This window comes from Chiloscyllium punctatum, chromosome 13, assembly GCF_047496795.1.
Source record: "Chiloscyllium punctatum isolate Juve2018m chromosome 13, sChiPun1.3, whole genome shotgun sequence".
Classification (NCBI taxonomy): domain Eukaryota; kingdom Metazoa; phylum Chordata; class Chondrichthyes; order Orectolobiformes; family Hemiscylliidae; genus Chiloscyllium; species Chiloscyllium punctatum.
In genome coordinates, this window is record NC_092751.1 from 48,371,750 (window position 1) to 48,657,909 (window position 286,160).

The following is a 286,160-nucleotide window of genomic DNA, read 5'->3' on the forward strand; positions in this document are numbered from 1 at the left end:
GTGTGTCTGTGTGTGTCCCTCCCTCACTGTCTCTGTGTGTGTGTCCCTCCCTCGCTGTGTGTGTGTGTACCTCCATCGCTGTGTGTGTGTGTGTCCCTCCCTCGCTGTGTGTGTGTGTGTCCCTCCCTCGCTCTGTGTGTGTGTCCCTCCCTCGCTGTCTCTGTGTGTGTGTCCCTCCCTCGCTGTGTGTGTGTGTGTGTGTGTGTGTGTGTGTGTGTGAGAGTGTGTGTGTCCCTGCCTCGATGTGAGAGTGTGTGTGTCCCTCCCACGCTGTGTGTGTGTGTGTGTTTGTCCCTCCCTCACTGTCTCTGTGTGTGTGTCCCTCCCTCGCTGTGTGTGCGTGTGCTTGTGTGTGTGTGTCCCTCCCTCGCTGTGTGTGTGTGTGTGTGAGCCTCCCTCGCTGTGTGTGCGTGTGCCTCCCTCGCTGTGTGTGTGTGTTATTGCCTCCCTCGGCGTGTGTGTGTGTGCGTGTGTGTGTGTGTGTGTCCCTCCCTCGCTCTGTGTGTGCGTCCCTCCCTCGCTGTGTGTGTGTGTGTGTTCCTCCCTCGCTCTGTGTGTGTGTGTGTGTGTGTGTGTGTGTCCCTCCCTCGCTGTGTGTGCGTGTGCCTCCCTCGCTGTGTGTGTGTGTGTGTCCCTCCCTCGCTGTGTGTGTCCCTCCCTCGCTGTCTCTGTGTGTGTGTACCTCCCTCGCTGTATGTGTGTGTGTGTGAGAGTGTGTGTGTCCCTCCCTCGCTGTGTGTGTGTGTGTGTCCCTCCCTCGTTGTGTGTGTGTGTGTGTGTGTGTGTGTCCCTCCCTCGCTGTTTGTATGTGTGTCCCTCCCTCGCTGTGTGTGTGTGTGTGTCCCTCCCTCGCTCTGTGTGCGTGTGTGTGTGAGCCTCCCTCGCTGTGTGTGCGTGTGTCTCCCTCGCTGTGTGTGTGTGTTGTTGCCTCCCTCGGTGTGTGTGTGTGTGTGCGTGTGTCTGCGTGTGTGTCCCTCCCTCGCTCTGTGTGTGTGTGTGTGTTTGTGTGTATGTGTGTGTGTGTGTGTGTGTGTGTGTGTGTCCCTCCCTCGCTCTGTGTGTGTGTCCCTCCCTCGCTGTGTGTGTGTGTGTGTTCCTCCCTCGCTCTCTGTGTGTGTGTGTGTGTGTCCCTCCCTCGCTGTGTGTGCGTGTGCCTCCCTCACTGTGTGTGTGTGTGTGTCCCTCCCTCGCTGTGTGTGTCCCTCCCTTGCTGTCTGTGTGTGTGTGTACCTCCCTCGCTGTATGTGTGTGTGTGTGTGTCCCTCCCTCGCTGTGTGTGTGTGTGTGTGTCCCTCCCTCGCTCTGTGTGTGTGTGCTCCTCCCTCGCTGTGTGTGTGTCCCTCCCTCGCTGTGTGTGTTTGTGTCCCTCCCTCGCTCTGTGTGTGTGTGTGTGTGTGTGTGCGTCCCTCCCTCGCTGTGTGTGTGTGTGTGTGTCCCTCCCTCGTTGTGTGTGTGTGTGTGTCCCTCCCTTGCTGTTTATATGTGTGTCCCTCCCTCGCTGTGTGTGTGTGTCCCTCCCTCGCTCTGTGTGCGTGTGTGTGTGTGTGTGTGTCCCTCCCTCGCTGTGTGTGTGTGTGTGTGTGTGTGTGTGTGTGTGTGTCCCTCCCTCGCTGTGTGTGTGTGTGTGTGTGTGTGTGTCCCTCCCTCGCTGTGTGTGCGTGTGCCTCCCTCGCTGTGTGTGTGTGTGTGTCCCTCCCTCGCTGTGTGTGTGTCTGTGTGTGTCCCTCCCTCGCTGTCTCTGTGTGTGTGTACCTCCCTCGCTGTATGTGTGTGTGTGTGAGAGTGTGTGTGTCCCTCCCTCGCTGTGTGTGTGTGTGTGTCCCTCCCTCGCTCTGTGTGTGTGTGCTCCTCCCTCGCTGTGTGTGTGTCCCTCCCTCGCTGTGTGTGTTTGTGTCCCTCCCTCGCTGTGTGTGTGTGTGTGTGTGTGTGTGTGTGTGTGTGTGTGTGTCCCTCCCTCGCTCTGTGTGTGTGTGTGTGTGTGTCCCTCCCTCGTTGTGTGTGTGTGTGTGTGTGTGTGTGTCCCTCCCTTACTGTTTGTATGTGTGTCCCTCCCTCGCTGTGTGTGTGTGTCCCTCCCTCGCTGTGTGTGTGTGTGTCCCTCCCTCGCTCTGTGTGTGTGTGTGTGTGTGTCCCTCCCTCGTTCTGTGTGTGTGTGTGTGTCCCTCCCTTGCTGTTTGTATGTGTGTCCCTCCCTCGCTGTGTGTGTGTGTCCCTCCCTCGCTGTGTGTGTGTGTGTGTGTCCCTCCCTCGCTCTGTGTGCGTGTGTGTGTGTGTCCCTCCCTCGCTGTGTGTGAGTGTGTGTGTGTGTGTGTGTGTCCCTCCCTCGCTGTGTGTGTGTGTGTGTGTGTGTGTGTCCCTCCCTCGCTCTGTGTGTGTGTGTGTGTGTGTCCCTTCCCCGCTGTGTGTGTTTCCCTCCCTCGCTGTGTGTGTCTGTCCCTCCCTCGCTGTGTGTGTGTCCCTCCCTCGCTGTGTGTGTCTGTCCCTCCCTCGCTCTGTGTGTGTGTGTGTGTGTCCCTCCCTCGCTGTTTGTGTGTGTGTCCCTCCCTCGCTGTGTGTGTGTCTGTGTGTCCCTCCCTCACTGTCTCTGTGTGTGTGTCCCTCCCTCGCTGTGTGTGTGTGTCTGTGTGTGTCCCTCCCTCACTGTCTCTGTGTGTGTGTCCCTCCCTCGCTGTGTGTGTGTGTACCTCCCTCGCTGTGTGTGTGTGTGTCCCTCCCTCGCTGTATGTGTGTGTGTGTCCCTCCCTCGCTCTGTGTGTGTGTCCCTCCCTTGCTGTGTGTGTGTCTGTGTGTGTGTCCCTCCCTCGCTGTCTGTGTGTGTGTCCCTCCCTCGCTGTCTCTGTGTTTGTGTCCCTCCCTCGCTGTGTGTGTGTGTGTGTGTGTGTGTGTGTGTGTGAGAGTGTGTGTGTCCCTGCCTCGGTGTGAGAGTGTGTGTGTCCCTCCCTCGCTGTGTGTGTGAGTGTGTGTGTCCCTCCCTCGCTGTGTGTGTGTGTGTGTGTGTGTGTCCCTCCCACGCTGTGTGTGTGTGTGTGTTTGTCCCTCCCTCGCTGTGTGTGTGTGTGTGTCCCTCCCTCGCTGTGTGTGCGTGTGCTTGTGTGTGTGTGTCCCTCCCTCGCTGTGTGTGTGTGTGTGTGTGTGAGCCTCCCTCGCTGTGTGTGCGTGTGCCTCCCTCGCTGTGTGTGTGTGTTGTTGCCTCCCTCGGTGTGTGTGTGTGTGCGTGTGTCTGTGTGTGTGTCCCTCCCTCGCTCTGTGTGTGTGTGTGTCCCTCCCTCGCTGTGTGTGTGTGTGTGTTCCTCCCTCGCTCTGTGTGTGTGTGTGTGTGTGTGTGTGTGTGTCCCTCCCTCGCTGTGTGTGCGTGTGCCTCCCTCGCTGTGTGTGTGTGTGTGTCCCTCCCTCGCTGTGTGTGTCCCTCCCTCGCTGTCTCTGTGTGTGTGTACCTCCCTCGCTGTATGTGTGTGTGTGTGAGAGTGTGTGTGTCCCTCCCTCGATGTGTGTGTGTGTGTGTCCCTCCCTCGCTCTGTGTGTGTGTGCTCCTCCCTCCCTGTGTGTGTGTCCCTCCCTCGCTGTGTGTGTGTGTGTGTGTGTGTGTGTGTGTGTGTGTGTGTGTGTGTGTCCCTCCCTCGCTGTGTGTGTGTGTGTGTGTCCCTCCCTCGTTGTGTGTGTGTGTGTGTGTGTCCCTCCCTTGCTGTTTGTATGTGTGTCCCTCCCTCGCTGTGTGTGTGTGTGTGTCCCTCCCTCGCTCTGTGTGCGTGTGTGTGTGAGCCTCCCTCGCTGTGTGTGCGTGTGCCTCCCTCGCTGTGTGTGTGTGTTGTTGCCTCCCTCGGTGTGTGTGTGTGTGCGTGTGTCTGCGTGTGTGTCCCTCCCTCGCTCTGTGTGTGTGTGTGTGTGTTTGTGTGTATGTGTGTGTGTGTGTGTGTGTGTCCCTCCCTCGCTCTGTGTGTGTGTCCCTCCCTCGCTGTGTGTGTGTGTGTGTTCCTCCCTCGCTCTGTGTGTGTGTGTGTGTGTCCCTCCCTGGCTGTGTGTGCGTGTGCCTCCCTCACTGTGTGTGTGTGTGTGTCCCTCCCTCGCTGTGTGTGTGTCTGTGTGTGTGCCTCCCTTGCTGTCTGTGTGTGTGTGTACCTCCCTCGCTGTATGTGTGTGTGTGTGTCCCTCCCTCGCTGTGTGTGTGTGTGTGTCCCTCCCTCGCTCTGTGTGTGTGTGCTCCTCCCTCGCTGTGTGTGTGTCCCTCCCTCGCTGTGTGTGTTTGTGTCCCTCCCTCGCTGTGTGTGTGTGTGTGTGTGTGTGTGTGTCCCTCCCTCGCTGTTTGTGTGTGTGTGTGTCCGTCCCTCGTTGTGTGTGTGTGTGTGTGTGTCCCTCCCTTGCTGTTTGTATGTGTGTCCCTCCCTCGCTGTGTGTGTGTGTCCCTCCCTCGCTCTGTGTGCGTGTGTGTGTGTGTGTGTGTCCCTCCCTCGCTGTGTGTGTGTGTGTGTGTGTGTGTGTGTGTGTGTGTCCCTCCCTCGCTGTGTGTGTGTGTGTGTGTGTGTGTGTGTGTGTGTGTGTCCCTCCCTCGCTGTGTGTGCGTGTGCCTCCCTCGCTGTGTGTGTGTGTGTGTCCCTCCCTCGCTGTGTGTGTGTCTGTGTGTGTCCCTCCCTCGCTGTCTCTGTGTGTGTGTACCTCCCTCGCTGTATGTGTGTGTGTGTGAGAGTGTGTGTGTCCCTCCCTCGCTGTGTGTGTGTGTGTGTCCCTCCCTCGCTCTGTGTGTGTGTGCTCCTCCCTCGCTGTGTGTGTGTCCCTCCCTCGCTGTGTGTGTTTGTGTCCCTCCCTCGCTGTGTGTGTGTGTGTGTGTGTCCCTCCCTTACTGTTTGTATGTGTGTCCCTCCCTCGCTGTGTGTGTGTGTCCCTCCCTCGCTGTGTGTGTGTGTGTCCCTCCCTCGCTCTGTGTGCGTGTGTGTGTGTGTGTTTTTGTCCCTCCCTCGCTGTGTGTGTGTGTGTGTGTGTCCCTTCCTCGCTGTGTGTGTGTCCCTCCCTTGCTGTGTGTGTCTGTCCCTCCCTCGCTGTGTGTGTGTCCCTCCCTCGCTGTGTGTGTCTGTCCCTCCCTCGCTGTGTGTGTGTGTGTGTGTCCCTCCCTCGCTTTGTGTGTGTGTGTGTGTGTGTGTGTGTCCCTTTCTCGCTGTGTGTGTGTCCCTTTCTCGCTGTGTGTGTGTCCCTCCCTCGCTGTGTGTGTGTGTCCCTCCCTCGCTGTGTGTTTCCCTCCCTCGCTGTGTGTGTCTGTCCCTCCCTCGCTCTGTGTGTGTGTGTGTGTCCCTCCCTCGCTGTGTGTGTGTGTGTCCCTCCCTCGCTGTGTGTGTGTCTGTGTGTGTCCCTCCCTCGCTGTCTGTGTGTGTGTCCCTCCCTCGCTGTCTCTGTGTGTGTGTCCCTCCCTCGCTGTGTGTGTGTGTACCTCCCTCGCTGTGGGTGTGTGTCCCTCCCTCGCGGTGTGTGTGTGTGTGTGTCCCTCCCTCGCTGTGTGTGTGTGTACCTCCCTCGCTCTGTGTGTGTGTGTCCCTCCCTCGCTGCGTGTGTGTGTGTCCCTCCCTCGCTGTGTGTGTGTCTGTGTGTGTCCCTCCCTCACTGTCTCTGTGTGTGTGTCCCTCCCTCGCTGTGTGTGTGTGGCTGTGTGTGTCCCTCCCTCACTGTCTCTGTGTGTGTGTCCCTCCCTCGCTGTGTGTGTGTGTACCTCCCTCGCTGTGTGTGTGTGTCCCTCCCTCGCTGTGTGTGTGTGTGTGTCCCTCCCTCGCTCTGTGTGTGTGTCCCTCCCTTGCTGTGTGTGTATCTGTGTGTGTGTCCCTCCCTCGCTGTCTGTGTGTGTGTCCCTCCCTCGCTGTCTCTGTGTGTGTGTCCCTCCCTCGCTGTGTGTGTGTGTGTGTGTGTGTGTGTCCCTCCCACGCTGTGTGTGTTTGTCCCTCCCTCGCTGTGTATGTGTGTGTGTCCCTCCCTCGCTGTGTGTGCGTGTGCTTGTGTGTGTGTGTCCCTCCCTCGCTGTGTGTGTGTGTGTGAGCCTCCCTCGCTGTGTGTGCGTGTGCCTCCCTCGCTGTGTGTGTGTGTTGTTGCCTCCCTCGGTGTGTGTGTGTGTGCGTGTGTGTGTGTGTGTGTCCCTCCCTCGCTCTGTGTGTGTGTGTGTGTGTGTGTGTGTGTGTGTGTCTATGTGTGTGTGTGTGTCCCTCCCTCGCTCTGTATGTGTGTCCCTCCCTCGCTGTGTGTGTGTGTGTGTGTTCCTCCCTCGCTCTCTGTGTGTGTGTGTGTGTGTGTGTGTGTCCCTCCCTCGCTGTGTGTGCGTGTGCCTCCCTCGCTGTGTGTGTGTGTGTGTGTGTCCCTCCCTCGCTGTGTGTGTCTCCGTGTGTGTCCCTCCCTCGCTGTCCCTGTGTGTGTGTACCTCCCTCGCTGTCTGTGTGTGTGTCCCTCCCTCGCTCTGTGTGTGTGTGCTCCTCACTCGCTGTGTGTGTGTCCCTCCCTCGCTGTATGTGTTTGTGTCCCTCCCTCGCTGTGTGTGTGTGTGTGTGTGTGTGTCCCTCCCTCGCTGTGTGTGTGTGTGTCCCTCCCTCGTTGTGTGTGTGTGTGTGTGTCCCTCCCTTGCTGTTTGTATGTGTGTCCCTCCCTCGCTGTGTGTGTGTGTGTGTCCCTCCCTCGCTCTGTGTGCGTGTGTGTGTGTGTGTGAGCCTCCCTCGCTGTGTGTGCGTGTGCCTCCCTCGCTGTGTGTGTGTGTTGTTGCCTCCCTCGGTGTGTGTGTGTGTGCGTGTGTCTGTGTGTGTGTCCCTCCCTCGCTCTGTGTGTGTGTGTGTGTGTTTGTGTGTATGTGTGTGTGTGTGTGTGTGTCCCTCCCTCACTCTGTGTGTGTGTCCCTCCCTCGCTGTGTGTGTGTGTGTGTTCCTCCCTCGCTCTCTGTGTGTGTGTGTGTGTCCCTCCCTCGCTGTGTGTGTGTGTCCCTCCCTCGCTGTGTGTGTGTATGTGTGTGTCCCTCCCTCACTGTCTCTGTGTGTGTGTCCCTCCCTCGCTGTGTGTGTGTGTACCTCCCTCGCTGTGTGTGTGTGTGTGTGTGTGTGTGTGTGTCCCTCCCTCGCTGTGTGTGTGTGTGTGTGTGTGTGTGTGTGTGTGTGTCCCTCCCTCGCTGTGTGTGCGTGTGCCTCCCTCGCTGTGTGTGTGTGTGTGTCCCTCCCTCGCTGTGTGTGTGTCTGTGTGTGTCCCTCCCTCGCTGTCTCTGTGTGTGTGTACCTCCCTCGCTGTATGTGTGTGTGTGTGAGAGTGTGTGTGTCCCTCCCTCGCTGTGTGTGTGTGTGTGTCCCTCCCTCGCTCTGTGTGTGTGTGCTCCTCCCTCGCTGTGTGTGTGTCCCTCCCTCGCTGTGTGTGTTTGTGTCCCTCCCTCGCTGTGTGTGTGTGTGTGTGTGTCCCTCCCTTACTGTTTGTATGTGTGTCCCTCCCTCGCTGTGTGTGTGTGTCCCTCCCTCGCTGTGTGTGTGTGTGTCCCTCCCTCGCTCTGTGTGCGTGTGTGTGTGTGTGTTTGTCCCTCCCTCGCTGTGTGTGTGTGTGTGTGTGTGTCCCTTCCTCGCTGTGTGTGTGTCCCTCCCTCGCTGTGTGTGTCTGTCCCTCCCTCGCTGTGTGTGTGTGTGTGTGTCCCTCCCTCGCTTTGTGTGTGTGTGTGTGTGTGTGTGTGTGTGTCCCTTTCTCGCTGTGTGTGTGTCCCTCCCTCGCTGTGTGTGTCCCTCCCTCGCTGTCTCTGTGTGTGTGTACCTCCCTCGCTGTATGTGTGTGTGTGTGAGAGTGTGTGTGTCCCTCCCTCGCTGTGTGTGTGTGTGTGTCCCTCCCTCGCTCTGTGTGTGTGTGCTCCTCCCTCGCTGTGTGTGTGTCCCTCCCTCGCTGTGTGTGTTTGTGTCCATCCCTCGCTGTGTGTGTGTGTGTGTGTGTGTCCCTCCCTCGCTGTGTGTGTGTGTGTGTCCCTCCCTCGTTGTGTGTGTGTGTGTGTGTGTGTGTCCCTCCCTCGCTGTGTGTGTGTGTGTCCCTCCCTCGCTGTGTGTGTGTGTGTGTGTGTGTCCCTCCCTCGCTGTGTGTGTGTGTGTGTTCCTCCCTCGCTCTGTGTGTGTGTGTGTGTGTGTCCCTCCCTCGCTGTGTGTGCGCGTGTGCCTCCCTCGCTGTGTGTGTGTGTGTGTGTGTGTTTGTGTCTCCCTCCCTCACTGTGTTTGTGTCTCCCTCCCTCGCTGTGTTTGTGTCTCCCTCCCTCGCTGTGTGTGCGTGTCCCTCCCTCGCTGTTTGTGTGTGTGTGTGTCCCTCCCCCGCTGTGTGTGCGTGTCCCTCCCTCGCTGTGTGTGTGTGTGTGTGTGTGTCCCTCCCCCGCTATGTGTGCGTGTCCCTCCCTCGCTGTGTGTGTGTGTGTGTGTGTCCCTTCCACGCTCTGTGTGTGTGTCCCTCCCTCGCTGTCTCTGTGTGTGTGTCCCTCCCTCACTCTGTATGTGTGTGTGTGTGTGTGTGTGTGTGTGTCCCTCCCTTGCTGTGTGTGTGTCTGTGTGTGTGTCCCTCCCTCGCTGTCTGTGTGTGTGTGTCCCTCCCTCGCTGTCTGTGTGTGTGTGAGAGTGTGTGTGTCCCTGCCTCGGTGTGAGAGTGTGTGTGTCCCTGCCTCGCTGTATGTGTGAGTGTGTGTGTCCCTCCCTCGCTCTGTGTGTGTGTCCCTCCCTCGCTCTGTGTGTGTGTCCCTCCCTCGCTGTGTGTGTGTGTCCCTCCCTCGCTGTCTCTGGGTGTGTGTCCCTCCCTCACTCTGTATGTGTGTGTGTGTGTGTGTGTGTGTGTCCCTCCCTTGCTGTGTGTGTGTCTGTGTGTGTGTCCCTCCCTCGCTGTCTGTGTGTGTGTCCCTCCCTCGCTGTCTCTGTGTGTGTGTCCCTCCCTCGCTGTGTGTGTGTGTGTGTGTGTGTGTGTGTGTGTGTATGTGTGAGAGAGAGAGTGTGTGTGTCCCTGCCTCGGTGTGAGAGTGTGTGTGTCCCTGCCTCGCTGTATGTGTGAGTGTGTGTGTCCCTCCCTCGCTGTGTGTGTGTGTGTGTGTGTCCATCCCACGCTGTGTGTGTGTGTGTGTTTGTCCCTCCCTCGCTGTGTGTGTGTGTGTGTCCCTCCCTCGCTGTGTGTGCGTGTGCTTGTGTGTGTGTGTCCCTCACTCGCTGTGTGTGTGTCTGTGTGTGTCCCTCCCTTGCTGTCTGTGTGTGTGTGTACCTCCCTCGCTGTATGTGTGTGTGTGTATCCCTCCCTCGCTGTGTGTGTGTGTGTCCCTCCCTCGCTCTGTGTGTGTGTGCTCCTCCCTCGCTGTGTGTGTGTCCCTCCCTCGCTGTGTGTGTTTGTGTCCCTCCCTCGCTGTGTGTGTGTGTGTGTGTCCCTCCCTCGTTGTGTGTGTGTGTGTGTGTGTGTGTGTCCCTCCCTTGCTGTTTGTATGTGTGTCCCTCCCTCGCTGTGTGTGTGTGTGTGTCCCTCCCTCGCTCTGTGTGCGTGTGTGTGTGCGTGTGCCTCCCTCGCTGTGTGTGTGTGTTGTTGCCTCCCTCGGTGTGTGTGTGTGTGCGTGTGTCTGTGTGTGTGTCCCTCCCTCGCTCTGTGTGTGTTTGTGTGTATGTGTGTGTGTGTGTGTGTGTGTCCCTCCCTCGCTCTGTGTGTGTGTCCCTCCCTCGCTGTGTGTGTGTGTGTGTTCCTCCCTCGCTCTCTGTGTGTGTGTGTGTGTCCCTCCCTCGCTGTGTGTGCGTGTGCCTCCCTCACTGTGTGTGTGTGTGTGTCCCTCCCTCGCTGTGTGTGTGTCTGTGTGTGTCCCTCCCTTGCTGTCTGTGTGTGTGTGTCCCTCCCTCGCTGTGTGTGTGTGTGTGTGTCCCTCCCTCGCTCTGTGTGTGTGTGCTCCTCCCTCGCTGTGTGTGTGTCCCTCCCTCGCTGTGTGTGTGTGTGTGTATGTGTGTCCCTCCCTCGCTGTGTGTGTGTGTGTGTGTGTCCCTCCCTCGTTGTGTGTGTGTGTGTGTGTGTGTCCCTCCCTTGCTGTTTGTATGTGTGTCCCTCCCTCGCTGTGTGTGTGTGTGTGTGTCCCTCCCTCGCTCTGTGTGCGTGTGTGTGTGTGTCCCTCCCTCGCTGTGTGTGTGTGTGTGTGTGTGTGTCCCCCTCCCTCGCTGTGTGTGTGTGTGTGTGTGTGTGTGTGTGTGTGTGTGTGTGTCCCTCCCTCGCTGTGTGTGTGTGTGTGTGTGTCCCTTCCCCGCTGTGTGTGTGTCCCTCCCTCGCTGTGTGTGTCTGTCCCTCCCTCGCTGTGTGTGTGTCCCTCCCTCGCTGTGTGTGTCTGTCCCTCCCTCGCTCTGTGTGTGTGTGTGTGTGTGTCCCTCCCTCGCTGTGTGTGTGTGTGTCCCTCCCTCGCTGTGTGTGTGTCTGTGTGTGTCCCTCCCTCACTGTCTCTGTGTGTGTGTCCCTCCCTCGCTGTGTGTGTGTGTCTGTGTGTGTCCCTCCCTCACTGTCTCTGTGTGTGTGTCCCTCCCTCGCTGTGTGTGTGTGTACCTCCATCGCTGTGTGTGTGTGTGTCCCTCCCTCGCTGTGTGTGTGTGTGTCCCTCCCTCGCTCTGTGTGTGTGTCCCTCCCTCGCTGTCTCTGTGTGTGTGTCCCTCCCTCGCTGTGTGTGTGTGTGTGTGTGTGTGTGTGTGTGTGTGAGAGTGTGTGTGTCCCTGCCTCGATGTGAGAGTGTGTGTGTCCCTCCCACGCTGTGTGTGTGTGTGTGTTTGTCCCTCCCTCACTGTCTCTGTGTGTGTGTCCCTCCCTCGCTGTGTGTGCGTGTGCTTGTGTGTGTGTGTCCCTCCCTCGCTGTGTGTGTGTGTGTGTGAGCCTCCCTCGCTGTGTGTGCGTGTGCCTCCCTCGCTGTGTGTGTGTGTTATTGCCTCCCTCGGCGTGTGTGTGTGTGCGTGTGTGTGTGTGTGTGTCCCTCCCTCGCTCTGTGTGTGCGTCCCTCCCTCGCTGTGTGTGTGTGTGTGTTCCTCCCTCGCTCTGTGTGTGTGTGTGTGTGTGTGTGTGTGTCCCTCCCTCGCTGTGTGTGCGTGTGCCTCCCTCGCTGTGTGTGTGTGTGTGTCCCTCCCTCGCTGTGTGTGTCCCTCCCTCGCTGTCTCTGTGTGTGTGTACCTCCCTCGCTGTATGTGTGTGTGTGTGAGAGTGTGTGTGTCCCTCCCTCGCTGTGTGTGTGTGTGTGTCCCTCCCTCGCTCTGTGTGTGTGTGCTCCTCCCTCGCTGTGTGTGTGTCCCTCCCTCGCTGTGTGTGTTTGTGTCCATCCCTCGCTGTGTGTGTGTGTGTGTGTGTGTCCCTCCCTCGCTGTGTGTGTGTGTGTGTCCCTCCCTCGTTGTGTGTGTGTGTGTGTGTGTGTGTCCCTCCCTCGCTGTTTGTATGTGTGTCCCTCCCTCGCTGTGTGTGTGTGTGTGTCCCTCCCTCGCTCTGTGTGCGTGTGTGTGTGAGCCTCCCTCGCTGTGTGTGCGTGTGTCTCCCTCGCTGTGTGTGTGTGTTGTTGCCTCCCTCGGTGTGTGTGTGTGTGTGCGTGTGTCTGCGTGTGTGTCCCTCCCTCGCTCTGTGTGTGTGTGTGTGTTTGTGTGTATGTGTGTGTGTGTGTGTGTGTGTGTGTGTGTCCCTCCCTCGCTCTGTGTGTGTGTCCCTCCCTCGCTGTGTGTGTGTGTGTGTTCCTCCCTCGCTCTCTGTGTGTGTGTGTGTGTCCCTCCCTCGCTGTGTGTGCGTGTGCCTCCCTCACTGTGTGTGTGTGTGTGTCCCTCCCTCGCTGTGTGTGTCCCTCCCTTGCTGTCTGTGTGTGTGTGTACCTCCCTCGCTGTATGTGTGTGTGTGTGTGTCCCTCCCTCGCTGTGTGTGTGTGTGTGTGTCCCTCCCTCGCTCTGTGTGTGTGTGCTCCTCCCTCGCTGTGTGTGTGTCCCTCCCTCGCTGTGTGTGTTTGTGTCCCTCCCTCGCTCTGTGTGTGTGTGTGTGTGTGTGTGCGTCCCTCCCTCGCTGTGTGTGTGTGTGTGTGTCCCTCCCTCGTTGTGTGTGTGTGTGTGTCCCTCCCTTGCTGTTTGTATGTGTGTCCCTCCCTCGCTGTGTGTGTGTGTCCCTCCCTCGCTCTGTGTGTGTGTGTGTGTGTGTGTGTGTGTGTGTGTGTGTCCCTCCCTCGCTGTGTGTGTGTGTGTGTGTGTGTGTGTCCCTCCCTCGCTGTGTGTGCGTGTGCCTCCCTCGCTGTGTGTGTGTGTGTGTCCCTCCCTCGCTGTGTGTGTGTCTGTGTGTGTCCCTCCCTCGCTGTCTCTGTGTGTGTGTACCTCCCTCGCTGTATGTGTGTGTGTGTGAGAGTGTGTGTGTCCCTCCCTCGCTGTGTGTGTGTGTGTGTCCCTCCCTCGCTCTGTGTGTGTGTGCTCCTCCCTCGCTGTGTGTGTGTCCCTCCCTCGCTGTGTGTGTTTGTGTCCCTCCCTCGCTGTGTGTGTGTGTGTGTGTGTGTGTGTGTGTGTGTCCCTCCCTCGCTCTGTGTGTGTGTGTGTGTGTGTCCCTCCCTCGTTGTGTGTGTGTGTGTGTGTGTGTGTGTCCCTCCCTTACTGTTTGTATGTGTGTCCCTCCCTCGCTGTGTGTGTGTGTCCCTCCCTCGCTGTGTGTGTGTGTGTCCCTCCCTCGCTCTGTGTGTGTGTGTGTGTGTGTCCCTCCCTCGTTCTGTGTGTGTGTGTGTGTCCCTCCCTTGCTGTTTGTATGTGTGTCCCTCCCTCGCTGTGTGTGTGTGTCCCTCCCTCGCTGTGTGTGTGTGTGTGTGTCCCTCCCTCGCTCTGTGTGCGTGTGTGTGTGTGTCCCTCCCTCGCTGTGTGTGAGTGTGTGTGTGTGTGTGTGTGTGTCCCTCCCTCGCTGTGTGTGTGTGTGTGTGTGTGTGTGTGTCCCTCCCTCGCTCTGTGTGTGTGTGTGTGTGTGTCCCTTCCCCGCTGTGTGTGTTTCCCTCCCTCGCTGTGTGTGTCTGTCCCTCCCTCGCTGTGTGTGTGTCCCTCCCTCGCTGTGTGTGTCTGTCCCTCCCTCGCTCTGTGTGTGTGTGTGTGTGTCCCTCCCTCGCTGTGTGTGTGTGTGTCCCTCCCTCGCTGTGTGTGTGTCTGTGTGTCCCTCCCTCACTGTCTCTGTGTGTGTGTCCCTCCCTCGCTGTGTGTGTGTGTCTGTGTGTGTCCCTCCCTCACTGTCTCTGTGTGTGTGTCCCTCCCTCGCTGTGTGTGTGTGTACCTCCCTCGCTGTGTGTGTGTGTGTCCCTCCCTCGCTGTATGTGTGTGTGTGTCCCTCCCTCGCTCTGTGTGTGTGTCCCTCCCTTGCTGTGTGTGTGTCTGTGTGTGTGTCCCTCCCTCGCTGTCTGTGTGTGTGTCCCTCCCTCGCTGTCTCTGTGTTTGTGTCCCTCCCTCGCTGTGTGTGTGTGTGTGTGTGTGTGTGTGTGTGTGTGAGAGTGTGTGTGTCCCTGCCTCGGTGTGAGAGTGTGTGTGTCCCTCCCTCGCTGTGTGTGTGAGTGTGTGTGTCCCTCCCTCGCTGTGTGTGTGTGTGTGTGTGTGTGTCCCTCCCACGCTGTGTGTGTGTGTGTGTTTGTCCCTCCCTCGCTGTGTGTGTGTGTGTGTCCCTCCCTCGCTGTGTGTGCGTGTGCTTGTGTGTGTGTGTCCCTCCCTCGCTGTGTGTGTGTGTGTGTGTGTGAGCCTCCCTCGCTGTGTGTGCGTGTGCCTCCCTCGCTGTGTGTGTGTGTTGTTGCCTCCCTCGGTGTGTGTGTGTGTGCGTGTGTCTGTGTGTGTGTCCCTCCCTCGCTCTGTGTGTGTGTGTGTCCCTCCCTCGCTGTGTGTGTGTGTGTGTTCCTCCCTCGCTCTGTGTGTGTGTGTGTGTGTGTGTGTGTGTGTCCCTCCCTCGCTGTGTGTGCGTGTGCCTCCCTCGCTGTGTGTGTGTGTGTGTCCCTCCCTCGCTGTGTGTGTCCCTCCCTCGCTGTCTCTGTGTGTGTGTACCTCCCTCGCTGTATGTGTGTGTGTGTGAGAGTGTGTGTGTCCCTCCCTCGATGTGTGTGTGTGTGTGTCCCTCCCTCGCTCTGTGTGTGTGTGCTCCTCCCTCCCTGTGTGTGTGTCCCTCCCTCGCTGTGTGTGTGTGTGTGTGTGTGTGTGTGTGTGTGTGTGTGTGTGTGTGTGTGTCCCTCCCTCGCTGTGTGTGTGTGTGTGTGTCCCTCCCTCGTTGTGTGTGTGTGTGTGTGTGTCCCTCCCTTGCTGTTTGTATGTGTGTCCCTCCCTCGCTGTGTGTGTGTGTGTGTCCCTCCCTCGCTCTGTGTGCGTGTGTGTGTGAGCCTCCCTCGCTGTGTGTGCGTGTGCCTCCCTCGCTGTGTGTGTGTGTTGTTGCCTCCCTCGGTGTGTGTGTGTGTGCGTGTGTCTGCGTGTGTGTCCCTCCCTCGCTCTGTGTGTGTGTGTGTGTTTGTGTGTATGTGTGTGTGTGTGTGTGTGTGTCCCTCCCTCGCTCTGTGTGTGTGTCCCTCCCTCGCTGTGTGTGTGTGTGTGTTCCTCCCTCGCTCTCTGTGTGTGTGTGTGTGTCCCTCCCTGGCTGTGTGTGCGTGTGCCTCCCTCACTGTGTGTGTGTGTGTGTCCCTCCCTCGCTGTGTGTGTGTCTGTGTGTGTGCCTCCCTTGCTGTCTGTGTGTGTGTGTACCTCCCTCGCTGTATGTGTGTGTGTGTGTCCCTCCCTCGCTGTGTGTGTGTGTGTGTCCCTCCCTCGCTCTGTGTGTGTGTGCTCCTCCCTCGCTGTGTGTGTGTCCCTCCCTCGCTGTGTGTGTTTGTGTCCCTCCCTCGCTGTGTGTGTGTGTGTGTGTGTGTGTGTCCCTCCCTCGCTGTTTGTGTGTGTGTGTGTCCGTCCCTCGTTGTGTGTGTGTGTGTGTGTGTCCCTCCCTTGCTGTTTGTATGTGTGTCCCTCCCTCGCTGTGTGTGTGTGTCCCTCCCTCGCTCTGTGTGCGTGTGTGTGTGTGTGTGTGTCCCTCCCTCGCTGTGTGTGTGTGTGTGTGTGTGTGTGTGTGTGTGTGTGTCCCTCCCTCGCTGTGTGTGTGTGTGTGTGTGTGTGTGTGTGTGTGTGTCCCTCCCTCGCTGTGTGTGCGTGTGCCTCCCTCGCTGTGTGTGTGTGTGTGTCCCTCCCTCGCTGTGTGTGTGTCTGTGTGTGTCCCTCCCTCGCTGTCTCTGTGTGTGTGTACCTCCCTCGCTGTATGTGTGTGTGTGTGAGAGTGTGTGTGTCCCTCCCTCGCTGTGTGTGTGTGTGTGTCCCTCCCTCGCTCTGTGTGTGTGTGCTCCTCCCTCGCTGTGTGTGTGTCCCTCCCTCGCTGTGTGTGTTTGTGTCCCTCCCTCGCTGTGTGTGTGTGTGTGTGTGTCCCTCCCTTACTGTTTGTATGTGTGTCCCTCCCTCGCTGTGTGTGTGTGTCCCTCCCTCGCTGTGTGTGTGTGTGTCCCTCCCTCGCTCTGTGTGCGTGTGTGTGTGTGTGTTTGTCCCTCCCTCGCTGTGTGTGTGTGTGTGTGTGTCCCTTCCTCGCTGTGTGTGTGTCCCTCCCTTGCTGTGTGTGTCTGTCCCTCCCTCGCTGTGTGTGTGTCCCTCCCTCGCTGTGTGTGTCTGTCCCTCCCTCGCTGTGTGTGTGTGTGTGTGTCCCTCCCTCGCTTTGTGTGTGTGTGTGTGTGTGTGTGTGTCCCTTTCTCGCTGTGTGTGTGTCCCTTTCTCGCTGTGTGTGTGTCCCTCCCTCGCTGTGTGTGTGTGTCCCTCCCTCGCTGTGTGTTTCCCTCCCTCGCTGTGTGTGTCTGTCCCTCCCTCGCTCTGTGTGTGTGTGTGTGTCCCTCCCTCGCTGTGTGTGTGTGTGTCCCTCCCTCGCTGTGTGTGTGTCTGTGTGTGTCCCTCCCTCGCTGTCTGTGTGTGTGTCCCTCCCTCGCTGTCTCTGTGTGTGTGTCCCTCCCTCGCTGTGTGTGTGTGTACCTCCCTCGCTGTGGGTGTGTGTCCCTCCCTCGCGGTGTGTGTGTGTGTGTGTCCCTCCCTCGCTGTGTGTGTGTGTACCTCCCTCGCTCTGTGTGTGTGTGTCCCTCCCTCGCTGCGTGTGTGTGTGTCCCTCCCTCGCTGTGTGTGTGTCTGTGTGTGTCCCTCCCTCACTGTCTCTGTGTGTGTGTCCCTCCCTCGCTGTGTGTGTGTGGCTGTGTGTGTCCCTCCCTCACTGTCTCTGTGTGTGTGTCCCTCCCTCGCTGTGTGTGTGTGTACCTCCCTCGCTGTGTGTGTGTGTCCCTCCCTCGCTGTGTGTGTGTGTGTGTCCCTCCCTCGCTCTGTGTGTGTGTCCCTCCCTTGCTGTGTGTGTATCTGTGTGTGTGTCCCTCCCTCGCTGTCTGTGTGTGTGTCCCTCCCTCGCTGTCTCTGTGTGTGTGTCCCTCCCTCGCTGTGTGTGTGTGTGTGTGTGTGTGTGTCCCTCCCACGCTGTGTGTGTTTGTCCCTCCCTCGCTGTGTATGTGTGTGTGTCCCTCCCTCGCTGTGTGTGCGTGTGCTTGTGTGTGTGTGTCCCTCCCTCGCTGTGTGTGTGTGTGTGAGCCTCCCTCGCTGTGTGTGCGTGTGCCTCCCTCGCTGTGTGTGTGTGTTGTTGCCTCCCTCGGTGTGTGTGTGTGTGCTTGTGTGTGTGTGTGTGTCCCTCCCTCGCTCTGTGTGTGTGTGTGTGTGTGTGTGTGTGTGTGTCTATGTGTGTGTGTGTGTCCCTCCCTCGCTCTGTATGTGTGTCCCTCCCTCGCTGTGTGTGTGTGTGTGTGTTCCTCCCTCGCTCTCTGTGTGTGTGTGTGTGTGTGTGTGTCCCTCCCTCGCTGTGTGTGCGTGTGCCTCCCTCGCTGTGTGTGTGTGTGTGTGTGTCCCTCCCTCGCTGTGTGTGTCTCCGTGTGTGTCCCTCCCTCGCTGTCCCTGTGTGTGTGTACCTCCCTCGCTGTCTGTGTGTGTGTCCCTCCCTCGCTCTGTGTGTGTGTGCTCCTCACTCGCTGTGTGTGTGTCCCTCCCTCGCTGTATGTGTTTGTGTCCCTCCCTCGCTGTGTGTGTGTGTGTGTGTGTGTGTCCCTCCCTCGCTGTGTGTGTGTGTGTCCCTCCCTCGTTGTGTGTGTGTGTGTGTGTCCCTCCCTTGCTGTTTGTATGTGTGTCCCTCCCTCGCTGTGTGTGTGTGTGTGTGTCCCTCCCTCGCTCTGTGTGCGTGTGTGTGTGTGTGTGAGCCTCCCTCGCTGTGTGTGCGTGTGCCTCCCTCGCTGTGTGTGTGTGTTGTTGCCTCCCTCGGTGTGTGTGTGTGTGCGTGTGTCTGTGTGTGTGTCCCTCCCTCGCTCTGTGTGTGTGTGTGTGTGTTTGTGTGTATGTGTGTGTGTGTGTGTGTGTCCCTCCCTCACTCTGTGTGTGTGTCCCTCCCTCGCTGTGTGTGTGTGTGTGTTCCTCCCTCGCTCTCTGTGTGTGTGTGTGTGTCCCTCCCTCGCTGTGTGTGTGTGTCCCTCCCTCGCTGTGTGTGTGTATGTGTGTGTCCCTCCCTCACTGTCTCTGTGTGTGTGTCCCTCCCTCGCTGTGTGTGTGTGTACCTCCCTCGCTGTGTGTGTGTGTGTGTGTGTGTGTGTGTGTCCCTCCCTCGCTGTGTGTGTGTGTGTGTGTGTGTGTGTGTGTGTGTCCCTCCCTCGCTGTGTGTGCGTGTGCCTCCCTCGCTGTGTGTGTGTGTGTGTCCCTCCCTCGCTGTGTGTGTGTCTGTGTGTGTCCCTCCCTCGCTGTCTCTGTGTGTGTGTACCTCCCTCGCTGTATGTGTGTGTGTGTGAGAGTGTGTGTGTCCCTCCCTCGCTGTGTGTGTGTGTGTGTGTCCCTCCCTCGCTCTGTGTGTGTGTGCTCCTCCCTCGCTGTGTGTGTGTCCCTCCCTCGCTGTGTGTGTTTGTGTCCCTCCCTCGCTGTGTGTGTGTGTGTGTGTGTCCCTCCCTTACTGTTTGTATGTGTGTCCCTCCCTCGCTGTGTGTGTGTGTCCCTCCCTCGCTGTGTGTGTGTGTGTCCCTCCCTCGCTCTGTGTGCGTGTGTGTGTGTGTGTTTGTCCATCCCTCGCTGTGTGTGTGTGTGTGTGTGTGTCCCTTCCTCGCTGTGTGTGTGTCCCTCCCTTGCTGTGTGTGTCTGTCCCTCCCTCGCTGTGTGTGTGTCCCTCCCTCGCTGTGTGTGTCTGTCCCTCCCTCGCTGTGTGTGTGTGTGTGTGTCCCTCCCTCGCTTTGTGTGTGTGTGTGTGTGTGTGTGTGTGTCCCTTTCTCGCTGTGTGTGTGTCCCTTTCTCGCTGTGTGTGTGTCCCTCCCTCGCTGTGTGTGCGTGTCCCTCCCTCGCTGTGTGTTTCCCTCCCTCGCTGTGTGTGTCTGTCCCTCCCTCGCTCTGTGTGTGTGTGTGTGTCCCTCCCTCGCTGTGTGTGTGTGTGTCCCTCCCTCGCTGTGTGTGTGTCTGTGTGTGTCCCTCCCTCGCTGTCTGTGTGTGTGTCCCTCCCTCGCTGTCTCTGTGTGTGTGTCCCTCCCTCGCTGTGGGTGTGTGTCCCTCCCTCGCGGTGTGTGTGTGTGTGTGTCCCTCCCTCGCTGTGTGTGTGTGTACCTCCCTCGCTCTGTGTGTGTGTGTCCCTCCCTCGCTGCGTGTGTGTGTGTCCCTCCCTCGCTGTGTGTGTGTCTGTGTGTGTCCCTCCCTCACTGTCTCTGTGTGTGTGTCCCTCCCTCGCTGTGTGTGTGTGGCTGTGTGTGTCCCTCCCTCACTGTCTCTGTGTGTGTGTCGCTCCCTCGCTGTGTGTGTGTGTACCTCCCTCGCTGTGTGTGTGTGTCCCTCCCTCGCTGTGTGTGTGTGTGTGTCCCTCCCTCGCTCTGTGTGTGTGTCCCTCCCTTGCTGTGTGTGTGTCTGTGTGTGTGTCCCTCCCTCGCTGTCTGTGTGTGTGTCCCTCCCTCGCTGTCTCTGTGTGTGTGTCCCTCCCTCGCTGTGTGTGTGTGTGTGTGTGTGTGTGTGTCCCTCCCACGCTGTGTGTGTTTGTCCCTCCCTCGCTGTGTATGTGTGTGTGTCCCTCCCTCGCTGTGTGTGCGTGTGCTTGTGTGTGTGTGTCCCTCCCTCGCTGTGTGTGTGTGTGTGAGCCTCCCTCGCTGTGTGTGCGTGTGCCTCCCTCGCTGTGTGTGTGTGTTGTTGCCTCCCTCGGTGTGTGTGTGTGTGCGTGTGTGTGTGTGTGTGTCCCTCCCTCGCTCTGTGTGTGTGTGTGTGTGTGTGTGTGTGTGTGTGTATGTGTGTGTGTGTGTCCCTCCCTCGCTCTGTATGTGTGTCCCTCCCTCGCTGTGTGTGTGTGTGTGTGTTCCTCCCTCGCTCTCTGTGTGTGTGTGTGTGTGTGTGTCCCTCCCTCGCTGTGTGTGCGTGTGCCTCCCTCGCTGTGTGTGTGTGTGTGTGTGTCCCTCCCTCGCTGTGTGTGTGTCTGTGTGTGTCCCTCCCTCGCTGTCCCTGTGTGTGTGTACCTCCCTCGCTGTATGTGTGTGTGTGTCCCTCCCTCGCTCTGTGTGTGTGTGCTCCTCACTCGCTGTGTGTGTGTCCCTCCCTCGCTGTATGTGTTTGTGTCCCTCCCTCGCTGTGTGTGTGTGTGTGTGTGTGTGTGTCCCTCCCTCGCTGTGTGTGTGTGTGTCCCTCCCTCGTTGTGTGTGTGTGTGTGTGTCCCTCCCTTGCTGTTTGTATGTGTGTCCCTCCCTCGCTGTGTGTGTGTGTGTGTCCCTCCCTCGCTCTGTGTGCGTGTGTGTGTGTGTGTGAGCCTCCCTCGCTGTGTGTGCGTGTGCCTCCCTCGCTGTGTGTGTGTGTTGTTGCCTCCCTCGGTGTGTGTGTGTGTGCGTGTGTCTGTGTGTGTGTCCCTCCCTCGCTCTGTGTGTGTGTGTGTGTGTTTGTGTGTATGTGTGTGTGTGTGTGTGTGTCCCTCCCTCACTCTGTGTGTGTGTCCCTCCCTCGCTGTGTGTGTGTGTGTGTTCCTCCCTCGCTCTCTGTGTGTGTGTGTGTGTCCCTCCCTCGCTGTGTGTGTGTGTCCCTCCCTCGCTGTGTGTGTGTCTGTGTGTGTCCCTCCCTCACTGTCTCTGTGTGTGTGTCCCTCCCTCGCTGTGTGTGTGTGTACCTCCCTCGCTGTGTGTGTGTGTGTCCCTCCCTCGCTGTGTGTGTGTGTGTCCCTCCCTCGCTGTCTGTGTGTGTGTCCCTCCCTCGCTGTCTCTGTGTGTGTGTCCCTCCCTCGCTGTGTGTGTGTGTGTGTGTGTGTGTGAGAGTGTGTGTGTCCCTGCCTCGGTGTGAGAGTGTGTGTGTCCCTCCCTCGCTGTGTGTGTGAGTGTGTGTGTCCCTCCCTCGCTGTGTGTGTGTGTGTGTGTCTCCCACGCTGTGTGTGTGTGTGTGTTTGTCCCACCCTCGCTGTGTGTGTGTGTGTGTCCCTCCCTCGCTGTGTGTGCGTGTGCTTGTGTGTGTTTGTCCCTCCCTCGCTGTGTGTGTGTGTGTGAGCCTCCCTCGCTGTGTGTGCGTGTGCCTCCCTCGCTGTGTGTGTGTGTTGTTGCCTCCCTCGGTGTGTGTGTGTGTGCGTGTGTCTGTGTGTGTGTCCCTCCCTCGCTCTGTGTGTGTGTGTGTGTGTGTGTGTGTGTGTGTGTGTGTGTATGTGTGTGTGTGTGTGTGTCCCTCCCTCGCTCTGTGTGTGTGTCCCTCCCTCGCTGTGTGTGTGTGTGTGTTCCTCCCTCGCTCTCTGTGTGTGTGTGTGTGTGTGTCCCTCCCTCGCTGTGTGTGCGTGTGCCTCCCTCGCTGTGTGTGTGTGTGTGTCCCTCCCTCGCTGTCTCTGTGTGTGTGTACCTCCCTCGCTGTATGTGTGTGTGTGTGAGAGTGTGTGTGTCCCTCCCTCGCTGTGTGTGTGTGTGTGTGCTCCTCCCTCGCTGTGTGTGTGTCCCTCCCTCGCTGTGTGTGTTTGTGTCCCTCCCTCGCTGTGTGTGTGTGTGTGTGTGTGTGTGTGTGTGTGTCCCTCCCTCGCTGTGTGTGTGTGTGTGTCCCTCCGACGTTGTGTGTGTGTGTGTGTGTGTGTGTGTGTCCCTCCCTTGCTGTTTGTATGTGTGTCCCTCCCTCGCTGTGTGTGTGTGTGTGTGTCCCTCCCTCGCTCTGTGTGCGTGTGTGTGTGAGCCTCCCTCGCTGTGTGTGCGTGTGCCTCCCTCGCTGTGTGTGTGTGTTGTTGCCTCCCTCGGTGTGTGTGTGTGTGCGTGTGTCTGCGTGTGTGTCCCTCCCTCGCTCTGTGTATGTGTGTGTGTTTGTGTGTATGTGTGTGTGTGTGTGTGTGTGTCCCTCCCTCGCTGTGTGTGTGTGTGTGTTCCTCCCTCGCTCTCTGTGTGTGTGTGTGTGTCCCTCCCTGGCTGTGTGTGCGTGTGCCTCCCTCACTGTGTGTGTGTCCCTCCCTCGCTGTGTGTGTGTCTGTGTGTGTCCCTCCCTTGCTGTCTGTGTGTGTGTGTACCTCCCTCGCTGTATGTGTGTGTGTGTGTGTCCCTCCCTCACTGTCTCTGTGTGTGTGTCCCTCCCTCGCTGTGTGTGTGTGTACCTCCCTCGCTGTGTGTGTGTGTGTCCCTCCCTCGCTGTGTGTGTGTGTGTCCCTCCCTCGCTCTGTGTGTGTGTCCCTCCCTTGCTGTGTGTGTGTCTGTGTGTGTGTCCCTCCCTCGCTGTCTGTGTGTGTGTCCCTCCCTCGCTATCTCTGTGTGTGTGTCCCTCCCTCGCTGTGTGTGTGTGTGTGTGTGTGTGTGTGTGTGAGAGTGTGTGTGTCCCTGCCTCGGTGTGAGAGTGTGTGTGTCCCTCCCTCGCTGTGTGTGTGAGTGTGTGTGTCCCTCCCTCGCTGTGTGTGTGTGTGTGTGTGTGTGTGTGTCCCTCCCACGCTGTGTGTGTGTGTGTGTTTGTCCCTCCCTCGCTGTGTGTGTGTGTGTGTCCCTCCCTCGCTGTGTGTGCGTGTGCTTGTGTGTGTGTGTCCCTCCCTCGCTGTGTGTGTGTGTGTGTGAGCCTCCCTCGCTGTGTGTGCGTGTGCCTCCCTCGCTGTGTGTGTGTGTTGTTGCCTCCCTCGGTGTGTGTGTGTGTGCGTGTGTCTGTGTGTGTGTCCCTCCCTCGCTCTGTGTGTGTGTGTGTGTGTGTGTATGTGTGTGTGTGTGTGTGTGTCCCTCCCTCGCTCTGTGTGTGTGTCCCTCCCTCGCTGTGTGTGTGTGTGTTCCTCCCTCGCTCTCTGTGTGTGTGTGTGTGTGTGTGTGTGTCCCTCCCTCGCTGTGTGTGCGAGTGCCTCCCTCGCTGTGTGTGTGTGTGTGTCCCTCCCTCGCTGTGTGTGTCCCTCCCTCGCTGTCTCTGTGTGTGTGTACCTCCCTCGCTCTTTGTGTGTGTGCTCCTCCCTCGCTGTGTGTGTGTCCCTCCCTCGCTGTGTGTGTTTGTGTCCCTCCCTCGCTGTGTGTGTGTGTGTGTGTGTGTGTGTGTGTGTGTGTCCCTCCCTCGCTGTGTGTGTGTGTGTGTCCCTCCCTCGCTGTGTGTGTGTGTGTGTCCCTCCCTCGCTCTGTGTGCGTGTGTGTGTGAGCCTCCCTCGCTGTGTGTGCGTGTGCCTCCCTCGCTGTGTGTGAGTGTTGTTGCCTCCCTCGGTGTGTGTGTGTGCGTGTGTCTGCGTGTGTGTCCCTCCCTCGCTCTGTGTGTGTGTGTGTGTTTGTGTGTATGTGTGTGTGTGTGTGTGTGTGTGTCCCTCCCTCGCTCTGTGTGTGTGTCCCTCCCTCGCTGTGTGTGTGTGTGTGTTCCTCCCTCGCTCTGTGTGTGTGTGTGTGTGTCCCTCCCTGGCTGTGTGTGCGTGTGCCTCCCTCACTGTGTGTGTGTGTGTGTCCCTCCCTCGCTGTGTGTGTGTCTGTGTGTGTCCCTCCCTTGCTGTCTGTGTGTGTGTGTACCTCCCTCGCTGTATGTGTGTGTGTGTGTGTCCCTCCCTCGCTGTGTGTGTGTGTGTGTCTCTCCCTCGCTCTGTGTGTGTGTGCTCCTCCCTCGCTGTGTGTGTGTCCCTCCCTCGCTGTGTGTGTTTGTGTCCCTCCCTCGCTGTGTGTGTGTGTGTGTGTGTATCCCTCCCTCGCTGTGTGTGTGTGTGTGTGTGTCCCTCCCTCGTTGTGTGTGTGTGTGTGTGTGTGTCCCTCCCTTGCTGTTTGTATGTGTGTCCCTCCCTCGCTGTGTGTGTGTGTCCCTCCCTCGCTCTGTGTGCGTGTGTGTGTGTGTGTGTGTCCCTCCCTCGCTGTGTGTGTGTGTGTGTGTGTGTGTGTGTCCCTCCCTCGCTGTGTGTGTGTGTGTGTGTGTGTGTGTGTGTGTGTCCCTCCCTCGCTGTGTGTGCGTGTGCCTCCCTCGCTGTGTGTGTGTGTGTGTCCCTCCCTCGCTGTGTGTGTGTCTGTGTGTGTCCCTCCCTCGCTGTCTCTGTGTGTGTGTACCTCCCTCGCTGTATGTGTGTGTGTCCCTCCCTCGCTGTGTGTGTGTGTGTCCCTCCCTCGCTCTGTGTGTGTGTGCTCCTCCCTCGCTGTGAGTGTGTCCCTCCCTCGCTGTGTGTGTTTGTGTCCCTCCCTCGCTGTGTGTGTGTGTGTGTGTGTGTGTGTGTGTCCCTCCCTCGCTCTGTGTGTGTGTGTGTGTGTGTGTCCCTCCCTCGTTGTGTGTGTGTGTGTGTGTGTCCCTCCCTTACTGTTTGTATGTGTGTCCCTCCCTCGCTGTGTGTGTGTGTCCCTCCCTCGCTGTGTGTGTGTGTGTCCCTCCCTCGCTCTGTGTGCGTGTGTGTGTGTGTTTGTCCCTCCCTCGCTGTGTGTGTGTGTGTGTGTGTGTGTCCCTTCCTCGCTGTGTGTGTGTCCCTCCCTTGCTGTGTGTGTCTGTCCCTCCCTCGCTGTGTGTGTGTCCCTCCCTCGCTGTGTGTGTCTGTCCCTCCCTCGCTGTGTGTGTGTGTGTGTGTGTGTGTCCCTCGGACGCTGTGTGTGTGTGTGTGTGTCCCTCCCTCGCTGTGTGTGTGTGTCCCTCCCTCGCTGTGTGTTTCCCTCCCTCGCTGTGTGTGTCTGTCCCTCCCTCGCTCTGTGTGTGTGTGTGTGACCCTCCCTCGCTGTGTGTTTCCCTCCCTCGCTGTGTGTGTCTGTCCCTCCCTCGCTCTGTGTGTGTGTGTGTGTCCCTCCCTCGCTGTGTGTGTGTGTGTCCCTCCCTCGCTGTGTGTGTGTCTGTGTGTGTCCCTCCCTCGCTGTCTGTGTGTGTGTCCCTCCCTCGCTGTCCCTGTGTGTGTGTCCCTCCCTCGCTGTGTGTGTGTGTACCTCCCTCGCTGTGGGTGTGTGTCCCTCCCTCGCGGTGTGCGTGTGTGTGTGTCCCTCCCTCGCTGTGTGTGTGTGTACCTCCCTCGCTCTGTGTGTGTGTGTCCCTCCCTCGCTGCGTGTGTGTGTGTCCCTCCCTCGCTGTGTGTGTGTCTGTGTGTGTCCCTCCCTCACTGTCTCTGTGTGTGTGTCCCTCCCTCGCTGTGTGTGTGTGGCTGTGTGTGTCCCTCCCTCACTGTCTCTGTGTGTGTGTCCCTCCCTCGCTGTGTGTGTGTGTGTCCCTCCCTCGCTGTGTGTGTGTGTGTGTCCCTCCCTCGCTCTGTGTGTGTGTCCCTCCCTTGCTGTGTGTGTGTCTGTGTGTGTCCCTCCCTCGCTGTCTGTGTGTGTGTCCCTCCCTCGCTGTCTCTGTGTGTGTGTCCCTCCCTCGCTGTGTGTGTGTGTGTGTGTGTGTCCCTCCCACGCTGTGTGTGTGTGTGTGTGTTTGTCCCTCCCTCGCTGTGTGTGTGTGTGTGTCCCTCCCTCGCTGTGTGTGCGTGTGCTTGTGTGTGTGTGTCCCTCCCTCGCTGTGTGTGTGTGTGTGAGCCTCCCTCGCTGTGTGTGCGTGTGCCTCCCTCGCTGTGTGTGTGTGTTGTTGCCTCCCTCGGTGTGTGTGTGTGTGCGTGTGTGTGTGTGTGTGTCCCTCCCTCGCTCTGTGTGTGTGTGTGTGTGTGTGTGTGTGTGTGTATGTGTGTGTGTGTGTCCCTCCCTCGCTCTGTGTGTGTGTCCCTCCCTCGCTGTGTGTGTGTGTGTGTTCCTCCCTCGCTCTGTGTGTGTGTGTGTGTGTGTGTGTGTGTGTGTCCCTCCCTCGCTGTGTGTGCGTGTGCCTCCCTCGCTGTGTGTGTGTGTGTGTGTCCCTCCCTCGCTGTGTGTGTGTCTGTGTGTGTCCCTCCCTCGCTGTCTCTGTGTGTGTGTACCTCCCTCGCTGTATGTGTGTGTGTGTGAGAGTGTGTGTGTCCCTCCCTCGCTGTGTGTGTGTGTGTGTCCCTCCCTCGCTCTGTGTGTGTGTGCTCCTCCCTCGCTGTGTGTGTGTCCCTCCCTCGCTGTATGTGTTTGTGTCCCTCCCTCGCTGTGTGTGTGTGTGTGTGTGTGTGTGTGTGTCCCTCCCTCGCTGTGTGTGTGTGTGTCCCTCCCTCGTTGTGTGTGTGTCCCTCCCTTGCTGTTTGTATGTGTGTCCCTCCCTCGCTGTGTGTGTGTGTGTGTCCCTCCCTCGCTCTGTGTGCGTGTGTGTGTGTGTGTGTGAGCCTCCCTCGCTGTGTGTGCGTGTGCCTCCCTCGCTGTGTGTGTGTGTTGTTGCCTCCCTCGGTGTGTGTGTGTGTGCGTGTGTCTGTGTGTGTGTCCCTCCCTCGCTCTGTGTGTGTGTGTGTGTTTGTGTGTATGTGTGTGTGTGTGTGTGTGTCCCTCCCTCGCTCTGTGTGTGTGTGTGTGTGTCCCTCCCTCGCTGTGTGCGTGTGTCCCTCCCTCGCTGTGTGAGTGTCTGTGTGTGTCCCTCCCTTGCTGTCTGTGTGTGTGTGTCCCTCCCTCGCTGTGTGTCTGTGTGTGTCCCTCCCTCACTGTCTCTGTGTGTGTGTCCCTCCCTCGCTGTGTGTGTGTGTCTGTGTGTGTCCCTCCCTCACTGTCTCTGTGTGTGTGTCCCTCCCTCGCTGTGTGTGTGTGTACCTCCCTCGCTGTGTGTGTGTGTGTCCCTCCCTCGCTGTGTGTGTGTGTGTCCCTCCCTCGCTCTGTGTGTGTGTCCCTCCCTTGCTGTGTGTGTGTCTGTGTGTGTGTCCCTCCCTCGCTGTCTGTGTGTGTGTCTCTCCCTCGCTGTCTCTGTGTGTGTGTCCCTCCCTCGCTGTGTGTGTGTGTGTGTGTGTGTGTGAGAGTGTGTGTGTCCCTGCCTCGGTGTGAGAGTGTGTGTGTCCCTCCCTCGCTGTGTGTGTGAGTGTGTGTGTCCCTCCCTCGCTGTGTGTGTGTGTGTGTTTGTCCCTCCCTCGCTGTGTGTGTGTGTGTGTCCCTCCCTCGCTGTGTGTGCGTGTGCTTGTGTGTGTTTGTCCCTCCCTCGCTGTGTGTGTGTGTGTGAGCCTCCCTCGCTGTGTGTGCGTGTGCCTCCCTCGCTGTTTGTGTGTGTTGTTGCCTCCCTCGGTGTGTGTGTGTGTGCGTGTGTCTGTGTGTGTGTCCCTCCCTCGCTCTGTGTGTGTGTGTGTGTTCCTCCCTCGCTCTCTGTGTGTGTGTGTGTGTGTGTCCCTCCCTCGCTGTGTGTGCGTGTGCCTCCCTCGCTGTGTGTGTGTGTGTGTCCCTCCCTCGCTGTGTGTGTCCCTCCCTCGCTGTCTCTGTGTGTGTGTACCTCCCTCGCTGTATGTGTGTGTGTGTGAGAGTGTGTGTGTCCCTCCCTCGCTGTGTGTGTGTGTGTGTGCTCCTCCCTCGCTGTGTGTGTGTCCCTCCCTCGCTGTGTGTGTTTGTGTCCCTCCCTCGCTGTGTGTGTGTGTGTGTGTGTGTGTGTGTGTGTGTGTCCGTGTCCCTCCCTCGCTGTGTGTGTGTGTGTGTCCCTCCCACGTTGTGTGTGTGTGTGTGTGTGTGTGTGTCCCTCCCTTGCTGTTTGTATGTGTGTCCCTCCCTCGCTGTGTGTGTGTGTGTGTCCCTCCCTCGCTCTGTGTGCGTGTGTGTGTGAGCCTCCCTCGCTGTGTGTGCGTGTGCCTCCCTCGCTGTGTGTGTGTGTTGTTGCCTCCCTCGGTGTGTGTGTGTGTGCGTGTGTCTGCGTGTGTGTCCCTCCCTCGCTCTGTGTGTGTGTGTTTGTGTGTATGTGTGTGTGTGTGTGTGTGTGTCCCTCCCTCGCTCTGTGTGTGTCCCTCCCTCGCTGTGTGTGTGTGTGTGTCCCTCCCTGGCTGTGTGTGCGTGTGCCTCCCTCACTGTGTGTGTGTCCCTCCCTCGCTGTGTGTGTGTCTGTGTGTGTCCCTCCCTTGCTGTCTGTGTGTGTGTGTACCTCCCTCGCTGTATGTGTGTGTGTGTGTGTCCCTCCCTCGCTGTGTGTGTGTGTGTGTCCCTCCCTCGCTCTGTGTGTGTGTGCTCCTCCCTTGCTGTGTGTGTGTCCCTCCCTCTCTGTGTGTGTTTGTGTCCCTCCCTCGCTGTGTGTGTGTGTGTGTGTGTGTCCCTCCCTCGCTGTGTGTGTGTGTGTGTGTGTCCCACCCTCGTTGTGTGTTTGTGTGTGTGTGTGTCCCTCCCTTGCTGTTTGTATGTGTGTCCCTCCCTCGCTGTGTGTGTCCCTCCCTCGCTGTGTGTGTGTGTGTGTCCCTCCCTCGCTCTGTGTGCGTGTGTGTCCCTCCCTCGCTGTGTGTGTGTGTGTGTGTGTGTGTGTATGTGTGTCCCTCCCTCGCTGTGTGTGTGTGTGTGTGTGTGTGTGTGTGTGTGTGTGTGTCCCTCCCTCGCTGTGTGTGTGTGTGTGTGTCCCTTCCCCGCTGTGTGTGTGTCCCTCCCTCGCTGTGTGTGAGGGTGCGTGTGTCCCTGCCTCGGTGTGAGAGTGTGTGTGTCCCTCCCTCGCTGTGTGTGTGAGTGTGTGTGTCCCTCCCTCGCTGTGTGTGTGTGTGTGTGTGTGTGTCCCTCCCACGCTGTGTGTGTGTTTGTCCCTCCCTCGCTGTGTGTGTGTGTGTGTCCCTCCCTCGCTGTGTGTGCGTGTGCTTGTGTGTGTGTGTCCCTCCCTCGCTGTGTGTGTGTGTGTGAGCCTCCCTCGCTGTGTGTGCGTGTGCCTCCCTCGCTGTGTGTGTGTGTTGTTGTCTCCCTCGGTGTGTGTGTGTGTGTGTGTGTGAGTGTGTCTGTGTGTGTGTCCCTCCCTCGCTCTGTGTGTGTGTGTGTGTATGTGTGTGTGTGTGTGTGTGTCCCTCCCTCGCTCTGTGTGTGTGTCCCTCCCTCGCTGTGTGTGTGTGTGTGTTCCTCCCTCGCTCTCTGTGTCTGTGTGTGTGTGTGTGTCCCTCCCTCGCTGTGTGTGCGTGTGCCTCCCTCGCTGTGTGTGTGTGTGTGTGTGTGTGTGTGTCCCTCCCTCGCTGTCTCTGTGTGTGTGTACCTCCCTCGCTGTATGTGTGTGTGTGTGAGAGTGTGTGTGTCCCTCCCTCGCTGTGTGTGTGTGTGTGTCCCTCCCTCGCTCTGTGTGTGTGTGCTCCTCCCTCGCTGTGAGTGTGTCCCTCCCTCGCTGTGTGTGTTTGTGTCCCTCCCTCGCTGTGTGTGTGTGTGTGTGTGTGTGTGTGTGTCCCTCCCTCGCTCTGTGTGTGTGTGTGTGTGTGTGTCCCTCCCTCCTTGTGTGTGTGTGTGTGTGTGTGTGTCCCTCCCTTACTTTTTGTATGTGTGTCCCTCCCTCGCTGTGTGTGTGTGTCCCTCCCTCGCTGTGTGTGTGTGTGTCCCTCCCTCGCTCTGTGTGCGTGTGTGTGTGTGTTTGTCCCTCCCTCGCTGTGTGTGTGTGTGTGTGTCCCTTCCTCGCTGTGTGTGTGTCCCTCCCTTGCTGTGTGTGTCTGTCCCTCCCTCGCTGTGTGTGTGTCCCTCCCTCGCTGTGTGTGTCTGTCCCTCCCTCACTCTGTGTGTGTGTGTGTGTGTGTGTGTGTCCCTCCCTCGCTGTGTGTGTGTGTGTGTGTCCCTTTCTCGCTGTGTGTGTGTCCCTTTCTCGCTGTGTGTGTGTCCCTCCCTCGCTGTGTGTATGTCCCTCCCTCGCTGTGTGTGTGTGTCCCTCCCTCGCTGTGTGTGGCCCTCCCTCGCTGTGTGTGTCTGTCCCTCCCTCGCTCTGTGTGTGTGTGTGTCTGTGTCCCTCCCTCGCTGTGTGTGTGTGTGTCCCTCCCTCGCTGTGTGTGTGTCTGTGTGTGTCCCTCCCTCGCTGTCTGTGTGTGTGTCCCTCCCTCGCTGTCTCTGTGTGTGTGTCCCTCCCTCGCTGTGTGTGTGTGTACCTCCCTCGCTGTGGGTGTGTGTCCCTCCCTCGCGGTGTGTGTGTGTGTGTGTGTCCCTCCCTCGCTGTGTGTGTGTGTACCTCCCTCGCTCTGTGTGTGTGTGTGTGTGTGTCCATCCCTCGCTGTGTGTGTGTGTGTCCCTCCCTCGCTGTGTGTGTGTATGTGTGTGTCCCTCCCTCACTGTCTCTGTGTGTGTGTCCCTCCCTCGCTGTGTGTGTGTGTCCCTCCCTCACTGTCTCTGTGTGTGTGTCCCTCCCTCGCTGTGTGTGTGTGTACCTCCCTCGCTGTGTGTGTGTGTGTCCCTCCCTCGCTGTGTGTGTGTGTGTCCCTCCCTCGCTCTGTGTGTGTGTCCCTCCCTTGCTGTGTGTGTGTCTGCGTGTGTGTCCCTCCCTCACTGTCTGTGTGTGTGTCCCTCCCTCGCCGTCTCTGTGTGTGTGTCCCTCCCTCGCTGTGTGTGTGTGTGTGTGTGTGTGTGTGTGTGAGAGAGTGTGTGTGTCCCTGCCTCGGTGTGAGAGTGTGTGTGTCCCTCCCTCGCTGTGTGTGTGAGTGTGTGTGTCCCTCCCTCGCTGTGTGTGTGTGTGTGTGTGTGTGTCCCTCCCACGCTGTGTGTGTGTGTGTGTGTTTGTCCCTCCCTCGCTGTGTGTGTGTGTGTGTCCCTCCCTTGCTGTGTGTGCGTGTGCTTGTGTGTGTGTGAGCCTCCCTCACTGTGTGTGCGTGTGCCTCCCTCGCTGTGTGTGTGTGTTGTTGCCTCCCTCGGTGTGTGTGTGTGTGTGTGTGTGTGCGTGTGTCTGTGTGTGTGTCCCTCCCTCGCTCTGTGTGTGTGTGTGTGTGTGTCCCTCCCTCGCTCTGTGTGTGTGTCCCTCCCTCGCTGTGTGTGTGTGTGTGTTCCTCCCTCGCTCTGTGTGTGTGTGTGTGTGTGTGTGTCCCTCCCTCACTGTGTGTGCGTGTGCCTCCCTCGCTGTGTGTGTGTGTGTGTCCCTCCCTCGCTGTGTGTGTGTCTGTGTGTGTCCCTCCCTCGCTGTCTCTGTGTGTGTGTACCTCCCTCGCTGTATGTGTGTGTGTGTGAGAGTGTGTGTGTCCCTCCCTCGCTGTGTGTGTGTGTGTGTCCCTCCCTCGCTCTGTGTGTGTGTGCTCCTCCCTCGCTGTGTGTGTGTCCCTCCCTCGCTGTGTGTGTGTCCCTCCCTCGCTGTGTGTGTTTGTGTCCCTCCCTCGCTGTGTGTGTGTGTGTGTGTGTGTGTCCCTCCCTCGCTGTGTGTGTGTGTGTGTGTCCCTCCCTCGTTGTGTGTGTGTGTGTCCCTCCCTTGCTGTTTGTATGTGTGTCCCTCCCTCGCTGTGTGTGTGTGTCCCTCCCTCGCTGTGTGTGTGTGTCCCTCCCTCGCTCTGTATGCGTGTGTGTCCCTCCCTCGCTGTGTGTGTGTGTGTGTGTGTGTGTGTGTGTGTGTGTGTGTGTGTGTGTGTGTGTCCCTCCCTCGCTGTGTGTGCGTGTGCCTCCCTCGCTGTGTGTGAGGGTGTGTGTGTCCCTCCCTCGCTGTGTGTGTGTCTGTGTGTGTCCCTCCCTCGCTGTCTCTGTGTGTGTGTACCTCCCTCGCTGTATGTGTGTGTGTGTGAGAGTGTGTGTGTCCCTCCCTCGCTCTGTGTGTGTGTGCTCCTCCCTCGCTGTGTGTGTGTCCCTCCCTCGCTGTGTGTGTTTGTGTCCCTCCCTCGCTGTGTGTGTGTGTGTGTGTGTGTCCCTCCCTCGCTCTGTGTGTGTGTGTGTGTGTGTGTCCCTCCCTCGTTGTGTGTGTGTGTGTGTGTGTCCCTCCCTTACTGTTTGTATGTGTGTCCCTCCCTTGCTGTGTGTGTGTGTCCCTCCCTCGCTGTGTGTGTGTGTTTCCCTCCCTCGCTCTGTGTGCGTGTGTGTGTGTGTTTGTCCCTCCCTCGCTGTGTGTGTGTGTGTGTGTGTGTGTGTCCCTTCCTCGCTGTGTGTGTGTCCCTCCCTTGCTGTGTGTGTCTGTCCCTCCCTCGCGGTGTGTGTGTCCCTCCCTCGCTGTGTGTGTCTGTCCCTCCCTCGCTCTGTGTGTGTGTGTGTGTGTGTGTGTGTCCCTCCCTCGCTGTGTGTGTGTGTGTGTGTGTGTGTGTCCCTTTCTCGCTGTGTGTGTGTCCCTTTCTCGCTGTGTGTGTGTCCCTCCCTCGCTGTGTGTGTGTGTCCCTCCCTCGCTGTGTGTGTCTGTCCCTCCCTCGCTCTGTGTGTGTGTGTGTGTGTGTCCCTCCCTCGCTGTGTGTGTGTGTCCCTCCCTCGCTGTGTGTGTGTCTGTGTGTGTCCCTCCCTCGCTGTCTGTGTGTGTGTCCCTCCCTCGCTGTCTGTGTGTGTGTCCCTCCCTCGCTGTCTCTGTGTGTGTGTCCCTCCCTCGCTGTGTGTGTGTGTACCTCCCTCGCTGTGGGTGTGTGTCCCTCCCTCGCGGTGTGTGTGTGTGTGTGTCCCTCCCTCGCTGTGTGTGTGTGTACCTCCCTCGCTCTGTGTGTGTGTGTCCCTCCCTCGCTGTGTGTGTGTGTGTGTCCCTCCCTCACTGTCTCTGTGTGTGTGTCCCTCCCTCGCTGTGTGTGTGTGTCTGTGTGTGTCCCTCCCTCACTGTCTCTGTGTGTGTGTCCCTCCCTCGCTGTGTGTGTGTGTACCTCCCTCGCTGTGTGTGTGTGTGTCCCTCCCTCGCTGTGTGTGTGTGTCCCTCCCTCGCTCTGTGTGTGTGTGTGTCCCTCCCTCGCTCTGTGTGTGTGTCCCTCCCTTGCTGTGTGTGTGTCTGTGTGTGTGTCCCTCCCTCGCTGTCTGTGTGTGTATCCCTCCCTCGCTGTCTCTGTGTGTGTGTCCCTCCCTCGCTGTGTGTGTGTGTGTCTGTGTGTGAGAGTGTGTGTGTCCCTGCCTCGGTGTGAGAGTGTGTGTGTCCCTCCCTCGCTGTGTGTGTGAGTGTGTGTGTCCCTCCTTCGCTGTGTGTGTGTGTCCCTCCCACGCTGTGTGTGTGTGTGTGTTTGTCCCTCCCTCGCTGTGTGTGTGTGTGTGTGTCCCTCCCTCGCTGTGTGTGCGTGTGCTTGTGTGTGTGTGTCCCTCCCTCGCTGTGTGTGTGTGTGTGAGCCTCCCTCGCTGTGTGTGCGTGTGCCTCCCTCGCTGTGTGTGTGTGTTGTTGCCTCCCTCGGTGTGTGTGTGTGCGTGTGTCTGTGTGTGTGTCCCTCCCTCGCTCTGTGTGTGTGTGTGTGTATGTGTGTGTGTGTGTGTGTCCCTCCCTCACTCTGTGTGTGTGTGTCCCTCCCTCGCTGTGTGTGTGTGTGTGTGTGTTCCTCCCTCGCTCGGTGTGTGTGTGTGTGTGTGTGTGTGTGTCCCTCCCTCGCTGTGTGTGCGTGTGCCTCCCTCGCTGTGTGTGTGTGTGTGTCCCTCCCTCGCTGTGTGTGTGTCTGTGTGTGTCCCTCCCTCGCTGTCTCTGTGTGTGTGTACCTCCCTCGCTGTATGTGTGTGTGTGTGAGAGTGTGTGTGTCCCTCCCTCGCTGTGTGTCCCTCCCTCGCTCTGTGTGTGTGTGCTCCTCCCTCGCTGTGTGTGTGTCCCTCCCTCGCTGTTTGTGTTTGTGTCCCTCCCTCGCTGTGTGTGTGTGTGTGTGTGTGTGTGTGTGTGTGTGTGTGTCCCTCCCTCGCTGTGTGTGTGTGTGTCCCTCCCTCGTTGTGTGTGTGTGTGTGTGTGTGTGTCCCTCCCTTGCTGTTTGTATGTGTGTCCCTCCCTCGCTGTGTGTGTGTGTGTGTCCCTCCCTCGCTCTGTGTGCGTGTGTGTGTGTGTGTGAGCCTCCCTCGCTGTGTGTGCGTGTGCCTCCCTCGCTGTGTGTGTGTGTTGTTGCCTCCCTCGGTGTGTGTGTGTGTGTGCGTGTGTCTGTGTGTGTGTCCCTCCCTCGCTCTGTGTGTGTGTGTGTGTTTGTGTGTATGTGTGTGAGTGTGTGTGTGTGTGTGTCCCTCCCTCGCTCTGTGTGTGTGTCCCTCCCTCGCTGTGTGTGTGTGTGTGTTCCTCCCTCGCTCTGTGTGTGTGTGTGTGTGTCCCTCCCTCGCTGTGTGTGCGTGTGCCTCCCTCACTGTGTGTGTGTGTGTGTCCCTCCCTCGCTGTGTGTGTGTCTGTGTGTGTCCCTCCCTGGCTGTCTGTGTTAGTGTGTCCCTCCCTCGCTGTGTGTCTGTGTGTGTCCCTCCCTCACTGTCTCTGTGTGTGTGTCCCTCCCTCGCTGTGTGTGTGTGTCTGTGTGTGTCCCTCCCTCACTGTCTCTGTGTGTGTGTCCCTCCCTCGCTGTGTGTGTGTGTACCTCCCTCGCTGTGTGTGTGTGTGTGTCCCTCCCTCGCTGTGTGTGTGTGTGTCCCTCCCTCGCTCTGTGTGTGTGTCCCTCCCTTGCTGTGTGTGTGTCTGTGTGTGTGTCCCTCCCTCGCTGTCTGTGTGTGTGTCCCTCCCTCGCTGTCTCTGTGTGTGTGTCCCTCCCTCGCTGTGTGTGTGTGTGTGTGTGTGTGTGTGTGAGAGTGTGTGTGTCCCTGCCTCGGTGTGAGAGTGTGTGTGTCCCTCCCTCGCTGTGTGTGTGAGTGTGTGTGTCCCTCCCTCGCTGTGTGTGTGTGTGTGTGTGTCCCTCCCACGCTGTGTGTGTGTGTGTGTTTGTCCCTCCCTCGCTGTGTGTGTGTGTGTGTGTCCCTCCCTCGCTGTGTGTGCGTGTGCTTGTGTGTGTTTGTCCCTCCCTCGCTGTGTGTGTGTGCGTGTGCCTCCCTCGCTGTGTGTGTGTGTTGTTGCCTCCCTCGGTGTGTGTGTGTGTGCGTGTGTCTGTGTGTGTGTCCCTCCCTCGCTCTGTGTGTGTGTGTGTGTGTGTGTGTCCCTCCCTCGCTCTGTGTGTGTGTCCCTCCCTCGCTGTGTGTGTGTGTGTGTTCCTCCCTCGCTCTCTGTGTGTGTGTGTGTGTGTGTGTCCCTCCCTCGCTGTGTGTGCGTGTGCCTCCCTCGCTGTGTGTGTGTGTGTGTCCCTCCCTCGCTGTGTGTGTCCCTCCCTCGCTGTCTCTGTGTGTGTGTACCTCCCTCGGTGTATGTGTGTGTGTGTGAGAGTGTGTGTGTCCCTCCCTCGCTGTGTGTGTGTGTGTGCTCCTCCCTCGCTGTGTGTGTGTCCCTCCCTCGCTGTGTGTGTTTGTGTCCCTCCCTCGCTGTGTGTGTGTGTGTGTGTGTGTCCCTCCCTCGCTGTGTGTGTGTGTGTGTCCCTCCCACGTTGTGTGTGTGTGTGTGTGTGTGTGTGTCCCTCCCTTGCTGTTTGTATGTGTGTCCCTCCCTCGCTGTGTGTGTGTGTGTGTCCCTCCCTCGCTCTGTGTGCGTGTGTGTGTGAGCCTCCCTCGCTGTGTGTGCGTGTGCCTCCCTCGCTGTGTGTGTGTGTTGTTGCCTCCCTCGGTGTGTGTGTGTGTGTGTGTGTGCGTGTGTCTGCGTGTGTGTCCCTCCCTCGCTCTGTGTGTGTGTGTGTGTTTGTGTATATGTGTGTGTGTGTGTCCCTCCCTCGCTCTGTTTGTGTGTCCCTCCCTCGCTGTGTGTGTGTGTGTGTGTTCCTCCCTCGCTCTCTGTGTGTGTGTGTGTGTCCCTCCCTGGCTGTGTGTGCGTGTGCCTCCCTCACTGTGTGTGTGTCCCTCCCTCGCTGTGTGTGTGTCTGTGTGTGTCCCTCCCTTGCTGTCTGTGTGTGTGTGTACCTCCCTCGCTGTATGTGTGTGTGTGTGTGTCCCTCCCTCGCTGTGTGTGTGTGTGTGTCCCTCCCTCGCTCTGTGTGTGTGTGCTCCTCCCTCGCTGTGTGTGTGTCCCTCCCTCTCTGTGTGTGTTTGTGTCCCTCCCTCGCTGTGTGTGTGTGTGTGTGTGTGTCCCTCCCTCGCTGTGTGTGTGTGTGTGTGTGTCCCTCCCTTGCTGTTTGTGTGTGTGTCCATCCCTCGCTGTGTGTGTGTGTGTGTCCCTCCCTCGCTCTGTGTGCGTGTGTGTGTGTGTCCCTCCCTCGCTGTGTGTGTGTGTGTGTGTGTGTGTGTGTGTGTGTGTCCCTCCCTCGCTGTGTGTGTGTGTGTGTGTGTGTGTGTGTGTGTGTGTGTGTCCCTCCCTCGCTGTGTGTGTGTGTGTGTGTGTGTGTGTGTGTGTGTGTGTGTGTCCCTTCCCCGCTGTGTGTGTGTCCCTCCCTCGCTGTGTGTGAGGGTGTGTGTGTCCCTGCCTCGGTGTGAGAGTGTGTGTGTCCCTCCCTCGCTGTGTGTGTGTGTGTGGGTGTGTCCCTCCCACGCTGTGTGTGTGTGTGTTTGTCCCTCCCTCGCTGTGTGTGTGTGTGTGTCCCTCCCTCGCTGTGTGTGCGTGTGCTTGTGTGTGTGTGTGTGAGCCTCCCTCGCTGTGTGTGCGTGTGCCTCCCTCGCTGTGTGTGTGTGTTGTTGCCTCCCTCGGTGTGTGTGTGTGTGTGCGTGTGTCTGTGTGTGTGTCCCTCCCTCGCTCTGTGTGTGTGTGTGTGTGTGTATGTGTGTGTGTGTGTGTGTGTGTCCCTCCCTCGCTCTGTGTGTGTGTCCCTCCCTCGCTGTGTGTGTGTGTGTGTTCCTCCCTCGCTCTGTGTGTGTGTGTGTGTGTGTGTGTGTCCCTCCCTCGCTGTGTGTGCGTGTGCCTCCCTCGCTGTGTGTGTGTGTGTGTCCCTCCCTCGCTGTGTGTGTGTCTGTGTGTGTCCCTCCCTCGCTGTCTCTGTGTGTGTGTACCTCCCTTGCTGTATGTGTGTGTGTGTGAGAGTGTGTGTGTCCCTCCCTCGCTCTGTGTGTGTGTGCTCCTCCCTCGCTGTGTGTGTGTCCCTCCCTCGCTGTGTGTGTTTGTGTCCCTCCCTCGCTGTGTGTGTGTGTGTGTGTGTGTGTGTGTGTGTGTGTGTGTGTGTGTGTGTGTCCCTCCCTCGCTCTGTGTGTGTGTGTGTGTCCCTCCCTCGTTGTGTGTGTGTGTGTGTGTGTGTCCCTCCCTTACTGTTTGTATGTGTGTCCCTCCCTCGCTGTGTGTGTGTGTCCCTCCCTCGCTGTGTGTGTGTGTGTCCCTCCCTCGCTGTGTGTGTGTGTGTGTGAGCCTCCCTCGCTGTGTGTGCGTGTGCCTCCCTCGCTGTGTGTGTGTGTTGTTGCCTCCCTCCGTGTGTGTGTGTGTGTGCGTGTGTCTGTGTGTGTGTCCCTCCCTCGCTCTGTGTGTGTGTGTGTGTGTATGTGTGTGTGTGTGTGTGTCCCTCCCTCGCTGTGTGTGTGTGTCCCTCCCTCGCTGTGTGTGTGTGTTCCTCCCTCGCTCTCTGTGTGTGTGTGTGTGTGTGTGTCCCTCCCTCGCTGTGTGTGCGTGTGCCTCCCTCGCTGTGTGTGTCTGTGTGTGTCCCTCCCTCGCTGTCTCTGTGTGTGTGTACCTCCCTCGCTGTATGTGTGTGTGTGTGAGAGTGTGTGTGTCCCTCCCTCGCTGTGTGTGTGTGTGTGTCCCTCCCACGCTCTGTGTGTGTGTGCTCCTCCCTCGCTGTGTGTGTGTCCCTCCCTCGCTGTGTGTGTTTGTGTCCCTCCCTCGCTGTGTGTGTGTGTGTGTGTGTGTGTGTCCCTCCCTCGCTGTGTGTGTGTGTGTGTGTCCCTCCCTCGTTGTGTGTGTGTGTGTGTGTGTGTGTCCCTCCCTTGCTGTTTGTATGTGTGTCCCTCCCTCGCTGTGTGTGTGTGTGTGTCCCTCCCTCGCTGTGTGTGCGTGTGTGTTCCTCCCTCGCTCTGTGTGTGTGTGTGTGTGTCCCTCCCTGGCTGTGTGTGCGTGTGCCTCCCTCACTGTGTGTGTGTGTGTGTCCCTCCCTCGCTGTGTGTGTGTCTGTGTGTGTCCCTCCCTTGCTGTCTGTGTGTGTGTGTACCTCCCTCGCTGTATGTGTGTGTGTGTGTGTCCCTCCCTCGCTGTGTGTGTGTGTGTGTCCCTCCCTCGCTCTGTGTGTGTGTGCTCCTCCCTCGCTGTGTGTGTGTCCCTCCCTCGCTGTGTGTGTTTGTGTCCCTCCCTCGCTGTGTGTGTGTGTGTGTGTGTGTCCCTCCCTCGCTGTGTGTGTGTGTGTGTGTCCCTCCCTCGTTGTGTGTGTGTGTGTGTGTGTGTCCCTCCCTTGCTGTTTGTATGTGTGTCCCTCCCTCGCTGTGTGTGTGTGTCCCTCCCTCGCTGTGTGTGTGTGTCCCTCCCTCGCTCTGTATGCGTGTGTGTCCCTCCCTCGCTGTGTGTGTGTGTGTGTGTGTGTGTGTGTGTGTGTGTGTGTGTGTCCCTCCCTCGCTGTGTGTGTGTGTGTGTGTGTGTGTGTGTCCCTCCCTCGCTGCGTGTGCGTGTGCCTCCCTCGCTGTGTGTGTGTGTGTGTCCCTCCCTCGCTGTGTGTGTGTCTGTGTGTGTCCCTCCCTCGCTGTCTCTCTGTGTGTGTACCTCCCTCGCTGTATGTGTGTGTGTGTGAGAGTGTGTGTGTCCCTCCCTCGCTCTGTGTGTGTGTGCTCCTCCCTCGCTGTGTGTGTGTCCCTCCCTCGCTGTGTGTGTTTGTGTCCCTCCCTCGCTGTGTGTGTGTGTGTGTGTGTGTGTGTGTGTGTCCCTCCCTCGCTCTGTGTGTGTGTGTGTGTGTGTGTCCCTCCCTCGTTGTGTGTGTGTGTGTGTGTGTCCCTCCCTTACTGTTTGTATGTGTGTCCTTCCCTTGCTGTGTGTGTGTGTCCCTCCCTCGCTGTGTGTGTGTGTGTCCCTCCCTCGCTCTGTGTGCGTGTGTGTGTGTGTTTGTCCCTCCCTCGCTGTGTGTGTGTGTGTGTGTGTGTCCCTTCCTCGCTCTGTGTGTGTCCCTCCCTTGCTGTGTGTGTCTGTCCCTCCCTCGCGGTGTGTGTGTCCCTCCCTCGCTGTGTGTGTCTGTCCCTCCCTCGCTCTGTGTGTGTGTGTGTGTGTGTGTGTGTCCCTCCCTCGCTGTGTGTGTGTGTGTGTGTGTGTGTGTGTCCCTTTCTCGCTGTGTGTGTGTCCCTTTCTCGCTGTGTGTGTGTCCCTCCCTCGCTGTGTGTGTGTGTCCCTCCCTCGCTGTGTGTGTGTGTCCCTCCCTCGCTGTGTGTGTGTCTGTGTGTGTCCCTCCCTCGCTGTCTGTGTGTGTGTCCCTCCCTCGCTGTCTGTGTGTGTGTCCCTCCCTCGCTGTCTCTGTGTGTGTGTCCCTCCCTCGCTGTGTGTGTGTGTACCTCCCTCGCTGTGGGTGTGTGTCCCTCCCTCGCGGTGTGTGTGTGTGTGTGTCCCTCCCTCGCTGTGTGTGTGTGTACCTCCCTCGCTCTGTGTGTGTGTGTCCCTCCCTCGCTGTGTGTGTGTGTGTGTCCCTCCCTCACTGTCTCTGTGTGTGTGTCCCTCCCTCGCTGTGTGTGTGTGTCTGTGTGTGTCCCTCCCTCACTGTCTCTGTGTGTGTGTCCCTCCCTCGCTGTGTGTGTGTGTACCTCCCTCGCTGTGTGTGTGTGTGTCCCTCCCTCGCTGTGTGTGTGTGTGTGTCCCTCCCTCGCTCTGTGTGTGTGTGTGTCCCTCCCTCGCTCTGTGTGTGTGTCCCTCCCTTGCTGTGTGTGTGTCTGTGTGTGTGTCCCTCCCTCGCTGTCTGTGTGTGTATCCCTCCCTCGCTGTCTCTGTGTGTGTGTCCCTCCCTCGCTGTGTGTGTGTGTGTGTGTGTGTCTGTGTGTGAGAGTGTGTGTGTCCCTGCCTCGGTGTGAGAGTGTGTGTGTCCCTCCCTCGCTGTGTGTGTGAGTGTGTGTGTCCCTCCTTCGCTGTGTGTGTGTGTGTGTGTGTGTGTGTCCCTCCCACGCTGTGTGTGTGTGTGTGTTTGTCCCTCCCTCGCTGTGTGTGTGTGTGTGTGTCCCTCCCTCGCTGTGTGTGCGTGTGCTTGTTTGTGTGTGTCCCTCCCTCGCTGTGTGTGTGTGTGTGAGCCTCCCTCGCTGTGTGTGCGTGTGCCTCCCTCGCTGTGTGTGTGTGTGTGTTCCTCCCTCGCTCTCTGTGTGTGTGTGTGTGTGTGTGTCCCTCCCTCGCTGTGTGTGCGTGTGCCTCCCTCGCTGTGTGTGTGTGTGTGTCCCTCCCTCGCTGTGTGTGTCCCTCCCTCGCTGTCTCTGTGTGTGTGTACCTCCCTCGGTGTATGTGTGTGTGTGTGAGAGTGTGTGTGTCCCTCCCTCGCTGTGTGTGTGTGTGTGCTCCTCCCTCGCTGTGTGTGTGTCCCTCCCTCGCTGTGTGTGTGTGTGTGTGTCCCTCCCACGTTGTGTGTGTGTGTGTGTGTGTGTGTGTCCCTCCCTTGCTGTTTGTATGTGTGTCCCTCCCTCGCTGTGTGTGTGTGTGTGTCCCTCCCTCGCTCTGTGTGCGTGTGTGTGTGAGCCTCCCTCGCTGTGTGTGCGTGTGCCTCCCTCGCTGTGTGTGTGTGTTGTTGCCTCCCTCGGTGTGTGTGTGTGTGTGTGTGCGTGTGTCTGCGTGTGTGTCCCTCCCTCGCTCTGTGTGTGTGTGTGTGTTTGTGTATATGTGTGTGTGTGTGTCCCTCCCTCGCTCTGTGTGTGTGTCCCTCCCTCGCTGTGTGTGTGTGTGTGTGTTCCTCCCTCGCTCTCTGTGTGTGTGTGTGTGTGTCCCTCCCTGGCTGTGTGTGCGTGTGCCTCCCTCACTGTGTGTGTGTCCCTCCCTCGCTGTGTGTGTGTCTGTGTGTGTCCCTCCCTTGCTGTCTGTGTGTGTGTGTACCTCCCTCGCTGTATGTGTGTGTGTGTGTGTCCCTCCCTCGCTGTGTGTGTGTGTGTGTCCCTCCCTCGCTCTGTGTGTGTGTGCTCCTCCCTCGCTGTGTGTGTGTCCCTCCCTCTCTGTGTGTGTTTGTGTCCCTCCCTCGCTGTGTGTGTGTGTGTGTGTGTGTCCCTCCCTCGCTGTGTGTGTGTGTGTGTGTCCCTCCCTCGTTGTGTGTGTGTGTGTGTGTGTCCCTCCCTTGCTGTTTGTGTGTGTGTCCATCCCTCGCTGTGTGTGTGTGTGTGTCCCTCCCTCGCTCTGTGTGCGTGTGTGTGTGTGTCCCTCCCTCGCTGTGTGTGTGTGTGTGTGTGTGTGTGTGTGTGTGTCCCTCCCTCGCTGTGTGTGTGTGTGTGTGTGTGTGTGTGTGTGTGTGTCCCTCCCTCGCTGTGTGTGTGTGTGTGTGTGTGTGTGTGTGTGTGTGTGTCCCTTCCCCGCTGTGTGTGTGTCCCTCCCTCGCTGTGTGTGAGGGTGTGTGTGTCCCTGCCTCGGTGTGAGAGTGTGTGTGTCCCTCCCTCGCTGTGTGTGTGTGTGTGTGTGTGTCCCTCCCACGCTGTGTGTGTGTGTGTTTGTCCCTCCCTCGCTGTGTGTGTGTGTGTGTCCCTCCCTCGCTGTGTGTGCGTGTGCTTGTGTGTGTGTGTCCCTCCCTCGCTGTGTGTGTGTGTGTGAGCCTCCCTCGCTGTGTGTGCGTGTGCCTCCCTCGCTGTGTGTGTGTGTTGTTGCCTCCCTCGGTGTGTGTGTGTGTGTGCGTGTGTCTGTGTGTGTGTCCCTCCCTCGCTCTGTGTGTGTGTGTGTGTGTGTATGTGTGTGTGTGTGTGTGTGTGTCCCTCCCTCGCTCTGTGTGTGTGTCCCTCCCTCGCTGTGTGTATGTGTGTGTTCCTCCCTCGCTCTGTGTGTGTGTGTGTGTGTGTCCCTCCCTCGCTGTGTGTGCGTGTGCCTCCCACGCTGTGTGTGTGTGTGTGTTTGTCCCTCCCTCGCTGTGTGTGTGTGTGTGTGTCCCTCCCTCGCTGTGTGTGCGTGTGCTTGTTTGTGTGTGTCCCTCCCTCGCTGTGTGTGTGTGTGTGAGCCTCCCTCGCTGTGTGTGCGTGTGCCTCCCTCGCTGTGTGTGTGTGTTGTTGCCTCCCTCGGTGTGTGTGTGTGCGTGTGTCTGTGTGTGTGTCCCTCCCTCGCTCTGTGTGTGTGTGTGTGTATGTGTGTGTGTGTGTGTGTCCCTCCCTCACTCTGTGTGTGTGTCCCTCCCTCGCTGTGTATGTGTGTGTGTTCCTCCCTCGCTCTGTGTGTGTGTGTGTGTGTGTGTGTGTCCCTCCCTCGCTGTGTGTGCGTGTGCCTCCCTCGCTGTGTGTGTGTGTGTGTCCCTCCCTCGCTGTGTGTGTGTCTGTGTGTGTCCCTCCCTCGCTGTCTCTGTGTGTGTGTACCTCCCTCGCTGTATGTGTGTGTGTGTGAGAGTGTGTGTGTCCCTCCCTCGCTGTGTGTGTGTGTGTGTCCCTCCCTCGCTCTGTGTGTGTGTGCTCCTCCCTCGCTGTGTGTGTGTCCCTCCCTCGCTGTGTGTGTTTGTGTCCCTCCATCGCTGTGTGTGTGTGTGTGTGTGTGTGTGTCCCTCCCTCGCTGTGTGTGTGTGTGTCCCTCCCTCGTTGTGTGTGTGTGTGTGTGTGTGTGTGTGTCCCTCCCTTGCTGTTTGTATGTGTGTCCCTCCCTCGCTGTGTGTATGTGTGTGTCCCTCCCTCGCTCTGTGTGCGTGTGTGTGTGTGTGTGAGCCTCCCTCGCTGTGTGTGCGTGTGCCTCCCTCGCTGTGTGTGTGTGTTGTTGCCTCCCTCGGTGTGTGTGTGTGTGCGTGTGTCTGTGTGTGTGTCCCTCCCTCGCTCTGTGTGTGTGTGTGTGTTTGTGTGTATGTGTGTGTGTGTGTGTGTGTGTGTGTCCCTCCCTCGCTCTGTGTGTGTGTCCCTCCCTCGCTGTGTGTGTGTGTGTTCCTCCCTCGCTCTCTGTGTGTGTGTGTGTGTCCCTCCCTCGCTGTGTGTGCGTGTGCCTCCCTCACTGTGTGTGTGTGTGTGTCCCTCCCTCGCTGTGTGTGTGTCTGTGTGTGTCCATCCCTGGCTGTCTGTGTTAGTGTGTCCCTCCCTCGCTGTGTGTCTGTGTGTGTCCCTCCCTCACTGTCTCTGTGTGTGTGTCCCTCCCTCGCTGTGTTGTGTGTCTGTGTGTGTCCCTCCCTCACTGTCTCTGTGTGTGTGTCCCTCCCTCGCTGTGTGTGTGTGTACCTCCCTCGCTGTGTGTGTGTGTGTGTCCCTCCCTCGCTGTGTGTGTGTGTGTCCCTCCCTCGCTCTGTGTGTGTGTCCCTCCCTTGCTGTGTGTGTGTCTGTGTGTGTGTCCCTCCCTCGCTGTCTGTGTGTGTGTCCCTCCCTCGCTGTCTCTGTGTGTGTGTCCCTCCCTCGCTGTGTGTGTGTGTGTGTGTGTGTGTGTGTGAGAGTGTGTGTGTCCCTGCCTCGGTGTGAGAGTGTGTGTGTCCCTCCCTCGCTGTGTGTGTGAGTGTGTGTGTCCCTCCCTCGCTGTGTGTGTGTGTGTGTGTGTGTCCCTCCCACGCTGTGTGTGTGTGTGTGTTTGTCCCTCCCTCGCTGTGTGTGTGTGTGTGTCCCTCCCTCGCTGTGTGTGCGTGTGCTTGTGTGTGTTTGTCCCTCCCTCGCTGTGTGTGTGTGCGTGTGCCTCCCTCGCTGTGTGTGTGTGTTGTTGCCTCCCTCGGTGTGTGTGTGTGTGCGTGTGTCTGTGTGTGTGTCCCTCCCTCGCTCTGTGTGTGTGTGTGTGTGTGTGTGTGTGTGTGTATGTGTGTGTGTGTGTGTCCCTCCCTCGCTCTGTGTGTGTGTCCCTCCCTCGCTGTGTGTGTGTGTGTGTTCCTCCCTCGCTCTCTGTGTGTGTGTGTGTGTGTGTGTCCCTCCCTCGCTGTGTGTGCGTGTGCCTCCCTCGCTGTGTGTGTGTGTGTGTCCCTCCCTCGCTGTGTGTGTCCCTCCCTCGCTGTCTCTGTGTGTGTGTCCCTCCCTCGCTGTGTGTGTGTGTGTGTGTGTCCCTCCCTCGCTGTGTGTGTGTGTGTGTGTCCCTCCCACGTTGTGTGTGTGTGTGTGTGTGTGTGTGTGTCCCTCCCTTGCTGTTTGTATGTGTGTCCCTCCCTCGCTGTGTGTGTGTGTGTGTCCCTCCCTCGCTCTGTGTGCGTGTGTGTGTGAGCCTCCCTCGCTGTGTGTGCGTGTGCCTCCCTCGCTGTGTGTGTGTGTTGTTGCCTCCCTCGGTGTGTGTGTGTGTGTGTGTGCGTGTGTCTGCGTGTGTGTCCCTCCCTCGCTCTGTGTGTGTGTGTGTGTTTGTGTATATGTGTGTGTGTGTGTCCCTCCCTCGCTCTGTGTGTGTGTCCCTCCCTCGCTGTGTGTGTGTGTGTGTGTTCCTCCCTCGCTCTCTGTGTGTGTGTGTGTGTGTCCCTCCCTGGCTGTGTGTGCGTGTGCCTCCCTCACTGTGTGTGTGTCCCTCCCTCGCTGTGTGTGTGTCTGTGTGTGTCCCTCCCTTGCTGTCTGTGTGTGTGTGTACCTCCCTCGCTGTATGTGTGTGTGTGTGTGTCCCTCCCTCGCTGTGTGTGTGTGTGTGTCCCTCCCTCGCTCTGTGTGTGTGTGCTCCTCCCTCGCTGTGTGTGTGTCCCTCCCTCTCTGTGTGTGTTTGTGTCCCTCCCTCGCTGTGTGTGTGTGTGTGTGTGTGTCCCTCCCTCGCTGTGTGTGTGTGTGTGTGTCCCTCCCTCGTTGTGTGTGTGTGTGTGTGTGTCCCTCCCTTGCTGTTTGTGTGTGTGTCCATCCCTCGCTGTGTGTGTGTGTGTGTCCCTCCCTCGCTCTGTGTGCGTGTGTGTGTGTGTCCCTCCCTCGCTGTGTGTGTGTGTGTGTGTGTGTGTGTGTGTCCCTCCCTCGCTGTGTGTGTGTGTGTGTGTGTGTGTGTGTGTGTGTCCCTCCCTCGCTGTGTGTGTGTGTGTGTGTGTGTGTGTGTGTGTGTCCCTTCCCCGCTGTGTGTGTGTCCCTCCCTCGCTGTGTGTGAGGGTGTGTGTGTCCCTGCCTCGGTGTGAGAGTGTGTGTGTCCCTCCCTCGCTGTGTGTGTGTGTGTGTGTGTGTCCCTCCCACGCTGTGTGTGTGTGTGTTTGTCCCTCCCTCGCTGTGTGTGTGTGTGTGTCCCTCCCTCGCTGTGTGTGCGTGTGCTTGTGTGTGTGTGTCCCTCCCTCGCTGTGTGTGTGTGTGTGAGCCTCCCTCGCTGTGTGTGCGTGTGCCTCCCTCGCTGTGTGTGTGTGTTGTTGCCTCCCTCGGTGTGTGTGTGTGTGTGCGTGTGTCTGTGTGTGTGTCCCTCCCTCGCTCTGTGTGTGTGTGTGTGTGTGTATGTGTGTGTGTGTGTGTGTGTGTCCCTCCCTCGCTCTGTGTGTGTGTCCCTCCCTCGCTGTGTGTATGTGTGTGTTCCTCCCTCGCTCTGTGTGTGTGTGTGTGTGTGTGTGTCCCTCCCTCGCTGTGTGTGCGTGTGCCTCCCACGCTGTGTGTGTGTGTGTGTTTGTCCCTCCCTCGCTGTGTGTGTGTGTGTGTGTCCCTCCCTCGCTGTGTGTGCGTGTGCTTGTTTGTGTGTGTCCCTCCCTCGCTGTGTGTGTGTGTGTGAGCCTCCCTCGCTGTGTGTGCGTGTGCCTCCCTCGCTGTGTGTGTGTGTTGTTGCCTCCCTCGGTGTGTGTGTGTGCGTGTGTCTGTGTGTGTGTCCCTCCCTCGCTCTGTGTGTGTGTGTGTGTATGTGTGTGTGTGTGTGTGTCCCTCCCTCACTCTGTGTGTGTGTCCCTCCCTCGCTGTGTGTGTGTGTGTGTTCCTCCCTCGCTCTGTGTGTGTGTGTGTGTGTGTGTGTGTCCCTCCCTCGCTGTGTGTGCGTGTGCCTCCCTCGCTGTGTGTGTGTGTGTGTCCCTCCCTCGCTGTGTGTGTGTCTGTGTGTGTCCCTCCCTCGCTGTCTCTGTGTGTGTGTACCTCCCTCGCTGTATGTGTGTGTGTGTGAGAGTGTGTGTGTCCCTCCCTCGCTGTGTGTGTGTGTGTGTCCCTCCCTCGCTCTGTGTGTGTGTGCTCCTCCCTCGCTGTGTGTGTGTCCCTCCCTCGCTGTGTGTGTTTGTGTCCCTCCATCGCTGTGTGTGTGTGTGTGTGTGTGTGTGTCCCTCCCTCGCTGTGTGTGTGTGTGTCCCTCCCTCGTTGTGTGTGTGTGTGTGTGTGTGTGTGTGTGTCCCTCCCTTGCTGTTTGTATGTGTGTCCCTCCCTCGCTGTGTGTATGTGTGTGTCCCTCCCTCGCTCTGTGTGCGTGTGTGTGTGTGTGTGAGCCTCCCTCGCTGTGTGTGCGTGTGCCTCCCTCGCTGTGTGTGTGTGTTGTTGCCTCCCTCGGTGTGTGTGTGTGTGCGTGTGTCTGTGTGTGTGTCCCTCCCTCGCTCTGTGTGTGTGTGTGTGTTTGTGTGTATGTGTGTGTGTGTGTGTGTGTGTGTGTCCCTCCCTCGCTCTGTGTGTGTGTCCCTCCCTCGCTGTGTGTGTGTGTGTTCCTCCCTCGCTCTCTGTGTGTGTGTGTGTGTCCCTCCCTCGCTGTGTGTGCGTGTGCCTCCCTCACTGTGTGTGTGTGTGTGTCCCTCCCTCGCTGTGTGTGTGTCTGTGTGTGTCCATCCCTGGCTGTCTGTGTTAGTGTGTCCCTCCCTCGCTGTGTGTCTGTGTGTGTCCCTCCCTCACTGTCTCTGTGTGTGTGTCCCTCCCTCGCTGTGTTGTGTGTCTGTGTGTGTCCCTCCCTCACTGTCTCTGTGTGTGTGTCCCTCCCTCGCTGTGTGTGTGTGTACCTCCCTCGCTGTGTGTGTGTGTGTGTCCCTCCCTCGCTGTGTGTGTGTGTGTCCCTCCCTCGCTCTGTGTGTGTGTCCCTCCCTTGCTGTGTGTGTGTCTGTGTGTGTGTCCCTCCCTCGCTGTCTGTGTGTGTGTCCCTCCCTCGCTGTCTCTGTGTGTGTGTCCCTCCCTCGCTGTGTGTGTGTGTGTGTGTGTGTGTGTGTGTGAGAGTGTGTGTGTCCCTGCCTCGGTGTGAGAGTGTGTGTGTCCCTCCCTCGCTGTGTGTGTGAGTGTGTGTGTCCCTCCCTCGCTGTGTGTGTGTGTGTGTGTGTCCCTCCCACGCTGTGTGTGTGTGTGTGTTTGTCCCTCCCTCGCTGTGTGTGTGTGTGTGTCCCTCCCTCGCTGTGTGTGCGTGTGCTTGTGTGTGTTTGTCCCTCCCTCGCTGTGTGTGTGTGCGTGTGCCTCCCTCGCTGTGTGTGTGTGTTGTTGCCTCCCTCGGTGTGTGTGTGTGTGCGTGTGTCTGTGTGTGTGTCCCTCCCTCGCTCTGTGTGTGTGTGTGTGTGTGTGTGTGTGTATGTGTGTGTGTGTGTGTCCCTCCCTCGCTCTGTGTGTGTGTCCCTCCCTCGCTGTGTGTGTGTGTGTGTTCCTCCCTCGCTCTCTGTGTGTGTGTGTGTGTGTGTGTCCCTCCCTCGCTGTGTGTGCGTGTGCCTCCCTCGCTGTGTGTGTGTGTGTGTCCCTCCCTCGCTGTGTGTGTCCCTCCCTCGCTGTCTCTGTGTGTGTGTACCTCCCTCGGTGTATGTGTGTGTGTGTGAGAGTGTGTGTGTCCCTCCCTCGCTGTGTGTGTGTGTGTGCTCCTCCCTCGCTGTGTGTGTGTCCCTCCCTCGCTGTGTGTGTTTGTGTCCCTCCCTCGCTGTGTGTGTGTGTGTGTGTGTCCCTCCCTCGCTGTGTGTGTGTGTGTGTGTCCCTCCCACGTAGTGTGTGTGTGTGTGTGTGTGTGTGTCCCTCCCTTGCTGTTTGTATGTGTGTCCCTCCCTCGCTGTGTGTGTGTGAGTGTCCCTCCCTCGCTCTGTGTGCGTGTGTGTGTGAGCCTCCCTCGCTGTGTGTGCGTGTGCCTCCCTCGCTGTGTGTGTGTGTTGTTGCCTCCCTCGGTGTGTGTGTGTGTGTGTGTGTGCGTGTGTCTGCGTGTGTGTCCCTCCCTCGCTCTGTGTGTGTGTGTGTGTTTGTGTATATGTGTGTGTGTGTGTCCCTCCCTCGCTCTGTGTGTGTGTCCCTCCCTCGCTGTGCGTGTGTGTGTGTTCCTCCCTCGCTCTCTGTGTGTGTGTGTGTGTCCCTCCCTGGCTGTGTGTGCGTGTGCCTCCCTCACTGTGTGTGTGTCCCTCCCTCGCTGTGTGTGTGTCTGTGTGTGTCCCTCCCTTGCTGTCTGTGTGTGTGTGTACCTCCCTCGCTGTATGTGTGTGTGTGTGTGTCCCTCCCTCGCTGTGTGTGTGTGTGTGTCCCTCCCTCGCTCTGTGTGTGTGTGCTCCTCCCTCGCTGTGTGTGTGTCCCTCCCTCTCTGTGTGTGTTTGTGTCCCTCCCTCGCTGTGTGTGTGTGTGTGTGTGTGTCCCTCCCTCGCTGTGTGTGTGTGTGTGTCCCTCCCTCGTTGTGTGTGTGTGTGTGTGTGTCCCTCCCTTGCTGTTTGTGTGTGTGTCCATCCCTCGCTGTGTGTGTGTGTGTGTCATTCCCTCGCTCTGTGTGCGTGTGTGTGTGTGTCCCTCCCTCGCTGTGTGTGTGTGTGTGTGTGTGTGTGTGTGTCCCTCCCTCGCTGTGTGTGTGTGTGTGTGTGTGTGTGTGTGTGTCCCTCCCTCGCTGTGTGTGTGTGTGTGTGTGTGTGTGTGTGTGTGTCCCTTCCCCGCTGTGTGTGTGTTCCTCCCTCGCTGTGTGTGAGGGTGTGTGTGTCCCTGCCTCGGTGTGAGAGTGTGTGTGTCCCTCCCTCGCTGTGTGTGTGTGTGTGTGTGTGTCCCTCCCACGCTGTGTGTGTGTGTGTTTGTCCCTCCCTCGCTGTGTGTGTGTGTGTGTCCCTCCCTCGCTGTGTGTGCGTGTGCTTGTGTGTGTGTGTCCCTCCCTCGCTGTGTGTGTGTGTGTGAGCCTCCCTCGCTGTGTGTGCGTGTGCCTCCCTCGCTGTGTGTGTGTGTTGTTGCCTCCCTCGGTGTGTGTGTGTGTGTGTGCGTGTGTCTGTGTGTGTGTCCCTCCCTCGCTCTGTGTGTGTGTGTGTGTGTGTATGTGTGTGTGTGTGTGTGTGTGTGTCCCTCCCTCGCTCTGTGTGTGTGTCCCTCCCTCGCTGTGTGTGTGTGTGTGTTCCTCCCTCGCTCTGTGTGTGTGTGTGTGTGTGTGTCCCTCCCTCGCTGTGTGTGCGTGTGCCTCCCTCGCTGTGTGTGTGTGTGTGTCCCTCCCTCGCTGTGTGTGTGTCTGTGTGTGTCTCTCCCTCGCTGTCTCTGTGTGTGTGTACCTCCCTTGCTGTATGTGTGTGTGTGTGTGAGTGCGTGTGTCCCTCCCTCGCTCTGTGTGTGTGTGCTCCTCCCTCGCTGTGTGTGTGTCCCTCCCTCGCTGTGTGTGTTTGTGTCCCTCCCTCGCTGTGTGTGTGTGTGTGTGTGTGTGTGTGTGTGTGTGTGTGTCCCTCCCTCGCTCTGTGTGTGTGTGTGTGTCCCTCCCTCGTTGTGTGTGTGTGTGTGTGTGTGTGTGTGTGTGTGTCCCTCCCTTACTGTTTGTATGTGTGTCCCTCCCTCGCTGTGTGTGTGTGTCCCTCCCTCGCTGTGTGTGTGTCCCTCCCTCGCTGTGTGTGTTTGTGTCCCTCCCTCGCTGTGTGTGTGTGTGTGTGTGTGTGTGTGTGTGTGTGTGTCCCTCCCTCGCTCTGTGTGTGTGTGTGTGTCCCTCCCTCGTTGTGTGTGTGTGTGTGTGTGTGTGTGTGTGTGTGTGTCCCTCCCTTACTGTTTGTATGTGTGTCCCTCCCTCGCTGTGTGTGTGTGTCCCTCCCTCGCTGTGTGTGTGTGTGTCCCTCCCTCGCTGTGTGTGCGTGTGCTTGTGTGTGTGTGTCCCTCCCTCGCTGTGTGTGTGTGTGTGTGAGCCTCCCTCGCTGTGTGCGCGTGTGCCTCCCTCGCTGTGTGTGTGTGTTGTTGCCTCCCTCGGTGTGTGTGTGTGTGCGTGTGTCTGTGTGTGTGTCCCTCCCTCGCTCTGTGTGTGTGTGTGTGTGTATGTGTGTGTGTGTGTGTGTCCCTCCCTCGCTGTGTGTGTGTGTCCCTCCCTCGCTGTGTGTGTGTGTGTGTGTTCCTCCCTCGCTCTCTGTGTGTGTGTGTGTGTGTGTCCCTCCCTCGCTGTGTGTGCGTGTGCCTCCCTCGCTGTGTGTGTCTGTGTGTGTCCCTCCCTCGCTGTCTCTGTGTGTGTGTGTACCTCCCTCGCTGTATGTGTGTGTGTGTGAGAGTGTGTGTGTCCCTCCCTCGCTGTGTGTGTGTGTGTGTCCCTCCCACGCTCTGTGTGTGTGTGCTCCTCCCTCGCTGTGTGTGTGTCCCTCCCTCGCTGTGTGTGTTTGTGTCCCTCCCTCGCTGTGTGTGTGTGTGTGTGTGTGTGTGTGTCCCTCCCTCGCTGTGTGTGTGTGTGTGTCCCTCCCTCGTTGTGTGTGTGTGTGTGTGTGTGTGTCCCTCCTTTGCTGTTTGTATGTGTGTCCCTCCCTCGCTGTGTGTGTGTGTGTGTCCCTCCCTCGCTCTGTGTGCGTGTGTGTGTGAGCCTCCCTCGCTGTGTGTGCGTGTGCCTCCCTCGCTGTGTGTGTGTGTTGTTGCCTCCCTCGGTGTGTGTGTGTGTGTGCGTGTGTCTGCGTGTGTGTCCCTCCCTCGCTCTGTGTGTGTGTGTGTGTTTGTGTGTATGTGTGTGTGTGTGTGTGTGTGTGTGTGTCCCTCCTTCGCTCTGTGTGTGTGTCCCTCCCTCGCTGTGTGTGTGTGTGTGTTCCTCCCTCGCTCTGTGTGTGTGTGTGTGTGTCCCTCCCTGGCTGTGTGTGCGTGTGCCTCCCTCACTGTGTGTGTGTGTGTGTCCCTCCCTCGCTGTGTGTGTGTCTGTGTGTGTCCCTCCCTTGCTGTCTGTGTGTGTGTGTACCTCCCTCGCTGTATGTGTGTGTGTGTGTCCCTCCCTCGCTGTGTGTGTGTGTGTGTCCCTCCCTCGCTCTGTGTGTGTGTGCTTCTCCCTCGCTGTGTGTGTGTCCCTCCCTCGCTGTGTGTGTTTGTGTCCCTCCCTCGCTGTGTGTGTGTGTGTGTGTGTGTGTGTGTGTGTGTGTCCCTCCCTCGCTGTGTGTGTGTGTGTGTGTCCCTCCCTCGTTGTGTGTGCGTGTGCCTCCCTCGCTGTGTGTGTGTGTGTGTCCCTCCCTCGCTGTGTGTGTGTCTGTGTGTGTCCCTCCCTCGCTGTGTGTGTGTGTGTGTGTGTGTGTGTGTCCCTCCCTCGCTGTGTGTGTGTGTGTGTGTGTGTGTGTGTGTGTGTGTGTGTGTGTGTCCCTCCCTCGCTGTGTGTGTGTGTGTGTGTCCCTCCCTCGCTGTGTGTGCGTGTGCCTCCCTCGCTGTGTGTGTGTGTGTGTCCCTCCCTCGCTGTGTGTGTGTCTGTGTGTGTCCCTCCCTCGCTGTGTGTGTGTGTGTGTGTGTGTGTGTGTGTGTGTGTGTGTCCCTCCCTCGCTGTGTGTGTGTGTGTGTGTCCCTCCCTCGCTGTGTGTGTGTCCCTCCCTCGCTGTGTGTGTTTGTGTCCCTCCCTCGCTGTGTGTGTGTGTGTGTGTGTGTCCCTCCCTCGCTCTGTGTGTGTGTGTGTGTGTGTCCCTCCCTCGTTGTGTGTGTGTGTGTGTGTGTGTGTCCCTCCCTTACTGTTTGTATGTGTGTCCCTCCCTCGCTGTGTGTGTGTGTCCCTCCCTCGCTGTGTGTGTGTGTGTCCCTCCCTCGCTCTGTGTGCGTGTGTGTGTGTGTTTGTCCCTCCCTCGCTGTGTGTGTGTGTGTGTGTGTGTCCCTTCCTCGCTGTGTGTGTGTCCCTCCCTTGCTGTGTGTGTCTGTCCCTCCCTCGCGGTGTGTGTGTCCCTCCCTCGCTGTGTGTGTCTGTCCCTCCCTCGCTCTGTGTGTGTGTGTGTGTGTGTGTGTGTCCCTCCCTCGCTGTGTGTGTGTGTGTGTGTGTGTGTGTGTGTGTCCCTTTCTCGCTGTGTGTGTGTCCCTTTCTCGCTGTGTGTGTGTCCCTCCCTTGCTGTGTGTGTGTGTCCCTCCCTCGCTGTGTGTGTCCCTCCCTCGCTGTGTGTGTCTGTCCCTCCCTCGCTCTGTGTGTGTGTGTGTGTGTGTCCCTCCCTCGCTGTGTGTGTGTGTCCCTCCCTCGCTGTGTGTGTGTCTGTGTGTGTCCCTCCCTCGCTGTCTGTGTGTGTGTCCCTCCCTCGCTGTCTGTGTGTGTGTCCCTCCCTCGCTGTCTCTGTGTGTGTGTCCCTCCCTCGCTGTGTGTGTGTGTGCCTCCCTCGCTGTGGGTGTGTGTCCCTCCCTCGCGGTGTGTGTGTGTGTGTGTGTGTACCTCCCTCGCTCTGTGTGTGTGTGTCCCTCCCTCGCTGTGTGTGTGTGTGTGTCCCTCCCTCACTGTCTCTGTGTGTGTGTCCCTCCCTCGCTGTGTGTGTGTGTCTGTGTGTGTCCCTCCCTCACTGTCTCTGTGTGTGTGTCCCTCCCTCGCTGTGTGTGTGTGTACCTCCCTCGCTGTGTGTGTGTGTGTCCCTCCCTCGCTGTGTGTGTGTGTGTGTCCCTCCCTCGCTCTGTGTGTGTGTGTCCCTCCCTCGCTCTGTGTGTGTGTCCCTCCCTTGCTGTGTGTGTGTCTGTGTGTGTGTCCCTCCCTCGCTGTCTGTGTGTGTATCCCTCCCTCGCTGTCTCTGTGTGTGTGTCCCTCCCTCGCTGTGTGTGTGTGTGTGTGTGTGTCTGTGTGTGAGAGTGTGTGTGTCCCTGCCTCGGTGTGAGAGTGTGTGTGTCCCTCCCTCGCTGTGTGTGTGAGTGTGTGTGTCCCTCCTTCGCTGTGTGTGTGTGTGTGTGTGTGTGTCCCTCCCACGCTGTGTGTGTGTGTGTGTTTGTCCCTCCCTCGCTGTGTGTGTGTGTGTGTCCCTCCCTCGCTGTGTGTGCGCTTGCTTGTGTGTGTGTGTCCCTCCCTCGCTGTGTGTGTGTGTGTGAGCCTCCCTCGCTGTGTGTGCGTGTGCCTCCCTCGCTGTGTGTGTGTGTTGTTGCCTCCCTCGGTGTGTGTGTGTGCGTGTGTCTGTGTGTGTGTCCCTCCCTCGCTCTGTGTGTGTGTATGTGTGTGTGTGTGTGTGTCCCTCCCTCACTCTGTGTGTGTGTCCCTCCCTCGCTGTGTGTGTGTGTGTTCCTCCCTCGCTCTGTGTGTGTGTGTGTGTGTGTGTGTGTGTCCCTCCCTCGCTGTGTGTGCGTGTGCCTCCCTCGCTGTGTGTGTGTGTGTGTGTCCCTCCCTCGCTGTGTGTGTGTCTGTGTGTGTCCCTCCCTCGCTGTCTCTGTGTGTGTGTACCTCCCTCGCTGTATGTGTGTGTGTGTGAGAGTGTGTGTGTCCCTCCCTCGCTGTGTGTGTGTGTGTCCCTCCCTCGCTCTGTGTGTGTGTGCTCCTCCCTCGCTGTGTGTGTGTCCCTCCCTCGCTGTGTGTGTTTGTGTCCCTCCCTCGCTGTGTGTGTGTGTGTGTGTGTGTGTGTGTGTGTGTGTGTGTGTGTGTGTCCCTCCCTCGCTGTGTGTGTGTGTGTCCCTCCCTCGTTGTGTGTGTGTGTGTGTGTGTCCCTCCCTTGCTGTTTGTATGTGTGTCCCTCCCTCGCTGTGTGTGTGTGTGTGTCCCTCCCTCGCTCTGTGTGCGTGTGTGTGTGTGTGTGAGCCTCCCTCGCTGTGTGTGCGTGTGCCTCCCTCGCTGTGTGTGTGTGTTGTTGCCTCCCTCGGTGTGTGTGTGTGTGCGTGTGTCTGTGTGTGTGTGTCCCTCCCTCGCTCTGTGTGTGTGTGTGTGTATGTGTGTGTGTGTGTGTGTGTCCCTCCCTCGCTGTGTGTGTGTGTGTGTGTGTGTGTGTGTCCCTCCCTCGCTGTGTTTGTGTGTGTGTGTGTGTGTGTGTCCCTCCCTCGCTGTGTGTGTGTGTGTGTTCCTCCCTCGCTCTCTGTGTGTGTGTGTGTGTCCCTCCCTCGCTGTGTGTGCGTGTGCCTCCCTCACTGTGTGTGTGTGTGTGTCCCTCCCTCGCTGTGTGTGTGTCTGTGTGTGTCCCTCCCTGGCTGTCTGTGTGTGTGTGTCCCTCCCTCGCTGTGTGTCTGTGTGTGTCCCTCCCTCACTGTCTCTGTGTGTGTGTCCCTCCCTCGCTGTGTGTGTGTGTCTGTGTGTGTCCCTCCCTCACTGTCTCTGTGTGTGTGTCCCTCCCTCGCTGTGTGTGTGTGTACCTCCCTCGCTGTGTGTGTGTCCCTCCCTCGCTGTGTGTGTGTGTGTCCCTCCCTCGCTCTGTGTGTGTGTCCCTCCCTTGCTGTGTGTGTGTCTGTGTGTGTGTCCCTCCCTCGCTGTCTGTGTGTGTGTCCCTCCCTCGCTGTCTCTGTGTGTGTGTCCCTCCCTCGCTGTGTGTGTGTGTGTGTGTGTGTGTGTGTGTGAGAGTGTGTGTGTCCCTGCCTCGGTGTGAGAGTGTGTGTGTCCCTCCCTCGCTGTGTGTGTGAGTGTGTGTGTCCCTCCCTCGCTGTGTGTGTGTGTGTGTGTGTCCCTTCCACGCTGTGTGTGTGTGTGTGTGTTTGTCCCTCCCTCGCTGTGTGTGTGTGTGTGTCCCTCCCTCGCTGTGTGTGCGTGTGCTTGTGTGTGTTTGTCCCTCCCTCGCTGTGTGTGTGTGCGTGTGCCTCCCTCGCTGTGTGTGTGTGTTGTTGCCTCCCTCGGTGTGTGTGTGTGTGCGTGTGTCTGTGTGTGTGTCCCTCCCTCGCTCTGTGTGTGTGTGTGTGTGTGTGTGTGTGTGTGTATGTGTGTGTGTGTGTGTGTCCCTCCCTCGCTCTGTGTGTGTGTCCCTCCCTCGCTGTGTGTGTGTGTGTGTTCCTCCCTCGCTCTCTGTGTGTGTGTGTGTGTGTGTGTGTGTCCCTCCCTCGCTGTGTGTGCGTGTGCCTCCCTCGCTGTGTGTGTGTGTGTGTCCCTCCCTCGCTGTGTGTGTCCCTCCCTCGCTGTCTCTGTGTGTGTGTACCTCCCTCGCTGTATGTGTGTGTGTGAGAGTGTGTGTGTCCCTCCCTCGCTGTGTGTGTGTGTGTGCTCCTCCCTCGCTGTGTGTGTGTCCCTCCCTCGCTGTGTGTGTTTGTGTCCCTCCCTCGCTGTGTGTGTGTGTGTGTGTGTCCCTCCCTCGCTGTGTGTGTGTGTGTGTCCCTCCCACGTTGTGTGTGTGTGTGTGTGTGTGTGTGTCCCTCCCTTGCTGTTTGTATGTGTGTCCCTCCCTCGCTGTGTGTGTGTGTGTGTCCCTCCCTCGCTCTGTGTGCGTGTGTGTGTGAGCCTCCCTCGCTGTGTGTGCGTGTGCCTCCCTCGCTGTGTGTGTGTGTTGTTGCCTCCCTCGGTGTGTGTGTGTGTGTGTGTGTGCGTGTGTCTGCGTGTGTGTCCCTCCCTCGCTCTGTGTGTGTGTGTGTGTGTGTGTGTGTGTCCCTCCCTCGCTGTGTGTGCGTGTGCCTCCCTCGCTGTGTGTGTGTGTGTGTCCCTCCCTCGCTCTGTGTGTGTGTCCCTCCCTCGCTGTGTGTGTGTGTGTGTTCCTCCCTCGCTCTCTGTGTGTGTGTGTGTGTCCCTCCCTGGCTGTGTGTGCGTGTGCCTCCCTCACTGTGTGTGTGTCCCTCCCTCGCTGTGTGTGTGTCTGTGTGTGTCCCTCCCTTGCTGTCTGTGTGTGTGTGTACCTCCCTCGCTGTATGTGTGTGTGTGTGTGTCCCTCCCTCGCTGTGTGTGTGTGTGTGTCCCTCCCTCGCTCTGTGTGTGTGTGCTCCTCCCTCGCTGTGTGTGTGTCCCTCCCTCTCTGTGTGTGTTTGTGTCCCTCCCTCGCTGTGTGTGTGTGTGTGTGTGTGTCCCTCCCTCGCTGTGTGTGTGTGTGTGTGTGTCCCTCCCTCGTTGTGTGTGTGTGTGTGTGTGTGTCCCTCCCTTGCTGTTTGTGTGTGTGTCCATCCCTCGCTCTGTGTGTGTGTGCTCCTCCCTCGCTGTGTGTGTGTCCCTCCCTCTCTGTGTGTGTTTGTGTCCCTCCCTCGCTGTGTGTGTGTGTGTGTGTGTGTCCCTCCCTCGCTGTGTGTGTGTGTGTGTGTGTGTCCCTCCCTCGTTGTGTGTGTGTGTGTGTGTGTGTCCCTCCCTCGCTGTGTGTGTGTGTGTGTCCCTCCCTCGCTCTGTGTGTGTGTGCTCCTCCCTCGCTGTGTGTGTGTCCCTCCCTCTCTGTGTGTGTTTGTGTCCCTCCCTCGCTGTGTGTGTGTGTGTGTGTGTGTCCCTCCCTCGCTGTGTGTGTGTGTGTGTGTGTCCCTCCCTCGTTGTGTGTGTGTGTGTGTGTGTGTCCCTGATTGCTGTTTGTGTGTGTGTCCATCCCTCGCTGTGTGTGTGTGTGTGTCCCTCCCTCGCTCTGTGTGCGTGTGTGTGTGTGTCCCTTCCTCGCTGTGTGTGTGTGTGTGTGTGTGTGTGTGTGTGTGTGTGTGTCCCTCCCTCGCTGTGTGTGTGTGTGTGTGTGTGTGTGTGTGTGTGTGTGTCCCTCCCTCGCTGTGTGTGTGTGTGTGTGTGTGTGTGTGTGTCCCTTCCCCGCTGTGTGTGTGTCCCTCCCTCGCTGTGTGTGAGGGTGTGTGTGTCCCTGCCTCGGTGTGAGAGTGTGTGTGTCCCTCCCTCGCGGTGTGTGTGTGTGTGTGTGTGTGTGTCCCTCCCACGCTGTGTGTGTGTGTGTTTGTCCCTCCCTCGCTGTGTGTGTGTGTGTGTCCCTCCCTCGCTGTGTGTGCGTGTGCTTGTGTGTGTGTGTCCCTCCCTCGCTGTGTGTGTGTGTGTGAGCCTCCCTCGCTGTGTGTGCGTGTGCCTCCCTCGCTGTGTGTGTGTGTTGTTGCCTCCCTCGGTGTGTGTGTGTGTGTGCGTGTGTCTGTGTGTGTGTCCCTCCCTCGCTCTGTGTGTGTGTGTGTGTGTGTATGTGTGTGTGTGTGTGTGTCCCTCCCTCGCTCTGTGTGTGTGTCCCTCCCTCGCTGTGTGTGTGTGTGTGTTCCTCCCTCGCTCTGTGTGTGTGTGTGTGTGTGTGTGTGTCCCTCCCTCGCTGTGTGTGCGTGTGCCTCCCTCGCTGTGTGTGTGTGTGTGTCCCTCCCTCGCTGTGTGTGTGTCTGTGTGTGTCCCTCCCTCGCTGTCTCTGTGTTTGTGTACCTCCCTTGCTGTATGTGTGTGTGTGTGAGAGTGTGTGTGTCCCTCCCTCGCTCTGTGTGTGTGTGCTCCTCCCTCGCTGTGTGTGTATCCCTCCCTCGCTGTGTGTGTTTGTGTCCCTCCCTCGCTGTGTGTGTGTGTGTGTGTGTGTGTGTGTGTGTCCCTCCCTCGCTCTGTGTGTGTGTGTGTGTGTCCCTCCCTCGTTGTGTGTGTGTGTGTGTGTGTGTGTGTCCCTCCCTTACTGTTTGTATGTGTGTCCCTCCCTCGCTGTGTGTGTGTGTCCCTCCCTCGCTGTGTGTGTGTGTGTCCCTCCCTCGCTCTGTGTGCGTGTGTGTGTGTGTTTGTCCCTCCCTCGCTGTGTGTGTGTGTGTGTGTGTGTCCCTTCCTCGCTGTGTGTGTGTCCCTCCCTTGCTGTGTGTGTCTGTCCCTCCCTCGCTGTGTGTGTGTCCCTCCCTCGCTGTGTGTGTCTGTCCCTCCCTCGCTCTGCGTGTGTGTGTGTGTGTGTGTGTGTCCCTCCCTCGCTGTGTGTGTGTGTGTGTCCCTTTCTCGCTGTGTGTGTGTCCCTTTCTCGCTGTGTGTGTGTCCCTCCCTCGCTGTGTGTGTGTCCATCCCTCGCTGTGTGTGTGTGTCCCTCCCTCGCTGTGTGTGTGTGTCCCTCCCTCGCTGTGTGTGTCCCTCCCTCGCTGTGTGTGTCTGTCCCTCCCTCGCTCTGTGTGTGTGTGTGTGTGTGTGTCCCTCCCTCGCTGTGTGTGTGTGTGTCCCTCCCTCGCTGTGTGTGTGTCTGTGTGTGTCCCTCCCTCGCTGTCTGTGTGTGTGTCCCTCCCTCGCTGTCTCTGTGTGTGTGTCCCTCCCTCGCTGTGTGTGTGTGTACCTCCCTCGCTGTGGGTGTGTGTCCCTCCCTCGCTGTGTGTGTGAGTGTGTGTGTCCCTCCCTCGCTGTGTGTGTGTGTTGTGTGTGTCCCTCCCACGCTGTGTGTGTGTGTGTGTTTGTCCCTCCCTCGCTGTGTGTGTGTGTGTGTCCCTCCCTCGCTGTGTGTGCGTGTGCTTGTGTGTGTGTGTCCCTCCCTCGCTGTGTGTGTGTGTGTGAGCCTCCCTCGCTGTGTGTGCGTGTGCTTGTGTGTGTGTGTCCCTCCCTCGCTGTGTGTGTGTGTGTGAGCCACCCTCGCTGTGTGTGCGTGTGCCTCCCTCGCTGTGTGTGTGTGTGTGTTGTTGCCTCCCTCGGTGTGTGTGTGTGTGTGCGTGTGTCTGTGTGTGTGTCCCTCCCTCGCTCTGTGTGTGTGTGTGTGTCCCTCCCTCGTTGTGTGTGTGTGTGTGTGTGTGTGTGTGTCCCTCCCTTGCTGTTTGTATGTGTGTCCCTCCCTCGCTGTGTGTGTCCCTCCCTCGCTGTGTGTGTGTGTGTGTCCCTCCCTCGCTCTGTGTGCGTGTGTGTGTGTGTGTGTCCCTCCCTCGCTGTGTGTGTGTGTGTGTGTGTGTGTGTGTGTGTGTGTGTGTCCCTCCCTCGCTGTGTGTGTGTGTGTGTGTGTGTGTGTTTCCCTCCCTCGCTCTGTGTGTGTGTGTGTGTGTGTGTGTGTGTCCCTTCCCCGCTGTGTGTGTGTCCCTCCCTCGCTGTGTGTGAGGGTGTGTGTGTCCCTGCCTCTGTGTGAGAGTGTGTGTGTCCCACCCTCGCTGTGTGTGTGAGTGTGTGTGTCCCTCCCTCGCTGTGTGTGTGTGTGTGTGTGTGTCCCTCCCACGCTGTGTGTGTGTGTGTGTTTGTCCCTCCCTCGCTGTGTGTGTGTGTGTGTCCCTCCCTCGCTGTGTGTGCGTGTGCTTGTGTGTGTGTGTCCCTCCCTCGCTGTGTGTGTGTGTGTGAGCCTCCCTCGCTGTGTGTGCGTGTGCCTCCCACGCTGTGTGTGTGTGTTGTTGCCTCCCTCGGTGTGTGTGTGTGTGTGCGTGTGTTCCTCCCTCGCTCTCTGTGTGTGTGTGTGTGTGTGTGTCCCTCCCTCGCTGTGTGTGCGTGTGTGTGTCCCTCCCTCGCTGTGTGTGTGTCTGTGTGTGTCCCTCCCTCGCTGTCTCTGTGTGTGTGTACCTCCCTTGCTGTATGTGTGTGTGTGTGAGAGTGTGTGTGTCCCTCCCTCGCTCTGTGTGTGTGTGCTCCTCCCTCGCTGTGTGTGTGTCCCTCCCTCGCTGTGTGTGTTTGTGTCCCTCCCTCGCTGTGTGTGTGTGTGTCTGTGTGTGTGTGTGTGTGTGTGTCCCTCCCTCGCTCTGTGTGTGTGTGTGTGTGTGTCCCTCCCTCGTTGTGTGTGTGTGTGTGTGTGTCCCTCCCTTACTGTTTGTATGTGTGTCCCTCCCTCGCTGTGTGTGTGTGTCCCTCCCTCGCTGTGTGTGTGTGTGTCCCTCCCTCGCTCTGTGTGCGTGTGTGTGTGTGTTTGTCCCTCCCTCGCTGTATGTGTGTGTGTGTGTCCCTTCCTCGCTGTGTGTGTGTCCCTCCCTTGCTGTGTGTGTCTGTCCCTCCCTCGCTGTGTGTGTGTCCCTCCCTCGCTGTGTGTGTCTGTCCCTCCCTCGCTCTGTGTGTGTGTGTGTGTGTCCCTCACTCGCTGTGTGTGTGTCCCTTTCTCGCTGTGTGTGTGTCCCTTTCTCGCTGTGTGTGTGTCCCTCCCTCGCTGTGTGTGTGTCCCTCCCTCGCTGTGTGTGTCTGTCCCTCCCTCGCTCTGTGTGTGTGTGTGTCCCTCCCTCGCTGTGTGTGTGTCTGTGTGTGTCCCTCCCTCGCTGTCTCTGTGTGTGTGTCCCTCCCTCGCTGTGTGTGTGTGTCCCTCCATCGCGGTGTGTGTGTGTGTATGTCCCTCCCTCTCTGTGTGTGTGTGTCCCTCCCTCGCTGTATGTGTGTGTGTGTGTGTCCCTCCCTGGCTGTCTGTGTGTGTGTGTGTGAGTGTGTGTGTGTCCCTCCCTCGCTGTGTGTGTGTGTGCTCCTCCCTCGCTGTGTGTGTCCCTCCCTCGCTGTGTGTGTCTGTCCCTCCCTCGCTCTGTGTGTGTGTCTGTGTGTGTCCCTCCCTCACTGTCTCTGTGTGTGTGTCCCTCCCTCGCTGTGTGTGTGTGTACCTCCCTCGCTGTGTGTGTGTGTGTCCCTCCCTCGCTGTGTGTGTGTGTGTCCCTCCCTCGCTCTGTGTGTGTGTCCCTCCCTTGCTGTGTGTGTGTCTGTGTGTGTGTCCCTCCCTCACTGTCTGTGTGTGTGTCCCTCCCTCGGTGTCTCTGTGTGTGTCCCTCCCTCGCTGTGTGTGTGTGTGTGTGTGTGTGTGTGTGTGTGTGAGAGTGTGTGTGTCCCTGCCTCGGTGTGAGAGTGTGTGTGTCCCTCCCTCGTTGTGTGTGTGAGTGTGTGTGTCCCTCCCTCGCTGTGTGTGTGTGTGTGTGTGTGTCCCTCCCACGCTGTGTGTGTGTGTGTGTTTGTCCCTCCCTCGCTGTGTGTGTGTGTGTGTCCCTCCCTCGCTGTGTGTGCGTGTGCTTGTGTGTGTGTGTCCCTCCCTCGCTGTGTGTGTGTGTGTGAGCCTCCCTCACTGTGTGTGCGTGTGCCTCCCTCGCTGTGTGTGTGTGTTGTTGCCTCCCTCGGTGTGTGTGTGTGCGTGTGTCTGTGTGTGTGTCCCTCCCTCGCTCTGTGTGTGTGTGTGTGTGTGTGTGTGTGTGTGTGTGTCCCTCCCTCGCTCTGTGTGTGTGTCCCTCCCTCGCTGTGTGTGTGTGTGTGTTCCTCCCTCGCTCTCTCTGTGTGTGTGTGTCCCTCCCTCGCTGTGTGTGCGTGTGCCTCCCTCGCTGTGTGTGTGTGTGTGTCCCTCCCTCGCTGTGTGTGTGTCTGTGTGTGTCCCTCCCTCGCTGTCTCTGTGTGTGTGTGTACCTCCCTCGCTGTATGTGTGTGTGTGTGAGAGTGTGTGTGTCCCTCCCTCGCTGTGTGTGTGTGTGTGTCCCTCCCTCGATCTTTGTGTGTGTGCTCCTCCCTCGCTGTGTGTGTGTCCCTCCCTCGCTGTGTGTGTTTGTGTCCCTCCCTCGCTGTGTGTGTGTGTGTGTGTGTGTGTGTGTGTGTGTGTCCCTCCCTCGCTGTGTGTGTGTGTGTGTCCCTCCCTCGTTGTGTGTGTGTGTGTGTGTGTGTGTGTCCCTCCCTTGCTGTTTGTATGTGTGTCCCTCCCTCGCTGTGTGTGCGTGTGTGTGTGTGTGTGAGCCTCCCTCGCTGTGTGTGCGTGTGCCTCCCTCGCTGTGTGTGTGTTGTTGCCTCCCTCGGTGTGTGTGTGTGTGCGTGTGTCTGCGTGTGTGTCCCTCCCTCGCTCTGTGTGTGTGTTTGTGTGTATGTGTGTGTGTGTGTGTGTGTCCCTCCCTTGCTCTGTGTGTGTGTCCCTCCCTCGCTGTGTGTGTGTGTGTTCCTCCCTCGCTCTCTGTGTGTGTGTGTGTGTCCCTCCCTCGCTGTGTGTGTCCCTCCCTCGCTGTGTGTGTGTCTGTGTGTGTCCCTCCCTTGCTGTCTGTGTGTGTGTGTACCTCCCTCGCTGTATGTGTGTGTGTGTGTGTCCCTCCCTCGCTGTGTGTGTGTGTGTGTCCCTCCCTCGCTCTGTGTGTGTGTGCTCCTCCCTCGCTGTGTGTGTGTCCCTCCCTCGCTGTGTGTGTTTGTGTCCCTCCCTCGCTGTGTGTGTGTGTGTGTGTGTGTGTCCCTCCCTCGCTGTGTGTGTGTGTGTGTGTGTGTCCCTCCCTCGTTGTGTGTGTGTGTGTGTGTGTGTGTGTGTCCCTCCCTTGCTGTTTGTATGTGTGTCCCTCCCTCGCTGTGTGTGTGTGTCCCTCCCTCGCTGTGTGTGTGTGTCCCTCCCTCGCTGTGTGTGTGTGTGTGTGTGTGTGTGTCCCTCCCACGCTGTGTGTGTGTGTGTGTTTGTCCCTCCCTCGCTGTGTGTGTGTGTGTGTCCCTCCCTCGCTGTGTGTGCGTGTGCTTGTGTGTGTGTGTCCCTCCCTCGCTGTGAGTGTGTGTGTGAGCCTCCCTCGCTGTGTGTGCGTGTGCCTCCCTCGCTGTGTGTGTGTGTTGTTGCCTCCCTCGGTGTGTGTGTGTGTGCGTGTGTCTGTGTGTGTGTCCCTCCCTCGCTCTGTGTGTGTGTGTGTGTGTGTGTGTGTGTGTGTGTGTATGTGTGTGTGTGTGTGTCCCTCCCTCGCTCTGTGTGTGTGTCCCTCCCTCGCTGTGTGTGTGTGTGTGTTCCTCCCTCGCTCTGTGTGTGTGTGTGTGTGTGTGTGTGTGTGTGTCCCTCCCTCGCTGTGTGTGCGTGTGCCTCCCTCGCTGTGTGTGTGTGTGTGTCCCTCCCTCGCTGTGTGTGTGTCTGTGTGTGTCCCTCCCTCGCTGTCTCTGTGTGTGTGTACCTCCCTCGCTGTGTGTGAGAGTGTGTGTGTCCCTCCCTCGCTGTGTGTGTGTGTGTGTCCCTCCCTCGCTCTGTGTGTGTGTGCTCCTCCCTCGCTGTGTGTGTGTCCCTCCCTCGCTGTGTGTTTTTGTGTCCCTCCCTCGCTGTGTGTGTGTGTGTGTGTGTGTGTGTGTGTGTGTCCCTCCCTCGCTCTGTGTGTGTGTGTGTGTGTGTCCCTCCCTCGTTGTGTGTGTGTGTGTGTGTGTGTGTCCCTCCCTTACTGTTTGTGTGTGTGTCCCTCCCTCGCTGTGTGTGTGTGTCCCTCCCTCGCTGTGTGTGTCCCTCCCTCGCTTTGTGTGCGTGTGTGTGTGTTTGTCCCTCCCTCGCTGTGTGTGTGTGTGTGTGTGTCCCTTCCTCGCTGTGTGTGTGTCCCTCCCTTGCTGTGTGTGTCTGTCCCTCCCTCGCTGTATGTGTGTCCCTCCCTCGCTGTGTGTGTCTGTCCCTCCCTCGCTCTGTGTGTGTGTGTGTGTGTGTGTGTGTCCCTCCCTCGCTCTGTGTGTGTGTGTGTGTGTGTGTGTGTGTGTCCCTTTCTCGCTGTGTGTGTGTCCCTTTCTCGCTGTGTGTGTGTCCCTCCCTCGCTGTGTGTGTGTGTCCCTCCCTCGCTGTGTGTGTCCCTCCCTCGCTGTGTGTGTCTGTCCCTCCCTCGCTCTGTGTGTGTGTGTGTGTGTGTGTGTCCCTCCCTCGCTGTGTGTGTGTGTGTCCCTCCCTCGCTGTGTGTGTGTCTGTGTGTGTCCCTCCCTCGCTGTCTGTGTGTGTGTCCCTCCCTCGCTGTGTGTGTGTACCTCCCTCGCTGTGGGTGTGTGTCCCTCCCTCGCGGTGTGTGTGTGTGTGTGTGTCCCTCCCTCGCTGTGTGTGTGTGTACCTCCCTCGCTCTGTGTGTGTGTGTGTGTCCCTCCCTCGCTGTGTGTGTGTGTGTCCCTCCCTCGCTGTGTGTGTGTCTGTGTGTGTCCCTCCCTCACTGTCTCTGTGTGTGTGTCCCTCCCTCGCTGTGTGTGTGTGTCTGTGTGTGTCCCTCCCTCACTGTCTCTGTGTGTGTGTCCCTCCCTCGCTGTGTGTGTGTGTGTGTACCTCCCTCGCTGTGTGTGTGTGTGTCCCTCCCTCGCTGTGTGTGTGTGTCCCTCCCTTGCTGTGTGTGTGTCTGTGTGTGTGTCCCTCCCTCGCTGTCTGTGTGTGTGTCCCTCCCTCGCTGTCTCTGTGTGTGTGTCCCTCCCTCGCTGTGTGTGTGTGTGTGTGTGTGTGTGTGTGTGTGTGTGTGTGTGAGAGTGTGTGTGTCCCTGCCTCGGTGTGAGAGTGTGTGTGTCGCTCCCTCGCTATGTGTGTGAGTGTGTGTGTCCCTCCCTCGCTGTGTGTGTGTGTGTCCCTCCCACGCTGTGTGTGTGTGTGTGTTTGTCCCTCCCTCGCTGTGTGTGTGTGTGAGTGTGTGTGTGTCCCTGCCTCGCTGTGTGTGTGAGTGTGTGTGTCCCTCCCTCGCTGTGTGTGTGTGTGTCCCTCCCTCGCTGTGTGTGTGTCCCTCCCTCGCTGTGTGTGTGTGTGTGTGTCCCTCCCTCGCTGTGTGTGTGTGTGTTTGTCCCTCCCTCGCTGTGTGTGTGTGTCCCTCCCTCGCTGTGTGTGTGTGTGTGTATACCTCCCTCGCTGTATGTGTGTGTGTCCCTCCCTCGCTGTCTCTGTGTGTGTGTCCCTCACTCGCTGTGTGTGTGTGAGAGTGTGTGTGTCCCTGCCTCGCTGTATGTGTGTGTGTGTGTGTGTCACTCCCTCGCTGTCTCTGTGTGTGTGTCCCTCCCTCGCTGTGTGTGTGTGTGTGTTCCTCCCTCGCTGTCTGTGTGTGTGTGTGTGTCCCTCCCTCGCTGTGTGTGTGTGTGTGTGTGTGTGTGTCCCTCCCTCGCTGTGTGTGTTTGTGTGTGTGTGTGTGTGTGTCCCTCCCTCGCTGTGTGTGTGTGTGTGTGTGTGTGTGTGTGTGTGTGTGTGTGTCCCTCCCTCGCTGTGTGTGTCTGTCCCTCCCTCGCTGTGTGTGTGTCCCTCCCTCGCTGTGTGTGTCTGTCCCTCCCTCGCTCTGTGTGTGTGTGTGTCCCTCCCTCGCTGTGTGTGTCCCTTTCTCGCTGTGTGTGTGTCCCTCCCTCGCTGTGTGTGTGTCCCTCCCTCACTGTGTGTGTCCCTCCCTCGCTGTGTGTGTGTGTCCCTCCCTCGCTGTGTGTGTGTGTGTCCCTCCCTCGCTGTGTGTGTGTCTGTGTGTGTCCCTCCCTCGCTGTCTGTGTGTGTGTCCCTCCCTCGCTGTCTCTGTGTGTGTGTCCCTCCCTCGCTGTGTGTGTGTGTACCTCCCTCGCTGTGGGTGTGTGTCCCTCCATCGCGGTGTGTGTGTGTGTGTGTGTCCCTCCCTCTCTGTGTGTGTGTGTACCTCCCTCGCTGTATGTGTGTGTGTGTGTGTCCCTCCCTGGCTGTCTGTGTGTGTGTGTGTGTGAGTGTGTGTGTGTCCCTGCCTCGCTGTGTGTGTGAGTGTGTGTGTCCCTCCCTCGCTGTGTGTGTGTGTCCCTCCCTCGCTGTGTGTGTGTGTGTGTGTACCTCCCTCGCTCTGTGTGCGTGTGTGTGTGTGTGTCCCTCCCTCGCTGTGTGAGTGTGTGTGTGTGTGTGTGTGTCCCTCCCTCGCTGTGTGTGTGTGTGTGTGTGTGTGTGTGTGTGTGTGTCCCTTCCTCGCTGTGTGTGTGTCCCTCCCTCGCTGTGTGTGTCTGTCCCTCCCTCGCTGTGTGTGTGTCCCTCCCTCGCTGTGTGTGTCTGTCCCTCCCTCGCTCTGTGTGTGTGTGTGTGTGTGTGTCCCTTTCTCGCTTTGTGTGTGTCCCTCCCTCGCTGTGTGTGTGTGTGTGTGTACCTCCCTCGCTCTGTGTGCGTGTGTGTGTGTGTGTCCCTCCCTCGCTGTGTGAGTGTGTGTGTGTGTGTGTGTGTCCCTCCCTCGCTGTGTGTGTGTGTGTGTGTGTGTGTGTGTGTGTGTCCCTCCCTCGCTGTGTGTGTGTGTCCCTCCCTCGCTGTGTGTGTCCCTCCCTCGCTGTGTGTGTGTGTCCCTCCCTCGCTGTGTGTGTGTGTGTGTGTCCCTCCCTCGCTGTGTGTGTGTCTGTGTGTGTCCCTCCCTCGCTGTCTCTGTGTGTGTGTCCCTCCCTCGCTGTGGGTGTGTGTCCCTCCATCGCGGTGTGTGTGTGTGTATGTCCCTCCCTCTCTGTGTGTGTGTGTCCCTCCCTCGCTGTATGTGTGTATGTGTGTGTCCCTCCCTGGCTGTCTGTGTGTGTGTGTGTGAGTGTGTGTGTGTCCCTCCCTCTGTGTGTGTGTGTCTGCTCCTCCCTCGCTCTGCGTGTCCCTCCCGCGCTGTGTGTGTGTGTGTGTGTGTGTGTGTGTCCCTCCCTCGCTGTGTGTGTGTGTCCCTCCCTCGCTGTGTGTGTGTGTGTGTACCTCCCTCTCTGTATGTGTGTGTGTCCCTCCCTCGCTGTCTCTGTGTGTGTGTCCCTCACTCGCTGTGTGTGTGTGAGAGTGTGTGTGTCCCTGCCTCGCTGTATGTGTGTGTGTGTGTGTGTCCCTCCCTTGCTGTCTCTGTGTGTGTGTCCCTCCCTCGCTGTGTGTGTGTGTGTGTTCCTCCCTCGCTCTGTGTGTGTGTGTGTGTCCCTCCCTCGCTGTGTGTGTGTGTGTGTGTGTGTGTGTGTGTCCCTTCCTCGCTGTGTGTGTGTCCCTCCCTCGCTGTGTGTGTCTGTCCCTCCCTCGCTGTGTGTGTCTGTCCCTCCCTCGCTGTGTGTGTGTCCCTCCCTCGCTGTGTGTGTCTGTCCCTCCCTCGCTCTGTGTGTGTGTGTGTGTGTGTGTGTGTGTGTGTGTCCCTCCCTCGCTGTGTGTGTGTGTGTGTCCCTTTCTCGCTGTGTGTGTGTCCCTCCCTCGCTGTGTGTGTGTGTCCGTCCCTCGCTGTGTGTGTCCCTCCCTCGCTGTGTGTGTGTGTCCCTCCCTCGCTGTGTGTGTGTGTCCCTCCCTCGCTGTGTGTGTGTCTGTGTGTGTCCCTCCCTCGCTGTCTGTGTGTGTGTCCCTCCCTCGCTGTCTCTGTGTGTGTGTCCCTCCCTCGCTGTGTGTGTGTGTACTTCCCTCGCTGTGGGTGTGTGTCCCTCCATCGCGGTGTGTGTGTGTGTGTGTGTCCCTCCCTCTCTGTGTGTGTGTGTACCTCCCTCGCTGTATGTGTGTGTGTGTGTGTCCCTCCCTGTCTGTCTGTGTGTGTGTGTGTGTCCCTGCCTCGCTGTGTGTGTGAGTGTGTGTGTCCCTCCCTCGCTGTGTGTGTGTGTCCCTCCCTCGCTGTGTGTGTGTGTGTGTGTGTCCCTCCCTCGCTCTGTGTGCGTGTGTGTGTGTGTGTCCCTCCCTCGCTGTGTGAGTGTGTGTGTGTGTGTGTCCCTCCCTCGCTGTGTGTGTGTGTGTGTGTGTGTGTGTCCCTCCCTCGCTGTGTGTGTGTCCCTCCCTCGCTGTGTGTGTCTGTCCCTCCCTCGCTCTGTGTGTGTGTGTGTGTGTCCCTCCCTCGCTCTGCGCGTGTGTGTGTGTCCCTTTCTCGCTGTGTGTGTGTCCCTCCCTCGCTGTGTGTGTGTGTCCCTCCCTCGCTGTGTGTGTCCCTCCCTCGCTGTGTGTGTGTGTCCTTCCCTCGCTGTCTCTGTGTGTGTGTCCCTCCCTCGCTGTGGGTGTGTGTCCCTCCATCGCGGTGTGTGTGTGTCCCTCCCTCTGTGTGTGTGTGTGTCCCTCCCTGGCTGTCTGTGTTTGTGTGTGTGAGTGTGTGTGTGTCCCTGCCTCGCTGTGTGTGTGTCCCTCCCTCGCTGTGTGTGTGTGTCCCTCCCTCGCTGTGTGTGTGTGTGTGTGTCCCTCCCTCGCTGTGTGTGTGTGTGTGTGTCCCTCCCTCGCTGTGTGTGTGTGTGTTTGTCCCTCCCTCGCTGTGTGTGTGTGTGTGTGTGTGTGTGTGTCCCTCCCTCGCTGTGTGTGTGTGTGTACCTCCCTCGCTGTATGTGTGTGTGTCCCTCCCTCGCTGTCTCTGTGTGCGTGTCCCTCCCTCGCTGTGTGTGTGTCTGTGTGTGTCCCTCCCTCGCTGTCTCTGTGTGTGTGTCCCTGCCTCGCTGTGTGTGTGTGTGTGTGTCCCTCCCTCGCTGTGTGTGTTTGTGTGTGTGTGTTTGTCCCTCCCTCGCTGTGTGTGTGTGTCCCTCCCTCGCTGTGTGTGTGTGTGTGTCCCTCCCTCGCTGTGTGTGTGTCCCTCCCTCGCTGTGTGTGTGTGTGTGTCCATCTCTCGCTCTGTGTGTGTCCCTCCCTCGCGGTGTGTGTGTGTGTGTGTCCCTCCCTCGCTGTGTGTGTGTGTACCTCCCTCGCTGTATGTGTGTGTGTGTGTGTCCCTCCCTGGCTGTCTGTGTGTGTGTGTGTGTGTGAGTGTGTGTGTGTCCCTGCCTCGCTGTGTGTGTGAGTGTGTGTGTCCCTCCCTCGCTGTGTGTGTGTGTGTGTCCATCTCTCGCTCTGTGTGTGTCCCTCCCTCGCGGTGTGTGTGTGTGTGTGTCCCTCCCTCGCTGTGTGTGTGTGTACCTCCCTCGCTGTATGTCTGTGTGTGTGTGTCCCTCCCTGGCTGTCTGTGTTTGTGTGTGTGAGTGTGTGTGTGTCCCTGCCTCGCTGTGTGTGTGTCCCTCCCTCGCTGTGTGTGTGTGTCCCTCCCTCGCTGTGTGTGTGTGTGTGTGTCCCTCCCTCGCTGTGTGTGTGTGTGTGTGTCCCTCCCTCGCTGTGTGTGTGTGTGTTTGTCCCTCCCTCGCTGTGTGTGTGTGTGTGTGTGTGTGTGTGTGTCCCTCCCTCGCTGTGTGTGTGTGTGTACCTCCCTCGCTGTATGTGTGTGTGTCCCTCCCTCGCTGTCTCTGTGTGCGTGTCCCTCCCTCGCTGTGTGTGTGTCTGTGTGTGTCCCTCCCTCGCTGTCTCTGTGTGTGTGTCCCTGCCTCGCTGTGTGTGTGTGTGTGTGTCCCTCCCTCGCTGTGTGTGTTTGTGTGTGTGTGTTTGTCCCTCCCTCGCTGTGTGTGTGTGTCCCTCCCTCGCTGTGTGTGTGTGTGTGTGTCCCTCCCTCGCTGTGTGTGTGTCCCTCCCTCGCTGTGTGTGTGTGTGTGTGTCCATCTCTCGCTCTGTGTGTGTCCCTCCCTCGCGGTGTGTGTGTGTGTGTGTCCCTCCCTCGCTGTGTGTGTGTGTACCTCCCTCGCTGTATGTGTGTGTGTGTGTGTCCCTCCCTGGCTGTCTGTGTGTGTGTGTGTGTGAGTGTGTGTGTGTCCCTGCCTCGCTGTGTGTGTGAGTGTGTGTGTCCCTCCCTCGCTGTGTGTGTGTGTCCCTCCCTCGCTGTGTGTGTGTGTGTATGTGTGTGTCCCTCCCTCGCTGTGTGTGTGTGTGTTTGTCCCTCCCTCGCTGTGTGTGTGTGTGTGTGTCCCTCCCTCGCTGTGTGTGTGTGTGTGTGTTTGTGTCTCCCTCCCTCGCTGTGTTTGTGTCTCCTTCCCTCTCTGTGTGTGTGCCCCTAACTCGCTGTGTGTGTGTGTGTGTGTGTGTCCCTCCCTCGCTGTGTGTGTGTGTGTGTGTGTGTGTGTGTGTGTGTCCCTTCCTCGCTGTGTGTGTGTCCCTCCCTCGCTGTGTGTGTCTGTCCCTCCCTCGCTGTGTGTGTGTCCCTCCCTCGCTGTGTGTGTCTGTCCCTCCCTCGCTCTGTGTGTGTGTGTGTGTGTGTCCCTTTCTCGCTGTGTGTGTGTCCCTCCCTCGCTGTGTGTGTGTGTCCCTCCCTCGCTGTGTGTGTCCCTCCCTCGCTGTGTGTGTGTGTCCCTCCCTCGCTGTGTGTGTGTGTGTGTCCCTCCCTCGCTGTGTGTGTGTCTGTGTGTGTCCCTCCCTCGCTGTCTCTGTGTGTGTGTCCCTCCCTCGCTGTGGGTGTGTGTCCCTCCATCGCGGTGTGTGTGTGTGTATGTCCCTCCCTCTCTGTGTGTGTGTGTCCCTCCCTCGCTGTATGTGTGTGTGTGTGTGTCCCTCCCTGGCTGTCTGTGTGTGTGTGTGTGAGTGTGTGTGTGTCCCTCCCTCGCTGTGTGTGTGTGTGCTCCTCCCTCGCTGTGTGTGTCCCTCCCGCGCTGTGTGTGTGTGTGTGTGTGTGTGTGTGTGTGTGTGTGTGTGTCCCTCCCTCGCTGTGTGTGTGTGTCCCTCCCTCGCTGTGTGTGTGTGTGTACCTCCCTCGCTGTATGTGTGTGTGTCCCTCCCTCGCTGTCTCTGTGTGTGTGTACCTCACTCGCTGTGTGTGTGTGAGAGTGTGTGTGTCCCTGCCTCGCTGTATGTGTGTGTGTGTGTGTGTGTGTGTGTCCCTCCCTCGCTGTCTCTGTGTGTGTGTCCCTCCCTCGCTGTGTGTGTGTGTGTGTTCCTCCCTCGCTCTGTGTGTGTGTGTGTGTGTGTCCCTCCCTCGCTGTGTGTGTATGTGTGTGTGTGTGTGTGTGTGTGTGTCCCTTCCTCGCTCTGTGTGTGTCCCTCCCTCGCTGTGTGTGTCTGTCCCTCCCTCGCTGTGTGTGTGTCCCTCCCTCGCTGTGTGTGTCTGTCCCTCCCTCGCTGTGTGTGTGTGTGTGTGTCCCTCCCTCGCTGTGTGTGTGTGTGTGTGTCCCTCCCTCGCTGTGTGTGTGTGTGTTTGTCCCTCCCTCGCTGTGTGTGTGTGTGTGTGTGTGTGTGTGTGTCCCTCCCTCGCTGTGTGTGTGTGTGTACCTCCCTCGCTGTATGTGTGTGTGTCCCTCCCTCGCTGTCTCTGTGTGCGTGTCCCTCCCTCGCTGTGTGTGTGTCTGTGTGTGTCCCTCCCTCGCTGTCTCTGTGTGTGTGTCCCTGCCTCGCTGTGTGTGTGTGTGTGTGTCCCTCCCTCGCTGTGTGTGTTTGTGTGTGTGTGTTTGTCCCTCCCTCGCTGTGTGTGTGTGTCCCTCCCTCGCTGTGTGTGTGTGTGTGTCCCTCCCTCGCTGTGTGTGTGTCCCTCCCTCGCTGTGTGTGTGTGTGTGTCCATCTCTCGCTCTGTGTGTGTCCCTCCCTCGCGGTGTGTGTGTGTGTGTGTCCCTCCCTCGCTGTGTGTGTGTGTACCTCCCTCGCTGTATGTGTGTGTGTGTGTGTCCCTCCCTGGCTGTCTGTGTGTGTGTGTGTGTGAGTGTGTGTGTGTCCCTGCCTCGCTGTGTGTGTGAGTGTGTGTGTCCCTCCCTCGCTGTGTGTGTGTGTCCCTCCCTCGCTGTGTGTGTGTGTGTATGTGTGTGTCCCTCCCTCGCTGTGTGTGTGTGTGTTTGTCCCTCCCTCGCTGTGTGTGTGCGTGTGTCCCTCCCTCGCTGTGTGTGTGTGTGTGTGTTTGTGTCTCCCTCCCTCGCTGTGTTTGTGTCTCCCTCCCTCTCTGTGTGTGTGCCCCTAACTCGCTGTGTGTGTGTGTGTGTGTGTGTGTGTGTGTCCCTCCCTCGCTGTGTGTGTGTGTGTGTGTGTGTGTGTGTGTGTGTGTGTGTCCCTTCCTCGCTGTGTGTGTGTCCCTCCCTCGCTGTGTGTGTCTGTCCCTCCCTCGCTGTGTGTGTGTCCCTCCCTCGCTGTGTGTGTCTGTCCCTCCCTCGCTCTGTGTGTGTGTGTGTGTGTGTCCCTTTCTCGCTGTGTGTGTGTCCCTCCCTCGCTGTGTGTGTGTGTCCCTCCCTCGCTGTGTGTGTCCCTCCCTCGCTGTGTGTGTGTGTCCCTCCCTCGCTGTGTGTGTGTGTGTGTCCCTCCCTCGCTGTGTGTGTGTCTGTGTGTGTCCCTCCCTCGCTGTCTCTGTGTGTGTGTCCCTCCCTCGCTGTGGGTGTGTGTCCCTCCATCGCGGTGTGTGTGTGTGTATGTCCCTCCCTCTCTGTGTGTGTGTGTCCCTCCCTCGCTGTATGTATGTGTGTGTGTGTCCCTCCCTGGCTGTCTGTGTGTGTGTGTGTGAGTGTGTGTGTGTCCCTCCCTCGCTGTGTGTGTGTGTGCTCCTCCCTCGCTGTGTGTGTCCCTCCCGCGCTGTGTGTGTGTGTGTGTGTGTGTGTGTGTGTGTGTGTGTGTCCCTCCCTCGCTGTGTGTATGTGTCCCTCCCTCGCTGTGTGTGTGTGTGTACCTCCCTCGCTGTATGTGTGTGTGTCCCTCCCTCGCTGTCTCTGTGTGTGTGTCCCTCACTCGCTGTGTGTGTGTGAGAGTGTGTGTGTCCCTGCCTCGCTGTATGTGTGTGTGTGTGTGTGTGTGTGTGTGTCCCTCCCTCGCTGTCTCTGTGTGTGTGTCCCTCCCTCGCTGTGTGTGTGTGTGTGTTCCTCCCTCGCTCTGTGTGTGTGTGTGTGTGTGTCCCTCCCTCGCTGTGTGTGTGTCCCTCCCTCGCTGTGTGTGTGTGTCCCTCCCTCGCTGTGTGTGTCCCTCCCTCGCTGTGTGTGTGTGTCCCTCCCTCGCTGTGTGTGTGTGTGTGTCCCTCCCTCGCTGTGTGTGTCTGTCCCTCCCTCGCTCTGTGTGTGTGTGTGTGTGTCCCTCCCTCGCTCTGTGTGTGTGTGTGTGTCCCTTTCTCGCTGTGTGTGTGTCCCTCCCTCGCTGTGTGTGTGTGTCCCTCCCTCGCTGTGTGTGTCCCTCCCTCGCTGTGTGTGTGTGTCCCTCCCTCGCTGTGTGTGTGTGTGTGTCCCTCCCTCGCTGTGTGTGTGTCTGTGTGTGTCCCTCCCTCGCTGTCTCTGTGTGTGTGTCCCTCCCTCGCTGTGGGTGTGTGTCCCTCCATCGCGGTGTGTGTGTGTGTGTGTGTCCCTCCCTCTGTGTGTGTGTGTGTGTACCTCCCTCGCTGTATGTGTGTGTATGTGTGTCCCTCCCTGGCTGTCTGTGTTTGTGTGTGTGAGTGTGTGTGTGTCCCTGCCTCGCTGTGTGTGTGAGTGTGTGTGTCCCTCCCTCGCTGTGTGTGTGTGTCCCTCCCTCGCTGTGTGTGTGTGTGTGTGTGTCCCTCCCTCGCTGTGTGTGTGTGTGTGTGTCCCTCCCTCGCTGTGTGTGTGTGTGTTTGTCCCTCCCTCGCTTTGTGTGTTTGTGTGTGTGTGTGTGTGTGTCCCTCCCTCGCTGTGTGTGTGTGTGTGTGTGTCCCTCCCTCGCTGTGTGTGTGTGTGTGTGTGTCCCTCCCTCGCTGTGTGTGTGTGTGTACCTCCCTCGCTGTATGTGTGTGTGTCCCTCCCTCGCTGTCTCTGTGTGCGTGTCCCTCCCTCGCTGTGTGTGTGTCTGTGTGTGTCCCTCCCTCGCTGTCTCTGTGTGTGTGTCCCTGCCTCGCTGTGTGTGTGTGTGTGTGTCCCTCCCTCGCTGTGTGTGTTTGTGTGTGTGTGTTTGTCCCTCCCTCGCTGTGTGTGTGTGTCCCTCCCTCGCTGTGTTTTTGTGTGTGTCCCTCCCTCGCTGTGTGTGTGTCCCTCCCTCGCTGTGTGTGTGTGTGTGTGTCCATCTCTCGCTCTGTGTGTGTCCCTCCCTCGCGGTGTGTGTGTGTGTGTGTCCCTCCCTCGCTGTGTGTGTGTGTACCTCCCTCGCTGTATGTGTGTGTGTGTGTGTCCCTCCCTGGCTGTCTGTGTGTGTGTGTGTGTGAGTGTGTGTGTGTCCCTGCCTCGCTGTGTGTGTGAGTGTGTGTGTCCCTCCCTCGCTGTGTGTGTGTGTCCCTCCCTCGCTGTGTGTGTGTGTGTATGTGTGTGTCCCTCCCTCGCTGTGTGTGTGTGTGTTTGTCCCTCCCTCGCTGTGTGTGTGTGTGTGTGTCCCTCCCTCGCTGTGTGTGTGTGTGTGTGTTTGTGTCTCCCTCCCTGCTGTGTTTGTGTCTCCCTCCCTCTCTGTGTGTGTGCCCCTAACTCGCTGTGTGTGTGTGTGTCCCTCCCTCGCTGTGTGTGTGTGTGTGTGTGTGTGTGTGTGTGTGTGTGTGTGTGTCCCTTCCTCGCTGTGTGTGTGTCCCTTCCTCGCTGTGTGTGTCCCTCCCTCGCTGTGTGTGTCCCTCCCTCGCTGTGTGTGTCTGTCCCTCCCTCGCTCTGTGTGTGTGTGTCCCTCCCTCGCTGTGTGTGTGTGTGTGTGGGTATCCCTCCCTCGCTGTGTGTGTGTGTCCCTCCCTCGCTGTGTGTGTCCCTCCCTCGCTCTGTGTGTGTCCCCCTCCCTCACTGTGTGTGTCCCCCTCCCTCGCTGTGTGTGTGTGTGTGTGTGTGTGTGTGTGTGTGTGTGTGCGTGTGTGTGTGACCCTCTTGCTGTGTGTGCGCGTCACTCCATCACTATGTGTGTGTGTCCGTCCCTTGTGTGTGTGTCCCTCCCTTGCTGTTTGTGTATATCCCCCTAACTGAATGTGCACATCTCCCCTCGCTGTGTGAGTGCCTGTCCCCCCTTGCTGTGTGTGCGAGTGTCCCTCCCTCCCCATGTCTGTGCGTGTCCCCTCTCACGGTGTGTGCGTGTGCCCTCTCAATTTCTGTGCATATGCCCTCACCCTCGCCGTGTGTGTGCTTGTCCCTCCTTCCCTGTGTGTGTGCGTGTCCCACCCTTGCCGTGTCTGTTTGTGTCCCCTCTCGCTGTGTGTGTGTGCCCCCTCTCAATTTCTGTGCACATGCCTTCCCCTTCGACATGTGAGTGCGTGTCCCTCCCTCGCTGTGTGTGCGCATCTCTCCCTTGCTTTGTGTGTGTGTGTGTGTGTGTGTGTGTGTGTGTGTGTGTGTCCCTCCTTCGTTTTGCGTGTGTGTGTCCCCGTCCCTTGCTGTGTGTGTGTCCCTCCCTCGCTGTGTGTCTGTATGTGTCCCTCCCTCGCTGTGTGCATGTGTCTCTCTCTCGCTGTGTGTGCGTGTTCCTCCCTCTCTCCGTGTCTCAGCAAGTCCCTCCCTTGCTCTGTTTGTCCCTTGCTCGCTGTGTGTGTGTGTGTGTGTGTGTGTGTGTCCCTTCCTCATTGTGTGTATGTGTGTGTGTATGTATCACACCCTCACAGTATGTGTTTGTTTGTGTCCCCCTTTGCTGCGTGTCACTCACTCGCTGGTTGCGTGTATCACTCCCTCGCGTTGTGTGTATGTGTCTGTCTCTCTCGCTCTTTGTGTACGTCTCCCTCGCTGTGAGTGTGCGTGTCCCCCCTCGCTGTGTGTGTGTGTGTGTGTGTGTGCGCGCGCACGCGCGTATCCTTCCCTTGCTGTGTATGTGTGTGTCCCTCCCTCGCTGTGTGTGTGTGCATGTCCCTCCCTCGCTGAGTGTGCATGTCACTCTCTCACTGTGTGTGAACGTGTCACTCCCTTGCTGTGTGTGTCCCTTCCTCGCTGTGTGTGTGTGTCCCTCCCTCGCTGTGTGTGTGTGTCCCTCCCTCGCTGTGTGTGTCCCTCCCTCGCTGTGTGAGTCTGTCCCTCCCTCGCTCTGTGTGTGTGTGTGTCCCTCCCTCGCTGTGTGTGTGTGTGTGTGTCCCTCCCTCGCTGTGTGTGTGTCCCTCCCTCGCTCTGTGTGTGTGTGTCCCCCTCCCTCGCTGTGTGTGTGTCCCCCTCCCTCGCTGTGTGTGTGTGCGTGTGTGTGTGACCCTCTTGCTGTGTGTGCGCGTCACTCCATCACTATATGTGTGTGTCCGTCCCTTGTGTGTGTGTCCCTCCCTTGCTGTTTGTGTATATCCCCCTAACTGAATGTGCACATCTCCCCTCACTGTGTGAGTGCCTGTCCCCCCTTGCTGTGTGTGCGCGTGTCCCTCCCTCCCCATGTCTGTGTGTGTCCCTCCCTCGCTGTGTGTCTGTATGTGTCCCTCCCTCGCTGTGTGCATGTGTCTCTCTCTCGCTGTGTGCGCGTGTTCCTCCCTCTCTCCTTGTCTCAGCAAGTCCCTCCCTTGCTCTGTTTGTCCCTTGCTCGCTGTGTGTGTGTGTGTGTGTGTGTGTCCCTTCCTCATTGTGTGTGTGTGTGTGTGTGTGTGTGTATGTATCACACCCTCACAGTATGTGTTTGTGTGTGTCCCCCTTTGCTGCGTGTCCCTCACTCGCTGGTTGCGTGTATCACTCCCTCGCGTTGTGTGTAAGTGTCTCTCTCTCTCGCTCTTTGTGTACGTCTCCCTCGCTGTGAGTGTGCGTGTCCCCCCTCGCTGTGTGTGTGTGTGTTGTGTGTGTGTGTGTGTGTGTGTGTGTGCGCGCGCACGCGCGTATCCTTCCCTTGCTGTGTATGTGTGTGTCCCTCCCTCGCTGTGTGTGTGTGCATGTCACTCTCTCACTGTGTGTGAACGTGTCACTCCCTTGCTGTGAGTGCGTGTCCCTCCCTTGCTCTGTGTGTGTGTGTGTGTGTGTGTGTGTGTGTGTGTGTGTGTGTGTGTGTGTGCCCGTCCCTCAGTCGCTTTGCGTGTGTGTCCGTCCCTTTGTGTGTGTGTGCGAGTGTGCATGTCCCTCCCTTGGTCTGTGTGTACGTGTGTGTGTATGTTTGCGAGTCCCTCCCTTGCTTTGCGCGTGTGTGTCCCTCCCTTGTGTATGTGTGCATGTCCGTCCCTTGCTCTGTGTTTGTGTATGTGTGCGTGTCCCTCCTTCACTTTGCATGTGCCTCCATCCCTTGTGTTTGTGTGTGCATGTCCCTCCCTTGCTCTGTGTTTCTGTGTGTGTATATATGTATGCGTGACCCTCCCTCGCTTTGTGTGTCCATGTGTCCGTCCCTTGTGTGTGTGAGTGCGTGTCCCCCCTTGCTGTGTGCGCGTGTCCCACCCTTGCCGTGTCTGTGTGTCCCCTCTTGCTGTGTGTGTGTGCCCCCTCTCAGTTTCTGTGTACACGCCCTCCCCATTGACATGTGTGTGTCCCTTCCTTTGCTGTATGTGTGTGTGTGTGTGTGTGTGTCCCTCCCTCACTGTGTGTCTGCGGGTAACCCCCTCACTGTGTGTGTTTGTATGTCACTCCCTCACTGTGTGTTGGGTGTCCCTCCCTCGCTGTGTGTGCATGAATCCGTCCCTTGCATGTCCCTCCCTTGCTCTGTGTTTGTGTGTGTGTGTGCATCTGTGCATGTCCCTCCCTCACTTTACGTGTGTCCTTCCCTTGTGTGCATGTGTACGTGTGTGCATGTCCCTCCCTTGCTCTGTGTGTGTATGTGTGTATGTATGTGTGTGTGTCACTTCCTCGCTTTGCGTGTGTGTGTCCGTCCCTTGTGTGTGAGTGTGTGACCACCTTGCTGTGTGTGCGTGTCCCACCCTTGCCGTGTCTGTGTGTGTGTGTGTGTGTGTGTGTGTGTGTGTGTGCCCCCTCTCAATTTCTGTGCACATGCCCTCCCACTCGACGTGTGTGTTTGTCCCTCCTTTGCGTTGTGTGCGTGTCTCTACCTTGCAGGTTATGTGCGTGTCCCTCCCTCACTGTGTCTGCATGTATTCCCCTCACCATAAGAGTGTGTGTTTGTCCCTCCCTCGCTGTGTGTGCGCGTCTCTCCCTTGTTCTGTGTTTGTGTGTGTCCCTCCTTCGCTTTGCGTGTGTGTGTCACCCTCTCTGTGTGCATGTGCGTGTCCCTCACTCGCTGTGTGTGTGTGTTGTGTGTGTGTGTATTTGTATTTGTGCATGTCCCTCCCTCGCTTTGCATGTGTGTGCCCCCTCTCAATTTCTATGCACACACCCTCCCCCTCCCCCCATGTGTGTGCTTGTCCCTCCTTCGTGGTGTGTGCATGTCCCTCCCTTGCGGTGTATGTGCGTGTCCCTCCCTCACTGTGTGTCTGCGTGTATTCCCCTTACCGTAAGTGTGTGTGTTTGTCCCTTGGTCACTGTGTGTGCGTGTCTCTCCCTTGCTCTGTGTGTGTGTGTGTGTGTGTGTCCCTGTCCCTCCTTCACTTTGAGTGTGTGTGTCCCCGTCCCTCGCAGTGTGTGTGTGTGTCCCTCCCTCGCTGTGTGGCTGCGTGTATCCTCCTGGCTGTGTGTGTGTTTGCGTGTCCCTCCTTTGCTTTGCATGTGTGTGTCCCTGTCCCTCGCTGTGTGTATCCCTCCCTCGCCGTGTGTCTGCGGGTAACGCCCTCACTGTGTGTGTTTGTATGTTGCTCCCTCGCTGTGTGTGTACGTGTCTGTCCCTTGCTCTGTGTTTATGTGTGTGTGTATATCTGTGTGCATGTGTGCATGTCCCTCCCTTGCTCTGTGAGTGTGTGTGTGTGTGTGTGTGTGTGTCCGTCCCTTGTGTGTGTGTGTGTGCATGTCTCTCCCTTGCTCTGTGTTTGTGTGTGTATGTATGTGTGCGTGTCACTCCATCGCTTTGCGTGTGACCGTCCCTTGTGTGTGTGAGTGTGTGACCAGCTTGCTGTGTGCGTGTGTACCACCCTTGCCGTGTCTGTGTGTGTCCCCTCTCGCTGTGTGTGTGTGCCCCCTCTCAATTTCTGTGCACATGCCCTCCCCTCAACATGTGTGTGCGTGTCCCTCCCTCACTGTGTGTCTGCGTGTATTCCCCTGTGCGTAAGTGTGTGTGTTTGTACCTTCCTCACTGTGTATGCGTGTCTCTCCCTTGCTCTGTGTCTGTGCGTGTGTGTGTATGTGTGCGTGTCCCTCCTTCACTTTGCGTGTGTGTGTCCCCGTCCCTCGCAGTGTGTAATGCCCCTCCCTCGCTGTGTGTCTGCGTGTATCACCCTCTGTGTGTGTTTGCGTGTCCGTCCTTCACTTTGCGTGTGTATCCCTGTCCCTTGCTGTGTGTGTCCCTCCCTCGCCGTGTGTCTGCGTGTATTCCCCCTCACTGTGTATGTGCGTGTCCCTCCCTCGCTTTGCGTGTGTGTGCCCCCTCTCAATTTGTGTGCACATGCCTTCCCCCTCACGGTGTGTGTGCTTGTCCCTCCTTCGCTGTGTGTCCCTCCCTCGTTATGTGTGTGTGTGTGTGTCGCTCCCTTGCTGTGTGTGTGCGTGTCCCTCCCATGCTGTGTGTGTCCATACTCCCTCCCTCGCTGCGTGTCTCAGCGTGTCCCTCCCACAGTCTGTGTGTGTCCCTCCCTCACTGTGCATGTCCTTCCCTCACTGTGTCCGTGTGTGTGTCCCTTCGCTGCGTGTCCCTCCCTCAATGTGCGTGTGGGAGTGTGTCCCTCCCTCGCTCTGTGTGTGTGTTTGCGTGTCCCTCCTTTGCTGTGTATGTGTGAGTGTCCCCCCTTGGTCTGTGTGTGTGTGTCCCTATTGCAGTGCGTGTGTGTGCTTGGCCCTCCCTCGTTGTGTGAGCATGTGTCTCCCCCCCCGCTGTGTGTGCGCGTGTCCCTCTCTTGCTCTCTGTGTGTTTGTGTTTGTCCCTCCCTCGCTGTGTATGCATGTCCCTCCCTGGCTGTGTGTGCGCGTGTCCCTCTCTTGCTCTCTGTGTGTTTGTGTTTGTCCCTCCCTCGCTGTGTATGCATGTCCCTCCCTGGCTGTGTGTGTGCGTGTCCCCCACTCGCTGTATATGTCTGTGTTTGTGTGCTTCCTCATGCACGTGTTGCTCCCCCGCTGTATGTGTGTGTCCCTCCCTCGCTGTGTGTGTGCATGTCCCTCCTTCGCTGTGTGTGCATGTCCCTCTCTCGCTGTGTGAGTCTGTGTTTGTGTGCTTCCTCATGCACGTGTCGCTCCCTCACTGTGTCTGTGTGTGTGTGTCCCTCCCTCGCTCTGTGTGTCCCTTTTGCTATCCGTGTATGTGCGTGGCCCTTCCTCGCTGTGTGTGCATGTGTCACCCCCTCGCTCTGTGTGTGTGTGTGTGTGTGTGTGTGTGTGTGTGTGTGTCTGTGTGTGTGTGTCTGTGTGTGTGTGTCTGTGTGTGTGTGTGTGTGTCTTTGTGTGTGTGTGTGTGTGTGTCTGTGTGTGTGTGTGTGTGTGTGTGTGTGGTCCCACCATCGCTGTCTATGTGTGTGCGTGTCCCTTCTTTGCTCTGTGTGTGTGTATGTTCTTCCCTCGCTGTGTATGTGTGAGTTACCCCATTGCTGTGTGTGTGTTTGGTCCCCCCTCACTGTCTGTATGTGTACGTGTCCCTCCCTCACTGTGTATGTGTGAGTTTCCCCCTTGCTCTGTGTGTGTTTTTGTGTGTGTGTGTGTGTGTGTGTGTGTGTGTGTCTTGCTGTGCGTGTGTGCATGTGTTGCTCCCTCGCTCTGTGTGCACATGTCCCTCTCTTGCTCTGTGTGTGTGTGTGTGCGCGCGCATGTCTCCCCCTGTCTGTGTGTGTGCATGTCCCTCTCTCCCTGTGTGTGTCTGTGTTTGTGTGCTTCCTCATGCGCATGTCGCTCCCTCACTGTGTGTGCGTGTCACTCCCTCGCTGTCGGTGTATGTGTGTGTGGTCCCACCCTTGCTGTCTGTGTGTGTGCGTGTCCCTTCTTTGCTGTGTGTATGTGTGTGTTCTTCCCTCGCTGTATATGTGTGAGTTACCCCCTTGTGTGTGTGTGTGTCCCTCTTGCTGTGCATGTGTGTGTGTGGCCCTCCCTCGCTGAGTGTGCCGTTTCCCTCTCTTGCTGTGTGTGTGTGTGTTTGTGTGAGTCCATGTCCCTCACTGGCTGTGTGTGTGCGTGCCCCTCTCTCGCTGTGTGTCTGTGTTTATGTGCTTGCGCATGTGCGTGTTCTTCCCTCGCTGTGTACGTGTCCCCCTCTTGCTGTGAATATGTGTGTCCCTCTTGCCGTGTATGTGAGTGTCCTTCCGTCGCGCTGTGTGTGTGCACGTGTGTGTCCCTCCCTTGCTGTGTGTGCATGTGTCTCCCCCTCGCTGTGTGTGTGTGTGTGTGTGTGTGTCCCTCTCTCACTGTGTGTGTTTGTGTATGACCCTCCATCACTGTGTGTGTGCGTGTCCTTCCCTTGCTGTGTGTGTGTGTCCCTCACTTGCTCTGTGTGTGTGCATGACCTTCCCTCCATCGCTGTGTGTGTGTGTGTGTGTGTGTGTGTACGTTTCACTCCCTCGCTGTTTGTGTGTCCCTCCCTTGCTGTGTGTGCATATCCATCCCTTGCTGTGTGTGGACATGTGTGTGTGTGTGTGTGTGTGTGTGTGTGTGTATACGTCCCTCCCTCGCTCTGTGTGTGTGCATGTCCTTCCCTCCCTCGCTGTGTATGTGGCTGTGTGTGTGTATCCCTCGCTTGCTGTGTGTGTGTGTCCCACCCTTGCCGTGTCTGTGTGTGTCCCCTCTCGCTGTGTGTGTGTGCCCCCTCTCAATTTCTATGCACATGCCCTCCCCCTCGACGTGTATGTGCGTGTCCCTCCCTTGCTCTGTGTGTGTGTGTGTGTGTGTGTGTCTGCGCGTAACCCCCTCACTGTGTGTGTTTGTATGTCGCCCCTCGCTGTGTGTTTGTGTCCCTCCCTCGCTGTGTGTGTGTGTGTGTGTGTGTGTGTGTGTGTCCCTCCCTTGATTTGCGTGTGTGTCTGTCCCTTGTGTTTGTGTGAGCATGTGTGCATGTCCCTCCCTTGCTCTGTGTGTGTGTGTATGTATGTGTGCGTGCCCCTCCCTCGCTTTGCATGTGTGTGTGTACGTCCCTTGTGTGTGTGAGTGTGTGACCACCTTGCTGTGTGCGTGTGTCCCACCCTTGCCATTTCTGTGTGCGTCCCCTCTCGTTGTGTGTGTGTGCCCCCTCTCAATTTCTGTGCACATGCCCCCCCCTCGACATGTGTGTGCTTGTCCCTCCTTCGCGGTGTTTGTGTGTCCCTCCCTTGCAGTGTATGTGCGTGTCCCTCCCTCACTGTGTCTGCATGTATTCCCCTCACCATAAGTGTGTGTGTTTGTCCCTCCACCACTGTGTGTGTGTGTGTGTGTGTGTGTCCCTCGCTGTGTGTGTGTGTGTGTGCACGTGTCCTCCTTGCTATGTGTGCGCGTGTCCCTCCCTCGCTGTGCGCGTGTCCCTCCCTCGCTGTGCGCGTGTCCCTCCCTCGTCTGTCCCTCGCTCTGTGCATGCGCATGTCCTTCCCTTGCTGTGTTTGTGTGTGTGCGTATGCGTGCCCCACCCTCGCTTTGCGTGTGTCTCTGCGTGTATCTCCCTCACTGTGTGTGTGCGCATGTCCTTCCCTCGCTGTGTGTCTGCGTGTATCCCCCTGACTGTGTGTGTGTGTGTGTGTGTGTGTGCGTGTGTGTGTGTGTGTGCGTGTGTGTGTGTGTGTGCGTGCGTGTGTGTGTGTGCGTGCGTGCGTGTGTGTGTGTGTGCACGCGCGCGCGCATGTCCTTCCCTCGCTGTGTGTCTGCGGGTATCTCCCTCACTGTGTGTGTTTGCGTGTCGCTGCCTTGCTCTGTGTGTGTGTGTGACCAAAATTTGCACCATCAGTGAATCGGTCATCATAAATTGACTGTGGTATTCAGGAATGTGTGGTATAAGTAAGTTCACCACGAGAAATGCAGGATTTAATGTATAGGTAGAGGGGTGGGTCTGGGTGAGATGCTCTTCAGAGTTTTGGAATGGACCGGTTGGGCCGAATGGCCTGCTTGCACACGATGGCGATTCTACTCAGGTTATTGTCCAGCCCTGTCAACCATCCCCGTCTCTTACACCTGGCCTTATCCCCAATATACTCCTTAACACAGTAATCTCCTCCAGACTCTAAAACACTCCCTGGTGATGTAACCTTCTCCAGTCCTTACAAAAATCGATATGTCTGTCACCTCTTCCTGCTTTTCGAACCCTCCCTATAACTATTACCATTCGGTACAGCACTCCCAATCATTGTTCCCTCTTGAAACTCCCATAAACATTTGTATTTCTGAAAACTCATCTGGACTGTCTCACCTTCCCTTTGACAGTTACGTGCTGAGACCTGCTCTATATCAGTGAAGTAATTAAGTCTTGGCAACACTCACTGTTATAATCTCCCTCCTGCCTTACAGCACTGAGGATCTGTAGAAGCTCTTTTCAACCCGACAGCTATCTCTGTGTCTGCAATCTCCTCCACTCCCCATAATACATTCTCTCTGAGCTCCTCTGTAGTTCACTAAACACTCCCTAACACTGTCTGTATCAGTGTAACCTTCTCCAAACACATTACCTTCCCTATCTGTGTAAATCCCTACACCGGTCCCTATCCCTCTCAGCTCCGTCTAACAATACAACCCTCCATGTCTGTGTATTCACCTTCAGTCCCTACTCACCTCCCGATCTGTGTAACCTTCTCCATGCATTTTTGCTTCAGTCTCTTCAACTGTCCCTGTCAGTGTAACCTTTTCCAGACGCGAAAACTCTCCTCTTTTTGACTTACTCAGACCACACAACCCTCACTATCTATAACCTACTCCTGTCTGAGAAACCTACCTCTGCAAATTGCTCCAACTCTTCAACTCTCCATAAGCTCCTTCAGCTCTTACATCCCTCCCTCTCTACCAAATCTCTTCCAGTCCCTAAACACCAACAGTCTGTGGAGACCCGACCACCGTCCCTATCAGTGTAATCCTCTCAGGTCTCTGCAGTAATCCTGATCTGTCGAACTCACTCCATGCCTGTGCCTCTCCCAATCCAGTCCCTACAAAACCCACTATCTATTTATCACCCTCCTGTCACTATCACCCCCATGTCAATGTAAGCTCCTCCTGTGTCTCCACCATCTACCCATCTCCATAACCTTGTCCAGCTCTTACACCATGATCTGTTTAAACGTCACCTTCCTCTACAACTTCCTCCTGTTTGTGCGATGCTCCCTTATCTGTGAAACTGTTTCTGACCAAAATTGTTATCCCAGTCTCTGAAAAGAAATCCAGATTCCACAGCCTCCATCACCCCCAGAACCTAAGCCTTCCTGTGTCTATAAACATCTTCAGTCACGACTACCCTGCATATCTCTGTTTGTTCTTCCAGTCGATACAAACATCTTTATCTCTGTAATCTGCTCAGCTCCCTAAAACAGTCTCTGTCTGTGATCCAGCCCTGTCCTACAAACATCCTTATCCCTGTAAACTTCTCTATCCCTCCCAACATTCCCATCTCCATGAACCCCTGTCAGCCCTACAGCTCTCCACATTTCTGTAACCTCCTGTGGGTCTATGGTCCTTCCTCCCTGTGAAACCACCTCCAGTCCCCACATCCCTCCCTATCTGGGTCCTCTGCTCCAGATCAGACCATTGCTGTCTCTGTAAACACCTGCACTCCTGACAACTCTTCCCATTTGTGTAACCTCGTTCAGACCCCATACTCTCCAGCTTCCTGAATCCTCTTCCTGCATTGCAACTAAAACCACATGTTTATGTAATATCCACGAGTGCTTACACCCTCCCCAACTCAGTAACCACTTGCAGCCCTAATAAAACACGTAAACTGTGAAAACTCTCATTTCCCTACAATCCTCCCTCCCTCCCTCCCTCCTCAAATGCCTTCACCAACATGAACCCTCACAATTACTGAAGCCTCCTTTTGGCATTGCAACCCTCCTAATGTCTGCAAAATCCTCCTGTCCTGATATTCCTCTCTATCTCTGTAACCCCCACCACCCTCCAGTGCCCTTCTGGGGAACATGGCAGAGGAGGGAAGATTTGTAAAGTCTGAGCCATGTTACGGAGGTAGAATTCTGGGAATTACTGATTTGGTTGAATGTCTGTGGTGTGCAGATTATTGGCGAGGACTCTAAAGACAGGATTTATGACTACTTGGAAAACCACAGTTAAATTAGCCACAGTCAGTATGGGTTTGTGAGGGGTCAGGTCACGCCTCACAAACCTTATTGAATTCTTTGAGGATATGGCAGAATACGTTGATGGCTCATTCAGAAAAGAAGGAAAATTGGGATACAGGGAAATCTGTCTGTCTGGATACAGGATTGGATGGCCCAGAGAAGACAGAGGGGACAGCAGATGGACAGTATTGAGCCTGGAGCTCAGTGACCAGTGGGGTTCTGTAACAATCAGCTCTGGGACTCTGCTCTCTGTGATTTTTGTAAATGACTTGGATGTGGATGTTGGAGAGTGGGTTAGTAAGTTTGCCAATAACATGAAGGTTGGTGGAGTGGTGGGGAATGTGGAGGGCTGTTGTAGGTTGCAATGGGACATTGACAGGACGCAGAGCTGGGCTGGAAGTGGCAGATGGAGTTCAATCTGGAAAAGTGTGAAGTGATTCATTCTGGAAGGTTGAACTTGAAAACAGAATACAGGGTGAAATGCAGAATACTTGGCAGTGTGGAGAACAGAGATCACGGGGTCCGTGTCCATAGATCCCTCAAAATCGCCATGCACGTTGGTAGGGTTGTTAAAAAGGCATATGTTGTGTTGGCTCCCCTTAGAAGGGGATTGACTGTAAGAGCCGTGAGGTTTTACTGCATCTTTATAGCGTCCTGGTGAGACCACACTTGGAATATTGTGTTCAGTTCTGGTCCCCTGTTTACAGGAAGGCTGTGCAAGTTTTAGAGAGCGTACACAGGAGATTTACCAAGATGCTGCCTGTAATGGAGGGCAGTTCTTACGGAGAAAGGTTTAGGGAGCTGAGGCTTTTTTCATTGGAGAAGGGGGCGGGGCGACTTTGTGGAGGTGAACAAGATGATAAGAGGCACAGAGAGAGTGAATAGTCAGAGACGTTTCCTCCTATGGCATAAATGGCTATTACAAGGCGGCATAATTTTAAGGTGAATGGAGGATGGATAAGAGGATAGAGAATGGTAGGTGGTTGGATGGACTGCCAATGGTTCTGGTAAAATTAGACACATTAGGGACATTTAATAGACTCTTGTACAGACACATGGATAATAGTAAAATGAAGGTTATGTAGTTTACTTTGATCTTACAGTTGGATAAAAGGTTGGCATGAAATCATGGCCGAAGGGTCTTGGGCTGAACTGTTCTGCGTTCTGTGTTCTGTCTGGTAAACTGGGTCATCAGCTCAGATCAGTGTAAAAAGGATATGGCATTCAGGAGGAGCTAGTGAACTGGATACAAAATTTGCTTGATGGTAGGAGACAGAGGGTGATGGGAGACATGTTGTTTTTCTGACTGGAGGCATGTGACCAGCGGTGGAGTGGGTCCCCTGTTGTTTGTCATTTGGATAAATGGTTTGGGTGGGAATATTGGTTTCCTGGTAAGTAATTGTTTTGGGTGTCACTGAAATTGATGGTAAAGTGGACAGTGAAGAAGGTTATCTGTGATACAACAGGATGACCAGTACTGCTGGGATAGTGGGCTGAAGAATAGCAGATGGAGTTTAATTAGATAAATGTGAGGTGTTACATTTTGGTGAAACAAACCAGGGTGGGACTTGTCCAGTTAATGTTCGGGCCCTGGGTAGTGTTGTCAGTCAGAGACCCAGGGACGCAGGTACACAGTTCTTTGAATGTGGTGTCACAGGTAGACAGGCTGGTGAAGCAGGCATTTGGGATGGTTACCTTCATTGGGGAGAGCATTAAAATGAAGAGTTGGGATGTCATGTTGTGGCTGTAAAAGACATTGGTGGGGCCACCATTAAAACATTGTTGATCTGGAGGAAGAACTCATCTCGTTCACTAACCTCCTTTAGGGAAGATCAGCAAATATTCTAACCTGGTCTGGCCGACATGTGACTCCAGACCCACAGCAATATGGCTGACTCTGAGCTACCCTCTGGGTAATTAGCAAAGGGGTCAAAGAACGTTGTTCCAGGCAGTGACACCTACATCCCATGAATGAATATGTAAAAATACCTATGGCCCTCCGTACCTCTGCAAACCCCTTCAGCTGCAGCAATCCGTCCTGGCTTTGTAACACCCTGACCACTCTCTGTAACACTCTCACCACCTCCAGCACCTTCACCTCTCCCTGTTCCTATTGTGTCAATGAACCCTGACCGTGGTTCCCCTTCCCCCAGCCCCCCTCCTGCGAGCAGACCTATTGCAATCCATTAACATTTATTCCTAAAACGCTCTCTCAGTTCAGGATTTTAAGTACTTTTTGGTGATCTTCTCAGCCTCATAATCTAGTATGATTCTTTTTGTCCTGAGTGAGGTATCAGTGGGAATTTCTTACTGAGGTTTTTACTATTTCAATCGAATGTCCTTTTGTTGAGTATTTTGCATTGTCCCTTCAAATGTTTTCCACTGTTCATTTACAGGCACATATTTCAGTCTGTTTAACCTATTTACCTTGGTTAGTTCTCCTCTCAAACTCATGTCATTGGCTATTTTTGTTTCTAGTTGTAGCTTGTCCTTTCTGTGATTCACTTTAAAACTTTATATTTCTTTAAACTGCACTTTATCACAATTTCCCGAAGGATCTCTGCAGGTGACATTACTCATTCACTAAGTTTCATTACACGGTCGCTCTGCGATAGTTAGGTCCCCAGCCAGTTGCACAATGTGTTTTTCAAAGAAACACTGAAAAAAAAACCGAACTCCTCTTCCAATATCAATGTTGACCGCGTGATTGTCCCAGATTATAGAAACATTGAAGTTTCCCAAAATTATCACAATGCCTTTGTTAAAAAATTCCAATGAGTTCCTGTTTAATGCAGTGATGAGCAATGAAACGCTGTTCATTGGCTAAACTGTTGTGCTGCTTGTGTCCTTCGCAAGTAATAGCCAGAATGTACATTCAGACTGACTCTACTTCATGATCTGCAGCCAAATCCTTTCTCTGTAATGCCTTTTTTTATCCATTATTGTTAGCGTTGCCCATTTTGCCTGAGTTTCCACAAGATTACGAACCACTGAATATTTTTGTTCACCCTGTATCCATGTCTCCCTGGTGTCTAAATCTCTTTTATCTCTGTGTCACAAATCCATCGACCTTATTGCAGCAACTTTGTCCATTCAAAAAAAACATAATATTCTCTCTTCCACAATTTTCTGTCACCAATCTATTTGCTGATGTACAATTTTAGTTAAACTCTGTCCCATCCTGTTCCTTTCTGCTTGTCTTCAGCCACATTCCCATGCTGTTCCATTGCTTCACCTTTTCCCTTTGGATTTGGAAAGCTCCTTTCACCTGCATCCTCTCTGTCAGTTTAATGCCCTGTCCATAAACCTACCGTCATGATTGGCCAGGACACTGCTTCCAGCACAGTTCCAGGGGGACCATCCTAATAGCTTTTTTTAAAATCAGGTATGGGATGTGTGAGTCTCTAGCTGACTAGCCTTTCTTGCCCAGCCCTAGCTGCCCTTGAACTGAGTGACTTGCTCAGCCATTTCAGAGGGTCATTGAGAGGCAAAACCCTTTGCTGTGGGGATGTCCGTGCAGACCACGTGAGGATGGGCAGATGTCCTTCTCTACAGGACAAGTGTTTGGATTTGTTGTACATCAGTAATGGTTTCATACTTATTTGTGGATTGTTAATTATTATTTTTAAAATTATTGATTTCAAATGTCTCCTTTTCAGATGGTGAGATTCAATCCTGCCTCCCCTGAACATGAGCTGAGGTTTTGGATCCATTCTCTCGCAATAATCCCACTAGGCCATTACTTCACCTGCTCACTGGGTGCTCATCCCTGAGCACTGATACCAGTGCATCATGAAGCAAAACCCATTCTTCCCACACAATTGTGTGATCCTGACATCTTCCAGCAATCTGGGACTATTACTTAATATCACTCCATTTTCCAGATCTCTGTGGAACTCAGTGCCATTCTCCATGTGTAACCCTCACTGCATCTGTTTAATTTCCCATTCTGTCTATTTCTCTGTCTCCTGTAGGTACTCAGGAAGGTCCTGACTCAATAGCCTTCCCAGCTGCGGGGTGGATCGTGCATCATCACATTGAATGCAATTGGTCTGCCAGAGAGAGACAAAGGGAAAGGAGATCAGGAGCCTTCAATAAATCCTGTAGTGAGGTAAGGTCACCCACAGTGCACAGAGCAAAGAACAATGAGAGGGCTCCAAATATCTGTGAACACAACATGACATAGATACAGTGCTGGAGGGGAGCACAGTACACACACACACCCCAGGCTCAATCACCACCCCAATGTAAGTTCTGTTATATTAAAACTCACTACTCTGCAACACTGTATCTGTGGCATGTCTTGTGGTCCAGTGTCTTCAATAATTTTTAATTCCTATAACAGATCCTATCGCTGTAACCTCCTCCCTTCCCAATAGTATCTCCACATATTTGAATTGTGCTGCATTCCAGACTACCATCCCTATCCCTGTAACTTGGTTCAGTGTCTACAATATGCCTTTCTCGGTAGTCTCCTCCTCCAATAAGGTAAAATCAAGGACTGTGGATGCTGGAAACCAGAGTGTAGATTAGATTGGTGCTGGAAAAGCACGGCAGGTCAGGCAGCATCCGAGGAGCGGGAAAATCGATGTTTCGGGCAAAAGCCCTTCATCAGGAACAGAGGCCGGGACCCTGCAGACTGGGGAGATAAATGAGAGGGGGGTGGGGATGGGGAGAAAGTAGCAAAGAGTACAATAGGTGAATGGGGTGGGGAAGAAGGTGATAGGTCAGAGTGGAGGATGGGTGAAGGTAGCAAAGAGTACAATGGGTGAATGGGGGTGGGGATGGGGGTGATAGGTCAGAGAGGAGGGTGGAATGGATAGGTGGGAAGGGAGATAGGCCATTAGGACAGGTCATGAGGGCGGGGCTGAGCTGGAAGGCTGGAGGTGGGTGAGATGGGGGAAGGGGAAATGAGGAAACTGGTGAAGTCCACATTGATGCCCTGGGGTTGAAGTGTTCCGAGGCGGAAGGTGAGGCGTTCTTCCTCCAGGCGTCGGGTGGTGAGGAAGTGGCGGTGGAGGAAGCCCAGGACCTGCATGTCCTCGGCAGAGTGGAAGGGGGAGTTGAAATGTTGGGTCACAGGGCAGTGGGGTTGATTGGTGCGGGTGTACCATAGATGTTCCCTAAAGCGCTCTGCTAGGACGTGTCCAGTCTCCCCAATGTAGAGGAGACCGCAGCGGGAGCAACGGATACAATAAATGATATTGGTGGATGTGCAGGTAAAACTTTGGATATGGAAGGCTCCTTTGGGGCCTTGGATGGTGGTGAGGGGGGAGGTGTGGGCGCAGGTTTTGCAATTACTGCATTGGCAGGGGAAGGTGCCAGGAAGGGAGGGTGGGTTTTTGGGGGGCATGGAACTGACCAGGTAGTCACGGAGGGAATGGTCTTTGCGGAAAGTGGAGAGGGGTGGGGAGGGAAATATATCCTTGATGGTGGGGTCCGTTTGGAGGTGGTGGAAATGTTCGCGGATGATTTGGTTTATGCGAAGGTTGGTAGTATGGAAGGTGAGCACCAGGGGCGTTCTGTCCTTGTTACGGTTGGAGGGGTGGGGTCTGAGGGCAGAGGTGCGGGATGTGGACGAGATGCATTGGAGGGCATCTTTTACCACGTGGGAAGGGAAATTCCGATCTCTAAAGAAGGAGGCCACCTGGTGTGTTCTGTGGCAGAACTGGCCCACCTGGGAGCAGGTACGGCGGAATTGGGAATAGGGGTTGGGAATTTTGCAGGCGGTAGGGTGGGAAGATGTGTAATCTCGGTAGCTGTGGGAGTCAGTAGGTTTGTAAAAAATGTCAGTGTCAAGTTGGTTGTCACCCTGTATCTGTCAGCTGTTCCATCTTCCACAACCCTCCCTATCACTGTAAGACAGCCCCCCCCCCCCGTCCCAGTAACTACAGCCCGCTGCATCACTAAATGCCAGTAGTCACTGTGCATCTCTATAAACTTAATATCTATGTAACCTCCTTCAGTCCCCACAGCCCTCCCTGTCTCCATAAAATCCTTCAGTCCCCACGACTCTTCCTATCCATGTAACCTGAATCATTCCCCACAAACCTCCCGAACTCCATAACCTCCAAAAGGCCCCACGACCCTCCCTATCTCCATAATCTCATCCTGACCCGATGACCCTCCTGTTCAGAGTAACCTCCTTCAATCCCCATGATCCTCCTGATCTGTGCAACCTCCTTCAGGCCCAACAGCCCTGCAGATCTCTTTGGCCTCTTTCAGGCCCCACATCACTCCCTATCTCCATAATGTTCTTCAGTCACCACTGCACTCTCTGTGTCCATAATCTCATACAGTCCGCACAGCACTCCCTATCTCCATAATGTTCTTCAGTCACCACTGCACTCTCTGTGTCCATAATCTCATACAGGCCCCACATCATTCCCTCCTTAATTCCAAAGCCTGTATTACCTGTTGAACCTGTAATCTCCCTTTTTCAGACTGAGAAACAATAACTCCCATAACCATTTCTGCTGCCAGTCTGAAACCAAACAGTGTCAGCCTGACAATAGGTCGGGAGCTGAAATATGTTTGAAATGATATGTCAATATACAATAACTGGACCCTTTGAAACACATTGAATAAAAAGACAATGTGGATTTGAGCCTGTTGGATTGTATTTTTATTGGTGTGAGTATAAATGGCAGAGTAGATACGGGTGAAGGAGTGGCTGTACCGAGGATACGGTGTATTTGAATTATCAGAAACCTTTACACAAGTTTCAATAAGGGCTAAGGAGTAACTTAGTAGAGAATAGGGCACCTTAACTATCAGGAGGTGGGTGAGATATTAGACACGATAGTGTTGTCAGAAGTTACTGTGGAGAAAGACATGGAAGCTCGGGAACTTGGGGAAATAAAGAGTGATGTGTTGGAAAGAATCCTCAACAGAGAAGAGAAAGTGTTGGAGTCTTAAAACAAAAAAAGGTCGATCAATCCTCAGTAGCTCATTATGTCTATCCTAGACTATTGTGGGAAGCTAGGGAAGAGGTTGCGGTGTCCCTAACAGAGATATTTATATGATCCACAGACACAATGAGTTACCGGAAGACTTGAGGGTGGCTAATGTTCTTCCATCACTTAAGGGTTGCAGGGAAAAGCCAGGAAATTACAGTCCCGTGAGCCAGTGCTGGGGAAGTTGTTGGAGGAGATTCTGAGAGAAAGGAACTACGTATATTTGGAAAGGCAAGGGCTGATTAGAGATAGTCAGCATGGCTTTGTGAGTGGATAACAGTGTTTCACACACTGGATTGACTCTTCGAGGAGTTGACCAAGAGATCGATGAAGGCAGAGCAGTCAGCGTCGTCTACATGGACTTCAGCAAAGCATTTGTCAAGGTTCCAAGCGAAGTAGAACATCTAGTCAAGAGGAAGAAGGAAGCTAACCTAAGGTTGAGGAAACAAGGATCAGAAGCAGGGCTCTAGAGAGTTACATGGGGCAGCACGGTGGCTCAGTGATTAGCACTACTGCCTCACAGCACCAGGGACGTGATTTCAATTCCAGCCCCAGGCGACTGTCTGTGTGGAGTTTGCACATTCTCCCCATGTCTGTGTGAGTTTCCAATAGGTGCTCAGGTTTCCAAAGCCCAAAGATGTTCAGGTTTGGTGAATCAGCCATGAGTTTTTCAAGAAAGGGAATAGAGATAATCCTGGGAATCACAGACCTGTCAGTCTACTGTCTGTGATGTGCAGATTATTGGAGAGGACTCTGAGATACAGGATTTATGATTCCTTGGAAAACCATAGTTTGATTAGAGAAAATCATCATGACTTTGTAAAGGACAGTTCATGCCTCACAAATCTTATTGAATCCTTTGAGAATGTGACAAAACACACTTATGGCTCATTGAGAAAGTACAGAGCATGGGATACAGGGAAACCTGCCTGTCTGGAGACAAAATTCCTGGCCCAGAGAAGACAGAGGGTGATGACAGATAGAAATCATTCAGCCTGGAGCTCAGTGACCAGTGGTTTTCTGCAGAGAGAGAGAGGTTACAGGACCTCTGCTCGTTGTGATTTTATGAATGACTTGGATGTGTGAGTGGAAGAGTGGGTTAGTAAGTTTGCCAATGACATGAAGGTTGGTGGAGTGGTGAAGAGTGTGGAGGTCTGTTGTAGGTTGCAACGGGACATTGACAGGATGTAGAGCTGGGCTGAGAAGTGGTAGATGGTGTCAAATCAGGAAAAGTGTGAAGTGATTCATTTTGGAAGGTTAGACTTGAATGCAGAATACAGGGATAAAGGCAGAATACTGAATAGTGTGGAGGAACAGATGGATCTTGGATTTCATGACCTGAGATCCGTCAAATTTGCCACCAAGCTGTGATAGTGTTGTCAAGAAAGAATATGTTGTATTCGCTTTCATTCGCTGGGGGATTGAGTTTTAAAGCGTGAGGTTATGCTACAGCTCTATGCAGCCCTGTTTAGATCCCATTTAGAATATCGTGTTCAGGTTTCGTCCCTTCATTTCAGGAAGGATGTGGAAGCTTTAGAGAGGGTAAAGAGGAGATTTCCCAGGATGCTGCCTGTACTGGAGACCATGTCTTATGAAGAAAGGTTGAGGGAGCTAAGGCTTTTCTCATTGTAGTGAAGAAGGGTGAGGGGTGACTTGAAAGAGGTGAACAAGATGGTGTGAGGCATAGATAGAGTGAACAGTGAGAGACCTCTTTATCCCATGGCATACATGGTACAAGGGGGCATAATTGTAAGGTGATTGGTGGATGGGTAAGGGGAGATTTCAGATGTAGGTTCTTTACACAGAGAGTGGTGGGTGGGTGTAATGGGACATTTTAACAGACTTTTGGATAGGCACATGGATGACAGCAAAATGAAGGGTATGTAGGTTAGTTTGATCTTATAGTTGGGTAAAAGATGGGCATGGCATCGTGGCCGAAGGGTCTTGTGCTGTACTGTTTTGTGTTCTACGATCCGTATGGTAAACTGGGTAATATGTTCAGATCAATGCAGAAGGACATGGCATTCAGGAGGAGCTAGTCAACTGGATACAAAATTGGGCTTGATGGTCGGAGACAGAGGGTGATGGGAGACATGTTGCCTTTCGGACTGGAGACATGTGACCAGCGGTGCAGTGGGTCCCCTGTTGTTTGTTATTTGGATAAATGGTTTGGATGGGAATATTGGTTTTGTGGTAAGTAAGCTTCTTGGGTGACACTGAAATTGGTGGGAAAGTGGACAGTGGAGAAGATTATCTATGATACAACAGGATGAACAGTACACTGGAATAGTGGGCTGAAGAATAGCAGATGGAGTTTAATCAGATAAATGTGAGGTGTTCCATTTTGGTGAAAGAAACCAGGGTTGGACTTGTCCAATTAATGTTTGGGCCCTGGGTAGTGTTGTCAGTCAGAGACCCAGGAATGCAGGTAGACAGTTCTTTGTAAGTGGTGTCACAGGCAGACAGGTTGGTGAAGCAGGCGTTTGGGATGGTTACCTTCATTGGGCAGAGCATTGAGAGTAAAAGTTGGGATGTCATGTTGTGGCTGTACAGGACATTGGTGAGGCCACCATAAAAGCATTGTTGACCACTAGGAAGTACTCATCTGGTTCACTTACGTCCTTGAGAGAAGATCATCTGACATTCTAACATGGTCTGGCCTGGACGTGACACCAGACCCACAGCAATATGGCTGACTCTGTGCTATACTCGGGGTAATTAGCAGTGGGGCAAAGAATGCTGGTCCAATCAGTGACACCCTCATCCCATGAATGAATAAATAAAAATGCCTATGTCCCTCCCTACCTCTGCAAACAGCTCCAGCGGCAGCAATCCGTACTGGCTTTGTAACACCATTCAGTCCCTGACCACTCTGTGTAGCACTCTCACCACCTCCAGCACCTTCAGCTTTCCCAGTTCCTTTTGTGACATAAAACCTTGACAATTATTCCCTCTTCCACCTGACCTCCTCCTGCTAGCAGACCCTTTGCAATCCCTTTAAAACTTACTCCTTAAACGTTCTCTCACTTCAGGATTTTAAGTACTTTTTGGTGATCCTCTAAGCTCGATAATCTAATATGATCCTTTTTACTTGAGTGAGGGACCGATGGGGATTTCTTGCTGAGGATTTTTCTGTTTCAATGGAATGTCCTTTTGTTGATGTTTTACACTGCTCCTTCAAATGTTTTCCACTGTTAATTGACAGGCACATATTTCAGTCTGTTTAGCCTGTTTTCCTTGGTCAGTTCTCCTCTCAAGCTCATGTAATTGGTTATTTTTGTTTCTAGTTGTAGCTTGTCCTTTCTGTGTTTCACTTTAAAACTTTATATATCTTTAAACTGCACTTTATCACAATTTCCATGAGGATCTCTCCAGGTGACATGACTCATTCACTCAGTTTGATCACACAATGGTCGCTCTGAGACAGTTATGTCCCTTGCCAGTTGCACAATTTGTTATTCAAAGAAACACGGAATTTTTTTTTCTGAACTCCTCTTCCAATATTCCTGTTGTCAGTGTGACTGTCCCAGATTATGGGAATATTGAAATTTCCCAAAATTATCACAATGTGTTTGTTAAAAAATTCCAATCAGTTCCTGTGTAATGCAGTGATGAGCAACGGAATGCTGTTCGGTGGCTAAAACTGTTCTGCTGCTTGTGTCCTTGGCAAGTAGTCGCCAGAATGTACATTCAGACTGCCTCTATTTCATGATCTAAGACCAAATGCTTTCTCTGTGATGCCTTTCTTACCCATTATTGTTATTGTTACCCATTTTGCCTGAGTTTGCACAAGGTTGTGATCCATTGAATATTTATGTCCACCTTTTGTTCGCCCTGTAACCACGTCTCTCTGGTGTCTAAATCTTTTTTTATCTCAGTGTCAGAAATCCATCTACCTTATTGATAAGACTTCGTCCATTTTTTAAAAAATCATAATTTACTCTTTCCCACAATTTCCTGTCACAAACCTATTGACTGATGTACAGTTTTAGTTAAACTCTGTCCCCATTTTGTTCCTTTCAGACACATTCTCATGTTGCTCCATTACTTCACCTTTTCTCTGTGGATTTGGAAAGCTCCTTTCACCTGGACCCTGTCCCAGCATCCTCTCTGTCAGTTTGAAGCCCTGTCCATAAACCTGCCCAAATGTCTTTCCATGCTGTAATTGTTCTTGTTTCTCCCTTGTGCCTGAAGCAGTCTGTTCCATCTATACACCATCCTCTGTGGATAATGATCCCTCTCAGCTCCCTCTTTAAATCCTTGCTCTCTCTCACCTCCTGTTTATACCCTCTAGTTTGGACTCACCTACCCTTGGTTATTCACCATTCTTAGGGTCACCCCGTGGCCTCCTCTGCCCAAGTGAAATATTTAGGACAATGTTACAAATATCTCCAACGTATGTAACAAAGTGCTGGCCAATGTCGGCAAATGTGCCAAATGTCACTTTCCTCACCCTGTCCACCTGTGATGTCACTTCGGAGGAACAATGTAACTTGCACTCTCTGGTCTCTCTCTCTCTCTCTCTGTTCAACAACCCTGGCCAGAGCCCTTCCATTAACAGTATTAGTCCTTTCTGATTTGTCTTAACAAAATCCAACACCTGAATTAAACTCCATCTTTCATTCCTTGGCCCACTGGCCCAGTTGGTCAGTATCCCCTTTGATAACCGTATTTACTGCCCACTACACCATTCATTTGATCATCACCAAACTTTCGCACAATCACTCCTATATTTTCAACTAAATCGTTTATGTCGATGATGCACATCAGTGGACCCAGCCCTGATCCTTTCTTCAATAATGGAATCAAACCATATTCTTGTCATAGAGCCGTACAGCTTGGAAACTGACCCTTCAGTTGATACCCACCATCATCTAAAACTAAACTCTTCCCAGCTGCCTGTTGCTGGCCCATATCACTCCAAATCTTCCCTATTGACCTGTTTATCCAAATATCTTTTAAATGTTGTAATTGTACCCACATCAACCCCTTTCTCAGGAAGTTCATTCCACACTCAAACCACCCTCTGTGCAGCAAATTGCCCCATATCTTTTTTTTGAACATCTCTCTCCTCTAACCTTAAAAATGTGGCCCCTCCTCTTGAGACTCTCCCATCCTGAGGAAAAGGCAACTACCATTAAATTGATCTTTTTCCTCATTTTTTTCCCATAAACCTTTAAAGCATCATGTCTCAACCTCCAGGCTCCAGTGGAAAAAGACTCAGCCTATCCAGCCATTTTTCCGAACTCAAGCCTTCCATACCCAGCAATATCCTGGTAAATCTCTTCTGAACCCCCTGCAGCTTAATAATATCCTCCCTGTTAACTGGGCGACCAGAACTGGACAGAGTATTGCAGAACAGGCCTCACCAATGTCTGTGCAATCTCAACATGACGTCCCAAATCCTCCACTCAATGGACTGAGCAATAGTCAGGCATGCCAAGCACTGTCTTATCCATCCTGTGATGTAAGCTTCAAGGATTATGTACCTGAACCCGGAGGGCCCTCTGCTCTAAAACACTAACTGAAGCCCGAACATTAATTGTATAAGCTCTACCCTTGTTTGTTTTACAAAATGCATTACCTCGTATTTATTTAGATTGAATTCCATCTCTAGTTTTTCAGCCCATTCACTCCCTCCATCAAGATCCCTTTGTAATCTCAGAAAACATCCTTCACTGTCCACGATGCCACCCTCCAGCCTGCCAGCCCATCACACAGGGCTGTCAGTAGTACACATACCTTTGCTAGGGGCTCCACAATTTCTTCCCTAGCATTCCACAATGTCCTGTGATACACTTAATCAGGTTCTGGGACTTGCCATAGCTTTTTGTTTTAAAACCTTCAGCACCACCTCTTTTATAATATGCAGTATTTTCAAGTCATAGAGATATACAGCATAGAAACAGACCCTTCGGTCTTCAACTCGTCCAGGCTTACCAGAAGATCTAAATAAATCCATTCCCTTTTCCAGCATTTGACCCATATACGTCTACACCCTTACTATTCAGATGCCCATCCAGATACCTTTTAAATGCTGTAATTGTATCAGTCTCCATTACTTTCTCTCTCAGCTCATTCGATACACACATCACCATGTGTGTGAAGAAGCTGTCCCTTCAGTCGCTCTGTAAACCATTCACCTCTAACCTTAAACTTATGCCCTCTAGTTTTGGACTCCCCAACTTCTGGGAAAAGGCCTTGAATGCTCACCCTATCCATACCGCTCATGTTTATATAAACCTCTGTAAGGTCATCCCTCCGTCTCCGATTCTCCAGTGACAGTAACCCCAGCTTATTCAGCAACAACACGGGCAATATCTTGTTAATCTTTTCTGAGCCCTTTCAAGTTTCACAATGTCCTTCCTGTAGCAGAGAGACTGGAATTGCAGAGAACTCCAATTGTGGTCACATGTATTACTCTTGTTCCCTGAGTTCCCCAGTCTTTCTCCACAGTAAGTTCTGGAGTGAAAAGATTGTTTAGGATCAAGATTGGTCAAGCTCCATTTTTTAACTTGCACTTGTCGACCAGGCCTGTCCTTTTCCAAAGCTGTTTTCAAACTACGAGAACTGTGGTCACTTTGGCAAAACGCTTTCCCACTCACATCTCGGTCCCTTTCCCGACCTTAATTCCCAAGGGGAGGTCAGGTTTTGCCCCTTTCTCTTTTCAGGCCATTTACATATTGATTGGGATTTTTCTGGAACACAATTACCAAATTCCTCCCTTGCAAACACTGAACACTGGCAATCCCAGTCTAGGTTTGGAAAGTTCAAAAACCCTACCATAACAGCCCTATTATTATAGTTGATATTTAAGATGTCCCGACATATTTATTCCTCAGTCTGCCACAGATTATTTGGGGTCAGCAGTCCGATCATATCAAAGTGATGACCCATTCTTATTTCTCAGTTCCACTAACATAGCTTCACTGGGCAATCCCACAGAAATATCCTCTCTAAGTACTGCTGTGATGATTCATGCAATCAAAACCCACCACCACATGTCCTCTCTTTCCTCCCCTTCCTGTAGCATCTCTACCTTGAAACAATGAACTGCCAGTCCTGCCCCTCCCTCAGCTGCGTTTCTGTAATGACTATAATATCCCAGTCCCATGTTCCAATCCATGTCCTGAGTTCATCTTCCTTAGCTGTTAGGCCCCTTGCATTGAAATAAATGTAGTTTAATCATCAGTTTTACCCCATTCCCAGCTATGTTCTTGCCTGCCTTGTCTGCTGAAATTGCTGTCTTTAAATCGTGTACCAGTCTCAATCTTCTTTCTGGCCTTGCGTTTATTTAAGGTCCAACACCCTGCCAGACTGGGTTATATCCTCTCAAGCAGCTCTAGCAATTCACCCCACCAGGATATGGGTCCCTCTCCCACTCCCAGTTGAGGTGCCTTTCCCACCCTGTCTCCCTGTGCTGACACCTTCAGGGATCTATGGACTTGTCCACCAAGGTCCCTGTATTCCTCAGTACTCCGCAAGGACCTTCTGTTTATTATGTCTGTACTTCGCTTATCGTACCTCCCACAGAGTATTACCTCACTTCAATCAGAACTAAACTCTGCTTCGATTATCATCCGATCGACATCAGACAGCAGACAGAGACCATCCTCCTCACTGTGAACAACACCCTCACCTTTCATGTCATCTGCAAACCGACTAATGATACCTTCTGCTTTCACATCCGAGTTATTAATGTTCAATGGTTCCTGCACAGTTCCCTGTGGTACACCCGCTGGTGAAAGTATTCTATCCACCAATTTTGCATCCAATCTGCCAACTTGCCTTGGACCCCAGTCCTTTTCAACCAGCCTTCCATGTTGGATCTTGTTTAAGGACTTATTCAAGTCCATGTAAACCACATCGTCTGCACTGCCCTCATCAATATACTTAAGCACCATTTCAAAAAAACTGAACTGAATTCCTCAGACGGTTTCTTTCTCTGCCAAGTCCGTGATGACTAAACCGAGTTTATCCTTACCTTTGCAAGTGTTGATTCATCCTCCCAATTGTTTCCAATAATGTCCCTCCCCCTGCTGTCAGACTATCTGCTCTGTAATTACCTGGCCTATCCCTGCTGCCCTTCTTGAACAAAGGAACCACATTAGTGATCCTCCAGTCATTCAGCACTTCACCTGTGTCCAGCAAAGTATTAAATGTATCCACCAGGGCCCCAATAATCTCTGGGTAATTTTGCATGGGGTCAAAGAATACTGGTCCAGACAGTGACACCCACATCCCATGAATGAATAAATAAAAATACATATGTCCCTCCCTACCTCTGCAAACCCCTCCAGCTGCAGCAATCCGTACTGGCTTTGTAACATCGTTCTGGCCCTGACCACTCTCTGTAACACTCTCACCACCTCCAGCACCTTCACCTCTCCATGTTCGTATCGTGTCAATAAACCTTTACAACGATTCCCCTTCCCATTGCCCCCCCTCCTGCTAGCAGACCCATTGCACCCCTTTAAAACTTACCCTAAAACTCTCTCACTTCAGGATTTTAAGTACTTTGTGGTGATCTTCTCAGCCTCAAAATCTAATATGATCAATTTTGTCCTGAGTGAGGGACCGGTGGGGATTTCTTGCTGAGTTTTTGTCTGGTTCAGTGGAATGTCCTTTTGTTGAGTATTTTACACTGTTCCTTCAAATGTTTTCCACTGTTCATTTACAAGCACATATTTCAGTCTGTTTAGCCTGTTTATCTTGGTCAGTTCTTCTCTCCAACTCATGTCATTGGCTATTTGTGTTTCTTGTTGTAGTTTGTCCTTTCTGTTTTTCACTTTAAAACTTTATATTTATTTAAACTGAACTTTATCACCGTTTCCCAGAGGATCTCTCCAGGTGACATTACTCATTCACTCTGTTTTATCACACAACAGTCTCTCTGAGACAGTTATGTCCCTCGCCAGTTGCAAAATGTGTTATTCTAAGAAACACTGAAAAAAATTCTCTGAACTCCTCTTCCAATATCACTGTTGTCAGTGTGATTGTCCCAGACTTTGTGAATATTGACGTTTCACTAAATGTTCACCGTGCCTGTATTAAACATTCCAATGAATTCCTATTTATTGCAGTGATGAGCCATGAAATGCTGTTCGGTGGGTGGTCTAAAACTGTTCTGCTGCTTGTGTCCTTGGCAAGTAGTAGCCAGAAATTACATTCAGACTGAGTCTACTTCATGATCTGAGACCAAATGTTTTCTCTGTAATGCCTTTCTTACCCATTATTGTTAGCGTCGTCCATTTTGCCTGAATTTGCACAAGGTTGTGAACCATTGAATATTTACGTTCCCCCTTTTGTTCGCCCTGTAACCACATCTCTCTGGTGTCTAAATCCCTTTTATCTCTGTGTCACAAATCCATCTACCTTGATGCAGAGACTTTGTCCATTAATAAAAAACATAATTTACTCATTCCCATAATTTCCTGTCACAAATCGATTTGCTGGTCTACAGTTTTAGTTAAACTTTGTCCCATCCTGTTCCTTTCTGTTGTCTTCAGTCACATTCCCACGCTGCTCTGATGCTTCACCTTTTCTCTTTGGATTTGGAAAGTTCCTTTCACCTGAAGCCTGTCCCTGCATCCTCTCTGTCAGTTTAAAGCCCTGTCCATAAATCTACCAACGTGATTGGCCAGGACATTGTTCCACTGGAACTGTGCTGGGACCAATCTGGATGGATTTTTTTTTTAAAATCAGGTATGGGATGTGGGTGTCTCTGGCTGACCAGCCTTTATTTCCCATCCCTTTCTGCCCTTGAGCTAAGCAGCTGGCTCGCCCATTTCACAGGGTCATTGAGAGGCAAACACTTTGCTGTGGGTATGTCGTGCAGACCACATGAGAGTGAACTGTTGTCTTTCTCTGAAGGTCAAGTGTTTGGATTTTTATCAATACTTATTTATGGATTGTTAATTCCAATTTTTAAAACATATATTCATTTAAAATTCCACATGGTTCGAAGTTAGAAAGAAGAAGGGGGGGGGTGGTGGGTCAGTTTGTTGGGACTGTATTGTAGACTGTTGTAGACCCAACAGATACCAGAGGAGCAGCTGTGTAGAGAAATTGCAGATAACTATAGGAATAATAGAGGAGTGCAGGCTGGAGATTTTAATATTCCCTGTATTGACTGGACCACCTCGAGTATAAAAAGAACTGGACGGAGAGCAATTTTTCAAAAGTGTACAAGGAAGGTTCCTAAATCAATATGCAGAGGGCCCTACTCTACTCAGGCAGGTGCAACACGGGACCTCCCCTCAGAAAATGAGGTCGGGCAAGTGACTGAAGTGTCATTCAGAGAGCACTTTGGGTCCAGTGCCCACAACTGTCTTCGTTTTAACATAGTTATGGAGAAAGATCAGCAGGTCCACAGATTGAAGAGGAAAACTGGAACAGGGCCAGGTTTGGGGCCATTCTGCAGGATCTGTCCAGCGTCAATGCTGTGAATTTAAAATTGCACAAATCCCAGTTAAAATCCAACTCGTTTTGGAAACACTGGTGATCACTGTAACAGATGAAAGGCTTAAACTAAATTTGTTTGATATTATATTCCATGACACTGCCATCCTGTTGCTATAAATTCTGTAGCTTAGGATTGTGCTCCCCAACCACCTGATGAAGAAGCAGTGTTCTGAAAGCTAGTGCTTTCAAATAAACCGGTTGGACTGGAACCGAGTGTTGGGTGATTTTTAACTTTGTCCATCCCCAGTCCGACATCGGCACCTCCACATTATGATTCTAATCGATTGGGTGAGTCTGTTTGAAGGAAATGGAACAACTGGCAAATGGGAGGCTTTTCAAAGTGTGATCTCAAGAATCCAGGACCAGTCTGCCCCATTGGGGTAAAGGGAAAAGCTGGCAGGGTTAAGGATCCTTGGCTGATGAGGGATAATATGGCTCTGGTCTTGAAATGAAGACTGCATGCATTGGGTTTAAGATTTCCGTATCTACATATTCTTAAAGACACGATCAATCTGTGGAGACCCTACAATCCTCTCAGTCCCTGTAATACTCCCAATCTGCAGAAGTCATTCCAATGCCTGTGACTCTTTCAATATTGTTCCTACAGGACCCTCTATCTGTGTGATATCTTTTCATTGCCAGCACCCACCCTGTCAATGTAAGCTCCTCCAGTGTCTCCATCCATCTACTCATTTCCACAATCTTCTCCAGCTCTTACATGTGTAAACATCACCCTCCCCTTCAACCCTTCCCACTTTGACCAAACTGGAGGAGGTTACTAATGCTCCCTCATCTGTGAAAGTGTCTCCAACCAAAATTGCTTTTTTACGACTTAGAGAATCTATCTGATACCACACATCTTTATCTAAATATCCTGCAGAACCTAAGCCTTCCTGTGTCTATAAACATCTTCAGTGACGACTACCCTCCATACGTCTATTTGTTTTTCTAATCTGTCCAACCCACTTTATCTCTGTACTCAGCTCCATTCACCTGATACATTCCTGTCTGTGTAAAACACCCCATCCTACCAACATCCTTATCCCTGTAAACTGCTCCATTCCTCCCAACCTCCCCATCTCCATGAACTCCTGTAGGCCCGACAGCTCTCCACATTTCTGTAACCTCCTGTGGCTCTATGCTCCTCTCTCCCTGTGAAAGCACCTCCTGTCCCCAGAATTCTCGCAGTCTGGTCATCTGCTCCAGATCAGACCATTGCTGTCTCTGTTACCTTTCCAACTTTAGCAACGCCACCTATTTGTGTCACTTCATTCAGATCGCATCCTCTCCCGCTTCCCGAAACCTCTTGCTGCCATCATAAACCTTGCTATTTAGAACATGGAATAGCACATTCCAGTACAACCCCTTCCACCCTCAATATTGTGCTGGCCTTTTATCCTACTCTGAAGATGAAACGAACCTACATACCTTACATTTTCCTCTCATTGGTGTGCCTATCCAAGAGTTGCTTCGATGTCTGTAATGTGTCTGAATCTACCACCATGGCTGGCAGTCCATTCCACGTACCCCCACACTCTGTGTAAATAACGTACCAGTCCCGTCCATGCCGACAGGATATCCCAACCCAATCTAGTCCTACCTGCCAGCACCTGGCCCATATCCCTCTGATATCTAAGCTAAACCTTCCTCCAATTACCTTAAACTTATGTCCCCTTGTGATAGCCATTTCGCCATGTGAAGTAGTCTCTGGTTATCCCACTCTATCTATGTCTCTCATTCCCTTGTACACCTCTATCAAGTCACCATTCTTCCTCCTTCGCTGTGATCAGAAAAGCCCTAGCTTCCACAACCTCCCTTCTATGGACATGCCCTCCAGTCCAGGCAGCATCCTGCTAAATCTCCTCTGCACTGTCTTTAAAGCTTCCATGTCCTTCCTATCATGAAGCGAACAGAACTGTTCACAATATTCGAAGTGTGGTCTAACTGGGGTTCTGTAGAGCTGCAGCAAAGTCTCACATCTGTTAAATTCAATCCCCTTGCTCATGAAAGCCAACACACCATCCGCCTTCTTAACAGCCTGTCAACTTGGGTGGGAACCTGAGGGACACAGTATCCCTTTGTTCCTGCACGCTGCTAAGAATCCTGCCTTTAACCACGTAAAGCTTTTCTGCAGAATCCTCCAATCTAAAACTATCCCTATCTTTGTAAGTTCCTCCAGTCCCTACAACACTCATAAACTGTGAAACCTCCTCAAGTCCCTATATTCCTAATGTCTGCAATATCCTCCCGTCCTGATGTCCCTCCATATCTCTGTAACCCCCACCATCCTCCAGTGCCCTTCTGGGGAACATTGCAGAGGAAGGAGGAGTTGGAGAGTCTGGGCCATGTTCAGGGGTATGAAGGGCTGCAGAACCTGGAGGATGGTACAAATGTCGGAAGGGACGTGGGACTTGCAGAAGGTTAGAGGTTCCGGGATTCATTGAACCTGCAGGATGGGACAGGGGATGGCTTTGGAACATGGAGGATATTATGATTTGAACCACAGGTAATTTTTGATTGGACCATTCAGCCAATCTTACAGTCATAGAGATGTACAGCATAGAAACAGACCCTTCATTCCAACCCAGCCATGCCAATAGGATATTCCAACCCAATCTAGTCCCACCTGCCAGTACCTGGCCTATTTCCCTCCAAACCCTTTCTATTCATATATCCATCCAAATGCTTCTTAAATGTTGCAATTGTACCATCTATAAGATTGGCTGAAAGATCCAATCAAACATTACCTGTGGTTCAAATCATAACATCCTCCAGGTTCCACAACCCATTCATGGTCCCATCCTGCAGATCAGCTATCCCAACCCAATGTAGTCCCACCAGCTAGCACCCGGCCCACCTCCCTCTAAACCTTTCCGATTTATATGCCCATCCAGATGCCTTTTAACTGTTGCAGTTGTACTAGCCTCCACCACTTCCTTTGGCAGCTCAAGCCATACATGTACTATCCTCTGCGTGAAAAAGTTGCCCCTTAGTTCTCTTTTATATCTTTCTACTCTCACCCTAAACCTCGCCCTATAATTCTGGACTCGCACACCCCAGGAGAAAGCCTTTGTCTATTTACCCTGTCCATGCCCCTCTTGATTTTATAAACCTCGATGAGGTCACCCTCAGCCTCCGACTCTCCAGGAAAAACAACCATCACCTGTTCAAACTTTCCCTCTCGCTCATCCCTGGCAACATTATTGTAAATCTTTTCTGGACCCTTTCAAGTTTCACAACATCCTTCCCATCGGAAGTAGAACAGAGTTGCATGCAGTATTCCAAAAGTGGCCTCCCCACTGTCCTGTACAGCCGCAACAGGACCTCCCAACTCCTGTACTCAATACTCTGACCAACAAAGGAATGCATACCAAGCGCCTTCTTCGCTATCCTAACTACCTGTGACTGTACTGTCAAGGAACTCTGTATTTCATTTGAAAAATTGCAAAGACAGGTAGAGTGGCCAGAGGTCTTCTGGGTAATGCTAGTTCAGTCTAAGCTGGTAGGCAGAGCTAGTGAAATATTTGCAGCGCTGTCTGATGAATGTTCGAGAGACAATGCATATGTTAAAAAGGCTGTTTTGAGTCCTTATGAATTGCTTCTGAAACGGAAGCCACTACAATTCCCTTTACTGTACCATCGCTATCTGTCAAAGCTCCTTCAGGTCTGTATCCTCCTAATTGTTGAAACCTGCTCTTACCTTTGCAACTCCCATTATTTCCTAACATTGTTGAGTCTCTAAAACCATCCCTATCAGTTTAATCTCCTCCACTGCATACAACACTCCTAGCCTGTGTAATCTCTTCACATCCTTCAGTTCCTATATACCTATGAAGAGGTGTGACTGCTTTGTGGCCATTGTATCCTCATTTATATCTGCAAAAGGCTCTGCTCACTGTAGCACATCCTATGCTCATAAGTGAATCTGGTCTCTCACAAGCCTCTCTACGACTCTCTCCTCCAGTATCTACAAGCTTCCCTATCCCTGTCGTATCTTGCAGCATGCACACCACTCTCTCTCTGACATACCTTCCAGTGCATAAAATCATCTCTCCTTCTAACTTTATCCAGTCTACAACCTATTCCCTATCCGTGCAACATTTTCCAGTCTATATCATCTTCCATGTGTTTGCAACATTCTACAGTCCATACCACCCTCCCTTTCCCTGTAATATTCCCCAGTTCATACCATCCTCCCTATCGCTGTGATATTCTCCAGATCCCACAACTGTTGTTAAATGTACAACATCCTGGAATCCTGTGTATGTTTCTACGCCCTGATCAACATAGTCCATATAACGATCCACAACCCTACACATATCCCGATCTCTGAAGTCTAATCAAAGACGCTTTATCTCTCTAACTTCCTCCAAACAATAAAATGTTTTCTCCTGCGAACATTCTATAGCAACTATAACTATGTTTAACCCTGCAACATTGTTTTGCCCCCAAACTTCTCTCCCACTCTGTGACCTCTAACCATCCCTCAAAGGCCCTCACTCAGTGACACACGCCATGCATTTGCAACAAGGCAGATGGAATGACAGCATTAACTGAAGGGAACAGATATGATCGAACTGTTATTGTGGAGGGGTGGCTGCAGAATGACCATGGCTGGGATGTGATTATTGAGGGGTTGTAGGGATTTAGGCAGGATCAGCAAAAAACCAAACAAGGTGCCGTTTTGTTGTGAAGAAAGGATGCAGTCAGCGTATTAGTGAGACAGACAATTTAATCTGGGAATCAAAATATAGAGTCATTTTGAATGGACAGCTTCCAAATAGCAAGGGGGATCTGGAAGATCAAATCACAATCCATGCTCGCTGTTAAGTTGGTTGCAATATTTTCTTGGTGACAGTAGACAGAGGCATATGGAGTGGTCAATTTCTGATTGGACGTTTTTGGTCAATGCTGTTTCACAAGGATCAGTGCTGCGATGTCTGTGTGTAATTTATATCTGTGATTCAGATGAAAAGGTCAGCAGTTTGAGTGGTAATTTTGCAGACGACATTTGGAAAGGCATGTAATGATTAGGGATAGTTAGGGGAATTGTGGATCGTGAGGAAGAGTGTTAAAGGTTGCAGCAGTGTGTAGATCAGCTGGAACGCTGGGCAGAGATGTGGCAAATTGAATTTCATCGGGACAGGTGTGAAGTGATGCATTTATGAAGCCAAATGGAATAGAGAAGTACACTAATTGACTAGTTGGAAACATTGATAAACAGAGAGACATTGGAAGCAAATCCATAGCTCCCTCAAAATAACAACACAGTAGGATGTGGTGGTAAAGGAGGAGTATGGTCGGTTTCCCTTCATTGGTCACAGTATTGAGTACAGACATTTGCATGTCATGTTGTGACTGAATGAAACTTCAGTCGGCCATGTTTGGAAGATTGCGTGTCATTCTCGCTGACACACTACAGGAAGGATGTGGAGGCTTTGGGGAGCGTGCAACAGAGGGTTGGCAGAATGTTGCCTGGATGAGAATGTGTTTACTGTAAGGAGGTTGGACGCAGTTGGATTGTTTTGCGTGAGTATCGGAGACTGAGGGGTGACCTGGTACAGGTATATAGCATTAGGAGAGGCGTGAATAGTGTGGATAGTTGGAATCCTCCTTCCAATGTAGAAATATCAAATACTAGGGCGCATCGGTTTAAGGTGAGAGTGAGAAGTTTTAAGTGAGATGAATGAGACCAGTTGTCTTTACCGAGAGGGTGGAAGCTGCTCAGGAGGTGGGAGAGGTGGAAATAAGAGCAAAGTTTTGAAGGGCATGTAGACAGAAACATGAATAGGCAGAGAATAGAGGGATATCGCGCATGTGCAGTCAGATGGGATTAGTGTAGAATAGCACAATGGTCAGTACAGCCATGGTGGGCCGAAGGGCCTATTACTCTGCTGTACTGTTCTAGTTTCTAACTTCACGGCATCTACCCTGTCAAAGCCCCTCAGAATCCTGGATGTTTCATTCAATTTCTTTCCCATTCTTCAAAATCCCATTCGGTTCAAGGGCAATCTACTCCACCTCTTCTCATTGGAAAATCCAGCCATCTCCAGGATCAGCCGAGTGAACCTTCCCTGGCCTGCCTCCAACACAAGAATGTCTTTCCTTAGGGCATGCATACTGTTCATTATAATCTAGGTGTGGTCTGACTTGTACCTTGCATCGTTTTAGCAAGGCCTCCCTATTTTTAGACTCCATTCCCTTTGTAATAAATGACAACATTTGATTTGCCTTCTCTATGACCGGCTGATCCTGTAAGCTACCTGTTTCAGATTGATACACAAGAATTCCCAAAATCCTTTGTGTAGTCAGTCTGAAACCAAACTCTGTTTGCCTGACAGTAAGTCGGTAACGTGCTGGAATGTGCTACAAAGAATATGACAATAAATGATGTTTAGAAACAATGGGAGCTGTATGATTTTATAAAAGGGGAATATTTTTAAATCTGTTGGATTCTATATTTTGGTGTGACCATAAATGCAGAATAGATAAGGTTGGGGGAGACTAGTTGCGGTAGAGGGATATTTAAAATTTCAGAAGCATTTTGACAAGTTTCAACAGGGGCTAAAACTTAGCTCGTGAGAGAATAGGGCCCCTGAAAGGTCAATGAGGCTGTCTGTGTGGAATCACTGCTGATGGGGGAGAAACTGAACACATATTTTGTGTTAGGATTTACTGTGGTGAAAGACATGGAAGTTCGGGAACTTGGGAAAATACATGGGGATGTCTTGAAAAGAGTTCACATTGGAGAACAGGAGGTGCTGGATGTCTTAAAATGCAATAAGTTAGATAAAACCTTGGGACATGGTCAGAGGTATCCCAGCACCTTGTGAGAAGAGAGGGAGGAAATGACAGGACCCCTTCCAGAGATATTTGTATCATTGACAGCGACTACGGACCAGTGAGACTGATGGCAGGGTGATAAGTTGTTGGACGAGATTCTGACAGAAACGATCATCGTGCCTTTGGAAAGGTAAGGACAGATTAACGATCATCAGCATGGCTTTGTACACGGGAAATCATGCCTCAAACCTGAGTGTGGAGGTAGACAAGTGAGACGTCAAAGCAGAGCAGTTCACGATGTCCACATGAACTTTAGCAAGGCCTTCGACAAGGTTCTGCATGGCAGACTGGATAGTAAGTTTAGATCAGTCATAACCAGGGAGCGCTCACCAACTGGATACAAAACAGATTGACGGTAGGAGACAGAACATGCTCATAGAGGGTTACCGCTCAAACTGCAGGCCTGTGACCAACGGTGTGCTATAGGGTTCGGTGCTGGGTCACTGTTGTGCATCATTTATATAAACAGTTTGGATGACAGTACAGGAGTCATGGTTAGCAAGTTTGTGAGTGAGACTGAAATTGGTGATAAAGTGGACAGTGAAGAGGATTATCGAAGAGTACAATGGGATCATCACTTCTGCTGGATCAGTGAGGTTTGGAATAACAGGTGGAGAAATGCAAGGTGTTGTATTGTGGTAAAGCAGACCAGGCTGGACTTGTACAATTAATGTTCGGGCCCTGGGTACTGTTGTCAATCAGTGACCCAGGGATGCAGGTACACAGTTTTTTGAAAGTAGCGTCACGGGTAGACAGGCTGGTGAAGCAGGGGTTTGGGATGGGGTCACCCTTCATTGGGCAGAGCATTGAGAGTAGGAGTTGGGATGTCATGGTGTATCTGTACAGGACATTAGTGAGGCCACCGTATAAGAATCGTTGATTATCTGAAAAAAAATCAACTTGTTCACATATGTCCTTTAGGGAGGGATATCTGACATTCTTACCTGGTCTGGCTCACATGTGACTCCCTCTCTTCTCACAAGGCGCTGGGATACCTCTGACCATGTCCCAAGGTTTTATCTAACTTATTGCATTTTAAGACATCCAGCACCTCCTGTTCTCCAATGTGAACTCTTTTCAAGACATCCCCATGTATTTTCCCAATATGGCTGACTCTGAGCTGCCTCTGGGCAATTAGTAGGAGAGCAATGGATGCTGGTCCAACCGGTGACATCCTTCGGCTGTGAATGAATCAATGAAAAATACGTATGTCCATCCCTACCTTTGCAAACAGCTCTAGCTGCAGCAATCCGTACTGGCTTTGTAATGTTGTTCAGGCCTTTGTCCCTCTCTGTAACACACTCACCACCTCCAGCACCTTCAATTCTCCCTGTTCCGCTACTCTGATTAAACACTGACAATATTTCCTGTTCCTACTGCACTCCTCCACATTTCTAAATGTTGGTTACTTCAGAATTGATCTTTTTTTTCATCTCTTAATTAAATCGGCCAAGACCCGTCTGAAGTGGGGAAGGAGCATTGGGAAGGTGTCGAGCACCTCGAGACTTTCTGTGGGGAAAACGGGAATCCAGGAGAAAACAGCACAAGGAGCGCGCTGTCATATCAACGCCCCACCCACCCCCTTTCCATGGCCACCTTCTGCCTCAAGTGTAACAGAGTCTGTGGAAGGCCACATCAGTCTGTACAGCCAACTCCAGACTCCCCCACCCCCACTGAGAGTGGGAGAGAGTCAGCCTCATCTGTGAGCCACTGCCAAAGAGATGATGAGATAGGAAGGTTGAATCCCCTCACAATTATCCCGGTGCCTTTGTTACAAATTCAAACAATTCCCTGTTAATACAGTGTCTAATAATGTGATATCACTCAGTATCTCTCCATCTGGTCTCCCTCGCTGTGTCAGTCTATTTGCTGCCTCTGTCAGCATTTCTCCGTCTTACAGATGGTCTGAGATCCTGAGTCAACAGAATTTTCCATTCTAGTCAGGCAAGCGATGGAGACTGGGATTATTGAGATCTCTGCTGGACTCAGTTCCACTCTGCATGTGTTATACTCATTGCATCAGTCTAATTTCCCATTCTGTCTATTTCTGTCTCATGCAGGTCATCAGGATGTTCCTAATTCCTGTCTCATCCATCACCTCATGGAAACTGGTTGGTCAGCCAGAGAGAGATGGAGAGGGAGATCTGGGGCCTTCAGTAATTCCTGCAGCCGGTAACATCGCTCACAATGAACAGCACAGGGTGGAGGTAGTAGACGTCTATATTCAGACCTGGAAGACTGGACATAGATACAGAGCTGGGCAAGGAACAGCAACATTCTAGGCTTCATTCCCACCATCTTGTGAGGGTCCTGCTTTCATCTCTTCTGTACTGGTCCTCAATGCGACAGCACAGCGGATCGCAGGCATCAATCCTGGCCCATGCCGATCTTTGTAATATTCTCCAGTACCAATATTCCTTCCTCTGTTTGGAATCTCCTCTAGTCCACATCATTCTCTGTGTCTCTGTCTCTTTCTCTGTCAGGTTCTCCAGTCCCTAACACCCTAATCCCTAACCTTCTCCAGTAGATATTAAATTCCTTCATCCCTGTAAACTCTGACAGCCCTGTCTATCCCTGTAAGCTTCTCCCACCAATACCACCCTCCATGTCAATGTATTTGTCTTTAACCTCTCCAGTGGTCTCTACCTATGTAATCTTCTCCAGTTCCTACAACCCTTCCTTAGCTGTGAAAAAAATTGTAATCTCCTTATCCTTCTCCAATTCTTTGATCTCTATCTTGTTGAATTTCACCCTCATTCCCGACACCATACCCCTCCCGACCACAGGAACCTCTTTCAGTTTGTGCAACCCTCCCCATTTGTGTAACTGTCTCCAACCCAGTAACCTGACATTCTCCATTGCCTTTCTATCTATGTAGCCTTCACAGCCTACAAGCCTTCTTATATCTGTAAATGTCTTCAGTCACGACAACCTTCCATATTTCTGTTAGTATACACAATAATCTCCTAGATGAAACAGCCCCCTGTCTGTACCTCTCAGTCTGCCTACCTCTTCCTATCTCCATCCCTATCCCTATCTCGAGAATCTAATCCAGCTCCCTCGATCTCTGTAAATTCTTCCAATCCCCAAACCACTTTGTCCCACTGACATTCTTGACCAGACGTAACTCTGTTTAACTCTAAATCCTCGAGACCCTGTAAGCCTCCCTATCTCTGTAACCTCTACCCATCTGTTCAACCCCCCCACTACTGAGGAATGACTCCCTGACTTCGCCATAAGGAAGATGGAATGATAGTGAACAGATATGATGGGACTGTCATTCCGAAGATGTAGCTGCAGAATGACCATCGCTGGGAAGTGAATACTGAAGGGTTGTTTGGATAGAGTCATAGAGTCAGAGAGATGTACAGCATGGAAACCGACCCTTCAGTCCAACCCATCCACACTGTGCAGATATCCCAACCCAATCTAGTCCCAATATGCAGACTAGGCAAAAAGCCAACAAGTTATGACGGAAGCATGAGGTTAATGCATTAATGAGACAGTCACGTGGATCTGAATATGAAAAGTAGAGCTGAGAATAAGCAAGCAGCAGCAACCGTTATCAGGAATTCTTTTGTAGGCACCAAACAGTGATGGGAATGTCAATATGGTTCCAGTCGGGACACTGAATGTACTTATGGCAAGGGCAGCACAGTAACTGTGTGTGACAGTGGTCTCCATGCCGACTGATACAGCAACGAGCCTGTTGGATTGTATTTGTTATTGTGTATATAAATGGCAGAATTGTAAGGGTGTAGGAGGGGTGTAGTGGTATGGGGGATATGGTATATTTGAATTATCAGAAGCCTTTATGCAAGTTTCAATAAGGGCTAAAGAGTAACTTGGGAGAGAATAGGGCCCCTTAAGATCAATAAGGTTGCCTATGTTGGAACCAGAGGAGATGGGTGAGATATTAGACAAAATAATCTTGTCAGTATTTACTGTGGAGAAAGACATGGAAGCTCGGGAACGTGGGGAAATAAATAGTGATGTCTTGGAAAGAATCCTCACCAGAGAAGAGAAAGTGTTGGAATCTTAAAACAAATAAAGGTAGATCAATCCTCAGTAGGTCATTAGGTCAATCCTAGAATATTGTGGGAAGCTAGGGAAGAGATTGTAGTATCCCTTACAGAGATATGTATATTATCAACAGACACAGTAAGATGTTGGAAGACTGGAGGTTGGCTAATGCTGTTCCATCACTGAAGGACTGCAGGGAAAAGCCAGGAAATTACAGTCCCGTGAGACCAGTGATGGTGAAGTTGTTGGAGGAGATTCTGAGAGAAAGGAGCTCCATACATTTACAAAGGCAAGGGCTGATTTGAGATGGTCAGCATGGCTTTGTGAGTGGAAAACCACGTTTCACAAAAAGGATTGACTCTTCGAGGAGGTGGCCAAGGATAGATGAAGGCAGAGCAGTCAACGTTGTCCACATGGACTTTAGCATCTAATCAAGAGGAAGAAGGAAGCTTACTTAGGGTTGAGGAAGCAAGGATCAGACAGGGCTCCAGAGAGTTACATTGGATGGCACAGTGTCTCAGTGGTTAGCACTGCGACCTCATAGCACCACGGACTCCATTTCGATTACAGCCTCAGGCGACTGTCTGTGGGGTGTTTGCACATTCTCCCTGTGGTTTCCTCCTGGTGCTCTGGTTTCTCCCCCACAGCCCAAAGATGTGCCAGTTTGGTGGCTTAGCCATGCTAAATTACCCATAATGTTCAGGGATGGGTAGGTTTGGTGCATTAGTCAGGGCAAATGGAGAGTAATAGGGTGGGGGAATGGGGCTGGGTTGGATACTGTTTGGAGGATTGATATGGAGGTGTTGGGCCAAATGGCCAGTTTCCACACAGTCGGGATTCTCTGAAGGTACCAGGAAAGAACCAAGAGATGGACTGAGGGCAACTAGAAGGGGGCATGAAAAAGCATTGTTGGGAAGGATTAAGGAAAACCGTGAGGCATTCTCCACTTATGGGAGTAACAAGAGCAAGGCCAAAGTGAGGAAAAGGCCAATCTGGGATAGTGGAAGGAACTTGTGCCTGGAGTCACAGGAGGTAGGGGAGGTCCTTAATGAATACTATGCCTCAGTATTCACTGCTGAGAAGGGTCTTGTCGTTTGTGAGGACAGCGTGAAACAGGCTGATGTACGTGAACAGGTGGGTGTTAAGAAGGAGGATGTGCTGAGAATTTTGTAAAAGATAAGGATAGATAAGTCGCTGAACCAGACTGGATGCATCCAAAGTTACTACACGAAGGGAGGGAGTGGATTGCTGAGCACCTGGTGATGACCTTTGCACCCTCACTGTCCACTAGAGTCGAACCAGATGATTGGAGGCAGGAAAATATTATTCCCTTGTTCAGAAAAGGGAATATCCTGGGAATTGCACACCTGTCAGTCTTATGTCTGTGGTGTGCAGATTATTGGAGAGGTCTCTGCGAGACAGGATTTATTATTCCTTGGAAAACCATAGTTTGATTAGAGATAGTCAGCCTGGTTTTGTAAGGGGCAGGTCATGCCTTACAATTCTTATTGTATCTTTAGAGAATGTGACAAAACATCTTTATGGCTCATTCAGAAAGTACAGAGGCATGGGGTACAGGGAAACCTGTCTGTCTGGATACAGGATTACTGGCCCACAGAAGACAGAGGGTGATGTTAGATGGAAAACATTCATCCTGGTGCTCAGTGACCAGTGGTTTGCTGCAGGTAGAGGTTACAGGACCTCTGCTCTTTGTGAGTTTATGAATGACTTGGATGTGTGAGTGAAAGAGTCCGTTAGTAAGTTTCCCAATGACACAAAGGTTGGTGGAGTGGTTGATAGTGTGGAGGGCTGTTGTAGGTTGCAAAGGAACATTGACAGGATGCAGAGTTGGGCTGAGAAATGGCAGATGGAGTTCAATCTGGGAAAAGTGTGAAGTCATTCATTTTGAAGATTGAATTTGAATGCAGAATACAGAGTTAAAGGCAGGACCTTTAGCAGTGTGGAGGAACAGAGGGATCTTGGGTTCCAAGTCCATAGATCCCTCAAAGTAGCCACCCAAGCTGATTGGCTTGTTAAGAAGCAATATATTATGTGGGATTTCATTCGTTTGGGGATTGAGTTTTAAAGCTGTGAGGTTATGCTGTAGCCCTATAGAGACCTCGTTCGACCCCACTTGGAATATTGTGTTCAGATTTGGTCCCTTCATTGCAGGAAGGATGTGAAAGTTTTAGAGAGGGTAAAGAGGAGATTTACCAGGATGCTGCCTGTGCTGGAGAGCATGTCTTATAACGAAAGTTTGAGGGAGCTAAGGCTTTTCTCATTGGAGTGAAGAAGGGTGAGGGGTGACTTGGCTGAGGTGAACAAGGTGATGAGAGTCATAGATAGAGTCAATAGAGAGAGAGATTTTTTTAACCCTCATATAAATAGTTATTACAAGGGGGTATAATTTTCGGGTGATTAGTTGATGGTTGAGGGGACATTTCAGAGGTAGGTTCATTACATACAGAGTGGTGTCTGAGTGGAATGCACTGCCAGCGGTGGCGGTAAATTTAGATGTATTAGGACATTTAATATTCTTCTGGATAGGCACATGGATGATAATAAAATGAAGGTAATGGAAGTTAGAGTCATAGAGATGTACAACATGGAAACAGACACTTCAGTCCAACCTATCCATGATGACCAGACATCCCAACCCAATCTAGTCCCACCTGCCAGCACCCGGTCCATATCCCTCCAAACCCCTACTATTCATATACCCATCCAAATACCTCTTAAATGTTGCAATTATACCAGTCTCCACCACTTCCTCTGGCAGCTCATTCCATACACATACCACCCTCTGCATGAAAAGGTTTCCCCTTAGGTCTTTTTTATATCTTTCCCCTTTCATCCATAACCTATGCCCTCTAGTTCTGGACACCCCAAACCCAGGGAAAATACTTTGTCTATTTACCCTATCCATGCCCCTCATAATTTTGTAAACCTCTAAAATGTCACCCCTCAGTCTCCGATGCTCCAAGGAAAACAGCCCAAGCCTGTTCAGCCTCTCCCTATAGCTCAAATCCTCCAGCCCTAGCAACTTCCTTGTAAATCTTTTCTGAAACGTTTCAAGTTTCCCAACATCTTTCCGATAGTAAGGAAACCAAAATTGCACGCAGTATTACAACAGTGGCCTATCCAATGTGTTGTACTGTCGCAACATGACCTCTCAACTCCTGTACTCAATACTCTGACCAATAAAGAAAAGCATACCAAATGCCTTCTTCACTATCCTATCTACCTGCGACTCCACTTTCAAGGAGCTATGAACCTGCACCTCAAGGTCTCTTGGTTCAGCAACACTCCCTAGGACCTTACCATTAAGGGTATAAGTCCTGTTAAGATTTGCTTTCCCAAAATGCAGCACCTCGCATTTATCTGAATTAAACTCTATCTGCCTATTTTATTTTTGATCTTATGGTCGGATAAAAGATTGGCATGTCATCATGGCCGAAGGGTCTTGTTCTGTACTGTTCTGTGTTCTACGTGTCGGATGGTAAGCTGGGTAATTAGCTCAGATGAATGTAAAACGTTATAGCGTTCAGGAGGAGTTAGTCAACTGGACAGAAAATTGGGCTTGATGGTTGTACACAGAGGGTGGTGGGAGACATGTTGTTTTTCTGACTAGAGGCATGTGACCAGCGGTGGAGTGGGTCCACTGCTGTTTGTCATTTGGATAAATGGTTTGGATGGGAATATTGTTAAGTAAGTTAAATAAGTTTTTTGGGTGACACTGAAATTGGTGGTAAACAGGACAGTGATGAAGGTTATCTGGGATACAACAGGATGAACAGTACTGCTGGGATAGTGAGCTGAAGAATAGCTGATGAAGTTTAATTAGATAAATGTGAAGTGTGCCATTTTGGTGAAACAAACCAGGGTGGGACCTGTACAGTTAATGTTCGGGCCCTGGGTAGTGTTGTCAGTCAGTGACCCAGGGATGCAGGGACACAGTTCTTTGAAAGTGGTGTCACAGGTAGACAGGCTGGTGAAGCAGGCGTTTGGGATGGTTACCTCCATTGAGGAGAGCATTGAGCGTAGGATTTGGGATGTCATGTTGTATCTGTACAAGACATTGGTCAGGTCACCATAAAAGCATTATTGATCAGTGGGAAGAACTCATCTGGTTCCCTGACCTCCTTTTGTGTTGACCATCTGACATTTTAACCTGGCCTGGCTAACATGTGACTCCAGACCCATTGCAATATGGCTAACTCTGAGCTGTCCTCTGGGTAATTAACAGTGACTCCCACAATGAATCAATAAAAATACATATGTCCCTCTCTACCTCTGCAAACACCTCCAGCAATCTGTACTGGTTTTGTAACATCGTTCAGGCCCTGACCACTCTCAGTAACACTCTTACCACCTCCAGCACCTTCACCTCTCCCTGTTCCTTTTGTGACATTGAACCCTGACAATGATCCCTCTTCCCACTGCTCAACTCCTGCTAGCAGACCCTTTGCAATCCCTTTAACACTTACTCCTAAAACACTCTCACTTCAGGATTTTAAGTACTTTTTGGTGATCTTCTAAGCCTCATAATCTAATATGATACATTTTGTCCTGAGTGAGGTGCCAGTAGGAATTTCTTGCTGAGATTTTGTCTGTTTCAGTGTAATGTTCTTTTGTTGAGTGATTTACACTGTCCTTTCAAATGTTTTCCACTGTCCATTTACAGGCACATATTTCAATCTGTTTAGCCTATTTACCTTGGTTAGTTCTCCTCTCAAACCCATGTCATTGGCTGTTTTTGTTTCTAGTTGTAGCATGTCCTTTCTGTGATTCACTTTGAAACTTTATATTTCTTTAAACTGCACTTTATCACAATTTCCCTGAGGATCTCTCCAGGTGACATTACTCATTCAATAAGTTACATCACACAACGATTGCTCTGAGATAGTTATGCCCCTAGCCAGTTGCACAATTTGTTATTCAAAGAAACACTGAAAAAAAATTCTCTGAACTACTCTTCCAATATCACTGTTGTTAGTGTGACTGTCCCAGATTATGGGAATATTGAAGTTTCCCAAAATTATCACAACAGTGTAATGCAGTGATGAGCAATGGAATGCTGTTCGATGGCGTAAAACTGTTCTGCTGTTTGTGTCCTTGGCAAGTAGTAGCCAGAATTTACATTCAGACTGACTCTACTTCATGATCTGAGGTCAAATGATTTCTCTGTAATGCCTTTGTTATCCATTATTGTTAACATTACCCATTTTGCCTGAGTTTTTACAAGGTTGTGATCCATTAAATATTTATGTCCACCTTTTGTTTGCCCTGTAACCACGTCTCTCTGTGTCTAAATTTATTTTATCTCTGTGTCACAAATCCATCTACCTTTTTTGCAGAGAGTTAAAAATCACACAACACCAGGTTATAGTCCAACAGGTTTAATTGGAAGCACACTAGCTTTCAGAACAACGCTCCTTCATCAGGTGATAGTGGAGGGCTCGATCGTAACACAGAATTTATAGCAAAAATTTACAGTGTGATGTAACTGACATTATACATTGAAAAATTGATTGTCTGTTAAGCCTTTCATCGTTCAGAATACAGTGAGAGTTTCACTTCTTTCATGTGTAAATCACAAAACATTTTTTTAAAGTTGCATTCTCGGGTTAGCTGTTAACAATGGTGATAGCTAGACAATATGTTGAAGGTGTTAGCCCCCTGTGTTCTCTGTCTATGCCCTGATATTTAGATTGATTCTAATCTAAAAAGTGAGATAAGAGTTTGACATAAGTTCATGCAGTTTTTCATCTCAGAGTTCTACATGAATGCATGCAGTTTTTGAGCAAAGTACAATGTAATCCTGCAAGTACAAATTCACCCCACAAAAGATGTGTGTCTGTGGGTCTTTGTCTGTCTGTGTGTGTCTGTCTAGGGTGGGGGTTGTGAGTGTGAGAAAGTGTGTATGTAGTGAGTGCAGAGTGTCTTAAGTCTGTGAGGGGGTGCATGTGTGAGTGTGGGAGTGTGTGTGGGTGTCTGTGTGCCCTTCTGTGTGTACCTGTGTCCATGTGTATGTGAGAGTGTGTGTGTTTGTCGGAATATCTGTGTGTGTGTAGTGCAATGGTGGTCACCTGTAATGTGACATGAACCCAAGGTCCCAGTTGAGGCCCTCCCTATGGGTACCGAACTTAGCTTTCAGCCTCTGCTCAGCCACTTTCCTCTGCTGCCTGTCCCGAAGTCCACCTTGGAGGATGGTCACCCGAAAGTCCGAGGCTGAATGTCCTGGACCACTGAAGTGTTCCCCAACTGGGAGGGAACCCTCCTGTCTGTTGATTGTTGTGCGGTGCCCATTCATCCATTGTCATAGCCTTTGCTCGGTTTCCCCAATGTACCATGCATCCGGGCATCCTTGCCCGCAATGTATTAGCGAGACAATGTTGGCTGAGTCACATGAGTACCTGCCGTGTACAAGGTGGGAGGTTTTCCCACACGTAATAGTGGTATCTATATCCACAATGTGACACATCTTGCAGCGTCCACCGTGACAGGGTTGTATGGAGTTGTCCTGAGGACCATCCGCTTTATCCTCGATTACAATATCTTCACTGTCCACTATGCCACCCTCCAGCCTTTCCAGCACATCCCACATGGCTATCAATGGTACAAATATCTTTGCTCGGGGCTCCACAATGTTCTGTGATACACTTAATCAGGTCCTGGGTTTTTCCATAGCTTTGTGTTTTAAAACCTTCGATAACATGCACTCTTTTCAAGTCATAGAGATGTACAGCATGGAAACAGACCCTTCAGTCCAACTCGTCGATGCTGACCAGAAGATGTAAATAAATCCATCCCATTTACCAGCATTTGGCCCATGTACTTCTAAACCCTTATTAATATCTCTTGAATGTTGTCATAGTATCAGTATCTGCTACTTTCTCTTTCAGCTCATTTCATACACACACCACCGTGTGTATAAAAAAGCTGTCCCTTCAGTGTTGTTTAAACCTTTACCCTTTAACCTTAAACCTATGCCCTCTAGTTTTGGACTCTCCAACCCCTGGGAAAATACGTTGAATGTTGACCAATTCCATATACCTCATGTTTATATCAACCTCTGTCAGGTCACCCCTCAGTCTCCGATGCTCCAGGGAAAATAACCCCAGCTTATTCAGCAACAACCCTGGGAACATCTTGTAAATCTTTTCTGAACACTTTCAAATTTCACACCATCCTTCCTATAGCAGGGAGACTGGAATTGCAGAGAACTCCAAATGTGGTCTAATATATTACTCTTGTTCCCTGAGTTCCCCAGTCTTTGTCCATAGTAAGTTCTGGAGGGAAAAATGTGTTTAAGGTCTTACCCATATCCTGCTGTTCCACACATCAATGGTCTCATTGATCTTTAAGGGACAGCATTTTGTCTCGAGTTACTCTTTTACTCACTTTTGGATTCTCCTTATAATTCTCTGCCGAGACTACTTCATGTACACTTTCTGCATTCCTGATTTCTACCCAAAGTGTATTCCTATAGCCCCTGTGATCCTCGGGGATTCCCTTGATCCAGCTGGCTATACCTGACATGTGCCCCTTTTTCCTTGACCAGACCCTCAGTAGACAGCCAGTGTTTCCTAATGCTGTCAGCATTGGCCTGCACACAAACAGGAACATGCTGGTGGTGATCACTCAATTTATCTCACTTTTAAAATATTCTCACTTGCCAGACTTCCCTTTCCCTGCAAATAGACTAGCTAATCACCTTTTGAGAGTCCCTGGCTAATATTCCTGGCCCCATTTTATAACTTGAACCTGTGGACCAGCCCTGTCCTTTTCCATCGCTATTTTCAAACTAATAGACTTGAGTCACTTTGGCAAAACGCTTTCCCACTCACACCTCAGTCCCTTTCCCGACCTTGTTTCCCAAGGGGAGGTCAGGTTTTGCCTATTTCTGTTTTCAGGCCATTTACATATTGATTGGGAGTTTTCTGGAACACAATTACTAAATTCCTCCCTTGCAAACACTGAACACTGGCAGTCCCAGTCTAGGTTTGGAAAGTTTAAAAACCCCAACCATAACAGGCCTATTATTATGATTGATATTTGAGATCTCCTGATATGTTTGTTCCTCAGTCTGCCACTGATTATTCGGGGTCAGGAGGACAATCGTGTCAGAGTGATGATCCATTCTTATTTCTCAGTTCCACTAACATAGCGTCGCTGGGTGATCCCACAGGAATATCCTCTCTCGGTACTGATGTCATGATTCATGCAATGAAAACCCCCCACCACACGTCCTGTCTTGCCTCCCCTTTGATGCTTCCTGTAGCATCTCCATCTTGAAACAATGAGCTGCCAGTCCTGTCCTCCCTCAGCAGTGTTTCTGTAATAACTATAATCTCCCAGTTCCATGTTCCAATCCATCCCCTGAGTTCATCTTCCTCAGCTGTCAGGCCCCTTGCATTGAAATAAATGCAGTTTAATCATCAGTTCCCCCTCCCCCATTTCCTGCTATGGTCTTGCCTGCCTTGTCTGCTGAAATTGCTGTCTTTAACTTGTGTACCAAGCTCAATCTTCTTTCTGGCCTTATAACTGTTTAAGGTCCAACACCCTGCCAGATTAGATTATATCCTCTCAAGCAGCTCTAACAATTCGCCCCACGAGGATGTGGGTCCCCCTCCTGCTCCCAGTTCAGGTGCCTTCCCCACCCTGTCAACCTGTGCTGACACCTTCAGACATCCAGGGACTTGCCCACCAAGGTCCCGTTTTTACTCAGTTCTCCAGGAGGATCTACCCTTCATGATGTATATCCTTCGCTTATGAGACTTCCCACAGTGCATTACCTCACAGTGATCAGAAGTAAACTCCATCTGCCATTACTCAGTGTGTGTACAACTCTGAGTATGACGAACTTCATCCAGTCTCCCCAACTGCCCCTACCTCTAATTGTCGAGAGAATGCACAACCCTCCCTATTGCGTTAACCTCCTCCAGTCCCTCTCATGGACACCATCTATGTAAACTTCTCCTGTTCCTGACTATATTTTCCTCCTGTTCCAATAACCCTTGTGAACTTTGTGACCTAGTCCAATCTCTGCAGAGCTCTGTATAATCAGCCTCACTGTGCCTGGAACCTGGCTTCAATTCCAGCCTTGGCCGACTGTCTGTGTGGACTTTGCATGTTCTCCCCCGGACTGTGTGGGTTTCTTCTGGGTGCTTTGGTTTCCTGCCATAGTCCAACATTTGCACGATACGTGGATGGGCCATCATAAATTGACTGTAGTATTCAGGCAAGTGTGGTTTAAGTGAGTTCACCATGAGGAATGCAGGGTTTATTGGACAGGGAGAGGGATGGCTCTGGTTAGGATGCTCTTTAGAGGGGTTGGTGTGGACTTGTTGGGCCGAATGGCCTATTTCCAGACTGTGGAGATTCTATTCAGTTTATTGTCCAGTCCTGTCAACCATCCCTGTCTCTTGAACCTTGCCTCATCCCCAATACTCGAGGGGAAAGTGAGGACTGCAGATGCTGGAGATCAGAGCTGAAAATCATTTCCTGAAGAAGGGCTGATACCCGAAACGTCGATTCTCCTGTTCCTTGGATGCTGCCTGACCTGCTGCGCTTTTCCAGCAACACATTTTCAGCTCATCCCCAATACTCTCCTTATATGTGTAATCTCCAACAGTTTCTAAAACATTCCTTGCTGATGTAAGCTTCTCCAATCCTTACCATGATCGCTATGACTGTCATCTCATCCTGCTTTTAGAACCCTACCTAGAACTGTTGCCATTTGTTACAGCACTCCCAATCACTGTTCCATCCTGAAAACCCAAAAACCTTTATATCTCTGTAAACTCATCTGGACTGTCTATACTTCCTTTTGACAATCCCGTTCTGAGACTTTCTCTATATCAAAAAAGTCATTAAGTGTAGGTAACCCTTAGTATTGTAACCTCCCTCCAGTCTTACAGCACTGAGGATCTGGAGAAGCTCTTTTCAAACCGACAGCCATCTCTGTGTCTGTAATCTCCTCCATTCCCCATAATACATTCTCTCTGAGCTCCTCTGTAGTCCACTAAAAACTCCCTAACACTGTCTGTATCAGTGTAACCTTCTCCAAAAACACAACCTTCCCTATCTGTGTAAATCCCTACACCAGTCCCTATCCCTCTAAGCTCCGTCTAACAATACAACCCTCCATGTTTGTGTATTCACCTTCAGTCCCTACTCACCTCCCTATCTGTGTAACCTTCTCCATGCATTTTTTTGCTACAGTCTCTTCAACTGCCCTTTTCAGTGTAATATCTTCCAGTCCCGAAAACTCCCCTCTCTTTAACTTTCTCAGGCCACACATCCCTCACTATCTGTGACCTACTCCTGTCTGAGAACCCTACCTCTGTGAACTGCTCCAACTCTTCAACTCTCCATAAGCTCCTGCAGCTCTTCCAGCCCTCCCTATTGACCAAACCTCTTCCAGTCCCTAAAACGTCATCAGTCTGTGGAGACCCTATCACCATCTCTCTCTGTGTTATCCTCTCAGGTCTCTGCAACACTCCCGACCTGTAGATCCCACTCCAATGCCTGTGCCCCTCCCAGTCCTGTTCCTCAAGACTCAGTAACAATGTAACATCCTCCCATCACTATCACCCACCCCGTCAATGTAAGCTCCTCCTGTATCTCCAAACATTTACTCATCTCCATAATCTTCTCCAGCTCTTACCCCCATCTGTGTAAACATCACTCTCCACTCGAACCCTCCCTACCGCAGGAACTTCCTTCTGTTTGTGCTGTGCTCCCTTGTCTGTGAAAGTGTCGCCAACCAAACTTGCTACCCAATCTCTCAAAAAAGAATCCAGATTCCACAGCCTCCATGTCTAAATAACCCCCAGAACCTAAGCCTTCCTATATCTATAAACATCTTCAGTCACGATGACCCTCCATATCTCTGTGTGTTCCGCCAGATGATACAAACCTCTTTATCTCTGTAATCTGCTCAGCTCCCTAAAACAGTCCCTGTCTGTGTAATCCAGCCCTGGCCTGCAAACATCCTTATCCCTGTAAACTTCTCTATTCCCCCCCAACATTCCCATTTCCATGAACCCGTCAGCCCTACAGCGATCCACATTCCTGTAGCCTTCTATGGCTCTATGGTCCTCCTTCCCTGTGAAACCACCTCCAGTCCCCAAATCCCTCCCAATCTGGGTCCTCTGCTCCAGATCAGACCATTGCTGTCTCTGTAAACACCTCCACTCCTGACAACTCTTCCCATTTGTGTAACCTCGTTCAGACCCCATACTCTCCAGCTTCCTGAATCCTCTTCCTGCCATTGCAACCAAAACCATGTTTATGTAACAATCTCCAGTGCTTAACCTCCCTGACTCAGTAACCTCTTGAAGTCTTAAGGAAACACATAAGCTGTGAAACCTCTCATTTCCCTACAATCCTCCCTCCCTCCCTCCTGAAATGCCTTCGTCACCACGAAACCTCACAATTACTGAAGCCTCCTTTTGGCATTGCAACCATCCTAATGTCTGCAAAATCCTCCTGTCCTGATATCCCTCCCTGACTCTGTAATCCCCACCACCCTCCAGTGCCCTTCTGGGGATCAAGGCAGAGGCGAGAAGATTTGTAGCGTCTGGACCATATTACAGAGGTAGAATTCTGGGAATTACAGATTTAGTCTAATGTTTGTGGTATGCAGATTATTGGCGAGGACTCTAAAGAAAGGATTTTTGACTACTTGGAAAGCCATAGTTAAATTAGAGACAGCATGGGTTTGTGAGGGGCAGGTCATGCCTCACAAACCTTATTGAATTCTTTGAGGATATGACAGAATACGTTGATGGCTCATTCAGAAAAGAAGGATGATTGGGATACAGGGAAATCTGTCTGACTGGATACAGGATTGGATGGCCCAGAGAAGACAGAGGGTGGCAGCAGATGGACAGTATTGAGCCTGGAGCTCAGTGACCAGTGGGGTTCTGTAACAATCAACTCTGGGACTCTGCTCTCTGTGATTTTTATAAATGACTTGGATGTGGATGTTGGAGAGTGGGTTAGTAAGTTTGCCAATAACATGAAGGTTGGTGGAGTGGTGGGGACTGTGGAGGGCTGTTGGAGGTTGCAATGGAATATTGACAGGACACAGAGCTGGGCTGGAAGTGGCAGATGGAGTTCAATCTGGAAAAGTGTGAAGTGATTCATTCTGGAAGGTCGATTCTGAATATAGAAGACAGCGAAATACTTGGCATTGTGGAGGAACAGAGAGATCATGGCGTCCATGTCCATAGATCCCCCAAAGCTGCCACGCACGTTGGGAAGGTTGGTAAAAAGGCATTTGTTGTGTTGGCTTTCCTTAGCAAGGGGATTGATTTCAAGAGCCGTTGGGTTTTACTGCATCTTTATAGTGACCTGGTGAGACCACACTTGGAATATTGTGTTCAGTTCTCGTCCCATCTTTACAGGAAGGATGTGCAAGTTTTAGAGAGTGTACACAGGAGATTTACCAGGATGCTGCCTGGAATGGAGGGCATTTCTTATGGAGAAAGTTTGAGGGAGCTAAGGCTTTTCTCATTGGAGTGAAGAAGGGGGTGGGGCGACCTGGTAGAGGTGAACAAGATGATGAGAGGCACAGAGAGAGTGTATAATCAGAGACTTGTTCTCCTATGGCATAGGTGGCATAATTTTAAGGAGATTGGAAGATGGATAAGAGGATAGAGAATAGTAGGTGGTTGGATAGACTACCAATGGTGGTAGTAAAATTAGACACATTCGGGACATCTAATAGACTCTTGGACAGACACATGGATAGTAGTAAAATGAAGGGTATGTATATTAGTTTGATCTTACAGTCGGATAAAAGGTTGGCATAGCATCATGGCCTAAGGGTCTTGGGCTGAACTGTTCTGCGTTCTACGTTCTGTGTGGTAAACTGGGTAATAAGCTCAGATCAGTGTAAAAAGGATATGGCATTCAGAAGGAGCCAATGAACTGGATACAAAAATTACTTGATGGTAGGAGACAGAGGGTGATGGGAGACATGTTTTTCTGACTGCAGGCATGTGACCAGCGGTGGAGTGGGTCCACTGTTGTTTGTGATTTGGATAAATGGTTTGGATGGGAATATTGGTTTCCTGGTAAGTCATTGTTTTGGGTGTCACTGAAATTGGTGGTAAAGTGGACAGTGAAGAAGGTTATCTATGATACCAACAGGATGAACAGTACTGCTGGGATAGTGGGCTGAAGAATAGCAGATGGAGTTTAATTAGATAAATGTGAGGTGTTCAATTTTGGTGAAACAAACCAGGGTGGGACTTGTACAGTTAATGTTCGGTCTCTGGGTAGTGATGTCAGTCTGTGACCCAGGGATGCAGGTACACAGTTCTTTGAATGTGGTGTCCCAGGTAGACAGGCTGGTGAAGCAGGCGTTTGGGATGGTTACCTTCATTGGGGAGAGCATTAAGAGTAAGAGTTGGGATGTCATGTTGTATCTGTAAAAGACATTGGTGGGGCCACCATAAAACCATTGTTGATCAGAAGGAAGAACTCCTCTAGTCACTTACTTGCTTTAAGGAAGGGCATTAAATATTCTAACCTGGTCTGGCGAACATGTGACTCCAGACCCACAGCAATATGGCTGACTCTGAGCTACCCTCTTGTTAATTAGCAGTTGGGTCAAAGAATGTTAGTTTAGGCAGTGACACCCACATCCCAGGAATGAATAAATAAAAATCCATATGTCCCTCCCTACCTTTGCAAATTCCTCCAGCTGCAGCAATCCGTACTAGCTTTGTAACACCGTTCAGACGCTGACCACTCCCTGTAACACTCTCACCACCTCCAGCACCTTCACCTCTCCCTGTTCCTATCGTGTCAATGAACCCTGACCATGGCTCCCCTTCCCACAGCCCTCCTCCTGCGAGCAGACCCTTTGCAATCCATTAACATTTACTCCTAAAACACACTCTGACTTCAGGATTTTAAGTACTTTTTGGTGATCTTCTCAGCCTCATAATCTAGTATGATTCCTTTTGACCTTAGTGAGGGATCAGTGGGAATTTCTTGCTGAGGTTTTTACTATTTCAATGGAATGTCCTTTTGTTGAGTATTTTGCATTGTCCCTTCAAATGTTTTCCACTGTTCATTTACAGGCACATATTTCAGTTTGTTTAGCCTGTTTACGTTGGTCAGTTATCCTTCAAACTCATGTCATTGGCTATTTTTGTTTCTAGTTGTAGCTTGTCCTTTCTGTGAATCACTTTAAAACTTTATATTTCTTTAAACTGCACTTTATCACAATTTTCCGAAGGATCTCTGCAGGTGACATTACTCATTCACTAAATTTCATCACACGGTCGCTCTGCGATAGTTATGTCCCTAGCCAGTTGTACAATGTGTTTTTCAAAGAAACACTGAAAAAAAATTAACCGAACTCCTGTTTCAATATCAATATTAACCATGTGTTGTCCCAGATTATACAAATATTGAAGTTTTCCAAAATTATCGCAATACCTTTGTTAAAAAATTCCAATGAGTCCCTTTGTAATGCAATGATGAGCAATGGAATACTGTTCAGTGGCTAAAACTGTTCTGCTGCTTGTGTCCTTGGCAAGTAGTAATTTACATTCAGACTGACTCTACTTCATGATCTGCAGCCAAATGCTTTCTCTGTAATGCCTTTGTTATTCATTATTTTTAGTGTTAATCATTTTTCCTGAGTTTCCGCAAGATTGTGAACCATTGAATATTTTGGTTCACCCTGTGTCCATGTCTCCCTGCTGTCTAAATCTCTTTTATCTCTGTGTCACAAATCCATCTACATTATTACAGTGACGTTGTCCATTAAAAAAAACATAACTTACTCTTTCCCACAATCTTCTGTCACAAATCTTTTCGCTGATGTACAATTTCAGTTAAACTCTGTCCCTTCCTGTTCCTTTCTGCTTGTCTTCAGCCACATCCCCATACTGTTCCATTGCTTCACCTTTTCTCTTTGGATTTGGAAAGCTCCTTTCACGGAACCCTGTCCCTGCATCCTCTCTGTCAGTTTAAAGGCCTGTCCATAAACCTACCGACATGATCAGCCAGGAACCTGGTCCCAGCGCGGTTCCAGTGGGACCATCCGAATGGATTATTGATTAAATCAGGTATGGGATGTGGGTGTCTCTGGCTGACCAGCCTTTCTTGCCCATTCCTAGCTGCCCTTGAACAGAGTAACTTGCATGGCCTTTGAAGAGGGTAATTGGGAGGCAAATACTTTGCTGTGGCTATGTCGTGCAGACCACGTGAGGATGGGCAGATATCCTTCTCTGAATGACATAGCAGCCTGGGATACCTGCAGCGGTGTTTGTGCAGTGTGTCCAGGAAGCTTTTCCAACTCAGTATGTAGATTGTCCGACCAGAGGGGAGGCCATATTGGATTTGGTACTTGGTAACGAACCGGGACAAGTGGTGGGCTTGTTAGTGTGTGAACATTTTGGTGATCGTGACCACAATTCTGTGACTTTCACCTTGGTTATGGAGAGAGATAGGTGTGTGCAACAGGGTAGGTTTTACAATTGGGGGAAGGGTAAATACGATGCTGTAAGACAGGATCTGAGGAGCATAAGATGTGAACATAGGCTGACAGTGAAGGATGAAATGGAAATGTGGAACTTTTCAAGGAACAGATACAACGTGTCCTTGATATGTATGTACCTGTCTGGCAATGAAGAGATGGTAGTGTGAGGGAACCTTGGTTGACGAGGGAGGTTGAATGTCTTGTAAAGAGGAAGAAGGAGGCTTACATAAGGTTGAGGAAACTAGGTTCAGACAGAGCAGTGGAGGGATACAGGATAGCCACAAGGGAGCTGAAGAAAGGGATTAGGAGAGCTAAGAGAGGGCATGAAAAATCCTTGGCGGATAGGATCAAGGATAACTCCAAGGCCTTTTATGCGTATGTGAGAACCATGAGAATGACGAGAACGAGGGTAGGTCCGATCAAGGACAGTAGTGGGAGACTGTGTATTGAGTCGGAAGAGGTAGGAGTGGTCTTGAATGAGTACTTTTCTTCAGTATTTACAAACGAGAGGGATCATATTGTTGAAGAGGAGAGTGTGAAACGGACTGGTAAGCTAGAAGAGATACTTGTTCGGAAGGCAGATGTGTTGGGCATTTTGAAAAACTTGAGGATAGACAAGTCCCCCGGGCCTGACGGGATATATCCTAGGATTATGTGGGAAGCAAGAGAGGAAATTGCAGAGCCGTTGGCAATGAACTTTTCATCTTCACTGTCAACAGGGATGGTACCAGAGGACTGGAGAGTGGCGAATGTTGTGCCCCTGTTCAAAAAAGGGAATAGGGATAACCCCGGGAATTATAGGCCAGTTAGTCTTACTTTAGTGGTAGGCAAAGTAATGGAAAGGGTACTGAGGGATAGGATTTATGAGTATCTGGAAATACACTGCTTGATTAGGAAGAGGCAGCACGGATGTGTGAGGGGTAGGTCTTGCCTTACAAGTCTTATTGAATTCTTCGAGGAGGTGACCAAGCATGTGGATGAGGGTAGAGCAGTGGATGTAGTGTACATGGATTTGATAAGGTTCCCCATGGTAGGTTCATGTGGAAAGTCAGGAGACATGGGATAGAGGGAAATTTGGCCAGTTGGGTAGAAAATTGGCTAACCGGTCGAAGTCAGAGAGTGGTGGTAGATGGTAAATATTCAGCTTGGAGCCCAGTTACAAGTAGAGTTCCACAGGGATCAGTTCTGGGTCCTCTGTTGTTTGTAATTTTTATTAATGACTTGGAAGAGGGAGTCAAAGAGTGGGTCAGTAAATTTGCAGATGATACGAAGATTGGTGGAGTTGTGGATAGTGAGGATGGCTGTTGTCAGCTGCAAAGGGACTTAGATATGATGCAGAGCTGGGCTGAGGCGTGGCAGATGGAGTTCAACCCTGCCAAGTGTGAGGTTGTCCATTTTGGAAGGACAAATAAGAATGCGGAATACAGGGTTAACAGTAGGGTTCTTCGTTAGGTGGAGGAGCAGAGGGATCTTGGGGTCTATGTTTATCGATCTTTGAAAGTTGCCACTCATGTGGATAGTGCTTGTAAGAAGGCCTATAGTGTATTAGTGTTCATGAGCAGAGGGATTGAATTCAAGAGTCGTAAAGTGATGTTGCAGCTGTACAGGACCTTGCTTAGCCCACATTTGGAGTACTGTGTGCAGTTCTGGTCGCCTCACTTTAGGAAAGATGTGGAGCCTTGGAGAGGGTGCAGAGAAGATTTACCAGGATGTTGCCTGGAATGGAGAATAGGTCGTACGCGGAGAGGTTGAGAGTGCTAGGCCTTTTCTCATTGGAACGGTGAAGGATGAGGGGTGACTTGATAGAGGTTTATAAGATGATTAGAAGAATAGATAGAGTTGACAGTCAGAAACTTTTTCCCTGGGTACAACAGAGTGTTACAAGGGGGCATAAATTTAAGATGAAGGGTGGGAAGTACAGTGGGGATGTCCAGGATAGGTTCTTTACCCAGAGAATGGTGGGGGCATGGAATGCGCTGCCTGTGGGAGTGGCAGAGTCAGAATCATTGGTGACCTTTAAGCAGCAATTGGATAGGTGCATGAATGGGTGCTGAAGCTAGGAAAAATGTTCGGCACAACATTGTGGGCTGAAGGGCCTGTTCTGTGCTGTATTGATCTATGTTCTATCTATGTTCTATACATTTCATTGGGAACTGGAGATTTCTCCACCTTTCTGCCTGTGAAAACATTTAATACCTCCTCCTTATTGATCTTAACATGTTCTGGAACCTCACCATCCCAACTGATATCCCCGGCTACAATGCCTTTCTCCTGTGTGGATACAGATGGGAAGTATTCAGTGAAGACCTCACCTGCTTCCTCTGGCTCCATGCACAGATTGTCCCTTTGGTTTCTCACAGGCCTTCCTCTTTCACTGGGAATCCTCTTACTCTCACGATGCTGATAAAATACCTGTCGCTTTTCCGCAATCGTATCTGCCAAATATATTTCATGACCATTGTTTGTCCATCATTTTCTACAATCCCCTTGCACTCTCTATACTTGTGAAGGACTTCACCTGATTTTATTGCACTGTATTTCCTTTATCAAACTCACTGTATCACTTGATCAGTATTCCCTGGACTTGCTGCCTTTACTATTCACTCTTCAAGGAGCGCACTTGCCCTGCGTTCTCACTGCATCACTTTAAAATACTCCACTTTCCTAACATGGACCCAACTGCAGGGAGTTCGTCCCTGTCTCTGTTTGCCAGATCCTCTGTAATGATCCTGATACTGATAGGAGGCACAGTTGTGAGGGGGACAGACATGAGACTGTGTGGCTCCAGAGGAGACCCCAGGATGGTGTGCTGCCTCCCAGGTACCAGATTCAAGGATGTCTCTGAGTCGTTATTGAACATTATGAAGGGGGAGGGTGAACATCCAGAGGTCATTGTGCACATCGGTCCACATGACAGAGGTAGATAAAGGGATGGGGTCCTGTGAAATGCGTACAGGGAGTCAGGTGAGAAGTTTAAAAAAGCAGGATATTGACTTTAATGATCTTCAGATTACTCCCAGTGCCAAGTGCCAGTGAGGATAGAAATAGAAAGGTAGGCTGGATGGATGTGTGCCTGAGGAGCTGGTATAGTGGGCAGGGTTTTCAGTTCTTGGGTCATTGGGATCTCTTCTGGGGTAGAGGGGACCTGTACAAAGGGGATGGTTTGCACTTGAAGCAAAGGGGCACAAGTATCCCAGGGAGGAGATTTGCTAGTGTTACCCAGGAGGATTTAAACTAGTTTAGCAGGGAGTTGAGACTCTGAGTGAGGAGAGGGACCATCGAAAAGTCAGGGGAAATACATCAGCCATCAAGAGCAAGTTACCTATTCAGGATATCCAGGGGCACAGTCGAGGGAGGGAGAAGATATCTGGTTTAAAGGGCATTTATTTCAACACACGAGGCCTGACTGGTAAGGCAGACGAGCTCAGAGCATGGATTAGCTCTGGGGACTGGGATATTATAGCCATAATAGAAACATGGCTGAGAGAAGAGCAGGACTGTCAGCTCAGTGTTCCAGGATAAAGAACCTACAGGAGTGATAGAAGGGCAAGTAAGTGAGGAGGGAGAGTTGTCCTTTTGATTCGGAAGGACATGACACCTGTGCTTCGAGACAATCCTGTTAAGCAGTCACCAAATGAGGGCATAAATTTATAAGTTAGAAACAAAGAGGGGATGGTCAGTCTGCTGGAATCGTGTTCTAGACCCTCAAACAGCCAGCAGGTACGAGAGGAGCAAATATATCGTGAGTTTGCAGGTACCTATGAAAATTATATAGTATTGGATGGAGATTTTAACTGTCCCTGGATTGACTGGGTCACCCAGAGCGTAAAAGACCCGCATTGGGTGGCATTTGTAAAATGTGTCCAAGAAAGTTTCCTAAACCAAGACGTAGAGGGCTCTATGCTACTCAGGCGGGTGCAACACTGGACCTGTCCTCAGAAAACGAGGTCAGGCAAGTGACTGAAGTATCAGTCGGAGAGCACATTGCGTCCAGTCATCACAACTGTCTTTGTTTTAACATAGTTGTGGAAAACGATCAGGCAGGTTAACAGATTTAGGTCTTAAACTGGAACTGGGCCAATATTGGGACCATTCAGCAGGATCGAGCAGGGGTTGATTGGGTGAAGGTAAAACTCACACAACATTAGGGTACAGTCCAGAATGTTTACAGAGGAACCTCGATTATCTGAACGAGATGGGCGGGCACTATTTCGTTCAGATAATTGATTATTTGGTTAATCAATTCAATGCCTTTCCTCTGGGGCACGGAGTTTTCAGTCCAGTCTGCTCCCTGTTCAGGTGACTAGGCAGCAGCAAGCGATGAGCGAGCCCCCACACCCTGCCAAACCCCAAAAACACACCCCACTCGCCTCCAAACCCATCCAACACCACCCCCACCTGCCTCTCAACGTCACCCCCCCAAACTGACCCAACAGCGAATCCTGCCCCCAAAAGCGTCAGACACCACCATCCACCCGACGCCTGCCCCCACTTCCCAGACACGTCCGACATCACCCTCAGCCCGTCCCCAAACCCGTTCAAATCCGCCCCCCCCCCGCCCGCCACACCCACCGTCCAATCCATGTCCATGTCCATGCCCATGCCCCCGTAAGTGTTACCTCGGTAAGCGGATAGTGGAGAAGGTGTTTGGTTTGCTTTCCTTTATTGGTCAGAGCATTGATTATAGGAGTTTGGAGGTCATGTTGCAGCTGTACAGCACACTGTTTAGGGCACTTTTGGGATATTTCATGCAGTTCTGATCTTTTTCCTATTGGAAGGATGTTGTGAAACTTGAAAGTGTTTAGAAAAGTTTTACAAGGATGTTGCCAGGATTGGAGGATTTGAGCGATCGGGAGAGGCTGAAACGACTGAGACTGTTTTCCCTGGAGCGTCAGAGGCTAAGGGGTGACATTCCTGAGGTTTATAAAATCATGAGGGGCATGGATAGGATAAACAGACAAGGTCTTTTCCCTGGGGTAGTGGAGACCAGAAATGGAGGGCGTAGGTTTAAGGTGAGAGATGAAAGATTTAAAAGGGACCTAAGGGGCAACCTTTTCACGCAGAGTGTGGTTATGTAGGGAATGTACTGTCAGAGGAAGTGGTGGAGTCTGGTACAATTGCAGCATTCAAAAAGCATCTGGATTGGTATATGAATAAAACCGGTTTATTGGGTTATGGGCCAAGTGCTGGCAGATGGGACGAGATTAGGAAAGGATATCTGGTCGGCGTGGACGAGTTGGACCGAAGGGTCCATTTATGTGCTGTATGTCTCTAGGTCTCTCTGGCTCTAAATATTTTCCACTGTTCATTTACAGACTGACATTTCAGTCTGTTTCCCCTGTTTACCTTGGTCAGTTTTCTCTCAAAATCATATAATGGTCTTTGTTAGTGATGCTCGGGTGTGCTTTATGGTCACTTTAAAATGTCATAATCTCTTTGAATTCCTGTATAATTTCTTGGAGGATCTCGGTTGATATTATTCATTCACTCAGCTTCATCACCCAATAGTCGATCTGAGATAGTTACATCCCTAGCCATTTGCACAATGTGTTATTCGAGGCAATACTGACAAAATCATTCAAGGAGGATCTCGGATAATATCACTCTTGCCAATGTGTCTGTCCCAGATTATACAAAGATTGAAGTCTCCAAAAATTATCACACCACCTTTGCTACAATTTGTAATGAATTCCTGTTTAATGCAGGGATGAGCAATGAAATACTGCAAGGCAGCATAAAAACTGTTCTCCTGCTTGTGTTTTTGACACATAGCACCCAGAATTTGCATTCAGGCTGATTCAGCTGCATAATCTGAGACCAAATGCTTTCTGTGTAATGCCTTTGTTATCCGTGTCAGGGTTCCCATCTTGCTTTTCCTTTCTGCCTGAGATCCTGTAAGGTTGTTTACTGTTGAATATTTATGTTCCACCTTTTGTTCAACCTGTAATCATGTCTGTCTGGTGACTAAGTCTCATTTTTCTGTGTCCCAAGTCTATTACCTTATTGTAGATACTTTGTCCATTCCAAATCAAAACAACATTATAATTTCCTCTTCCCCACGATGTCCTGTCACAAACCGATTCATTAATGTACAGTTTTAGTTAAACTCTGTCCCTTCCTGTTCTTTTCTGCTTGACTTCAGCCACATTCCCATGCTGTTCCGAGGCTTCACATTTTTTCTTTGGATCTGGAAAGCTCCTTTCATCTGAACTATGTCCCTGCATCCTCTCTGTCAGTTTAAAGCCCTGTCCATAAACCTACCGACATGATTGGCCAGGACACTGCTCCCAGCAGGGTTGATTTTAAATCACTCATGGGATGTTGCTGTCTCTGGCTGGCCAGCATCGCATGCCCACCCTGACCAGCCTTAGAGCTGAGTGACTTGTAACATCATTACAGAGGGCATTTGAGCGTCAATCCCATTGCCCTGGGTCTGGATTCATATGGTGGCGAGACTGGCAGCCTAGAACAGATTTGCTTACTGAAAGGGTATTATTAAGTGGTTAGATGGGTATCCCTGACTCTGGCATTAAATTAGGAAAGGATATCTGGTCGGTGTTAAATTCTGGATGAACAGTCTAGTGAGAGTAACACGAGGTCATTGCCTGGTCCACTGATAGCTTCTTCATCCCTGAGTACTGATCCCAGTGCACCTTCTTCCAGACCGTGGTTTGATCCTGATACCTTCCTGCACTCTGGTGATATCACACAGTCTCTCTCCATGTGGTATCTGTCACTGTGAGGGTCTAATTGATGCCGGTGACTACACCTTTTGCAGCTACTCCAGATCCTGAGCCAACAGAATTCTCCACTCCAGGGAGATGAGGCAACACAGACCAGGGATGGAGACTGGGATTTTCCAGATCTCTGAGGAACTTAGTGCCATTCTCCATGTGTAACCCTCACTGCATCAGTCTAATTTCCCATTCTGTCTGTTTCTCTGTCTCCTGTAGATACTCAGGATGCTCTTGACTCAACAGAATTCCCATTTCCTGTCTCGTCCATCACCACACTGAAGACAGTTGGTCAAACAGAGTGATGTAGAGTGAGATCTGGAGCCTTCTCTAAATCCTGCAGTGAGACAAGATCACTCACAGTGAACAGAGCAGAGTGTATTTAAGGGATCGAACTTTGGTCCAGAAGATATGACATAGATACAGTGTTGAAGGGTAAACACAGAGTATGATGGTCTCAGGCTCAAACCCCACCCGCTTGTTAATTTTCATCTCTGCTGTATTGAGTGCTCCTATGTCAATACAGTAAGTTGACAGTTATCAATTCAGGCCTGTGCTGTCTTAGTGAGGATCAGTACAACAGAGGGGAGAGCAGGCTTCCCTTAAGGAGATGGTATTGAAACCTGGGATCTCTCTGTTCTATATTCCCTCCTCAGGCTATCTCTTGTCATGTGACAGAGTCATACAGCAAGGAAATATGACTTTCGGTCTAAATTGTTTGTGCCAATGTCTTGAATGCTTGTAATTCCCAGAAATTTTCCTATTTCTGTAACCTCCACCCCTCCCATATTCCTGCTGTATATTTGAAACCTACTCCGTTGCTGATGACTCTCCCTGTATATAAATTGCTCCAATGTCGATAATAGGCCCAATCTGTATAATCTCATCCTGCACTCAGTACAATAATTCCTATTTCTGTAGTTTTGCACAATACTTACAGTGCCCCTGTCTCTGTAAAATCCTCCAGCCTGGAGCAAAATACCCACCTGTGTACTTTCCTCAAGCCCCAAGAAAACATGATATCACTGTAACCTTCTGCAGGTCCGATCACACTCCTGCCTCCTGGCCTATAGCATCACACGACCACAGTAACCTTCTCCCAACCCTACCGACCTCCTTACTGATATGATCACCTCCAGACCCTTTTCAAGCCACAGCAGCACTCCACATCTCTGTTTGCTCGTCCACTCCCTATAGTCCTCCCAGCACCACAAACACTCTCTCTTTGTGTAATTCTGCAATTTGGGGCAGCACGGTGGCTCTGTGGTGAGCGATGGTACCTCACAGTGCCAGGGACCCAGGTTTGATTCCAGCGTTCGGTGACTGTCTGTTTGTGTGGAATTTGCACCTTCTCCCTGTGTCTGCGTGGGTTTCCTCCAGATGTTCCAGTTTCCTCCTACAGTCCAAAGATGTGCAGGTCAGGTGAATTGGTCATGCTAAATTGTCCATAGTGTTAGGTGCATTGTCGGAGAGAAGTGGGTCTGGGTGGATTACTCTTTGGAGAGTTAGTGTGGACATGTTGTGCCTAAGTACCTGTTCCCATGCTGTACGGAATCTAATCTAAACTCTCCCTCTGCGTTCCATATTACTGCCCCTAAATATATCCCTCTATCCATAATCAGCCCCAACCCCTTCAAACCTCCGAGCCTCTGTGAACTCTCACAGCTCCAATATCCCTCCTTAACTGTGTAAACCTTTCCATTCCTGAAACACTCTGAAAATGTGGACATCCTACAAACCTCCCTATCTGCATAATCCTCTCAGGACCCTGTAAAACCCCCGATCTGTGGAACCAGCTCCAATGCTTGTGACTCTCCCGATCAGTTTCTTACAAGACTTACTATCTCTGTAACATCCCCCCCTCACTATCACCCTCCCTGTCAATGTAAGCTCCTCCAGTCTCCCCACCAATCTAATCATCTCCATAACCTTCTCCAGCTCTTACACCCCTATCTGTGTAAACGTTACACTCCCCTACAACCATCCCTAAAGCAGAAACCTCCTCCAGTGTCTGTAATACTCCCTATCTGTGTTAGTGTCTCCAGGATCTCTTGCTGTTCCTTTCTCTGTAAACTCTGACAGATTGTACAGCTTGCCGGTCCGTATACTTTCCAGAACTTCAGCATCTGACATCAACAAAAGTCTTCATTAACTACAGCCTTCCATATCTCTGTTCGTTCCTCAATTCAATACAACTCTCTTAATCTCTGTAAGTAGCACAATTCCATAAAATAGCCCCTATCTACGTAAACTGACCCAATCCGACAGTGAGAAGCCTCACTGCCATCTTGATCATCTCTAGTCCCTTCAGATCTCCCTGTATCTTCTCTGACTCCATTGAATACAGCCCATCTCATGTTATAACTTCTCTAACTCATATGTTACTCCCCATCTCTGTGATATTCTTCAGTTACTGCAATTCTCATTCTTTATCTCCAGAGTTTCCAATCCCCCTGATCGATGTAAGGTTATTGATCCCTTGCAGCATGTTTAACACCTGTAGCAGCCTCCAACTCCTCAACGCATCCTGTTGCTGTAACCTCCTCAAATTCTACAGCTCACTGTCTTTGTAATATCTTCCAGTATCTGCAACCCTCTCGATGTTTGTAACCCACTCCAGAACAGCATTCCACATCTCTGTGTAACTGATGGGAACGCTGTAAACCTGTCTTCACAGTCCTCAGTAACTCTCTGAACTCCTGCATCTCTACAACCCTCAGTATCTCTGGCTCCTCCAATCCCTACACTTCTCCCTGGCTGTTTGAACTGATCCAGCCCCTTCAGTCCTCCCCTCCACTCTTGTCCATGTCAGTGTAATTCCCAGCACCAACAATCCTCCCAGTCTCTATAAACTCCTGCAGCTCCAACTACCACCCCTACCTGTGTACTCTCCAGTCCCTCCAGTCCTTCCTTTTTCTATAAACTCCTGTAGCTCCAAATACCACCCCATCTGTCTACTCTCCAGTGCCTATAACCCTCCCTTTCTCTAAAGATTTCTGTAGCTCCAACTACTACTGTGTAATCTCTAGTCCCTATATTCCTCCCGATCTCTGTAAATCCTTCAGAACTGATAATCCTGTAACTCCACTTGACATCTTTCAGCCCGAAAACCACCTGATCTCTAACCACCAACAGTGATCTCAAACCACCGAACTCAGTAACATCCTCCAGTCTCTACAGCCCAGCTTTTCTCTCTTAGCTTGTCTGGTAACTGTATTCCCCTTCATCACCGGTTACAGATCCTTGCACAGTGAAACAATGTCTCAGTATCGAATCTGTAAGAACACAAGAATCTTTGGTGTATCAATAAATTTGCCTCATTTTCTAAATTTTAACGACTGCAAGTTCAACCTTCTCCACCTCTTCTCATCAATATCCCTCCATTTTGAAGACCAGCCTGGTGAACCTTTCTGCAGTTGATCTGAAACCAAGAGCTGACAGCAATAATCACGAAAGTGCTGGGATGTATGTTAAACGATATGCCAGAAATACTAACTGCACACTTAGAAACTTATGGAATAAGCGCAGTCCATAAAACCATCATATATAGGGGTAGAATTAGACAATTCAATCCATCAGGTCCATTCCACTATTCGATTGTGTACCCCATTGAGAACCCCATTCTCTCACTCCCTGTAACCCTTGATCTCCTTATTCGTCCAGAACCTGCTTATCTCTGAGTAAGATACACTGAATCACTTCGCATCCACAGCCCCATGATGCAGTGAGTTCCACAGATCCATCACCCTCTGGCTGAATAAATTCCTCCACACCTCTATTCTAAAGGGTCATCCCTTCACTCTGAAGCTGTGCCCTTGGCGCCTAGTCTATAGAACATAGAACATAGAAGAATACAGCGCAGTACAGGCCCTTCGGCCCTCGATGTTGCGCCGATCAAAGCCCACCTAACCTACACTAGCCCACTATCCTCCATATACCTATCCAATGCCCGCTTAAATACCCATAAAGAGGGAGAGTCCACTACTGCTACTGGCAGGGCATTCCATGAACTTACGACTCGCTGAGTGAAGAACCTACCCCTAACATCAGTCCTATATCTACCCCCCCTTAATTTAAAGCTATGCCCCCTTGTAATAGCTGACTCCGTACGTGGAAAAAGGTTCTCACTGTCAACCCTATCTAACCCCCTAATCATCTTGTACACCTCTATCAAGTCACCCCTAAACCTTCTTTTCTCCAATGAAAACAACCCCAAGTGCCTCAGCCTTTCCTCATAGGATCTTCCTACCATACCAGGCAACATCCTGGTAAACTTCCTCTGCACCCGTTCCAGTGCCTCCACATCCTTCCTATAGTATGGCGACCAAAACTGCACACAATATTCCAGATGCGGCCGCACCAGAGTCTTATACAACTGCAGCATGACCTCAGGACTCCGGAACTCAATTCCTCTACCAATAAAAGCCATTACGCCATATGCCTTCTTCACTGCACTATTTACCTGGGTGGCAACTTTCAGAGATCTGTGTACATGGACACCAAGATCCCTCTGCTCTTCCACACTACCAAGTATCAGACCATTAGCCCAGTACCCCATCTTTTTTTTACTCTTACCAAAGTGAATCACCTCACACTTAGCTACATTGAACTCCATTTGCCACCTTTCTGCCCAGCTCTGCAGCTTCTCTATATCCCGCTGTAACCTGCCACATCCTTCCTCGCTGTCTACAACTCCTCCGACTTTCGTATCATCCTGCTCGTGGAAACATCTTGCCCCCGTCCACTCCATGCAGGCCCCTCAGTATTCTGTAAGTTTGAATGAGATTCTGCCGCCGCCTCTGAAACTTCAACAAGTGCAGACCCAGAGACTTCACCTGCTCCTCATATGACACAAATTCCATCCCTGAAATCTTTCTTGGAAACCCATTTCTCGTACCCCTTCACATCCTTTGTTCAGACTCTTAAAATAACGTGTAGAGTGTAGTCCCAACACTGACCCCTGCGGTGCTCCCCCCATCACCAGTTCCCATCGGGAAAAAGACCCCTTTCTTCACACTCTCTGTCTTGTGCCAATCAGACAAATCCTCTATCCATGCTCAGCATGTTGTTCTGAAACGGAAATTTCATTTCACACCCACTGCTGGATTTATTTTTCTGTCTGGCTGTAAACAGCAGAGTTTCCCCATTACCGTCCCATCTGTAATTCCCTGGAGAAGGTGGTGGGGAGCTGCCTTCCTGACCCATTGCAGTCCTTTGGGTGTAGGGACAGACACAGTGCTGGGAGGATGGAGCGGAGCTTATAGGGCACCTTGGAAATGCTGGTGTTCCCGTGCACTTGGAATTCCTCTCTTTCTAGGGCATAGTGGTTCCGGGTTTGTGAAGTACTGTTGAAAGGGCCTTCCTGAGTGACCTCAGTGCTACTTGTAGATCTTTTATTCCTTCATTCATTCATTCATGAAGATGAGCTTTGTTGGCTGAGTCAGCATTTATTGTTGATTTGGAGTTGTCCCTGAGAAGGTGGTAGTGAGCTGCCTTCCTCAGCCACTGCACCAGCCGTTGGAACTGTTGTTATCTGTGTCCCCTCCAGCAGGCGCTACAACACTCCTCATGTCTGTAACTGCAAACAGATAATGCACCTCTCCCTTTTATATCTCACATCCTCCCCGCTATATAAATCTGACAGTTCCTTTAATATCTCACCTCCTCCATTCCCATCTGTGCTAGAGATCACTAAAATTACTTTATTCTTGTTTAAACTTCTGATCATCCAAAATCTCTCCCATTTTAAATGTGTAACCCCTTCAGTTTCTGTTACTCTCCATATAACTGCAATCAATGATAGCACAGGTTCCCTTCCTAAATCTCTAATTACAATGATTGCGTGTGCTAAAGTGACACTTTTCTTCCTCCATATCCATCTCAGGACTTCCAGCCCCTACAATACCACTATTTGGAATGCTCCCAATCTCTGCACCTCCTCAAGTCCTGGGGGTCCTTGAAAATTACCAGTGCCCCAAAGGTTTATATTTGCCCCAGTTACTGCAAGTCTTCTCACTTTGTCACATCCAAGTCTCCATCCAAATCTCCAGGACCAGACAACACTTGCTGGCTCTCAATTTGCATTTGTTGAAGTCTACACATCTCTGTAAGCCGCTCAGAAAAAGTCATTTAGACTCTACAAAGCTCCGTCATGTACAAGCCACCATCTCTCTTTTTCCCTTGCCTTCTTCAATGTCTGAAACTCTCACTGTATCTTCCAGTAACGTTCTTGAGTTGATGCAGGTTTGCTTCGCTCCCCAGAATACCTGTTCCATCCCATATAGCACGCTCAATCACTGTAACACTCTCTGCTTTGTCTAGTCCTGCCTTTTCTAATGTTTTTCCAGGCACAATGGCGATCCTATAAGAGAGCAATACGGAATGGAATGTTATAAATTTCAGCTGAGGCTTGAGGCCTATCATTACCTGAGAGTCACAAAGGGAGGGAACCTGAGAGAGAGCAGCACCGAAATCAACACCGAGTCACAGAGGGAGTGACCATGGGACGGAGCAACTTGGAGCAGGAGCTTGAGGCTCACTCACACCTGGGAGTTACAGAGGCAGCAAAGTGGGAGGATATAAATCAACACTGAGGATCGAGGCCTAATCGTGCCTGGGAGTCACAGAGACGGTGACCCAGTGAGGGAGCAGAGTGGAGTGGGATCTGGGGGATTACCCGTACCTGGGAGTCACAGAGACGGTGACCCTGTGAGGGAGCAGGGTGGAGTGGGAGCTGGAGGATTACACGTCCCTGGGAGTCACAGAGATGGTGACCCTCTTGAGGGAGCAGAGTGGAGTGGGAGCTGGGGGATTACACGTCCCTGGGAGTCAGAGAGATAACGTCTGCTGCTGGGACCTGCCTGCACTGAGTTTGAAAGAAGTGCAAGAGCCATCACAGAAAAGGCGGTAATTTCATTGGCTGATAAATACACCGCTATGAGCGACTGTCAGTTTATTGCTATAAGTTAGCAATTTTTTTTTCAACTTCTGAAATAAGGGTTGAACACAGAAATAAGAGGGAGAAGTGAAATTCTGAGCCAATATAATAAATTAACCTCAGTAAGCCCAGTTGAATAAGGGACTTAACCATATTGTTATTTCCCGAATGCTAACTTCATTCTAAGTAATTAATTAAGTTACTCCAGACATGTTGCATTTTAAGACATGGCAAGACATGTTTGTCAGATGGAAAATGTGGCCTGTTACATTGGGAAGTCATAGCCCCTGCTTGTGTCCGAGATGGGCACTTGGTCATGGAGTTCAGTCAGTGACTAGCGACTCTATGGGACATCTGTGATGCTGAGAGTTAGGTGGATAGCACACACACACAGCAGATTGCCCTGCAGACATGACAGCCTGGAAGAAGGAAGGATCAGAGGGATGAGGCAACCAGAGAGAAACAATGAGGGAATACAAGAAAATCCTGGTATCTCCCTCCCAATTCAGTTTCCCAGTTTGGAAGCTGATTACGTTTTAGGCTGCTCAAGGGAGGGCAGTCAGAGCCATGCCTCTGGTACCACAAGCAGCCTGACTGTACAGGTGGGGAGGGAGAAGGAAGGAGGAGCAATAGTCACAGGGGAGACAGGAAAATGAAGAAGGTGTCAGTGTGTCTGTAATTCCAGGATAGTGGGATTAAGAATGTCACCGTGTCTGCAGGACATTCATCTGGGGAGCAGTGAACAGTCAAAGGTCATGTTCATGTTGGTAGGAATGACCTGGGTAGGAAGGGCGAAGTGGTCTGGGAGTCAGAATTTAGGGAGCAAGATGGATGGTTATCAAGCCGGTCCGCAAATGTAGCAATCCCTGGAATACTCCAAGTGCTGTGTCCAAGTGAGAACAGGACTCGTGGTTTAGGTAGATGAGAGTGTGACTGGAACGTTGATTCAGCAGGAAGGGCTTCAGATTCCTGGGACATTGAGACTGGTTCTGGGGAAGGCAGCAACTATACAAGCTGGATAGGCTAACATGACAGAGCTGGGACTGAATTTCTTACGGGGTGTTTGGGAGGGATTGAAAACAACTTGGCGTGTGCTTAGGATCCAAAATAGAATAGAAGGGGAGACTACCAGAATTCTCAAAATAATGTGAGATACAGTTGGTACTAATTTACAACAATAAGTTTATCAGTGGAAGATGGAGTAAGAAAGAAAGCCTTAATCTGAGGTACTCTGCATGGACGTGAATACTCAGTGTGGGGAGTTCCAGATGCAGATTGCTGTATGGAAATCTGATGGACTGATCATCGAAAGCTGGCTCAAGGAATGGCAGGATTGGGTGTTAAATAGTGCTGGGTATAAGGGATTCCGAAATGATAGAAGTGAAGGGAAAAGATGAAAGTAGAAGTATTTGTTTTGATTAGTGTTAGTTAAGGGGTCCAAGAGAAAGAGGATCCGTCCAAGGACTGAATGAATTTGACTGGAGCTACAGAACAAAAAGTATGCAATTAAACTGTGAGGTACAGTCTGTCTGCCAGGAACCAAAGAAATGATGGAGACAATAAATACGCAGGGTCATTTGAGAGCGATGACAATACTACAGATTAGTTATACTGAGAAAATTAATGTTTCCAGATATAGACAGAGATACTGGTGGTGAAGGGACACGAGGGTCAAGTGTTCCTGGATTACATGGAGGAGAGCTGACTGCAGGAGTATGTATCCAACCCAAGAGAGCATGTACTATTGGATCTGGTCCTTGGGAAAGAGGTGGGGCAAGTGGATCCAGTGTCAGTAGGGGATGGTTTTGGGGCACAGCGATCATTTTATTGTAAAGTTCAGGATGATGTAGAGAATGACATGCCATAATTGTGACTGAGAAACATTAGTTGATTGAGAGCAGCCTTCAATGGGGCAAGAATGAAGCTGGGAACTTTTCAACAAGGCCAGTGAAATGGTAGCGTTAAATAGTGTGAACCAGGTCAGATTGAGCTGGGATTATGGAGATGTGGCTGCAGTGTGACCAAGACAGGCCTGGATAATCAAAGATTTTCCCCATTTCTACAGGAAGGATAAACAGGACAACACAGTGAAGTAGCATTGTGTATAAAGGATGGGGTCAGTATTATTGTGATGCTAATCAATTCACACACTGCTTCTCCCTGCCCTCACCCCTCATCATTGCGTATTAATCCTATCAGATGTTGGTAACCTTTGCAAACTTCAGAAAATAGCACAGTATAGAGGAGATCGCTCTGTCCACTGTCTGCATTGGACAAGAGGTAATGTTTTTTAAAGCCCTAGTTCTTTCTCCCCAGACAGTGTAGGACTTCAGGTGCAGATCCCGGCACTTTTTAAAAATGGTTTGAGAGTGTCTGCCTCTACGCCACTTCCATGTGTGACTCCCAGATCCCGACCATAAACTGCGTTAAATAACAACTTTCCTCATCACTTCTCTAATATTTCAACCAATTACATTAAATATTTGCCACTGATAACTGAGCTCTCCAACAGGTGCAAGGTATTCTCTCCCTTTCTCCCCAGGCACCTGACGTTACGTGCACCCCAATCTAATCTCCTATCAGCACCCTCCGTTCCAATCTTTACTCATAACTGCACTTCCACTGTCACAGGGTGAAGAATCTCCTCTGTACCCTCTCCAGGCTAATTCCATCCTTCCATGTGATGGGGTGACCAGAACTGCACACAGTCCCCAAGCTCTGACTGAACTCATTCTTTGTACAGTTCCTGCATAAGCTTCCTGCTGTGAAACTCTGCCCTTTGGCTTACAGATGAAATGATGCCATTTGCTCCATTGACGAGATTTTTGGTGTTTCCAGCTACCTTCATTTATCTGCCCACACTGACCACGCTCTCATTTATTGCACATTCTCCTCTATTGCTGATGTCCCTAAATGCCTTCCCTTACACTTTTCTGGGTTTTTTGCTTCATTCACCTGGACCCCATAGTTTCTGTTTTTAAACAGTCTGCCATGGGATATCTCGTCAAATCCAAGTAATTCACATGCAGTGACAGGTTAGTGCCTCAGACCGACAGTCAGATTAATTACACACGATCTTCCTTGACCAAATCCAGACCGACTGTCCTGGAGTCCCTGGGACTTCCTCAGTGTCCGTTTATTCACTCTCAGAGTTCCAGCCTCGACCTATTCACTCCGTCCCTTGCTTCACAGTAAACAAAGTTGCGGTATTAGCCATTTTCCTGTCCTCCGGCATCATTGCTGCATCCAGTGAGGATTGGATAATGTCGGTAAATATAAGGCAGGGGATTTTCCCTGCTCCTTTTAACAGTCTGGAACATTGTGTTACCCCTTTTTTTGAGGATTTTAATCTCCTGTATAATTCTCCACTCCAAGTTTGTTGCTCCCAATATTTCATCCCTGTTTTGATTCAGACAGACAGAGGCCTAAACCATCTTATGATTTGGTCAAGTATCATTTTAATCTGGTTTCATGGAGGGTTACTCTCCACCAGGTGAAGTGCATTTTTTCATGATACGATCCCCAATCTGCCTCATTACCTACTCTCCCTGCCCGCGTGGTCTTCCTCTCATCTGATACTAACGCAATGATTTCTCCCCTTCATCATAACAGCTGCCCTCTGACTGGATATCCCAGAATGCACCGGCCTCCCTGTTTCCAGGAGCCATCTTTAAAAAGTCATTTTACTCTTGAATTGTGAATCCGAAACTGGCCTGGACATGGCAGAGGGGGTAAAACTGGGGCTCCCCATTGTGGACAAGCCCCTGGTCCTGGTGTATGACATGGTGCATGAGAGGGACATAGCTTCCCCTGCCAGCCCTGGAGGAAGATAATGACACCAGACCTTTCCAGCTTGGTCCGAGGCTGACCCCAGGGTCAGTGTGACTCCAGCCTTCTGGGTGAATGCCCAGCAGTGTAGGAAGGAGGTCAGTGACCTTTCCCCCTCTACCAGGGTAAGTGGCATCATCTCCACTTCTCTCACCCTCAGTGAATGCAGCACCTTCTCTCAGTCTCTCTCTAATCTCTTCTCTGCCCCTCTGCCCAACTCTGCCTGGTGTCTGTGCTGCCAACTCCCTCAGAACCCCTCGACAACTTTCCCCCAACTGTCCCAGCACTAACAGCTGTACCAACCACTTCCATTTCCCTAATCCTCCTTGGTAATTCTCACATTCCGGAAGGAACTATCCCACACTAGGGCACAAAGAGCTAATAGGGATATGGGGCAGCCTAACATTCATCTCCTCACCCCCTCACAGGGGAAGGTTCCTGACCCCAACAACCATGAGAGGCTGACAGACCGTGTCCAAGCTCCCGAACTGGGATCTGATACTCCCCCTGACTCCCTGTGCTGGGCACAGTGACTGACTGTGGACAATGATATCAAGCTTCCTAGTTTGTGTCTCTGCTAAACACCAAGACAATACAGCAGACAGGTGAGCCTGGTAGCTCTGGCTGAGGGGAAACGCTGCTAAAGGCAGGGTAAGGCAAGGCAATAATTTTGTGAGCATTCAGGTCAGCTCAAAGTGAGTGTGTACAAACACGGAGTGAGCAGCCCAGAGGAACAGTCCATGAGCTGGGTGTGGGTCACTGTGCCCAGTGTCCTTGCAGCAGCATTGCAATGTGAGTTGTCAGCGCGCCCTGAGCTGCAGCATTGAAGTACAGAAGAATGGTGTCAGTGGGTAAGAGATGTGCTGGGATGGCATAGTGAGGCTGGCATGTGTCAGATGCCAGCATTGGTGGGTGTGGAGTACATGCAGCTTCTGTCAGTGCAGTTTCCCCCGAGACGTTGGTGTCCAAGATAGAATGACACAGGAGCGAGGGTCAAGATGGCGTCACCAGGTACCAGCTCAGACATTCATGTCAAATTCTCAATATTGAGTTTCCCCACGGTGGGGAAGGATATGAAACTACAAGTTGATGAGGGGAGGGATCCACAATAATATGGCTGTTGGTAATCAGTAATCATTCAGTGAGCATCCCGCCACCCCCGGGTTCAAATCTTTACATAAAGAACGGTCCAGCTCTGGAACAGACCCTTCAGCCCAGCAAGCCCGCATTGACACAGGATGACCTTCTAAAGTTAAAACAAAAGTTTTTGCTCGAATACCTTCTATGTCATTCTATTCCCTACTTACTCATATTTGTGCCAAGATCCCTCTTAAACCTTGCTATATTGGCTTCTTCCCCTCTATCAGTGCATTTCAGGCACTTTCACATTCTGTCTGGAACAGCAAAAAAAAATACCTATCACATCTCCTGAACTTCCTCCTTTTTACCTAAAACCTACGGTCCGGAGTAATTGATATTCCTACTCTGGGAGGGGAGGGTGGGGGGGAACTGTCCTTCTATCTATGCCTCTGATAATTGTGTAAATATCTATCAGGTAGCCCCATAGCCAAAGATGCCCAGGTGCACACGAACCATGTGTGTTCAATTTCTTCTGGCTAATACCCTCCAAACCAGACAACATCCTGGTAAAAATTTTTCCATACCCTCTCCAACACTTCAACATCATTCTGCTGGTGTGGCAACGAGTACTATACACGATATTCTAAATGTGCCCGAACTAAGTTTCTCTACAGCTGCAATGTGACCCGCTAATGTTCATAATGCATGCTCTGATGCCTGTCTGCAAATTTGCTGCCAGTCTTCTTGATCACCCTATCCACCCGTGTTACCACTTTCAGGGAACTGTCGAGCTGTACACCTAGATCCTTTCGGATTTTGATGCAGCCAGTAGTTTTCCCATCCACTTTATACTTCTCTCCTGCATTAGACCTTCTAAAACACATCACATCGCAACTGCCCAGATAAAGTTATAACTGTATTTTCTCTGTCCAAGTCTGCAGCTGACAGTGGGAGGTGTGTCGGGCTATGATGGTTACTGTACAGTGGGAGGTATGTCGTTCCGTGATGGTTACTGTACAGTGGGAGGTATGTTGGGTCGTGATGGTTACTGTACAGAGGGAGGTATGTCGGGGCGTGATGGTTACTGTACAGTGGGAGGTGTGTCGGGGTGTGATGGTTACTGTACAGTGGGAGGTATGTCGGGGCGTGATGGTTACTGTACAGTGGGAGGTGTGTCGGGGTGTGATGGTTACTGTACAGTGGGAGGTATGTCGGGGTGTGATGGTTACTGTACAGTGGGAGGTATGTCGGGGTGTGATGGTTACTGTACAGTGGGAGGTATGTCGGGCCGTGATGGTTACTGTACAGTGGGAGGTATGTCGGGGTGTGATGGTGACTGTACAGTGGGAGGTATGTCAGGGTGTGATGGTTACTGTACACTGGGAGGTATGTCGGGGTGTGATGGTTACTGTACAGTGGGAGGTATGTCGGGGTGTGATGGTTACTATACAGTGGGAGGTATGTCACTCCGTGATGGTTACTGTACAGTGGGAGGTATGTCGTTCCGTGATGGTAACTGTACAGTGGGAGGTATGTCGGGCCGTGATGGTTACTGTACAGTGGGAGGTATGTCGGGGTGTGATGGTTACTGTACAGTGGGAGGTATGTCGGGGTGTGATGGTAACTGTACAGTGGGAGGTATGTCGGGGTGTGATGGTTACTGTACAGTGGGAGGTATGTCGGGGTGTGATGGTAACTGTACAGTGGGAGGTATGTCGGGGTGTGATGGTTACTGTACAGTGGGAGGTATGTCGGGGTGTGATGGTTACTGTACAGTGGGAGGTATGTCGGGCGTATGATGGTTACTGTACAGTGGGAGGTATGTCGGGGTGTGATGGTGACTGTACAGTGGGAGGTATGTCGGGGTGTGATGGTTACTGTACAGTGGGAGGTATGTCGGGGTGTGATGGTTACTGTACAGTGGGAGGTATGTCGGGCGTATGATGGTTACTGTACAGTGGGAGGTATGTCGTTCCGTGATGGTTACTGTACAGTGGGAGGTATGTCGGGCCGTGATGGTTACTGTACAGTGGGAGGTATGTCGGGCCGTGATGGTTACTGTACAGTGGGGGGTATGTCGGGGTGTGATGGTTACTGTACAGTGGGAGGTATGTCGGGCCGTGATGGTTACTGTAAAGTGGGTGGTATGTCGGGGTGTGATGGTTACTGTACAGTGGGAGGTATGTCGGGGTGTGATGGTTACTGTACAGTGGGAGGTATGTCACTCCGTGATGGTTACTGTACAGTGGGAGGTGTGTCGGGGTGTGATGGTTACTGTACAGTGGGAGGTATGTCGGGTTGTGATGGTTACTGTACAGTGGGAGGTATGTCGGGGTGTGATGGTTACTGTACAGTGAGAGGTATGTCGGGGTGTGATGGTTAGTGTACAGTGGGAGGTATGTCGGGGTGTGATGGTTACTGTACAGTGGGAGGTATGTCGGGCCGTCATGGTTACTGTATAGTGGGAGGTATGTCGGCGTGTGATGGTTACTATACAGTGGGAGGTATGTCGGGGTGTGATGGTTACTGTACAGTGGGAGGTATGTCGGGGTGTGATGGCTACTGTACAGTGGGAGGTATGTCGGGCCGTCATGGTTACTGTATAGTGGGAGGTATGTCGGCGTGTGATGGTTACTATACAGTGGGAGGTATGTCGGGGTGTGATGGTTACTGTACAGTGGGAGGTATGTCGGGGTGTGATAGTTACTGTACAGTGAGAGGTATGTCGGGGTGTGATGGTGACTGTACAGTGGGAGGTGTGTCGGGGTGTGATGGTTACTGTACAGTGGGAAGTATGTCGGGCCGTGATGGTTACTGTACAGTGGGAGGTATGTCGGGGTGTGATGGTTACTGTACAGCGGGAGGTATGTCGGGGTGTGATGGTTACTGTACAGTGGGAGGTATGTCGGGTTGTGATAGTTACTGTACAGTGAGAGGTATGTCGGGGTGTGATGGTGACTGTACAGTGGGAGGTGTGTCGGGGTGTGATGGTTACTGTACAGTGGGAGGTATGTCGGGGTGTGATGGTTACTGTACAGTGGGAGGTATTTGGGGCCGTGATGGTTACTGTACAGTGGGAGGTATGTCGGGGTGTGATGGTTACTGTACAGCGGGAGGTATGTCGGGGTGTGATGGTTACTGTACAGTGGGAGGTATGTCCGGACGTCATGGTTACTGTACAGTGGGAGGTATGTCGGGCAGTGACGGTTACTGTACAGTGGGGGGTATGTCGGGCTGTGATGGTTACTGTACAGCGGGAGGTATGTTGGGGTGTGATGGTTACTGTACAGTAGGAGGTGTGTCGGGCCGTGATGGTTACTGTACAGTGGGAGGTGTGTCGGGCCCTGATGGTTACTGTACAATGGGAGGTATGTCGGGGTGTGATGTTTACTGTACAGTGGGAGGTATGTCGGGGTGTGATGGTTACTGTACAGTGGGAGGTATGTCGGGGTGTGATGGTGACTGTACAGTGGGAGGTATGTCGGGGTGTGATGGTTACTGTGCAATGGGAGGTATGTCGGGGTGTGATGTTTACTGTACAGTGGGAGGTATGTCACTCCGTGATGGTTACTGTACAGTGGGAGGTATGTCGGGGTGTGATGGTTACTGTGCAATGGGAGGTATGTCGGGGTGTGATGGTTACTGTACAGTGGGAGGTATGTCGGCCCGTGATGGTTACTGTACAGTGGGAGGTATGTCGGGGTGTGATGGTTACTGTACAGTGGGAGGTATGTCGGGGTGTGATGGTTACTGTACAGTGGGAGGTATGTCGGCCCGTGATGGTGACTGTACAGTGGGAGGTATGTCGGGGTGTGATGGTTACTGTACAGTGGGAGGTATGTCGGGGTGTGATGGTTACTGTACAGAGGGAGGTATGTCGGGGTGTGATGGTTACTGTACAGTGGGAGGTATGTCGGGGTGTGATAGTTACTGTACAGTGGGAGGTATGTCGGGGTGTGATGGTTACTGTACAGTGGGAGGTATGTCGGGGTGTGATGGTTACTGTACAGAGGGAGGTATGTCGGGGTGTGATGGTTACTGTACAGTGGGAGGTATGTCGGGGTGTGATAGTTACTGTACAGTGGGAGGTATGTCGGGGTGTGATAGTTACTGTACAGTGAGAGGTATGTCGGGGTGTGATGGTTACTGTACAGTGTGAGGTATGTCGGGGTGTGATGGTTACTGTACAGTGTGAGGTATTTCGGGGTGTGATGGTTACTGTACAGTGGGAGGTATGTTTGGGTGTGATGGTTACTGTGCAGAGGGAGTTATGTCGGGGTGTGATGGTTTCTGCACAGTGGGAGGTATGTCGGGGTTCGATGGTTACGGTACAGTGGGAGGTATGTCTGGCTGTGATGGTTACTGTACAGTGGGAGGTATTTCGGGGTGTGATGGTTTCTATACAGTGGGCGGTATGTCGGGTTGTGATGGTTTCTATACAGTGGGAGGTATGTCGGGTTGTGATGGTTACTGTACAGTGGGAGGTATGTCGGGGTGTGATGGTTACTGTACAGTGGGAGGTATGTCGGGTTGTGGTGGTTACTGTACAGTGGGAGGTATGTCGTTGTGTGATGGTTACTGTACAGTGGGAGGTATGTCGGGGTGTGATGGTTACTATACAGTGGGGGGTATGTCGGGGTGTGATGGTTACTGTACAGTGGGAGGTATGTCCGGAGGTGATGGTTACTGTACAGTGGGAGGTAAGTCGGGCTTGATGGTTACTGTACAGTGGGAGGTATGTCGGGGTGTGATGGTTACTGTACAGTGGGAGGTATGTCGGGGTGTGATGGTTACTGTACAGTGGGAGGTATGTCGGGGTGTGATGGTTACTGTACAGTGGGAGGTAAGTCGGGCCGTGATGGTTACTGTACAGTGGGAGGTATGTCGGGGTGTGATGGTTACTATACAGTGGGGGGTATGTCGGGGTGTGATGGTTACTGTACAGTGGGAGGTATGTCCGGAGGTGATGGTTACTGTACAGTGGGAGGTAAGTCGGGCTTGATGGTTACTGTACAGTGGGAGGTATGTCGGGGTGTGATGGTTACTGTACAGTGGGAGGTATGTCGGGGTGTGATGGTTACTGTACAGTGGGAGGTATGTCGGGGCTGATGGTTACTGTACAGTGGGAGGTATGTCGGGCCGTGATGGTTACTGTACAGTGGGAGGTATGTCCGGACGTGATGGTTACTGTACAGTGGGAGGTATGTCGGGGTGTGATGGTTACTGTACAGTGGGAGGTGTGTCGGGCCGTGATGGTTACTGTACAGTGGGAGGTATGTCGGGCTGTGATGGTTACTGTACAGTGGGAGGTATGTCGGGGTGTGATGGTTACTGTACAGTGGGAGGTGTGTCGGGCCGTGATGGTTACTGTACAGTGGGAGGTATGTCGGGGTGTGATGGTTACTGTACAGTGGGAGTATGTCGGGATGTGATGGTTACTGTACAGTGGGAGTGTGTCGGGCCGTGATGGTTACTGTACAGTCGGAGGTAGGTCGGGGTGTGATGGTTACTGTACAGTGGGAGGTATGTCGGGGTGTGATGGTTACTGTACAGTGGGAGGTATGTCGGGGTGTTATGGTTACTGTACAGTGGGAGGTATGTCGGGGTGTGATGGTTACTGTACAGTGGGAGGTATGTCGGACCGTGATGGTTACTGTACAGTGGGAGGTATGTCGGACTGTGATGGTTACTGTACAGTGGGAGGTATGTTGGGGTGTGATGGTTACTGTACAGTGGGAGGTATGTCGGGCCGTGATGGTTACTGTACAGTGGGAGGTATGTCCGGACGTGATGGTTACTGTACAGTGGGAGAAATGTCGGGGTGTGATGGTTACTGTACAGTGGGATGTATGTCGGACTGTGATGGTTACTGTACAGTGGGGGGTATGTCAGGCTTGATGGTTACCGAACAGAGGGAGATATGTCGGGGTGTGATGGTTACTGTACAGTGGGAGGTATGTTGGGGTCTGATGGTTACTGTACAGTGGGAGGTATGTCGGGCCGTGATGGTTACTGTACAGTGGGAGGTATGTCCGGACGTGATGGTAACTGTACAGTGGCGGGTATGTCTGGGTGTGATGGTTACTGTACAGTGGGGGGTATGTCGGGGTGTGATAGTTACTGTACAGTGGGGGCTATGTCGGGCCGTGAAGGTTACTGTACAGTGGGAGGTATGTCGGGGTGTGATGGTTACTGTACAGTGGGGGCTATGTCGGGCCGTGAAGGTTACTGTACAGTGGGAGGTATGTCGGGGTGTGATGGTTACTGTACAGTGGGAGGTATGTCGGGGTGTGATGGTTACTGTGAAGTGGGAGGTATGTCGGGCCCTGATGGTTACTGTACAGAGGGAGGTATGTCGGGGTGTGATGGTTACTGTACAGTGGGAGGTATGTCGGGCCGTGATGGTTACTGTACAGTGGGAGGTATGTCCGGACGTGATGGTTACTGTACAGTGGGAGGTATGTCGGGGTGTGATGGTTACTGTACAGTGGGAGGTATGTCGGGGTGTGATGGTTACTGTACAGTGTGAGGTATGTCGGACCGTGACGGTTACTGTACAGTGGGAGGTATGTCGTGGTGTGATGGTTACTGTACAGTGGGAGGTATGTCGGGCCGTGATGGTTACTGTACAGAGGGAGGTGTGTCGTGGTGTGATGGTTACTGTACAGTGGGAGGTATGTCAGGGTGTGATGGTTACTGTAGAGTGGGAGGTATGTCGGGGTGTGATGGTTACAGTACAGTGGGAGGTATGTCGGGGTGTGATGGTTACTGTACAGTGGGAGGTATGTCGGGTAGTGATGGTTACTGTACAGTGGGAGGTATGTCGGACCGTGATGGTTACTGTACAGTGGGAGGTATGTCGGGCCGTGATGGTTACTGTACAGTGGGAGATATGTCGGGGTGTGATGGTTACTGTACAGTGGGAGGTATGTCGGGGTGTGATGGTTACTGTACAGTGGGAGGTATGTCGGACCGTGATGGTTACTGTACAGTGGGAGGTATGTCGGGCCGTGATGGTTACTGTACAGTGGGAGGTATGTCGGGGTGTGATGGTTACTGTACAGTGGGAGGGATGTCGGGGTGTGATGGTTACTGTACAGTGGGAGGTATGTCGGGGTGTGATGGTTACTGTGCAATGGGAGGTATGTCGAGGTGTGATGGTTTCTGTAAAGTGGGAGGTATGTCGGGTTGTGATGGTTACTGTACAGTGGGAGGCATGTCGGGGTGTGATGGTTACTGTACAGTGGGCGGTATGTCGGACTGTGATGGTTACTGTACAGTGGGAGGTATGTCGGGACGTGGTGGTTACTGTACAGTGGGAGCTATGTCGGTCCGTGATGGTTACTGTACAGTGAGAGTTATGTCGAGCCGTGATGGTTACTGTACAGTGGGAGGTATGTCCGGACGTGATGGTTACTGTACAGTGGGAGGTATGTCGGGGTGTGATGGTTACTGTACAGTGGGAGGTGTGTCGGGCCGTGATGGTTACTGTACAGTGGGAGGTATGTCGGGGTGTGATGGTTACTGTACAGTGGGAGTATGTCGGGATGTGATGGTTACTGTACAGTGGGAGGTATGTCGGGCCGTGATGGTTACTGTACAGTGGGAGAAATGTCGGGGTGTGATGGTTACTGTACAGTGGGATGTATGTCGGACTGTGATGGTTACTGTACAGTGGGGGGTATGTCAGGCTTGATGGTTACCGAACAGAGGGAGATATGTCGGGGTGTGATGGTTACTGTACAGTGGGAGGTATGTTGGGGTCTGATGGTTACTGTACAGTGGGAGGTATGTCGGGCCGTGATGGTTACTGTACAGTGGGAGGTATGTCCGGACGTGATGGTAACTGTACAGTGGCGGGTATGTCTGGGTGTGATGGTTACTGTACAGTGGGGGGTATGTCGAGGTGTGATAGTTACTGTACAGTGGGAGGTATGTCGGGGTGTGATGGTTACTGTACAGTGGGGGGTATGTCGGGGTGTGATGGTTACTGTACAGTGGGAGGTATGTCGGGCCGTGACGGTTACTGTACAGTGGGAGGTATGTCGGGGTGTGATGGTTACTGTACAGTGGGGGCTATGTCGGGCCGTGAAGGTTACTGTACAGTGGGAGGTATGTCGGGGTGTGATGGTTACTGTACAGTGGGAGGTATGTCGGGGTGTGATGGTTACTGTGAAGTGGGAGGTATGTCGGGCCGTGATGGTTACTGTACAGAGGGAGGTATGTCGGGGTGTGATGGTTACTGTACAGTGGGAGGTATGTCGGGCCGTGATGGTTACTGTACAGTGGGAGGTATGTCCGGACGTGATGGTTACTGTACAGTGGGAGGTATGTCGGGGTGTGATGGTTACTGTACAGTGGGAGGTATGTCGGGGTGTGATGGTTACTGTACAGTGGGAGGTATGTCGGACCGTGACGGTTACTGTACAGTGGGAGGTATGTCGTGGTGTGATGGTTACTGTACAGTGGGAGGTATGTCGGGCCGTGATGGTTACTGTACAGAGGGAGGTGTGTCGTGGTGTGATGGTTACTGTACAGTGGGAGGTATGTCAGGGTGTGATGGTTACTGTAGAGTGGGAGGTATGTCGGGGTGTGATGTTTACAGTACAGTGGGAGGTATGTCGGGGTGTGATGGTTACTGTACAGTGGGAGGTATGTCGGGTAGTGATGGTTCCTGTACAGTGGGAGGTATGTCGGGGTGTGATGGTTACTGTACAGTGGGAGGTATGTCGGACCGTGATGGTTACTGTACAGTGGGAGGTATGTCGGGCCGTGATGGTTACTGTACAGTGGGAGGTATGTCGGGGTGTGATGGTTACTGCACAGTGGGAGGGATGTCGGGGTGTGATGGTTACTGTACAGTGGGAGGTATGTCGGGGTGTGATGGTTACTGTGCAATGGGAGGTATGTCGAGGTGTGATGGTTTCTGTAAAGTGGGAGGTATGTCGGGTTGTGATGATTACTGTACAGTGGGAGGCATGTCGGGGTGTGATGGTTACTGTACAGTGGGCGGTATGTCGGACTGTGATGGTTACTGTACAGTGGGAGGTATGTCGGGACGTGGTGGTTACTGTACAGTGGGAGCTATGTCGGTCCGTGATGGTTACTGTACAGTGAGAGTTATGTCGAGCCGTGATGGTTACTGTACAGTGGGAGGTATGTCCGGACGTGATGGTTACTGTACAGTGGGAGGTATGTCGGGGTGTGATGGTTACTGTACAGTGGGAGGTATGTCGGACTGAGATGGTTACTGTACAGTGGGAGGTATGTCGGGGTGTGATGGTTACTGTACAGTGGGAGGTATGTCGGGACGTGGTGGTTACTGTACAGTGGGAGGTATGTCGGGACGTGGTGGTTACTGTACAGTGGGAGGTATGTCGGGTGTGATGGTTACTGTACAGTGGGGGGTATGTCGGGCCGTGATGGTTACTGTACATTGGGAGGTATGTCGGGTGTGATGATTACTGTACAGTGGGAGGTATGTCGGGCCGTGATGGTTACTGTACAGTGGGAGGTATGTCCGGCTGTGATGGTTACTGTACAGTGGGAGGTATGTCGGGCCGTGATGGTTACTGTACAGTGGGAGGTATGTCGGGGTGTGATGGTTACTGTACAGTGGGGGGTATGTCGGGGTGTGATGGTTACTGTACTGTGGGAGGGATGTCGGGCCGTGATGGTTACTGTACAGTGGGAGGTATGTCGGGGTGTGATGGTTACTGTACTGTGGGAGGGATGTCGGGCCGTGATGGTTACTGTACAGTGGGAGGGATGTCGGGCCCTGATGGTTACTGTACAGTGGGAGGTATGTCGGGGTGTGATGGTTACTGTACAGTGGGAGGTATGTCGGGCCCTGATGGTTACTGTACAGAGGGAGGTATGTCGGGGTGTGATGGTTACTGTACAGTGGGAGGTATGTCGGGCTCTGATGGTTACTGTACAGAGGGAGGTATGTCGGGCCGTGATGGTTACTGTACAGTGGGAGGTATGTCGGGGTGTGATGGTTACTGTACAGTGGGAGGTATGTCGGGCCCTGATGGTTACTGTACAGAGGGAGATATGTCGGGGTGTGATGGTTACTGTACAGGGGGAGGTATGTCGGGCCGTGATGGTTACTGTACAGTGGGAGGTATGTCCGGCTGTGATGGTTACTGTACAGTGGGAGGTATGTCGGGGTGTGATGGTTACTGTACAGTGGGAGGTATGTCGGGGTGTGATGGTTACTGTACAGTGGGAGGTATGTCGGGCCGTGATGGTTACTGTACAGTGGGAGGTATGTCCGGCTGTGATGGTTACTGTACAGTGGGAGGTATGTCGGGGTGTGATGGTTACTATACAGTGGGAGGTATGTCGGGGTGTGATGGTTACTGTACAGTGGGAGGTATGTCGGGCCGTGATGGTTACTGTACAGTGGGAGGTATGTCGGGGTGTGATGGTTACTGTACAGTGGGAGGTATGTCGGACCGTGATGGTTACTGTACAGTGGGAGGTATGTCGAGCCGTGATGGTTACTGTACAGTGGGCGGTATGTCGGGGTGTGATGGTTACTGTACAGTGGGAGGTATGTCGTGGTGTGATGGTTCCTGTACAGTGGGAGGTATGTTGGGGTGTGATGGTTACTGTACAGTGGGAGGTATGTCGGGGTGTGATGGTTACTGTACAGTGGGGGGTATGTTGGGCTGTGATGGTTACTGTACAGTGGGAGGTATGTCGGGCTGTGATGGTTACTGTACAGTGGGAGGTATATCGGGGTGTGAAGTCCCAGACTGTATGCACTGTACGGGGTATGATTCTGCTGCTGCTGATGGCCCTCTGCCCCTCATGGCCGCATCATCAGTAATTATTCAATCTGTTTAAACTCTGTCCCATTCAGTCCTCAAGGGGCTACATATCATGGCGAGGAGGGTCTGCCAAATGTGAAGGTACCCCTTGCTCCCCATTGTGCAGTGACCATTCTGACTGATATTTGAGATGGAGAGGTGTATCTGCAGCAGGCAGATCGGTGATGATGTGATCAATTATATGTTTCCCTTTTATTGATTCCTCCATAACCTGCTGCAGAGCAGTCTAGCAGCCACAGGATCCAGCACTATCATTAGATTGGATCCCTTTCAGGATGGGACCAGGCCTTTCAACTCAACCAGTCCAACCCGACCTTCCAAAGAGCAACGCACACATCTCTGACTAATGCACTGAACACTATGGGCAGTTTGACATGACCAATTCAACTGAGGTGCATATCGTTGGACTGTGGGAGGAAGCCCACGCAGACGGAGGGAAAATTTGCAAACTCCACACAGGCATTTGCCCGAGGCTGGAATTGAACCTGGGACCCTGATGCTGTGAGGCAGCAGTGCTAACCACTGAGCCACTGAGCCACCACGCCACCCTATATTGACTATATACCAATGAGCAGTCCCCCTTTGCCTGGCTGTGTCCTGTCAGTGGGACAGACCTACCAGAGAGGGTGGTGATGTTGCCTGGGACATAGTCCTGTTCACAGAATCCAGCTTTACAGACAATATCTGACTGTTGCTTGATTAGTCCATGGGAAATATATACCTGGTCTCTTTCACATTTTCTGTAATGAAGAGTTAATATCACTTTATTTCTTACATATTTTAAAATAAACCAACCATCATTGTTTTCAGTTGAAAACAATTGAAGTGAACAATAATTGAAATACCAGAGCGCACACTTAACTATTACACAATTCAGTAACTATAGTAAACAGCTGATTCATGTACAGATCAGTGAACACACCATCTTGTAGGCAGCAAAGCTGTTGAAATGTCTTTGATGAAAAGCCTGAATTCAGATACAGTGTTATTGGGTCTCACCAGGCCCTCCAAAACACTGGCCATCTCCAAAATCTGACAAAGAGCGTCCAAACTGTAGCTGGGCAGTTGTTCACACACTCCCTCAGAATAGACTGGTTAAAGGTACACCTGAACAACAGGGAGATGTGTGTGGTTCAGACTGGTCAATGGACTAGCACATGGCACTGGTCCAGATGCAGTTCAATATTTATAACAATGACCTATAAACAACCATATCTTGCAAGTATATCTCTTCTTGCGTGCCACCTAAACTCTGTAATTCTGAACCTTGGACCTGATCCTGAATGAATGTGTTATAAAGGTGATGGGCTCCTGCAGCACATGGCATCTTACATTGAATCCCTCATAAACCATATCCAGTGTATGTTAGCTCTACAATGTCAGTGTCTAAACAGAATTGTGCAGCTCCATTGATGGCCAGCGTGATCCCAGCCCAACAACCTTGTGTGTGACTTGAGCTGGAAATCTCTGTGTAAATGTTTGCAGCATTGTTCTAAACATTAACAGCAAAGTCTCTTTACTAAAGGTCCAATATCCTTTCATAATACCAACTTATAGTTTGTCCAACAAGCACAAAATCCACCCATTTATTCAGTACACTGTTATAACAACAATATGATGAAAACTCACAGTAAGCAGCATTGAAATGATGAGTCTCATTGCCACACCTAAGAACAAATTATAATTAAGTACAAGAACTTTGAAAATATACAATTATTTTCCCTTGTATTAATATTGTTAACTATTAGTCGATTCTCCTGCTCCTCAGATGCTGCCTGAACGTCTGAGTTTTTTTTCAGAATCAGACTTTTTGACTCTGATCTCCAGCATCTGCAGTCCTCACTTTCTCTCTGCTAATATTCCCTCATAATAATTTTCGTGGCAATAATATCACTGTGTGTTTAAACAGTTCCAGTCAGATATGAGTACGTTTTCAGTTGCTTCTGTCTATCTCAAAGCTCAGTAATGTGGGATAAGAATGCCAGTGTCTGTGTGATGTTCGGTATGTAGGCCATGCCTCTGAGAGACTGACAGATTGTTTCAAACAGCATATCCCTTCAGTTGTTCACAACATGCAAGGTACTGCCTGGACCAACTAGCCTGAGCTCACAAAACCCAAAACACAGTGTCCAGTATTGAACAGGTCGAGTAAAAACTTTTGTGGTAATTTATTCATGAAATGTGATTTGTACGGCATTTATTGATAGATAGGGAACTTAAAACAGTGACACTGAAGGATCGGCAATATACTTCCCAATCAGGATGGTAGATGGCTTGGAACAGAACGCGAACATGGTGGGGGTTCCGTGTATCTGCTTCCCTTGTCCTTCTCGATGGTCGGGGGTTTCAGAGGTACGTTGTAAGGAGCCTTGGTAAATTTCTGCAGAGCACTGAATAGATGGCAGGTATTGCTGCTACTGATCGTCAGTGGATGAGGGGTGAAGCTGCACTCACACAGGCAAATGGAAGTATTTAATCACACGCACATTCAACATGTGTCTTAGCAATAGGTGACAGGCTTTCGGAAATTTTGAGGTGAGTTATTCCTGCAGAATTTCTAGTCCCTGACATATTCTTGTAGCCAATGAAGTTATGTGCGTCAAAAAGTGGCGCTGGAAAATCGAAACAGGTCAGGCAGCATCTGAGGTACAGGAGAAGTCAATGTTTTAGCATAAGCCCTTCACAGGAATAGGTAATGAAATCATATGGTCAGTCCAGTTCAGGTTAACGATAATCCCCGCGATATTGTTTGGTGTGTGTTCAGTGATGGTGGTGGAATTGAACGTTAGAGGATGTGGTTCAATTTTCCATTGATATCAGTAATCGTTGTCTGGCACATGTGTAATGGAAATGGGATTGTCACTGTTAAGCACAAACCTGCATATTCCAGGTTCTGTTACATTTGGACAAGGACTGCTTCAGTATCTGAGTAAATCATGAATGGTGTTGAATACTGTCCAATTATTGGCAAACATCCTCACTTGTGATTTTACAGTCATTTATGAAGCAGCTGAAAATTATAGGGCCGAGGGCAGAGAGCACTCTTATAGCTCACTAATACTGTCCCTGTCTCTGAGCTAGGAAGCTTGCTTCTAGTTCCACCTGCTCCAGAGGTGTCTAACAACATATCTGAATGGAATAATATTTCAATATCTATCACACAGAGCTGCGTGAGGATTTGGTTAGCTCAATCAGTTGGATGGTTGGTTTATAATGCAGATTAATGCCAACAGTGTGGGTTCAATTTCTTGGGTGACTAAAGGACTGTCCTACTTAATCTCTCCCTTACTTGAGGTATGATGACTGTCCAGTCCAACTGCCGCCAGTTGTCTCTATCATCCTGTAGGAGTATGGTGTCCTACCTTTACATTTCTGATCTACAGGCTTACCCAGAAACCCCGTCCCTGGGGAACTGCGTTGAAGCTGAGATGGCTGCTCTCCACCAAACCCAGCCACCTTCCTTTGTACCAGGTGTAACTTCTGCCAGTGCAGACGATTCCTATTTGCTCCAGGTTTGCCGTTAATCCTGGATATGACATTTGGTCAAATGTAGTTATGATCATGTAAAAAGTGCAGTAACTGTCACCTCACCTCTCGAATTCAGCTGTGTGTTCCCTTGTTGTACATCATTAAACCAAGGCTTCAATGAGCCCAAGGGATGAGAGCCCAAACTGAGCTTTAGCGAGCAGGTAAGTACTGAGGAAGTGCTGCTTGATCCCACTGTAGATGACATCTGCCATCCCTTTATTAATGACAGGGATTAGAGCAATGGGGTAGTCACTGATTGTCCGATGTTTTGTCTGTGTGTCTACAGAACACACCCGGATAGTTTCCAACATTGTCAGGTAGGTCCAAGTGCTGTATCCCAGCAGGAACAGCTGGAATGGAATGTTCTCATGGCCCACAGCCTTTGCATTCTCCAATCCCTCCAGCTGTTTGTAGATACCACACAAAGTGAGTCGTATTAGCTGAAGACTGCCATCTGGAGGAGACTAATATAGATCAGCCCATCGGTATTTCTGTCTGAACATTGCTATGAATGTTTCAGCCTTAGATTTCTATTGTTGTGCTAAGCCCTTCCATCATTCAGGAAGGTGGTATTGGTGGATTCTTCTCCTCCAGTGAGTTGTGTGATTGTCCACCACCACTCACCCAGATTGTAGAGATTAGGTCTGATTCACTGGTTACATCTGTGTCTCATTTGCTATTTATACCATGTGATAAGTAAGTGGCCCAATTTAGTAATTTCATCTCATTCTGACGTGTATTTGGTGCTACTATAGTCAGGCCTTCCTGTTTTCTCCATTTATCAAGGGTGTATCCCTGGCTTGACGGCCAGGATAAAGTGAAGTATATGCCAGGCAGTGATAGTGAAAATTATACTGGAGTACAATTCTGCTGCTGTTGGTAATGACCCAAACCACCTCACACAGGCCAGTGCAAAATTCCAAAATCTATTGGAAATCTGCCCCGTTGAGCACAGTGATGGTGTCACATATACACAGGGGTCTTCACAATATAAAAGTGGAAAATGTCTCCATAAATACTGTGTGCGGTAGTTCACCGTTCCCAATACAGTCATTGAACAATGTGTCTGCAGCCGGTAAGTTGGTGATGGTGAGGTCAAGGATGTTTCTCCTTATCAGTAGTTCCCCCTGACCCGGTGCAGACGCAGTGAAGCAGTTGTGTCCTTTTGAACTCGACCACGTCTATCAGCAACGCTGCTGCTGAGCTCCTCTTGGTGGTGGTTTTGAAATGGCCCACACGGTATACATCCGCCAGCTCTGTCAGTCTCTGTGCATGATTCCTCCAAGTGTTGTTCAATGTAGAGGGACACTGAGGCAGGGGAGTCAGCAGGAGGTTTCTGTGTCAGTGTTTGATCTGATACCGTGAGGCTGGGTGGAGAGGGAGGGGAGTCAGCAGGAGGTTTCTGTGTCAGTGTTTGATCTGACACAGTGAGGCTGAGGGAGGGGAGTCAGCAGGAGGTTTCTGTGTCAGTGTTTGATCTGACTCCATGAGGCTGAGGGATGGGAGTCAGCAGGAGGTTTCTGTGTCAGTGATTGATCTGACACCATGAGGCTGAGAGAGGAGAGTCAGCAGGAGGTTTCTGTGTCAGTGTTTGATCTGACACCGTGAGGCTGAGAGAGGAGAGTCAGCAGGAGGTTTCTGTGTCAGTGTTTGATCTGACACAATGAGCTTCAAACCTCCTCCAAACCTACCCCCTTCACCATCTCTCTTTCCTTCCCCAAACCCTACGTTCGTCTCTATCTCTATAACCTCCTCCAAACCTTCCACCTATCCCATCTATATAACTTCCTCCAGCCCCGACTGCCTTTGCTATCTCAATAACACCCTCCATGCACTGTACCCCCTTTATATCTCTCTAACTTCCTTCAAACCCAACACCCCTCCCTATCTCCTTAACCCCTTCCTAGCTCTCTAAAATCCTCCAATCACTACTCCCTTCCCTATCTCTTCGACCTACTCTAGCCCCTGCACCACACTCTATCTCCTTAACCCATTCTAAACCCTGCTCTCCTCCCTATATTTCTGAACCCTCTAAACCCTATACTTCTCCCTACTTACTCAACCCCACCAAACCCTTTCCCTATCTATCTAGTCACATCCAATCCCTACACCCTTCCCTTTCTCACTAACCTGTTCCAAACCCTATGCTACTCCGTATCTCTCTCAAACCCTGCACGCCTCCCTATCTCTCTAACCCCTCAAAACCTACACATTTCCCTATCCGCCTAACCCTCTCCAATCCGTAACCCTTCTCTATCTCTCCAATCTCCTTCAAACCCTGCACTATTCCACAACTCTCTCAAACCCTGCACGCCTCCCTATCCCTCTAATCTACTCCAAACCCTACACCCCTCCCTATATCTCTAAGCCCCTCCCAAATCATATACTACTCCCTATCTCTCTCAACCCGCTCATACTACCCGCTAATGTTTTATCACGCCTCATATTTCCGCTTCTCCTTCCGTTTTAAGTTTAGCCTTACACATATGGTAGTTGCCTCCATTGACCTGCTCAATTTGTACCTGCTTTAAGCTTCTCTTTCCGATTTAATTCCCTTCTTACTGCAGCAACTGACTCCATAATGACTAATAATGCATCACCACCTCCTCCTTTACCCCTCTCCTGTGCTGCCTATAGTTCTTGCACCGCACAATATTGAGTTGTCAGCCCTGACCTCCCTCAAGCACATCTCTATAATAGCAAAAATGTCACAATTCCACGTGTCACCGCATTCCCTTATCACATCCGTCTGTCCGATAACATACCCAACATTAAGGGAAAGCACATCCAGCCTGGAATATATCACCTAGAATACTCTGTACTTCAGAGTTCTTCAGTCATTGACTGCTCGTTATCAAGCTGCCTAATTCATGAACCAAAACTGTAACTCTGTGACTGAATGAATATTTGTTGAATAGTAATTTCGTTTTCAGTAAATGTATTCATCAAATGCAACTTTCCAGAACTGAACGGTCAGCTCTAAATACAGCGAGTTTCTGCTGATTAATTGCCTGCTCAGTGTGCAGAGGGGACAGCCCTTTGTAATGGAGAAAGTGAGACCTGCAGATGCTGGTGATCAGAGTCGAAAAGTGTGGCGCTGGAAAAGCACAACATATCAGGTGACATTTGAGGAGCAGGAGAGTCAAAGCTTTGGACATCAGCCTTTCATCAGGAAGGCATTGGTACCTTCCCATGTTTTCCATTCCATGATTAACAGGTTATAGGGAACAACATGTGTTCAGGAAAGCAGCACTGTATAGAGCCCTGAAATGGAAAGCAGTCAATCAGATAGTTGGACAGTGAGTAGACATGGTGAGCTGAAGTACAGACTGATTGCAATACAAACATAGGAATAGATAAATCTCCTAGGGGAGACGGGATCCACCCTGGCTTACTACAGGAAGAGAGGGAAGAGATTACTGCACCTTTGGAGATGATCTTTGCGTCCTCACTCTCCATTGGAGTAGTGCCAGATGATTGGAGGGTGGCAAATGTCACTCCCTTGTTCAGGAAGTGGAATAAAGTTAATCCAGAGAATTACAGACCCAGTCAGTTTACATCAGCATTGGGCAAAGGTTTGGAGAGGATTCTGAGAGACAGAATTTATGATTACTTGTAAATCATAGTTTGGTTAGAAATAGTCAGCATGGCTTTGTGAGGGGCAGGTCATGCCTCACAAACCTTACTGGATTCTTTGAGGATGGGATCAAACACATTGAAGAAGCGAGAGTAGTGGATGTGGAGGACATGGTTTTTAACCAGGCGTTTGGTAAATTTCCCCATGGTAGGTTCACTCAGAAAGTAAGGACGCATCGGATACAGGGAAACCGGTCTGTCTGGATGCAGAATGGACTGGTCCATAGAAGACAGAGGGGGATGGTAAATGGCAAGTATTCAGTCTGGAGGTCGGTGATCATTGGTGATCCATTGGGATCGGTTCTGGGGCCTCTGCTGTTTGTGATATTTATAAATGACTTCGATGAGGAAGAGGGAAGGTGGATTAGTAAGTTTTTCAAATTAACAAAGTATGGTGGAATTGTGGGTAGTGTGGAGGGCTATTGTAGTTTGCACAGGACATTGACAGGATGCTGAACTGGGCTGATAAGAGACAGTTGGAGTTCAACCTGGAAAATTGTGAAGCGATTCAGTTTGGAAGGTCAAATTTGAATGCATAATACACGGTTAAATGTAGGATTCATACATTGTGGAATAACAGTGGGATCTGATGATCCATGTCATAACTCCCACAAAGTTTCCACCCAGGTTGATAAGGTTCTTAAGAAGCCAGATGATGTTTTCATTGGCATGGGGGTTGAGTTTAAGCAGTGAGGTTATGCTGCAGCTCTATGGAACCCTGGTGAGATCACACTTAGAATGTTGTGTTCCGTACTGGTCGCCTCGTTATATGAAAGATGTGGAAGCATTGGTGAGTGTACTGAGGAAATTCATCAGGACGCTGCTTGGACTGGAGGGCAGGTCTTGCAAAGAAAATTCAGGGAACTAGGTTTTTTTGTCATTGGAACGAAAAAGAACGGAACATGACTTGATAGAAGTGGACAAGATGATTAGAGGAATAGATAGAGTGGATAGCCAGAAACTTTCACCCAGGACGGAAATGGCTATGATGAGGGGGCACGATTTTAAGGTAATTGGAGGAATATTTATGGGAGATGTCCGAGGTAGGTTCTTTACACAGAGTGTGGGTGTGTGGATAGGCACATGAATGATCGTATAATGAAAGGTATGTAGGTTAGTCTGATCTTAGAACAGGATAAAATGTTGGCAGGACGTCAAGGGCTGAAGGGCCTGTACTATGATACCTGTTTCACCAAGCTTGTAGATTCTCATCAATTCTTGAGTGTGTGAGGGAGTGATGTGTGTGAGATCAGGAAGCTTTGACGAGGTGTTAGGTCAAAACTTAGATTTACGGTGTGCATTGTTACAGTCACCTGAGTGCCAGTACAATATTTGTAGGTCACCACACACCAAACAGAATCCACCAAGTTCAGTTATTAACGTGCTTCTTGGCCTGCCATTTGCTGCTGTTTTCTTCAGATATATTCTGTTTGGTGAACCGTGTATTAATCTCTGGCCATCCACAGAGATGTAAAATTTCATTTTGATACTGGTGATAATGAAGGTGACATTTATTGGGTATGGTTTCAGAGGTTTCTTTGTGAGTCTCAAGATAGTGCATCAGACTGTCAACGTTTTAACGTCTTTCCCAGCATCCGGTCCAGGGTGCAGATGTATGGAGTCTGGGAGGTAGGCCAGGTGTCAGCACCATCAGTAAGTTGTGCGGTGTGATTCTGACACTGCATGGCGACACATCTGCCCACTGGGCCAGGCTCGGACTGAAGATGGTTTTTTAAAACCTGGTTGCTGGTCAGCCATTGATATCTAATTTGGACATTATTTGTCCCTACACTGAGACCCGTAATAGTCTGTTAGCGAGCTCTCACCTTTCCCAGGGTGGATTCCAAATTATTTGTTGTGAAGAAATGTTTGACTAACTGCCCTGACCCAGGTTAGAAACTCTTTGCACAGATTTAGGAGCAGGTCAGTGTGTCACTCAGCATCACAGGCAACTGTGAATTCCAGTAACACTGTAAATGATTCCAAATCTTTTGGAAGCCATTTTTAGCGTAGCTCATTGCAAGGTGTTGAGTTTACTGACCCGAACAATAATCAGCTGTTAGCTATGTTTCGTGAATTGGACAAAATGAGATATGAAGTATGATTATTCAACTGAACTATAATCTCTGAAAACAATTAAGTCGATTCTATATTTATGGGAGTAAAGTATAAATTCCTATCAATTTTTTGTAATGCAAAAATAAATAATGCACATTTCATTTTATGTCGAATAAAGAACATGGTACGTAACTGTTATGATCAGAATTATACATTCAATGTCAGGATTCAAAACAATGCATTGCCATTCCAACATTTTGAAAATGGTAGGCTTCTGAATGATTACATGTTCAGAGAGAGTAAACGATTGAACAATCAAATAGAATTAGCATTCATATACATTTATAGATAATCAATCAGTTAAATTTCTCAGTGAAATGTACGAGCTTCAGCTAATAGCCAGCAATTTAGAAATGGCAATGATTCAACATGCACCGTGAATGATTTACGTTATCACATTTTAGCGAAGAATAATTTGAAAACTTCCGATTTTTAGAAAGAATGCTACTTAATATGAAATGTGGACAGTGAAAAAAAAAGGACATATTATGGTGTGAGGGAAAAGTCAGAGCTTTTCAAAGAGATTTGTGCCAAAGCAATGATATATTTGTTTTCGTTATCAGAACATAACATTTAACATATTCATGTTCTGAGAAATAAATAGACTACATAATGAGACTGACCTTGCAATATTTGCATTTTAAATGTTTATCCTGCAACAAATGATCAGATATTTGCGAGCACTTAAAACGGGAAATAATCCGATACTGACTTTTATTTGCATCAGACACATGATAGAGTACAAGCCTTTAAAGTACAGGAGGAGGCCATTGGCCACTGTGTGTGCACCAGCTCCAGTAATGTTTCCCAAGCACCTTCCATTTGCCAGCCCTATCTCTGTAGCCCATTAAATTCATAATTTCCAATTATATATGTCCAATTCTTTATTGAATCGTCATCTACAACTCTCCCAGGCAGTCTAATCCAAATCCTAACAACTCTCTCAATAAAGAAGTACTTATGTATCTCAGCCCCAGCTCTTTTGCTGACCATTTTGAAATTAGAACTCCTTGATGCTGTAATGCCAACTAACGGAAACAGAGTTTTCCTGTTTTACTCTGCAACTTTCTTCATACTTTATAAGTTCACATCTTTGTCTGTTCTCCTCCAGGAAGACTAAGCCTTGCAAATACTGTAACAAACACTACATCGGAAAAACAGGCAGAAAACTAGCCACCTGGATGCATGAACAACAACTAGCCAGAAAAAGACATGACCCACTATCACTAGATCCTTACATACGGATGAGGAAGTATATCATTTTGACTGGGTCTGCACATCCATCTAGGACAAGCCAAACAGAGACACGCACGAGAATTCCTAGAAGCATGGCAATCCAACCGGAACTCTATCAACAAACACATCGATTTTGATTCCATCTAACACTCTCTGAGGAAACGGACCAGGCATGAAATCACCAATACTGGAAATGACATCACTGACTCAAGGAAACCTAAACACATAAATAGGAAGTGGGACATAACACTAGCATTTCACCGGAGTCTCACTGATAATGTTCACTAGGATAGTGATGAACCATCGGAAAATGAACTCTCCAACTCAGCGAGCAAACTGACATCCAGAAGAAATACAATTTCTCTCATCCTTTCTTTAACTAAATCCTTCATTCCAATTATCATTATGATTATTTATAAGGTTATTGGTATTCTTCTGCAAAATAATGTAGTGTCGGTCTGATTGTGTGTGAGAATGTGTGTGTGAGAGAGAGAGAGACAGAACAATCCTCTGTAATCACTGAATTACTCCCGTGCCATATGGAAAAGAGGTAAGGATTAGGACGGCGGTATAGTTTAACATGTTGTAAAAATCTAGTTCAGGGTTGCTGGTTTCAGATTTTTGGATTATTGGGATTTCTTCCAGGACAGGTGGGACCTGTACAAAAAAGACAGATTGCATCTTAACTGGAGGAGCAACAACATCCTTTTGGGGAGCTTTGCTAGTGCATGTCGAATGGATTTAAACTAATAAACCAGGAGTTTGGTAACCAAAGCAGTGGGTCAGAAAATGAGTAGAAGGTCGAGATGAATAGCACATCAGGCATGGCCAGTCTAATGACCATGCTGAGGGAAGGAATCCCATCAGTTCACATTGTGAGATGGAAGTTGGAATAAATGATAGAGCTGAGACTCAGGATTATCAGGGATTCACAAATGAGGATGGAGAGTGTGGGGGATCTGAGGGATTGAGATGTGGGAGATCAGGAAGACAGTGCACAAGAAAATATTAAAGGGTAAATATTGAAGGGATGGAGGGGAGTGGGGAATTCTGTGATAAATAACTGGCAGCAAAACACAGGAAAACTTACTGTTTGTCAAAGTGAATATTTGGGAAGTGATTTATTATGCTTCAGAGAAATAGCACCCTCATAGCTAGAAGTCTTCATTATATTGAAGGAAAATCTGTGTCCATGACACTGCTGTAGCTATAATAATGGTGGTAAACAGCTGGAAAAATGCTCGCACTGTTGTTAGACAATGCTTGCACTGAGCATGTGAATTACCCTGGATGTTCCCAGAGATGGCTTGGATGCTGTAGGTGGAGAAAGGGCTGAAACTCCATGAGATGATTCTGATTTGTGATCTCGCCACTTACTGATTCCAGTCAAAGGAACAAACCAGCAACTGCCATTGCTTATTGCTTCAGAATATATCAGAACATTCATGGCTGCCAACGCATAGAATCATGAAACGAATTAAAGGCCTATCACATCTGCACCAGCAAGTGCACATCCAAAGGCTTTGTAAACGTTTGTGAGGTTACCTCCCACAACAACCCTCCTAGACAATGCATTCCAGATTCATACCACCCTCTCAGTGCGAAACACATTCCATAAATCCTCTCTGAAATCCCTGCATTTCATTTTAAAAATGCGTTCCTTTGTTTTGACCCTTTCACTAAGGGAAACAGCTTCTGTTTATTCATCTTCTCCATAGCCCTATACTCCAGTATACCTTTAGCAGGTTCCCTCCTCAACCTTCCCTGCTGCAAAGAAAAAACGAGCAAATTTAGCCCTCCCCATTTAGTTTGAGTACTCACTTGTCTTATTACTTCTGACATGCATCATCCCACATTTATAAGTGTTAAATTTCGTCGGCCATTGATCTGGCTATCTGAATAATCTATTTATATTCTCCTGATTGTGAGCCACTCAGCTCAGCTTTGTGTCATCCACAACATTGGTCAGCATTCCACTGCCCCCCCCTCCCCATTTTCCACATGCTCACCATCGTCATTTATGAATATCACAAATAAACCGTGATTTCCTTCCTGTTTCCCAAATGTTATTCAGAGGAAGATTTGAGAATTCCAGTCTCTGTTTTTTCTTATTTTGGTCAATTTACAGAGTGATTTGGTTAACAACTTTTATGAGGAAGCCAGAAATAACAGTTTTGACACAGAGTTGAAGTCACCTTTTACACTTTACATGTTTTATTCATCAAGCTTGTAAATAATTTAGGATGAACTAGGTTTTGGCATCTTGCGCTGGAACATTAACCTTTTGGAGGCACTGCAATAGCCAGATCTGGAAACATTTTTCATCTGCAGGATGGACATAGACTAATTCATTGTTTGTTCAAATCAGCTAGTGTGATGAGGATAAATACTCAATTAAATTCTATGTTATGGACAAACTGAAGGAGATCAAATCATATTTTCATGTCTACCTTGAATTGGAAGCAAATACATACTGTAAAGAAAAATCAAAAATGTTGAAACACCACACAAGACAAGAAAAAAAATCCTCTGCAGTTAATACAGAAATATAGAGTACATGTATCATCTTAACAAGAATCAAGTGATCGAAAAGAAAGAACATGAAATCTTTACTTAATTTTGAATGGAACCCTGATCTCGATTTTCCTGAACAGTGATGTTTTCGCACCCAATCCCGCTTCCCCAAAAACAAGTTTTTCCTTGTCACTAAAACTTCATCCGTCATTCTTCCTCCTTCGTCCTACTCTTTCCTCACACTCCTACTTCCCTTGCACTACCCCTTCTGCTGTTACATGCTCTTCCACTGATGATTTCCCTTTTCTCCCTCCTTCTGCCACTCCCACTGTAAGTTACACCAATTCCCCAGTTACTCCCACTTCATCTGACCATCGCATTCCCTTTTTGCTTTCCAACTGGGATGATGGGAACTGCTGGCTTCGGTTCTGCTATTGATCATCAGTAAATGTTGAGATTGGGATGATCAATGTTCAATCAGAACAGACAATAGTGTGTGTCTGTCACTGTCTGATGCACCGTGAACAGGGTGGTTTTGTTCCCCATGGTCCAGAGTGGAGTATCTTTCTGTCTCTGTGTCACAGTGCATAACCAAACAGCCTCATCACAAATAGGATGAAGCTTTCCTCAAAATCAGAAGTCCATGCATCAGTTTTCCTATCAACATTGTGAGTACAGTGAGCACTTAGTTCAAACAAGCCGTGTTTTACACTTTTGCTTTTTATTTTTTTAACGGTTTACCTCTTTTGAGGTGAGATCAGAGTAACTTCCCTTGCATCAAAGTAGTATTTGATTCATGTGGCATCATGGACCCTGAGTAAACAGGGGTCAATGGGAATCGGAGGAAATTCTGTCCTGGTAATTTCCCCACTGAACGATGACACCTTCCCCAGAGTTTTTGAGAATGACAAATAAACTCTGCCCTTGCTAATACCTGCCAAAGCCATGGTGACTTTGTCCTGTTGATAACATCAACATTTATTATGTTTTCAGTTTTGTTCAAAATCTCAGAAAAGTAAGACTTTGCTGATTGAGTGTCACTCCAATGAAATCAGGGCATTACAATAAGATTACGTTCATTTTCATTCAGTTACTTCCTGAGGACTGATCATGTGATTGCAGTGCCAGTGATATCAACATTTTATCTGTGCAAAAGCATCACATCTCATTTGCTGAAGGCTGCACCACTCCCCAATTCTATTTCTTTCTCTGGCTCATTCGCCATGCTCATCAGATATATGAGGCACACAAGATGCAAGAACACAGAGATGTCTATGACCCCTTGGAACCTGCCTCCCCACCCGTGCCCTGCACTCTGACTGCATCCCCTCCCCCAAATGCACCTCCTGTCGTACCTTCACCCTCCCTCCTACCCTTCCACACTCTGATGTTGAATGTTCTGTACTTAACAATGGTCTCAGCATTATCCCGCTGTGCCCTGACTTTAATGAATTTCGGGTACGGCATGACGTTGAACTCTTCTCCCACCATCTTCTCCTCGGTGCCCATTTCTTTGGGCAAACATTCTGTTCCCTGTTCCACAGACTCTTCGCCTAGCTCCAATACTCTTCCTCCACCTGGACCTCTCACTCTGCTGTTTGCTTGAACTCAAACTGTTCATTGAGAATGTTCGATGTGACATTGGTTGTCTTAATTTCTCTGCATCCCCTCACCCAATCCAACAAATCACCCTCTGAACAGGCTGTACACCGTGTGCTTTGATCCAAACCTGACTTTGTTATTCAGCCTGTGCTGGTAAGGGTGATGCTGCTGTAGTCTGGTGGACTAACCTCTACATTGCAGAGACTGAGGGCCAGCTCTCAGTTATCTCCTCATATCACCTGCTGGACCCAATCATGACCCGACCATGGCACATCAGGCCATTGTATCAACTATGATAATTGACCAAATTTCATCTGGTCATTCACACCCTACTTGCCCCCACCTAACGGTCCCCAAGCTGATGGTCCTCTGATAGCAGAGCTCACTTCTATCTCCTCCTGAAAATCCACAAACAGAACTGCCCTGGCAGACCCATTGCTTCAGCCTACTCCTGCCACACAGAGGGGGTGCATGGATACACACGTGGGCTCCAGTCATACCTGTTTATTCAAGGGGTACATAGACAATTCCCTGTTCCACTTCTATTCCTGACCCATCCACAACACTTTCTCCAATGCATATATTATATCATTGATTCTGCTTCTCTCTCTTGCACTGAATTTGAAAAAATAACATCGATTTCACTTCCAATTTGCATGCCTCCTTCACTTTCACCTAGTCTTTCTCTGACTCTTCACTTCCTTTCCACGGAATCTCTGTTTCCATTTCTGGGGATCGACTGGCCACTAATATCCAGTATTAACCAACTGACTCCCACAGCTACCTGGAGTATACACCCTCTCAACCTGTTTCTTGCTAATATTCCATTCCATTCCACCAATTTTTCTGTCTCCACCGCATTGCTTCTGATGATGTCAATTTCCAAAATGTCCATTTTTTCCTCAACTGAGAATATCCCAGCTCTGTTCTCGAGAGGGCCCTCAACCAGGTCTGACCCACCTCTTACATTTGTATTTTCACCGTCTCTCTACCCTCCTGTAACAGCGCGACAATTCCTCTTGTCCTGGCCTACCATCCCACCAGCATTCACATGAAGTGGATCATCAGCCGCCATTTCCCCCACCTCCAGCAAGGTGCCATCTCCTGATACATATTTTCCTCCTCAAAATTGTCCGCCTTCTGGTGGGACCAGGATACCCTGGTTCACTCTTTATTCACTCCCATTACCCCACCCTGACCCCACACCACAGATGCACTTCACTTGACCCTGCCCAGAGTGTAACATGTTCGCACTTCTGTCCTCCTTCCTCACTATCCAAGGGCCCAACCACATTGTACCGATGAAGCAGCACCTTACCGACATTTCCCACAATTAGTCTACTCGATTCGCTTCTCACAATGTGGTCTCCTCTACATTGGGGAAACTAACGGTAGCCTGGGTGACTGCTTCACTGAACATCCAAATTGTATCTATACAAAAGACCCAGAGCTTCCAGTTGCCTGCCAGTTTAATACCGCATCCTGTTCCCTGGCCAATATCTCTATGTCAGGCTTGCTGCAGTGTTCCAGGAAAGGTCTGTGCAAACTGGAAGAACAACGCCTCATTTACCGTGTGAGGACCCTACAGCCCTTCAGACTCAAATTCAAGTTCAATTATTTTCGGCCCTGAACTCCCCAATGTCCTCACCCCCGACCAATAATACACCAGGCCTAGTTCTCACATCACCTTCCATTGCACACCCTCTATGTTTAGCCACTAACAATCTCCATTAACAGCTGTCCAGCCGCTTCTGCATATCAACCAACATTTTCCTAGCTACCATCAGTTCTGAGGAAGGGTCACTGAACCCGAAACGTTAACTGTGATTTCTCTTCACGGATGCTGCCAGACCTACTGAGCTTTAGAAGCAACTTCTGTTTTTGTTTCAACATTTTCATGGCACTTTTTCACAATCCAATACCTCATCAATATTTAGAGCCTTGTCAAACATAGGAACTTTGTAATTTTTCATTTAATGTCCATAACAAATTACTCGAGATCCAAGTGAGACAGGGCTTTGCTGTTAACGTTCAGATCAGACAATTTGTCGCAGTTCAGAAAGAAAAAGAAATCGAAAGAGCTGGAGCAAAACTCAACAAATCTGGCAGAATTTGAGCAGAGATGCATGGAATTAACCTTTGACTTTTCTGAAATTTCACATCATAATCAATGCGTTAACTCTGTTTCTCTCTGCAGATACTTCTTCATGTTTTTATTTCGTGTCTCTACCATTTGCAGTTTGTATCTCATGTTTGCATAACATTTTATCTCATGTTTCCTGACAGGTCCATATGCTGACCTTGGTTATATTTGGACACTGTGGTCCTATTACAGTTGGTGTGTCTGTGACATGTGTATTAAGGCCGAAATCTGTTTCTTCTACAAGATTCAAAGAGAAAAAAAACATGTTTCTGAATATCCTGTAAATCTCAGAAAACCACTTTGTTTTAAAACACTTTTCATTGCAACTGAACTTCATGACATAATATGAATCGATTTTTGTTGATGGAACAGTCTTTGTCCTTTATTGAACAAGCTTGTCGCACCCCCCCCCCCCCCCCAATAGGCTTTCAATACATATCACAGAATTATTACAGCAAAGGTTGAGGAAACACAACCCATTGTCTCTTCCAGCTTAGAATGAGCTGTATCTCTATTGTTATTCTGTATACTGGCAAGTGAAAGCATTCTATTCGTGTGACATGGTAACTGCTCTGCCCAGACCATACGGTTGTATGCATAGCACAGACCATCACGGAAGGCAACCTTCCATCCATTTATACTTCTTATTGTCACCGAAAGGCTGATAACATAAAAAATCTGTCCCAAACCGGTACTGATCTCCGACAACCTCTTCCAACAGGAAGAAGATAGTGAGGCTTGAAAACATGGACCAGCATACTCAGGAACTCTTTCTTCCCTACCGTAATTAGACTGACGAATTGACATCTCTAACTTCAAATAATACGAGTCTTGCTAATAGCGATCTTGTTTTGCACATCTCCTGTGCAGCTGTAACCTTATATGCCTCACTCTGTTGAAGTACCTCATGAGCTGTGTTTTTTTGTCTACTATCATGTTCCTGCACTACTCACAAAACAAAGCTTTCCATTGTACATTTGACTAAAATAAATCAAATCAAATCAAATAAAACACGTGGACTACAGTGGCTCACTGTCTTCTCAAGAGCAGCGAGAAAAGTGAAGTAATGCTGGCCCAGCCAGAGATCAGTCTGGAGGGGATAACGATGTTGAAGGTGGAGCTCTAGTCAGTGAGCAGGAGTCTGGTGTAAGTGTCCTTGTTGTCTTGATGTCTCAGTGATGAGTGCAGGGATCGGGGTATGGCATCCGTTCTGGACCTGTTACATCAGTAGGCAAATTATAAGGGATCAGGTCAGGCTGGGAGACTGGAGCTGATGTGGGCTATAACCAGCCTTTCAAATCACTCCATGTTTATTGAGGTCAGAGCAACTGGGCGGTTGTCATTTAGGCACGTTACATGTGCTTTCTCACTTACGAGGATGATGGTGGTCTTCTCGAAGCAGATTGGAACTTCGGCTTGTAAGAGGGAGAAGCTGCAGTTGTATATGAATACCTCTACCAGTTGGTCCTCATAGGCTCTGAGTACACAACCGGGAACATCGTCCAGGTCTGTCGCTTCCCTTGCCTTGACTCTCAGGAAGACTGATCATGTCTGCAGGGGCAGGTTTTAACCTGGCAGTCACACAGTCATTCATCATAGACATTCCTTCCCCCACCTCCCTCCATCATCATCAACACACAGTTTGTCCAGACAGAATGCCATCAATAGACTGGGATTGTGCACAATAATGAAGTAAACTCACCACAAAACGGGGCAGGGTGTGCTTCTACTGAGAGTCAGTGGAGCAGGGAGTGAAGACTTTGCAGGTGTAATTCCACTGAGGCCATTGCTTCAACATGAATGGAGTCAAGCACCTTGAGTGTTGTGCCTTGTAGATGGTGGGCAGTCCTTAGGGATACAGGAAATGTATTATATATGGACAAATTGGACAAAGGAGCTGAGGGCAGTTTTGCTAAGTTTGAAGATGATGCAGTGATGGTTTGTTGGGAAGATGATATTGAGGAAGTGGGGAGGCTGCAGAAAGACTTGGACAGTTTTGGACTGTGAGAAAACATGTGGCTGATGGAACACAATATGGAATCGTGTGAGATTATGCACTTTGCTAGGCAGAATAGAGGCAGACACTATGTTCTAATAGGATCCATTCAATCTGAAGCACAAAAGGATTTTGAATCACTCATCCTCCCTTATGGTTAATGTGCAGCTTCAGTTGGCAGTTACGAAAGCAAATGCAATGTTCATGTTCATTTCAAGAGAACAAGAATACAAGAGAGGAGACATACTGTTGAGAATGTAATGGGCAATGGTCAGACTGCATTTGGTATATTGTGAACTGCTGAGGGATGACGGCTTGTTGTATAAGCGGCAGTGTGTGTAATTGATGGAACTTTGAAGAATGGCGGGGCGGGAGGGCATCTGATTGAAACTGATCGATTACTGCAAAGATTGATACAGTCAGTGTGTAGAACATATTTCCACTAGACAGAGAGACAATGCTAAAACAGCACAGTGCAGAATTGTAAGTCTCTGATCTGCTCTTGTAATTATAAGTTGATTTGACTTCACGTTCTGGTAAGTGGTAACCCCTGTGATATTGACGGTGGGAGGATTCAGTGTAGCCAGTAGACTATTAATCTGTTGAATGTAAGCTGCTAACTTTGAGTCTTACCTGGCGGGAGTACATTGTCTCTACTATGATTGTCATTTGTAATCTGGTCATTTTGAAGCATTGAGCCTGTTACACCAGTATTGTTGATTTTAACTAAAAAGGTGCAATTTACCACAGCACTCAGCAACAATATGTCATCGAATATGGAACACCGTTCCAATAACAGAAAAAGTCTAAAATATTCACTATTAGAAACACTGTTTTCCTGTTCATGTTAATAAATAAGGATGGAGAGTGTGGGGGATGTGAGGGAGTGAGGTGCGTGAGAGCAGAGAGACAGTGCACAAGAAAATGATAAAATGGAAAGAGGTTGGGGTGGGGAATTCTGTGGGAAACAACTGGCAGAAAAAGAAACACAGGAAAACTTGCTGTTTTCAAAGTGAATACCTGGGAAATAATTTATTATGCTTCAGCGAAATAACATCCTTATTGCTAGAGGTGTTTGTTATAATGGAGGAAAAGCTGTGTTCAAATTATGGCTGTAACTATAATAATGGTGGCAAACAGCTAGAATAGTGTCAGTGCTGTTGTTGGCCAATGCTTGCACAGAGCATGTGAATTACCCTGGATGTTCCCAGAGATGGCTGGGCTGACTTTGGTTGAGTCAGTGCTGAAGATGCATGAGATGCTGCTGCTTTGTAATACAGAAACTTACTGAGTACCGTCCAAGGAACAAAGCAGCAAATGCCATTGCTTATTGTTTCAGAATATACCAGAGTGTTCATGGCTGCCACTGCAAAGAATCATGCAATGAAAAACAGGCTCATCACGCCTGTGCCAGCAAGTGCACATCCAAAGGCTTTTTAAACGTTTGTGAAGTTACCTGCCTTAACCACCTTCCTCGACAACGCATTCCAGATTCAGGCTACCCTCTCAGTTCGAAACACATTCCACAAATTCTCTCTCAAACCACTCCCTTTCTCTTTAAAAGTGTGTCCTTTATGTTTTGATCCTTTGACTAAGGAAAACAGCTGTTGTCTGTTCATCCTCTTCATACCCCTTATGCTCTTGTATACCTGTACCAGATTCCCTCCTCAACCATTCCTGCTGCAAAGAAAAAACGAGCAAATTTAGCCCTCCTCTTTCATACTCACTTTTGAGTACTTACTTGTCTTGTTCCTTCTGACTTGCATCTTCGCAAATTATCGGTGTTAAATTTCATCAGGCCATTGATCTGGCTATCTGAATAATTTCTTTATATCCTCCTATAGCTAACACTTCCCTCCTGACTGTGATCCACCCCGCCCATCTTTGTGTCATCCACAACATTGATCATCATTCCACTGCTCCCCACCTCCACATTCTCACAATCGTCATTTCTGAATATCACAAACAAGCCGTGATTTCGTTCCTGTTCTCCAGATGTTATTCAGAGGATTATTTGACAATTCCAGTTTCTTGCTTTCCCTATTTTGGTGAATTTATGACTGATGTAATTAACACATTTTATGAGGGAGCCAAAAATAGCATTTTCGACACAGAGTTGAATTCACTTTTTACACTCCGCCCCTCTACATGTTTTATTTATAAACCTTGTAAATAAATTAGGATAAACTGGGTTTGGCATCTTGCGCTGGAATATTAGCATTTTGTGTGGCACTGTTCTTTGTAACATTCTCTGCAATAGCCAGAGCTGACGAAATTTTTCATCTGCAGGGTGGGCGTGGACTCATGCATTGTTTGTTTAATTCAACGGGTGTGATGGGGATAAATATTCAATTAAATTCTATATTATGGACAAACTGCAGAAGGACAAGCCATATTCTCATATCCACCTTGAATTGGAAGCAAATACATACTGGAAAATAATCAAAAATATTGGAACACCACAGTAGGGGAGAAAAAAAAACCATGTCGTCTGCACTTGATAGAGATATAGAAATATATAGTACATGTACAACCTGAACAAGGACCAAGTGATAGAAGAGAGAGTACAAGAAATGCTTTCTTAATTTTGAATGAATTCCAGATCCCGATTTTCTTGAATACTGATGGTTTCTCATCCAATCTCACCATCCAGTCTTTTCTGCATATAAACCAACATTTTCCGTATTCCCATCAGTTCTGAGGAAGAGGCACTGGACCTGAAACGTTAACTCTGATTTCTCTGCACAGATGCTCCCAGGCAGCAACTTCTGTTTTGTTTCAACGTTTTCATCGCAAGTTCTCACAATACAATACGTCATCGATATTTAGAGCCCTGTCAAACAGAGGAACTTTGTAATTTCTCATTTAATCTCCATAACAAATTACTCAAGATTCAACTGAGATAACAACTTTGTTGTTATCATTCAGATCAGACACTTTGTCACAGTTCAGAAAGAAGAAAGAAATCAAAAGAGCCGGAGCGAAACTCAATAGATCTGGCAACATCTGAGCAGAGATGCAAAAAATTAACCTTTGATTCTAATAGGACTTTTCAGAACAGTGTCACATCATATGATACATGTTAATTCTGTTGCTCTCTGCATATACTTCCTCATCTTTTTGTTTCTCCAGCAATTTCTGTTTATATTTCATGTTTCCATTATCTCTATATTTCATGTTTCTTGACAGGTCTATACATTTAACTTGGTAATATTTGGGCAACGTGGTCATTTCTCGTTCTCTTGCAGTTGGTATTCCTGTGACACCTGAATTACAACCGAAATCTGCTTCTTCTTTAAGATAGAAAGTAAAAACAATTCTTACCATCCTATAAGTCTCAGGAGATCTATTTTTAAAAAATATATTTTACAGGCAGCTGAACTTCATGAAATAATAGGGATAGATTATTGATGATGGAACACTCTGGTGTCCTTCATTGAACAAGCTTGTCTCCCCACTCTACAAATGTTTTCAATGCATAACATAGAATTATTACAACAAAGGTGGTGAAAGCTTAGCCCATTGTCTCTTCCAGTTTGGAATGAGCGATATCTCTAATATTATTCTCCTGTATTGTCCCCATATCCCTGCACATTTTGTTATTAGTATCTGTTTTTAATTGTAAGCATCCTGCAAGATATGAACAATATGATCAACCTCAAACAAAAACAGACGTTGGAGGGAAAGCTCAGCAGGTCTGGCAGTAGCTATGAAGAGAAATCAATGTTAATGCTTCAGGTGCAGTGACCCTACTCAATCTGTATTCCCAATGATTAAATGGTGTGTATATAAAACATAAAATATCCTTGTTGTGAACTATATTTAATTCTATCTGACGTTAAGAGTGTTGATGACATGTGGAATATCATCGTACTCCTCCTGCAGTCTCCACAGCCACTGCCCCCATTCCGCCCTATCTCCCAGCCAAACCTGACTCATTAATTCAAAAGTCTTAATGACTTTTGGTTTGGGACTGAGGAGAAAAAGCGTAAAAATGACTGCTTTATAGCAAATAAAACATCATTAAAATGTTTGTCCATTTGCATAAATTAATTACTCAAGCATATTATGAATGGAAGGTCCAACGTTTCTTTATTAGAGCAGGGAGAGGAACATTCAGAGAAGTCCACACTTCCTGTCTAAGTGCTGAGCAACTGTACCCAGTGACAGTGTGTTGGCTGGCGTTTCTTCCCGTGGAGGAGAGATCAGCACAGTAACAACGTCCTGATTGTGTTTCTTTTTTTGTGGAGGGGCGGAGATTCGGGGTAAGCTCGTTACAGCATTGCAAATGTACAACAGGGCAGACTCATCTAGCCTGCGATAAGAAAACATCCATCATTCTCCCTCACAACTGACTTCACGAGAGCAATTAGTGATGGGAGATGTGACCAATAGCCAGCGATGTCAGCATCAAGTCCAGTTCAGTCCAGATATATTGTGAACTGAATGTGCTGTATTGAAAGCTAGAGCTGTTTGCTCAGTGACTGTGATTGATGTCAGTCTCCATGCATTGGAACTGTGTCACTGGAGGGTATCCCTCTCCTATTGGTGAGGCGCTTCACTCAGTGCACTATCCCAGTGTAGGAGCAGATGCATCAGCTCCAACAATAACAAAGATCAGCAGCTGCACAGACGTGGAGAGGGCAGGTCTGAATCTGAGAATAATGGAATGGATAATTAAACCAATGGAGAGGAGGCTTTCCTTGGGACTTTTCAAAAGTTTTCTCTGTTGGGAATTTCTACCATATCGCATATTAGCGGTACTGATTATTTTTTTGGGCGGGGTGGAGGGTGTGTTACTCACCTATTCTCGCTATTGTTGGTGTTTTCTACCTCTGTCCATTCATTAATCCCATAAACAATTTTGAACTTCATTGCAATTGCTGTTATCTACATTTGTCAAAGAAAGAAACTATTATCTTCAATTCAAATTGCAGTCTCCATTCATCTGAAATGCAGACCACTCCCTTACAAACATCTGAGAACTAAACTGTGGACAATTTCAAGATCCCTTTTGGCCCTGAATTGATTTATGTCTCGTGTTCTCTCTATCACGAACCCTGTCCACGACCAGCTCATAATATCCCCAATCTCCATCTCTGCGTCAGTGCTGTGTCTGAACAAACCATTGTCTGCACGTTGGTAAAATTCAGACTTTATGTTTCAAGCTCTCTTCTGGCCACTTTTCCAGTTACAGGTATTTTAATCACAAAATTGTTCTTGTCTCGGACGTTACTTCATGATTAGGACAATGTATCAGAGTAGGAATGTCGCTGGATGTAATTCAGGAGCAAAGCTTATTAAACAAAAGACATTGTTTCAAGCGATTTGTTTCAAGTCCTACCACAGCTGATGGCAGAACTTCAATAAAAATGATAAGAATTGGAATAAAAGTGAATTTCACGAAAAACAACCATAAACCCCAGATTTTGTCTGAAAATCTTACTGTTTCACTGATGACTTTAAAGAAGTCTAATATTCCTACCCGGTCTGGGTTAAGTGTGACTTCAGACCCATATCAATGTGCTTGCTTTTATATTGGTTTGTGGAATGGCCTCACAATCAGGACAATTAGTGATGATTAACAAATGCTGCCCTTGGCAGAGATGCCGACTTCCCATGGAATAACAAATTTGAAGCTTAAACCAAATAAAAGAAGATGCTGGAGATCTGAAATTACATAAGAAATGCAAAGCAAAGAACAGAAAGTGCTGGGAGCTTTCCTGAACTGAAACCAGTTGGATAATAGTGTGAATAATGCTGGTGACAGGGAAGTCTGCTGTGAAAGGGAGGAGGAGTGAGCTAAATCGATAGAGAAAGAGAGAGATAGAAGAAAAAGAACAAACAAAGGGAATGATGATCAGCTGGGATGGAAATAAAATGTGAGATCCACCTCATTTATTTTTGACTTTTCCCGTCTTCCTGAATATCATGCCCATGTATGTACATGTATACACCGCTTTTCAAATATTCGCTTTTTCCACTTCCCTTTCTGAAAAACCTCTATTACGTCCTGTTTTCGCTAACCAAAAGAAATCCGAAGAGGATTTTCACTTCTACCAAGAAAGATGATTTTTCCCACATAAATTAATGCTGCTTTGCTTTATGCCATATCAGCTTATGAAAGGTTTTGTTGGAACACTCGACTTTCAGATACCGAGGGAAACCTGTATATATCTAAGATCACGTTTAAAGCGATTTGATTCCACTTGTCTGTCTTCGCTAACTGTCATCATCTTCTTAAATTTATTAAGGCGAAATAGGTATCGATGGCTGGGCCAGCATTAGTTCACTCATTTGATTGCCCTTGAGAAGATCTTGAGCATCAATAGCACTTACACAGAGTGAGGCACTCAAGGTGACAGCTGCACAGGAGGTGTGCAAAGCAAGGTCGACTTTCGCAAGATTAATATTATTTGAAAAGTTAGAGTTGTCAATTCGTCAGTGTAATTAAGGCAAGGAAGATGGTGTTCCTGAGTATGCTGGTCCATGTTTTCAAGCCTCTGTATCTTCTCCCTTTTGGAAGGGGTTATAGAAGATCATTACCGGTTTTGGAGAGATATTTGATGTTGCCCGCCTTTGGCTCACAATGAGAAGTATAAATGGATGGAAGGTTGACTTCCATGATAGTCTGGGCTGTGCACACAACCGTCTGTAGTTTCTTCTGGTCCTGGGAAGAGGTGTTACCGTCACACTATTATGCACATGAATAGAATGCTTTCAGTTGCCAGTATGCAGAGCGTGGGAGAAGGCAGTTCAATAATATTTAGATGTAGCAATTGGCTATTAAATGGATATCCAAGTTCTGGTTGTCGTTTTGACAACAATTGAAATTTAACCAATATTGTCAACATCCAACCAAAGAGCCATCACATGCTTCAAAACAATAGGGAAGCCATCACCATCACAACGAGGGAGAACTAGACAGACAAGTATAAGGAGAGAGAGAACACAGCGAGGGAAACAGAATGACAGTCAGTAAAACAGAAAAAGGAAACAAAACAAGAAACAAACAGTCACATGGACAAGGAGAAGGGGGGATAGTGAGTTCAGGGAAAGAAGCAGAAGACAGAGAAAAGGAAAATACAAGGGAACAGACAGTGTGAGAGAAATAGTGAGACACAAAGCACACAGTGAGCTGGGGGTGGGGTCACAGTGAGCTGGGGATGGGGTCACAGTGAGCTGGGGATGGGGTCACAGTGAGCTGGGGATAGGGTCACAGTGAGCTGGGGATGGGGTCACAGTGAGCTGGGGAGGGGGAATGGGAGGTGCTGGGGGTGAGGACCAGAGAGAGCTCGGAGTGAGCTGGGGGGAGGAAGATGAGGATTCACTTTGATCTGTACCAAGGACTACAGGCTGATCATAGTAAGCAAGGATGTGCAGAACAATGGCTGTAAAACATGTCTGAGAGGCATATAGGTTACGCTGCACTCGGCGTGTGCGAGGCGAGATCAACAGGAACAAGATCAGTATTATCTTGACATAAGAGAGTACATTCATCAGTCTAATAACAGTCAGGAAGAAACTTTTAATGAGCCAGCTGCTCAGTGTTTTCAAGCTTCCATATCTTTTAGCCTGATGGACGAGGTTGTGGGAGACCATTACTGGGGTGTGAGTGGTCTTTGATAATGTTAGAACAAAACATTCCAGCACAGAAACAGGCCATTCGATGGTCCGAGCCTGTGCCGATCCAAATCCTCTGTCTAAACCTGTCGCCTATTTTCTCAGGATCTGTATCCCTTTGCTCCCTGCCCATTCATGTATCTTTCCGGAAACATCTTAAATGAAACCACAGGTCACAGTTCTCCATTTTGAGAAACTCCCTCCCCCTACTATTCTCTGCCTCCTGTTGCCCAGCCAGTTCTTTCTCCACGTAGCTAGTGCACCATGTGACTTTCACTTTCTCCATAACCCGACCGAGGGGAAACATACTAAACGCCTTCCTGAAGGCCATGTACATGACATCTACAGTATCTCCCTCATCAATCAACTTTGTCACTTCCTCAAAGAATTCTATTGAGTTGTTAAGACGTGACCTTCTCTGCACAAAACCATGTTGTCCATCAGTGATAAGACAATTTTCATCCAAATGAGAGGAGATCCTATCCCTCAGTATCTTCTCTGGCTGATTCCCTACCCCTGACATCAGTCTCACCAGTCCATAATTGACTGGATTATCCCTACTACCTTTCTTAAACAAGGGGTTTAACAATTTTCCAGTCTTCCACGACCTCAGCCGTGTTCAAGGATGCTACAAAGATATCTGTTAATGCCCCAGATATTTCCTGTCTCCCTTCCCTCAGTAATCTGGGGTAGATGTTGGCAGCCTTTCTGCGACAACGAGCCATGTAAATGGAATCAATGGTTGGGAAGTTAGAGTCCGTGTTGGTCAGAGCTGTGCACCCAACCTTCTGTAGTTTCTCACGGTCCTGAGTCGAGCAGTTGCTGTACCAGGCTGTTATCCACCGGGACAATACGCTCTCAATGGTGCATCTGTAGAAGTAGTGCATGCTGATTTTCCTGTATCAACTGAGGAAGGAGAGGCATTGTTGAACCTTCCCGACCGTCGGACATTTGTGAGACGTTCAGGACAGGTTATCAGTTATCATCACTCCGAGGGACTTGATGCTCTGCACTCCCTCAAACGGTTGATGTAGATGGGGTGTGTTCTCCTCCTTTCTTCTTAAAGTCAGTGATCAGTCCTTTATATTTGCCGGATTAGAGAGAGAGGTCATTATCAATACACTATGCCACCAAGCTCTCTATCGCCTTTCTCGATTCTGACGCATTATTGTTTAATATCCGTACTGCTATAGCGATGTCATCAGCGAACTTGTAGCTGGCGTTGTTTGGAATTTGGAAACTCAGCCATGGCTGTACAGGGAGGACATAGGGGGCTGAGGACACAGCCGTGAGTGTACAAAGAGGACATTGGGGGCTGCAGAAACAACCGTGGAGTTACAAAGAGTATAATAGTTGGTTTAGGGCACAGCCGTGGGTGTACAGGGAACACACTAAGGGGCTGAGGTCACATCCGTGGGTGTACCTGGAGTACCATAAGGGGCTGAGGGCACAGACATGGGAGTACATGGAATATAGTAAGGGGCTGAGGGCACAGACTTGGGTGCGCATGGAGGACAGTGGGGGGGGGGGGGCTGAGGACACAGCCATTGGTGTGTAGGGAATACAGTAGGGGGTTAAGGGCACATCCGTGGGTGTACAGGGCGTACAGTAAGGTGCTGAGGGCACAGCCATGGGTGTATAGGGAGGACAGTAGTGGGCTGAGGGTACAGCCGTGGGTGTACAGGGAGTACAGTAAGGTGCTGAGGGTACAGCCGTGGGTGTACAGGGAGTATTGTCGGGTGTTGAGAACACATCCTTCAGCAGCTTTAGTGTTCATTGTGGAGGAGGTGGTTTTAACCTATCTTCACGATTGTGGGTCAGAAATCTGAGGAGCCAGTTGCAGAGGATGGAACCAAGACCAAGATCGCGGAGTTTTTGATTAGTCTGTAAAGGATAATGATTTTGAATGTGGAGCTTTAGTCAATGAGCAGGAGTCTGGTGTAAGTGTCCTTGTTGTCCAGATCTTCCAGTGATGCGTGCAGGTTCGGATATGGCATCTGTTGTGCACCCGTTACTTCAGTTGGCAAATTATAGTGCAGCAGGTCAGGCTGGGAGACTGGAATTGGTGAAGGCCATAACCAGCCTCTCAAAGCACTTCATGATTATTGAGGTCAGAGCCACTGCATGGTCGTCTATAAGGGCATGTTCCATGTGCTTTCTCACGAAGATGATGATAGCCTTCTTGAATCAGATTGGGACTTCGGCTTCTGGAGGGAGAGCTGAAGTTGTATGTGAATACCTCTGCTAGTTGGTACAAACAGGATCTGAATGCTCAGCCAGGAACACTGTCCAGGCCCATCACTTTCTTTGAATTGACACACTGAAAAGCTGACGATGCCTGCAGCAGTGACAACAGTCACAGGTACATCTGGGGCTTTCGCGGCCTGTGTCAGCCCTCAGTGACAGTCACACAGTCATTTATGATCGACATCCCCACCCCACACCTCCCTCTGTCGTCTTCAACACAAAATGATATTCGTTGGTGTGAGCACCACACAGTCAGCATTGAGACAGATTGCATTAATAGACTGGGATCGTCCGCCATCAAGTTCTGTGTCACCATAATGCGGTAAATTCATAACAAAATAGTGAGCAGGGTGTCAGTGCCAGTGGTGCAAGGAGTGAAGGCATTGCAGGTGTAATTCCAGTCATGCTGCTTTAACCTAAATGGAGTCAAGCATCTTGAGCGTTGTGCCTTTTCAATGGTGAATAGTCCTTAGGTAGTCAAGAAGTACTATTTACGTGAACCATCTGACCTGATGGCAGTTTTACTAGGTTTGCAGATGATACAATGATGATTGGATGGGCAGGTGGTATTGAGGAAGTGGGGAGGCTGCAGAAAGACTTGGACAGTTTAGGACACTGGGAAAACACATGGCTGATGGAACACAATATGGGAACATGTGAGATTATGCACTTCAGTAGGCGGAATACAGGCAGACACTATGTTCTAAAAGGCTTCTTGAAATCTGAAGCACAAAAGGAGTTTGGTGTCATCATCCTCGCTTACAGTTAATGCGCAGGTGCAGTTGGCAGTTCGGAAAGCAAATGCAATGTAAATATTCATTTCAAGAGAGTGAGAATACAAATTCGGAGACATACTGCTGAGAATGTATTGGGGTATGGACAGACGGGATTTCGATTATTGTGAGCTGTTCTGGGGAAGGATCTACGGGTGTTGGACATGATCTATCCTGGGAATGATGGCTTGTCATATGAGTGGCAGTTGAGGGCTCTATGTCTGTACTGAATGGAATTTAGAAGAATGGGGGGGGGGGGGGGACTGATTGAAACTGAGCGATTACTGCAAAGATTGATACAGTTAGAGTATAGAAGATATTGCCACAAGTCTTAGAGACTATGATAAAATGAGACAGTTTCAGAGTGAAGAGATAGGCTGAACGGCCTAAATCTATTGCTATATAGCATGCCTGTATTGTCATACAGTCTATTATTCAGTGCAGAATTGTAAATCTCAGACCTGCTCTTGTAACCGTTGTATCTGCATTTTGATTTAAATTCACCTTCTGGTCAATGGTAACCCCTGTAATATGGATAGTGGGAGGATTCAGTGTCAGTCAGCAGCGCACTAAAATGTTGAATATAAGCTGCTATCTGTGAGTCTCATCTGGCGGGAGTACATTGTCTCGACGATGATTGTCATTTTCAATCTGGTATTTTTGAAGGATCGATTCTGTTACAAAAATATTGCATTTAATAAAACAGGTGCAATTTATCACAGCACTCAGCAACAATATGTCATGGAACACTGAACACCTTTCTAATAACATAAAAGTCGAAAATGTTCAGTATCAGAAACACTGCTTTCCTGTTCATGTTCAAATCAGAAAACCTGTTACATCGAGGTGTTCAACTTGGAATCTTTTAAACTTATGTTTTTGTTTATGGGAATCGCTGGATGGACCCACCATTTCTTTTCCATCCCTAGTTACCCTCTTGAGAAGGTGGTGCTGAGTTGCCTTCTTATACTGCTGCAGTCCACCTGCTGTGAGTTGATCCACAATGCTACGAGGGAGGGAATTCCAGGGTTTTGACCCAGCAACAGTGAAAGGATGGTGATATATTTCCAACTCAGGATGTTGACTGGTTTGGAAGGGAGTTTGAAGGTGGTGGTGTTCGCCAAAGCCTGCTGCCGTTGTCATTCAAGATGGAAGTGATTGTAGGATTGAAAGGGGCTGTCTTGTAGATAGTACATACCGCTGCTACTGAGCATAGGTGGTGAATGGAGTGAATGCTTGTGGATGTAGTGCCAATCAATTGGGCTGTTTTGTCCTGGATGGTGTCAAGCTTCTTCAGTGTCATTGTGGCTGCACTCATTCAGGCAATTGGGGAGTATTCCATCTCACTCCTGACTTGTGTCTTGTAGATGGTGAGCATGCTTTGGGAAGACAGGAGGTGAGTTAAACGCACCATATTCCTAGCCTTTGATCTGCTCTTATATTTATGTGGTGAGTCTAGTTGAGTTTCTGGTCATTGGTAACCCGAAGTGTATTGATAGTGTGGTGGGGAGGGGAATTTAGTGACAAATATGCTGCTGAATACCAAGTGGTTATATAGTTTCTTATTGGTGATAGTCATTGTGTGGCATTTGCGTGGTGCCAGTGTTGTTTGTCACTTATTAGCCCAAGCCTGGATATTGTCCAGATCCTGTTGCCTTTAGGCATGGACTGCTTCCATAACTGAACATTTGCAAATGGTGCTGAACATTGTGCAGTCATCGTCGAATATCCCCACTTCTGACCTTATGATGGAGAGAAGGCCATTGATGAAGCAACAGAAGGTGTTTAGACCTAGGTTTCATCCGGAGGGCAACTGAAGATATTGCCTAGAATGGTGACGAAACATCTGAAAATGACCATTCCAGCTCATGGAGCAAACCTACGTCCACATTATCCTGAGGGACTACTGCAGAGATATTCTGGAAGTGTGATGACTGACCTCCAACAACAATAACCGTTTTCCTATCTGTCAGGTATAACTCCAGTAATGAAATACTTGCTCGAAATAGCCTTTTTGCTTGGGTTCCTTGATGGCACATTTGAAAGAATGCAGCCTTGATTTTCAAATGATGGAATTCAGTTTCTTTTTCTATGTTTGAACAAAAACTGTGGTGAGGTCAGGAGCTGAGTGTCCCCAGTGGAACCCAAACTGGGCTTCACTGAGCAGGTTATTGCTGAGCAGGTGCTGCTTGATAGCACTGTTGGTGAGTCCTTCCATCACTTTATTTTATGATGGAGGGTAGACTGATGAGGCAGTATTTGGCTGGTTTGAATTTGTCCTGAGTTTTATGTACAGAACATACTTGAGCAGTTTTTTCTCATTGTTTCACTCTCTATTGCACTAGGGTTAATCCTCTGGTTTGATGGTAATGAATGAGTGGTTTATATACTGCGCCATGAGATTACAGATTGTGCTGGGGTATTGTTCTTCTGCTGTTGTTGGACCACAGCATCTTATGGATACTCAGTCTTGAGTTGTTAGATCTGTTTGAAGTCTGTGCCATTTAGCATGGTGATAGTGCCACACAACACTATAGTGTTTATTCTCAATGTGACCGTGAGACTTTGTCTCCTCAACGATAGTGCGGTGGTCAGTTTTACCGATGCTGTCATGGACAGATGCATCTGCATTTGGTAGATTGGTAAGGATGAGATCAGGTATGTTTTTTTTCCCTCTCGTTCATTCCCTCACTACCTTCTGCAGACCCAATCAAGTAGATATGTGCTTTAGGACCCGACCAGCGTGATCGGTCGTGCTGCTGCCAAACCACTCTTGGTGGTTGACTTTGAAATTCCTCAGCGAGAATAAACTTTGTGCCCTTTTCACAGTCAGTGCTATCTCCAAGTGTTGTTCAACATGGAGGAGTACTGATCCAGCTGAGGAATGACGTGACATGTTAATCAGTAAGGCTGCTTTGCCCACGTTTAATCTAAAGCCATGGGACTTCATTGGGTTTGGTGTTAATTTTGGGGACTCGTAGAGTAACTACCTCCAGAATGTATCGCACTGAGCTGCCCCCTCTGCTGGATTGGTCCTGACCTTTGGCCAGGACATATCCAATCATGGTGATGGTGGTTTCGGGGGTATTTCTATCAGTTATAATTTCATGAGCATGACTATGTCAGGCTGTTGTTTGACTAGTCTTTAAGGCAGTTGTTCCAATATTGGCACTAGCCCTCAGGTGTTAGTAAGGAGGACTTTGCATGTCCGACAGTGATGTTTCCAACTGACATTTTCGGTGATTAGATTGATAAATGTTGGTCCACCTGGTTTCATTTCTTTGAGATTTTATAGCGATTGGTATAACTGAATGACACGCTCGTCCATTCCACAGCGCGACTGAGAGTCATCACATTGCTTTGGGTCTGGAGTGAGGATGCAAGATTACTTCATTGGAGGATATTAGTCAGCCAAATGGTTTTTCTTTTCTGACAATCGGCAAAGATTTCATTCTCATCAGTAGGTTCTTAATTCCAGTTTTTTTAAAAAAATATTGAGTTGAATTTCTGCCATCTGCAGTGGCGGGTTTCGAACCTGGGTCCACAGAACAAGAGCTGATTTTAGGGATTGATAATCTAGCGATAATACCATGAGGCCTACTTGGTGCCAGATGTTGTATTCATGTGCTATTTCTTGTGTTTCCCTGTTTTTCTTTCATTGCTTAGGTTTTTCTAGAATCTCATCCTTCATTAAATCCTAATTGAAATACACTGTCATGAACGTCTTCTGGACTGCTCGAATTTCATTCAGTCTATTTTGTTTGCACAGACATTTCAAGGCAGCTGTCCATCAGAGAAGAACAGGAAGAGATAATGGGTGATTTTGCACTGTAGCTGTCACCGCACCAGCTTATCTGACCAGGCATCTGAAGTATTTATTGTGGATCAGAGAACTGCCGAATTATTATAACACCGATGAAGGTCAGTCAACCCATTGTGGGGTCACAAGCTCTTCAACTGCACAACTGGAGATCGAGAGAGCGTGTGGAGATAGATGGCGTGAGAGAGAAATAAACCGGGGAACAGAAAGTGAATGGAGATAAACTGAGAGAGGATAGAAAGTGGAGCGACTGACTGAGTGGGAGAGGAAGAGGTGTTCGATGAGAGTGAAGTCAGATAGATCAGAAGGCAGCATGAGGGTAGATAAATAAGGACAGACAGAAGTTGAAAGTTTTATTTAGAAATTCCTCTGATCTGCAAGCCCCCTTTGTCTGTGTGACATTCCCTGTGACCACTCTGCTGATACTGGCTATCGTCCCAGATCATTTTTTTCCAATAATACCTCAGAGCTATGTTACTGACAGCTAAACAGAACACAAAAGACCATAGATTAGTTATATAGCGAAGGTGAATTTTTAAAAAAAATAAACTGTGCCATGAGCAGCAGGAAATGAGAACCCCACCCAACACTCCCACCCCACCTCCAGATACTGTGTGAGAGACTGGGCCAGAGAATCTTAGTGAGGGGGGTCACTGACAGAAAGGAAATCAGCATCTCCGCTGTAGATCAAATAATGATTGATAGTTTGCACATCACTTTTCCAGTTTTCACATCCACATTTCAATTTATATAACTCAATATCAGGACTGCATTTTAACAATCTTATCTCTTTGTACTTTGCATATTTTGGTCTGTATAGGAAATCATTTTGCCCCTGTATTTTGCATTGCATAAATACATTTCATTAACATTGTCTCTGCTAATTTCTCATTATAGCTTTATCCTTGAATCTGTTCTTCATATGAGTAAAAAAGTGTAACGTTCCAATACTGATAACGAGGCAACAGCAATGTCTCTCTTCCAAGTTTGAACACCCATATCCCCCAGTCCTCTCCATCTTCTGTCTTTTCCTCAATGTCATAATCACAATGTAATTGAAGTCAGTAAATGACACTTCATCACAGTTCCTTAACATGGATAAAATCAACACTCACGCTTGCCTTCTCTGATTCTGGAATAACAATCTGAATTGTACTTGTCACGTACAATTCTCTGTTAACATATGCATGCCGTTTGATTGTTATAAACCCACATTGTCTTAGGCACATGTTGGCATCAGATCACGGACGGAAGATATTCTCTCAACGTTTTACTGATTTTACAATGACTGATCAGTAATTATCGGATTTATTTCTCCATTTATGAGCAGAGAAGCATGTTTATGTTCAGTTAAACCGCTGGCATTACCTTTATATCCAAGGCAGACTGAATGATTACAAACAAATAATATGTCATCTCCAACATTCCGCCTTCAGTCACATTCACATCTCACATCCAGAATGCATGTGTTCAAAGTTACTTTGAATTTTAGTAAAACAGTATCACATTGAGAGAGGTTAGCTGGAGCTGTTTGTTCAGCGATTGTGATTATGCGAGTTTCCATGGATCCTATGGGTTCCCTGAGAGTTTCAGCCTTCTATCAATAATGGAATGTGTTCAATGTGTAATCCCATAGTATGAGTGGGAGCATCATCCACACCAGTAACAGGGATCAGCAGCTTCAAGGAGAGAGGGAGGAGACATCGGAATCTGGGAATAGTACACTGGAGTGTTCCAACAATGGATCAAGATCTGAGACCATTCAAATGGAAATTTCCAGCAATGGACAGGAGATTATCCTCGGGTCTTTTCTGGCTTTCCCAGCCTTGGATATCATTAACATCGCGGATTGAAGATGTACTGATGGTTATTCAAGCTGGTTACTATCCTATCCTTGCTATAATTGGTGTTCCTGGTAAGTCACTCGAGCTGTCTAGTGAAACGGTCTGAACTGAATTGATGGTCATGATATTTAAATTTTGGAAAGGTGCAAGTCAATGTTTTCAGTTCCAATCAAAGATTCGATTCCTTACATAATATAACTAGCAAATGATTATTTAAATATTACGCACCAATATGTGAGGATGAAACAAACTGTTGATTTGTTTTCTCCTGCAGAAGTTTACATTTCCATATCCTCCCCACTCACCATTTCTGTCCAGTCCCACCAACATGACATCCCAGTCTCCTCCTCAGCCTCAGTACAATTCCTGAATAAACTGTCATTTGTGCCTTTCTTAATCTCCGCATACAGCTGTATCAAGCCCAGTCTTACCATGTGTCCATTGCAAAATAATTGCACTTGAGATGTTTACGTTGTTCTCTGCACAGAATTAGAAAGATGGGAAGACAGTGTATGGTGGTTATGTCAATGGCTTATAATCTACAGACACAAAATAATAATCTGTTGATATCGTCTTGCCTCATGCCTATTAGAGATGGCAATGGGTGATTCCTCTCTGGTCAGGTCTCTGTGTGACTGCAAACCCACAGCACTGCGTTTTAATCTTTACTGTCCTGTGGAACAGCTAACCAGCCACTCAGTTCAAGGTCAACATAACATGCTGGCCTGACCAGGGCTGAATACATCCCTTGAGGGCAGATGAAAAGGAAAGATAGCCCCCTTCCTCTGCCTCTATCCCATATTCCTTCAGCTGAATTACATTCAGGTAGGTGGCCACTCACACTTTTAGACGTATTCTTTGTGATTGAGTCTGTCTCCGAGAGTGTTTCCCATCTCGATAGGCACCTCTGGTGCTAGCTTTATTGATGCTGACCTACAGATGTAAGGACGGTTTAAATTCCACGTCAGTAGCTGTGCATTGTAAATAAATGGTATCCTGTGTCACATGAAGGAAATAAAGCCAGCTAAGTGAGGGAAATGAGTTATTGTGATCAATTGTGAGAGCGTTATTGAGGCAGATTTGGGGTATTGTGGACAGATTTTATCTCCTTTATATGGAGTGATCTCCTTATCACAGAGAGAATGAACAAGAGTCCCACCGGATTAATCCCTGGGATGATGACACCATGAGGAGTGAGTAAAGGTTGATCTGTAGCACTGCAAGATAATAAGAGGAGATTGCATTGAACCTTGAGGGGGATGGACAATCACGCCGTATATTCGAAACAGATAATGAGAAGGCGATAAATTCCGTGACTGTTGATTCATTCAGGATGCATGATTTGGGATAGTTTAAAGGCCTCAGAGGGCGTTACGCCTACCCACCCCAACCCCCACTCCCCATGGCGATTGACAGAGACAGAGAGGTCCAGGTTTTGAATAAACTCTCCCCACATTAATACAGTTAGTGTGTGATCCTGCACTGAATGTCATATTATCCACCATCCTGACAGCAGCCAAAATATCTTCATTCAAAAACAGTCAACTATTTTTGGCCCTGGTGAGACCACACCTGGAGTACTGTGTGCAGTTCTGGTCTCCAAATTTGAGGAAAGACATTCTAGATATTGAGGGAGTGCAGCATAGGTTCACGAGGTCAATTCTGGAATGGCGGGATTACCTTACACTGAAAGACTGGAGCGAATGAGCTTGTATGCCCTTGAGTTTAGAAGACTGAGAGGGGATCTGATTGAGACATATAAGATTATGAAAGGATTGGACACTCTGGCCGCAGGAAACATGTTTCCACTGATGGGTGAGTGCCGAACCAGAGGACACAGCTTAAAAATACGGGGTAGGCCATTTAGGACAGAGATGAGGAGAAACTTCTTTACCCAGAGAGTGGTGACTGTGTGGAATGCTCTGCCCCAGAGGGCAGTGGAGGCCTAGTCTCTGGATTCATTTAAGAAAGAGTTGGATAGAGCTCTCAAGGATTGTGGAATCAAGGGTTATGGAGATAAGGCAGGAACAGGATACTGATTAAGGCTGATCAGCTATGATCATATTGAATGGTGGTGCAGGCTCGAAGTGCTGACTGGCCTACTCCTGCACCTATTGTCTATTGTCTATTGCCTATTGTCTATTTCCACCAGCTTCTGACCTTCATGAAGAGCACGAATCCATATTCTCAGAGATGCAAAAAGACTCCTTAAAGTTTAAACCATAATACTATAAAACATAGGGGCTGAAACTAGGCCAGTTAGCCCATCGAGTCTGCTCCGCCATTTGGTCATCGCTGATAAGTTTCTCAAACCCATTCTCCGACCTTCTCCCCGTAACCCTTGATCCCCTGAATAATCTGAAAAGCTATCCCCGTCTCACATATACTCAATGACCTGGCCCCACAGCCTTCTCTGCAAATAAATTTCAAAGATTCACCATTCCCTGGTTAAAGTTTCTCCTTCGCAACATCCTAAAAGATGTTCCCTTTAAGCTTAGGCTGTGTCCTTGGGTCGTCGTCTCTCCTACCAATGGAAACATCTTATGCACATTCACTCTGTTCAGGTCATTCAGTATTCTGTATGTTTCAATGATATTTCCACTGTTCCTTCTAAACTTTATCCAGTATAGACCCAAAGACTCAAACATTCGCCATACAACAAACTTTTCACTCCTATGACTATTCCCGTGAAAATCTTCTGAACACGCTCCAGGGGCAGTATACCTTTCCTGAGATATGGGGCTCAACATTGCGCTCAACCCTCCAAATGTAGTCTGAGCAAAACTGTATAAAGCCTGTTCTTATATTCAATTCCTCCCGTAATAAATGCCATCGATAATAAATGCAATTGCCCTCTTAACTACTACCTTAACCTACAAGCTTACCTTAACAGAACCTTGCACTAGAACTCCCAAGTCCCTTTGCACTTCACAGTTCTGAATTTTCCCCCCATTCAGAAAATAGACCATGCCTCGATTCTTCGTGACAAAGTGCATGACCTCACACTTTGTGACGTTGGAATCCATCAGCCAACACTTTTACCTGGTCAATTCCTTCTTCAGCTTCTCTATGCGACCAGTCCATCTGCCTATCTTTGTATCGTCTGCAAATTTAGCCAGAGTGCCCTCAGTTCGATCATCTATATTGTTACGTAACAAGTAAAAAGTTACGATTCCAACATTGAGCCTTGTGGATCACTTCTTGCCACGGGCTGCCATTCTGAGAAGGACCATTTTATCCCCACTCTCTGTTTTCTGTCAGACAGGCAAGTTCCTAATCATGCCTCTACCTTGCTTCTAACACCACGGACCCTTATCATACTCAATCATCTCCTGTGTGACACCTTGTCAAAGGTCTTCTTGGCGTCCAGGTGGATAGAATCCATTGGCTGTACTTGATTGAGCCTGTTCATTTCTTCTTCAAAGATTTCCAACAAATTTGTCAGGCATGACCTTCCCTTGATGGAACAATGCTAACTTTTCCCTATTTAACCAAACACTTCCAAGTATTCAGAAATCTCATCCTTCACAATGGATTCCAGGATCTTACCCACGACAGAGATTAAGCTATTCATTGCGGTTTTAAAAGCAATTTTCCCTTACTCCCTGCTATAGCTGACTTCCCTCATCAGTCATGGTTACCTCATTCTCCATGTACTCTGCCTCATTTTACTCGGGGTAAATCTCTGCTGCATCCCGAATTACTCAAAAACTCTCCAGCCATTGCTACTCCACTGTCTCTCCTGCTGGGCCCTTCTACCAGTCAATTCTACCAAGCTCCTCTCTCATGTCTCTGTAGTTGCCTTTATTCAGCTTTAATACCGTTACTTCTGAATATAACTTCTCCATCTGAAATTGCAGAGTATATTCAATCATATTACGGTAATGCCTCCTATGATTTTCTTCACCTTAAGCTCCCTCATCTAATCTGCCTGCACAAGCTGCTCCAAAAAGCCATCTCATAGACAATCCACAAATTCCTTTCCTTGCAAACCACCATCAATATGAATTCACAGCCCACCTCCGTAATGAAAGCCCACATGATCACGGCAACTTTGTATTTCCTACACATCTTTCTAGTTCCTGGTGTATCTTGCACTCCAGCTCCTGAGTACTGTTTGGAAGCCTGAATAGAACTCCAACTACTTGTTTTTAACCTTTTTGATTCCTCAATTCTACCGACACAGATTCTACACCATTTTACCTTACATCATTTCTTATTATTGATTTAATTGCATTTCTTACTAATAAGACAGCCCCATTCCCTCTGCCCAACTGCCTATCTTTTTGATAGGATGCATATCCTTGAATATTCAGCTCCCAATCCTGATCCTCTTGCAGCAACGTCTCCGTGATGGCGATCTGCCAATTTGTGTATGAGCCACAAGCTTATTTACCTTATTCCCTTTCCTGCATGCATTCCGATATAACAGTTCAGCCCTGTAGTAACCATCCCTCTTCTCATCGTCATTTGTTTGTCCTGAGTGTTTGAAGTTTGATTGCTAACACTTTCCATACTCTGCGTCTGTGGTGAAGATTTGAATAACTTAGAGTTTTAGAGTCATCGAGATGTACAGAATAGAAACAGACCATTCGGTCCAACCTGTCCACGCCGATCAGGTATCACCAATCCAGTCCCACCTGCCAGTCCCCGGTCCATATACCTCCGAAACCTTCCTCTTCATATACCCATCTAAATGCCTCTTAAACGTTGCAATTGTACTACCCTTCACCACATCCTCTGAGAGCTCATGCCATACACATACCACCCTCTGCGTGAAAACGTTGACCCTTAGTTCTCTTTTATATCTTTCCCCTCTCACCCTAAACCTGTGCCCTCTAGTTCTGGACTCCCTGACTCCAGGGAAAAGACTTTGTCTGTTTATCATATCCATGCCACTCATAATTTTGAAAAATTTCGAAAAGGACACTCCTCAGCCTCCGACGCTCCAGGGAAAGTAGCCTCAGCCTGCTCAGCCTCTCCCCATAGCTCAAATCCTCCGAACATGGCAACATCCTTGTAATTTTCTTCTGAACCCTTTCAAGTTTCACAACATCTTTCTGATACGAAGGAGACCAGAATTGCATGCAATATTCCAAAAGTGGCCGAACCAATGTCCTGTACAGCCGCAACATGACCTCTCAACTCCTGTACTCAATACTGTGACCCACAAAGGAAAGCATACCAAACGCCTTCTTCTTGAGATCTACAGACTTACCCGCTCCTTTAATTCGGGTTTTATAATTTTCCCTATAACTGACACCACCCCACATCCATGTAGCTTCATGCCCAGTCTACAGCCCTAGTTATGCGATTTGCTTGGACTCTGGGCCCAACACGGTTCAGATGAAGACCGTCCGATCAGAACAGTGCGCTCCTTCCCCAGTGTCTGGTTAAATGTCCCATGATACAAACCCATTTCTCCCACACCAAACTTTGAACCACGCATTTTCCTGCTAACCCTGTGCTAATTAGCTCATGGCTCAGGCCGTAATCCAGAGATTATTTCCTTTTTGATTCTGTTTTCTAATTTAGCTCCGAGCTCTTCGTATCCCTTAGCAGAACCTCTGTCCTAGTTTCATCTCTGTCGTTGGTTCCTACACAGACCATGACCAATGGAACTTTACCCTCACACTCGAAGTTCCCCTGCAGCCCAGATGAGATAACCCTTACCCAAACACCAGTCAGTAACGCCGCATTCAGGACTCTCAATCCAGGTCACAGAGAACAGTGTCTATGCCGCTAACTATACTATCACCAGTTACATGAACATTTCTCTTCTCTTGCCCCACTTAAAAGCTTTCCTCAACTCGGTGCTGTGGCCAATCAGCTCATCCTCCCTGCAGTCCCCATCCCATCCACACAGGGAACAAAACTCTTGAACCTGTTAGACATGGACAGGGGCTGAGGCTCCAGCAATTCTACGTCCTGGATCCCTTTATCTGCCTTACTCATAGATAATCTCTCTGCTTTCTAACCACTGGCTGAATTTGAGTCAGTTGATCTAAGGAGTGTAACTGTCTCTTGAATCACAGCATCCTGGGAACTCTCCCCCTCCCTGATGCCTCGCAATGTTTGAAGCTCAAACTCCAGCTCATCGACTCAGAACCAGAGTTGTTCTTGCATGCGACATTTACTCCAGACATGGTCACTGGGAACCACAGTGGGGTCGACCACTCCCACATCATGTAGAAACAACACACCACCCGACCCTCCATCCTTATTTTATTTATCTACTATTGAATTGTTCCTCTGCAATTTTATTTGTTTATGTACATCTGCTTATGCAAGTTGTAACCAATAAATTAACATGATTCATGTAACACAGATTCAAAGTTAACACACTGCATATTAGCAAATGAGATCACATCCTCCCTTTGTCAAACCTGCTCATTATCATCTGATAGAATTCTGACAGACCTGTCAGCGGGACCACTCCTTGATGAAGCCATGCTGACTCAGCCCTACTTTACCATGTACCTCCAAGTACTCTGCAATGTCATTGCTAGCAATGCACTCTAAAACCCTAATAACGACCGATGCCAGGCTATACTGCCCTATGATTTCCTGTATTTTGCCTTTCTTCCTTCTTACACAGAGATTTTAAATTGTCCATTTTCCAGTTCTCTGGGACTCTGTCTGATGATAGTTATTCCTGAATGGTCGCGACCAATGGTTTCACAATCTCCTCCGCTAATTCCTTCAGAACATTGGTTGTTATCCTTCCAGTCTGTGTGATTTATCCATTTTCAAACATTGCAGCTTCCCCAGTACCTTCTCCTCAGCGCTGATCACTACATCCATTCCTCACCCTTGACTCGCTTTAAGTTCTGGAAAGTTCATAGTATCTACCATTGTGAGGATTGACAGAAAGTACCTATTCAGGTCATTCTCCAATTCTTTGTTTTCCATTTCTCTGCAGCCATCCTCAATTTCTGGTTGTCCAATGTTCACTCTCCCCTTTTATATATCTTCACAAATCTCCTGCAATATCCTTTTCTAAAGCAAGCTAGCTTACATGTGTCATGTTCATCACTTTATTGCTTCTTGAATTGTCCTTTGCTGCTTTCTAAAGGCTTCCCAATCTGAGATAGGCTGCGTGAGAGCATTCCTGTTAACTAACTGTCGAAAATATACGAATGTAACTGTCCTAATCCTGTTGTCCATCATTGGATAGCGTGGTGACGCAACACTGCTGCCTCACAGTGCTAGGGACTCGGGTTCAATTCCAATCTCTGGACCCAATCTTTCTGGAGATTTTGCAATCTCTGCACTGGGAGAATTGCCTCTTTTCTCTCTCCACAGTATGTTCCTGTGTTTGTTTCAGGTTTCTGCCATCTACAGTACATTTGCTTGTGTTTGATGGAGAATTGCTGCAAATATGACGGGATTACTGTAAAACTGGTTCTGGTCCTCAGGCTTCCTGAGTGGTTGGGAATCTTGCGCAGCTACTTATGTGAGTGCATGTCCCTGATTACCTACTCTGTCTCTCTCAGTCCTTGAGTCCATCTGTCACTGCATGCAGCCTTTCATTGAGCCAGTGAGCTCAGAAAGACACTGGGCACTTTCTGACGCGCTTGGGATCCGGGGTCAAGTCCCAGCCATTAAAAGGAACAGAATAGCTAAAATCCAATTGAACAGCAAAGCAGAGTAAACAGGCTGACTGGCACCCATCTGTTATGACATTTTCAGGTCTTTTGGACTAATTTCTGTTTATCCTCGTCCATGTACAAATAGATGCTCCATTAGTATATCTTGTCACACAGGTTTGGTGGAGGTGACAGATATCAGATCTTATGATCATTACAACTGATTCGTTGGGCTCCACGTTCCTGTTTAATGAGATTACACTTAAGTTTTTATTGTCAAGTCTATCCATTTTAAAGTAAAGGTCTTGCTGGAGAGTTGTGCTGAAAGCATATTTGAATGTTGGGGAGACTAGCTTATGCCACGTGCCAGTGAGTTTAGGAATAGGAAGGTAGTAAAGTTAAAAACATGGCCAAAGAGCTGGTAGGGTAGGCAGCATTTCCAATTTGTGGATCATTGGGATTCCCGGGTCAGTAGGATAGACACAAGAAGGACGGGATGCAGCTGAACTGGCAGCAATCTCCGAAATGTGGGTCATTGGGAATCCTGGGTCAGTATGAAATACACAAGAAGGACGGGATGGACATGAACTGTCAGCAATCTCCTGGCAGGCAGGTTTGGTATTGTCACTCAGGAGGGTTTAAACTCGTGTGGTGGTGGGGGGAGGGGGAGTTGGGAGCCAGAGCAGTACGTCCACAATCACAGTGACTGAAGAGCAGTTGGAGACTAATCCCAGTACAACTAAGACCAGCAACAAACTGACAGAATGGAGTGAACACAATGGGACTGGAAGTCTGAAGTATGCCGATTTTAATATGAGCAATGTGACAGGAAAGACAGATGAATATATATAACCATGAGACAAATATTACAGAGATTTGGTTGAGAGAGGGATCAGAAAACTATCCAGCCAATGGGTCCAGAGCGAGTTGAAGAATGTGCCGTGAGAGGCTGGAGACGGTTGTTTGAAGCAAAATAATTACCCAGCAGTTTATTGGAATTGGACAGTGTGGGATGCAATGTACAGATTGAAGGGACAAGGGAGGAAACTGAAATTGTCTGTTTACAATATTTTCCGCTTTTCTGACAGTCTTTTGTAATCTCCTGTTACCAGACAATAGAAGAGGAGGAATTTACATCAGGGAAACTCAAACCAAATATCTGATGGAGTTTGGCTAAAGTGTATTTATTTCAATGCAAGAATTGTTATGGGTAAGGCCGATGAACTGGGAGCCTGAATCCATACATGGGCCTATGATGTTGTGGCTTTACAGAGACTTGGTTGAGAGAGGGAAAGGACTGGCCGTTCAAAGTATCCAGGGTTTCATTAGTTTAGGCGAGATAGAGAAGAAGCTAATAGAGGTGGACAAGTTGTTTTACTGATCAGGGAGAATGCTACATCTGCACGTGAACAGGACATACAGGAGGGACCGTCCACTGCAGCAATATGGGTCAAGCTCAAAAATAAGATGGATGTCAGCACTGCGTTACTATAATCTCTCCAACAGCCACGACAGGATTGAGGAACAGATATATATGTCGATTAAGGAAAGATGTATTAAAAACAGAGTGGTCATAGTGAGTGACTTTAGTATCCCCAATAATGACTGGACGTCCATTAGAGCAAAGGGCTTAGACGGGACAGAATTTGTTAACTGCAGCAGTATGTGGATAGTCCAACGAGAGGAAGAACCATACTGGACCTCGTATTGGCTCATGAGTCTGGCCAGGTGACTGACCTTTCAGTGGGACATAATTTTAGAAACAGTAGTCACAGTTCCTTCAGATTTAAGATAGCTATGAACACCGATATGTCAGGACCTTGTGGGAATCTACTGAATTGGCGGAAGGCAAATTACGTCAGCATCAGGCAGAGCTAGGACGTGTCAATTGGGAGGAGCTGCTATCACGCAAATCCAATTTTGTAAGAGGGAACTGCTTGTTAAATCCTGACAGCAAAATCATCTCGTGAACGTTCTCTCAACTGCTCGAATTTCTATCTTTTTTTTGAACTGATATTTCAAGGCAGCTGCATATCAGACAACAGGAAGAGATAAAGGATGATTCTGCAGTGTGTCCTTCGCAGTATCAGTTTGTCTCTCCAGGCACCTGAAGTCTTTATTGTGGGTCAGAGAACTTCAGAATTGATAGAGCACTGAAGGAGGCCATTTAGCCCATTGTACACCGACGAGCTCTCCAACAGCACAATTTGTCAACAGAGAGAACAGAATGTGTGTGTGTCTGTGTGTGTGTGCGTGAGATAGAGAAAGATTAAAAGAGAAAAAAGGAAGTGAAGAGAGATAAAAGGAATGGAGAGAAAATGGAGCGACAGAGTGAGTGAGAACAAGAAGTGTCAGACGAGTGTGAAGTGATATCAGAAGACAGCATGAGGAGAAATACACAGATATTTCATTTGGAAACATCCACAGACTGCAAGCCCATTGTCTGGTCCGTACCCTGTGAGCACTATGTTGTCATCCCAGATCATTTATCGCCAATAATATCACAGAGCCGGGTTGCTGACGCTGAACAGGATCCAAAAGAAGAATAGATTAGTTCCAGGGAGAAGGTGAATTAATTTAAATATTCTGGGCCAACAGGAACTTGTAGTCCCTCTAGACACGGTGTGAGAGACAGGGCGAGAGATTCTCAATGAGGGGGATCACTGACGGGGGCAGATCAGCATCTCAGCTGTGGGTCAAATAATGACTGATAAAGGTTGAAAACCTCGTCCGTGGTTTTTAAATTCACATTTCAATTCATATAACTCCACATCGTAAGTGTATTTTAACAATCTTGCATCTTTGTAGTTTTCATGTTTTGGTATGTACAGAAAAGCTTGTTTTTTGTCCCTTTATTTTGTGTTGGGACCAGAGTCCGATTGAATCCTAACGAAGGCTGTAGACAGAGGTCTAAACTGATTAGGAGTTTGTGTGTGTGTTGGCAGGGTGGGGGGTCCGTTATAGGGTTTAATTAGAAAAGAGGAGGTAAATGCACAGAGCTCAGGAGAGGTTATTAAAATCTCCAGCACAGAAGCAAATAAGAAAGAGTGTATAGAAAGCGTAAGCAATCAGACTTCAAGCACACTGGACAAACAAATAACAATGAAAAGAGGAACCGTTAATGCAAGATTGAAGGGGTTATATCTGAATGCGAGCAGTATAAGGAATAGAGTAAATGAGCTTGTGGCACAGATTGAAATTGGTAGGTATGACGTGATGGGCATCACAGAGAAGTGGTTGCAAGGGATCAGGATATTCAAGGACATATATCCTATCGAAAAGATCGGCAGCAGAGGGAGTGGGTTTACATTATTAATAAGAAATGAAATTAAATCAATTGTAAGAAAGGAAGTAAAGTCAGATTGTGTAGAATCTGCGTGGGTAGAATTGAGGAATCACAAAGGTAAGACAACCACAGTTGGAGACTTGCACAGGCCTCCAAAGAGTAGTCAGGAGCTGGGGTACAAGATAAACCAGGAGATAGAAAAGATCTGTTGGAAAGACAAAGTTACAGTGATCATAGGGGGATTTCAATATGCACGTGGAATGGGAAACCAGGTTGGGAGTGGACCGCAAGAAAAGGAATTTGAGGAATGTCTATGGAATGGCTTTTTGGAGCATCATGTGGTGGAACTCACTCTGGAATAGATGACACTAGGTTTAATGACGCAGGCTAGATAAGGGAGCTTAAGGTGAAAGAAAATTTCAGAAGTGGTGATTAGAACATTGTTGAATTTATTCCGCAATTTGAGAGAGAGAAGGTAGAATTAGAGTTAACAGTATTTCAGTTGAATAAAGGCAACTGGAGAGGCACAAGGGAGAAACTGGGTAGAATTGACCGGGACAGGGGTCCAGCAGGAAAGACAGCGGAACAGTAATAGCAGAAAATTCCAAGATTAATTCATACATGCTGAGCAATAAAGGCATGGTGCAGGGAGGATGAGGCAACCAGGGCTGACGAGAGAAGTCAGGGATTTCGTATAAGTAAAAGCGCAAGCAATGTGAAGGGCAAAGGGAAACTGGAGAATGGGGCCAACAGAAGGCAAGGAAAAATAAATAAGGAGGGAGAAGATTAATTATGGGGGTAAGCTAACCATTAATATAAAGGAAACTTTAAGAGATTCTTTAGATATATAAAGTGCAAAAGAGAGGTAAAAGTGAACATGGACCACTGAAAAATGTTGCTGGAGAGACGGTAGTGGGAAACAAAGAAATGGCTGAGGAACTATGCATCAGTCTTCACAGTGGAAGACACGAGTAATTTCTCAAGAATTGACGAGAGTGACAGGGCAGTCCTGAATATGGTGGTCATCACCAAGAAGAGCATGTTAGAAAACTGAATGGCCTGAATGTGGATAGCTCACCTGGCCCAGTTGGATTACACTCCAGCCTTGTAAGGGAGAAAGCTGAAGAGTTAGTGCAAGCGTAAGTGGTAATCTTTCAGGAATGACTAAAATCAGGAAACGGCAAAGTGGCTGTATAATTGCTAACATGACACCCGGTTTAATAAGGGAGTTCGGTAGAAGATGGAAAATCGCAGACTGATTTGCCTAACCTTGGTTGTGGGTAACATCCTGGAATCCATCGTGAAGGATGGGATTACTGATACTTGGAGGTGTTTGGTAAAATAGGACTGAGTCAGCATGGTTTCATCAAGGGGAGATCAGTCCTGCCAAACCGGCTAGAAAACAGTGAGGGAGTAATGAGCAGATGAGATCAAGGAGAACCAGTAGATATTATCCATCTGCACTCAAGATTCCTTTGACAAAGTGCCATGCATGAGGCTATTGAGAAAGGTATGGGCCCATGGTATAAGAGGCAAGGTGCTAGCATGGATAGACGTTTGGCTGCCTGAGAGAACGCATAGAGTGGGGATAAAAGTGCTCTTCTCTGGATGGCAACAAGTGACAAGTGGTGTTCCACAAAACTCAGTGTTGGGACCACAACTTTTCACTTTTTGCATTCATTATCTATATGAAGGAACTGAGGGCATTCTGGCTAAGCTTTCAAACAGTGCAAAGATAGACAGAGGGACAGGTAGCATTGAAGAGGTGGTTCGGCTGCAGGAGGGTGCTCTCATGCATCCCCTCAACTTCCCACACCTCCGCCCGTGCACTCCACCCTTCCAACGACAACAAGTTAGAACCTCTCTGGTGCTCGCCTTCCATCCCACTAACCTCAGATTACAACGCATCATCCTCTGCCATTTCTGCCACCAACAGTCAGATCCCAATACCAGAGATATACTTCGCTCCCCACCCCTATCATCGTACTGCTGAGACCATTCCATCACAACTCCCTCGTTAGGTCCACACGGCCCCACCAAGCCACCTTCCACTCCCAACACCATCCCTTGACACTGCAAGAGATATGAAACCTGTGCCAACACCTCCCTCCTCACCTCCACCCAAGGCCCCAAAGGATCCTACAACATCAGGCAGAGAACATCCTGTGCATCCAAACACCTGTTCTAGTCAGTCCATTGCTCCTGTCTCCTATACATTGGCGAGGCTGGATGTCAACTTACAGAATGGTTCAGGGAACACACAGAAACCCAACAACCCCACTTTCCTGTGGCCGAATACTTCAACTCCCCCTCCCACTCCGCCAAAGCCCTGCAAGCTTTTGGCCTCCTCGACTGCCAAATTCTAGCCACCTGATTTCTGGAGGAAGAACGCATCATCTTCTGCCTTGGGACCCTCCAAACACACGGTATCAAGGACAATTTCACCAGTTTCCTTATCTCCCCTCCCTCCACCTTATCCCAGATCTAACTATCCAACTCAGCACCGCCCTCTTGAAATGTCCTACCTGTCCATCTACCTTCCCAAGTATCAAATCCACCTTCCACTCTGACCTATCACTATCATCACCCACCTTCATCTTGCTGTCGCCTTCCAAGCTACCTTCCTCCCAGCGCCAGCTCCCCCACCCCCCATTTATCTCTCTGCCCCCTTCCAACCACCCCACATTCCTGATGAAGTCTTTATGTCTGAAACGTCGAATCTCCTGCTCCTCCGATGCTGCCTGACAGACTGTGCTTTTCTATGACCACACTTTTTGACTCTGATCTCCAGCATCTGCGGTCCTCACTTTCACCTGCTGAAGGACTTTAACAGGTTTGGAGAGTGAGCAAAGAAGTGGTAGATGGAGTACAATGTGGAAAAGTGAGGGAAAGCATTTTGCCAGGATGAATAGAGGCATGGAATATTTTCGACATAGCGAGCAAATTCAGAAGTCAGAAGGGCAAAAAGACTAGGGGGTTTAGTCCAGGAGTCTTGAAAGGTAAGCTTGCCATTTGTCAGTAGTTAGGCAGGTAAATACAATGATGGCATTTGTTTCAAGAAGGCTTAAATATAAAAGCAGGGATGTACTTCTAAGGCTCTACAAGGCCTTGGTCATGCCACATTTGGATTATGGTGCACAGTTTTGAGTCCCATATCTCAGGAAGGATGCACTGGTCCTGGTGCGTTTTCCAAAGAGATTCACGAGAATGGTGCCAGGAAATAAAAAGCTTAACATATAAAAAATATTTGGGGCTCTGGGTCTGTATTTGGTAGAATTCAGAAGGATGTTAGGAGGTCTAATTGAAACTTACAGAATACTAAATGACCTGGGAGAGAGGGGATTTTGGGAAGATGTATCCAATGTAGTAGAGACTAGTACCCGAGGGGACAGTGGAAAGAGAAGATCTTTTCGAACAAAGATAAGGAGAAACCTCTTCAGCCAGACAGCGGTGAATCTATGGAATTCACTGCTATAGAGGGCTGTCGAGTCCAGGTCAGTGAGTATATTTAGGAGTGAGACAGATAGGTTCTTGACTGTAAAGAGGATCAAGGGTTACAGGTAGAAAGTGTGAGAATGGGGTTGAGAAGCTTAACAGCCATCATGGAATGGCGGAGCAGGCTCAAATGGCCTAATGGCCAAATTTCTGTTCCAATGTCTTCTGGTTGTGTGGTTAATATTGGCTCTCCTCATTCCTCATTGGCAATGTACCCTTGAGTTTGATCTTCATATGATTTATGAAGAATAAAATTCCAATACTGGTGGCTGGGAAATATCATGTTCCCTCCCACCACTCTCAGCAGCCATGCCCCGATATCATAATCACACTGCAATTGAAATCCAGTGAAACTTACTTCAATACAGTTGATTGACATCGATAACATTAACAGCAGGACCCTTACCTGCCCTCTCTGATCCTTGAATAACCATCTGAATTGTGTGTCACATCATATTCTCTGTTAACATATCCATGCCATTTGTCTGTTATCACTCATGTTGTCATAAGCAATTTTCTGTCAGATTATGGACTAGAAAAGTTCTCTACATATTTTACTGACATTATAATCACTGATCAGTAGTTACAGACTGTATATTTCGATTTATAAGCCAAGAAACCTGTTTAAGTTCTGACAATCCTTTGTCATTACTGCCATATCGAAGGCAGATGGAATCAATCTACCATCTCAAATATTTCTTCCTGTTAACCCCCCACACATATCCCATGCCAAATGTGTAAACTTTAAAAGTTCTTTTGAATTTTAATAAAATAATTATTGAATTCAAAGGGGTTAACTGGAGCTATTTGTTCAGTGACTGTGATTAATATCAATCTCAGTGGATCCTAATTATGGCAGTGGAGAGTTTCCATGTTTGAAATATAAATGGGCTCTGTTCAATGTGCTATCACATAGTGTGAGTAGGAGAATCAATGACAGCACTAACAGGGATCAGCAGCTCGAGAGAGAGAGCGGGAGGAGAGATCAGAATCTGAGAACATTAGACAGGAACGTTGCAATAATGATTCATAATCTGAGGACCATGGATTGGAATGTTCCAACAATGGATCAGAATCTGAGAACATTACACTGGAATGGTACAGCAATGGACAGAAGTTTATCCTTGGGTCTTTACTGGTTTTCTCGGCCTTGGAAATCATTAGCATCACGGATCCAGTATATGCTTTGGATTATTCAAGGTGGTTACTATCCCATCCTTGCGATAGTTGGTGTTCCTGGTAAGTCATTATATTTGTCTACTAAACTGGGTTGAACTCAATTTCTGCTCATGATATACAAATTGTGGTAAGTGCAAGTCAATGTCTTCAGTTACAAACAAAAAATCCTTTCCTTATAAATTATAACTATCAAACTACTATTTATAAATTACTCACTGATAAGCGAGAAGGACACCGAATGATCTTAAACTCCTTAATCCATGTCCTCCCCTCTCGGATTTACATCTCCATGTCCTCCCCACTCACCAATCCTGGACAAAACCACCACCATGATATCTCAGTCTCGTCTGCAGGCTCAGTGCAACTTCTGAATAAACCATGATTTTTGCCTTTGTTCAATCTGGATGCAACAGTTACAAGTGCCTTCTCATCACATGTCCATCACTTAATAATTGCTCTTGAGGATGTTTGACGTGTTCCCTGCACGTACAGGAAGACAGTTTATGGTAGTCAAGTCATTGACTCATTATCTAGAGCCACAGAATAATAGTCTATTGATATCTCATGAAGGAAAGTGGTGGAATTTAAAAGCAACCATTATCATTTGTTATAAAAGCCCATCTGCTTGCCTGAAGTCCTTTAGGTAAGTCAATGTGTCAACCTTCCCTAATCAGGTTTCCGTGCGACTTCAGTGTAGAACATGTGGGTGTACTGCACCTTTAAACTACCTGACAGCACCAAGTCTTCTGAAAAATAGATATAATTTAACATTTGGTCGAACAACTCGATTAGCTCATTGTCTTGAGACAAAAACAAATTCAGCCAAACAGTTCAAATTATACCCTAAATGTCCCACTTCCAATCAAGTTTGAATGTAATAGATTGATAATCTTAAAAGCCAGTGACACAATCCATTAGTGTGGAGGTATAAAACCGTGGAAAATTGAACAGTTGAGAGCAGAGCTGCCAAGCTACCAGCATGCAAAGTCTGCCTGAAAAAATAGTTCCCTTAAAAGTATATTCATTGATTAGTAACTAGTGACGCAGAATCCCCCAGAAGAAAAGAAGACAGGACTATGGAGAAGAACCGAAAGCTTCCTGCTTTTGAGATAAGAAGTTTTATTTTGTAAATCTTAATTAGGAGTCTTATCTGACTCGTATTGTGGAAGGGGAAGGTCAAAGACAGGTTAGAGGAAGAAGTTGTAAATATTCGTTCGATTATTATTCTCTGTAAAACCTAAAGAAATAAAGTTGTTAATTTTTACTTTAAATACATCTTAGACTCTAGAATTATCACAGATTACTGCATTGGATAAATCTTTTCTGTGTTGCTGGTTTTAATTAAGCAGGAGAAATTAGCCTGAATTGTAACACTACAAACCCCCAGTAAAATGTGTTTTACTCTTTACTGTCCTGTGGAACAACTGAACCAGCCACTCAGTTTAAGATTGATGTAACATGCTGCCCTGACCAGGGCTGCATACATCCTGTGAGAGAAGAACAAAAGTAAAGATAGCTCCCATCCTCTACCTGTTTCCCGTATTTGTACAGCTCATTTCTATTCAGGCAGGTGATCATTACATCTTTTAGGTGGATTCGATCTCATTGAAATGCTCCCCGAGTGTGATGCACATCTCCATAGGCAACTCTGGTGCTGGCTTTATTGATGCTGACGTACATATATAAGAAACTTATAAATTCCATGTCAGTCGTAGTTCATAGATAAATAATGACGTTTCATAACACAGGAAGGAAACGGCGCTGTCGAAGTGAGAGAAAAGGATTATTGTGATCATCCCTGAGTGTGTTGAGGCAGTATTTGGGGTACTGTGGATAGACTTTCTCTCAAGTCTAACCAGATTAATCCCTGGGATGATGGCAACATGAACAGTGAGTGAAGCTCAGTGAGAGAATAAGGTGATTGCATTGAACATTAAGGGGGATGCACTGTTACGGTGATAAATTCCATGGCTTTTTTTTTCAGTCGGGTTACATGATTCTCGATAGTTTAAGAGCCTCTGAGAACGTTCCACCCAACCAGCCCCACTCCCTATTTCGATTCAGAAACAGAGAGAGAGAGAGAGAGAGGTTCAGGCTTTTGAAGAAAAAACTCTCCCAACGTTAATACAGTTCAATTGGTGCGTGATCCTGCAATGAACGTCATGCCATCCATAATCCCGAGAGCAGCAACAGTAACTTCATTATAAAAGAGTTAACTCTTCCCAGCAGCATCTGACCTACATAGAGCACATGGGAGTGTCTTCTCGGAGATAGAAGATGCCTCCTTGAGACTTTACACAAAATATTTGGTTTCCCTTATCACTGCCAGCAAACCATGTTAAGGTAGCACACGTTCTACAAACAATGGAACCATGATTAACACCAAGGAACCCCCTATCAATGCAGTCTCGGTTTTATTGGTTTGTCATGTTAGAGTATCAATGACGCCCTCCTGTTTCTGTATAACTATCTCGTGGGGCTGAATAGCCTCCTCCTGGTCTCATGGAACAGGTTTAAGCGTCTAATTGCGATCTGCCTGCTCCTGTTTAACAGCTCGATGTACTGACCAGACCCCTTTTCTTGATGTGGAATAGGCAGGTGGATTGAATGGGCTGTCCCTCTTCTTGTTCAGTAGTTTCCACGGGCTCAATGGCTTTCACATATCAGTGTGCAACCAGCCTGGGATGCTGATTGAGCTCCTCTATTAACTGTGGAAATGTGTAGTGTCTGGCAGCGCTGTTACATGAATGTTACCGACAATTTAACAGCACAAACGGAATGCTGTCCAGGTCTTGCTGCACATGGACACAGGATAGTTCAGGAGCTGAGGGGGCACAAAATCTCTGATTATTGTGTGATCTTCAGTCATCATCCTTACTTCAGATCTGATTATGGGGAAAGATATTGATATAGCAGTTGAAGATGTTTGTGCTGAGGCTAACCTGAGGATCTCCTGCAGAGATGTCCAGGAACTGTTAGGACTGTTGGCCACCGACCACAAGCATCTTTCTTTGTGCTCTGAAAGACCCAGACAAGTGGGAGGTTACATCTGATTTCCATTTAGCTCAAATAAGTGGGTGGTCCTGATGCCATTCTCAGTCAAATACTCACTTGATATCAAAGCCATTCAGTGTTTGCTGAGCCCCTGTGTTCACCTCTCGTTCATATCAATTAGGTGACGATGTATGTGTAGGGAATGTTTTCCTCTCACAGCGGGTAATCAATGTCAGGAATTATCTGGGCTAGCGAGTTATGGGATCTACATCACTGAAACTCTTTATTAAGGAGGATAGATGGATTTTTGACCTGTCAGACAGCGAAGGGATGTGAAGAATTGAGCATTATAAAGGAGTTCATGCCAATAGTCGATAAGCCATGATGGTAGACAATGGCTTGATTGTCCGAATTAGCTAATCCAGTTCCTTATGTCCTCATATTCTGTAATTACAAAGTTAATGGTTGTAATTTTCCGAAACATTCTGTTATTGAACGTTGCAATCAGACAGAGCAAAGTATTTTGTGAGTCATCTCTGGGTGAGATATGAGGGTTGTAGTCACAGTGAATCTGGGCCTGTATTATGACCAACAAATAAAGCACAAGTTGCAGTGAGGAGACACTCTGCAAAGAGACCAGAGGCGTCTTTCGAACCCAGCCTGGATTTCCAAATAGCATTTTCCAACCCACACTAAACCGTGTGTGTATGACAGTCTTGAGGGACTGAATGAGGTGCTGTGTTACTGTGGATCAGGCATTTGGAGCAAGTGGCCTCCAACTGCTCCTTGCAGGAGCTGTGAGTGGTTAGATGGAACATAGGAACATAGGACTGAGCAGCAGGAGTGTGCCATTCGACACTTTGTCACTGCTCCACCATGCACAAAGATTATGGGTCATGTGATTGTGATTTCCCCAGCACTTTTCCGTCTGTATATCATTTTCTTCATTCACTTTTCTGTCAAATGTCAACAAATACAACTTTGAATAAATGTAAACATCCAGGCACCACAAACCTCTGGGGAGGGAATTTCCACTTGGACAGCCCTTTGAAAATTTCTCATTTGTGTTCCAGCCAATGTTGGAGGGTCACTGTTTCCTTTTCCGTCTCACACCTCCACTGGTTACACCAATCTTTAATGTAACCAGTTTAATGATGTGGCCAATGATATCGGTCTCAGATTAGGTCATTTTCTAGAAAAAAAATGTAAGACACAGAACGTTGAACTCATATCAAATAGTAAAATGACAGAGTGTTCCAAATGTTATTCTGCCTTTGAAGTTATTCTGTTCAAATAAGCTACTGGTTGTGGGATTTCTTTCTGGAACAGTTGGATTTGGCTGAATTCCCTTTGTATCGGGCATATGAGAGTTTCCAATGAATACTCACCAGGAATCCACCACAAGTGGCAAAGATAACTGAGGGATTTTATAGACTGACACTTTGCTATCTGGTGGAACAAAGTAAGAGAAAGGGATCAATTGGCTATTGCTTCTCAGGCAGGGAACAATTTTCTCCCTCTCTGTGTTGAAACATACAATAATGTCAACTGAACACCAAACTGGACCATGTGTGCTCTCCTGGAACATTCTCTGGAAAACCTGAATATGGATTACATGCAGGGGCATCATTGCTCTTGTTGTACACAATTCGATTCAATCTCAAAAAATGTCCCCATTTTATAATTTGATGACATGCTTACACGTGTCTGTGTAATTTGTAAATATTGGTAGGTGTCTTCATAGTATGTGTGTTAATATCAATACATCTTTTTCTTCAAATATTTTCTCTAGCTTTAGTCTCCCTGACAAGAGATAATATGCATCCAGCTGATGCACTTTTCTGAAAGTCATGGTGGTTCAATACTATTTCTAGGCTAAGATCGGAACTGATTATCTCCCATAACCAAAGGCCGGCATCCCAGGAATGAGAAAAGGGAAAGCTCTTTGAAAATTTCAAAAATAATTATATCCTTTTATTTTCGTGGTAGGGGATCAAAACTGTACACAGTGCATCAGATGTGGTCTCAGCAATGCCCTGTACAGATGCCGTCAAACATTCCTGCAATTAAACCTTAACCTTTTGTCAAAAACAGCATCATTCCACTTTCCTTCCAAATCACTTGCTGCATCTGCAGACTGACTTCACATGATTCATGTCCCAGGAAAATGGAAACCTCCTGTATCATAGAGTTCTGCAATCTCTCTCCATTTAAATTGATTACCATTATTTTATCCTTCATACTAAAACAGACAATTTCCCTTATGTTATTTCTACTGAAGGATTGCACACTAACCATCCCTGTCTATAATCATATTGCAGACTCAGTATCTCAATTTGACAACACAATGAATCTTGGTGTACGTGCTAATTGAGCTCCAAGCCATTCCCTCCCTTTCTTCCAGATCATTGATACAGATTATTGGTCATTGATGACCCCACAGTGATCTCTGAGGCACTCCATCAGTTAGAACTTTGCAGCTTGAAAGTAAACATTTCTCTCTACTCTCTATTTCCTGCTAGCGACATATTCCCTGTTCCTGTGTAGCCGCTCAGGCGGGTTGAATGGCCTCGTCCTGGTCTGTGTAATGTACTCAACGATCTGAATTACATAATTCTATATTCCTGTGTAATTTCTTAGAGGGGCAGAATGGTCTCCTACTATCTCATTGTAACGATCGTGTCTGACGGATTGGGGTGGTCCCCTACCCTGTAACAGCATCGAGGAGTGGATTGAAGGAACAACACATGGGTTCGGGGCAGCAGTATATCTCTGTCACAGACTCGATGGTGGATTGAGGGAACAACACATGGGGTAGGGGCAGCAGTATATCTCTGTCACAGCCTCGATGGTGGATTGAGATAACAACACATTCAGAATGCTCATGGCTGGTCCAATTGTATCTGATCATCCCTCTCCTGTCTGTTCCCGATAAACATTGACTCTCCTGTCCAGCAAAGATCAGTCGAGCTCAGTCTAGAATATCCTCAATATTCCCTATTCCCTGAGGATGAGGATACCACAGACCGCACAGCACTAAATGGAAAGGGTCATCTTTATTTCATTGTCGGACCCATTACATTAAAACTGTGCTAACCTCACATCAAATCACCACCTCTTTTCATACTTAAGGATATAATAATTATGAATAACCATAAACCATTCTGCCCTCCAAACCTGTCCCACATTCCCACTGACTCTTTCCAGTCAAATATGTATCAAATCCATCCTCTGCTGCAATCTCAGAAAGTGAATACTTGACAGCATAACACCACATGAGCATGAAAAAAGGAGCAGAATGAGGCCATTCGGCCCATCAAGTCTAATATGCCATTCAATAATTTCTTGTATGTACCCCAAACTCCATGTCCTGCCTCCTCCCTAGAATCCTTGATCCTTTTATAAACCAAAAACGTGTCGATTTGTGTCTTAATGACACTAGTGCTTGTGTCTCTGTGTGTATGTGTGTGTGTCCATGTGCTTGTTTTCTGTGTATTTGTGTGTCTATGTATCAGCCTCTGTGTTTCTATCTGTGTTTGTATCTGTTTGTGTGCAATTGTATATGTCTCTGTGTGTTGTAATCTGTGTGTATGCTCATCTCCTTATATGTGTTGTGCATGTTAGTATGTTGGGGTGTTTACCAATACGTCTGTGCATTTCAGTGTCTGCATCTCTGTTCAGTGAGGTATCTGTTTTTGTTTGGGAGTGAATGGACTGACGGTGGAACTGACAGTGGGTTTAAAGTGAGAACTGAATGTTGCTCTTTACTCAGTTGATGAGAAGTGGATGTTTCAGAAGCTCCCCATGAGCCATCTTGTTTCTGTCCGGCTCATGCCAGGTTCCTCCCCACATGGCGGGAGAAGGGGGTGTGAGGGAACAGACATCAGGCACAGCACCACCCGGCTTGACCCTTTCTGTCCCATTCCAGGCCTTTTCTGTCTGGAACAGGAGAAAGGGAGAGAGGGAGGGAGAGTGGAAATGGGTGACCCTGCTGTTAGTGCTGGTGGATGTGGGGCTGGGGGGAATGGTGAGGTGTCCGGAATGAGTCAGTCGACAGTTGTAAATGAATTTAGCATTATTAGTGTCGGGGGTATTGTGTAGGTGACAGAGAAAGTGAGGAAGAAATTTGCTGAATTCAATAGTGAGTTTGGAAATGCCTGAGCCTTACTTGGAAATAGACTGTGAGCCTTGTTCGGTGGTCAGTGCTATAACAGGCATACAGGGAGTGTGAAGGAGCAGATAGAATATGGTGACCCTTATCCTGACAGAGCGGAGAAGGTTATTGACGCTTGGTCTGTATCACAGCGTCAAGGTGACCCTTCCGGAATGTCTTGTCCAAGTCTATCATCAATAACGCCACAGACCATGTCCCTCAGATTCAGTTTCAGGGAGCTTACAAATAACAAGGAGAAGCAAACATTGGTGTATTATATATCGAAACTAAAACTGTTGTAGAAATTCTGAGCGTCATATGCTCTGAAAATTAGACATGCATTCTTATTGGATGGTCTCAAGTTGCATCTCAACTGTGTTAACTAAGTAACTGTGAAAAATAAATTCCCTAAATGTATATCAGGTGTGTTGAAGAGTATGTATTGAACCAAACTAGAGATCAACTTTTTTCGGATTTGGTGTTGTGTGGTCAGGAGGACTAATCAATGTCCTTGCTCTGCAGCAGCTTTGGAGGAGTAGTGACATTAATATGTTGTATTTTACACGGCGTCTGCATACAATATAGGATGTTTGTACATTTTGGTCAATGATGGAAGCATGGAGCCGAGAGGGTCAAGTTTGTTCCAGTGAATTGGGAAAATACAAAATAACATTCAGTGGGAGATAAGCAATGGTTGTTAGAGTCATAGAGTCCGATAGGTCCTTCGGCTTAAACTGATCCATTCCGACCAAAATGTCAATTCACACTAACCCCATTTCCCAGCCATTGCCCCGCATCCTTCTAATCCTTTCCTATCCTGTATTTGTCAAAATGCATTTTAAATGTTGTGAATGTACCCACCTTAACTACTTCTGCTGGTAGCTCATTCCATATGCGTTACACCCTGTGTGTAAAAAAGTTGCTTCTCAGGTTCCCTTTTATTCTTACTCCTCTGTCCTTAAACTGATGCCCTCTCGTCCGTGATTGTCCAATCCCGGGAAGTAAAGGCTGAGTGCATTCACTCAATACATGCCTGTTATGATCTTATACCCTTCAATAAGATCCTCTCCCCAGTCACATACACGCAAAAGTAAAATGTCCGAGCTTTTCCAACCTCTCCCTATAACTCAGAGCCTTGAGTCCTTGGCAACATCCTTGTAAATTTCTTCTGCACTCATTCCAGTTTAATAACGTCATTGCTATAGAAAAGATAACAAAACTGAACATAACGCTACAAGTATGGCCTCATCAGTGCCCCGTATTCTGCAGCATAGCTCCCCAAATTCGCTACTTAGTGCCCTGACTGATGAATGCCAGTGTGCCAAAAGTTTTCTTCATTGCCCTGTCTACCTCTGAATCAACTTTCAGAGAACTATGTACCTGAATTCCAAGGTCCCTCTGTTCCACTACATTCCTTAGGACCCAGCCATTCACCATAAAACTCCGATATTGATTTGAGTTTCTAAAATGCAAGAACTTACACTGATCTGCATTAAAATCCATTTACCATTTCTCTGCCCACTTCCCAAGCTCATCAAGGTACTTCTGTAAGTTCTGAAATTTCTGATAACGTTTGTCATTCTCCATGTAACCGCCTACTTTATTGTCACCTTCAAACTTACAAATCATGCACGTACATTCTCATCTAAATTATAGATAGATGTAATATATAGTGGTGCCAGCATCGCCCCGATGCATTCTATTAGTCCCATCCCTCCAGTCTGACAAGCATCCTTCCACTATTACTCTTTGCTTCCTACCATCAAGCCAATTTTGTATCCAACTTGGCAGGTCCTCCTCCACTTTCATGCGATCTAACCTTCCAGAGGAGCGCACCATGTGGAAGCTTATTGAAGGCCTTACTTGAATCCATGTAGACTACGCATACCACCCTTACCTCCTCAACGTTGCTGGTCACTTCGTCATAGAATTCGAACAGATTTGTGAGCTATCGTGTCCGATGCACAAAGCCGTGCTGAATTTGATGATAGACTTTTGCCCGAAACGTTGATTTTCCTGTTCCTCGGATGCTGCTTGCTCTGCTGTGCTTTTCTAGCAACACTCTAATCTTGCTTAGAATCACACACTGTCTTTCCTAATGCATGTATATCTTATCTCTCAGGACCTTTTCAAGTAAGTTACCTGCTACAGATTTTAGGTTTAGTGGTCCATAGTTCCCAAGTTTTTCTTTTTAGCCCTTCTTGAGTAAGGGCACAGCATTCGCTACCCTCCAGTCCTCCGGGATGTCACCTGTTCTGCAGCGATAATTCAAAAATATCAGCCAGGGCTCCCGGAATTCCTTCTCTGTCATCCTGCAGAATTCCTGAATATATCTGGTCAAGACCAGGAGATTTATAGAAATAATGCAAAGTCTGAATAATACTTCTATTTATTTCAGGGATAAACAAAAACGAAAGGGAAAATGGCACAATGATGGTAAACATAACAAATTAGAAAACGTATTAATCATAGGAAGTGACTTTGGAAGAATTTCAGTCATTGTGGAAACTTGAGAATTCTCACAAATTCACGATCGAGAAATAAGGGCCATGAAATTGATAAGGAAATCAAAAACAGAACATGAATGCTAAGAAACAAGAACAAAAACACTGCATAAATCTACAATCTATATTTCAAAGGAAACAAAGTAAAAGCAAGGTCAAATATGGAAATTGGTAATCGGGAGAGGTGAGTTTATTGTGAAAAACAGGGAAATGGCCAAGAAAATAACCAGTTACTTTGCATCTGTCTTCATGGAGGAAGATCCACAAAATCACCCAGTAATACCCAGTGATCATGTTGGGCTTGTACAACTGAAGACATAAAGTCAACTTATATCAGTAATAAGATGGTATTTGAGAATGTAACTGGATTGAGCATTGCTAAGTCTGACAAACCTAATGTACTTCATATTAAAATGTCAGACATAAATCGGCAATAGAAATATTAATTGCACAGTCAATGATTGTGTTTCATTTTCCTGTGCATTCTGCAGAGGCTGGAAGCCATTGTGGATAAATGGAAGTTAGCAAACGTGGTCCAAGCACTATAGATGGATGGAAGGAATCCAAGCATCTATAAAGGGAAAAAGACATAGTTTGGAGAACTGCCGAACAATTAACTTGACATCTGCAAGTTGGAAACTGTTGGAATCTATTATACAGCGTGTGATATTGGATATTTAGGAATTAACAGCAACAATGGAGAAAATCCATCTGCATTTCTGACAGATGTCTAACTCGATGTGCTATTAGTTTTTAGACCCCATCAACCACCCTCTGAGAAAGAAACAGGAAATGACTTCGCCACAGGAAATAGCATCACCAACACAAAGAAATTCAAACATATAAATGGAAACAGGAATTTTAAGCATTGTTTCGCGTGAGGTCCACTGAAGATGTTACCTAGTAAGATAACGAAACGTCTGGAAATGTAGCGAGTAGAGCTACATCCATTGTGTAAAGTGGTGGTGACCCAATCTGAGAAAGAATATACTGACCATAAAAAAGTGCAATGGACATTGTCCAGATTAATCACTCAGATGGCGAGATTGCCTGATGAGGAAACTCGGCCTGTGTTCTTTAGAGTTTGAAAGAATGAGTTGTGGTTAACAATGAAACTTGGAAACTTCACAAAACATATGTCAAGTTGGAAATAAACAGAACAATTCCCTGGCTGTCAGTTACACATTCAAGGCAAATAATTGCAGTTTAAGGGACAGACCATTTAAGACCACAATAATGAGAAAATTCTTCACTTGGTGAGAACTGCCTAAAACAGGGGCATAGAAACCTGCTGGTAGGGCAAGATTAGGGAGAATCCCCAGATATTCTGCAAGTGTGTCAAGTGGAAAAGAATAATAAAGGAACAGGTCAGAAGTATTCGTGACTTGCCAAGTTGCATCCAAATCACCTTATTGTTAGGAGACAGAGGGTAGTGGTTGAAGGCTGTTAATGTGACTGAGACCGGTGTCCAATGGTGTATCACAGGGATCTGTACTGTGTCCGTTATTATTTGTGATACGGAGGTGTTGGTGTTGTACTGGGGTGGACAAACTTAAAAATCACATCACACCAGGTGATAGTCCAGCAGGTTTACTCAGATGCACGAGATTTCAAAGAACACAACCACTTGATGAAGAAGCAGCTCTTCGAAGCTAGTGCCTCTGAATAAATTTGTTGGATTGTAACCTGGTGTTGTATCACCTTTAACCTGATTATTTGTGGTATTCATGAATAATGCAGCTGTGAATATCGACGGGGGTAGCGGGAGTGTGACAACTAAGGTTGTGTTTGATACAAAGATTGTCCGGGTAGTTGGCAGTGAGGAGGAAGGTCTTATGTTACAGGAAGATACAGATGGAATGGTCAGATGGGTGGATCAATGGCAGATGGAATGTAACCCTGATGAATATGAAATGATGCACTTTGGAAGAAGGAACTGGTCAGGGGAGAACTCAATGAATGGCAGCACACGAGGAAGCTCAGAGGGTGCTTCTTCACAAATCCCTGAATGTGACTAAACTGGTTAATGCACAATTTGAGAAAGCTTAGGGGACCGTAGACATAACCTTTATTCATCAAGGCATAGATTATAAGAGCTATGCGGAAGTTTGCTTTTGCCAAGATGGAATACTGATTGTAGTGCTGGGAACCACATTACAGGAAGAATGTGATTGTACTGGAGAGGGCTCAGAGGAGATTCACCACGATGTTCGCTGGGATGGAGCATATTAGCTATGGAGATAGGCTGGATAAGCTCGGGCTGTTTAGTTTGGAGGAAAGAAGGCTGAGTGGGCCGAGATTCAGAAGGATAGGATTACGAGGGACCTGGACAGGATGGATAGATAGCAGCTGTTCCTTTTAGTCAAATGGCCAAGAACAATGGAGCACATTTTAAAGTGAAGGATTTGAGATGTGGAGAGGAATTGAGGATTGTTTTTCACTCAAAGGGTTCTGGGGTCAGGAATGCACTTCCTGAGAGAAGAATTGTCATGGCAACTTCACAACCATTAGAAAATACACGGTTGTGAACTTGAAATGCCATAAGATTCACGGCTATGGTTTTGTGACGGGAAGTGGGGCTAATGTCGACCGTGCTGTATTGTTGATGGGACAAAGTCTATGCTTCTGTGTTTGTATGGCTGTGGAAGGTCAATCATTGAGTAGCTTAAGGTAGGAATTGATGGGTTTCTGAAGAATATATTAACAAGGGTTTTAAGATTGAACTTGTAATATCTTCTGAAAATATGTCAATGGCAAAATTACGGAAAAAAAGTGCAACTTTCTTACAGTCTGATACCAGAGAATTGAGTACAGGGAAAAGGCAGAAATGTGGACCAAATACTTCAGTTATGTCTTCACATAAGAAAACGAAACAAAAAAAAACTTCCCAAACAAACTAGCGAATATTGGTCTGTTTAGAAAAATGGAATAAAATGAAATTAGAACCTGAACAGTTTTAGAGGAAGTATTGGAACTGAAAGTAATGAGCACAGACAATGTCAACAGAGATTGACAAAATAGAAATCATATTTGAGAAAGATCCTTTAGCATAATTATGGAGAAGCAATTAATGAAATCTGTGCATTTTCAGAAAGAATTTTGATAAAGCCTATTATGAAAATTCAAATCCTATGGGACTGGAACTAATATGGTTTTAGAATGGGAGAGCTGTCAGGAAGCAGTGAGTAGAAATAAAACAATGTATTTTTTGAATGGAAGGCTTGGAGGACATAGCAAGGGTTGGGGTTTGGGCCCCAGCTATTCCCAATAGACATCGTAATAATGATTGAGTGGATCAAGTACAATATTTTCAAATTTGCAGATGGCACTAAACAATATCAGATTGTGAGTGGGTGAGCAGGATGTCAAAATGCTTCAAGGTGATTGAGACAAGTGGAGTGTCTGGGCAAATACGTGGCACATGAGGAGCAATGGGAGGGGAGGCGGGGGATATGTGATATTGTGACCTTTGATGGGAAAAACAGAACTGGAGCCTATCATTTGAAAAGGGATTGGTTGAAAAATGTTGATCTATAAAGGAACTTAAGCTGCATTTTTGTTTCTTCTGTGCAGCCCTCCGAGATCAGTGTAGGGCAATGAGATCTGAATCATGAAGTCAATACTGGTAATGGCATTGTCACGCTGACCAGTGTACACAGACCCAACAAGTGGGGAGCTGTAACATTGAAAAAGGATCTGGATCTCCCTGTACACCAGTCACTGAAAGAATATTGCAGGAGCAGAAAGCAGATAGGCAGATAAATCGTGTATTTACCTTCATTTCAGGGGGATTTGAATACAAGAGTATGGTGACATTGAAGGAGAGTAGCGAAGATGACCAGACTGATCGCTGTTGTGGGAGCAGAATCTGGGGTGGCTGGGCCTGAATTCCATGGGCTTTAGGAAAATGAGTGGAGATATCAGTGAAATATATAAAACTCTGTCAGGACAAGACAGATTGGAAGCAGGGGTGACAATTCCCCTGGCTGGGACATCAAAACAAGGGGCCATAGTATTAGGTACAGACAGACCACTCTGCATTGAGATGAGAATAAATGTCTGCACTCAGAGACTGGTGAACCTGGGGAATGATCTCCCAGATCAGACTGTGGAAACCAAGGCACTGAATATAAAAATGGATTTCTGGAAACTAAAGGGATAGGGAGAGAGCAGGGTATGTTATGAAGATAGAGGATCAGATATCATTCCAGGTTGCTCTTCAAAAACGTGGTAGCTGTGTTCCTGTGCATCACTGTGTTGCAGAAAATCATGCAATATTAATAATGTGGTCTATGGGGAAACGAGAATAATGGGCGAACTGCAAAATATCAGTATAAAACCAAAATTAAAGTTCGTCTAACACACACACACACACTAGCACAGTCTAATTAAACCTTAAAATCATATATGGTAATGAAATAGTGCTGTAAACGCAACACTTTCACATTACAGTCATTGGCTACATCCCTGTACCTTTAACCAAATTCTTCACCTGAAAGTGCGTAGGGCTGACTGACCACGTGATGCCAACATGGAATTCCATTTCTCCTCAAGATTCTCCCCCAGTTTGAAATAAAGTTCCCTCTAATTGGCGAGAACACTTCCCCATTTCAGGCTCAGGTTCAAGGCTTTGCAGAGCGGATTCCATTCCTGTTTTAGCTGAACACTCAGAGGGTGCATTTGGCAGACAGAGGATCCTGAAGCTGGGTTTTGTTGTTCAGCTGGTGTCTGGCAAGGAATCGCGTCACAGTGAACTGGAGTTCACTTTATAGAAAAGAGGTGGACAATTCACGAATCGCACTGCAGTCAAATCACGTTTAATAAACCCGTGTTATCAGAGAACTGCCTGTGTATTGAATCGAGGAGCAAGATTGATGGACTGAAGGGACTGCAACAGTTCTTATTTTATATTTCACAATGTTTAAACATATTAATGGATATGAACACTGTGTCGGGAAAATTGCATTGCGGAGATTTTCTCAATGAACTGGAATGGGGAAGGCTCAATGTGTTGAATGGCCTACTCCTTTCCTGATGTTTCCGTGCAGCCTGTGGGAAAGATCTGTAAATGTTGTCACAAGCTCTCAGATGTGAGGAAGGAGGACTCTGCAGGGTCAACAGGACTGTGATTCCCATGCCCTTTTCTGATATCGAGGCTGGTGCCCGGTATTCTGTCTGGTTTTATCCTTTAAGACCTTGGACCAGTGTGATACAATTGAGTGTCTTGCTTGGCCGTTTCAGGGACCATTGAAGACTTTATCACATGCCTGTGTGTCTGGAGTTATTTTTAGGCCAGACCAGGAAAGTATGGGAGATTCACTTCCTGAAAGTACTTTGGGGAAGGAGATCGATGTTTACAATCAACATTGGATGCAAGGTCACTGTTGCCATCACCAGATTCTAGATCATGATATTTTATTAATTTTTTTTAACTTCCACCAGCTTCCCAGAGCATTATCCTGTATTGGATTAGTAATCCAGTGACATTTCCATAACAGCACCATGTCCACAAATGAACCTATCGGAAATCACACTGAGCGGGTTATTTCTGTACTGCTTGACAGCTCTGTCAAAATGAACTCCCACCAATCTGATTATCGTGAAGGCACTGAGGGAGTGTTTTATGGTCAGAATGTAATTATTAATCTATTAGGGGATGGAACATAGTGTGAATGATTTTCCACATTTCCAGGGAGTTGTCAGAGTTGGAGCTGGAATGGAAAAGCTTCCCCAGGGACACGGCTTGTTGTACAGCACAAGTCTTCAGTACCATTGTGGGACTGGTGTCAGGGCCCATTGCCTTTGTCGTATCTACGTGTCCAACTGTTTCTTCATGTCAAGTGCAGCGAATCGAATTCGTTGAAGACGGGCATCTGTGATTCTGTGGCATCATGACGAGGGTGGCGTGGATCATCCTTTCAACACCTCTGGCTGAGGATGGTGCAGATACTACATCCTTGTCATTTTCACTGATGTACAGGGCTGTTCCATTATTTAGGATGGGGATATTTCTGGTGTCCTCTCTTCCAGTAAGTTGTTTAATAGTACACCGACATTTATGTCTGGATGTGGCAGGACTGCAGAGCTTAGATCTGATCTGTTGGTCTTGGGATCATTTCGTCCTCTCTATCAGATGTTCGTTCTGCTGCTTGGAATGAAACCTTTCAAGTGCGGTAGCTTTAATGGTTTGTCATCAGCTTAAGGTACACATGGTCCTGACCTTGACATATTCACCCACACACATCACTGAACCATCACTCGGCTTGGTGGTAATTGTAGATTGATGGAATATCCTGGGGAAAATGATACAGATTATGTTTGAATACAATCCTGCTTTTATTGCTGCTGTTGTCAACAGCATCAGGTGATAGCCCAGTTTGAGCTGCAATATCTGCAATTCAATTCTACTTACTGTCCCCCAGTTCACATCGAGACCCATTCACACATCAGCCGTGAACTCAGTGACATCACCTAGTTTCTGATGCGGTAATACTTCCATTTTCCTACTCTCATTCTGCTGAGGGTCTCTCCTTGGTGTCATGCTTCCAATTTGTTACATTACTCAAATCCTTTAACATATTCATCTAAATCTTCTCCTTAATCTTAATGTCATCTTCTGCGGTTAAATTGAATGTGTATCTCTCTGGTTTTCTCCCTGACCATGATGAAGAGCTCTGTGGTGTCAGTGATGTCAGCGATATGCAGTTTCAGAGCCAATGAATGTGTGAACTTTGCATTATCGTTCAGTTCCCAGGGTAGGACGCTCCGTGTTGGACAGGGCGTTTGAGAAGCTTTCACAAATTGGAGCTTGTTAAAAAATTGCTGAAGAAACAAAGCAGGCCTGCGGGCGTCTTTGGAGTGAATATAGAGTTAATCTTTTGGGTCCAGTGACCCTTTTACGAAACTCTTAGTTTCTCCAGCAATTTTCTGTGTTTTTAGTTCCAGTATCCTTCTCTATTTCTTTAATTGAAAATTTGTGCTGTGCCTATTCGTTTCTGGAGAAACCCAGCAGGTCTGGCAGCATCTGCAGAGACAGAGAAACAGAGTTAGCGTAACAAGTCCGTGTGACTTGTTCAGAACTGAAAAAAGGTTGGAAACTTGTCTTTTTAATCCCTTGCCGGTGTTGGGGGATGCATGACTTGGAAAAGAGGGCATGGCATAAGATAAACGGGATATTAGCAGTTGTGAACGAGAAGATGATGCAAAATGGGTTTAAATTAAGATGTGAATTGGGGAAAGGGGTTCTCTCTAACTGAGTGTAAGATAAAGAAAACACAACCACATAAGGTCACAGAGAGAACAGGAGAGAGAATGTTGACCATGTGGTATCATATAGATCTAGCAAGAGATAGGATTTTACTCTATAGATCATCATCTCCTTCACACTTAGGAAGTCAGGTGCTTGACCTCTTATTGGCACTAGTAACAGTTTCATGCTGCCTTAGTTTTGTAACATAGAGCAAAACTGACAGTATGAAGTTTGGGCTGTTTTCGTTCCCTGTCATCTTTATAATTCTTTCAAATTTGAAGTGCGTATTGTTAAACATTTTATCTCGAAGTTAGTATCAGATGGATTGTAGGAGGTTGAGGGGTGACATTCTTGAAGTTTATAATGTCATGGGAGGCATGGATAGAGTGAATTGCCAAGGTCTTTTCTGCAGGATCGGGGAGTTCAAACATAGACGCATTGCTTTAAAGTAAAAAAGGGAAAACTTGAAAGGGACAAAGGAGCAACTTTATTTACACAGAGGGTGATGTAAGTATGGAATGAGCTGCCAGAGGAACAGTCGTAGATGCAAGTGCAGCTACAATATTTCAAAGACATTTGGACAAACATATGAATGGGGGACGTTCAGAGGCATATGGGCCAAGTGCAAGCAAATGAGACTAGGTTAGTTTAGAAAACCTGGCCAGCATGGACAAGGTGGACCATATGGTTTGTTTATGTACGATATGGCTGTATGAATCTAGAAAGCGAGGAAGATGTATGAAAAGATATGATGTAATAAATTTGCAAGAAATATAAAAGCAAGCATCACGAGCTTTTCCGTCTGTATAAAAAAAGTTTAAAAATGTGTTTGTGAGCTGAGGCAGAAGTGCAGTCAGGAAAGTACATTGAGGCCATATGGAGGGTGTAACTAGGGAACTGGCCACAGGGGACAGGCAAATAATTTACACCAGTATTTTAAATCGTTCCTCATGGGGAAAGTACTGTAAGCATGTCAATGGTATAAACAAAATGGTTATAGGAGGGAATTTCTTGAACTGTCTGTAACAAAAGTAACAAGGTTTTTAACTAACAGGTAAGAATAAGGATAAGCAGGTCAGCAGTAATTCATAGTTAATTTTAAAAGAAGTGGTCACAGAGTGACGAGCAGGACTGTGTGAAATATTCCATAACTCTCTGGATTACAGGAGTGTTCCAACGAAACTGGAGAGCCTCCAGTGTGGCACTTGTCTTCAAGAAAGGAAAGAGACAGAAAGCAGGAACCATTTAACCTAACCATTATTGCTGGGAATCTGCTCAAGTCTGCTATGAAGGAAGGAATCGCAGGGCATTTAGAAAAGCTTCAAGCAGAGTTGGCATGGTTTTGTGAAAGAGAAACTATTTTTGTTCTGTAAAGACATACATATTTTTTTCTGGAGATCCCTGAGAATGTCAAGATTAGAGTCATGCTGGAAAAGCACAACAGGACAGGCAGCATCCAAGGAGCAGGAAAATCAATGTTTCGGGCAGGAGCCTTTCATCAGGAACTCCTGAGAATGTGACAAGCAGACTTGATAAAGGGAACTGGTCAACATAAGGCTTTCCAGAGATTTTTCACAAGGTATCACAAATTAAACATGCTGACACAAGACAGAGGCTTCTAGTATGATGGATAATATATTAGCATGGGATGACGGTTAGTTAACACATAGAAATCGGAGAGTCAGGATTATTGAATCTTCATGATAAAGGTGTATCTGTTGGATTACCAAAAATATCAGTCCGATGGCATCAGTTATTTACAATCTATACTGACCGCCTGACAGCGGGAGCTGAGTGCAATACACATCCCAGTTTATAGATGACACTGAGAACCAAAATGCAGGCTGTTATTTAATGAAGAGGACTCCCAAAAAAAAGGAGCACCACAATGGGATTGGAGTGTTCCTGTGTATGAAACGTAACATCAGCATGCTGATGTTCCAAGTAACTAGGTTGGTTCATGAGGCGGATTCCTGGGATTAAAGGGTTGATTTATTGAGTGTATCTAAAATGGTGAGGCGATTATTCATTGTGGTTGAAATGAATGGGGGTGATATTACTGAAATGTACAAGATACAGAGGGGGCTTGACAATTAGATGCTGAGAAGGTGTTATTCCCTGAGTCTCGAACTCGAGGCGGTGACAGCTTTCAGGATGACCTATGAGCCTCCCAGCTCACAGTAAGGCCTGCCAGACCCAGGGACTCACAAAGACCGTGCAGGTGATAAACCCAACAAACAACAAGACAAAATCCCTTCTGGGACAGAGTCTATTAGCATAAACAGTCTCTTCAGAATGCAGAATCCATTCCCAGAAACAGAGTCCAGTCCAGTGTACAGAGTGCATTGTCAGAGATAGAGTCTACAACCAAAGGCAGAGTCCACTCTTGAAGGCAGCAAATGCATACCCCACAGCATGCACACACATGTCTCCAGTTTCCATAGAGGTCTGGTGTGTCCAGAGAGAACCAGGACCAAACATAAGAATACAGTTCATTGTAAAAGGTGCAGTTAACTCACAGAAGATGGTCCACTCAACAGGCTGAGGCAGATGCAGCAAATGCTCACCTCCCAGCACACACAGGTGTTCAATCTTTACAAAGGCCTAGCCTACCCAGAGAAACCATCGGGGTTCTATGACAATGACAACAATTTTAGACTATGCAAACACCCAGTGGGTATCTAGTTGATCCACTCACCTCAAGGCTTTGTATGTTTCAATAAGATCAGCTCTCATTCCAAGGGTAACCAGTTAAAGTCTCCATATTGTCAGCCCTTCATCCATGGAATAACTGAAGTGAAACATCTCTATACTGCTTCCAATGTTACTATATCCTTTCTCAGATAAGGATACAAAATTAAAACTAATCTCACACACTGATGAGTCTGTTTATTTTTGTTTACTCAGGGTGTAGTGAGTCTTTGAAACACTCTTCCCTGCAGACAATTCGAGGCAGAAATATTGAATATTTTTAGAGGCAAGGTTCACGAATCACAGATGAGTCAAGGATTATCGAGGAGTGGGTAGCAATGTGCAGTGTTGGGGAAAATGTAGACAGTGGTACCGAATGATACGGCTCCAGAATATCCAGGAAGTAAATGAAATGATAACATCGATAAAGTTTTAAGGGCGAAACAAGCTGGCAGAGATCTGAAAAGTCTGCTTTGCTGGGTTCTGCATCACAGTAATGCTCTAACGCACCCGACCACAGTCATTTATTTAAAATTCAATACTCAAAGAGCTACAGAATCCTTAGTAATCCCTTTTTGTCAAGTGGAATTGACAAAACACGGGAAAGGATCGAGTAATCCCCAACACACGGGGCACACGTCAGAAGCATTCAGCATGCCTGGGGCCGCACCTGTAAACCCCTCTACTCGTTCGATGGACTCAGTTTCTCACCAGTCACCGAGTTCACCAAGTTACGTGAAATGATTGAAGCCATTATTGAAGAAAAGTTCAGCAGAAGGATAGAACCACTCTCAGCAGTGCTCCAAAAACATGAGCAGCAACTTGAAAGCCTTGGAAACAGAACAGATGAGGTCGAGCGCCAAACTGTAGGGGCAGAGACTGTGATCGATTCCTGTAAGGAGCGGATCTTCACCCTTGAAAAACAGGTCCGTACCTTAACTGAACAAGGTGACGACCTCGGTAACAGGGGAAGGATGAAGAATGTTCATATCATCGGTCTGCTGGACCGGACATAAGGTGATCAGTCAGTGAATTTTTTGCGAGAACTGGTTGCCATGATTCCTTCACTTCAAAGCTGAAGAGGGACAGGTGAAGAGTGAGACAGTTCATTCGGTTACGGCGCGCAGGTTAGGCTCAGACCAACGCCCTCACCCTGTCCTTGTGTGATTACATAGTTGCAGGGACAAACAAAGACTTATGGAAGCTTCCAGAACACAGGGAAAAGACCCAACGAGGGCTCCAGGATTATGTTCTTCCAGGTCTTTTCAGCGGCAGTGATTCAAGAAAGAAAGTCTTTTGATGATATCAAGAGAAGATTAAGGGAACTTGAGATTCAGCATTCCTGAATAAACTCAGCGGTGCTCCATAGATCCACGCACTCGTGGGTCTTTCAATATATCCACTGACTCTCCAGAGGATGCAAAAAATTTGTGGACACTTTAAAGTAGGCTGGATGCTTTAATGGAAAGCGATAATCTTGTTTCTATTTTTTAAAAGAAAGTTTGTTGAATGTTTCTGGTATTAAGCAGTGTCAAATTATAGACGGGGATGGGTAGAGTACACACTTTTAACTTCTTCATTAGCAATACTACTCGTTTTTCTCTTGCTTAGTTTGTGTGTCTGGTTCGGCTCAAGCTGGAGGGAGTTATGAAGATGATCGTGATGACTGAATGCCGACCTAAGGGCAGTTCAATCCCAATGTTTGTGATTAATTGCCCTGGATGCAGTATTGATAATGGGGCAGAAGATAAGTATTTGTGACGTGCAAATGCCCCCAGTGGACGGGGGGTAAATGCCCCTCCTGAGTGCCATTGGCACTTTGTATCCTTTTTTTTTGTTTTTGTATGTATTTAGTTTTGGAACTTTTTGAGAGCTTGTTATTTGTAGTAGCTTTAGTTTGTATTTTTTTTTAGGCTCTATGATTCTGTTTTCATTGGTGCTCAGTGATTTGTAATTCGAGTTGTTCCTCTCTGGAGTTCAAATATTGTTTCAGTCTGTAATGGCTAATGTCATGCTTAAATCGTGTATCTGAAACATTAAGGGGAGCCATTCGCCAGTTAAGAGGGAAAAGGTACTTTTTTGTCTTGAAAAGGTGAGGGTGGATATTGTCCTATTGCAGGAGATGCACTTTGATGACAAGGAACATTTGACATTACAGCAAGGTGGGTTTGATCGGGTTTATTTCTCGTCTTTTTTACTCGGAGTAGGGGAGAAGCCATACTGGTGAGGAAGAATCTTTCATTCAAATTACGAGATTGTATTAGACACCCACAGGAGGATCATAAACCTCAAAGATATATGGGGAAGAAAGCGGTATTTTGAATGTTTATTGCCCCCGGCTGACTGCCTTAAGTTCCTGATAGATGCATTTTCCAAATTAAGCAATCTTTCTTCACAGCATATTATTGTAGGAGGAGATTTCAATTGTCATCTGCACCCACGGTGGACAGTATGTCCAAAGGCCCCCAGCTCCATCTTTCCAATCGAAGCAATTAGTGGATTTTTGTGTGGAACTGGAGCTGGTGGATGTTTGGAGGCAAATCCACCTCATAAATAGGGATTTTACTTTTTTCTTTAACCCGCAGAAATGGGGGATGATCTCTTCCTCACCGTGCAGCAGTCTTCGATTCAGTGGTGTTCTGTACAATTGCGAATATTACCATTTCTGACCATGCAACAGTATACTTATTGGTTAAGATTAAGGGCAATATAGCAGGTTCGAGACACTGGCGAGTGGTTGCCTTTGTTCTTAAGGATAGTAAGTGCATTGAGTATTTCTGTAATGAATTCAGAACTTTCTTAGCCATTAATTCAGATTCAACCAGTAACCCATTCATTCTATGGAAAATTGCTAAGGCTTATGCCAAAGGAATAATTATTCTTTAGGATGCTGGAAGCTGGAGCACGAACGCTTGCTCCAGGCACGGTTGAACGCAGCCGGGAGGGCATACTGTGATAGACCCTCGGTGGCTAGACTGCAGAGGATCACAACGCTTCAGTCTGCAGTGAATTCTATGCTCACACAGACAGTTAAGAAGGAACTTACTTTTGCAAAACAAAGGCTTTTTGAGCATGGTGATACGCCTGGTAAGTATTTAGCCTATCTTGCGAGGGAAAAGAGAGCCCAAAAGCCACTACCTCAATTAGGGAAGGTACTGGGACCCTTACCTGCGATCCCATAAAGGTAAAAACAACAATTTGGAGATTTTACTCCGAATTATATCAGACTGAGCATTATGTGGATAAATGGATTAAGATGGAATCTTTCTTCAAGAACTTGGATCTTCCAGGGGTAACTCCCAAATAAGTGTCTTGTCTTAATGCATCATTGTCAGTGCAGGAGGGTGTAAAGCAGCTTCCAGGCGGAAAGGCGCCTGGTCCTGACGGATATCCAAGTGAATTTTATGAGGAATTTATAAAGCTATTGTCAGGGCCGATGCTTACCATTTTAGTCACTCTCACAGTCACGACTGCCTCCCACTATCCTTAAGAGAGGCTCGTATCTCTCTTATTCTGAAGAAAAGGAAGACACCAAAAGATTGTGCTTCTCGTATGCCCATCTCACTTCTAAATATTGATTTCAAAATTTTGTCTGAGTCCCTTACATTAAGCATGGAAAGTATTTATCCTTCCATTGTCAAAGTGCACCACACCGGCTTATAAAAGGCTGTAGATATTCCAACAATGTTCGGAGATTACTCAATATGATCCAAGCGTGTCAACAGCAAATAATACAGGTATTAATGATCTCTTTAAATGCAGAGAAGTAATTTGCTTGGGTTAGTGGCCGTATCTCTTCTATATGTTAGAATGGTTTGGTCTCGGCAAAGTTTTTATCAAGTGGGTGAAGGTCCTTGAAAGTGATCCTCTGTGTGCGATCCTGTAAAATTAATATTTCTAAAGGCCATCAACAAGGTTATCCCCTTTCGCCAGTGTTGGTTAAGTTGGTGATTGAGCCACTGGCGAAGGCCATCTGCAGGGACCCCAACATATATGCCCCAGAAGTGGGATAGAAGTCACGTAAGTTTACATTGTCTGCAGATGATGGTCTTAAATTTTTGTTAAATCCCACAGTTTGGTACCTCACCTCATGCAATGCATCAGCTCGTTTGGTGCCTTTTCCGGCTGTACTGTTGATTTTATAAAGTCGAAGGCCATGTTTATGGGCGAACTCAGGGAAATAACTGATGCTGTGGGAGAATCCTGATTTCCTTTTCAATGGTCCCGGGGGTAATGGGCATGTTTCCTACTTAGGTATATTAGAACATAGAACATAGAAAATAAAACAATACAGCACAGAACAGGCCCTTCATCCCACGATGTTGTGCCAACCACTGATCCTCATGTATGCACCCTCAAATTTCTGTGACCATATGCATGTCCAGTAGTCTCTTAAATGTCCCCAATGACCTCGCTTCCACAACTTCTGCTGGCAACGCATTCCATGATCTCACAACTCCCTGTGTAAAGAATTCGCCCCTGACACACTCTCTATAACTTCCTCCAATCAGCTTAAAACTATGATACCTCGTGTTAGTCATTTCTGCCCTGAAAAATAGTCTCTGGCTAACGACACTATCGATGCTTCTCATTATCTTGTATACCTCAATTAGGTCACCTCTTCTCGTCCTTTTCTCCAGTGAATAAAGTCCGAGCTCAGTCAACCTCTCCTCATAAGATAAGCCCTCCAGTCCAGGCAGCATCCTGGTAAACCTCCTCTCAACCCTCTCCAAAGCATCCACATCTTTCCTATAATTGAGCTACCAGAACTGGACGCAGTATTCAAGTGCAGTCTAACCAAAGTTTTATAGAGCTGCAGCAAGATCTCACGACTCTTAAGCTCAATACCCCTGTTAATGAAAGCCTAAACACCATATGCATTCTTAACAACGCTGTCCACTTGGGTGGCCATTTTAAGGATCTATGTACCTGCACACCAAGATCCCTCTGTTCCTCCACACTGCCAAGAATCCTATCCTTAATCCTGTACTCAGCTTTCAAATTCGACCTTCCAAAATGCATCACCTCGCATTTATCCAGGTTGAACTCCATCTGCTACCTCTCAGCCCATCTCTGCATCCTGTCAATGTCCCGCTGCAGCCTGCAACAGCCTTCTATACTGTCAACGACACCTCCAACCTTTGTGTCGTCTGGAAACTTGCTGACCCATCCTTCAATCCCCTCATCCAAGTCATTAGTAAAAATTACAAACAGTAGAGGCCCAAGGACTGAGCCCTGTAGAACACCACTCTCTGCAGACTTCCAGGCAGAATATTTTCCTTCTACTACTACTCGCTGTCTTCTGTTGGCCAGCCAATTCTGTATCCAGACAGCTAAGTTCCCCTGTATCCCATTCCTCCTGACCTTCTGAATGAGCCTACCATGGGGAACCTTATCAAATGCCTTGCTGAAGTCCATATACACCACATCCACAGCTCGACCCTCATCAACTTTTCTAGTCAAATCCTCAAAGAATTCGATAAGGTGTGTGAGGCATGACCTGCCCATCAAAAAGTCATGTTGACTGCATTTAATCAAGCCATGCTCTTCCAGATGGTAATAAAACCTATCCCTCAGAATCCTTTCTAACACCTTATAGACTACATATGTGAGACTTACTGGTCTGTAATTGCCTGAGATTTCCCTATTTCCTTTCTTGATGAGCGAAATTACATTTGCCTCTCTCCAGTCCTCAGGTATGACTCCAGTGGAGAGCGACGATGCAAAGATCTTCGCAAGTGGCGAAGCAAGTGCATGTCTCGTTTCCCAAAGCAGCCGAGGACAAATCTGGTCCGGGTTTGGCGACGTGTCAATCTTTTTGTTTGACAAAATTTTCAGCACATCAGCTTCCTCTATCTCTATCCTTTTCAGGATGCACACCTGCTCTTCAAAGGTTTCATTCACTTCAAAGTTCGTTTATTTCATAAAGACAGAAGCAAACAACTCATTTCGGGCTTTCCCTACCTCCTCAGACTCCACACACAAATTCCCTATGCTATCCCTGATCGGCTTTACTCTTTCTTTGACCATTCTCTTATTCCTCACATAAATGTAAAATACCATTGTGTTCTCCCTAATCCGTTCTGCCAAGCCTTTCTCGTGCCCCCTCCTGGCTCTCCTCAGACCATTTTTGATCTCCTTCCTTGCCTGCCTGTAATACTCTAGAGCTGAGCTCGACCCTAGCTTCCTCCACCTTATGTAAGCTACCTTTTTCCTTTTGACGAGAAGTCCACCGTTCTCGTCATCCAAGGTTCCTTTATCTTATCACTTATTGACTGTCTCAGTGGGACATATTTTTTCATCACTTGCAACAACTGCTCCTTAAACAGTCTCCACTTGTCTATAGTGCCTGTACCATGGTACAATTGCTCCCAATCCATGCTTCCTAACTGATGTCTAATCGCATCATAGTTTTCTCTTCCCCAATTAAATATCCTCCCATTTTGCCTAATCCTCTCCTTTTCCATAACTATGTAGAATGTAAGGCAGTTGTGGTCACTATCACCAAAATGGTCTCCCACCACAAGATCTGATTCCTGCCGCAGATTGTTTCCGAGCACCAAGTCTAGAATGGCCTCTCCCCTTCTCAGCCTGTCAACATACTGAGTTAGGAAACCCTCCTGAATATACCTTACAAAAACAGCTCCATTCAAATCTTCTGCTCGAAGGAGGTTCCAATCAATAGTGTGAAAGTTAAAGTCACCCATTACAATAACCCTACTACCTCCACACTTTTCCAAAATCTGCCGATCTATGCTTTCTTCCATCTCCCTGCTGCTGTTGGGGGACTTGTCGTAAACCCGTACTGACTCGGTAGGCAGATATTCCTCGACAATGGAGGCTTCTGTATCTGTGATACCCTCTCTGATTAGTAGTGCTACAGCTCCTCCTCTTTTCCCCCTCCCTATTCTTTTTAAATGCTCTAAACCATGGAACATCCAGCAACCATTCCTGCCCCTTAGAAACCCATGTCTCTGTTATGGCCACAACATCATAGCACCAGGTACTGATCCATGCTCAGCATGGATCAGCACTTTTATTTCTGATACTCCTTGCGTTAAAGCAAACACGCTTTAACTGATCCCTTGGTCCCTTCCAGGAAAATCCTTCCCACAAGCTGGTCTCCCTCTTGCTATTTCCTCATCTGCATCAACTCTCAAATCCGGTATACAGCTCAGGTTCCCACCCCCCTGCCATACTCGTTTAAACCCTCTAGAACTCCTCGAGCAAACCTTCCACTCAGTACATTGGTCCCCATCCAGTTCAGATGCAACCCGTCCTTCTTGTCCAGGTCCCTCATTCCCCTAAAGGCATCCCAATTATCTACATATCTGAAGCCCTCGCTCCTACATCAGCTTCGCAGCCACGTGATAAGCTGCGCCCGCTCGCTGTTCCTCACCTCGCTATCTCGTGGCACCGGTAGTAAACTAGAGAACACTAGTCTGTTGGTCCTGCTTTGCAGCTTCCATCCTAGCTCCCTGAAATCACTTTTTATATCCTCGATCCTTTTCCTGGCTATATCATTAGAGCCAATATGTAACACGATTTCTGGCTGTACGCCCTCCCCTTTTAGAACATTCTACACGGAGATGTCCCGGATACTGGCACCAGGGAGGCAACATACCTTCCAGGAGTCCCGATCCTGACCACAAAATCTCCTGTCGATTCCCCTAACAATCGAGTCCCCTACCACGAGTACTTTTCTATTCTGCCCCCTTTCCTTCTTTGCCACAGTGTCAGGCTCAGTGCCAGAGAACTGACTGCTATGGCTTTCCTCTGGTAGGTTATCCCCCCCAGCAGTATCCAAAACGGTATACTTATTGCTGAGGGGAATGTCCACAGGGGATCTCTGCACTGACTGCCCCCTTTCCTCCCCCTAACTGTGACCCATTTATCCTTGTCCTGAGCCTTAGGAGTGACCAACTCCAGGTAACTCCTCTTAATTACCCCCTCAGCCTCCCGAATGATCCGTTGTTCATCCAGCTCCAGCTCCAATTCACTAACACGGTTTTCAAAGAGCTGGAGTCGGGTGCACTTCCCGCAGATGTTGCCAGCGGAGACGTGTTCCATGTCTCCCACCTGACACATTCTGCAGGAGGAGCAAGCAACTGCCCTAGCATCTATACCCGACTTATCTGAACACCCACTCAGTACTAAAGTAGTATATCAGTCGCCTTGCTGATATATATGCTCACTGCTTTCCTTCCCGGCTGCCCCGCTGGTCCTCGTCACTTCCTCCGCTGCTCCCGCTCCTTCTGTGAAAGAGAAAATACCGCTGTCCGCTACCAGTAAGTAAGTTTTAAAAACTGCCTTACCTTAGCTGCAGTCTTTCGGATTCCTCTTACTCCGGTGATGCTCACACTTAAAAAAAATCCTTAATCCTATTTTTGAACTTATATTTAATGTGGGATTTGTCCATTTATTTGACAAAATTAACCAAGACCTTCGAAGATGGGAGACACTTCCAATATCCTGGCGAGGTCGGATAGCTCTTATTAACATGAATTCCCTCCCTTGTTTGCTGTAAATGGATGATGTAGCTCTTTGATTTGTCACCATAAGCAACCCCTTATCAAGTTAACCAAATTGCAACGACCCCACAATTTGTGGGGAGTAGATCTCCCGGATATTAAAAGCTATCAATTAAGCTCTTCTTCACCCGATGTTAGTGAGGCCTCAGCGTCAATATGGTTAGATCTTGAAGCTTCTCAGGCAAAGTGCTCTCTTATTAGATTGCTATTCATAGACAAAATGAGGACAGTTACGAAGTATTGTCATTTCCCAATAAGTATCAATAATTTTAAAGTAGGGAGGGCAATGTGTCCGAGCGAGTGCAATATAGCCAAACCTCATTTCTTACCCCAAAACGTAGTGCACCGTGTTTCTGACGGGGATACTGGATTCCATGTTTAAACTGTGGGCAACACGTGGGTGTATCGTGCTTTTATGATTTATCTGAGGAGAAACAAGGATGTCCTTTGATGTAATAAGTCGTAACTATAGACTACCAAGTAGAGATCTCTTCTGGTTTCTTTTTATCAGATCAAAGATGTTATTCAAAAAAGAACCACGCTTTTAATAGGCCCGCACAGATCCGCTACAAAGAAGAGGGTTCTTAGTGCTAAGAACACACTCTCTGTCAGTACCCTTTATCATTTGTTGGAGTGTGGCCCCTCAGACGAGACGTTGTGCCTTTCTGAGGTCTGCAAAGAGAGTTGGGGTTTGAGATCTCTTCGCACAAAGGGGAGGATATTTGTGAAAATGCAAGAAGTATTTCGATCTGTAAGAAGACTCTTGCCATGTAGTTGAAGATTCTTCATAGAGTCTATCTGGCCCTAGATCATCTCTCAAAATTCAAGATGGGAGTATGTCTTAAATGCAGAATGACTATGGACACTCTTACTCATTGCTTGTTGGCCTTCCACCGGCACGAAAGGAACGGTGTGTTCTCTGGGATGGAGAGGGATGGAGATGGATAAGATTTCCCTTTTCCTGGGCCTTCCCAGTCTACCTTACTCAGGTGTGCATAGGAAAAAACACTTTAATACCCTCACTCTCTGAGTTCAGAAAAAAAAAGTTCTGTTGTGTTGGGTGTCTGAAAACCCCCTGGGTCTGTTGGGTTGTCGTAACCTCGTAATGGAGCATAGCCCTTTGGACTTTTTTAAAGGTATGTAGCACCATAGAATAGCGGATTTTTATAAGACATGGCAGCCCTTTTTGAATTACCAAGGTACAGGCTGTCTGCCACTCTAATAAGGACTTGTATATAGCTATGACGAACTTGACTAATGAATCAAATGTCCAGAGAGGAGGAATTACGAGCAAATGAACATGTATTAGTTAATGCTCTTGAAGTTTGAGAGCTATAGTTTTGTTACACTGAGTTCTACTATTCGTTATTTAATTCTTTTTGTTTTTCTTCGGTCCGTTGATTTACCTTGTTTTTCTTTATGTAAATGCACATGGGTGTAATTGTGTTCAATTTGCATTGATTTTTGAGTTGGATACTTATTGGTTCATTGAAGCATTAAAAAGATTTTCTCTGAATAAAAAATATTTTTGAAAAAATTAACATGTTAAAATGGATAGAATAGAGTCCCAAAGGACCACATTTCTTATTAGTGAGACCACAAATTATGGTTTATCTTAAGGGTCATCACACCTCGGGTGACAGGACGATGTTGAGAGATCGTCCACTTCATAGCAACCTCTGTCTGTGTGGGGAATCGAACATGCACTGTTGGCTTTCCTCTGGATCACAAGCCAGCCATCCAGCCAACAGATTGCGAGACTGTGTAACTGCTATAGACAGAAATAGCCAAAGTCAAAGTAAAATATAAACTTTGATAAGAAGGAGAAAAGGTACAATTCAGATAACGGTCAAGCTAATAGCTGAGGAAAAAAAAATCTTCGCTGGAAATTGTATTTTATAGCGAGACAGTTGATTGGATGCTATCTTTGTATGAATAAGTTGACCAAGTGAAATAACCAGAATTCCTAGTTGTGATTAGATGTCGATAACTATAAAATATAAGTACATTTTTGATTGTTCTGTGTGAGGCATGCTAACCATTGTCTGAAAGTAAAAAGCTGATGGAATATATTTTTTGAGGGTTGGTCCCCATGCGAAATACCTCCCGAACACATGCTTGAAGAAACCCAAGGTAGGAAGTGGGTGAGTGTTGTCTGGTCAGTAATAGGGAACCAGAGGGCTGAAAATGATTGAATGTTCCTGCAACGTGAAGCTCAGGAGACATTCAGATCACCCTCGATCTTATTAAATGGTACAGCACATTTGAAGGGCTGAATGGACTCATGATGGATTTTAGTTGCATGTGATTTAAAAAGAAACACTCTGTTCCTTCACCTAATGTTTTACACACTGGGGCACTACCATTTTCCTGAAAATGGGAATTATTTGGAATATTATTTGGAATATTCCATAATCAGCATTCTCCAGAGCATTCTACAATCTGTGGGGATATTACAAAGGCAAGAGACACAGAGAGAGAAGGGTGGCTGGTGCATGCAGGAGTGAGAGTGGTGGAGCATGAGCCTTGTTCGGATGTCGGTGCTTGAACAGACATACGTTTAGTATGAGGGACCAGAGAGCATACAATGACCTTATCCTCGCAGAGTGGGCAATGTCATCGATGTTTGTCCTGTATTGCTGGACATTGCTACAGATCGCAGGTACTGCACTGAGCTGGGTGGTGAGCTCAGATAATGCTCGGTGGGTCTGCTGGTGTGGCCCACTCTGTGAAGAGATGTACTAACCCATCCACCAGGGTGACCCTGGTTGACAAACGGTGGTGTAATTGATTCTTATCTGCTATGGTCTGGGTAAACTGTACATGGCAGCTCCAAACTGAGGAAAGCTCAATCGAGTGCCCATTGTCCTTTTAAAAGTGGCACAAGTGCAAGGGATAATGGAATATCCAGGGGCATCCGGGTGATGCTGGATACCTCCAGCCAAGATGGGTGGGAGAATGGGGCTAGCATTGAATGAGAGGGACACCATGGGGTAGGATGGGTAGTTAATAAGGTGAGTTCGATATGATAGCACCAGGAAACTAGCTCAGCCTCGTGCAGACAATCCCCCTGTCACACTCAATGAAAATCACTCCAAGATAAATTATTGTTAGATTCAGCCCGACGAGTTGAAGACTCTGCTGACCCCATTCACAGTTACAGAGCTGCAGAACAATCTTCATCCACAACTCTCCATCATCTGAACTCATTGCTATGTTCCATTCACCATCACTCCTCTTAATACTGGCTTATTTTGCCGGATGTTATTGAAATGTCTATATCTCAGCATTCTGAAACCTGTGAACACATCCTTCCAAGACATTGTTGCTCAATTTCACTCTCTATGTCTATACCCAAAACCACTTTCATGCACAGAGACAGGCCATTCAGCCAAAACTGGTCCATACCAACCAAAATGTCCGTCCACATTAACCCCAATTCCCTGCACTTGGCCCATATCTTTCTCTGCCTTTTCAATTCATATATTGTTCGAACAAAGTGCAGCGAGTTTTTGGGATGTCAAAAAAGGCCTCAGGAACGATCTCACTGAATCTACCATTCATCTCACCCCAGCAATAAGATTACACAGAAACAATTTGACTGGAGGTTATAAACAAGAAGTATCAGCAAACACTGGTGGGAGATGTGTATGGAAGTCAATACTGCAGGGAAAAAATGCGTACGTTCTAAACAGGAAATTAGATATACAAGCGTTTGCAGGCAAAACTCAACGGGTCTGGTACTATTTGAAGGAAGAAAGTCGAAAGTTTGGACCTCAAAGAGTTTATCGGGTCAGGGCGCATCCATGGATGTTTCATGTTTCATGTCTATGTTTCAGTCATAAGCCCTTCATCAGGAATTCATTTCAGAATTCACTTTTTCCTAATCCTCTGTAGGAAGACCGTGAGTCAAAATTTTTAATTTGGGAATTCTTCATCAGAACAGCTTTTGTTTTCGATCTCCAGTATATGCAGCTCTTTGTTTTATTTTAGATCAGCAATTATCTTGCATGCTGCAGTATTAATGGACAACTTGGAAGAAGGGGAAGGGGTGTGGACAGAAGTGCAGGCAATGTGTCAGTCACAGCTTAAGGCCCTGTCCACCAGAATGTGAATCCTGAGGTGAAGGTAAAGGAGAGCTTGTCAAAAGCACCGCACTGGAATTGGACATCATTTGAACAGATGTGACAGGTCCAGAGAAAGTGGGAGGATGCAGTTTCTCTCGCAGCTGGTCGTTGAGTGACCTGGGTTCGCTTCCACCCTTTGGTTATACTCTGTGCGGTGTTTGTACCTTCTGCCTGTGTGTGCGTGAGTTGCCTCTGGGTGCTTGGTTTTCCTCTCACAGCCAAAAATGTCCAGATTAGATTCAGTGACCTCACTAAATTACTCCGCAGTATCCAGGAATGTGCAGGTTCACTGGATTGTCGATGGTAAATGTAGAGTTACCGGGGTAACCTTTGGGTTTATTGGTCGAGATGTTATCTGGAGGGTCGGTGTGGACTCGGTGGGCCAAATGGCCTGGTTCCACACTGCAGGGCTTCTATAATTTCTATGTAGCTGTCTGTTTGAAAACACTTCCCAGGAGCCTAACTATAAGCGCTAATACAATTTGCCTCAACTAAATGTTACACCTTCCGTTTGTCTGACATGAAATATATCTGCCACTCCTCGGCCCTTTAGCCTATCTGATCAGCGTCCCGTTTTACTCTGAGTTAACCATCTGCACTGTCCACTACCTCACCAATTTTGGTTTTATCTGCAAACTCACAATTCCTACTGTATTCACATCCAAATTATTTATATGAAATGACAAAATCCATTCGATCCTTGCGGTCCACTGCTGGTCACAGAACTCTCGTCCAAAACTATATAACACTTCACAAACATTTCCTTCATCTACTATCCTTCGAGTCAATTACCTCCAACTCTCCCTGTATTCCATGTGATCTCACCCTCCAACTCTCCCTGTATTCCATGTGATCTCACCCTCCAACTCTCCCTGTATTCCATGTGATCTCACCCTCCAACTCTCCCTGCATTCCATGTGATCTCACCCTCCAACTCTCCCTGTATTCCATGTGATCTCACTATGCTAACCAGTTTACCATGCGGAACCCTTTTGAATGCCTTACGAAAGTCTATATTCTATTCCGCAGTTCTATTTCTGTGCCTTTGTCAATCTTATTCATCACTTCTTCAAAACGATAAATCAAATTAGTGGGACCCGATTTCCCACACAAAAAGTCATGTTGACTATTGCTAATTGGAATTTGCATTTCTAAACACAAGTAAATGCTGATTCACAGAATCCCCTCCAACAATGACCCACTATTGACATCAGTCCCACTTGTCTACAGTTTCCTGGCGTTTCCTTACCAACTGTTCTTAAACAATGACACAACCTTACCTGTGACTGTCCAGGATACAAATATCTCATCCAGAGACCGAACAATTACTTCCCAGCTTCCCAACAGATTTGGGGTACATCTGATTAGTTCATGGATCATAGAACAGTACAGCACAGTACAGGCCCTTGAGCTGCTGATGTTGTGCCGGCAGTTTATCCTACTCTAAGGTCAGACTAACCTTCATGCCCTTCATTGTACTAAAATCCACGTGCCTAACCAAGAGTAACTTAAAGGTCAGAGGGGATATTCCACCTTACCGAGCAATACACGAGCACAGTCTGCACAGCTCCCCATGCTGGGCAGATAGACCAATTTACTGAGCAATACACTGGCACAGTCTGCATAGCTGTCCACGCTGGGTTGTCTACTTGTCCCAGTCTATAGTTTATGCGTTTGTTCTGTGAGGCAAATTCAGAATTTAGTGAATAAATTTGGTCAGCTGCTCTGGCAATGCCTTTATTCAATGTTCTCATTTTTGTGACCTGATCCACCAAGGTCTCGCTGCTCCAGATAGACCCACTCCCTTGTTTTTTCACATATTTCAACAACATGCTCTGGTTTTGTCTTAATTGTCCGTTTCTATCTTTAACGTGAATGTCTCTGTCCTTCTGTATCTTCCTCTGGCCTTGGTTTTTGGTTGTGTATTGTATCGAATACTGGCATTATGAAGTTCAGAAATAATATAATGGTGTGTATCAGGCTGTTGTTCACTTCCCGCTGTGTCCCATCTGGTCCTCCATGGACAGGGGAGTGTGTGCTGGGCTGTTGTTCACTCTCTGGTGTGTCCCTTAAGGTGCTTCATGAAGAGGTGCGTGTGTGTGCAGGGCAGCCGTTCACTTCCCGGTGTGTCCTACGTTGTCCTCCATGTTGGACAGCGGTGTGTGTGCTGGGCTGTTGTTCACTTGCTGGTGTGTCCCATGTGGTGCTCCATAGACAGGGGATTATGTTTCAGGTTATTGCTCACTTCCCAGTGTGTCCCAAGTTCTGCTTCATGTTGGACAGGGAGTTTCAGCATCTTTGACTCATGTCTTTAAAACTTGGTCTGTGCCTGTCTACTGAATTCCTGTGTTTGTCCCGCTCAGCTGATCACGTGGTCAGAAACACGAGGAGGATCCTGAAGTATAATTATAAAGGAGTCGATATCTCACTTTTAGTGGACGGAAGTCTGATTGTCTCCTGTTATTGAAAAGTTAGTGGAGGGGCTGGGGATCATTTGCTGGAGGTTGTGCTGTGAGCTACCTCAGACATTCAGGGAAACCAGAGGATTTAGTGACCCAACTCTGGATGGAGCATGGGGACTGTAGTTATAGCATCAGTGTCTGTAACATGAGCAACAAATGGAGCAGATGCTGCAGAGCATGGAAGCTCTGAAACCACGGACTGGGTGTGTGTGGCGAAAGGGCTCTGCCAAATCTGTCTGTGTCTTAACGTGAGCACAGGCTTTCACTCTCATCCTTAAACACACACACACACACACACACACACACACCCTCTTTCGCTCACACACATGGAAACAAACAGACACATCCTCTCTTTCTCACTCGCATGCCACCCTCCCCCAAACACACACTCACACCGCATCTCTCGCACAGACACAGCTATAAATCTCGGGGCTAATTTGCGTTTGCAGATTTGTATTTGTGGATAGATTGTAATTTGTTCAAAACAACATTCAATTTGTACGCAGCCAATCATTGTGGCATTTTATGAAATCCTGTTTGGGAAATAAAACCAGGATGACTCCAGGGTAAAATAAGTCGGACTCCACACAAGACCTTCCATGTTTGTGCAGGGAAGGTCACATCTTAGCAAACATAATAGAATTCTTAAGGAATGACAAAGTTGATAGTGCGGAAAGGGATGTAGATGTCATTTCCATGGACTTTTTTAAGGCGTTTGATGAGGTAGACTGATAGAGAAGGTGAAGTCGCAGGGGTCCATGGTGTACTAGTTAGATGGATTAGAGAACTGGCTGGGCAAAAGTAGACAGAGAGTAGTAATGGAAGTGAGTTTCTCAAAATGGACAATTGTTCTGTGTGGTGTTTCACAGGGATCCGTGCTGGGACCACTGTTTGTTGTGATATACTTATATGATCTGAAGGAAGATATAGGTGGTCTGATTAGCAATTTTGCAGATGAAACTAAGATTGGTAGAGTAGCAGAAAGTTGAGGGGACTGTCAGAGAACACAGCTGAATGTAGATAGATTGGAGAGTTGGGTGGAAAAAGGGCAGATGTGAGGTGATGCATTTTGGAAGATCTAATTCGAGACGAAATATACATTAACTGGAAAAAACTCTGGGGAAAACTGATGTACAGAGAAATCTGGGTGTTCAGGTCCATTGTTCGCTGAAAGTGGCAGGTGGATAGAATGATGAAGAAGGCATACAGCATACGTCCTTCCTGCATTCTAACAATATAAGAAGTGGAGAACCACAGACCAGTTAACTCGTCACCAACAGGATTGGATCTGTCGGAATCTATTGCGTACAAGAGTAGGCAGGCCATATTACAGTTGTATAGGACTTTGGTTCGGTCACATTCGGTATACTGTGGACAGTTCTGGTTGCCAAATTACTGAAAGGATCTGGATGTTTTGGAAAGAGGGCAGAGGATTTTAACCAGAATGTTGCCTAGTATGGAGAGAACGACATATAAAGAGAGGTTTGGTAAATTAGGATTAATTTCATTAGAAAGACGGAGGTTGAGGGAGGACTTGATTGTTGTCTACAAAATCTTGAGAGATGTAAACAGGGTGGGTAGCAAGAAGCTTATTCCAGAGTGGGGGAGTCAGTTACTAGGGGTCAAGACTTCAAGAAAAAAGGGGAAAAGTTTATTGGAGATATGCTCGAAAAGTTCTTTGCGGAGAGGGTAGTGGGTGGCTGGAATGCGTTGCCAGCTGAGGTAGCAGAGGCGGTGACGATAGCGTCATTTAATATGAGGAAGCAGAGGCATACAGATCCTTAGAAAATAGACGACATGTTTAGATAGAGGATCTGGATAGACACAGGCTTGGAGGGCTGAAGGGCCTGTTCCTGTGCTGTGATTTTCTTTGTTAATTGTAAATACTGGCGAAAAGTGTCTGTTGATACTTGAAAGGAAAATTAAATCAAGATCAAATGTGGCAAAGCGAATGTGTGGATACGAGAATTTATTGTAGAGAACAGAAAAATGACAAGGAAACGAAACAGTTACATTGCATCTGTCTTCAAAGAGGAATATCCAGAAAATCTCCCAGAAATACCCAGTCACCACGGGACCTTTGTAACTAAAGACTAAAATAATTCATATGCAGTTACGAGGTAGTATTTGGAAACAGAACTGGGATGAGGATTGATCAGTCTGACAGACCGGTTATAATTCAAAATGAAATTTCAGAGAAAACACTGATACACATTTTTGATTGCAAAAGGGGCCACTGTATTTCTCTGTATTCACTTCGGAAGGTTATGAATGCATTCAAATGATTTACGAAGGGAAGAAGTAGGAGAGTGGGGGACTACAGGCCAGTTAGTTGTTCTCCACACTAGGGAATCTGTTGCAACCTATTGTAACGAAGATCTTATTGGACACTGAGAAAGTAAAAGCAAATTTCAAGTGAATTGTTCTGCATTTATGAAAGGGAAGTTATAATTTACAAAATTTTTCTTGAAGATATCTCTTGTATTTGTAAATAATGGCGAATCAGTGAATACAGTACAGTCAGATATTCAAGAGGAGTTTTTATCAGCAAACACAGTAAGTTAGCAGAAAACATTAAAGCAAAGTGTATTGGTAGGAACATATGCAAACGGTGGAAGGTAAGCTTGAGAGAAACTATTGGAGAACATAGGTGGTGGTAGAAGGCTGTTTGTTTGACTGCAGACCGGTGGACGCTGGTGTGCCACAGGTTTCAGTGCTGTGTCCCTTTAAACGCCTTCATTTAAACGGAATCAGAATACAGACAACGAAGAATAAACTAGACTCAAAGTGTTATCTTGCTCTATGTTTACAGATGCTGTCTGACTCACTGTGATCTCTAGCATGTGTTGGTTTCAGTGCGGATTCTGCTTCTGCAGTAATTTGCTCCTATTAGAAGTATAGAAATTCTGCACGAGTAACACAGAGAGTTGGGGAGACTGTACCTATACAATTTTGATGTCGTGATCTAAGTAAAATATACTGATCACATATACTGAATGGGCTTTCTCCAGATTAATTCCTCAGATGCCGCAATGGTCTGCTGAGGAGACTTGGTCGAGGATCAAGGCTGAAATTTGTGCGTGAAACTGAAGATGCTGATTTATTGTTATATGAGACCTTCACGTCTGTTTTACTTTGGAAAAGGAGGAGGCGGGTACAGAATTCAAGAAGATGGACTGGGAAGCTCTTTTACAGATTGATGTAAGATGTGAGCACGGATTGATGTATTGGCTGGTATAAAATTGGACCAATGCCCATGTCCACATCAGTTACATCTCAGGCTGCAGTTGGAGACAAGGGATGAAAGGCGCTGATGAAAATGTTTAAATAGAATCTGGTCACAGGTGAGGTGTCCGAGGACTGGAGAACACCCTTTATAGGAAGGGTTGTAGTGATAGAGCAGGGAACTATACACCAGTGCGTTTCAGATCATTGTTAAAGAAAATTTTGCACAAAATACGTGGTGGGAGAAGGCTGTTTGTGTGACTGGAGACCGGTGTCCCCTGGTATACCACAGTGATCAGTGCTGTGTCCCTTATTAAATGTGGTATTCATAAATGGTGCAGGTGTGAATGTAGAGGGGGGGGGGATTGGGAGTGTGATAGTCAGTCTGTGTTTGATGCAAAGATTGACCGTGTGGTTGGCAGTGAGGAGGAAGGTCTTATGTTACAGTAAGATACAGATGGAATGGTCAGATGGGTGGACCAATGGCAGATGGAATGTAACTCTGACAACTGAGGTGATGCACTTTGGAAGAAGGAACAAAATGGGGAATACATAATGAATTGTAGCACACAAGAAAGCTCATCGGGAGCTTTTTCACACATTCTTGAATGTGATGCAGGAGGATAAAAGGTTACATAAGAAGTCAATGGAAGCGGTAGGTATAACCTTTACACATCGAGGCATAGATTACAAGATCTATGTAGCACTTTGGTGAGGCGAATATGTAATACTGTGTGGAGTTCTGGGAGCCACATTACAGGAAGTATATGATTATTCTGGAGGTGGTGCAGAGATTCACCTGGATGTTTCCAATAATGGAGCATATCAGCTATGGAGAGAGGCTGGATAAGCTCGGATTGTTTAGTTTGAATGAGAGAAGGCTGAGGGGGACATGATTCAGAAGGATAAGATTACGAGTGACATGGATAGGGTAGATAGACAGCAGCTGTTCCTTTTAGTCCAAGTGCAAAGAACAGGGGAGCACACTTTTAAAGGAAAAGATTTGAGGTTTAGAGATGATTCAGGGATTGTTTTTCACCCAGAGGGTAATGGTATCTGGAATGCACTTCCTAAGGGGAGCAGTTATCACGGTTCACCTCACACCATTCATGGCTACGGGACTGATGTAGGAAATTTGGACTAAAATAGATCGTGCTGTATTTTTGATGGTACAGAGTCTATGCTTCTGTGATTGTATGGCTGTGGAAGGTCAATCATTGAACAGCTTAAGACAGGAACTAATGGGTTTTGGAAGAATATATTAACGAGCATGAAATGTAAAATCTTCTCAACGTACAATATACCAAGGTGACATGTTGGAGAAGATATTTGTAGCTTCCTTACAGTCCAAAACCAACGAATGGAGAACAGGAAAATGGCAGACCATGAAGCATCTACTTCAGTTCTGCCTTTATGATAGGATTTTTAAAAAAATTGCTTCCAATCAATTCTCGGTCTACTGAGAAAGAAAAGAAATAGAATCAAATCACTAAATAAGCAGTTTTGGAGAAATTATTTGCACTGAAGTCTGATAAATCCCCATGGAATGATAATCTATATCTCTGATTCTGAAAGGAGGTGGCCATGGGAATAATGGATACTTTGCTTGCTGTCTTCCAAATTCCAGATGATTGAATTGACAGATTTGAGAGCAGCAAATGTAACACCAATATTTCTAAAGGAGGCAGGGAGACACAGAGAATTACAGTCTGCTTAGCACCAAAGAAGCAGTCAGGGCAATACAAGAGTCTATTAGACAGAATGCTTTGCCAGGGAACTTTGAGAATTATGTTAATTTGAAAGTAATGAACATGGATCAAGTTAATATCAAATTATTAATGGCGAATCATATTTAAGAATCCGACTGCGAAATAAATTATGGCGAATCAATATATGCAGTGAATTTGAATTTTCAGAAACATTTTTGATGACGTCTCAAGTGTAGTGTTGTGACAATGCTACTCCTTTTACAAGGTTATGCTGTCCTTGTTTTTCTTTCATAGCAGTCTGAAAAGCAGCGAATCCACAGAGTCTGGGTTTGACTACTTGGGAGTGCTTTCAAGTCTAAAACTAAAATACGTACAATCAGGAGTGAGCTGTGCTAGATCTGGTCCTGTGTAATGAGACAGGAATAATTAATGGCCTCATAGTTAGGAATCAACTTGGCAGGAATGATCACAGTATGGTTGAATTTAAAACACAGATGGAGAGTCAAGATAAAATTCAATACCAGGGTCCTGTGCTTAAACGAAGGAGACTACAACAGAATGGAGGAAGGACTTGGCAAAAGTCAACTGGAAACAAATACTTTATGGTGAGAGTTGACGAGCAGTGGAGGATTTTCAAAGTAGTTTTTCAAAGTCCTAAGCAAACGTATATTCAGTGAAAAGGAAAGACTGTAAGAAAAGGGGAAGTCTGCCGTGGGTGTCTAAGCAAATACGCAAGGTTATCAAATTGAAAGAGATGGAATGCAAAGTGGCCAAGAACAGCAGGAACCTAGAAGATTGGGAAAAGATTAAAGGTCAACAGAAAGCCACGAAAAGAGCTATAAAGAAAAATAGGATAGAACACGAGAAAAAAAAATCTAGCACAGTATATGAAGACAGATAGCAGATGATTCCCTAAATATATAAAATGGAAATGAGTGGCTAACTTAAATGTTGGTCCTTGAGAGGATAAGAAGGAGCATTTAGTTACAGGATATGATGAAATGGCTGAGGCATTGAACAGGTATTTTGTATCAGTATTTATAGTGAACGACACTAATAACATGCCAGTGATCGACGAAGAGATGAAGATTCTAGATTAGAGTGGTGTTGGTAAAGCACAGCAGTTCAGGCAGCATCTGAGAAGCAGAATCATCGACGTTTCAAGCAAAAGCCTTTCATCAGGAATGCTCTGAACTGTTGTGCTTTACCAGCTCCACTCTAGAATCTGGTTTCCAGCATCTGCAGTCCTTGCTATTACCAAAGAGATGAAGGTAGGTGAGGACTTGTGAACAATCATTATTGCAGAGGAGGTGGCGTTGGGCAAGCTAATGGAGTAATGGAGCTAAGGTTCGACGAATCCCCTGGCCCTGAAGTAATGTATCCCAGGGTACTAAAAAGATAGCAGGAGAAATAACAAGTGCACGTGGTAATTTTCTAAAATTTGCTGAACTCTGGGGCAGTCCCAGCAGATTGAAAAGCAGCAAATGGGAAGCCATTGTTTAAAAAGGCAGGTGGATAAAAGTTGGGGAATTATAAACCAGTTAACTTAATATGTGTAGTGGGGAAGATGCTTTGACTGTATTATCAAGGAAGAAATAACAAGGCATTTTGATAGAAAACGGCCCATTGCACAGATGCAGCGAGGATACATGAAGGGCAGATCATGCTTAACAAGTCTTTTGGAAATCTACGAAGACATTATGAGCAAGATAGACAACGAGGCCGCAGTGGATGTGGTGTATCTAGGTTTCAAAAAGGCTTTGACAGGGTGCCACATAGTAGGCTGCTGCAGAAGATAAAGATGGATGGCGTTACGTCTGAAGTATTAGCATGGATAAAAGATTGGTTGACAAACGGGAAGCAAAGAGTGGGTATAAACGAGTGCTATCCTGGCTGGCAATCAGTGCTGAGTGGTGTGCCTCAGGAATCAGTGTAGGGGTTGCAATTATTCACAATTTATATAGATGATGTGGAGTTGGGAGCATGCGTAGTTGGTCAAAATTTGCAGATGGCACGAAGATGAGCGGTAGACCAAAGTGTGCAGAGTACTGTGAAACTTTGCAGAGGAAAATAGTTACATTGCATGAATGGGTAAAGGTCTGGCAGATGGAATACAATCTTAATAAATATGAAGTAATCTATTTTGTTAGGAGTACCAGTAAAAAGGATTATTACTTGAATTGTAAAAAGATGCAGCATGCTGCTGTGCAGAGGGACCTGGGTGTCCTTGTTCATGAACCACAGAATGTTGATGTGCAGGTACATCAAGTAATTAGGAAGGTAAATGGTATTTTGTTCTTCATTGCAAAAGGGGTTGAATTTAAAAGCAGGAAGGTTATGTTGCAGCTGTACAGGGTGCTGGTGAGGTCATACCTGGAGTATTGTGAGCAGTTTTGGCCTTCTTCCTTGAAAAGCGATGTACTGGCAGTGGAGGTGGTGTAGGGGAGATTCACTCTGGTGAATCTGAAGTTGAGGGGGTTGCCTTATGAGCAGAGACAGAGTAGATCAGCATTATATTCATTGGAATTTAGAAGAATGAGTGAAGGATCTTATAGAAACATAAAAAATATTTGAAGGGAACAGGTAAGAAAAAAGTAGAGAGGATGGTTCCACTGGCAGGTGAAGCGAGGACAAGATGGAATAACCTCAATATTAGAGGGAGCAGATTTAGGATTGAATTGAGAAAGAACCTTTTCACCCAGAGGCTTGTAATTCTATGGAACTCCCTGCCCAGTGACGTAGTTGACGCTACTTCAGTAAATGTTTTTCCAGCTGAGATAGATATGTTTTGAACAATGAAGTAAATTACGGATACAGTGAGAGTGCGGGTAAGTGGATTTGGGTCCACGAGTCGATCAGCTTTGATGTTACAGAATTGCTGAGCAGATTAGAAGGATCAGGTGACCTACTCCTGCTGCTAGTCCTTCTGTTGTTATGAAAGGGAAGTGGCCAGTTCTCCCAGAGCAGACCCTCTGCTTTGATTTGTTTGGACTGGTCTTTCACAGACTGGCTGTTTACTGAAAGCAGGCAGCCAGTTGTGAAGCTATCAGGCCAAAGAAGAAGGTCCATGCTGATCCCCCCCACCCCCCTCTCTGATATCTCTCCTGGAAGAACCTGGGTTTGATGTTTCCTTTCGAATTTTCCATTGGGTGTTAATCGGGATTGTTTCAAGTACTTCGACCAACACCTTAGATTATTTAGATACAGATTCCTTACAGTGTGGAAATATGCCCATTGGCTCAACAAGTCCACACCAACCCCCCAAATAGCAACCTATCCAGATCCATTTGCCTACATTTACCCCTTCACCTAACACTACGTGCAATTTAGCATGGCCGATTCAGCTAACCGGCGCATTTTTGGACTGTGCAAGGAAACCGGAGCACCCGGAGGAAACCCACACAGACACGGGGAGAATGTGCAAACACCACACAGACAGTTGCCTGAGGCGGGAATTGAACCCGGGTCCCTGGCGCTGTGAGGCAGCAGTGCCAACCACTGTGCCACGGTACCACCCAAGGGCTTTCAACCATTTTCAGATTCTCAGTTGAGAAGTGGAGTGCTGCTGAAGACCAGAAAGCTTCACCTGGAAGATTAGTTGAGTAGCCAACTTTTAATTTTTTTAAATATTTATTTACAAAACTTTAAAATGACAAAAGCTGGGAATAGTCACTTTAGTTCTACTTACTGTGGAACTGGTAGCATGTATATGGCTTCTAATTGGCTGCCTCTTGGTATTGTCATCCCTGATCATATTACACAGTAATTCCCTACATTTTTGTCAGCTGGATTGAAAGTCAGTTCTTGGTCTTCCCATGTACCCACTCCTTATGAATTTAATTTGCTAACATCATTAAGTTAGGATAATCTGTTGGGTTTTCGGATAGGTTGTTATTCTGCATGCTATTCTCTTCTGTTTGTGTTTCATTCCGTTACCTTGAAAATAAATTCTGTTTTATTTAAAAATAAGTGGCTTGACCAGCTGCGTCACTCCTGGAATATCTGCCTTATACCTGCTTAAGGCAACAAGCAAAGTTTGAGTCTGTGCTTCTTCCTTGAAATGACTCGAGGTGCTCTGTCCTGGCCCATAACAGTGTGCCACAGTGAGATCGAATATACTGGCATGGGTTGAGAATGGTAGAGAGCTGAAAGAAAAAGTGAGTCAGAATAAACAGCTCCTTTTTTGGGATGGAAAGCAATTACGAACAGGATGATCCCGGAATTGATGTTTGGCACCCATCTATTCAAGAAGCAGATTAAACATCTGCTCAAGGGTACTAAATGTAATCTTTCAAAATCTGCTCATGGCACCAAACTGAGAATTGATTGGGTGAGGCGGATGTAAAGAAGTTCAAGGTAATTGAGACACGTGGAGGGAATGGGCAAATACGTGGCAGATTAACAGCAATGTGGATGGACGTAGCACTGAATATTTTGGTTGGAAAAATATAATATCAGGCCAGTATTTCAACAGGAATTGATGTGAAAATGTTGATCTGTGAAGATACTAACGTGCATAAGTTTTTTGACTTCTTCACTGAACTCTGAGTCCATTCACGGCAGTGAACTCTGAAGCCAGACGTCAATACTGGGATTGGCACTGGCACGCTGCCCCATGTACATAGACCCACCAAGTGAGGATATGTAACATTGAAAAGGATCTGGATCTCCCTGTACACCAGTCACTCAAAGCATTATTGGAGCAACTGAAAGCAGTTAGGAAGGTAAATGATGTGTTGACCTTCATTTCCGGGGAATATGAGTCCAGGCATAAGGGTATCTTATTACAGCTCGACTTGACCTTGGTGAGACCCCATCTCGAACATTGTGCAGTATTGTGTGCAGTTTTGGTCTCCTTACCTAATGAAGGACAAACCTGACATTGAGGGAGAGCAGCAAAGAATGACCAGACTGATCTCTAGGATGACAAACTTGTTGTGGGAGCAGAGTTTGGGGCGACTGAGTCTGTATTCCATGTGGTTTAGGAAAATGAGTGGAGATCTCAGTGAGATATATAATACTCTGACAGGGCGAGATATAGTGGAAACAGGGATGATAATTCACCTGGCTGGGACGTCTAAAACAAGCGGCCACAGTATTAGGAACAGTCAGGGCACACTGCATTGAGATGAGAATTAATGTCTGAACTCACAGACTGGTGAATCTGGGAATTCTATGTGTCACAAGACTGTGGAAGCCAAGGCACTGAATTTCGTTAAGTATTTCTTGACACTAAAGGGACGAGGTTGCAGCAGAGGTTTGATGTGGGGAGAAAGGATCAACCATCATTATATTGAATGGGAAAGCAAAATTGATGGACTGAAGTTCCTAATTCATATTGTTCCAATAATTAGTCACTTCAAAGGATATACAGTATGCAGTGTTTGTGAAAAAAAAAATTGAAGGTATGTTAGACCAAAAACTAGAATGGGGGAGGCTCAATGTGTTGAATGTCCTACTCCTTTCCTAGTGTTTCTGTGCAGTCTGGGGGAAAACGCTGTATTTGTGTCACAAGCTCTCAGCTGTTAGGAAGGAGGCATCTGCTGGATCAACAGGGCTGTGTTTCCCATTCCCTTTTCTGATACCGAGACTGGTGCTGGGTGTTCTGTCCAATTTTATTCATTAAGGGCTCGGAACAGTTTGATACAATAGAGTATCTTGCTTGGCATTTTAGAGACCTTTGAAGAGTTTGCTACATGTCTGTTGTCTGGAGGCACTTTTCGGCCAGAACAGGAAAGCAGGGGGGATTCACTCCCTGAAAGTATATTGGGAAGGCAATTGGTGTTTGTAATCGCCATTGGCTTTAAGGTCACTGTTACTGACAGCAGATTTTAGATTTTGATATCTTATGAGTTGATGTTAACTTCCACCAGCTGCCAGACCATTAGCCTGGTCGGGATTGGTAATCAAGTGACATTTCCACAACAGCACCATCTCCACATGGGGACCAATCGGAAACCACACTGAGCAGATAATTTCTGTGCTGCTTGACAGCTCTGTCAAAAATAACTCACACAATATTGTCTATCGTGATGGGACTGAGGGGGTGGTAAATGGTCAGATTGTAATTATTCTTCACTTAAGGGACTGGACATGGTTGAGGAATTTTCCACGTTGTCAGGGAGATGTCAGAGTTGGAGCTAGAATGAAACAGTTTCCCCAGGGGCACGGCTTGTTATGCAGCACAACTCTTCAGTCCTATTGCAGAAATGGTGTCAGGGCCCATTGCCTTTTTCGTACGTACTGTGTTTCTTCATGTGAGGTGCAGCGAATCGAATTGGTTGGAGACTGGCATCTGTGATTTTGTGGGCATTATCTAAGGAACACTTCTGGCTGAGGATGGTGCAGACATTGCATACTGTCTTTTACACTGATGTGCAGCAAACTTCCAATCTTTCGGGGAATGGCAAAGTAATGACCTAGTGGTATTGAGCTGTTAGTCTAGTGGTATTGAGCGACCCAGGCAATGCTCATGTGATCTGAGTTCGAATACTGCCACAGCAAAATGGTGGAATTCAAATCCAATAAATATTTGGAATTAAGAGTCTAATGATGATCATGAAACAATTGCTGATTGTGTGGGAAACCCATCGTGTTCGCAGATGCCCTTTCGGGAAAGAAAATGCCATTCATTCCTGCTCTGGCCTACTTGTATCTCCAGACCCAGAGCAATGAGTTTCACTCTTAACTCCCCTCCGGGCAATAAATGATGACCTACCCAGCGACACAATCCGCTTCTTTCGTCAGTAGTTTCATAGTTCAACTCCATTTCTGACTAGCTGTGGCAGGACTGCAGAGCTTCGATCTGATCTGTTTGCTTTGTAATCATTTCGTCCTCTCTATCAGATTTTAGTCCTGCTGTTTGCAATGTATGTGAGTAGTCAAGTGTGGTAGCTTTAAATGGGTTGTCATCAGTTTTAGGTCCACACGGTTCTGACCCTGGTATGTTCACCTACACTCGGGACTGAAACATCATTCAGCTCAATGGGAATAATGGACTGAGGAATTATCCTGGGCAAAAAGTTACAGATTGTAACTCAGTACAATTCTCCTTCTGTCCAACTGTGATCTACACGATAACATGAATTCCCGGGTTTGAGCTGCAACTTCTGCAATGCAATTCTGCTGTCTCTCGCCCAATTCATACCGGGACCCAGTGACCCGTGCCCCGTGAGCTACTCTGGTTTCTGATCTGGTAGCACTTCCATTTTCGTATTCTCATTCCTCTGAGCATTTGTTTATTGTGTCACACCTCTTACTTGTCATGTTTTTCAAAACTCCAAACATATTCCGTGAGGTATCACCATGGCTCAGTGTTTAGTGCTGCTGCCTCATACCGCTAGGGACCCAGGTTCGATTCCATCCTCTAGCGACTGTCTTTATGGATCTGGCGCATTCTCCCTGTGGGATTCTTCTGAGTGCTTTGGTTCCCTCCCACAAACCAAAAATTTCCAGCTTAGGTTCATTAGTCAGGGGTAAATATAGGATAAGAAAATGGGTGTGCTTGGTTTACTCTTCAGAGGATCGGTGTGGACTTATTGGGCTGAAGGACCTGTTCCACAGTGTAGCGATTCTAATTCTAACATTCATCTGAATGTTTTCCCTTGCAGTTATGCCACTTTCGGTGTTTAAATTGAATGTGCTTCACTCTGCTTCTCTCCATGACTTTCATTAAGAACTCTGTAGTGTCAATGATTCCAGTCGTATGTAGTTTCAGAACCAAGATATTTGTGCATCTTTTGTTATTTTACACTTCCCAGTGTACGGCAATCCAAGTGGGTCAGGACATTTGAGCAGCTTTGACATGTACCTTTGAACATGTTCAAAACCAGACATTTCAGGAGAGACTCAGCAGGTCTGGCAGCATCTGTGCAGACAGAGAAACAGAGAGCATTTCAAGTCCAGCGTGGCCCTTGTTCAGAACTGAAAAGGGCTGTTTAATGCCTTGGCAAAAGTGGATGAGGGATGATAGGAAACAGAGCATGTGGAGACGCAATGGCACAGAGGAATGGGCTTTTAATTGTGCTGAAAAAGAAACAGATATAAAATTGGTGTAAATTAAAGTGTACATGGCAGACATGGGTTGTCTCTATTGAGTGCAGGATAAACAAGACACAGATGAGATCATTGGGAGGCCAGGAAGTAGAATACATGAAAAATGGAGGACAGACATAATGGAGTCAGGCTGTGAATTTGGAATTGTGCATTAACTCCTGCAGGCTGTAATACATCAAAGTGTAAAGTGAGGTGTTACTCGAGCTTGGGTGGTGTTTCATTGGAACATTGCAGCATCTCAGGACCGAAATCTTAGGATGAGCACAAGGTCGGTTATTGAAATGGGAAGCAATGAGAGGCTCAGGGTCATTCCTACAGAGTGAAAATGGTCCTCGAACAAGTCTCTGTTTGGTCTCCCCAATGTAAAGGAGACAGCATTGTGAGCAGCAATGACAGGAGACCGGATTGAAAGAGTAAAAGTGAAATGCTACTTCACCTGGAAGGTGTGTTTGGGGTCTTGGACAGTGGGGATGGAAGAGGTGAATGGGCATGTGTTTCAGCTTCTGTAATTGCATGGGAATGTGTCATCGGGAGTTGGGAAGTGTTCGGGATGATGGAGGGTGTTACAGAAGAAATTGTCTCTGTGAAATGCTGTCAGTGGTGGGGAGAGGAAGATGTGTTTGATAGTGCTGTCCCATTGGAGATGGTGGAATAGTGGAAGATGATTCTGTGAATGTGGATTATAGTACAGTAGAAGTGAGGACGAGGAGAGATCTATCATTGTTCTGGCGAGGAGGGGAGGGAGTGAGGACAGAAGCGTGGGAGATGGGATAGTCACAGCTGAAGGTCCTGTCCACCGGAATTATCGGATTTCTGATTTGAAGGAAAAGGAGGTCACATCACAGGCAGTTCACTGGAATGTGGCGTCATCAAACGGAAACAACAGAGATGGAGAAACCGGGAGAATGGAGTCAGCCTCCGCTGATCATGTGTACAGCTGCATGCAGAAGTCCCCCCTGAATGATTGAAAAGAACCAGACATCTAAATTGATGCTTTCTGTCTCACATCTGATCTGAAGCGGGATGTGGAAGTAGACCCAGAGGAAGGTCAGTGGGTATACCTGGGCAGACATTCAAGCAGATATCCAATAGCGCTCAGAAATTGTTGTTTCTGTTCAAAAAGAAGGACTCGATTAGAAGATGTACCACCCATGGTTGACAATGATACTATGATGAGCATTAGTGTAGGGCCAGATTTAGGATGTTTATTTCAGGGATCATAAGCAGATGCTGGGCATGACTTTCAACTGTGCTTCCTGAATGCCCCCCCAGAAACCCCTGTCATTGCTGTTCCATCCTTTTCCCTGCTCCTCTCCCCTTCCTGATTCCAGGTTCTCAATCTCAAATTACAGAGCACATTCTCTCACATTATGGTCCCTCCCCACTTCACCTGAAGCTCTTTGATCCAGTCTACCTTCCCTGCACTGGCATCAATCTGCGTTTTGTGCTGCCACCTTGCCTCTGGTCTGAGTGTGGCTTGGCCTCTTCATTCATGCTGTCTTCGACCTCCCACTCACATCTCACTCTGAAAAGTTTCATTCTTGGAGTAAACCGTATTGAAAACACCATTCTCCCTTTGCACTGAATTCACATTGTGATCCCAAATCCACAAAGAACACCCAGCCTTCATCTCACTCTGCTAAAGGTGCATGCTGACCGTATGGTATAAGAATTCTTTTTTTTTACATAGAACTGGCCAAAGATACGTTTCCCTGTAGAGATCATCACCCCCTTTAAACAAAGGAATTTGTTTGCTTGACGTCTTATTAGCACTAGTAAGAGTTGCAAGCTGCCTTAGTATTGTAACATGGAGAAAAAACAAATCACATTATGAAGTTTGGGCTGAGTGTTGTTTTCCTGTCATTTTTAATACTCTTACAAATTTGCAGTGCTTATCTTTAAATGCTTGCTCTTGAATCTAGAATCAGATGGAGTGTTGAGGGGTGACATCCTAGAAGTTTTAATATCAGGGGAGGCATGGATAGGGGGAATAGCCAAGGTCCTTTTGAGAGGACAGGAGAGTCCAAACATAGATGACGTCGCTTTATGGTTAAAAGGAGGAAATTTAAAAGGGACAAATGGACAACGTTTTCACACAGAGGGTAATTTGCTTATGGAATGAGCTGCCAGAGGAAGATACAAGAACAGCTACAACATTCAAAATACATTTGGATAAACATATAAATGGAAAATGTTCAGAAGCATATGGGCCAAATGCAAGCAGATGAGACTAGTTTAGTATGGAAAGTTTGGTCAGCATGGATAAGTTGGACCAAAGGGTTTGGTTGTGCGCGATATGACTTTATGAATCTAGAAAATAAGGAAAAAGGGGAAGAAAGGATATGATGTAAGAAAAATGGCAAGAAATATAAAAGCAAGCAGCGCAAGCTTTTCTGTGTATAGAAAGGAAGTTCAAGATGAATGTATGCGCTTTGGTAGAAATGAAGTCAGGAGGACGTTTGGAGTGTATGCCTCGACGGAACAGACAGATAATTTACACCAGAATTTTATATCATTCCTCACAGTAGGAGGCACTGTAAGTATTTCAATGATATAATCAAAATAGCATTAGGAGGGAAGTTCTTGAACTGCCTCTAACAAAAGGAACAAGGCTTTTTAATAAACAGATAAGAGTAAGGGTACGCATGTCAGCAGTAATTCACAGTTGGTTTTAAAAGCGGTGGTTACAGAGTGACTGGTGTTCCTGTGAGAAATATTTCATAACTCCTTGGATTGCAGGAATGTTTCAGTGAAACTGGAGACCCTACAATGTGGCGCCTCTTTTCAAGAAAACAGCGAGACTGAAAGCAGTAACCATTTAACCTCAACGTTATTGTTGGGAATCTGCTCGAGTCAATTATTAAGGAAGGAATTGCAGGGCATTTAGAAAAGCCTCACGCACAGTCAACATGGTTTTGTGAAAGGCGATCTATATTTTGCCTGTGAAATCATGCAAAGTTTTTTTTCTGGAGATCCCTGAGAATGTAACAAGCGGACATGACAAAGGGGATCTCGTAGATACGAGGCTTTCTCGAGATTTTTCATAAGGTTTCACGAAATAAAACTTGCTACACAAGACACAAGCTCATAATTTGACAGCTAATATATTAACATGGGATGACTGTTGGTTAACACATAGAAATCGGTCTGTCAGGGTTAATGGATCTTCCTGATGAAATATATCTGTATCACAAATATCAGTCCAATGCAAGATTTAGTTACAATCTATACTGAAAGCCGGAGCTGAGTGCAATATATATCCGAGTTTGAGGATGACACTGAGAACCAAAAGGCTGGCTGTTACTTAATGGAGAGGACACCCACAAAAGGAACAGTGCAAAGGGATGGGATTGTTTTTGTGTCTGAAACATAACGTAAGCATGCTGATGCAGCAAATAACTAGGTTGGTTCATTAGGCGGGTTCCTGGAATGAAAGGGGTTAATTATTGAGTACATCTAAAATGGTGAGGCATTTATTCATTGTAGTTGAAATGAATGTGGACGATATTACTGAAACGGACAAGATGCAGAGGGGGCTTGACAAGTTAGCTTTCGAGAATGTGGATCAATTCCAGGGCAGAGTGTCGAACTCACGGTTGTATATACAGAATAAGGGTTATCCATTTCAAACTGAGATGCAAAGAAACATCTTCTTTCAGAAGGTAGTGAATGCCTGGAATTCCCTAACCCAGAGGTTGTGGAGACTGGGTCACTGAATGTATTTACAGACTGGCTGGATTGGGTTTTGACATAACAGCGAGTCGAGGGATACAAGGGGTTAGCGGGAAAGTGGAGTTGAGCCCTGAAGTAGATCAGCCATGTCCTTATTAAATGACAGTGCAGGCTTGAGGGGCCGAATAGTCTGCTCCTGTTTCTATTTCTTACATTCTTATGTTATTCTCCTGGAAAGTAGTTGGTTATTTTCCTGAAAATGGTTTTATACAATGTTGCATTAAGGGAGAGCAGAGATTTATTTGAGCTAACGCTGGATACGGGTACAGGGCTGTATTCACAGCGAATCTGGATCTGTAACATGACCCACATCTGGAGCAGATGTTAGAGACGGGAAGCCTGAAAAGAGGGATTGGGGTGCGGGTCAATACCTGGCTCAGCCTGGATTTTCCAATTACATTTTCCAAACTACATCTAACCATCGGGGTGGCCTCGATCTGCCCCTGTGTAGCAGGTCCGAAGGGCTGAATGGAACATCAGAACATAAGGCTGAGGGACATGAGTGGGACGTTCGGCCTTTTGACACTATTCCACCAGTTAATAAGGTCGTGGCTCATCTCATTGTTGTCCCAGCTGCACGTTTCTCTCCATGCAGCATTATCCCTGATTCACCTGTCTGTGGAAAATCAGATGAAGCCAGCCTCGATATAATATAAAGCTTCAGCGATCCCATACTTCTGGGAAGGAGAATTCCTACGTGATTAAATCCCCACTTTTTGAATTTCTCCTCACTCCGGTTCTGATGAGCTTGGAGGGTGTCGCTGTTTTTTTTTTCTCGTCCCACTCCTTCACTACCCACATCACATTTTAAATGTGACCCGGTTGGTGATATGGCCGATGATAAAAGTCTTAGACTAGGTCTGGTTCAGTGATAAGAACAAGTCAAGCAGATTTCTTTAGTCAGACACAAGTAATGTATATAACTAATGGAGGAGCATGGTTGATCTGTGTTTCACACTGCTGCCTCACATCTCCAAAGAGCAGGGTTCAATTCCAACCTCGGGCGTCCTGTATATGGAGTTTGAACATTCTCCCTGTGTCTGCGTGGGTTTCCTCCCACAGTTCCAGTTTCCTTCCACTGTCAAAAAATGTGCAGATAGAGTGGATTGGCCATGCTAATTTGCCCATAGTGCCCAGGGATGTGTATGTTAGGTGAGTTAGTCTTGCGAAATGCAGGGTTACATGGATAGGATTGGGGGCAGGTCTGGCTGGGCTGCTGTTCGGTGGGTCAGTGTGGATTTGATGGGTAGAATGCCCACGGTTGAGATTCTAGAACAATGGCAAGAAGTTTGGACGAGACAAATACACAGTCGATATCTACCTGATGCACTCTGCTGAAGGTTTTGTATGTTTCAGTAAGATCACCTCTCTTTCTATGAGTAACCATAATATAAGGCCTTCATCCTGGAATACATGAAGTGAAACATCGCTGAACTGCTTCCAATATAATTATATCCAACCTCAGGGAAATAGACAAAAATTAACCTCACACCCCAGGTGAGGCTTTTTTTTTTGTTTTCTCAGTGCTATGAGTTGTTGGAACTCTCTTCCCCGCAGACCATTGGAGGCAGAGATATTGAATATCGTTGAGGCACAGACAGAAGATTCATTAGTAACAACAGAGTCAAGGATTTTCAGGGAATGGGCTTGAATGTGCAGCATGGGGAAATATTGACAATCGTACAAAATGACACTGCTTCACAACATCCGGCAAAACGAGATGGTAATCTAGAAAACATTTTAAAATGCTAGCAGTGATAGAACAGAGTTCCAAGGGACCAAAGACTGCTCTGTCATGAGAGAGAGACCACTTGTGGTCGTTTAAGCTGAGGGTCACCGCGCCTCGGGTGATGGGTTGAGGGTGAGACAGCGTCCCCATCAGTCAGTGTGGTGAATTGAACCGGCGCTGTTGGCCTCCATCTTCATCGCAAACAAGCCGTCCAGCCAACTGAGTGGGAGACAGTGTAACTGTTACAGACAGAAACAGGCACAGGCAAAGGGCAAGAGAAACTTTTGTAACAAGGAAAAAGGTACAATTCAGATAACAGTCAAAATAACGACTGAGGGTAAAAACGTCATCTGCTCGAAATTTTATTTTATAATGAGACAAGTATTTCAAATCTGTGTTTTATTGAATACGGTAAGGTGAGAAACTGAAATAACCAGAATTATGAAGTGTGATTGGATATCGATAACCATAAAATACGTGTAGATTTTTGATCGCTCTGTTTAAAATGTGCTTACCATTACATTACATTACCACTAGCCACAAAAAAATTATAACTAGATTGGTGATATAGCCAATGATATAGTCCTCAGAGTGTCTCAGGGTCAATGTTAGGAACAAGTCAGACAGATTTCTTTAATCTGTTAAAACAATATGTGTATGACCAAAGCAAAGTTACTCAAACTATGATGGAAAGAAGAATGATGAGTGGATATTGCAAATATGTACATTGATATTTCCCTTTGAAAAATAATGTGAAACGTGTGTGCGCGTGCACACACACACGCGCACACACACACACACACACACGTCTGTTTGATATCAAACTGAAAAGGAAAATCTCTGCAAAGTTATCTTGAAAGAACGTTTTCCAAGTATGATTCGAACTCATGACTAAAGGAAGAATGAGAGTTTGACCCAAATGCTATTCTACGTATGGAGTCATCAAGTCCTACAGCATGGAGAGAGGCCCTTTGGCCCAAACTGGTCCTTGCTGACACAAATATCCATCCACATTAACCTCTTTTCCTAGCACATGTCACTTGTCGTCCTTTCCTGTCCACGTAATTGTCCAAATACCGTTAAAATATTGTTAAAATAAATGCTTCAACTACTTCCGCTGAAAGCTCATTCCCTTTATGTACCACTCTCTGTGTAAAACAGTTTCCATCAGTTTCCCTTTTATTCTTTCCCATCTCAACTTAAACTAATGCTGTTTAATCCTCAATTCCCCAACTCAGGGAAAAAAGGCTCAGTCCATTCACTCTATCCATGCCTCTCATAATCTTGTACACTTCTATGAGACCCCCCTCAGTGTCCTACGCTCGAAAGAAAAAATGTTCTCACATAGCGACTTCAACTTCCCAAATATTGATTGGAAGCTCTTTAGATCAAGTAGATTGGATGGGGCGGTGTTTGTGCAGTGTGTCCAGGAAGCTTTTCTAACGCAGTATGTAGATTGTCCAACCAGAGGGGAGGCCATATTGGATTTGGTACTCGGTAACGAACCGGGACAAGTGGTGGGCTTGTTAGTGGGTGAACATTTTGGTGATGGCGACCACAATTCTGTGACTTTCACCTTGGTTATAGAGAGAGATAGGTGCGCACAACAAGGAAGTTTCTACAATTGGGGGAAGGGAAATTACGATGCTGTAAGACAGGATTTGAGGAGCATACGTTGGGAGCATAGGCTGTCAGGGAAGGATGTGGTGGAAATGTGGGACTTTTTCAAGGAGCAGATACGACGTGTCCTTGATATGTATGTACCGATCAGGCAGGAAAGAAATGGTCGTGTGAGGGAGCCTTGGTTGACGAGGGAGGTTGAATGTCTAGTAAAGAGGAAGAAGGAGGCTTACATAAGGTTGAGGAAACAAGGTTCAGACAGAGCAGTGGAGGGATACAGGATAGCCAGAAGGGACCTGAAGAAAGGGATTAGGAGAGCTAAGAGAGGGCATGAAAAATCCCTGGCAGATAGGATCAAGGATAACCCCAAGGCATTCTATGCGTATGTGAGAAACCTGAGAATGACGAGAACGAGGGTAGGTCCGATCAAGGACAGTGGTGGGAGACTGTGTATTGAGTCGAAAGAGATAGGAGAGGTCTTGAACAAGTACTTCTCTTCAGTATTTACGAACGAGAGGGACTGTATTGTTGAAGAGGAGAGTGTGAAACGGACTGATAAGCTAGAAGAGATATCTGTTAGGAAGGAAGATGTGTTGGACATTTTGAACAACTTGAGGATAGACAAGTCCCCCGGGCCTGACGGGATATATCCTAGGATTATGTGGGAAGCAAGAGAGGAAATTGCAGTACCGTTGACAATGATCTTCTCGTCTTCACTGGCAACGGGGGTGGTACCAGGGGACTGGAGAGTAGCGAATGTTGTGCCCCTGTTCAAAAAAGGGAATAGGGATAACCCCGGGAATTACAGGCCAGTTAGTCTTACTTCTGTGGTAGGCAAAGTAATGGAAAGGGTACTGAGGGATAGGATTTACGAGTATCTGGAACGGCACTGCTTGATTAGGGACAGCCAGCACGGATTTGTGAAGGGTAGGTCTTGCCTTACAAGTCTTATTGAATTCTTCGAGGAGGTGACCAAGCATGTGGATGAGGGTAGAGCAGTGGATGTAGTGTACATGGATTTTAGTAAGGCATTTGATAAGGTTCCCCATGGTAGGCTTATGCGGAAAGTCAGGAGGCATGGGATAGAGGGAAATTTGGCCAATTGGATAGAAAACTGGTTAACCGGTCGAAGTCAGAGAGTGGTAGTAGATGGTAAATATTCAGCATGGAGTCCAGTTACAAGTGGAGTTCCGCAGGGATCAGTTCTGGGTCCTCTGCTGTTTGTAATTTTTATTAATGACTTAGATGAGGGAGTCGAAGGGTGGGTCACTAAATTTGCAGATGATACAAAGATAGGTGGAGTTGTGGACAGTGAGGAGGGCTGTTGTCGGCTGCAGAGGGACTTAGATATGATGCAGAGCTGGGCTGAGGAGTGGCAGATGGAGTTCAACCCTGCCAAGTGTGAAGTTGTCCATTTTGGAAGAACAAATAAGAATGCGGAATACAGGGTTAATGGTAGGGTTCTTGGTCAGGTGGAGGAACAGAGGGATCTTGGGGTCTATGTACATAGATCTTTGAAGGTTGCCACTCAGGTGGATAGAGTTTGTAAGAAGGCCTATGGAGTATTATCGTTCATTAGCAGAGGGATTGAATTCAAGAGTCGTGAGGTGATGTTGCAGCTGTACAGGACTTTGGTTAGGCCACATTTGGAGTACTGTGTGCAGTTCTGGTCGCCTCACTTTAGGAAAGATGTGGATGCTTTGGAGAGGGTGCAGAGAAGATTTACCAGGATGTTGCCTGGAATGGAGAGTAGGTCGTACGAGGATAGGTTGAGAGTTCTCGGCCTTTTCTCGTTGGAACGGCGAAGGATGAGGGGTGACTTGATAGAGGTTTATAAGATGATCAGAGGAATAGATAGAGTAGACAGTCAGAAACTTTTTCCCCGGGTACAACAGAGTGTTACAAGGGGACATAAATTTAAGGTGAAGGGTGGAAGGTATAGGGGAGATGTCAGGGGTGGGTTCTTCACCCAGAGAGTGGTGGGGGCATGGAATGCGCTGCCCGTGGGAGTGGTAGAGTCAGATTCATTGGCGACCTTTAAGCGGCATTTGGATAGGTACATGGATGGGTGCTTAATCTAGGATAGAATTTCGGCACAACATCGTGGGCCGAAGGGCCTGTTCTGTGCTGTATTGTTCTATGTTCTATGTTCTATGTTCTATGTTCTATGTTCTATGTTCTATGTCTATGTTCTATGTTCTATGTTCTATGTTCTATGTTCTATGTTCTATGTTTGTCCAACCTCTTCCTATAATTCATACTGTTGAGTCCTGGCAACATCTTTGTAAATTCCGTCTGCACACATTTCAATTTAAAACCATCCTTCTGATCGCAACGTGACCAAAATTGAACACAACACTACAAGTGTAGTCTCACCGACATCCTGTATAACTGCAACATAACTTACCAACTTCTCTCCTCCATGTCCTGACCGTTGACTGCCAGTGAGCTAAAAGCCTTTTTCACTGCCCATGTCTACCTGTGACTCCACTTTCAGAGAACGGTGAACCTGAACTTCATGGTCCCTCTGCTCAACGACACTGCTTAAGGCCTTACCATTCACCATGAAACTCCTACATTGATCTACGTTTTCAAAAAATATTCCTCAGTCCACTTCTCCAGTTGATCAACATCCTGCTGCAATTTCTGGTAACCTTCCTCACTGTCCACAATACCACCAATTTTAGTGTCATCTTCAAATTTACTAATCATGCCTTGTACATTCTGAAGAATATCATTAAAATAGATAATAAACAACAATGGGCCCAGCACTGACCCCTGAGTCATTTCATGTGTCACAGGCCTCCAGTCTGAGAGCATCCTTCCACTTATAACCCTCTGTTTACTACCATCAAGCCAATTGTGTATCCAATTTGTCAGCTCCCTCTGGATTCCATGCGATTCTAACCTTTCAGACCAGCCTATCAAGAGTAATTTTGTCAAAGGCCTGACTGAAAACCATACAGACTATGTCGACCGCGCTGCCCTCATCAACATTCCTGGTCACTTCATCACAGAACTCAAAATAAAATTGTGAGGCATGATCTCCCACTCACAAAGTCATGCAATCGTTCCAGTCTAAAAACAACTATTAATAATAATTATTAAAATAATTAACAACAAACAATAATAAATAATAGTAAGATGACATTTTCAGTGGACAATAAATTATCCAAGGTTTGTGGCATTGAAACGTGCATCATTGGTGAAAGGCAGAATAGATTTTGTCCCTGTGTCATTAAACTGCGTTCATAAAAAAGCAAGGGTGGAGTGGTGGCTCAGTGGTCAGCACTGCTGCCTCATAGTGCCACGGATCCGGGTTTGATTTCAGCCTCGGGTGACTCTCTTTTGGAGTTTGCACATTCTCCCAGTGTTTGTGTGGGTTTGCTCTGGGAGCTTCATTTTCCTGACACAATCCAAAGATGTACAAGTCAGTTGAATTGGCCACAGCCTTATGTGCATAAGTTAGGGATAAATATAGATTAGGGGTATGAGACTGGGTGGGTTGCTATTCAGAGAGTCGGTGTGGTATTGTTGGGCCAAATAACCTGTTTCCATACTATAGGAAATTGAAAAAACTAACCTTTTTCTAATCAAACCCTGTCTTTCCAAACGTGTGCATATCTTATCCCTCAGAATTTTCTCAAGTAACCTACCTACTACAGATGTTAGGCTTCCCGGTCTATAGTTCCCAGATGTTTCTTTGCTTAGCTTCTTGAAAAATGGCACAACGTTTGTTACACTTCAATATTCTATAACCTAACCTGTAGCTAACGATGATGTAAAAATATTATGCAGGTCCCCGTTGTTTCTTCTGTAGCCTTTTGCAGCATTCTGGGATGCATCTGTTTAGGACTAGGAGATTTATCCACTTCATACATTCTAATGCATCCAACACGTCCTGTCCTGTGATAATGACTAACCCCAAGATATCACCACTACCTTTGTGAACCTCCCAAGTCTTCATGTATTTCTCCACAGTAAAGACAGAGGAGAAATATTCATTGAGAATCTCACACATCTCTTGTGGTTCTAGACATGCATGTCCACTTTGGACCTTGTGGGGACATATTCTCATGTAGTTATTCATTTAACTTTAATATATTTAAAGTACCTCTTTGGATTCACCCTAATCTTCTCAGACAATGCTATTGTGTGCGCCTTTTTCCCCCTTCTGATTTCCTTATTCCTGTATTCCCTGTACACCGCCAGGGATTCCCTTGATCACAGCTGCATGGATCTCATCCACACCTACTTTCCGACTGTCAAAGCCTCAATATCTCCGGACTTCCAGGGTTCCCACTTCCTGCCAACCTTGCCTTTAACCCTCACATGAACGTATAGATCTTGAACTCCAGTCATTTCACTTTTCAAGGCCTCCCACTTGCCAGAGGTCCCTTCGCCTCTCAACAAACTCCTCTAACTAACCCCTACAAGCTCCTATCTAATTCCATCAAAATTCGCTTTCCCCCAATTTAGAAATTGAACATGCGGGCCAGTTTTGTCCTTCTCCATAAGTATTTTAAATCTATGGTCATTGGTCCCAGCGTGCTCCCCCACTGTCACCTCAGTCACCTGTCCTGCCCTATTTCTTAGAGTAGGTGAAGTTTTACCCCTTCCCGAATTGCACCCTCTACATACTGCTTGAGGAAACGTTTCTGAACACATTGAATAGATACACCCCATCTCAGTCCTTAATTCTATGTAATTCTCAGTCAATGTTAGGAAAATTGAAATCTACGACTATGGCAATCCTATTGGCCCTGCAAGTCTCCCCAATCTCTGTACATATTTTAATTATTCTAATTCCCCATTTACTATTGGGGGACTATAGTACAACCCAAATAATATCATCATTCCCTTTTTATTTCTTAGCTTCCCCCACAAATCCTCACAGGATGATCCATCATTTATTTTTTCTCTGATTACGGCTGTGGTACTCGCCTTAATCAAAAATGAAACCCCCACACCTCCTTCCACCAACTCTGTCTAGCATAAAGCACCTGTACCTTGGTACATTAAGCTGCCAGTCCTGTCCCTCCCTTAGCCATGTTTCTGTAATGGCTATAATTTCCCAGTCCCATGCACCTATCCACACACTGAGTTGATCGGCCTTACCTGTCAGCCATCTTACATTGAGATAGATGCAATTTGATCCAACAGACATTCCTTGCTCCCTGTCATGTTCCTGCCTAACCTATCTCTGCACTTTACTGTTTGTGATTGCGGTATCTCCTTCCAGCCTCGCACTTGCAACCCTGCTGTTGAGGATCCCACGCCGTCCCCCACGCCAGCCAATCGAGTTGAAACCCTCCATTGTAGCACGAGCAAACCTGCCTGCCAGGATATTAGTCCCCTTCCAATTCAGGTACAACCCGTCCTTCCTGAACACGTCACCTCTGCGCCACAAAAGATTCGAGTGATCTAAAACTCTGAATCCCGACCTCCTGTACCAATTATTTAGCCACGCATTCCGCTGCCACGTCCGCCTGTTCTTACCCTCACTAGCATGGAACACTGGAAGTTATCCTGATATTACCACTGTCGTGGTCCTGACTTTTACCCTTTTTCCTCGCTCTCTATCATCACTCTGCATGACCTCATCACTACTTCTATCTGTGTCATTTGCACCAATGTACACAGTGACTTCTGGCTGCTCCCCCACCCCGGTGAGAACGTTCTGCAGCCGCTCTGAGACATCCGGGACCCTGGCATGGAGAAGGCTATACATCATCTTGGATTCCCATTTGCAGCCATAGAATCCCTTGTCTGATCCCCTCACATATCGAGTCTGAATAATTACTTCTGAAGTTATTTGTCTCGCATAACCTTCTGACAATGGGATTTCTTCCTGAAACAGTTGGATTTGGCTGAATTACTTTGCTTCAGGCAGTGGGGAGATTCCAATGAATCATCATCAGGAATCCTCCATGAGTGGTAAAGATGACGAGGCTTTTTTTCACTCCCACACAGTGCTGTGTTGAGCGGCAGGGAAACAGAAAGGGAGCAATAGGCTGTTCGTGCACAGATAGGCTACATTTTTCTGTCTGTACGTTAAATCAGTAACGTTATCAGGCCCCAAACGGGACCATGTGAGCTCTCCTTGAATATTGTCCGAACTATATGACTCCATCACATTCTCGACTCCAGGTCAGTGCATTATTGCTGTTGTCATACACCGAATCAATTCATTAACAATAAATGGCCCTACTTGTTTTGAAGATGTGTTAATATGTGCCTGCATAATATAAACATAAGCGGTTGATGGCTTCACAATATTTGTGTTAAGATGAATATGTTTTATTCTTAAACAAATACAGAAATTGCAGGAAAAGCTCAGCCTGTCTGGCATCAGATATGAAGAGAAATCAGAGTTCAATTTTTCGGTCCCATGACTTTTCCTTTGATCCTGACTTATTCTTAAATTATTTCCCCAATTTTATTCTCCCACATAAGAAGATATATCCATCCGGTATTCACCAACTACACTCTTCTCAAGATGTTATATGGTCAATAAAACATCTCTGATTCTCATGTTGAACTGTTCCTTCTTCGTAACATAATGCCTTCATCCCAAGAATGAGTAAAGAGAAAAATCTTTGAAACGTTTCGAAAGCAATTTTGTTTTTATCAGTTAAGGCAATTAAATCGATACATAATACATCAGATGTGATCTCAGCAATGCCGTGTACTGATGCAAAAAACATCGCTAAGATCAAACACAACACCCCTTACCTGAAACAGAATAATTCCATTTACTTCCAAATCACCAGCTGCATCTTCAGAATAATTTAATGTGATTCATGTACGAAGACACACAGATCCCTCTGTACAACTCTGTTCTGCATTCTCCTTGCATTTAAATAATTTTCTGCTGTTTTGTCTTTTCCCCATTACAGAAAATTCCCATCACAGAAATTTGGACTTTTTTTCTGCTGAAGGTTTGCTCAAAACTGTCCTCTGTCTGTATGCCATTCCTTGATGCTGGGCCCCTCCCCTGTCTCTATCCCATTGCAGACGCTCTTCCCTCCCCTGTCTCTATCCCATTTCAGATGCTCTGCCCTCCCCCGTCTATATCCCATTGCAGATGCTCTTCCCTCCCCCTGTCTGTGTCTCATTCGAGACGCTCTGTCTCCATTTGACATCTTATTGATTGACTATCCTGATGTATGAGCAAACTGAGATCCATCCTCTCCATCCAGTTCATTGGTATGGATTGTAATTTGTTGATGACCTCACACAGTTCCCTGAATAATTCCACTAGTGACAGCTTTCCAAACACAAATTGAATAATGATCTCTTCTCTGTATTTCCTGATGCTGCCCAAGGCGCCCCTGCTCCTGCGTAACAGCCTGGGATGGTTATATGGCATCCTCCTGTGCTGTGTAATTTAATGAAATGATTTGAATACTTCATTCTATTCCTGTCTAACCCCATGGAGGTTCATTATGGCCTGATCTTGCTGTATTATCACGATGCTGACTGGCTGAATGGGATCTTTCTCTCCCTCTGTAACAGCCTTGTGGGTGAATTGACAGAGCAACGGATGAGGAAGGAGGAGCAGTTGGCCATTCTCCCCCTCCAACTTGCTGCTCAGTTTAGAAACATCTTGGCTGGTCTGATTGTAACGGAATACCGCTTTCCTGTCAGTTCCCAAAAACATTGACACTCCTGTCCATCAATTGTCAGTCAAGATCAACCTTGAATATCCTCAATGACCCAGACTTCACTGTTCCCGGGAGATGAGAACGCCACAGATCGCATAATCCAAAGGAGAAAGGAGCAACGTTATCTCAAATGGAAATGGGAGAACCCTTTCATTTTAAAATGTGTTAACCTTTCAGCAAGTCATCTACTCTTTTCAGGAACAAGGGCACAGCAAATAGGAACAAATATATACCATTCAGCCCCTCAAACGTATCCCATAGTTCCATTGACTGTTCAGTCAAGTATTTATCAAACTTAGCTTCTACTGCACCCTTGGAAAATAATCACGACACCTTATGGCCACAGAGCATAAGAAATTGGATAAAGGCTATTTGGCCCATCAAGTCTACTTTGCTATTTGATTCTGTCAGGTGTGTTTCTCAACACATCTTTCCCGCCTTCTCACTGTAACTCTCGATCGTTGTTTTAATCTAACCTTTGTCTTAAAGACATAGTTATATCGGTTTCTCTGTTTGTGTGTGTGATTGCGTATGTGTTTCTGTGTATATCTGTTTAATGGCAGGAGACAGGCTGGTGGTGGATGGTTGGTTTTTGAAATGGAAGCCTGTGAGCAGCGATGATCCAGAGGCAAAAATGTTGGGTCCTCTTTTGTTTGTCATTTATATAAATGATTTAGATGAGAGTTATAGAAGGCATATTTCAAAGATTTACGGATGACATCAAGTTTGGTGTACAGTGGACAGTGTTTGTATATTGGTGAACAACTAAAGATTACAAAGTGACCTTCATTAATTAAATCAATGATTCATAGAGATGTACAATAGGGAAACAGACCCTTCAACTCTTTCATGCCATCCGATTATTCAAAATTAATCCACTCCCATTTGCCAGCATTTCGCCCATATCTCAATAATCATAAAGCCTTTTAAGTGATGTAATTGTTCCAGCCTCCACCAGTTTCTCTGGCAGTTTATTCCATAGAAGCACCACCCTCTGCAGGGAAAAGAAGTTGTTCTTCATTGTCTTTCAAATATTTCTCTTCCCACCTTCAACCTATGCCTTCTAGCTTTAGACTCTCCTACCTTGGGGGGAAGGAACCTTGACCACTCACCCTATCCATGGCCCTCATAATTTTATAAACCTCTAGAAAGTGTAAATGTGACTCCAATCAAGACGGTTGGCTGTGCTTTCAGTCATCCTGGGTCTATCGTCTCAAATTCAGTCGTGGTACCTCTTCCTTCTCCATCAAGGCACGATTCCAAAAAAGTTTAATCAACTTGTTCAGACATATTATGGAACAGCTCTGTGGGATTTGGAACTAGAATTTGCGGTGCAGTGATAGGGACACTACCATCATTCAGCATTAGCCCCTAAAGCTGCAACATGATGCGCCTGTGTGTTTGTTGATCAGCCTGTTGTAACATGCTGTGACACAACTCCACAGGACATGACTCCACTCCACCTTCTCCAGAGATAGGGGCACGATCAGACATTCATGGACTGGAATCGAATCCAGAGCTCCGGCGCAGAAACTTGGGCACCATCCATTAAACAAGGCCTAATTCATGCCCAGATTTCGGGTCATATATGAAGTGTATGGATTTATTATATTCTGGTTAACATTACCAAATTATACAGGGGACATTTCTAATTGAAAAAAAGTACAAGTTATTAGCCTCAACTAAAGGATGTTGAGTGCATTCGATATGCCATTGAGATAATCAATGAACATCTTCAATTGCCTTGGCTATTATTTCCGGTTTAAATGTCTTTTACCAGTAGTCTGCTATATTAGGGAAAGAAACCCTGCAGACACACTCTGCACAATGAAGGATCTCGAGTAGATATCAATACTGAACACCAGAGAGGAGAAAGGAGCACAATTCTGGGCCCAAAACACCGGTCACTATTTCAAATCTCTATCATGTGGCTTCCCTCCTCCTAAAACCATTCATTGATACAAGGCAACTGTTTCCTTTCCAGCTTTTGCTTCCCGACTCCTCCCTCTGCCTGCACAAGGCAAACCAAGCTCTGGGTCTTTGGGAAACTCAAGGCTGGTGTTTGTAGGCCTTCTGGAGAGGGGAGTGTCGTTTTAATCCGAAGGGGGAGTGTGAGGGGACAGTAATATCATTCACTGGGCTGGGGTGTGGGAGATGGGGTTTAACATGGATACATGTGAGGCATTGCATTTTGGTAAAACAAACAAGGGGAGAGCTTAGACAATTAATGGTGGGCTTTGGCAGTTATATAGATAAGAGGGACCCAGGGGCGCAGGTATAATTCTTTGAAGTTGGTGGCGTAGGGTGTTTAAGGTTACTTCATTGTTCATATATTTGTGGTTAGAAGTTGGGAAGTCATGCTGAGATTGTGCAGGATATTGATGCAGCCTCTTTTGAAGTACTGTGTGCAGTTCTGTTATAGGAAGGAGATTATTAAGCTGGAGATGGTTGAGAAGAGATTACCAGGATGTTACCAGTAACACCTCATCTTCTGCCTCGGAAGCTACAAACACACGGCATGAACATTGGATTCACTGATTTTCAAATCTCCCCTGGCCAACCCAGATCCCAGATCCAACCCCCGGACTCACATCTGCCCTCTCGAGGAGACTTAATGTCCATCTTCCTTCCCACCACTTGCTCCACACTCCCCACCAATCTATCACTATCACCTCCTACCTTCACTCACCTCTCACTGATCTTTCCCCTAGCATCACCCCATCGCCCATTTTCTCTTAGCCCCTTCTCCCTCCCCAGTCCTGAAGAAAGGTCCTGCCTGAAACGTCGACTCTCTTGCTCCTCGGGTGTTGCCTGGCTTACTGTGCATTTTCCTCCGCCATGCTTTACCTGCACTGAATTATCCAATATCTGCAGTCCCCATTATCTCTTAGGTACAATTCTCTTTTAACATAGCCATGTCACAGTCTGCTATAACCGCACGTAGTCTTACGGATAATATCTTCTCAGATCATGTACGATAAAAGTTCTCTCAATGTCTTCCTGATATTGCAGTGCCTGATCAGTAGATAGAGAACATATGTTTCAATTTATAAACGGTGAAGCATGCTTATATTCTGATAAACATAGAACATAGAACAATACAGCTCAGAACAGGCCCTTCGGCCCACGATGTTGTGCCGAACTTCTAACCTAGATTAAGCACCCATCCATGTACCTATCCAAATGCCGCATAAAGGTCGCCAATGATTCTGACTCTACCACTCTCATGGGCAGAGCATTCCATGTCCCTACCACTCTCTGGGTAAAGAACCCACCCCTGACATCTCCCCGAAACCTTCCACCCTTCACCTTAAATTTATGTCCCCTTGTAACACTCTGTTGTACCCGGGGAAAAAGTTTCTGACTGTCTACTCTATCTATTCCCCTGATCACCTTATAAACCTCTATCAAGTCACCCCTCATCCTTCGCCGTTCCAACGAGAAAAGGCCGAGAACTCTCAACCTATCCTCGTACGACCTATTCTCCATTCCAGGCAACATCCTGGTAAATCTTCTCTGCACCCTCTCCAAAGCTTCCACATCTTTCCTAAAGTGAGGCGACCAGAACTGCACACAGTACTCCAACTGTGGCCTAACCAAAGTCCTGTACAGCTGCAACTTCACTTCACGGCTCTTGAATTCAATCCCTCTGCTAATCAACGATAATACTCCATAGGCCTTCTTACAAACTCTATCCACCTGAGTGGCAACATTCAAAGATCTATGTACACAGACCCCAAGATCCCTCTGTTCCTCCACCTGACCAAGAACCCTACCATTAACCCTGCATTCCGCATTCTTATTTGTTCTTCCAAAATGGACAACCTCACACTTGGCCCAACCTCCATCTGCCACTCCTCAGCCCAGCTCTGCATCATATCTAAGTCCCATCTGCAGCCGACAACAGCCCTCCTCACTGTCCACAACTCCACCTATCTTCGTATCATCTGCAAATTTACTGACCCACCCTTCGACTCCCTCATCTAAGTCATTAATAAAAATTACAAACAGCAGAGGACCCAGAACTGATCCCTGCGGAACTCCACTTGTAACTGGGCTCCAGGCTGAATATTTACCATCTACCACCACACTCTGCCTTCGACCGGTTAACCAGTTTTCTATCCAATTGGCCAAATTTCCCTCTATCCCATGCCTCCTGACTTTCCGCATAAGCCTACCATGGGAAAACGTATCAAATGCCTTACTAAAATCCATGTACACTACATCCACTGCTATACCCTCATCCACATGCTTGGTCACCTCCTCGAAGAATTCAATAAGACTTGTAAGGCAAGACCTACCCTTCACAAATCCGTGCTGGCTGTCCCTAATCAAGCAGTGTCTTTCCAGATACTCGTAAATCCTATCCCTCAGTACCCTTTCCATTACTTTGCCTACCACAGAAGTAAGACTAACTGGCCTGTAATTCCCAGGGTTATCCCTATTCCCTTTTTTGAACAGGGGCACAACATTCGCTACTCTCCAGTCCCCTGGTACCACCCCCGTTGCCAGTGAAGACGAGAAGATCATTGCCAACGGTACTGCAATTTCCTCTCTTGCTTCCCACATAATCCTAGGATATATCCCGTCAGGCTCGGGGGACTTCTCTATCCTCAAGTTGTTCAAAATGTCCAACACATCTTCCTTCCTAACAGGTATCTCCTCTAGCTTAACAGTCCGTTTCACACTCTCCTCTTCAACAATACGGTCCCTCTCGTTCGTAAATACTGAAGAGAAGTACTTGTTCAAGACCTCTACTATCTCTACCGACTCAATACACAGTCTCCCACTACTGTCCTTGATCGGACCTACCCTCATTCTCGTCATTCTCAGGTTTCTCACATACGCATAGAATGCCTTGGGGTTATCCTTGATCCTATCCGCCAAGGATTTTTCATGTCCTCTCTTAGCTCTCCTAATCCCTTTCTTCAGGTCCCTTCTGGCTATCCTGCATCCCTCCACTGCTCTGTCTGAACCCTGTTTCCTCAACCTTATGTAAGCCTCCTTCTTCCTCTTTACTAGACATTCAACCTCCCTCGTCAACCAAGGCTCCCTCACACGACCATTTCTTTCCTGCCTGATAGGTACATACATATCATGGACACGTCGTATCTGCTCTTTGAAAAAGTTCCACATTTCCACCACATCCTTCCCTTACAGCCTATGCTCCCAACGTATGCTCCTCAAATCCTGTCTCACAGCATCGTGATTTCCCTTCCCCCAATTGTAAAATCTACCTTGTTGTGCGCACCTATCTCTCTCCATAACTCTCTCTCCAAACCTTTGGCATTGCTCCCATATCCAAGGCAGATTGAATGTTTACACATGATTGATCTACCAGACCCAACATTTGTTCCCTCTGTCACCCCCACATATCCCATCCAGAATATGTAAATTTTAATCATAATTTTGAATTTTAATTATAAGTATTGAATTGAAATGGGTTAACGGGAGGTATTTGATCAGCGACTGTGATTGATCTCAGTCTCCGTGCATCCTAAATGTGTCATTGGAGGGCTTTCCTCTTCTATTAATTAGGGACTCGGTTCAATGTGTTTTCTCATAGTATCAGCGGGAGCATCACTGACAGCACTAACAGGCATCAGCAGATCCAGAGAGAGGGGGAGGAGAGATCAGAATCTGAGAACATTAGACTGGAATGTTCCAACAATGGATCAGAATCTGAGAACATGAGACTGGGATGTTCCAACAATGGATCAGAATCTGAGAACATTCGACTGGAATGTTCCAGCAATGGACAGGAGTTGATGCGAGGGTCTTTACCGTCTCTCTCGGCCTTGGATCTCATTTGCTTTGCGGATCTATGATGTACTGATGGTTATTCAAGTTGGTTACTATCCCATCCTCGCTAAGTTGGTGTTCCTGGTAATTCATTCTATCTGTTCATTAAGCCAGGTTGGACTGAATTGCTGCGCATATTATTTAAAATTTAGAAAGGTGGATGTCAACATTTTCAATTCCAATGAAATATTCCATTCCTCACAAATTGTATCGAGCAAATTACTCATGACAAATTACTCACCAAAATTGTGAGGAGAACCAGACTGTTTTCAAACTCCATAATCCTTCTAGCCCTGCACAGATCTACATTTCTATATCCTCCCACTCACTAATCCTGTCCAATACCACCATCATGATATCTGCGACTCCTCCCCTGCCTCGGTGCATCTTCTGAATAAACCATCAATTGTACCTTTGTTAAATCTGGATACAGTTTATCAAGTCCCTTGTAACCACATGTCAATTACAGAATAATTGCTCTTGAGTATGTTGAACTTGTTTACTGCACAGATTTTGTCAGACAGGCAGACACTGCATGCTGCTTAAATCATTGACACATAATCGAGAGGCACAGAATAATAATCTGGTGATATCTCAGGAACGAAATTGATGTAATTGAACTGAAAATATCATCATTTGTGAGAAAAGGCCCATCTGCTTGCTCCATGTTCTTCAGAGAAGCCAATGCGTTATCCTTCCGCAGTCATGTCTGGGCAAACCCACAGCAATGTGTTTTACTCTTGACTGTCCTGTGGAACAGCTGAACCAGTCACTCAGTTCAAGCTCAGCATAACATGCTGGCCTTGTCAGGACTGCACACATCCCGTGACAGAAGAACAAAAGTAAAGTTAGCTCCCTTCCTCTGCCTGTTTTCCTTATTCCTGCACTTCATTTCCATTCAGGTAGGTGTCCATTCCCTATTTCAAGTGCAATCTTTCTGACTGAGTTTCTCCCCAAGAGTGATGTTCATCTCCACGGGCACCTCTGGTACTGGCTCTACTGATGCTGACAGACAGATGTAAGGAACTTTTAAATTCCACAACAGTGGCAGCGCATAGAGAAGGAATGGGTTTTTATTTCACTAGAAAGATACGGAGACCAATAAGTAAGGGAAATGAATTATTGTGATCATCACTGAGAGTGTAGTTGAGGCAGTATTTACGGTATTATGGACAGATGTTTCTCCTTTAAAAGGAATTATCTCATTGCAATAGCGGCTGTGTAAAGGAATTTCATGGGACTAATCCCTGGGCTGATGGTAAAAGACGAAGGAGTGAAGGTTAATCTGTAGCACTGCCAGACAATAAGAGGTCATTGCATTGAAACTTGATTGTGATGGACAATCACTCGTTATATTCTACACAGACACTGAGAAGGTGATAATTTCCATGGTTTGTATTTTTTATTTTACTCGGGATGCATGATTCTGGGTATTTAAGTGCCTCTGTGGATAACACCTTCAGTCATATCCAGCCTTGGTATTAGGGTCAATCCGTCTTACCTAAGCAGGTCAGTTAAACACTTTTGTCAATGTTAATACGTATCTGTGTGGAGAGTATTTTATTCTCATAGTGGGTAGTGAATGTGAGGAATTCTCAGGTTTAGAAAGTTAGGGGAGCAATATCACTCCAAGTATTTAAAAAGGAGGTAGATGGATTTTTGACCTGTCATAGAGCTGAGGGGTGTGAAGAAGTGCTCATTAAAGAAGAGTTAATGCCAACAGTAGTTCAGCCATGATAGCATACATTGGTGTGAGCATCCAAATTAATACTCCTCTTTTTATGTTTTCATATTCTTTCTTTCGAAAGTTAATGGTTTTAATTTTCCTGGAAATGTTGTTATTGAATGTTGAGGACAATGAGAGAAAAGAATTTTTTGAGCCATCTCTGGGAGAGGTATGGGCTGAATATTCACATGAATCTGGATCTACAACATGACCAACAAATGAAACACCATTTGCAGAGAGGAGACACTCTTTAAAGAGGTGGGAGACCACTTTCATACACAGCTTGGATTTCCCATCACATTTTCCAACCCACAGCAAACCACACAGTGTTGAGGGACTGAATGATATCCTGTAATACTGCGAACCAGGTAGTTGGAGCAAGTGGTCTCCATCTGCTCCTATACAAGTGGTTTGAAGGACTGATTCTAACATCGGAACAGAGAACTGAGGAGCAAGAGTGGGTCATTAGACACTTTGTCATTGCTCGACTGGATAATAAGATCATGGCTGATCTGATTGTGGTCTGCGCAGCACTTTTCAGTCTGTCCACAATTTTCCTCCATTCACATGTCTGTCAAATGTTGCAAAACACAACTTTGAATAAATGCAAGCATCCAGGCACAATACTAGGAAAGTGCACAAAGTCAAAGTACACAGGCAGAACAATTCTGGAAGGCAACAGGCATTTATCTATCAGTCTTGTTCCCATCCAATTAATTCTGCAGTTTATCATTTTAGATTTGTTCATGTAATGTGGGTGTTGTTGATCGGCCAACATTTATGGACCATGTCTAATTACGCTGAAAGTGGTGGTGTTGAGCTGCCATCTTGAGCTGAAATATCTGGGGAAAAGAATTCCCATTTGAACAGCCCATGTGAATTTCTCATTTCTGCTCCAACAAATGTTGGAGGGTCGTTGTGTCCTTTTCCAGCCCCACTTCTCCACTGGTTACAACAGGTTTGAAGTGTCTCTAGCTCAGTGTCTCGAAAAATGTGAGACACAGAGTCACACACGTACAGACACATACACAATCGCACATGTCTGAAGACGAAAAAGAATAGGAAAAGATTTACAGAGTTTCATAGTAGTTGAATTCATTTCAAATGGAAAAGAGATAATGCATCCCAACTGATAGTCTGTCTCCGAGTTATTCCACTCAAACAAGCTGCTGGTATGGGACTTGTTCCTGGAACAGTTGGATTTATCAGAATTTCCTTTCCTTCAATCAGTGGAGCGATTCCCATGAATCCTCAACAGGAATGCTCCAAGTTTGTTGAAGATGACTCACAGATTTTTTACTCTCACATTTTCCTGCCAGAAGGGACAAAGTGAGAGAGGGGGCAATAGACTGTGGCTTACGACCATAAGATCATCGGATATAGGAACAGAATTAGGCCATTCAGCCCATTGAGTCTGATCCACTATTCAATTATGGCTGACAAGCTTCTCAAAATCATTGTCCTGCATTCTCCCTGTAATCCTTGATCCCTTTGATCAAGAAGCTAACTACCTCTATCTTAAATATACACAATGACCTGATCTCCACTACCTTCTGTGAAAATGAATTCCATAGATTCTCCACTCTCTGGCTGAAGACATTTCCCCTTACCTCCGTAATAAAAGGATCTCTCTGTACTGTAAGGTTGCATCCTTGGGTCCGAGAGTCCTCTACCTATGGAAGTCTTCCCACCATCCGTACTGTCCAGGCCATTTAGTATTCTGTATGTTTCAATTAGATTCGCCCACATCCCTCTGAACTCCATCAAGAACAGACCCAGAGTCCTCAAACCTTCTCATATGTTAACCTTTTCATTCCTGAGACCATTCCCGTGTACCTCCTGTGAAGCCATTCCAAGGTCAGCACATCCTTCTTGAGATATGAGGCTCAGAACAGCGCACACTACTCCAAATATGGTCTGACAAGAGCCTTATAGAGCCTCAGAAGTACATCCCTGCTTTTATATTCAAATCATTTCCAAATATATTCCATCACTGCATTTGCTTTCCTAACTACTGACTCAACCTGCAAGTTTACATTGAGAGAATCCTGGAGTAGAACTCCCAAGTCCCTTTGCACTTCAGACAACTGAATTTTCTCGATAGTCCATGTTTTTATTCTTCCTAACAAAGTGCATGTTGCCACAATTTCCCACTTTGACTCCATCTGCCATTTTGTTTGCTCATTATCCTAACCTATCCAAATCCTTCGTGAGCCTCCCTGCCTCTTCGGCGTTACCTGTCCCTATACCTATCTTTGTATCATCTTCAAACGTAGATAGAAAGCCTTCAGATGGTTCATCTGGATCTTTAATGTATAAAGTGAAAAGTTTTGGTCCCAACACCGAGCCTTATGGAACACCACTTGTCAACAACTGTCAACCTGAGAGGGACATGTTTATCGACACTCTTTGCTTCCTGCAAGACAGACAAACTTCTACCTATGCTAGCACCTTGCCTTTAACACCATGGACCCCTGCCTTATTCAGTAGCCTCCTGTCAGCACATTGTCAAAGATCTTCTGGAAGTCCTGGTGGATGAAATCCATTGGTTCTCCTTGTTCTAAGCTGATTGTTAAATCCTCAAGGTTTTCTAGCAGATTTTCCAGACATGACCTCCTCTTGATGAAACCATGATAACTTTGTCCTACTTTACCATCCACATCCAACTATTCAGAAATCTCATCCTTCACAATGGATTCCAGGATCTTACATACAGCCAAGTTTAAATTAGTCAGTCTGTAATTTTCCGTTTTTTGCTTTAATTTTAAACAGGGGTATCACGTTCGCGATTTTCCAGTCCTCTGGGAATCTCCCTGATTCGAGAGATTCCTGAAAGATCACCACCAACGCCTCCACTGTCTCATCAGCTATCTGCCTTAGAAATCTGGAGTGGAGTCCATCTGTTCCAGGTGAATTACTTACCTTCAGGCCATTCAGTTTTCCCAACACCTTCTCCTCGGTGATGGCCACGATAATCAGGTCTGTCCACTAAGTCTTTTCAATGTTTGGGATATTGCTCGTGTTTTCAACCGTGAAGACTAACACAAAGTAATTTTTCAGCTCCTCAGCCATTTCCTTGTTCCACATTACTATCTCTCCTGTGTCAATTTCTATCGATCAGATGCCCATTTTTTGCCTCTCGTTTGCCCTTTATGTATCGAAAGAAGCTCTTACAGTCTTTCTTTACATGACCGGCTTACTTACCCTCATATTTAACTTTCTCACTCACTATTTTTTTTTCTCTCTGTTGGTCTTTGCAAGTGTTACGATATGGGGGCGAACTCCTCTGTTAATTAAACCAAACACCCAGGAGAGCTCACCGCACCTCACAATTTATTAGAATATGAGTGACAGAGAACTCCCAAATTCCACTATTTAAAGAAAATAGCGCCAATTTATTTTTCACTGTAATAGTGAACATTACACCACAACTTTAACCAACCCACCCCCCACAACTGCCCCCAAATCTCTAACATTATGCTGTTTCAATAAGACATTTATGAAGATTACATCAACTTAATTTCAAAACCACACAGCCACTGCCGTCCTCTATGTTGTTACTCTCCTGGCTGCTGAATTCCCTGGGTCGTCGTATTTCTGTTTACTGTGAATAGGTTTCATATGAAAAAATATATATGATTAGTGAGTATTTCCTAATATCTTACGGAGCAAGATGGATGATCCCCAGGCTTCTTCTGTCTCGAAGGCATCTGTTCTCTCCCTAATTTTCAAAATGTTTGCATTTTTATGTCCCAGGCATCAAATTGTCTCACTGGTTCAATGTTGGCAAAACAATAAATTCAATCTCAATTTGCTTTCAGTGACAGAGAGAGTGAAGGAATTAGGGTGTTGCATGCAAAGGTGAGAGTGGTGGAGCAAGAGCCTTGTTCGGGGGTAGGTGCTGTAACAGATATACAGAGAATGTGAGGGAGTAGAGAGAATAGGGAGACATTTGCCCCAGGCCGAATGGGGAAGGTTATTTTTGCTTGTCCTGTATAGATGTGCATTTCTTCAGACCATCTCAGCATCGGGGTGAGCCTCCCCAATGTCTTGTCAACGTCTATCACGAATAACACCACACACCACATCCCTCAGCTTCTTCTTTTGTATGCAACTTGCAAACAACAAGGAGGAACACATTGGTGCCTTACAAATCTAAACTAAAACTGTTGTGCAACTTTGTGCATCCGATTCTCTGGAAATTAGATATGCAAATATCGTGGGTACTGCAGTAATATTGGATGATCTAAAGTTGCATCTAAACTGCGTTAACTAAATGATTGCTAATGCTGTGAAAAATACATTTCATAAGTGTATATGAGGTAGGCTGAAGAGTGTGTTGTGAACCAAAGTAGATAGCAGGTTATTTCGGGCGTGGTGTTGTGTCGTCAGAAGGACTAATTACTTACCGTGCTCTGAGGCAGCTATTGGGCAATCGTGACATTAATATGTTGCATTTTACATGGCGCCTGCAAGCAATATAGAATTTTTTAACATTACACTCAAATATCATGGAAACCCGAAGGCTAGAGGGTCATGTGAATTGGAAAAATATAATATGACATTTAGTGTGAGACAAACATTGGCTGTTAGTGATAGAAATACTGTAAAGTCTGAAAAATACGTACATATCTCTAAGTTACAAACACCAGCGAAAGGGAAGGTGACTCATTAATGGTTTACGTAAGAAATCAATGATTGCATTAAATCTAAGGAAGCAGTTTCAGAAGAATTACAGATATTGTGGAAACCTGAACATTCTGAGAGATTTACTTTTCTGAAAATAAGGAAGGAGAAAGTGTTAAGGAAATCAAAAAGAACATGAATACAAACAAACAGAAAACACAAAGTCTGCTTACATCTACGATTCATATACCAAAGTTTATGGATTAGTGTATAATCCAAAGTAAGGCCAAATGTGGAAATTTTTAAGGTATAGGAGAAGTTATTGTTGGGAACAAGAAAATGGCAGAGAAACTAACCAGCTGCTTTGCATCTGTCTTCATGGAGAAAGCGCCAGGAAACCTCCGTGTAAAGTGATCACATGAGACTTGTGGAACTAAAGACATAAAGTCCATTCATATCAGGAACAAGGTAGTACTTGAAAATTGAGCTAGATTGATCATTGCTAAGTCTGATGGGCCAGATATACTTCATATCAAGTTGTCAGAAATAAAACAGCATACTAATTGAACTGTCGGTGACTGTATTTTATTTTCTTGCAAATCCTGCAAAGGCCATAGCCGTTGTAGATAACTGAAAGGTAGTAAACATGACCCATCTATGTACACAGGGAAGAAGTGATAATGTGGAGGACTGCAGACCAATTGATTTGACATATGTATAGAAAGAGTTGGAATCCATTATATCAGAAGTGATATTGGGTACTTAGAAATGAACAGCAAAATTGCAGAAAGTAACAATGCATTTCTGTCAGAGAAGTCATGCCTGAGGAAATTCGGAATGATTTGAAGTTGTTTCTTGCAGCATAGACCACGGACAACCAGTGGAAGTAGTGTATTTGGATTTTCAGAAGTCTGGGCGGGAAAAATTTCTGGCTGTAACAGCTGCTCCTTTTTTGAGGTATTTTAGGTGTTGGAGGTGATTTCCTCGAATTCCAGAAGCAGCAATTACTGTTTTGTATGCTCTTGCATTGTTTTGGAACTTTGGGAAAAAAGGTCAAACAAACAGCAGTTTTAAGAGGGAACAGAACGGACAAAGGAAGCACATGGTGAGGGGAAGAAACTGATAGGACAGCGTAACTGCACAGTTCCTGCCTTTGCTGTTTGAATTCATGTATCGCTGGATATCGGAGTGCCTCTAGGAAAATTAGCAAACAGTGAAATTTACAACTAGTTGGGAGGAACTGTTTGAGCAAAGTTCCCAGCCAGATAGTGGATTGTTTTAACTATGTCCTACAGAAATTCTGCAGAAGTGAGTAGATTGGGTTATTCCTTAATTATATGTTTTTTGAGATATATCTCTTGATTAATCTTAAAATATAAGCCATAAATATTAATATAGCCTTGGGCAGTGTTTTGTAGAGGAATGAGACAGTTTTCTTTTTCTTGGTCTGTCGATTGTGAAGGAGCACAAATGGCCTTAGTCGAATCATATGCACTTTTTGTCAGATGTGGGAGTTTAAGGAGGATTTAAGTGTTACTGCGGATTATATCTGCAATAAATGCTTCTGCTTGTGAATCCTATCAGATCGAATGGATCGGATGGAGAGACAGTTTAAGACAATGAAAATTGGTAACAGCAACAGTATGTGATGGATGGCAGTTATAGGAAGGAGGGATACAGTTACAGATACAGTTACATTGATGGGTTAACTCCAAGAAAGACAAGAGAGTTAAGTAGCTAGTGCAGGACTCATCTGTGGTTGTCCCCATTTCAAACAAATATGCTGTTTTGGAAAATGTAGCGGGTGATGGATTCACACAGGAACATCGCACAAACAGACAAGTTTGTGGTATGGAGACTGGCTCGAATGCAACAAGGGATACGTCGGATTCCACGAGGTCAATTGTGTTAGGGGACTTGCTAGTCTGAGGTACAGACAGACGGTTCTGTGGCCAGCAGAGAAATAAGTAGATTGGTGTGTTGTTTCCCTGGTACCAGGATCAAGGATATCTCAGAAAGGGTGCAGAATGTTCTCACGGGGGAGAGGGTCCAGCAAGAGGTCATTGTCCAAATTGGAACCAACAACATAGGAAGGGAAAAGTTTGAGATTATGGACGGAGATTGCATGGTGATAGGCAGAAATTTTTAAAAAGAGGTTCTTGAGAGTAATAATATCTGGATTACTCCTGGCGCTACGAGCTAGTGAGGGCAGGAATAGAGGGATAGAGCAGATGAATGTATGGCTATGGAGCTGGTGTATGGGAGAAGTATTCACATTTTTGGATAACTGGAATCTCTTTTGGGGTAGAACGAACCTGTACCAGAAGAAGTTATTGTATCTAAATTGGAAGGGGACGAATATACTGACATGGAGATTTGCGAGAGCTGCTCGGGAGGATTTAAACGAGGAAAGGGGGGGGGGATCTGGGAGCAGGGAGTTAGTGAGGAAATAGATCAATTTGAGATTGGTACAATTGAGAACAGAAATGAGTCAAACAGTCAGGCCGGGCAGGGACAAGGTAGTACTAATAAATTAAACTGCATTTATTTCAATGCAAAGTGGCCGAACAGGGAAGGCAGATGAACTCAGGGCATGGTTAGGAACATGGGACTGGGATATCATAGCAGTTATAGAAACATGGCTCAGGGATGGGCAGGACCGGCAGCTAAATGTTCCAGGATACAAATGCTTCAGGAAAGATAGAAAGGAAGGCAGGACAGGAGGGGAGGTGGAGTTTTTTTTTATTAGGGATAGCATTACAGCTGTACTGAGGGAGGATATTCCTGGAAATACATCCAGGGAAGTTATTTGGGTAGAACTGAGAAATAAGAACGGGATGATCGCCTTATTGTGATTGTATTATAGACGCCCTAATAGTCAGAGGGAAATTGAGAAACAAATTTGTTAGGGGATCTCAACTGTCTGTAAGAAAGTAGGGTGATTATGTGAGGAGATTTTAACTTTCCAACCATAGACTGGGACTGCTATAGCATTAAGAATCTAGATGGAGAGGAATATATTCAGTGTGTACAAGAAAATTTTCTGATTCAGTATGTAGATGAACCTACTAGAGAAGTTGCAAAACTTGACCCACTCTGGGGAAATAAGGCAGGACAGGTGACTGAGGTGTCAGTGGAGGTGCACTTTGGGGCCAGCTACCATAATACTATTAGATTTAAGATAATTATGGAAAAGGATAGACCAGATCTTAAAGTTGAAGTTCTAAGTTGGAGAAAGGCCAATTTTGACAGTATTTGGCAAGAACTTTCAAAACCTGATTGGGGGCAGATGTTCACAGGTAAATGGACGTTTGGAAAATGGGAAGGCTTCAGAAATGAGATAACAAGAATCCAGAGAAAGTATATTCCTGTTTGGATGAAAAGAAAGGCTGGTAGTATAGGGATTGCTGACTAACTAAAGGGTTTGATTAATAAAAAGAAGGAAGCATATGTCAGGTATAGACAGGATAGATCGAGTGAATCCTTCGAAGAGTATAAAGGCAGTAGGAGTATACTTAAGAGGGAAATCAGGAGGGCAAAAAGGGGACATGAGATAGCTTTAGCAAGTAGTATTATGGAGACTGCAAAGGGTGTTTGCAAATACATTAAGGACAAAATCATAACTAGGGAGAGAATAGAACCCCTCAAAGATCAGCAAGGCAGCCCTTGTGTGGAGCTGCAGGAAATGGGGGAGATACTAAACGAGTATTTTGCATCAGTATTTACTGTGGAAACGGATATGGAAGATATAGAATGTCAGGAAATAGATGGTTACTCGTTGAAAAATGTCCATATTACAGTGGAGGAAGTGCTGGATGTCTTGAAACGTGTAAAAGTGGATAAATCCCCAGGACCCGAACAGGTGTACCATAGAACTCTGTGGGAAGCCTGAGAAGTGATTGCTGGGCTTCTTGCTGAGATATTTGTACCGTTGATAGTCACAGGAGAGGTGGCAGAAAACTGGAGTTTGACAAACGTGGTGCCACTGTTTAAGAAGGGTGGTACGGATAAGTCATGGAACTATAGGCCAGTGAGGCTGACGTCGGTGGTGAGCAAGTTGTTGAAGGGAATCCTGAAGGACAGGATGTACATGGAGTTGGAAAGACAAGGATTGATTAGTGATAGTCAACATGGCTTTACCCGTGGGAAATCATATCTCACGATCTTGATTGAGTTTTTTGAAGAAGTCACGAAGAGGGCAGAGCGGTAGATGTGTTCTATATGGACTTCAGTAACGTGTTCGACAAGATTCTCCATGGAAGACTGGTAAGCAAGTTTAGATCTCACGGAACACAGGGACAACTAGCCACTTGGATACAGAACTGGCTCAAAGGTTGAAGACAGAGGATGGAGGTGGAGGGTTAATTTTTAGACTGGAGGCCTGTGACCAGTGGAGTACCACAAGGATCAGTGCTGGTTCCTCAATTTTTTATTATTTACGTAAATGATTTGGATGCGAGCATCAGAGGTATTGTTAGTAAGTTTGCAGATGACAACAAAATTGGAGGTGTAGTGGACAGCGAAGAGGTTTACCTCAGAGTACAACAGGATCTTGATCAGATGGGCCAATGGGCTGAGAAGTGGCAGATGGAGTTTAATTGAAATAAATGCGAGGTGCTGCATTTTGGGAAAGCAAATTTTAGCAGGACTTCTACACTTAATGGCAATGTCCTGGAGAGTGTTGCTGAACAAAGAGACCTTGGAGTGCACGTTCATGGGTCCTTGAAAGTGGAGTCGCTCGTAGGTAGGATAGTTAAGGTG